The 275,157-nt window shown below is 39.2% G+C and overlaps 7 protein-coding genes and 2 long non-coding RNA genes across 13 annotated transcripts in view; 4 read left to right on the top strand and 5 right to left on the bottom strand.

Moving 5' to 3' along the window:
- Positions 1–4,970: 4,970 nt before the first annotated feature.
- LOC134533711 (uncharacterized) lies at positions 4,971–28,410 on the bottom strand. Its single transcript, XM_063375386.1, has 4 exons — positions 28,289–28,410; positions 17,933–18,047; positions 5,682–5,939; positions 4,971–5,021 (listed from the first exon to the last, which is right to left on the bottom strand). The coding sequence occupies exons 1-4, from the start codon at positions 28,408–28,410 to the stop codon at positions 4,971–4,973; spliced, it is 546 nt and encodes a 181-aa protein (XP_063231456.1).
- Positions 28,411–31,285: 2,875 nt separating this feature from the next.
- On the bottom strand, positions 31,286–88,110 carry LOC134533085 (glutamate receptor-like). The gene is made up of 8 exons (XM_063370326.1): positions 87,858–88,110; positions 62,356–62,528; positions 59,849–60,154; positions 53,602–53,693; positions 47,779–47,955; positions 46,375–46,592; positions 43,587–43,804; positions 31,286–31,516 (listed from the first exon to the last, which is right to left on the bottom strand). The coding sequence occupies exons 1-8, from the start codon at positions 87,898–87,900 to the stop codon at positions 31,355–31,357; spliced, it is 1,389 nt and encodes a 462-aa protein (XP_063226396.1). The 5' UTR covers positions 87,901–88,110; the 3' UTR covers positions 31,286–31,354.
- On the top strand, positions 83,863–96,130 carry LOC134533092 (probable small nuclear ribonucleoprotein Sm D2). The gene is made up of 4 exons (XM_063370335.1): positions 83,863–83,967; positions 89,522–89,642; positions 90,721–90,855; positions 95,764–96,130. Coding segments are annotated over exons 1-4 (381 nt in total). The 5' UTR covers positions 83,863–83,965; the 3' UTR covers positions 95,887–96,130.
- Positions 96,131–120,730: 24,600 nt separating this feature from the next.
- On the top strand, positions 120,731–127,446 carry LOC134533080 (uncharacterized). Its single transcript, XR_010075247.1, has 3 exons — positions 120,731–120,800; positions 124,428–124,605; positions 127,292–127,446. It is a non-coding gene; the product is annotated as an uncharacterized LOC134533080 (long non-coding RNA).
- A 1,988-nt stretch (positions 127,447–129,434) lies between these two features.
- On the bottom strand, positions 129,435–138,081 carry LOC134533081 (uncharacterized). The gene is made up of 2 exons (XR_010075248.1): positions 137,915–138,081; positions 129,435–132,028 (listed from the first exon to the last, which is right to left on the bottom strand). It is a non-coding gene; the product is annotated as an uncharacterized LOC134533081 (long non-coding RNA).
- Positions 138,082–138,179: 98 nt separating this feature from the next.
- LOC134533065 (protein-S-isoprenylcysteine O-methyltransferase) lies at positions 138,180–160,721 on the top strand. 2 transcript variants are annotated; one of them, XR_010075246.1, is made up of 4 exons: positions 138,236–138,918; positions 140,880–141,223; positions 143,675–143,737; positions 160,643–160,721. XR_010075246.1 is itself a non-coding variant. In XM_063370271.1 (3 exons), exons 1-3 carry the CDS (start codon positions 138,415–138,417, stop codon positions 143,679–143,681), a joined length of 855 nt encoding a protein of 284 aa, XP_063226341.1. In that variant the 5' UTR covers positions 138,180–138,414; the 3' UTR covers positions 143,682–148,741. The 2 variants fall into 2 exon arrangements, 1 of the variants encoding a protein (XP_063226341.1); XM_063370271.1 differs by lacking the exon at positions 160,643–160,721 and having other exon boundaries at positions 138,180–138,918; positions 143,675–148,741.
- LOC134533051 (probable ATP-dependent RNA helicase spindle-E) lies at positions 152,940–232,295 on the bottom strand. Of its 3 annotated transcripts, none has more exons than XM_063370256.1 (26): positions 231,467–232,295; positions 212,364–212,595; positions 209,120–209,329; positions 202,930–203,151; positions 202,363–202,566; positions 199,577–199,756; positions 194,661–194,854; positions 189,607–189,758; positions 186,405–186,571; positions 184,064–184,231; positions 181,795–181,957; positions 180,618–180,745; positions 178,802–179,020; positions 177,115–177,341; positions 174,461–174,610; positions 169,830–169,998; positions 164,899–165,117; positions 164,242–164,487; positions 163,640–163,780; positions 162,125–162,268; positions 160,679–160,821; positions 159,332–159,466; positions 158,586–158,724; positions 158,377–158,498; positions 157,523–157,744; positions 152,940–154,133 (listed from the first exon to the last, which is right to left on the bottom strand). In XM_063370256.1, exons 2-26 carry the CDS (start codon positions 212,583–212,585, stop codon positions 153,986–153,988), a joined length of 4,434 nt encoding a protein of 1,477 aa, XP_063226326.1. In that variant the 5' UTR covers positions 212,586–212,595; positions 231,467–232,295; the 3' UTR covers positions 152,940–153,985. The 3 variants fall into 3 exon arrangements, with proteins under 3 accessions (XP_063226326.1, XP_063226318.1, XP_063226308.1); XM_063370248.1 differs by lacking the exon at positions 231,467–232,295 and adding an exon at positions 213,901–213,970; XM_063370238.1 differs by lacking the exon at positions 231,467–232,295 and adding an exon at positions 213,741–213,875.
- A 78-nt stretch (positions 232,296–232,373) lies between these two features.
- Positions 232,374–238,526, bottom strand: LOC134533072 (lysophospholipase-like protein 1). Of its 2 annotated transcripts, none has more exons than XM_063370284.1 (5): positions 238,113–238,526; positions 236,492–236,616; positions 234,707–234,851; positions 234,253–234,368; positions 232,374–232,909 (listed from the first exon to the last, which is right to left on the bottom strand). In XM_063370284.1, exons 1-5 carry the CDS (start codon positions 238,195–238,197, stop codon positions 232,682–232,684), a joined length of 699 nt encoding a protein of 232 aa, XP_063226354.1. In that variant the 5' UTR covers positions 238,198–238,526; the 3' UTR covers positions 232,374–232,681. The 2 variants fall into 2 exon arrangements, with proteins under 2 accessions (XP_063226354.1, XP_063226363.1); XM_063370293.1 differs by having other exon boundaries at positions 238,235–238,491.
- Positions 238,527–267,759: 29,233 nt separating this feature from the next.
- The window catches only part of LOC134533047 (uncharacterized), a 17,455-nt gene continuing 10,057 nt past the window's right edge, over positions 267,760–275,157 (top strand). Inside the window, exon 1 of the mRNA XM_063370224.1 lies at positions 267,760–268,042. The gene's annotated coding sequence lies outside the window, so the exon portion shown is untranslated. The remainder of the gene's footprint in view (positions 268,043–275,157) is intronic.

Here is a 275,157-nt window from a genome sequence, read left to right as displayed (position 1 = left end):
TTATTTTTTTTTTTTCCAAAACTCCGCGACCCCGGAGAAACCTTCGGATGGCCTCCGCATGAGGATACCTAGAAAAGAAGCCACCCTGGAAGGTTTTTTGTTTCCATCCACCGTCTCTTTGGTAGACTGACTTGTTGCAAGGGATTGTATTCCTATCAGACAAATGCCACCATCTGCCTGAGGCAATCCGCCTTGGAGCAGAGCCGCGAACCCGGGTCCTACAAGTCACAAGGCAGGCGCTCTACCCCAGAGCCAGAGGGTTAGAGAGGATATCTGCAGTCTTCCTAATACTGACCAGTATACCAATATAGTATACTGTAGTTTGGTTAGTCATTTACTTTTGGCATCTGACGGTGTGTGTTAAAAACTATCTTCCTGATCAATAACTATGTGGTTTTCAGAAATAATTATTTAGAAATATAATTCATGTGCCTATAAATATTTTTTCCTCGAAATCTAAAATTTAAATGTCAATAATACTTCAAGAAAATATATACCGATACATGGCTGAACACACAACATCGGTATACAACCACTCACTGACTGTTAGGTACACACTTAATTAAAATATTTTAGGTACAAAAGCAAAACTTTTTTAATGTTTTAAATTTTTGTTTGAGTTTTATTTATAACATGGTGGAATGATAATGCTACAGTTACTACAAACTAAAACGCTAAAAAAAATATTTTTTGCAAAACTCCGTTCCCCCGGAGAAACCCCCGGAATGGCCACCGCATGGGGAGCCCAAGAAAATAAACGGGCTCCCCATTTGGTAGCCACCTGGAAGGTTTTTTTCTGTTCCACCCACCGTTTCTTTGGTAGCCTGACTTGTTACAAGGGATTGTATTCCTACCAGAGAAAATGCCACCATTTTGTCTGGGCAATCCGCCTTGGAGGAGCCGGGGCGCGAACCCGGGTCCTACAAGTCACAAGGCAGGCGCTCTACCCCAGAACCAGAGTGGTAGAGCGGGTACTTGCAGTCTTATTAACACTGATACGATGTTATTACATGTGTTTAACGTATTTTCTTGTGTCATTAACACGTGCAGTACGTGTAGTAACATCTAACCTCGGTAACGAAAAAATTTATGTGTTCTTATGTTGTTCGTTTAAAATGAATTATGTAATTTCATAACAGTGAAATATAATTTGTATAAATAGTCAGGCAATTTTTTAGTTGATTTCCTTCAAACAAACTTACAGTCCAGCTGTACAATAATTATATAGAAATATAGACTAGTAAAAAAAATGTAAGAGCTTGCAATGTCGATGGTAAAGTTATTTTGAAATAAATGTTAGTTATTACAATAATGTTTTTAGTTAAATTACGCGTGTGCTTCCAAGCATGAAGTTATTGTATAAACATTTTATTTATTTGGTTTTAAAGACACTTTTTTTTAATATGATTTTTGGCTTTCTTTTGTTTTACTGTGTTTAATATGCACAGCTAATACTGGAAAGCTATTCAAACAACTGATTGAAAAAAGGCGTTTTCAAAATCTTAAATTAAGTAATAAATTATGATGTCAAATTAAAAGATACATTTTCATCCTGACATCATCGGAATTTCAGGTAATGATAGTGAAGACTAAAAATTTAGATGACACTAGTTTTGTGAGATTCGCTTACTTATTTAGAAATATTCACATTATTTGTATACAACTATATTTTATTGGAACTTGCAGTACTCCTGAGTACAGATTCTTGGTAATAACTTACCTCCGGGTTAAGCAGGAGCATAAATATTTTATTTCATACAATGAAACTCTCAGATACTTAATTAAATAATCGGGATTATTAAACATAAACTTCTTTGAGTACACAACCAAAGAAAGTTTTTTTAATATTTGTGCACATCGCAGTGATATCGCAATTTAATTATTTGTAATTTTAATTGTAACAAAAGTTGGAATACGGTGTTTTATATATTTTGGTTGTGTAATAGTATAAAACATGTAGGCCTATTATGTTTTAACTATTACAGTATCGAAAGTTCATTTAATGGTTGTGAATGTTTATTTCCGTCCAAAAAGATATGTTGTACAAAGTAAAATATCCTTCAACAAGAGATCTTATAATTTGTTGTTTTAAATTATTATGTTCGATCCTTTCCTTCAGTTTAACAACTTAAGTAGATATAATAATCTTGCTATGAAAGTAAATACTCCATACATACTACACTTGATATTTTGAGATTATTACGAAAAAATATGTAATTTTATTTTAAATACTACTTTTTTTTTTCAAACGTTCGAGTTTCAAATACCAAATAAAACATTATTTTTTTAAATGGTTCTTGCTATAGGGAACAAAGTGGGGTAACAACGAGGAGACAATAGCGACTAGAACAGTAAATAAAGACGAAAAATACTTTGGATAACTCACAGAATTGATTTTTCAGTACTTTTACAAAACATTCTATTGAAAACCAGTTGATAGGTAATTGTATGCAATACTAAAAGAGAGATATTATATCTTTTTACAACACATGGCTTTGGTTGTTTTTGCATATATGAAATACGGTTTATCGCGGTATAGGCCCTAACTGAATATTTCTTACAAAAATTAACTAATAATTTTATACTGCAATGGATGTGCAAATTCGGCATAGTTTTTTTTTTTTTAACCCATGGAAATGATAATAGAACGAATATTCACCAATTTTGATTTCTTTTGTTTTGCCGTGCTTAATATGCGCAACTAATACTGGTGCGTCTCTGTGTTTTCGTACCATGTGCGTCTCTGCCTGAGGACGGGAGCAGATAGCAGTTCCAGAAACGTCGCTTGTTTCTGTTTGTGTTAGTTTCGTCTTTTCGTTTTGTCGTGTTTTTGCCTCGTTTCAACTGTTGTGCTGAATTTTTTTTTGGGTTCAATATTTTTGTGATGTCATCATTTGTGTTTTTTTTTCCGTTCTCTTATGTTTTGGAAAACTATTGTGTTTGTTTCGGCTTTTCGTTTTGTCGTGTTTTTGTCTCGTTTCAACTGCTGTGCAGAATTTTTTTTGACGTGACAACGTCTAATAAATCGATGAACGCCGGCTGCACTTACGAAAAAGTGTCCCGTAACGCACATTGTCCCACTACGACGTGTCCCGTTACGCTTATTGTACGCTTGCACCGCATCTCTCTTCCACTCGATAGGAACAACCATCGATTTGACTTTTCAATCATGTTTTCGTGGTTTGAATTATTAATATAATGTAATTTAACGATCGTCCACCGATTTTCAGCACAATCGGTACGGTTATTTAAAAGTAACGTTCAATTTTCAAATACGTTTTTGTACGAACAATGGTGTTTTACAGTTACATATAATAATTCAAATTATACCCGTGATCTTTTGCACAATGATTTAAAAAATATTGTAACACATTATAAATACGTTTAGTGTATTTGGGATGCGTATTTGTAATAAAATAGTATTATAAAAACGAAATCATATTATTCCCCTACGGTGCTTGTATCTACGGTGACGGACTCGAACCGAACGAATAGCGCTATCTATCCCCTTCCGCGGCAACCAGGCACTCGTTATTACATATTTTCATTTGTTTATCGCGAGGGGCGTTGTTATTAATGAATTATAAATAAAATTTCGTGCCCGGGGCCAAAATTGCATATCATTTTGAGTACTGGAAGACATAAAAACGTAAAATATTCTCGACGAATTTTAATATCGGCCCCAGCGCACCACGAGCGTCTGTGTTGGATATTAAAGCCGAAATTCTTTCTTAAACTTACTAATACTTAGCTTATTAACTGCAAGGGCATTTTTATTGAATTCTACGTTCAATTTCACGACGAACAAACTTCGTCGTTAAATGTGTAATTGCGATAAAGCGTAAAACATTCTCGACGATCTTGAAGTTAAATAGCAAACATGTATAAAAGTTATAGTTAAAATAATCTGTTTGTTAAAGTAATAAACATATTTGAATTAATGAGTGCAAATAAAAGTAAATTTATCAATTAAATTGTAGATTTAATTTCACTCCTTCTTTGTATCCATACAAAATAGTGATAATTCAATAAAAATGATTCAATTTTATTCATAATAGTATGCAATCATTTCATCAATGTTTTGTTATGACGTTGTCACGTTAAACTATCGTCCGTAAACTGACTTTGCAGACAACCAATTTTTTTGGGTTCAATATTTTTGTGCTGTCATCATTTGTGTTTTTTTTTTTTTTCGTTCTCTTAGTCCATTTTCTTTTTGTCTTTTGGGTATTTTTTAGTTTTATTCTACAGAAAAAGTGCTTAGCAATGGCATATGTCCAAAAGCTTACATCAAGTCAGTTGTACTCATTTCATGGAGTGTATAAATAAATAATGGCAGAATTCCGTTTCGTTATGGCAGTTTTCCACCATTTTCGAAGAGGCCAGACGGAATACTTCCATTATGGTAGTTTCCCATTATGGCAGTCTTCCGTCGTCCCAATTAAACCATCTGTTTTAAGTCTTAAGTTATCTTGTGGTTCGCACACGACAATCGTAAATCATTTCACTAGTACATACAGATAGAGCCATATGTTAAGTACACGGCTAATTCTTGATTGATAATTCTTAACTTTCAATCGTAAACCCAGCTTAACTTTGAATTCGCAATCCAGCGTTTGGTTTTTATGTAGGACAGACAATTTATACGGCTGATTTAAGTTTGAAATATTAAATTTTATGTGTAGTTTCAATGTTTCAATAACTGCCAGTTGTATGCAACACATTCTTTTTTATTTGAAAAATAAAAGTCAGGTAAGTATTTAATACTAAAACCTTTTTGTTTGATTGTTGAGTAACGTGAATATGTGTGCTGTTATGAGTCCATGTTCAAAATATTTCTGCTTAAAACATTAGGAATTTATAACCACCTCCCCCTTTTTTTTGGAAGACAAACATGGTGAGTGAAACAGAGACTGCACGCGTGCCACCTGTCGGCAGCCAGCGACGCGAGAGGAGCGGTCGCGTGCGTGCTAGTTCGATCTGCCGCCAACAGGTCGCGTGCCGGAGGCCAGGGCCGCGCCCTGCCATAGAGCATCGCCGCGCGAGGCCCGTCTCAGCCATAGAGCGCCGCTCACATAGACGCAATCTTGTCTGCCGCCCACGGCGCCATAATGGGATCACGATTTAGTAATGCAACTATTGAAATAAGATGACTTGAACAATGACGCATGCGTTATTAGCTAAAGGTACTCCGAACACGAGTGACGTGGCTCGAGTGCTGGTGTTGGTGACGTATAGACTTTGAATATATATACTGTATAGAAGTCGCCAGCCCAGGTTAAAATTTCTAATACGGTTTGAGGTAGTTGGTTAATTCACCGCCGCAATCGCCACCATCTCTAGGGCATCGACTTGTGGTGGTCCCTAGCGGACAAGTGTCGAACTCTTCAAACACCCCTTCCCCCTCCCGTTGAACGACCTTGAGCTGCAGTGAATGATTGATGGGGGGTGCGGGGAATGACAGCGGGCGACAGTGCTGCGCTCTAACGTGTAAATAACAACCTAAGACGATACAGGGCGTTACGGCAGCGCACTGCAGCGGTGAAGTTCCCAAGCTGCTCATCATACGCTCCTGAAAAACGTAGAGTAAATCCTATCCCTCGCGACTTCTATACAGTTTATATATTCAAAGGTGTGGAGCATTAGTGACGGTAAGGGAAGGGCGGGAGCGACGCACTCACGATGGCGGGCAGCCGGAAGCAGGCGCCCGAGGGGTCGCCTCGCACGCGGCCGGCGCCCACCCCCACCCCCAGGGGCCGGTCGCTGGGGCTCGCGCGCTGCTGCGGCGAGCAGGGCGAGTAGGGCTGGCCGCAGAAGGGGCAGGCGGCCCGCGGGCTGGGCCCCGCGCCCTGCTGGTGGTGGATGGTCACCTGGCAGGCGGGGCACGTGGTCACCCCTTCTTCCAGCTGCTTGGCGCCCGGCTGCGCGCGGCTCGGTCTCTGCGCATCGCGCCATCTCCCGCCATCTCTCTACACGCCAGCATCAAGCAACCGACATTTTCTTAAAACATAATGACTTGGATGTATATAAAAGTTATTTTACAAACATTCGTAGCTCAGAATTAACGGAACTGAAAAATATTATATTTTGGGAAAATATTTTTACAATGTTGAAATATCTCGCTAGCATGGCTGCCGTGTGCACGTGTGTATTTTTTTTTTTTTTTTTGCATTTGGAACTGAAGTTATGATTTTCAACACTCCAAACTTTGCGGTTATGTAGAATTTTTTTTTTTTTTTTTAGTTTGGAAACTAAATCTAAAGCACTTTAACATAGTGTTTTGGTTGTTCCGCATTGTAAAATAGATGCTCTGAAATATTTATGGTGAATATTCCCAGCAAAAAACTCAAGGTAGGCCTACCCAACTTTTTCTTTCGAAAAGTTAACGACGTTTAGGTTGCTAGGTTGCCGATGGATACCGCACAGTTCGCCGATTTACAAAGAAAATAAGAGCGTTATTTATAGCATTGAGTTGCGACTCAATGCATCTTCCTTGCTTGGTGATCGTAGTGCTAGAACAAAAATGTTTGTAGGACAGATGGAATAAATTATTTGTATTGAAAGATACATACACATATTGTTAAAATTTAAAAAAAATTGGTAGTATATTCCGCGTACTATCCACCTTGCGAAGTATTCAAAAATTAAATGAAAGCAAATAAATACTTTGTTTTTACCATATAAGTTGTATAAAATTACTTGCAAAAGTGGAATTGATATATGTTGGTGATATGAGGTGCTGTCCGGAAAGTTTTATGGTTGGGTTGGTTTGAAAAAAAAAGAGTTTGGGGGGGAGAGAAGATGAGTTCTTGCCCCGGGTGGAAACTAGTATAGTTAGGTCCCTGCTACCCGCGCACACATGCGTCATGCAGACCTTTACAAGAAACAACATACACGATCTTAAAACTGCTCCCGCTGTCAGAGTGGTGTCTGTGTAAAAAAAAAAATAAAAACCCTTGAGGGCGGATGTGCAGTTCTGTTTCCGTATTTCATTTTGTACTGTATTTTTTTTTTAGAAAAGTGAAAATGTCTAACACTCGTGTTATCAGAATAATTTTCAGGCATGAAACGCCCGGTACAGATTTTTGAAACCCCCCAAAGGACTTGCATTACACTTTTATTTTAATTTCTCCGCCATCTAATGTTATGGGTACCGTTCAAAACCCATAGTTGTCCTACAAACGACGAGAAGACTGGGCGACGGTCCACAACCATGCTCTTAGAGGCGATACCACGCTAGAAGCACCATCTAGCGTCGCTCCTATCAACCCACCTTACTAATAAAAATACATCCTTGACTAGGCGGGCCCTTTAACGGGGTAATATTCTAAATTATGTAGCTTCCATTATTTAGTGTTTTTGCTCATTTCCAATATTAAATGTTAAAAAATTATAACTTCGTTATCTTTTGTTGATTGTTTTAAAAGGTTTTACAAAATTAATTAAGTATTTATTAATTTTTTTTAGACATTTACGGGCAATTTTTTTATGTAAACTGTAGAATGTACTAAGAAAATGCATTCGTGATGTATTCAGTTTTAAATTAATCGTTTGTGTGAAGCATTCGTCAAGAATTACTTAATATTTTGTAGGTATATCATCCATAGATCAATTTAAAAAAATGGGTTTCCAAAAATCCTAAAAACATGAGTTTTTCATGGTTTTGGGAAATACAATTTTTTCATTGAGTTATAATTTTATGAAAAAATTAAGTTATAAGTATATGTCAAAGGCTACAAACAAACAATCAATATAAACCGTATTTAACACTATTACATGTTGTTAGTCAATTCAAGGGTTAGAATATAATGTGGCCTTTAAATTTATGTAAACTATTAAATGAACATATATTAAATTTATAAATAATTAACAATGGTCATTTTATGATTATACTTAAAATAATGAGCAAAAACACGAGATAATAGAAAAAAAATTAGGATATTACATCCTTAACGGGGTGCTTCCTTAAATAATTTTGGCTATATAATTTAGCGTGTTTGCACAGGAGCATACACAAAATTTAATTTAATTTTTCTGGAGGAGGTACCGGGGGGGGGGGGGGGGGGCAGATAGAACAACTTTTTCCGCTGTTTGCTTTCAAATTATTTCCATTTGCTGAAGAATTTTTTTTTTTTTAAATACGTGGGGATATTCCTCCTCCCACCATCTCCCCACATATATACGCCCTTGTTTTTGTAGGTGATTTAAATAGAACCAACAGAACAAATATAGTTGCTTGGCTTCTGGCTTGTATCCGCGTCTAACCTAGAAGCCAAGTCACTTTAGACAGTGACCGGAAAACCTGCGATATTTATAAAACAATTTATAAATAACAAGTTATAAATAAATTGTCTCTTGCCATGACATAAACACTAAACATACGATATCCCTCAATAAATATTTTAATGGACATAATTAATTCGAATGTAAATTATTAATTGGAAAAAAATCACAATAATATTACTATTACCGACGCACCAGTCGAAACCTTTTTCGTAAACATAATTCTGACAGTATTTCCAGTAACGTGGCGCCCGCGCCACGACGAATATAGGAAATCTTTCTAATCCGAAAGAATCCGTCGCGTCCGCGAATTTGGTCGCGCTGACTTATCAGATGTGTTGAACGTGATTGGTTAGAAATTTAACTTATTCTTGTCGCGTCCGTCACGCTATGTGATTCCAGAATTTGTATTACTTCCGTGATCGTGCCAGAGGTAATTCGCCTCGCGCACCCTGGAGAACTCCACAGCAAATAGTAAAACCGCCGGAGCAGAAGAATCGAGTACAGATTATTCCGACCTTACGGCCGGCGTACTCGCGTTCCCCTCCCACATATTCGCCCTAATAGGGTAGGGTGGGAGTAACTTCCAGTTCTCTTAAATTTGACATTCCAGAGCTTTTACTAAGACAGAACTGTGGGTGATCGCTCCCTGTTGTTTGATCGGGAGGGTGTTGGAGCTTCGGCACCGACCAGCGGCTGGGGCCACCAACCCAGCATAGTCGCCTCCTCAGCCCCTCTACCGCACTCAGCTGACCAGACAGCTGGCTGTGTCCTGAGACCTGAGACTTTATCAGCACTGCTGGCGCCTTCCCCGATCTCCCACATCACGCTGGGACCCCTCAAAACACCCAGTGAACCCGTGGTCCGGTGGAGGCCTATCCAACCTCTGTTAGCTATCCAGGCTAGTACCGGAGCTGTGTCGTCGCTCACTACATAAGTCGACTCCGCATCGGGCTAGGGAACCCTTGGAGCCTGCTCCAAGCGATCGGAGTACAGCGTATATTAGTTAGTATTAAAAATAGTTTTCAAAAATAATTGGGGAGAAAAAAAGTAGGGTTCAATTAACTCGCCTCCCACCAAGGCGATCCAGGTTAGATTACGGGGAGTTTCCGCGAGTGGGAAACATAGCGGACGTTGTCGTGGCCTGTGGGTTTCCCCCGGGTGATTCCGTTTCCCCCTCCACATACATGCCTTCTGTCAGTGTTCAGTCAACACCGTCTTTTTCTAGAGACCTCGAGCCTTAGGCCAAACCCAGTATCACACAAAACTGTCGGCGCTCAGACTGTAGAAGAGACTCGAAGTGTCTCGTGAACAAGTTATTGAGCGCGCGAACTTTGACAGGTATCTAACCGTAGTTCCACAAACGTTTTCGTTCCATATTCCTCCAACACTCCTCTGAATCCTTGTGGCGTAGTGGTAAAACACTGCACTCGCGTTCGGAGCCACACAGGGAAAAAAAATCTTTGGAAACGAGTTGCCAAAAAATACTTAGTTTGTAATACTAAAAAAAAAAAAAAAAGATATTGTAACTTTGTAAAACACATGGATATGGTAATTTTTGCATACTGAAAAACTAATTTTTTACGAAAATTGATTTTTCGTTCAAGCATAATTGTTTAAACCATGGAAAAGTTTATTAAATATTCAATAATTTGACTTTATTTTATTACGCTTATTAAAAGCGCAGTTAGTGCTGGAAAGCTATTCAGGAACAACACCAAGTACGGGTACGAATCTGAACCCAGTATTACTGCTATCACTGTTTTGTAGTGACAAAGTTGTACAAATATCTGTCAGTTAACATGAGTATTCCGATTACATTTACAAAAAAAAAATGGTTGTGTGTAAAGTCGGTTTACGGACGATAGTTTAACGTGACGTCATAACAAAACATTGATGAAATGATTGCATAGTTTTATGAATAAAATTGAATCATTCTTATTTTAATAATAAAAGAACAAATACTTGGAATTATACAAGTAATCAGATTTTTAAAATGCAAGAATAATTAACCTTTATTGCCGAAATTGTTGTTGTAATAAGCAATGAAAACCACATTAACTTTTCACTTCACTTTATAAACAGTCGACGAAACAGTTCACGTGTAGATGACTTGTAATTAATTTTAAAAACTGGCGTTTAGCTATAAAGTTTAAATATAATTATGAACAAGTTTTCATATAAATTAACTGTAATCAAATATCTATCATCAATGATAAGAATCACCATAATTTTTAAGTCAATTGTAACACATAACCTATTATTACTGTACTCGCCGACAGCGTAACGGAAAAATGAGCGTAACGGAACACAGCGTAACGGAACAATGAGCGTAACGGGGCACTTTTTCGTGCGTGCAGCCGGCGTTCATCGATTTATTAGACGTTGTGACGTCAAAAATAAAACTAGAGTGGAGACTGGAGAATCCTGATACATTTGGGCCTACAGTCTCGCCAGCAGCGAGGTATCACTAGACACGGATACACGAGACGCCAGTGAAGTATGCCTGGAGACTGGGGAACCTCAGCGCGCCACACGAGGACCCCCGACAGCACTCCGTCCAAGGGCTTGGAATGGAAGTTTGTGAGCAAGTTTCCTTCATAGTTTGCTCACTGAAATCCCAGGGTGTAGTAGATTTAACAACTACAACTTTCACACATAAAAAATTTAAATAACGATTTTGCCTCAGAAAAAAAAATTAACATTTTATATTCATTAATTATTAATACTTTGTTATTTAGTCAAAAGTCTCACGAATTCGTATTCATGTATTAATGTTATTTCCGTCTGCAAATGATTTGATCCGATAGTCGAGGTAGCTGCTCCGGCAGCGAATTATAGCATAGGATGCGGAAACTACGTGTATTTCGTATCCATAATTAGAATTGAAAACACTATCAGCGTGTATTTATCACGCTCGGCATCATTTTAAAGAATTCTACTATAAATTTCTTGCCCGAGTTTTGTACTATGAGATTAATTGCTAAATGATAATACGTGAATTTGCTTGCGCGATAGAGAGGTCCCTCTGGCTACGTTTTATTACTCGGGTCCTCTGGAGCGCTAGTCCACACACCGTCCAGATGCGGTCCCAGGAAATGCTGGGACGATCGGTTCCTTGCAGATATTTTTAATTGCCAGAAGGGTGTATGTATAACAACCGAATATTCTCTACCAGCGATATTATTTTTTTTTGACTTGACAACGTCTAATAAATCGATGAACGCCGGCTGCACGCACGAAAAAGGATGTCTCATTGTCCCGTTACGCTTTGTCCCGTTACGCCCATTGTACGCTTGCGCCGCATCTATCTCTCTTCCATTCGATTGGAACAACCATCTATTTGACTTTTTCGAGGCACATTAAACTTGAAACACTCCCATTCGTTTCCTACTTTTCCTATCATCGTCCTATCCTTAAACAGAATAACACAGATTGGAAGAAGTTAAATAGCAAACATGTATAAAAGTTATAGTTAAAATAATCTCTTCGTTAAAGTAATAAACATATTTGAATTAATGAGTGCAAATAAAAGTAAATTTTATCAATTAAATTGTAGATTTCATTTCACTCCTTCTTTGCATCCATACAAAATAGTAATGATTCAATAAAAAATGATTCAATTTTATTCATAAAAGAATGCAATCATTTCATCGATGTTTTGTTATGACATTGTCACGTCAAACTATCGTCCGTAAACCGACTTTACAGATAACAAATTTTTTTTGTTTGTTTGTCCATGTTCAAAGACCTTGCCGTAGACGTGAACCGATAACGACGTCGTCGAAGTGAGGCAGACGAAAAGCCTCATGAGAAGTTGCCGAAGAGTCTCGCTCATGCGGTGAGGGTGCGATCTCGCGACGACCCCCGGCACGGCTAGAGCCAGTGAGGTCGACGGGCCTGGGTTGTTCAGGGGTAGCAGTTAACTGCTGCTAGTGGGGGACGGCCACCTGGAAGCCTGGGCCCTGGAGGTACCTGGTCGGCGCGCGGGCAGTCCTGGTCGGGGGCCCCGCGGAACGTGCTCCTGAAGCGCTCCCACACCCACGACATGGGCGTGGAGGCGTGCATCACGCCGCCATCACGCGCGCGCCAGCACTGGCGGGCCGCCCGACCCGAGACACCGGCGCCCCTGGCGGTCGATCGCCCGTCTCCTCCCCTTCCCCTCCTCGGCCTTACCAGTCCTCGGTACTCACTGACCCCCGGAGCTGGCTCCTGCTGCTGTACAACATTTCTGGTTAGGTATGAAAATAGTTGATGTTTTAGTTTGACTATTATAGCTGATCGTAAGTATAATTAACGGTTGGTTAGGCATGAAAAAAAACCTGATGTTCTCGTTTAGATTATTCTAGCTGATCGTAAGTATAATTAACGGTTGGTTAGGCATGAAAAAAACCTGATGTTTTCGTTAGACTATTCTAGCTGATCGTAACTATAATTAACGGTTGGTTATGTATGAAAAAAACCTGATGTTTTCGTTAGACTATTCTTGCTGATCGTAAGTATAATTAACTGTTGGTTAGGCATGTTAAATATAAAACAATTTACGGTAGGTTATCTTTCGTCTACGTAGGTAAGTAAAATGGAAATCAACACTCGCAAACATTTACGGTTGATCATGTTCCGTCAGAGACATTTAAAAACTCTTAAAAGCGTTCACCTATATATGCAATTCATAAAAAAAAAAAAAAAAATTCCCGCCGCTTCAAATTCGTACGTGATCGGGGTTCAGTGAATCTCAGGCTTCCTCCTACAATGGTGCGTGTTTTCTTAAAGGTCACCTTCAATTATTCACGCATTTCGGCCGATGGATTCCAATTGTTCGAATCTCATAAGGGTCAGGGTTAAAAGGCTTTCCTCGGCAACTAAATTGTTTGAATGACATTGGTACCTATGTTGTATGGCGAACTGTCACGTGCAGAAAACAAATAACAAAGACGTTATCTAGTTTCAATTATTTTAAAATAAACTAAACATACATATTATGAAATGCAGTATTGACATAATGTCGACCACTTGCATTAAGTTGTAGCAAAAGGTGTTTTTGGTAATGTAATTGTGTACTATTAAAAAAAACGCAGCAGTATACGGCCTGATAACACTATTCTTCAAGTGGGCGTCACGTATTTTTTTCTGTAATGCATCATCCTGATACATCAAACATGAATGACTTTTCAATCGTAGTTGATGCAGCTACGCGAGCTAAACGTGGAGGAATAGCTGTGTGTGACAGTTGAATTGACCGGATTATATTTATGAACCAACAGTCAAATTTACATTATAATTTGGCACTAATAACATGCATGATTTCTATGAACCATTTTACATTGAGAACTATCAAATCACATGGAACAAATAATATCGGGATTATGTACCTTATCATAGATGAACTCAGGACACCTAAACCACAACACACTCCAATGACAGACGAGGGTACTTTTGGCGTAATTGGAAACTGGCTTTTCGTAAAGGTCACGCAACGAAATTTTTGTAAGAAGTTAATAATGGGTAGCAAAAAATTTATTTGCAACATTTCTTTCTAGATATTAATCAAACTTTTGGTAATGTATACATTCACATACATAATATACACAATCCTACGTGTGACTCATTAATCTAGTAAAAAAAAATTTTCTTTACAAAACTCCTCGACCCCGGAGAAACCCCTGGATGGCCAAATGGGGAGCCCGTTTCTTTTCTAGGGCTCCCCATTTGGAAGCCACCCTGAAATTTTTTTGTCTCCACCCACCGTCTCTTTGGTAGCCTGACTTGTTGCAAGGGATTGTATTCCTTCAGACAAATGCCGCCATCTGCCTGAGGCAATCCGCCTTGGAGGAGCCGGGGCGCGAACCCGGGTCCTACAAGTCACAAGGCAGGCGCTCTACCCCAGAGCCAGAGAGTAGAGCGACAATCTGCAGTTTTCTTAACACCGACAGGATGCTATTCCAAGCGTATACTGTAGTTTGGTTAGTCATTTACTTTTGGCAGCTGATGGTAAAATGAAGATATTTGTAAATATGTATATGTAAATACTAAACTGTAAATATGTATATGTAAACTAAACTGTATATATGTATATGTAAATACTAAGTCAATTTGTTAAAAAAATACTGATTTCAGAAGAAAGAAAAATAGGTATAAAAATCAAACAAGTTAACATAAAAGTGTTTGAAGGTAATTTTTAAAAGCACATGTAATACTTTATGTAATGTTTTTACATGGTCAGTGTAAAATTATGTTCTTATCTTTTTTTCTCGGTTGAAACATGACAAATATTAAGTCATTGTTCTCTATATTATTGAAGAAAAACATACAGTAAACGTTTAAAAAAAGGCTATTAAAAAATAAATTTTACAGAAAGTCTTTTCGCTTGATTTGCACTTATTTTTGGAATATATATATATATATATATATATATATATATATATATATATATATTGCATTACATGTGCCGAACTGATACATCTTTCATATAGTTAAAAAAAATGAATGGAAGATTTTAGCAAGTTTTCGCGACGAATAAAAACACACTGCATGTGAACCGACTTAAGTAAATACGTTCATTAGCACAGTTATGTGCTTGAAATTGTTCGCTGACCTAGGTTTACATAAAAAATAAAGAGAATATTATACATTTTGTATATTGCCTGAGAAAATGCACGAGGCTAGTACTCTAAGGGTGAACTACCTCATTTCACATGAACAGTCCGTGACTATTTCTACACAGCATCACCTCTCAGTGAATGTAAAGGGGCGATACATTTGATTGGCCACCACGCGTGTCTCACCTTAAAAGGGCGTGTATGTGTGTTAGTGAGGCGGGATGATAAGCGCGCCGCTCGCTGGTGCTTCTAGCGCGGTGTCGCCTCTATGCTCAAGGCTGTGAAATGGCGCGCAGTTTTCTCGTCGTGTACAAGACAACTGTGAAACTTGAGTGGTGACCATAACATTTATATTGAATAGAAATGAAGGTGTAACGCAAGTCCCTAAGTGCATTCAAGAATCCGTACCGGTACCCTGAAGACACTCCTTTTTAGCCATTTTAACTCTTCTAAAGAATTTAAAAACCTAATCCGCCGAAATCAGAAGTAATTTCATGCCCTCAACGAATACAATGACCCTACTCGGATATTTTGAGTAGTTTTCAAATAGCGTTGTTTTTCCTGAACTTCCTACAGACTTGTTACACATCTTCCTGAAATGTGATGTATGTCAAGTATAATATTAACTTTAGTATAAACATAGGTGGTTTTTAAGAACCATTTTTATGACGTCATAAAACGAACACAATTTTTATCATTAAAAATTAATTATGTTCCTGTACTTAACAAACTGATGATAAACGATTGACAAATATTTTAAAGATCTTTGAAATAGCTATACTATTTTAATACTCTTATTTTTTCTATTTTCCTTTTAATTTTTTCATTATACGAAAATATGTAATTTTATTTTATGAATTTTTACCTAAATTAAATGTTTTAATAAAATACTCCCATTCTTGTATAAATTTATATAATTTTGATAAAAAAATTTCATAGTAATGGTATACTCTGTGTCTTTTTAACACTTTTCAGCACTATATTACTGGCCATGTACATTAAGACCTACAACTCCTGTTATTAGTTTGCTGCTAACTCAACGGAAACTACACCATGCAATGGGTATATTATACATTATCTCACACGCAGTGAATTTCAGCAGTTTTGTTTTCCAGATGCTGACTTCCAGAGCGCCCAGTTTAAGTGCTGGGCTTCTTGCATGGACCTTGATGCACGGACACTGCCCGAAGTGGCTCTATGACCAGCTGATGGTATGTGACGTGTCTGCGGGACACCCGGTACATTGGCTGGACTATCATTAAGTTTCATTTGACTCACCAATACGGTTGGTATGTCCCCTAACTAAGGTTTACGAAAGTTATTTATGCTTGTTTATGTTGCTACACGTGGGTCCGCCATCTTGACGACTTCGGCTCCGTGGTTACACATTTCCGTTCGTTCGATTTCCGGTCCATTCACGAAACCACTCCTGCCAAATGCCGTATTCCGAGAGCTAATATGTTTAGGTTCACAACAAAGGATATTCTGACAACACAACGACAATGTTCCTGGGATATATTCGGTAAACATTAATTACAAGTTTTTAAATACGTATGAAATCTGGCATTATACTGATTATAATACACATTTCCTTGCAATGTCTTAATAGGCTTGGTAGCACAGCGGTAGAGTACCGACTGTAAAGCTCCAAGGCGAATTTTTGACGTGGTTCAAACCTCGCCACATGATTTTCTTCTTCTTTTATAATACTAATATTATATTATGCAATGATAATGTTAAATCAACTCAATAAGGTTGAGGTTTGTTTGTAGGAAGTATTTACAAACATATATTTAGTTTTATAATTGTTGGTTCAAAATGTTTCAGGTTAAATCTTTGTAACGCCATAGAAATATAACCTCCAACGCGTGCGGAAACTTTAAAGTATAAACGGTTTAGTAAATTTTAACAAGATGGGCAGTATTTTAAAATATTTCCTTGTCGAAAATCAGGTCCCAAAGCCGGGTTTTAGGAATTTTTCAAGTCTTATTCGCTTTTATCGGAGCCGTTTATAATAGTTTACAATTTCTGTCTTTTTAGAGCTGATATCCGCGCGTGATGTTGGCAAGCAACGTTTACGATTCAGGCAGCAAATTCTACCGGCCGGCGGCCGCAGGAAGTATGTGTGTGTGTGTGTGTGATTCGCATCCAGAAATTTTGGTATTTGGAAAGCGAATATTTCATTTGTCAGCATATTTATCACGCTCGGCATTATTTAAAATTCCATGTAAAAAATTTTGTCCGATTTTCGTATTCTAAGGTTATTTGCAACATTAAAAACATGAGAGCACACGGAATTTGCTCTTTACCGGGGTTAGATGTTTACACATCACTAGCGACTACTAAATGACTCGCTCACATTTTTAATTTTTTTTTTTAATTTTTAAAACCGAGTTCTCATGTGCGCCGCTGCAATTTCGGAGTGTTGTCCAAGATTATCTGTTTAGTATCGCCTGTGTTGTATAAATTTAGTAGACGGTCTATATTTACAGTTTTGTTTCGTCAGCCTACTGTGATAGTCTGTGCCGTGATGTCATTCCAATTTCTCCCGCGGGATTACATGTGCTGTCCGTACATTTATCATTGTAACATCCGGCTGATTTTGGCTATTTTTTCTGTGTGTTTTGTGTATTCATCTTTGCTTGGCCGTCGCAAGAATCATCCTAAAGAACGTAGGTACATACAAATCCATACTTGTCAACCACGGTAAAATCGTATTTAAGCACAATTGGCGCAATGTTGTGGGTGTTGCCACCTGTTCGGACGGGCGTGTGCGAGAGGGGAAGCCTACAACTCACGTAGTTTCGGTTCCCTACCACGTTCGTGCAACTTCGGATTTATCTCAAAAATTGAAATTAAAAAAATCGAAGGGTTAGGTTAGGTTAGGTCAGGTCAGTCACAACATGCTTGTTTTCATTGGAAACTTCTGATTTAGCGGCTGAAGTGGCGTTAATACCAAAACGCAAAACTTCGGAAATCTTCGGAAATTCTTGCAGGGAACCGAAACTACGTGAGTTGTAGGCTTCCCGTGCGAGAGCGCCGCCACTCACCAGAACCAGGAACCTGGGCCGGGAGCAGCGGTACGACTGCCACTGCCAGGTCCAGTCGGCCGCCATCTTGCGCTGGTGTCCTGTCACGCAGCTGCCATCCCCCCGCGCACCCCTCCTGCGTACCGCCGGTCTCCGGCGTCGCACCGTACGGGCTCACGTGATGCTCCCGTGGCGTGCATCTCCACACTACATCATCGTTCAACCATTGGGGTGAACTGGGAGAATTATGGACGAGGGTTAAGTTTTCAAACAAACAGGTTCACGGCTGATATGGTACTTACAAAAACTATGCTACAAAAAAAAAAGTAACACTGTTCTTACGTGCTTTATTTTAAAAATGAATTATTTAACATTGAATTTTTTGTAGCCAATCTTGCGCATTATATACAAAAAAAGTCATTTTAAAGCACTTTTCGCTATTTGTGAGAGCATTCAGTGTATATTAATTCATAAATTCATACTTATCTTTAATTAACACTTTTAACACCAATAATTTGTTTTAATTTTTGAGGGAATAGGCATATCGTCTTTTAAATGCGACGGTGTCATAAAACATAATCACGCGAAGAAGGTGCGACGCGCGGAAAACAGTATTTCAGGATCATTCTCGTCGGCGCGCGGTTCCTGTGTTCATGCTCCTGCAACCCCTCGACCGCGGACGACGAAGCGAACGCCCAAGTGCCCGTCGCGCGAGCGTCTCGGCACGACCTGGGGCGTAAGACGCAAGCACGCACACTCACGCGATTTCATACTCGACGCTCGCAAGCCTCCGCGCGCCACAAGACAGACAAAATACCCGGGTCTGCGCCGACATCAACGTAACGCGAACCAGCGACAACGCGGAACTGATGGCGCGGTATCGACCCGAAAGTACCGCCAACATTCCGCGAAGACGGCGACAAAGTTGGCAGCAAAGATGCCACAATCAAGCCGAAGCAGTCACTGCGAAACGAGATGAAACGTATTTCAAGCGTCGTAACGATGCCTCAAAATACACAGCGCGCCGGGAGTCCGTTACTGCACGGTTTTCTACCCGAAGATCTTCTTTCTTCGCTGTTATTCCTCGGAACGGATGCGGTGACCAATGGCAACGCTGCCTGGCGCGTCGTGGTACCGGGCGTGTATGCAAAAACTGCATAAGTACTGTCGGCAAGGACGTGTAACCAGGAATTAACATCCACTTGACACAGCATAGAAGCGCGAAATGAAAGTCACAGTGAAGTGGTTGTCATTATTAAAAAAAAATTGAATTTCCCACGTAGGCATAATATATTGAAAGCATGAAAAATTTGCAGTTTAATATTAAGTCATATTCCTATAAAATGGGAAATATCGAAGAAATTACTTTATGACTAAACGGGAATCGTAAATGTAAAAGCAAGGTTTTACGCAGCATTGTTTTGCATAAAAAAAAGGTCTGATGTAACTGGACCACTAAGTTAACAGAAGACTCTTAACTACATGGTTACAACTCGGAGATCATAAATTGATGGAGTCATAAGAAGAGTTTGGATCTAAGAAGCGAATCTCACTTCACTTGATTTTTTTCTATTTTATCACGCTAATCAATGTCCCGGATGCCAGTAGGCCGCGCAGTCCGTCAAGCGAATGTTTTACCCGAGGTTGGAACTCACGAACACTCACAGAAGAGCTGGTGCGTCTCTGCTGTGAGCTGCCAAACATGTATAATAATTAATATATTTTTTTAAATGCTAGTAACACGGGAAACAAGAGGCCTCTGATTCAGAGCAGCTATGGCTCCATGGTATGTAAACAGTCTGTTAGTACAGGCGGACAACAGAGTGATTTCAGTGCAAATAAGATGATTCGGTAGTTTACTTTGACGGGGCAACTTGAGCGACCCCAGCACGCAATAGAAAAACAAAACGGTCTGGAAGATTTTGTGTAACCACGGAAGGTTCTGTGTTTGACTCTGTAAACGAAATTTTCCAGAAGGAACAACTGGCCCGAGACGTAGCAGAAACAGATATATAGTGACTCACAAGCTGCAGAGGGGCTTCTTTGGTTCAGGGACGTCAGTTAGCACGTAGAGTCCACGAGAGACACAGGGGACCACCCTGTACCAGTGATCTGTACTACGAGTTGTAAGACTGTCTAAGACAAGAGTTGTAATCATGCTGTAGAGTAACTTGTATATCGAATGTAGCCAGTTGTACGCCCCATTCGTATTAAGTGAAATAAACAGCAATAATATTTCTGTGAGCAGTAGTTAGGTAATTGCCTTTCACTCTCCTACCTACCCACTCAGAAGAAGAGGTATCCATTCCGCTCGGGGATACATCTCTACTCAGGGCTGCAACTAGAGTCTCTGGCACCCGGGGCATGAATGGATTCATGCGCCCCCCCCCCCCCTCTTTTTTTGCACATACCACACCAATAAAGCGGGGGTCCTCCCACGGAAAAATGGTGCTATTTAAGCTTTTTCCATACCTGCATGTAACAGTTTCTGTGCTACTGTAACTTCGATGCAAAAAATTTTTACCAGTTACCAGAGGTAGTAGGAATTACAATGAAAGCGATTTAGGCGCCCCTACAGCTTTGCGCCCGGGGCGTATGCCCCTCTTGCCCCCCCCCCCCCTAGTTGCGGCCCTGCCCCTACTTCTCATTGGAGTGTGACGCCTTAGCGATCACGGTTAGCGAGGGCTCCTAGGGCGGTATTCAAAGACGCTCGGGTGAGGTAGTGAATAAGCACTGCCTTGCTGGGACACAACCGTAACTCGAGGGCCGTATTCCAGAACGTGTACAAAACCGAATCCCAGTAAGGGAACAGATAAGCAAGAGTTTTAATAAACGGTGTCCTGCGCGAGACAAGAAAGAGGTTTCAAGGCATTATAGCGGACGTTTCGCAACCATCGATACAGTTGTTACTGAAAAAATACTAGAGATAGCAGCACCATTGCACAATAATAGAACCGCTTTTATAATTTTCTCAAGTACTTTTTAAGTTGCGATTATTTCTTGTTATGACCACTAAAGTGTACAAAATGTATTGAAGTATAGTTTCGCTATCGTAAAGTCTCATTTGGCAAACCAACACGCTTTGTACATTACTGATGATCACAAAAATGACTATTCGAGTTAATGGCGCCAGACGCGGGTTCGCCATCTGGACTAAATCAACGAAAAAGTGAGCTCTGCGCATGCGCGGAATTTGGGCAACATATCGGCAACGGATAGGACCCCAACATCCGTTCACTAAAAATAAGGGACTGTCTGTGTCCTATCGTGCACCAGGAATACGGTTAGGGTACAGGTGTGGCATATGCAACACCTAAACCCTTTTCTTCTGTGTCTTGGAATACTGGCCCTAGATTTTCAGCTTACTAACTTAATAAAACATCTTTAATGAGATGCGTCTAGAATTTTCCCGAGGGTTAAAATAATTCATGTTTATTTGCGTGGTTAAAAGTAACTTGTTCAAATTTGGCGGTTCTCAAAAGTAGTAGCAACGGTATACGAATACTTTATCCACGCCCGTCAACAGTTGTAAACTTCTTCACGTGATTGTCAGTGTTCCTAAACAAAGTAAAATATATTTACGCTACTAATTTTGATAACTGTCAAAATTTTACAAGTTACATAAGGGTGAAACGTTGGCCTTATGTGCAGCCCCTTGGATCCAAATCCCGAGGGAAAAAAGAGTATTAATTAAATATTCAAAGTTTAGTTTTTTTTTAACTTTTTAAAACCCAGCTGCTAATAATACAACATTAAAAAAATATACATGGTGGAAGAAGTCTGAAGTGAACTTATTTTAAAATTCACGTGAAAATTTATATATATCTAATAAAAATTCTAATTAATTTTTTTTGAACCTGTACCAGTGGAGGTTGGTTTATGGCAAATTGCACCAGCCAAACAATAAGTACAATTTTATTCAGGAACAAAAACTTTTTTTTACATGAAATGCAGTTACACGGTAGCTGTCTTGGTGTCCCCAAAACTGAAAAACCAAAAAAAAAAAAAGATGTGGCTGTGTTATGGACACGGTCGTGTGTTGTACGTGAATACGTGAACGTAACAGTTAATATTTTCTATACAAAATATAAAATACGCTACTTTATGTATGTTATAATCATGTTTGAACACTAAGAAGTCCTTCGGGTTTCCATGTTTTGTTTATAATAGCAACTATTTCCATTCGTTGGGTTCAGGAAAGAAATCAAGTAAGCAAATAGTTAGCGTGTTACAACTTTATCAAGCATAGGTCTGTGATACGAAAAGTACGACACAAATGGCGTACAGGATACATAGATATTTCTGGTAAACGTTAACACCATATATATTCACTGCAAATATTTTACACTAATGTTTTATATATGAAATCGGTATATTTTGACGAGAGATGACGATTGAAACTCAAAAGAATGTTGCAACTTCTCCGAGTCAAAATTTATACTAAATGGAAATCTCGAAACGCAGCAAAATGACCTCAAAATGGCGGCACTCTCCCCGTCCACCGCGCGCGCGATGCGTCACAGTCCTCACTTGGCGTAACGAATTCTTTGATCCTTTAGCTATCCAGCGGTGTAATTAAATTTTGGATGGAGAAGATAGCTGCAACACAAAACTGTATCCCCCGGTTTTGTTATCATTCGTTTTTGTGGATTGCCTCCCACTATGGAAGCAATTGTAAAGACGTCTTCACGTTAAAATATATATATATAGTTGCGACAAGTACATGGTTGTTTAAAGAACGAAATGGCTGCCGCGGAGACATCGGGACGTAAAGGGAATCGCGGGACATGGAAGTGAAGCAGGGACGGCCAGACGGCCTCGGGCAGAGCAGCCTGTCGCTTCCTTGCGGAGGGGAGCTGGAGGTCTCCGCTTAGCGCCGGACACTTCCTGCGAGAACTTACAAACCTAAACATGACAGTGAAGATGTCCGTTTCATCCGTCCCCACGCTAAGAATGTACCATGCTTTATGAAACTTCACTTTTAATATTCTATTCAAACTGCATAGAGAAAAAAGGAACACCTACAACATTACACACAGACTTGTAACACCTACCTCTTTTTTGAACTCTATATCTTCGCATTTTCTTTTACTGTCCTGTTTTTTTTACAATCTTTTATCTGTGTATTTTAACAACTATGTGTTCATTGTTGTCATCAAATTTGCAGTAATTTGTATGTTAGAGATGATATTGTGCTAGCTGTGATATGGAAAAACCTTTTTAAGCCTCCAGTTAAGTTAAGTTGGTTGTCAGATTGTTTGGCGCACTATTCGATTGGTATGTTAACTCATGTTATTGGCTGGAATTGTTTTAAAATTATGTGTTAGTGAACCAGGAGGCAGAGATAAAAAAAAGGGCTTTTCTATCATTATGGAGGAAGGATGTATATAACTTATTATGGCCCATATTATGGCTTAACAGATATACTTGGCATATATCTGAGTTCAATACTGTTTAATTTTAAAGCCAAAAGAGCCTGAAAGTATTTCTGATATTTAGTTTGTGCAGCATAAGTATTAATCTGAAGATATTCAAATATATAAAAATAAGTGGTTGATTTTGTAAATGGCCATAGCCATTTGGGTATCTTCTGGGTGAGTTAAACTTATATTATATTTAAATTATAAAACTATTTTTGTCTGATTGAATCGAAGAGGAAAATTCAGCAAGTTTTGATCAGAAATTTAGTCTGCAATAGTCAATTGCTAAATCCAGAGATAATGTACTGTGATTAAAAGACCTCTGCCTCTAACTGACTGAGCATTAAATTTTCATTTTTTATTTTGCTTGACCCCAGAGATTTAGGAATTGATATCAAGTGCCAAACATTATTTAAATGTATTCATGAACAATTTTAACAAACATTTGAATTTTTTAAATACTGAATACCTGCGTAATTTCTTAGCTAGGGAATCAATATTTTCTTGATTTTATTAATATGCAAATTATTGTTTTCTAAATAACAAAATTATATAATATTATTTTAATACTAGTAATTCTATTCAAGATAACAGTGTATTAAACCATTGTGCGTGTTTGTTGCTGTTAAGTTTGTGCTTTATGTTGTTAAATAAAATAGAATAAAGTAAATCCATAGAGTTGTGTTCGATCTTTGGATGTTTAATACTGAGTCTTGTAAAGTTCATAATACGATATATCACCAAAGTTAATGAATGTTACACTCCACCATAATATTTATGTACTAATTAATATATATTTCTCACACTAACAACATACCTACACTACATAATAGTCCAAAGTCTATAGATACTGATAGATACTACTCCAGAGTGATACCATTTCAGAGAGTGGATAGTAGGTACAAACATTCCATCATAAATGTAACAAGTAGGGGGGGGGGGAGGATTTGGATAGTGGGGAGGGGGAGAAATCGAAGAAACGATCCACGAAACTGTAAAAATTGCACATATTATATTCGTTACAACATCTTCAGTATTTTTTGAATTATATGTTTTCTTCTATACTAAGCTGCAATGTCTGACAACCAAATACATTAGCCTAATAATCTTAGCGTAAATATATTTTCTACTCTAAATATTTTTTTTTGTTTTGTGAAAAAAATTCTTGTGATGAAGTTTAAAGAACACTCGCCTGTTTTAATATAAATATATATTTTTTTTCTCCTTCAAATTATTGTGTTCGTGAGTTACAATATTTTATTTGTAGTGAGAAAACACAACTTAGGAAAACTTACCAGTTAGAACCCCGTATTTTAGCAAATTTTAGTTGATGCGCTTCTAAGTCACATGTTTCTTATTTACGTATTTCTAAGAGCTAACAGCATCCTGCACCTTGAGGCAGCCACCGACTGTCGGCGGCGTGCAAGAGCTCTGTCACGCTGTCACTCGAGGACTTGAGCCATTCAAAAGGCGCTGTCATGTGTCGGTAGCCTTAGTCACATTTCTTCGTCGCCATCCTTGTCTGCGGTCTCTTGCGCAGTCTGCACTTACAGAAAAGACCGACCATTCGAAGATAACACTTCTAGAGCGACGGTGATATCCGTGAAGACTACGATCCTCTTCATCTTCACATTCCAAGGATATGCGACGTTTCCTTCTGGAAAATCTACCTTATTGTAAACACACGAGTATAATTTTTTACACAAGTTTTTATTTGACTCAATCCAGAATACATCCAAAAGCACGCAAATGTTTATACATAACATTATGTTGCATATAATTGATAATTGTACACTTGTTAATACTCATAGGATTCAAAAATTAAATATTAAAAATGGCTCACTAACTACATATATAGGCACATTAACATTCCATGTGTTAAAATGACATTCATAAAATATGATACTCGTGCTAGAAAAGTTAACTTACGTTTTTTGAAGATACGTTAATTAACGCACATATAAAAGCGTAAACATAAATACAACTATGAATTTATAACAAAGCCTATAAAATTAACAACCCAGAATACTAATTATATGTGCGAGGCAAGCAAAATGAAATCCCAACCATACTGAAGGCATATGGACATAAGTCAGAAGGTTATAAAGAAGAAAATGAATGTTTTGCTGACATTATAAATGACGAAAATATAGGATTTCCATAAAAGAATATCCCAGTTTCAATGGTATATTATAACAGTTGAATTTATACTATTTGCAGCCAATCTATACTAATATTATAAAGCTGAAGAGTTTGTTTGTTTGGTTGTTTGTTTGAACGCGCTAATCTCAGGAACCACTGGTCCGATTTGAAAAATTCTTTCAGTGTTGGATAGTACATTTATCGAGGAAGGCTATAGGCTATATTATATTATCAATAACATTAGGGATTCTTACTAAAAGTCCAATTTAGAATCAAATGCGTTGGAGGGGGTTAGATACAACATGCAGTACACGTACGAAGTGTGTGTTGACAATGCCGCAGGTGCTAGAAGTTTATTTCCTATTGCCTATTAACATTGTTGCCACACACTAGATGACTTATCATTCTTTATTTTCGCATACAAGAAAAAACACCCGTGTGATATTAACAACGAAGCAATCAGTACCCTCATAAGAGTTCAATTAGTATTTAAATACTTTTTTTCACTTTAAATCGCAAACCTAAACTATTTTTTCCCTCTCTCTCTGTGTTTAATTTTTTTTCTTTTACTAGAATTATTTTTATTATTTTTAATTAATTTTCATTTTTCGGACCATCAATAATTTTCCTCTCCCGTTACAATTCTGACAAGGACTTTATATATATATATATATATATATATATATATATATATATATATATATATGTATGTGTGTGTGTGTGTGTGTGTGTGTGTGTGTGTGTGTGTGTGTGTGTAGGAAACATGGCGTCGCCTCTGTCGCTAGTTTTCCCCACACGCATGTCACCACGTGCAGGCGGCGCGTGTTGCCTACCTGTCCGCATTGTCATAATGATCTGACTTTGAATGCCTGTATCTCAGAAACGGTTTGTCTGAGCGTGTTCAAGTACGAGGACCTTTTATGTTCCTTATGTCATTCCTGTTATTGATTCACTACGATAGCTTAGAACAGGCGTACACGGAACAATAATACGTGCATAGTAACAGAGGCGACGCCATGTTTCCTACGTATGCGATGGAATTGTGGTCACCTTTTATTCCCTGCATACGTGTTGTCATGCATTTTAATTGAATCCGGAAGGTTAACGTTTCATTAGTTGTGGTTGTTGATTTATCTTCGCTTTACCGTTTCCTCAACACTACATTCACAGTGGTTTTGCGCCCATACTTTTGGCAACAGAGGGGTGGTTCCTATACCCATTCTTCTTGGTGTTGGTCTGGCTACCTGCATCCGCGAGATTTTCCGCCATTTTCTTTACATCCTGTATATATTTTACAGACTTGAAACTTCACAGTAATTATCCTTATGTTACGCAGGATGACATTTTCCGAAAGATAGATACCATGGGTAATTATAACCAGGCAACAGTGGGTACTTTATCTGCATAAGAACAGGATTTTGCATTGTTCATGCCTTCTGCGTCTCCATGGCAACGGGCATCGCGCTGCAGTGGCGTACCCACAAGGAGGGGCATGTATAATGAGCGGCGCAAGAGTGATCTGCCTGTAGACTGCCGTAGCGAAGTACGGGTACATCAGTTGTACGTTGCGTGCACGAGTCGGGAAACCATCGGTGCTATTCATTTTCTCTCCGGTACATTATACAGCATTGTAATAAATTTTCACTGAATTTTTTTTATTTACCATTACTGTAAATGGGAGATGTGGCTTAATTTTTTTCCATTAGTATAGCTGTGCGAAGCCGGGTCGGGCAGATAGTCATACATAAAATTGAAGGTAAACTAACCTAGTCTTTCTTACTACTGTTAATCACGTACACCTCTAGTTATACGGGACACATCCAACATATGGTACAATTCTTCCCACACTTAGGTTAACAAGTCCAGAGTAATGGCAGCAACAGCCTCTTAAATTCCGTGTATCAACTCTGGCATATCATTAGGTAGCAGCGGAACATAAATATGATCTTTTATAAAGCCCCAAAAGAAAAAGAAAATTCGCATGGCGTTATGTCAGGTGAACGTGGAGGCCAGCGAAAAAGAGCTCTGTCGTCTCGACCATTACGACCAATACAACGGTCAGGGACGTTCAACCACTCTCGTACAAACAGATTCCAAATAAAGTTTACAGATTAACCCTCTACTAATTGGGGAAATTACGCTCAGGAGTCGCCATTTAGCGTAGGTGGCGCTGCAAGCGGAGAAAACAACAACGCAATACTCGCGCGTGCGCTTATCTAGAACCGTTTTGAGTTACTTTTTAATTGTGAACCTGAACCAACTCTCTGCAACGCCAGTTGATAAGTATTAAAATTTGTACCTGGGACAATGTCTGTTATGGACACACTGTATGTAGTTCTAGTTGTATCTGATCAGCCAATATCACATAATATATCTTTCTACTCAAGGAGATTTAAAATGATGTAAACTTTAATTATGTTCGCAGGCTTTCACGGCCAATGCCTGAAGTAGCTACTTGGCTTCTGGGTTGTAGCCGATGGTTCGGTCGACATTGCAGTCGCCACCATCAGGGAGCAGTTAACCCACTCCCAGTAGCGGATTCAGAGGGGGGGAGGGGGGGAGGGGCTAAGGGGCTCAAGCCCCCTCCAAAATCATCTGGGTCCACTATTTTTTTAGTGTTTGCCTTGATAAAGCCTAGCCTCAGATGGGTCAAGCCCCTCCCAAACCAAAATCCTGGATCCGAAACTGCCCACTCCTCCCTGATGATGTCGACCGAAACATCAGTGAACTATTCGCCAAGGAGGACACGGCTACAACCCAGAAGCCAAGCTGCTGCTGATGCAGACGTGGTCGGCAGCTCCGCTGGAACGCTCACGCGAGGAACTCGAGCTGCCGGGGGGGTTGCTGCCCGCGGCGAGCAGTCCTCCACGCGGCCAGCAGCTCCAGCAGCAGCGCTCCCAGGGCCGCCAGGTGGGCCCCCGCCAGGAACAGCAGCATGTTCCACACGTCCCCCAGCTCGATGGGGCGGAACTGCACCTGCCTCGTCTCGGCGAGCGCGTAGTTGCCTTTGAGGCGCTGCAGCGCCCCGCTCTCCTGCATCCTCGTGATCCTGCAGGACGCAGGACGACGCCTCTCAGGTCCGTCGAGTCCGGGGCCAATTCTGATATGCGTCTTTTCCTTCTGGAAAATCTACCTTATTGTAAACACACGAGTATAATTTTTTTTACACAAGTTTTTATTTGACTCAATCCAGAATGCATCCGAAAGCACGCAAATGTTTATACATAGCATTGTGTTGCATATAATTGATAATCGTACACATGTTAATACGCATAGGATTCAAAAATTAAATATTAAAAAATGGCCTGATTTAGGGGAGGGCAACCGGGGCGAAAGCCCCGGGGCCTCCACAAACGGAGGGGCGCCCCCACAAATCCTTTGATATTCTTTTTTCTCCATTTTACCTTTACCTACAGTACTTTGCACATACAAGATTATATTATTGTTAAATATTAACAGAAATATTCATTAACACTAAAATTTAATTTCATATAATTCTTGTCTCCGATTATATCTATGTATGTTTTTTTTAAATACTAAGAGATTATACCTGATTTCGCAATAAATTATTTATTGGAAAACTCGACTGAAAAAAAAAAATTGTTCATTTTATTTGGAAAATAATTTGGGGCCAGGGGGCCTCCGCTCCTCTGTTGCCCCGAGGCCTCCAGACCTCTAAATCCGGCCCTGCCGGGGCCCAACACCGTCGATGGTCCTCGGAAACCCAATCTGCCAAACTATGTCACTTGTGAAATATGCAAGGCAGAGCTTTGTACCATTTGCGATTCTACAAAAAAACTGTTCCCTTTCAGTTTCACAAGTTGGCAATCGAGTTTGTAAAAAAGTAAAAAGTAAAAATAAAAAATTAAGTGAATTATTTGCTTGTGGGGGTAACCGACACAAGTTCATATCACCACCAGGCTGTCTGTGTCTACATGCATGCAACGAGCAGACCAATTAAAAATACTCAAAGAATTCTCCTTAAAGTATAGTTTTAACGTTATTATTATTTCAGTTAACATTTAGGTTTACTCTGTGAGATGATTTTAAATTCCAGAAAAGGGGGGGGGGGGGGGTAGATTTTCCCTCACCCCTTCATGGATACACGCTTATGCTTCGTACTACTTAAAAAAAAAAAAAAAATTATTCCAATTGGTGAAGGAAATGTGCTCGCACTCACACGTCGTTGATGTGGTACTTGAAGGGGTAGTTTCTCTCCAAGACGATCGCCAGTTCGCCGGTGAACATGAAGTCCGGCAGCGTCATGGTCGGGCAGTCGAGGAACTTCCTGGAGTCGTCCTTGGCCGACACGAAGCCGAAGAAGGCGTACTTGGGCCGCACGCACACCCTGCGTATGCCGTCGCTCACGCTGCGGGGCATGTCCGCCAGGTGCGGAGCCACGAGCTTGGCGTAGGCCGCTCGCATCAGCGGCACGCTGCTCTCCTTCAACAGCGTATAGTCGCGTGTTCATGTGCGTACCTACTCATGAGCGGGGGGGGGGGGGGGCGAAAAGACGTATCACACTTACCTCAGTCATAGAGCCGGGGGGGGGGGGGGGGTCGGGCGGCCCTCCCCCGGAAAAATTGGAATTTTAGATGCAAAATTGTGCTATTTAATGAGTTTCCGAACCAAAATATTAAATATACCATTCCAAGAATTTGATGACGTAGTATGTATTAAATATGCATTAAAATATCGTGGGTGACAAATAACCTAACTCATGTGATCTACCCTTTAGCTTCCGTCTTGGAATTTAATGTCAATAGATATGATTTTCTAATCAATGTGATCACCAATGCAACGTTTGTAACTACTGGTTGAGAAAAATACTACTAGGACCAAACATTTATTCTGAGAAAAGGAGGGGGGGCTAATTGCTGCTCTCGCCCCCCCCCACCCTCCCCATGCATAACAGCACGGGGGCGACTCGCCCCTGCTGCCCCCCCTGTTCCGACGTCCCTGTCTGTACACGTTTTTTGTTCGCGAATGGAACAGAAACTTGCACATTTATACATGCATGAAAACAATTGTATCACTACAAAACAGTGTTCGCAGTGATACTGGGTTCGGATTCTAACCCGGGCGTTTTTATGCTTGTGTTCTTCCCAGTTCCTCCAATAGTTAAACCGTTCCCAGAATAGCTTTCCAGTATTAACTGCGCATATTAATAAGCAAAAAAGTCAAATTATTCAATATTGTATTTTCCATGGTTTAAAAACATTATGCTTGATTGAAACAACAATTTAAATACTTAATTATTTGCCAATTTTAATTATAAATAATCAGAATTAATTAAAAAAAGTATTGCATATATGCCAAGTTACAATATATTTCTTGTAGACTATTTCATGGAAACTGGTCTCCAAGCAAATCTTTTGCAAAATAACAGAAAAGTTTTTCTCTCTGTGTGTGTGTTGTGTGTGTCTGTGTGTGTGTCTGTGTTTTCACACACTCTACTACTGGTGTAACATAAATGTCCCCTTAAAAAAACTTTGGGAAAGTGGTGGATCTTTTAGTTTCAAATACAAAAAAAAAAAAATGCGATTTCGTCTATATATCTGTGCCTCTATATTTATTTGATCTTTAATTAAGTGAACACAAACCAACAAAACATGATCTCAGTAAACAGGTTAAAAAGTAACTTAACTTACATATATGTTTTACCAAATATATTAAAATTATAACACTTGCTGTATGGGCTAGTCATAATTAGAATATTATTATTAGGTTTCCTCTGGCATAGTTAAACAGAATAAGAAACAATAAAAGGTCAAAATTAACAATCCCAGAGTTTTAATTATTAGTGCTTAGAGTTATAAAAGTCCCGTAAGTAATATGTAGTTCCGGTTGTTCCAGTCTCTTCAAAGTAGTAATCTAACTGTCACACTTTAGACATCACTGAGAATTTGGAGGTATGGATATTTGAAATAAGTTGGCCGAAGGTGATGTGTTGCGGGCTACCAGGGCGCCTTAGCCAGCCTGGGTCCCCGAGGAAGGGAGCGAGGATGCGGTCGCCATGCCGCTCCAGGCTCTTGAACCCTGTCTGTGAACAAGCCCAAATTCAACACGGCCAGAACTGGTTCATAGACAGTCAGTAGATGGGCAAAAATGCCCACCAAACACGGTGATGGTAGGGGAATAAAAAGGTTGGCAAAAACTCAGCAAACAGGGAGTATCCCGTAGCGCTCAGAAAGGTAGTGCGCCAAGATGCGAGACGAAGACAAGCACCGAACACGCGCGGTTGCCGCAGACGCTTCCGTAAATTAGGATAATTAGGAAATTTAGCAAAGTATACCAATTTCTACTAGGCACACAGACTGACTAATTACTGGTTAAGAACAATTAGGGAAAACATCCCTTGACTAGCCGACTACATTTTCGTTCGACGACCGACTGAAGTCTTTCTGTGTGCTGCCCGAGGATCCGAAGTGGCCAGTCTGCTAGTGTGGCGCGGAGTCCCTTCGTCGCGGGATGGGCACTTAGTTAAAACAGTGCTTGCTTTCGAAAGGAAAAGGGAGGGGGGAGGTTAGGCTTCTGGGCCGAAAGGTTCCGAAGAGTTTCGAGGGGGTGGTCGAGAAATACTGACTTCGATATCTCGACGTTGGTGTTAGTGGCCGATCGCAGCGCGACTTACTGAGTGGCCGAACTAAGAAGAAATCGACTAACGCATCTCACACACGAGGCGACTTCGAAAGCATGGGGCTTTTGGAGGAGACTAGTGCAGCGCTCTGGTGGCTTGCCGAATAATTACAGGACACTGCTTGTGGCGTGAGTCACCAGGGGGCAGGAGTTTAGCGGGCGTTCAAATACCCAAGAGAAATAACTCGCAAATCCACCTCTAGAGGGCAGAGGTGATACTTTTGAAGACTGTTGGCTGTAATTGACTTAGGCTGGGGAGTAGTGGCTGGTCAGTGCTCTGGGCAGTGTTCCTAGGAAAGGCTGGAGAGGGGAGGAGGTGGCAATGTGCCACGACGGAGGGAAACGAAACTCTACAGAGGCTAGAGATGTGTCGGTACGTTGAGTAAAACGACTCGTTATCATGTCTTAGGGTGCTCGCATCAGGATGACTCTTAGAACCGAGCTGCTCTGATAGCTTGCAGGGCATAGCAGTTCTTGTCATGGCTCCAGGAAGAATTACAGACGACGGGCATGCATCAAAGCAGGGATAAGACGAGACACATGCTGGCTCGCAAATACTCGGCAAAAATCAGATCTGGCGCTGGGAATGGATTGGGGAGACTAGCCTGACAAAGATTAAGTGGGAGTGTGCAGAGAGTGGAAAAAGTTTAAGTTTTAGCTGCGTAATTACTTGTAAAATTATGGTTCAAAAATCAAATTTAAAATTGTGCCCAAAAATGCTAATTGACAGCACAATGTGAGTGTGTGTGTGTGCGCGCACGTAGGTTAATTGATTATTAATATGCACTTTAATATTGGAAAACTGTTCCAGGAACGATTTACAAATACTATTAACAATTGGAGGTACTGGAACAACACGAAGAATAAATGCCCGAGTATGTATCCTAACCAGTAAATATTACTGCAAACACTTTTTTATAGTGATGCAGTTGTTTTCATGAAAAAGGACAAATTTAGAAGTATCTGCAAGTTTACATGAATATTTATGTTCCATTTACAAAAAATTGGGTGTGTGTACTTAGTACACACATGAGAAGTTATACTTACTTGGCGTGATAAAAAACTAAATTTAATTTTGCTCGCAATGAACTAAAATAATAAAAGGACTGGAGTGATATAAATATGGTTGGTAAAGTATATATTCAAACAAATTTTAAAAAAATTCAATAAATATTCATTATTCAATATTAATAAAAACACGCATTTAAATTAATTATTTAATTTGATGCCGACCGCCAATGCTCCTCTATGTCGCATAGACCTCTTTGCCTCATCAACGTCTCGCAAAGGCATGTGCACCGAACGCGCTCGTGCGCGCAGCAAAATGTAGTTCGTGTGACGAGGCGAACGCCAGGCAACGAGTGCTATGCCGGCGGAAGGATCCGGCCGGGTGTGGCATATCCCTCCGCCGCACTACAACAAATTAATTTATGTATATTTTTCCACAAGTTTTTATTAAACATTATTTTTCATCAATTAATATTTCAGTCCTTTCAAAATCATGTTTCACTGTGCGCTTTGTCCCGAACATGGCCGGTTCAGTTTCCCGCGAAATTCACACGTTTCGGCGTGAGGGCTGGCGGGAGAGGGGGGTCGCGCGTGGCGACACCGGCAGTGTCCTTCAGGAGCTCCGACAGGCCGGCAGCCTGCGCGCAACACGGAACCATCAACCTTGGCTTTCACCGACATGTAGTTTCAATAGTATAATATTTTCATAATCGTTTATGTACAGTTCCGCGGCCGGCCTCAATCTACCATGAGGTATTTCACTTAATTAAATCAGTGCTCCAAGATGAGTGTTCTACATAATACGTGAGTACTGTGGGAAGTCTACGAGACTTTACGTCGGCGCTTCTCGCCCCAACTTAGCTTACCGGCTACTTAGTTTTGGCCCGCACGGGGCAGCCAGAAGGCGACATGTGCCACCGAACGTACTAACGAATCAGTCCCTGGGACACATCTAGGTATCACGTAGAGTCGCCGGAGACACGGGCCTACGTGCCACTAGCCCAGTATATTAAGTGTTAGATAATAGTGAAGTGTTTTGTTCGTCAAGATATAATTCGTCTTGTTAGAGTGTATTTTGTTACCGCTGCATCGTGTGTACAAGTCCGCCCCTCACGCGCATTAATATCGTGAGCTGCCACTGAGGAAGTGAGCTGCGCGTGTGACTAGTCGCATCGGGAAAACCATTACGGCCAGAACGGGCAGCAATATGTATAGGACTGTGCCGTGATAAATTCATCAACTATTCTCTAGAAACTTTGTGTTCTTCTTCAGGCGTCCCGAGTGGCCATAACAGCTCGGGGGGCCCTACTGTGTTAACCCCTACCTCTAGCCACAAGGCCGAACCCTCCCTGAGATCTCGAACCCAAACCCAAATCACGTAAAAATCATAGGAGGTAGCGGGGACAGTTTCAAATGGCGCCCGACTAGTGTGGCTTTCTTTTTTAAATAACTTTCAAATCTTCTAAATTCACAGTGCTTCAAAATTAGTGTTCCAGTAAGGGCTCGTGTAGGAACAAAGGAATCGCGCGTAAACGGACGCGACGCGCAGACGGCCAAAGGAGCGAGCACCTGGCGATAGGCGCGCGTCGAGTTACGCGCCAGGCGCGATAAAGGCGCGCATCAAGTTACGCGCCAGGCGCGATAACGGCTGTGGGAGCGGAAGTCCGCACGCCTCACACAGGGATCGGGTGGCGAAGTTGCGTCGCTGCTACGTGCATGAACATGAGCCGTGACTGAGCCGTGAGCATAGACATGGATGGGGTATGCCATGCATGCCATCTGCCAGGCTTGCCGGTAAATCATGCCGCGGCGGGGACTTTCGCCACCTGTACCTGCGACACAGAGAAGAAGCCCAAAACAGACTTTGACGACGGAAAACCAAGGCCGACGTTTACGTTTAAGTGCGGCGCGAGGGGGTGTCATCGGCGGCCCGATGAGGTGGCGTTCTGCCATCAGTGCGGCACCGTTAGGCATCGCTCGTGCACTGAGGCTCGGGTGTTCCTCAACTTCAGGAATGGGCTGTTCATGTGCCGCGCTTGCGAGCTCGCGCTGGACAGACCGTCAGCGATGCCGGCGCCCCCTATCGCACCACGCCCCGGTGGCACTCTCAAACTACCGGAGTTCGGAGAGCAGGAGCACGAGGACCCCGCAAAGTTCCTACGGACATGCCGGGACAGGCTGGCACGATACTCGGTTCCTACAGACGAGTGGACGGAGAAGGTGTGCGATCAGCTGAGGTGGTGTGCCCTTGACTGGTGGGCCACAGCCGGAGAATACGGCATGGAGTGGGGCGACTTCACTAACGGACTGTAGGAACGTTTCAACGACGCCCATGCCCAGGCTCGGTGTCAACAATCACTGTTATGCCGGCCTCAGGAGGCGGGGGAGAGCGCGGTAGCCTTCATCAGGTCCAAGGTGCGGCTCCACCGACGGCTGGCGGAAAGAGAGGACAACAGCAGCATGCTAGGGGTAGTCGTCCAGCTGTTGCTGCTCGAACTGTGGCCATTCCTTAGGGATGCCACCGACAGGGGACTGGAGAAGTTCGTGCGGTTGGCGAACGAGGCGGAGCGCGATGTGCAAATCGTTCGCCGCGGCCGCGAGCCATCTACCCGATGGCCAGGAGCGTCACCACCAACGTTAGCGGCACCCGAGGACTCCAGGGCTCTGGTACCGTATGTGGCGCCAGTGCCGAGGCAACAGGGGGAGCAGCCGTCCCGACGCGCTGCAACCAGGGAAACCACCGGGGCACCAAACCAGGGGGCTCCGCGCTGTAAGTACTGCCTCGAGGAGCGGTACCACTGGCACGACGTCTGTCCCACGCGGGCAGCTGTCTGGCAAGCCCGCGGGGGTGGCGGTCCCACGTCGGGAAACGCCCACTAGGGGGTGGTGCTATGGCTGGCCACTGTCCCTGGAACCCTAGCCTGGCCTCCACTGACACCCCGGCGCGCCCCATCAGGACAGATGAGCGCCGCTCACCCGACTCGTCAGCGGCCCACACTGGGTCGTCGGCGAGCCGCACCGGACACCAGGTGGCCCTGGCGACACCAGCAGCACCTGCGGGATCCGCTGACACACCTGCACGCCCCATCAGGAACGGACGGGCGCGGCTCACCCGACTCGTCAGTGGCCCGCACCCGGTCGTCGGCGAGCCGCACCGGACACCAGGTGGCCCCGGCGACACCGGCAGCACCTGCGGGGTCCACTGTCACCCCGGCATGCCCCGTCAGGACAGATGGGCGCCACTCACCCGACTCGTCAGCGGCCCACACCGGGTCGTCGGCGAGCCGCACCAGACACCAGGTGGCCCCGGCGACACCAGCAGCACCTGCGGGGTCCACTGACACAACGGCACGTCCCGTCAGGACGGACGGGCGCGGCTCACCCGACTCGTCAGCGGCCCGCACCGGGTCGTCGGCGAGCCGCACCGGACACCAGGTGGCCCCGGCGACACCGGCAGCACCTGCGGACCGCCTGACAGCAGCGGCAGCGCCCCTGGAGCAGTGCGGTGAGTCGTTCCAATTAGGGCAGTTGGGACCTGGGGTGGGTCATTTACTCAGGATTCCCGTCAGGATGGATGGACAGCCAGTGCATGTTCTTGTCGACACGGCCGCCAGCCACACGTATGTCGGTTCAGTGCTCGAGCGTACAGGACATTGACTCAGGTGCGGAGGAGGTACATTTAGCGACGTAGGGGGGCAACAGCTCGTATTTTCGGTCGCAGGAACATCATCCTCTCCATCAGGGATCATGTCAGCCACACAACAGCACTAGTAGTAGATAGGCTACGGGAGACGCTAATCCTAGGACTGCCTTGGCTAGCACAGGAGGACACACTGTGGAGGTCAGGGAGGGGAGGCTACATGTTGGCCATCACGAGCGGCGCACGGTTTACAGCCTGGGCTATCGGCCACCTGCCGAACAGGGGACACCCATCACGCTCGCGGACCTGAGAAATGGTGTGCCCGCTGCCCATGTAGAGCTCATAAATCGTGTCCTGTCCCAACATCCACAGGTGTTTGCGGCCACGGACATGCTCCGCCGTACCACAACCACGGAACACACCATCCCCACCCGACCTCACCAACCCCAGTTCGTAAAGCCGTACGGGTTCGGACCCACTGAGAGGCACGTCATCCAGACCCATATCACAGAAATGCTACGCGATGGAGTCATCGAGCCCAGTGAGTTGCCATACAACTGCCAGATTGTCATGGCGAACAAAAAAGATGGCTCCATGCATTTCTGTGTTAATTTCAAACCAGTCAATTCAGTAACCATACACGCCCCACCACCGCTTATCAAAATAACGAACGCTTTGGCAGGGCTGGGCGACGCCCACATCTTCACGTCCCTGGACCTCAAGTCCGGGTACTGGCAGGTGCCCATACGTCCAGATAACCGCCCGAAGACCGCGTTCACTGCCCCTGACAACCGATGTTTCCAGTTCTGTGCAATGCAGTTCGGGCTGATGGATGCCCCCGCGACCTTCCAGGCCATGATGGTGCGTGTGTTAGAAGGTTACGCGGGCGAGTTCGCCGCCGCGTACTTGGATGACGTCATCATTTGGTCACGGTCGTGGGAGGACCACGCCCGGCACCTCGGCCTGGTCCTTGAGAGGCTGGCCAGATATGGCCTCACGTGCGCCCCCCAGAAATGCCATGTGGGCGTGGCTGAGCTGGAATACTTGGGGCACATAGTGGATGCGGAGGGTTTGCTGCCCTCTGCCAAAGCACCTGAACCTTATTGAGTCAAACCCGCCCCACGAACCCGCAAGCAGCTGCAGAAGTTGATGGGCCTTCTCAACTGGCTGTGCTCATTCATTCCGCATTTCGCCAGCATCACAGCCCCGATGACGGAATTGCTGTCACCCAAGCTCTGGTTTCAGTGGACCAGCGAGGCGGACGCCGCCCTGGACGCGGTAAAACGACAGTTCCGCGAGTGCCACCAGCTCGCCCATCTGCAGCCTGACCTTCCCCTGTTCCTTCAAACAGACGCCAGTCAGGATGGGATGGGGGCCATCCTGTACCAGGTGGGGGACAAAGGCGTGCGCCGGGTGGTGGAGTACACCATCGCCAAGTTCGGCCAGCCCGAACGGCGGTACCATGTGAACGAGCAGGAGTGCATGGTCGTCATTTGGGCTATGCGCCGCTACCACCACCACCTGGAGGGCCGCCAATTCACGCTGCGGACGGACAGCCAGTGTCTCCACTGGCTCAACTCCGCCCAGGGCTGCAAGTCGAAGTTCACGAGGTGGGCGCTGATGCTCCAGAACTTCGACCTCGCGGTCGAGCACATCCCTGGACGGGACAACCAGTTCGCCGACGAGCTGTCGCGTCATCCCGACCCACACAACACCTTTCAGGATGACCAGGACTGGGAGGGGCTGTTGCCGCCAGAGGGAGTCGCGCCGCCAGTCACTCCGGGGAAGGCGCCCACAACCTTGTTTCACATCCCAAGGGCCCCCGACCATCCCGCCGTCTTGCCTGTGGAGACCCTGAGCGATTTAGTGGAATTCGTGAAACAGTCCCAGCGGACAGACGACCCCACACAGGCCGAGGTGCGGTCATGTGGGGAGCAGGCTCACCCCTACCACAGGTGCATAGACGGGGTGTTGGAGACACGGTTACCAGGGGACATGGACGCCTGGTGCCTTCATGTGCCGCTCGGTGCCCGTGAGCAGGTCATGGGCTTCCACCACACGCAAGAGCTGGCGGGACACCCAGGTGCGCATCAGACACAGTTAGACGTCCGTAAGACCTTCCATTGGCCGGGGGTGACGCAGGACGTACGGGACCTGGTGCGGCGCTGCCAGCAGTGCCAGCAGAGGAAGACGAGGCGGTCTGACGGAGTGGAACAGCAGCGTCCCCGCCGGCCCCACGACCCGTTTTACACCCTGGCCCTGGACATAGTGGGGCCCTACCCGCGGACCACCCGGGGAAAGAGGTTCTTGGTCGTCATCACTGACATTTTCACCCGGTGGGTCGAGGCCTTCCCGGTGTCCAACGTGCGCACCGGAACCATAGCCACCCTGCTGGACCACGAAATATTCCCGCGGTATGGTTTCGCGCGCGTGCTGTTGACGGACAACGGCTGTTAGTTCAGCGGGAGGCGCTGGAGAGCTGACTGTCGCCGATGGGGTCTCGACCACCACACCACCCCCATCTACCATCCCCAGGCCAACCCCACTGAGAGGAGGAACCAGGAGGTCAAGGCGCAGCTGTGGCTAAGGTTTGGGGACGACCACTCCAAGTGGGACGTCCACCTGCCGAAACTGTTGTATTGTCTCCGGCGCTGCACCAACGCCGTCACCGGTCATTCCCATGCCGAGCTCCTGTACAGGAAAAACTTGGTGTTGCCCGGGGAAAGCAGGGTGGCCGACATCGCCATGGGCACAGTGGTGCGCCCCAATCGAGAGGAGGGGAGGGAGCACGCCAGACAACAACAGGCCCAATTCCTGGCGGCCCACACGCCCCACCCCCGATCCAGCCAGGTCTGCTGGTGTATGTCAGGCAGCACCACTTGTCGTCCGGGGCGCGTTACTTTTGTGCGGGGCTAGCGCCCCGATGGTCGGAGCCGCGGGAGGTACTGTGGAGGACGGGCCCCTATACTATGCGGTCCGGATGCCAAGGGGGCGGCTCGCTAAAGTGCACCGGGACGACCTGCGCTTAGTCGCGCATGGGGTCAGAGTTGGCCCAACGACCCCCTCTTCATCATCCCCCACACTCCAGGAGGCCACAGATACGCCGCGGGAAGGAGCAGAACCTGAACTCACCACCCGGGAGGACACGCACACGGGCGACCCAGACAGGGGTAGCCACGATCAGGCACCTGAATGCACCGAACCCGACCTCCGGGACACCCCGATCAGGTCCCCGTTTCGCTGACCACAGTTCCGCACGTACCCGAGGAGGTGGGGAGTCCGTTGGTCTGGTTTCCTGACGAGAAGGGGGAAGAGGTCTCTGAGGAGGAGGACAACGAGACACTGTGGCTGCTGGACCTCAGCCTGGTGGACGCCATGTTCTGGGTGTCCGTGGACGAGCCCGAGGACGGGGAGGAGGCACCGGACAGTAGGGATAGGCGCCCCAACCGCAGACGCCGGGCCCCGGTCAGGACGTGCTGCACGGATGACAGCGAGCTTGTAGAGTTCACTCCTGTCCCCGCAGTGGAGGCGAGTTGCCCGACCACCCAACCGGACACGAGGGAGCCTACCACACTCTGCCCAGTAGAGACCCACACCAGCACAATCCCCCCCACACGACCACAGAGGGCCTGCCGACCCCCGGCCTACCTGGCGGAGTACGCGTGGTCCAGGTCCCCGTCGAGCTACTCCACCCGGTCGCAGCCCGTAGGGGACGTTCCAGTGGAGCCAACACTCGTGGCCGGACCCATATCATCCCCCATATCCACGTCGTCCATTCCACAACCACGCCACACCCTGACCACACTGACCCCCCCCCCCTCAATTGTCACCATATTGCGCTAGGAGAGGCGCACGTCGCCGCCCAGTGCCAGGGGGGTAACGGACAAAGGTCAGGGCGTACCCCCTTGTTATTCATTGAGTGGGAGAGGCATTCAGGGCGTAATCATTGCATGACAACACACCACTACTCCACCGCGTAGTGTAGGGCTTGCAGTGCGGCAAACGTCAGTGAGGTGCTCAGCGTGTGAAGCGAGGCGTTGATGCACATAGCGGTCTCAGAGAAGGGGGGGCATTTGACGCCGACCGCCAATGCACCTCTATGTCGCATAGACCGCTATGCCTCATCGTCTCGCATAAGCGGGTGCACCGAACGCCAGGCAACGAGTGCTATGCCGGCGGAAGGATCCGGCCGGGTGTGGCATATCCCTCCGCCGCACTACAACAAATTAATTTATGTATATTTTTCCACAGGTTTTTATTAAATATTATTTTTCATCAATTAATATTTCAGTCCTTTCAAAATCATGTTTCACTGTGCGCTTTGTCCCGAACCTGGCCGGTTCAGTATCCCGCGAAATTCACACGTTTCGGCGTGAAGCCTGGCGGGGGAGGGGGGTCGCGCGCGGCGACACCGGCAGTGTCCTTCAGGAGCTCCGACAGGCCGACAGCCTGAGCGCAACGCGGTACCATCAACCTTGGCTTTCACCGACATGTAGTTTCAATAGTATAATATTTACATAATCGTTTACGTACAGTTCCGCGGCCGGCCTCAATCTACCATGAGGTATTTCACTTAATTAAATCAGTGCTCCAAGATGAGTGTTCTACATAATACATGAGTACTGTGGGAAGTCTACGAGACTTTATGTCGGCGCTTCACGCCCCAACTTAGCTTACCGGCTACTTAGTTTTGGCCCGCACGGGGCAGCCAGAAGGCGACACGTGCCACCGAACGTACTAACGAATCAGTCCCTGGGACACATTTAGATATCACGTAGAGTCGCCGGAGACGCGGGCCTACGTTCCACTAGCCTGGTATAAGAAGTGTTATGTAATAGTGAAATGTCTGATTGTCAAAGTATAATTTGGCATGTTAGAGTTTAGGTATCACCGCTGCACGGTATCGTGCCATCAAATGTACTGACATCCCTCGGCTTTAGGTCCCTGTTTCCCCGTTTGCGTAATTGCCCTGTCTTGCACGTGCAGCTCTCGTCGGTGAGGTGTGGGTCCAGGCCAACATGGCCAGGACCGGGAAATACGGGACCTGGAGGGAATTTTAGGTGAGGAGGAAGAATGGTAGGCAGTTCCAAGGATAACTCGGTGTTGAATGTTCCACGAGCCCCTTTTATTGTCGCTTAGAGAGCCTGCCGCAGCCTGGCGGATCTGTCGCGGAACGAGCGCCCTCCCTGCTATGACCCGGACTCCCGGAAGAAAGTCTCGTCTGTTAACACATCCCGACACAAACTGGGAAGTTACTCCCGTAACAATGGCCCCGATTAAGATTGCTCCGCAATGATGCGCAACGCGTGCGCGTTTCGTCACGTAAAAGTCTCGTACCGACGGCGAGGTTCGGCGGTCCGTAACCGCACGTACATGGCCTATGACGGTCGTCTGGTGACGTCCCGGAAAACTCGTAAAACTCAACAGGGTGAGCGATTCAACAGATGCAGCTCTGCTGCCGCGACAACCCGTGAAGTTACACTGTCGTCGGACCACGAGCTCAGAAGGCGCGCCTCACGAGCAGCGCGGAGCGGCATGCATGTCTGTCTTCGATCGCGCCCTGAACACCACAGACCTTCCCCGCCCGCCAGCGGACCGAGGCCCGCGGGCTGCGGAGGAGGGGAGGAGATTCGGCCGGCGTGGGAGAGGCCCACACCGCGACGCTCCAGGCTGCGATTACATTACTAGCACGGCAAAACACTTGAGAAAAATCATAGAATTATTTACACATGAATTAATAAGTTACGATTACAAAATATACACAATTATTGAGGTTCGTGACCATTTAAAATACATAAAAACATACTTATTTACACACAAAAAGAAGCCCACTGGCATACTAGGGCGCACGTGGGTGCGTCCCTGACCGTCGCACTTCACAGTCGGTGCACTAGTATCGCAAGAGAGTACATTGACGAGGCATAACGGCCTGATGGAGCCGAGGAGACACTTGGGTCGACGTCAGTACTAACGAATCAGTCCCTGGGACACATCTAGGTATCACGTAGAGTCACCGGAGACACGGGCCTACGTGCCACTAGGCGGTATATTAAGTGTTAGATAATAGTGAAGTGTTTTGTTCGTCAAGATATAATTCGTCTTGTTAGAGTGTATTTTGTAACCGCCGCATCGTGTGTACAAGTCCGCCCCTCACGCGCATTAAAATCGTGAACCGCCACTGAGGAAGTGAGCTGCGCGTGTGACTAGTCGCATCGGGAAAACCGTTATGGCCAGAACGGGCAGCAATATGTATAGGGCTGTGCCGTAATAAATTCATCAACTATTCTCTAGAAACTTTGTGTTCTTCTTCAGGCGTCCCGAGTGGCCATTACAGCTCGGGGGGCCCTACTGCGTTAACCCCTACCTCTAGCCACAAGGCCGAACCCTCCCTGAGATCTCGAACCCAAACCCAAATCACGTAAAAATCATAGGAGGTAGCGGGGACGGCGTAAAATTTAGTAATATAATCGAGATAAATTTGAATGAATAATAAATATCAATAAATATGCAGATTTTGTATTATAATTTATCAATTATAATTATTTATTAAATAACTGTGTTATAATTTATAATGCATGGGAACATAACCTCACTTGCATAAATAAACTTGATAAAGTTTATAAAAAAACATTGTATTACTAAAATTCGCAATAAATAAATTTTTTTAAAAAATTAAATTGACCAATATTCAATATTAATCACCGAAGTATAAGCTATAAAAGCACATATATTATTGTTTTTTTTTTCAGCCCGTCAAACACCACTCTCATAGTTAGTTGAAAATGTGCTTAAGAAAGTATGAGTCGAGGAAGGCGGTAGGCCGCACCTTGATGCGCTCGAGGTTGACGGAGCCGGCGGGGATGCCCAGCGTGAAGGAGCCGTCCTCCACCATGGCGCGCAGCGAGCGGAACGGCACCTGCAGCTGCGCGACGGAGCCGCGCGAGATGGCCCTGGCCGAGTAGCCGGCGGCCAGCACCACGGGTACGGCGAGCACGCACCAGAGGGCGAGCCTGCAGGCGGCGGAGCGCGGGGCGCTCGGGGGCGCTGCAATGTCGGCGACACGGCGGCTAGACACAGCTCCCGGCTCACCTGGCCTCGCAGTCGCCGCGTCCAGGGGCTACAAGACCCCCTCCTTCCCTCTGGAGCTACGCTTGTTACCCACTGTTAGGTCACTGCTACCCTGAAGACGGCGACTGCAAGGTCTACCAAAACGTTGGTGCCAAAGAACTCCAGACAAAGCCCGCAAAGCTTACCATACTTATTGATAACACTGGAATATAACTTTTATATATAAAATATACATACTAAATGTCATAGAGACACATTTTTCATTTAAATGTAATGGAAAAAATATTTTGTTTCTCCTCGTATCTACTGAAACCGTTTGAAAGGTGCGCCAGCCGAGTGACGTCAGTAGCCGGTGACCGTGGCACATGCGCACTGGCAGCGGCCGAGTACGTGCAGAACTGATGTTACACATCAGTAATGACAGTCACACAATGTCACACTTCACTCTCTCTTGGTGACTTGTGTAACTGGTGGATATTTTAGTTTCAAAAGGGTAAAATAATGATTTTGTCTAGGTATAAGTACCTCTATGTTTATTTTTTCTTTTCATTACTTTCACATAGAATTATAATACTTAATAAATTGATTGACAAATATATTAAAATTATTAAATTATATTAACATGGACATCAAATTACATTATCTAAAGAATGGGCCGCCGTAATTAGAAAATTACCATTAATCGTTGGACATAATTAAAATAGAATCAGAAACAATTAACAGGTTAAGTTATTTATAATCCCATTAAAGTCCCGAAAGAAAAATTTCCTGTGTCCCGATCTTTTCAATGTCGTGATAAAGGAGACATAAAAATAAACTTGGAGGACTGGAGGTTTGACGTTCGCTGGCTGAAGTTGAGCTGCTAACGAGGCGTCATGGCACCTTAGTCGTCCTAATAGCTAGAGGAAGAACTCGAGGGTGGTGGTGTTAGGTCCGCATTCGACCCTTGGACCCTGTCTGTGAACAGGTCCGAAACAAACATGTTCAGAACTGGTTCATAGACAGAAAAATAGGCAGAAAATGCCTTCTAACCACGATGATGGTCGGGGAATGGAGTTTGTCAAAAACTCACCGTACAGGGAGATGGCTTATAGCGTCAGCCAGGGTGCGGAGCTCGCGAACACGCGGTTGTCGCGGATGTTTCCATGATTCAAAAATATAGAAAATATTATGAAGTATTATTAACGAAGCTTGACTACTTCTGCGAGGTACGCAGACAGCTGACCGTCTCGCCACGACATATTCACTCCCAGGGAGAGTCCAATGGGGGACTGAAGACGGGTGACGTCAATGACAGCAGAAACGGCCGCAACGTAAACTTCGTTAACGGGAGCACGAAACACAAATAGTTTAAGGTGGGAGCCACCCAAGAAACAAATGTAGACAAATCAGAGGACAAATGTATAGTCATGAAGTTGTATAGTGTTAAAATCATAACTATCCAGTTGTTTTGTAAGAGCGACAATAAATATTCAGTTTTGTTTCCAAATACGTATTTCATTAATGCAAAAATAACCATGGCAATGTGAAGTACACATTTACAATATTTTTCTTGTAGTATAACTAGGGACGGGAACAATTTGCGGGTTCAGTGACCTCCAGGACAGACTCCACGATTCTCTGCACACTTGGAACAACCGACACATGTTCATTGGCTACTGACATGTGAAGCGTCTCAACTCTTGGTGACTTGTGATTCAATTCTTTGTGGGTCGGTTATTGGCCAAGATTCTTCCAGATTAACATTAACATTTAGATATTTTAATTTTTAGCATATCACGAAATGAATTCGCGAGTCTCTGTAAGTACAGGTATTATAACAAAATATTTTTTCGGAAACTGGTTTACAAAGTATGTGAACGAGACTTTCAGTTCTCGCCCAGTGATGTGTGTAACATCTAACCGAGGTAATAACCACGTGGTATCTTGTGGCACGAAAATTAATGTAAAATTCTTTAAAATAATGCCGAGGGTGATAAATACACACAAATTGTTTTTCCAACTACAGTTCCCACGTAGTTTCCGCACCAAATAATTGAACGGCTCCGTTAAAAGGAAGGGAAAAAAACCTCTTGAAAAAACATTGATGAAATGATTGCATACTTTTATGAATAAAATCGAATCATTTTAATTTTAATAATAAAATAATAAATACTTGAAATTATACTAGTAATGAGATTTTTAAAATGCAAGAATAATTAACCTTTATTGCCGAAATTGTTGTTGCAATAAGCAATGACAACCACATTAACTTTTCACTTCACTTTATAAACAGTCGAGTGGAAGAGAGAGAGAGATAGATGCGGCGCAACAATGTGCGTAACGGGACACTTTTTCGTGCGTGCCGCCGGAGTTCGTCAATTTATTAGACGTTGGCACGTCAAAAAAACTTACTAAACCCCGGCTAGGACCTGATTTTGGACGAGGAATCTCAGTACAATACTGCTTAGTTTCTTATAATCCGCTGAACAGTTTTCCTTTGGCTTTGTGAACTTTGGCTCGCGCCATCCGCCACAGACGGCGCGCACCGAGAGCCAAGGCGTTACCCTGGCCGCAGTAGATGGCGACGACGCGGAACAGGGACCCCAGCAGCCCCGCACGGCGCCCCCCGGACAGCCGGCGGTCCACCAGGCGCAGCGCCGCCAGCAGCAGGGCGCAGGCCGGGATGGAGGCCAGCACCACGCGCCACAGCGCCGGGCTGAACGGCGTCGTCACGTGACTGCGGGTGCGCTCCCCGGCCTGGGTCCTCAGCACGATCCCGTACCTGGCGGGTCCGAGCGGGACAGTCGCCGTACCCTAGTTCGTGTTTTTTTTTGCGCGTGATTTCATTCGTTACAATAGGCTTTTCTACCGAACAGGTCGTTACTTAGTACTGGCAACCTCAGGTTTATCTTACTTTGGGAAAACCTAATTTTCATTGGATTTTGATGTATATGCTAAAAATATAGAGTTTTAAGAAGAAGACATGATTTCATGGTTTAGTAGAAGCTAAGATTGAAATAAATATTTGGCATTAAGTTCATTAAAAAATACAACAAATAAAGACTAGATAAACCCTTTTTATAAACAATTAAAAATAGTTTTATTATATATTTATTTTAAATAATGTGTAAAAAACCCGTCAACCAAAAGGATTATCTAATACAAAATGCTGCATTGTGAGAAACTAGTCTTGAAAAGATGGCCCAGATTTCTAAATACCAGTATCTGAATTTTTTGATGATTGAAAAAATAATTGAACTAGCATACAGGCGTGCCATAAAGAAAGTTTTTTTTTTTTCGCGAATAAATCAGACCGCCAATTAGACTACAATAAGGCAAGTCCGCGCTAGCGATTATTCCCTTGTGATTGGCGGTCGTCTGCAAGAGAAGCCATAGACATAATTACCGATACAATTTACATTACTGATGATTAATGTTCATTATAAATCTGTCTTTGATCTAAACAGCCATTCAGTGATACGTGGTTCGTATGTTGGTACCATATGTCCAACCAAGTATTTGGTTGCAAGCGCGGCTACAGAGAGTGAGGGGGAAGGAGGTGGTCGAGGTGATTGCCCTCCCGAGTCAGAATTATGGTAATTTTTTTTTTTTTTACATTTTCTTGTGAAGGTTATGTTTATGTTTGCGTAAATACTTCAGTGTAGGCGTTAAACTTTTCCTTCATCAAAAGTTGTACAAGAAGTTCAACCAAAGGCAAACCTCTGACCTATTCAAAGGGACTGGTATAGACTCTGCGATTCTCTGCATACTCGGGCAAACGTTGTCTGCTCGTAGGTTTGCCGACAGGTGAGGCGTCTAAACTGGGTAACAAGTGGTTCGATACTTAATTTGAGTGAGTGTTGGTAATTGGCCAACGTTCCTCCAGAAGATGCAGAAAAGGCATTCCCCCGGTGTGACGTGTTCCCCGGGACGGAGAGCCGCCCACTGCTGGCGGCGAGTGCACTCACTTGGTGGTGACGAGCGGGCGCGAGAAGTCCACCACGGCCGCCCTCTCCGCGGTGACCTCGACGAGCGCCAGGGCCACGCTGGCATCGCCCCGGGCCACCATGCCCACCATGCCCCGCCACCGGCCCCGCGAGTCCACGTAGCCGAAGGCGAGGTCGTCCGCGCGCACGTACTCCACGCTGCGAGTCCACCCGGCAGCTCCTCAGGTCACGACTACACCCTCTCTGCCATTGTATCCTCGTCGGACTGCTTCTACACGACCTCCCTTTCCTTGCGTAGTCCCCCAACCACGCAGTCGGTGAGTCAACCTAGGGTTTGTAAATACGCATTCTTATTTGATATTCTGTGGTGAATGTTCCCGCGAGCTCTCTTGCCAGACGCTATACCTTTACGCACTACTTTACAGTGTAATTATTTTTTTTTTTCAATTTAATTTTTAAAAGGAAAAATTTTTAATCAATTCTAATTTTTGTATTTTATCAGACGCCATCTTGGTTTTAACCATATTGTCATCTTTTTTATCTCTTTTTTTACTTAATGAAATGCCTTGTTATTAACAGTGACCGGCTGCTACAAATAGTTTATTCTGTGAAATAATAATAGGTGGTAAAAGTTGATATACTCTAATAATACTATCAAAATACACAACTTTATGGTCTAAAAATAAACTAATAATAAAATAAAAATATATACTAAAAGCTTGTATAATTATCAATAGAAGATTAAATAAGAATTTAAATGCTAAGAAGTCGGATGCATATTTACAAACCCTAGATTGACTCACCGACGCGTGGTAGGGGAACCACGCAAGGTAAGGTGGGTCGGGTAGAAGTAATCCGGCACGACGACGAGAATATAAATATACCTGCATGTACTTTATTTTATGTTATGTTCTGTAAATAATGTTAGTTATCTCTGCAACATTACAGTAATATAAATGAGTATCTGGTTCGGTGCACATTTAAAACTCGATAATCTTATGGAAAAGTATTTATATATTTGCAATTATAAATTATATGATAGAATTAATAATCAGCATATTTACTGATTAAAATAAACTCATTTATTATACTAAAACAATTAATTTATATAATTTTTTTGGTACAATAAAGCCAGTTCAGTGTCTTTTTTTTATATATATATAAAACTCCTCGACCCTGGAGAAACCTCCGGATGGCCACCGCATGGGGAGCCCTAGAAAAGAAACGGGCTCCGCATTTGGAAGCCACACTGAAAAGTTTTTTTCCACCCACCGTCTCTTTGGTAGCCTGACTTGTTGCAAGGGATTGTATTTCTTCAGACAAATGCCACCATCTGCCTGAGGCAATCCGCCTTGGAGCAGAGCCGCGAACCCGGGTCCTACAAGTCACAAGGCAGGCGCTCTACCCCAGAGCCAGAGGGTATCTGCAGTCTTCCTAATACTGACAAGATGTTATTCCAAGAGTGTATTGTAATGATTAACACGTGTTTATTTCTGGCAGTTGATTTGGGAAGCAAATATGTACCTATGTAGGATATTAAAAAAAAAAAACAAAAAAAAAAACATGTAAGCTAGTGTTTTATTACCAGTGATATCTCATGTAGCAAATACGATAATATTACGAAACTTGGAGTAAATACGTCGACTATAAAATTCATCAATTTGCAGAGCTAAATTTTAAACTATATAAGGAAATCGCTCCAATCAAAGCGATAAAGACAAAAATAATAATGATACCTGGCTATGGACCTAAAATTATCCCTTGCCATCCGCCACAGATGTCATATTTCCGCTCAATTAACGAAATTACACCTATTCAATTCCGTATACCGAAAGCTAAGATGTTACACATCAAAAATTAACAGCATGAAATAAGACTACTTAAAAAGATTTATTTTTTAAGTATACGTGTTTTCAAATCTTATACCATAGCGATTGATGGGCGTGTACCGTCGCACCTGCAAACGGATCTCGGCAAAGAATTCTACAATGCAAACTTCAAGGCTTTGATGAAGAAGTTTGGGTTCAAACACTACTCTACATTTAGTAATGTCAAGGCCACCATAGTCGAATCGTTTAACAGAACTTTGCGCACCAAGATGTGGCAACGGTTCACAGCTAACGGAAATTACAAGTGGCTGGATATCTTACCGAAACTATTAAGCGAATACAATTCCACGAAGCATTCTGCCATGAAAATGAAGTCAAAATACGCTTCGAACAGTGTTTTCCAACACGAAGAAGAAAGATCCACGAAAGCTTAAAGCTAACGTCGGTGACATTGTGCGAATCTCAAAAGCAGAAAGGCATCTTCGAGAAAGGTTTCACTGCGAATTGGAGTCCCGAACTTTTCCGTGTGACCCACGTTTGTGAATCAGAGCCTAGGTAGGACCTTCTACCTCGAAGATTTGTACTACAAGCCTTTTCGTGGTGGTTTCTAATCCAAGAGATTAAGCCTACGATGTATCCTGATACGTACTTGGCGTAGAAGATTATCTAACGAAGAAATGGACGATCCTACGTCAAGTGGTGGGGCTTCCCACCTAGCTTTAATTCGTGGGTAGCAGATGCAGAAATCGAGAATCGCTAGTAATTCGTTTGAGTTTTGTACTTGCAGATTTTATGTAGTATAATATTTTTAATTTTGTGGTGTTTTTATTTCTCGAATCTGTCACTTTTAAAGTATTTTTAATTATTTTTTTTTAATCAAACCGGGATGACTGAATCAATCATTATTTAAACAAGTAATTTTGTTTTGTGAATTTTGAAATTTTTTCTGAATTTCTAGTTTAATGATTACAACTTTACAAGATGGCGGCCAAGATGGTGGGAGTCACAGAAATAAATAAATACTTCACTCTAAATTGCAGAAATCAAACTGATATTCCAGCAGTGTCCTCTAGCAGATGAAGACAAGATGGTTGACATGATGTCATACCGGCTGATATAATAACTTCTTGGGAGGTCAGTCTGCCAGTGGCTTCCGTGGAGGAAGGATCCATCACCATTTTTATTTTACCCTCACTGGGTCTGACCTCAGTACCTTTTTATAAATTGTATTATTAACATTTTGTTAGGTAATTTTTTAATATTTTTTTAAAAATTTCCTATTAAAATCTGATAAAAATTAAGAATTTTCAAGATGACGGTCAGTTAATGGCGAAAAATTTTATATTAAAATGTTATTAATTAAATTTTTTTATAAATTCTAAAAATTTTCTTATATTTATATCATAAAAATTATGGTTTTTCAATATGGGGGGCATTACGAAAATTGCAATGCTAAGGAGTGGGGTGTTAGATGGCGAAAAATTCTAGAATTCAAAATGGTGGAACCATAATGTTGGATCCAAGATGGCGGAATCCAATATAGCGACTGAGGTCAAAGGTAAAGGTCAAGGTAAAAGTAATCCAAGATGGCCACCGTGACGTCACAGTCCAAGATGGCAGTTGGCATTCCACGCACCTCAGCCTGAAGCTTGTTTACATACTAGTTACCGTGTTTCCAATATTGATGGCGGTAACTAATTTATTGTTTCACCCAATTCGCCCATCGGCTGTTTCAAGTATTGCAAGCTGTGGTAGGGTACTTAACTGAAGTGGAGTCAGTTGCCCGAACAATTCTGAACACACCCAAAGTTCACCGAGCTCGCTCGTGCAACTTCGCTTTCGGAATAAAAAAAATCATCACTTTACGAGGATAATTCGGTTTACTGTTTAAGAATATTTTAAATACCAATTGCCTAACATAATTATCCTTTCATTTTAGTTACGGTAACCTAGACGGGAGAAAAATATCCTCCAGGAGAAAAGAATTAATTTAAACGAATTTTCACCGGAATTTTAATAGTCAACTATTTTACGGATTAATTATGTAACAGACCTAAACCAACCTTTTATTTTGGTTGCGATCAACTATTTGCGAATACATATCTATACAAAAAGAAAGAACTATTTAAGCGAGAATATTATTTATGTAACAAACCTACCCTACATTTAAATTTATCCTAAGATGCACGAATACTTTATCCGGGCATCTGACTCGGGTTCAATGAACAGTAGGTTTCTCTCGTAGTAGTGACGGCAGCTCGCCATTAAGCAAAGCAGCTTGGCCACTGGTCCCGGAAAATCCTCGCGCCGTCCATTGGAGATCCGCGCATAACTTACGAACACACATCTTAGAACTGTCATAACTTAGAATTCTCGAGAAAAATTCATTTAACTTAGAACAGTCGTAAGTTAGGACGATCACAACTTAGAAACATGACGTCAAAACAAGCAACTTAGATAAGTAATAAATTAGAAATATCACAACTTAGAACTGTCATAACTTATAACTGTCATAACTTAGAAACACGTAACTTAGAAGCACACAACACCGAACCACACAACTTAGAAACATCGTAACTTTGAAACCATAACATAGAATCATCATAACTTAGAACTATCATAACTTAAAAACACACGACGCCGAACCTCATAAATTAGAATAGTCATAACTTAGATAAACGCAACTTAGACCATGCATAACTTTGAAAATTCAATATTGTGAGTTTCTAAGTTATGAGTTTTTAGTCGTGTTTTTCTAAGCTGTATGTTTCTATTTTAAGACAACACCCACGTTGAATACAGTAAAATATATTTTTTACCCGGCATGATAGGGACAGCGGCTATGCCGGACTATTGAAAGTCAGTATTTTGTCACCGGTAATACAAAAAAAAAAACAATGTAAATTACAAAAGTTTTATGTTATATTGGAGGTGTATGACATGTCTCAAAAATTGTAACTTTTCAGAAGAGCAGGTTTTCGAGTCGTTTCATCTTAATTTATATTCCAGGTATTTTCGTTAGTGGTAGGAATTTCTTCATATACCTTAAACAAAAGTTTCTAAAAACATCTTTATTAGACAGAACTCATGTTTTCAAGATAGTCGTTTAATGTTTTCATAATTTTTTAAGTGATTTTTTTTTTTTTTTTGCTGAGGGGGTTACAATTTTTGAGCGTTACCAAAATTCCGATCGCATGAGGGGAACAGTTGGGTACGTGGTGGGGGAACCGGTAGAGGAGGAGAGTGCGTCAGCGGCGACGCCACTCAAACGCATGCGCTAGCGGTCGAATGGGAAAACAGGTACGTATCATAGCATGCTGTATGCTAGTTGTAAAGGCCGGAAGTGGAGACGGCAGGGGAGAAATGGAAATGACGCAGCAGTGATGCTACGGAATTCTCGTAACGCTGCTTGTGTTTGTCTACTTCTCTGTTTTCGTAGAAGTTTTACTTCTGTCACGCGTGGAGTACACGTACACACTTTTTTTTTGGAAATAATATTGTAAGCCTTTATATAAAAAATTGCACTTCGGACATGATCGTATGAGTGCCCTATACAAATACATAGAGTGAAAACTGTACATTTCATAAAAATGGACATGGTGTTCTTTAACTCCGAGGTACGAATTATATTTAGAACAAGTTGTAATAAGATTCTCTAAGGCCGTACTCATTAATTTATAATATTATGAAATATTGATATGTAAACTGCAAAAAAAAAACTGGAATCTACTGGAAAAAAACTAATGTGAGCAGTACAGTAGGTGACGAATAATAAAATGTTACGAATCGCTGCACTGCAATCCGTTCCAATCTCCGTCATTCAGCATTAAAATTTTGGGTTTGCAGTTTTAATTACTATATTATATTATAATATAATATGTAATACATATAATATATATGATATGCTATATTAATAAATATATATAGGTATGCCTATTCTACCGTCAGTTCGAGTTTACGGACAGTCGACATCTGTAACAAAACGATCAAACCTGCATTTATTTTTAATGCTTACCTGAAGTTCAGCTTGTCTTCTAACGTTTTCCATAGGGAATAAAAGAAATCGTCGTTTCTTGGTTCCACTGTTACAGACAAAATTTCAGAGGGCTGGAAAAAAAAAACATTTTGGTTGTAATTTGTCCTTGTATATTATCTAATACAGCAGCTACTATTAAACATCATAAACGAGTACAAAATTACAAAGTCTAGTTTCAGGTAGGTTTGCCATCATGTTGCTCTGGATGTCCTAAGGTTTGTGGACCAGCTCATGTGGTTAGCAGTCGTGGGTTCGATCCAAACTCCCGGACACCACTTAAATGTGTCTCTCTCACAAACAGAGGTGGCATTTAATATTTCAGGGATATGACTGAAAACTTATTCCTATACCTCCCTTACATTTGTTGTTGAATCATCCATTTTCTCCAGATATTTACTGACGTTATTTTCGACACGCACGTGTTCGTGTATATGAAAACTTTCGTGAATTTTTACCACTATGAGATTATATTTAAAAAAAAAAACAGGAGCTAGTCTTTCAGTGCTCGTTAGAGATGTGTAACATCTAACCTCCGTAACGAGCAAATTCATGTGCTCTCGTGTTGCAAATAAAAATATAATACGAAACACGGACACGAAATTTTAACGTAGAATTATTAAAAATAATTCCGAGCGTGATAAATATACACAAAATTGTGTTTCCAACTACATTTCTGGACGCGAATCACACGTAGTTTTTCGCACCCGCCGCTAGAATTCACTGCCGGAGCAGCTACGTCGACTATTGAATCATTTGATTTTCAGGCCGAAATTTTAAACTGTATAATGAAACTGCTCCGATAAAAGCGAAAAAGACGAAAAAAAATATTAAACCCTGGTTTAAACCTGATTTTCGACGATGATTTTTATTAAAATACTGCCCATATTGTTAAAATTCATTTGACAGGTAATACTATAAAGTTTTCCTTCGCCACAGATAGCAGCACCGTGGTTTCAAATTTCCGTTCCTTGCGACTTCCATTCCATCTACGAAATTACTCCTACCAAAAGCCGTAAACCGAGAGCTAAGTTTTCACACATAAAAAAAATTGTGAGTGGAGTCCACGCGAGACAGAAGTAAAAATTCTTGCTTATTATGTATGGATAAAGATAAATTATTAGTATGTTTTAATTAAACAATAGATACTAATTGAGAATAACTAGGATGTGGGTATGAACTCAAATAAAAAAAACCTTTTCCAGCGTCATGTACTTTCGCATCCGTACACTTGCACATTTTTTTTAGCCTCCTTTGGAGGTTTATTCCCACGTTGCCTTTGATAATATGTACCTATTATCTTCTTCTACCTTTTTATTATTTTTAGGCGCGATGTTATAACACGATCTCCAGCTGAATAAAAAGAAGGAACATAAAAACACTCCAATCAAACATATAACACTAATAAAGTCTATCTAACAAACCTATAAGACGTTTTTACTTTTCATATCACCGTGTTCATATACAAAAAAAAACAATGTTAGAACAATAATTCTACGTCATCCTTGCGATATCAAACATAATAAAAAGAACCCAATTGAGATGAAAAAGGGGGTTGTCTGTAAAGTCGGTTTACGGACGATAATTTTACGTAATAACGTGAGTAGAAGAGAGATAGATTCCTCACAAGCCGAACGCTTAGACCGATCGTGCTTCTCTATCGCTTGTTCCGCGCTCTCGCTTGCACGCTCCGCTCAGGCGGAATGTGACAATTAGTCATGCTTTTTCGTGCATGCTGCCAGCGTTAATAGATTTATAAGACGTTATCACGTCAAAAATAGATTTATAAAGCTAACTTGTTAAGTCTATACGTATTTTTTCACATTCTAAATCACACTATACATGCAAAAATACTTATAAACTTAATTGTACAAACCGATAACTCTTCTCCACATGGACACGGAGGAGATGCAAAAACCAGCAGTGTTACGAAAGTTCCATAGCATCACTGCTGCGCCATTTGTACCTCTCCCCTGCCGGTTCCTCATCCGACGGCTCAACTAGCATATACTATGCTACGCTACGTAAACACACACACCCTCCCCTCATTTTTGTCATCATTCGACCGCTAACTCATTCATGGAAGTGGCGACGCCGCTGACATACTTTCCTGCTCTAACGGTTCCCCCACCACGTACCTAACTATTCCCCTCATGCGATCAAAATTTTCGTAACACACTAAAATTGTAGCCCCCTCAGAAAAGAAGTTTCAATTAGAAAATTAAACACCGCACGTGTGCCCAGGTGGGCGGGACGAGTGGCCACTCACCAACACGGTGGCTCTGATGCGCACACCGCACGTGTGCCTGGGTGGGCGGGACTAGCGGCCACTCACCAGCACGGTGGTCCTGATGCGCACACCGCACGTGTGCCCAGGTGGGCGGGACTAGCGGCCACTCACCAGCACGGTGGCTCTGAAGCGCACACCGCACGTGTGCCCGAATGAGCGGGACGAGCGGCCACTCACCAGCACGGTGGCTCTGATGCGCACACCGCACGTGTGCCCGGGTGGGCAGGACAAGCGGCCACTAACCAGCACGGTGGTCCTGATGCGCACACCGCACGTGTGCCCAGGTGGGCGGGACGAGCGGCCACTCACCAGCACGGTGGCTCTGAAGCGCACACCGCACGTGTGCCCTGGTGGGCGGGACGAGCGGCCACTCACCAGCACGGTGGCTCTGATGCGCACACCGCACGTGTGCCCGGGTGGGCGGGACGAGCGGCCACTCACCAGCAGGGTGGCTCTGATGCGCACACCGCACGTGTGCCCGGGTGGGCGGGACGAGCGGCCACTCACCAGCACGGTGGCTCTGATGCGCACACCGCACGTGTGCCCGGGTGGGCGGGACGAGCGGCCACTCACCAGCACGGTGGCTCTGATGCGCACACCGCACGTGTGCCCGGGTGGGCGGGACTAGCGGCCACTCACCAGCACGGTGGTCCTGATTAGCACACCGCACGTGTGCCCAGGTGGGCGGGACTAGCGGCCACTCACCAGCACGGTGGCTCTGAAGCGCACACCGCACGTGTGCCCGAATGAGCGGGACGAGCGGCCTCTCACCAGCACGGTGGCTCTGATGCGCACACCGCACGTGTGCCCGGGTGGGCGGGACAAGCGGCCACTAACCAGCACGGTGGTCCTGATGCGCACACCGCACGTGTGCCCAGGTGGGCGGGACGAGCGGCCACTCACCAGCACGGTGGCTCTGAAGCGCACACCGCACGTGTGCCCTGGTGGGCGGGACGAGCGGCCACTCACCAGCACGGTGGCTCTGATGCGCACACCGCACGTGTGCCCGGGTGGGCGGGACGAGCGGCCACTCACCAGCAGGGTGGCTCTGATGCGCACACCGCAAATGTGCCCGGGTGGGCGGGACGAGCGGCCACTAACCAGCACGGTGGCTCTGATGCGCACACCGCACGTGTGCCCGGGTTGGCGGGACGAGCGGCCACTCACCAGGACGGTGGTCCTGATGCGCACACCGCACGTGTGCCCGGGTGGGCGGGACGAGCGGCCACTCACCAACACGGTGGCTCTGATGCGCACACCGCATGTGTGCCCAGGTGGGCGGGACGAGCGGCCACTCACCAGCACGGTGGCTCTGATGCGCACACCGCACGTGTGCCCTGGTGGGCGGGACGAGCGGCCACTCACCAGCACGGTGGCTCTGATGCGCACACCGCACGTGTGCCCGGGTGGGCGGGACGAGCGGCCACTCACCAGCACGGTGGCTCTGATGTGCACACCGCACGTGTGCCCGGGTGGGCTGGACTAGCGGCCACTCACCAGCATGGTGGCTCTGATGCGCACACCGCACGTGTGCCCGGGTGGGCGGGACGAGCGGCCACTCACCAGCACGGTGGTCCTGATGCGCACACCGCACGTGTGCCCGGGTGGGCGGGACGAGCGGCCACTCACCAGGACGGTGGCTCTGATGCGCACACCGCACGTGTGACCGGGTGGGCGGGACTAGCGGCCACTCACCAGCACGGTGGTCCGGATGCGCACACCGCACGTGTGCCCGCGTGGGCGGGACGAGCGGCCACTCACCAGCACGGTGGCTCTGATGCGCACACCGCACGTGTGCCCGGGTGGGCGGGACGAGCGGCCAATCACCAGCACGGTGGTCCTGATGCGCACACCGCACGTGTGCCCGGGTGGGCGGGACGAGCGGCCACTCACCAGCACGGTGGTCCTGAATCGCACACCGCACGTGTGCCCGGGTGGGCGGGACGAGCGGCCACTCACCAGCACGGTGGCTCTGATGCGCACACCGCACGTGTGCCCAGGTGGGCGGGACGAGCGGCCACTCACCAGCACGGTGGTCCTGATGCGCACACCGCACGTGTCCCCTGGTGGGCGGGACGAGCGGCCACTCACCAGCACGGTGGTCCTGATTCGCACACCGCACGTGTCCCCTGGTGGGCGGGACGAACGGCCACTCACCAGCACGGTGGTCCTGATGCGCACACCGCACGTGTCCCCAGGTGGGCGGGACGAGCGGCCACTCACCAGCACGGTGGTCCTGATGCGCACACCGCACGTGTCCCCTGGTGGGCGGGACGAGCGGCCACTCACCAGCACGGTGGTCCTGATGCGCACACCGCACGTGTGCCCGGGTGGGCGGGACGAGCGGCCACTCACCAGCACGGTGGTCCGGATGCGCACACCGCACGTGTGCCCGGGTGGGCGGGACGAGCGGCCACTCACCAGCACGGTGGTCCTGATGCGCACACCGCACGTGTGCCCGGGTGGGCGGGACGAGCGGCCACTCACCAGCACGGTGGTCCTGATGCGCACACCACACGTGTGCCCGGGTGGGCGGGACGAGCGGCCACTCACCAGCACGGTGGCTCTGATGCGCACACCGCACGTGTGCCCTGGTGGGCGGGACGAGCGGCCACTCACCAGCACGGTGGTCCTGATGCGCACACCGCACGTGTGCCCGGGTGGGCGGGACGAGCGGCCACTCACCAGCACGGTGGTCCTGATGCGCACACCGCACGTGTGCCCGGGTGGGCGGGACGAGCGGCCACTCACCAGCACGGTGGTCCGGATGCGCACACCGCACGTGTGCCCGGATGGGCGGGACGAGCGGCCACTCACCAGCACGGTGGTCCTGATGCGCACACCGCACGTGTCCCCTGGTGGGCGGGACGAGCGGCCACTCACCAGCATGGTGGTCCTGATGCGCACACCGCACGTGTGCCCGGGTGGGCGGGACGAGTGGCCACTCACCAGCACGGTGGTCCTGATGCGCACACCGCACGTGTCCCCAGGTGGGCGGGACGAGCGGCCACTCACCAGCACGGTGGCTCTGATGCGCACACCGCACGTGTGCCCGGGTGGGCGGGACGAGCGGCCAATCACCAGCACGGTGGTCCTGATGCGCACACCGCACGTGTCCCCTGGTGGGCGGGACGAGCGGCCACTCACCAGCACGGTGGTCCTGATGCGCACACCGCACGTGTCCCCTGGTGGGCGGGACGAGCGGCCACTCACCAGCACGGTGGTCCTGATGCGCACACCGCACGTGTCCCCGGGTGGGCGGGACGAGCGGCCACTCACCAGCACGGTGGCTCTGATGCGCACACCGCACGTGTGCCCGGGTGGGCGGGACGAGCGGCCACTCACCAGCACGGTGGCTCTGATGCGCACACCGCACGTGTGCCCGGGTGGGCGGGACGAGAGGCCAATCACCAGCACGGTGGTCCTGATGCGCACACCGCACGTGTCCCCTGGTGGGCGGGACGAGCGGCCACTCACCAGCACGGTGGTCCTGATGCGCACACCGCACGTGTGCCCGGGTGGGCGGGACGAGCGGCCACTCACCAGCACGGTGGTCCGGATGCGCACACCGCACGTGTGCCCGGGTGGGCGGGACGAGCGGCCACTCACCAGCACGGTGGTCCTGATGCGCACACCGCACGTGTGCCCGGGTGGGCGGGACGAGCGGCCACTCACCAGCACGGTGGTCCTGATGCGCACACCGCACGTGTCCCCTGGTGGGCGGGACGAGCGGCCACTCACCAGCACGGTGGCTCTGATGCGCACACCGCACGTGTGCCCGGGTGGGCGGGACGAGCGGCCAATCACCAGCACGGTGGTCCTGATGCGCACACCGCACGTGTCCCCTGGTGGGCGGGACGAGCGGCCACTCACCAGCACGGTGGTCCTGATGCGCACACCGCACGTGTCCCCAGGTGGGCGGGACGAGCGGCCACTCACCAGCACGGTGGTCCGGATGCGCACGCCCTGCAGGTCTCTCCTCCTGGCGTGGATCTCTCGGCCGCTCGGCCACCGGCTGTGGTGCTGGGACCTGCTCCACGCGCCGAGCGGGGTCACGACCATAGCCGCGCGCCGGGACAGCCTGTACACGTCGGCGAGGTGAGCCGTCCCGCCGCGCGCCGACACGACCAGGCACAGCATGTCCACCGTCACGTGGGCTCTTCGGAACACCTCCCCGACCCTCTGGTGCGGCGCGAGGAACACCACCCACACGATCACGGAGCGCCGTCTGTTCCGCTTCTTGTCCTGCGGAACATTCACGCATCTCTTGTGGGCCAATTCAGGTTTCGTTTATGAGTTAAATTAAAAAAAAAAAATAATTTGTTGTCTGTAAAGTCGGTTTACGGACGATAGTTTAACGTGACAACGTCATAACAAAACATTGATGAAATGATTGCATACTTTTATGAATAAAACTGAATCATTTTTATTGAATTATCACTATTTTGTATGGATACAAAGAAGGAGTGAAATGAAATCTACAATTTAATTGATAAATTTAATATTTATTTGCACTCATGAATTCAAATATGTTTATTACTTGAACGAAGAGATTATTTTAACTATAACTTTTATACATGTTTGCTATTTAACTTCTTCCAATCTGTGTAATTCTCTTAAGGATAGGACGATGATAGGAAAAGTAGGAAACTAATGGGAGTGTTTCAAGTTTAATGTGCCTCGAAAAAGTCAAATCGATGGTTGTTCCAATCGAGTGGAAGATAGATAGATACGGCGCAAGCGTACATTGAGCGTAACGGGACAATGAGTCATCCTTTTACGTGCGTGCAGCCGGCGTTCATCGATTTATTAGACGTTGTCACGTCAAAATTGGTTTTAATCTTTCTTTAGCTAGAAATCTCATGCGATATAAATAAGCTTAAGATAATAGAAACATTGACGTTAAATATTTACAGTAGACAATTTTTTACATTGGAAATGTCACACGTTCTGATTCAGCAGATGAGAAAATAAAAAATTAAGGTTCTTCGAAACATGCTGGTGAAACGGGTGATTTTTTGATATGGTCATGAGGAATAACTACTAAATGTTTATATATGATATATATATGTTATAGATATACGTTACATATAGGTTAATAAGTTCCTAAAATAGATTATCTCATCCCCTCCATTTATAATAAATTTCTAATGATTTTTTTTTCTTTTGCAGGACTTCTTAAAAGATCATTATCATAAAATAAAATAAAGTAATATAGTACGGGCCAAAAGTCTTGCGACATGGGTACCATAGTCTGATGGAAACGCGTTGCTCGGTACCAGTGGCAAACCCCTGTGAGGGGAGGGGGTTGGGTGACATAGCCCCATCCTCTCCCGAAGTTATGAAATTTTTTTGCATAATGTCAGTGAAGACAGTGTGAGAAGCAAAGTCACCTACGCTTACTTCTCTAGACCGATATTCAGTGTGTAAGTGTCAATGTAAGTAAACGTTTTTTTTTAATTATATTAATTTTTTTCTTCAACCCCCTCCCCCTCTTCATGAAAATATTAATGTATCCACCACTGTTCGGAACGGACTGGCAAAGACAAAGAGTAGGCGGTTTACTGAATTAAAAAGGAAAGGTTCGGCGTGCCCCGGTTACATGTCAACTGTTCCTAAAAAATAAATCGTCTTAATGATGTTGTTGCGTGTATATAAGTTCATCCCGTTAAGCACTACATAGTCAACATACTTACAACAGGTATAGAAAAATAACACCCCCAAGGAGATATTTTAACTTCCTTGGCCGCGCTCCGCTGATTCGTAATCTCTTCCCCTACTTCCCCTCCTTTCCCCCCCAACATGCTTCCCCCTCTTTCACCCCCTCGCCGCGTTGTCTACTCACCAGACGTTTGACCCGCGCTATACCACGTACGTTCTTTGCAAATGATCGTTATCTAATATTGTTTCTTTAATTTATTTTTCATATATCTAAGAATAAGCTACATGCTAACAGTAGTAACCATATGTTAAAGACTGGAAAAATTCGCTCTTTCGATTACCTCTAGGATAGACTCCACAAACCTCTACATACTCAGGCAAATGCCACCTGCCCATTGGCTACTGACTCGTGAGACCTGTCAACTGGGACGCTTGCGATTCGATACTTTTTTGGTTGAAGGTTTCCCATTGGCTCAAAGTCCTTCAGATAAACTGTAAGCCAATCACAGAAGCAATATAAAGGTACAGTTGTTTGGATTCTAGCGTATCGTGAAATGAATCCGCGAATTTTTCCGGTCTCTACATATGTATATTAACAACCGTGATATGAAACAGTTATTTGCATATATAAGTTAACTGTTTAACAAGAAAACTGTTCCCAATGATGCAAATGCTCATAATGTTTGATTTCTGACCACTATAGTGCAACTTAAAATTCTAAAATGAAGTAGTGCGATATGTTCATTTAACGAAAGTGAAATCACATATGAGAAATGCTTTCTTACGTTATTTATCCAGGCTTCCAGGTGACGGGAGTCAGTGTGAAGAAGAACAATAATACTTGAAGCACCACTCTTTAAGTTTCCTGCTATCTGACCATCGAGATAAATGCTCTGAGTGGAGACAAATTTCTCCGATAGAATCTTCCTCAGCATGAACACTTGCGTCTTCTCAGATTCTGCAGAATATTGATACAAGTTCATATAAGGTACTGGAGTCTCCGTGGAAAAGTAATTATGAATGAGAAACCCTGTTCAAACTGTGACTAACATTTTATGTAATCGTTTGTAATATATTTTCCTATCGTTGTGCATAGGTGCCAATACACAACTTTATAAATTCAAATTATTTAAATCGGTTTTATTAGTTTGCTAGATATAAAATTCTACTTTTTTGTTACATTTTCTTGTGTGGAAAAAAAAGTAGAAACAATAATTTTCCTGGTAGCTCATTGACTCATAAAAATAATTGCTCTTTATTTGTAAATTTAAAACCCAAAAGAAGAAAATAATAAATATGCATTTTTTAATGATTGTAATCAACATTTTTTAAAGATAATTAGACTTAAATTTGAACATTTTATTAAATAGTCATAACAACCGAGCCAGCGATGTGGATGTCAGATGTTAGTGTGTATGGTCGAAGCATAAAACCCTGGATTGTGACGTCACGTCGGCCATATTGTATGACCTTGACCTTGACCACATCCGCAATCTTCGATGACGCCATATTGTTTTCATCTACTGGAGGTCACAATATTGAATTATGACATCACTGCCACCATATTGTTTTCGTCGGCTGGAGGCCGTTATCTTGAATGACATCACAGCCACTTTTTTTATAATTCTAATGCCGTTGACACCATCTTGTTTTCGTATGCTGGAGGCCGCCATCTTGGATAACGTTATCTTGGTTTCTGCTGTTTGTTCCTAGAGTGCGCCAGCATCACTCTGTCTCATGCATGTTATGTCGATGTTCCATTACCCACCAGTGTTGTTATGGTTCTCATCGGCATATTAAATTTCATTATTTATACAAAATGGCATCCTTTATGTCACAATCAAAGATGGCAGTCGATCTTTGACCCCATCCTCAATCCTCACTACGACTCTAGACGCAGGATGAACATTTATATACTACTCCAAGTTTATCATACTCACTCCTTAACTACATTACTTGCATAATTATGGGGGCCAGTGTTCACGGCCTTGGGGATAAGCTACCCCCATTAGGGGTAGGTGCACTTACAGAGCAATGCAGGCATTTTTGTTGTCAAAAGAAGATGAACCAAATCTATCATCCCTAATCCAGTTGGACACGACTGGTGTGTGTAAGAGGGAGTGCTTACACTGGACTGTGTTGGCTGTTTTTCCAGCCCTTTTATTGTAATTAATTATTTGCATGCAATTAAAAACTATTTTTAAATGATGCCGAAGAAGTATAACTTCTCACGCGTGTACATAAGTACACGCACCCTTTTTTTTTTTTTTTTTTTTTTTTTAAATATGTTGATGCTGATGCTTGGATATCAGCTTCTGACATTCACATTTGTTTTGCTTCCCCCTTTTCCTGCTATATTTATGTTGTTTGTCTAAGCATTTGTATACTGTTAGACTGTTTTGAATCATTCATGTTGGTTGGAGCTTAATAAATAACTAAATAACTGATTCGTAGTTATCTAAAATAAAATTCCTGAGATAACAGAAACCACAAGAAGAAAAACGAGTCTTATTGTGCCCGAAGGGACACAGCCTATTAATAATTCAAATTTAGTACATGCAGAGGTAACATACTCGTACATAATTATCAGGCTATAACCATGACTGATGCATTGAGTAGGCCTAAGGCTATACTGAGGAGATCGCGCACACACAAGAAGCTGCAATTTACTAATTGACACAGAAAATCAATACCAGTACCGTTACTATTGAATTTTTATTGCTGTGGTCCATTTATTCTCAAGGCAGTATGTGTACCTACATGAAATACCAATTATTGCTGCTATCTATTTTGCAAATCAAGAGTGCTGTCTTTCAAGCTGTAAATTTACATAGGAAAAACTAAAGTGCTCTTTCCAACATAGCATCCTAATCTAAGATAAGAAAAAACATTTTTCAAGAACTGAACATAGAAGCTCTTTCCTATAAAATCTTTTTGTGTTCACATTAGTACCTAGTGTTTGTTAATTTATATGCAAGGTGAGTTCACTGATGAAATTTTTCACCTAAAACTCTGGTTACAAATTATTTAGGGATCTTCGTAACTTTACGGACAACGAATTAACTTATTTTGTACATAGATCCAAATAAATTTTCTTGTTATATAAGCAAAACATTGAAAAATGGGTAAAGTTTACTGGAAGAAACCCTCCTCCACCCTTTTCCTTGTCCACTTGTGTGTTTACCTTTATTTAGGACGAAATATACATCGGGGAAGTGAAAATACGTTGCAGTTTCTACAATAATTCAGGTATTTGAAATTAAAAAGAATTCTTCGTTTATTTGAGTTTAATTCTTCGTTGAAATTATTTAAATTTAGTGTTATTTCTCTCAGTGTAGTGACGAAGTGAAATAAACGAAATGTATCATTACTATCATTGTTTGTAGTAAAACCTGTATAGAAATGTTTGATAATGCGCAAAGACGTGTCAATGTGAAGTGGGTGTTGGCAGCACTGACCGGCACAACATTACAGATCTGCATTTGGGATTGGAGAAAACCTCTTGTGCACGAGGGCGAATTAGAAACAGGAGACGCTCCACTCCTTCGCATTGGCGGCGCTGCGGCCCACATCAAAGAGAGCAGTTACCCCAACAATACCTCAACGAGCATCTTGCTCATTTCACTAGAACTCATTGCCAGAATGTGGCGTGTTTGAATGACATTCACCAGCTTCATTGTCACCATTCACCTTTCCTAAACATATAACTAGATACCTGCAAAATTCGCGGATTCATTGACCTCTAGGATAAACTCCACAGTCATTTTAAATACTCGCGGAAATGACACCTGTTCATTGTCTGCTGACGCGTGAGACGTCTCAACTAGACTGACCGTAATTCGGCACTTTCTTGGTTTAGTGTTTCCCATTGGCTCACAGTTCCCCGGATAAAATGTGGGCCAATCGCAGAAGCGGTACGAAGGTATAGTTGTTTTGATGCTAGCCTATCACGAAATGAATCCGCGAATTTTGCATGTCTCTACAATATAATATAAATTACGAAAAAAAAAAAAAACAAGCCAGCAGGTACTGCTTACCAGTTACGTTCACACTGCTCGACTGCAAAAAAGAAACAACACCACCGCCTCGATTGAAATGATCTCGCACGGCGTGTATAACGCCACAGTACAGCTCCGGATCAAAGTTGTTGGCAAACCCATCGTGAGTCAGAGCTCCAGAGTTATACAATCCGACAAACAAGGCCAGTCTCAAGACTTTCATGTTAATTCGTTGGGGGCCGGCTCAGATGTGAAACTTGAACTGGCATTCCAAGTTGTACGGGGGGGTTTATAGCTGGTTGTGCACTTTATAAGAGCGAGGTAGCCACTGGGTCAGATTATATCTAAGCTACGATCGATATACTAACACCTTCAAATCTTTCGACAGATCGCATCAATTGTTGTGAAGTCGTTATGCCGAGACTCTAGCAAAGTTAACGTGTAATTGCAGCTGACAACATGTCTACACCAAGTAGTAATTTGAACTGAGACATTATCTTGTACCTACTAATATCAATTTTTATTAGGTAGCTTTTGCAAAATAAATAATGGTTAAAAGGAAAACTGGCAGTGATATTTTTTCGATATATTTAATTACTATGTTGAATAGAAACAATATTGTGTCAAAAGTTTCATTTTTACTCAGTAATAATTAATAACTTATGAATAATGGAAACAAATTTGTTCTGGAAATACATTTTTTGAAAATTAGTAATATTTAAAAATTATATTTAATGCCACATAATTTTACATAGAAATGCGTGAGATAATAGGGTCTCTAAGATTATAATGGTGTTAAAATCCATGTGCTTCCTGAATAGGTGCTGATAAATTATAGACATCATGACAGAGAGTGAGTGTTTAAAAAAAGAGGGGGGGGGGGGGATGAAAGACAATAATAACTCAGCTTTGTAAGATACCAATTAGAAAGAAAACGTTAGTTTATTATTTTAACATTATCTTCCGAAACTATTGGAGATTAGAGGAACCAAGAAATCCTGAAACAGTTAAAAGCCCAAGCCCGAAACAGATCACGAACCAATGATTACTGGTGTTATTCTGTAATCTAGCCATATAGCATATCAATGCTTGTATTTGTAATTCCGAATAAGTTGTCTTCTTTATTCTAAAATATGCTTGATGGTCCTGTAACAGTTATCAGTACCTAGTCCAATAGAAATATTTTTTTGTATGTGCATTATGAAAAAAATAAATAAAAAAAAGAGTCAATTTTTACGATGCGCGCGCACCACGAAACGAAATTTTCACAGGATAAAAAAAGGGATACATACAGATAAAATTTATTTATGTGCTTTTAAATCTTATATATTATATTGAACGCTAGTCATATCCTTAGAAACACTTATTTATAGAGAATATGAGTAATATATATTGTGTTTGTAAAATTTTTCAACTGTATTTTCAAGTGAGGATAGGTTTATACTTCTTTGGGCGCGTCATAAAAAATTATTAGAATAAATTATTACGATGATGTGCAGCATGCAACAATAATTGACAGGAATGAAGAAAGTAACATTTTAATAAAATCATCCAGTGATTGATATTGAATACTGGTCCATATAATTAATATTATTTATTTATTGTGAATATTCGTGAGAGAAAATGTGTTTATAATACAATTAAGTGTATTTATTTAAATGATACCATGTTCCCTTACGTTTAAATTATCTGCTTTATAAATGACTACATTATTATATAATAAATAATTAAAATTAATAGAATAAACATTAAAAATTATTATGGTTTTTCATTTTAAATTGAAAATTACCGCGATTATTTTACTAAATTAAGTAATTTTATACTTGTGTTTATGTGAATACTGAATATTTATTTAAATTTTTAATTTGACTATATTTATACTTCACCAACCATATTTACAATATATCTCCATCAATTTTATTTTTTATTTTTTAAATTATTTGCAAGCAAGATTAAAGTTGTTTTTTTATTATGTCAAGTCAGGGGCGGATCCAGCGTTTGATGTCAGAGGGGGCGAATGTAGGTTTCAAAAGTATTTAAAATGGGAGAGTCCGGGGGTCCACCCCACGGAAAAATTATAGATTTTCGCATGCAAAATGGTGTTTTTTTCATAGCAATTTTGTGCTTAAAATGTCAAATACACTTTTGGTATAATCAGTAAAAATTTTCACAGAAAATTAGTTTTGGTAAACGATAAAGTTATCAGAAAATAATAAATAAAATACAATAATTAAAGAATGGGCATACCATTTGTAGTAATAACTAAAATTAAAATGTCTTGTACATATAATCATTGTGCATAACTAGAAGTTGCAAAAAACCGGTTTTTCTCCATCATAAAATGAATTCCACCCTGTAGGTTCTCTTGCTTGCAAAGCGATGAATGACTTTTTCTTTATCAATCTCGCAGCCATTATGGATATGCAATAATGCAAGTCCGGTTAGTCTGTCTTCCTTTGTGGTAGATCTCAACCACGTCTTAAGTCTTCTCAATGTCGAAAATGTTCTCTCTGCCGAAGCGACACTTACGGGTAAGGTGACAGATTTTCAGGAGAATGTAGATGCCTGGATACAGCTCCTCGTCACACGAAGCGAGAACATCAAGAGCTGTGGAGGGTATTGTATTGTTAATTTCTTTCTTACGGGTCCACTTCACCTCCCATGATCGAACCTCGGCATTAAGTTGTCTTTCCACATATTCTAGCCCATTCACTCCAATGAGAGAGCCATACTTTGTAGAAATGTTTTTGACATTTACTTGACTAGAAGAGGAAGTTGGTAACAAAGCTGACAGGCTGTGAAGCTGTTGCGTTTCTTCCGAAAACCGATGTTTTAAATCTTCGACAATGTCCTCCAGAATGGGAATGAATACAGCTCTTCGGAAATATTCAACAGGGTTCGTTGATGGGTAATTTTGTCTGTGTGTTTCCATTTTCACAAGTTAAATCTACACCAAGCTCCTGAGCAAGACCATCAGCTTCGTTGAAAAGTCGAGAAAATAGCTCTTCGCACTGTGTACGTTTTGTATTTATAACAGAAAGAGTATCTTCCAGAATATCTTGGGCAACCTTAAGGTCTATGGAAGTCTTCTGATATAGTCTACTCAAAGGAAGAGTGTCTCCCAGCATATCAGATAAGCAGATGACTGTGACAATAAATTCACTCTCACAAAGTGCAGTCAAAAAAGTCTTTGCTTTTGCAGCACTTTCAGCATCTTTCCAAGATTCGACACACTCTAAAGCCTGAGCTACTTTCAGAAAAGATGTTCGGAACTGCAAAATGCCATCGTGTCTTTCGATCCAACAAGTTTCACACAGTCCAGAGAGTTGGTGACATAAAACTTTCTTGAGTAAAGCTGAGCGTTTTGATGATGCAGTGAAGAACGAGATTATCGTTTTCATTGTTGCAATAGTATTTCGAACTGCTTGGACGCTGGAAGATTTTAATATCGCCAAATTAAGTGCATGGTTGTGACATGGACAGTGAACAGCATTCACAGCTTCACGTCTGACTTCAGCCACAGCACCACGAATTTCTGACACCATGACACTGCACCCATCTGCGGATATGCCAACCAATGGCTTAGGTCAAGACAGTGATGCTTTAGAGCAGAAAGTACTACTTGTCCAATATCTTTGCCACTTACAGTTGGTTCATATAATTCATCTTGATCCTTGTCCTCACTGTTCACAAATTGTCTAACATTTAAAAATTGTAAAAAATCTTCGTGCACTGAATCTTTGTGTAAACACCTCAAAACAAGTGTTAACTGGGACTCATGTGAAGCATCAGTAGTTTCGTCGAACATGATGCAATAAAATTTGTAATCCTGCACACGTTTGATAATTTGTGAAATAATCTCTTCCCCACAACTACCAATCAACTCATTCTGCATGGTTTTGCTGATAAAAGTTGCTCTAGATGATGCTGTTTGTAGATGGTCTTTTAGTTCATTGTCACCACACTGGATACGGTATCGAAGAAGGGCGCGGAAGTTACCTTCATTTGCAGTAATACTCTCTGTTAGTAAACCGTCATCACTATGTCCTCTGAATGCAATATTTTGCCTTCCGAGAAAGATAATAGTGCCAATTATAGGTAATAATCTACAACAGTTTTCTTAAATTTTTTTCAGACGGTGACTGTTGATCTGATTTGCCACATTTTTTCAGGATTTTCCATACACTGGAGGAATTTCTTTCCAGACTCAACAGCCAAAATGTGGTATTCATTTCTTTTGTAGGACTCCAGAACACCATCGTTTCCTAAGATTTTGGTAAAGTTCTTGAGAGGCTGAGTCACCATGGTTTTTAGTTGAACAGTTTTGTCGAAGCCACCTATATTGTTCGTGATAAACAAAGGACAAAATTTGCAGAACTTTTCTGGACATCAGAAAATACAAGCCAGGGATTGTTGTCGAGGTTGGTCACACTGCAACTCTCCTCACTCCACCCTCCACTCCAGTAACGGGAAAGCCCAGCTTGTCGCCCGCCACCCCCTTCCAACATTCCAAGCCACACTTTTCCCTTGAGCTCAGGACAGCTGAAAAGTTGAAGGATGAAGGAAACATGCCCAGAGTGAAGTTATTCTGTGTCAATGTGGCACACAGCTATCAATATTTCGGTTTCATGTAAGACATTGCACGGGTCCTTATGTATTTGGCTACATCATCGATTTTTCTTCCCTGGGTGAAGGGGGGGGGGCGATCGCCCCTATCGCCCCCCCTTGGATCCGCACCTGTGTCAAGTTAGCATAACTTCTAACGTGCGTATATAAATAAACACACCAATTTCTTTTTCAATTACAGCTATTCCACCAGCAAAGGGCTCTAATTCAGTGTGAAATATACTGTGGGCCAGTTATACAGCTCAGATGATTTATCAGCAATGACTATATGTTCTGTTAAATGTGGGGGCGAAAATGTAATAAACATTATAAGTAGGGGAGGGTAGGGTAATGCCCCGCAGTGAGGTAATGGCCCGCACCACGTTTTCCTAATCACAAACAATTTGCGGCAAATGGACATAGTGCTGTGCTCTAGGGAGAGCGGAGAGGACTTCTTGGAAGTTTGTTTCATGTCGCTACGTTGACTGGTGTTCGAGTGGGGTGCGTTTAAAGGAAAACCAATGTATGTAATTTAATGTTTCTCAACACTTCCATGCTACGTAGTTAGAAAAAAAAATAGATGTTTTGGTTGATAAATATTTTTTTTCAAATATCTTTGAACAGTAGCGTATCTTTTGAGACCAGAATCGCTTACACAAGTATGTACTATTAATCTGTACGGCAAAATGGTTGACGACGGGGTAACAGCCCGCACTGCGCGGGGCATTACCCCATTCTTATTTTAATTAAGTCTAATAACTCTGTATTTGGTTTCATGGCACATAATTTTTGTAAAGTAGTTGTGAACTATTGATTTGAAGCAAAAGTAAAAAGAAAAAGAATGTTGTTAGCTAATGTACTTTTAGAACTTTTTTTTTGCCATTTTTATTTTTATGTATGATGCTTGTAAAAATTTTGCCAAAAATATTTTTATTTTATTTTACGCGATGATATATTAACATGGTTATGTTAAAATATGATTTTGTTCAATTATTTACATTTTTTCTAAAATTTTTAATTTTTTGTTTGTTTAACTCGCTGGATTCACCCCTCTAAAATATAATGAATCGGGTTGGCAGAACTTATTATTTTGGCACATTGGTTTCCATTTTAACTACCCTTCAAACTTGAATAAATTCCAGAAAATTTTAGTATTGAAATATTAATTAATTTGCAATTGTGTGTATTTTATATGGGGAAACCACATAAGCGCCATTACCCCGCAGGGGTGGGCAACGGCCCGCAGTGTCGACTTCTATCTTTTGATGTATTGTTTTATCTGATGTGTCATGTGGCTAATGATTATGAAACGAACATGTAACGAAAGGCGTATAGTAAACATAATCGACTTCACCGACCGAAGATATCTACTTTTTATATTTGTATTTGACGAATTAAATTAAGTGCGGGCCATTTCCCCGCTCTCCCCTACTGTTAACAGCTTTGCGACATATATGACGAAAACTAAGCTTAAAATTTAAAACACTGCTCTCATCCACGACTTACACTGTTTTAGAACCAAAAACTCGCACTGAAGCTGATTGGCGCTCCAACCAAGAAAAACAAAATTACATTATATTTACATATATGCACAGACTGGTTTCCAACACTCTTACAGGCTGAACTGTTATCTCTATCTTTTAAACCTGCATTGACTACAATTTCTATCAGTCTTGCATTCAGCTAATATCTACCCAACATTTCTAAAACATGCAGAATACCTTCCAAGCAGCAAAAACAATTAATGAATCCCTTAGCTGATTGCAATTAATCATTACATCTGTAAGTGCCTTGTGAAGGACATGAAAGGTAAGCGCGAACATTTTGATAGAAGGAAAGGAAGGTCGAGAAGGAAGTGCAATGAAAGTTTTGTTGACGAGGGGGTTGGGGGCAGCAATATGCCCGTGGTCACAGCTTTAGGAGGCACCCGGCTGAGTTTAAAATTCTGTTACTTCTTGCATTTACTCTGATAAGACGAAAATTGCAAATATATTATCAAAACAATTCATGGGAAACCATAGAAGTAATGCAACATACATATATCATGTTTGGCGTTATGGCTACATTAATGTTTACAGTCTTTAGATTTTTATTTTATTTTGGTGTTTGAAAATTATTTGCCCACAGCCCCATGATTTCTCTCAGTGGTCCTGAAGAAGGTACTGCACACATAATAAACTTTGGATTAATATGAAATATAATACCATTGGTAAAAAGTTTAATTTTACAAAAAAAAAAATTATTTTGCACCAGAAGCATTGGCTACAGACTCAGCCAGTTTGAAGTTTGGAGGTTACCCATTGTTCTCTATTCTGTTCCTTTCTCTTTGGCTTGTCACTTTCCCTCAGTTCCCATAGAAGCTATGTGCATCACAGGGCCCAGTTCCCATAACAGAGACAGAGAGAGAGAGAGAGAGAGAGAGAGAGAGAGAGAGTGTGTGTGTGTGTGTGTGGTGTCGTGCTGTCAATCATGCCTACTTTGTAAGAACATATTTTTCTTTTGTGTATTCAAGTATCAGGTGACAAAAACCATATAATTTCTGTTATTCTCCTTCATATTGTTTAACTTTGTTAAACTTATACCTCGGATGCCAACTTCCAAATTTATTTTTCGTCATAATATTATTTCTAAATGTTCTGCTTATTAATTTGGAGTATTTTTCCCTTTAATACTTATAATTAGGGATGTTGATATTTCGCCATACTTGCAGACCCGATTGTATTCTAACTTGGTCGAACGATTTATAGGTTGTCCTGCAATTCCCTGCTATATGGTGTTGAAGAGGAGTGTCGGATGTTCGCTAAGGGCGCCAATTAGCCTAAATTATGAGCCCTGCGGGCCAGATCACAGGTTGATCTGGGACTCGACTCAGAGCGCGATGTTACCATGTGGCTGACAGGGAGCAGGGGTAATCGACAGAGGTCCCTCTTGCTGTTGCAGCCACCGGAGTCACTGGTTTAATTTTTGGCATGTCACTTACGAAAACAATATAAAACCATTTATTATATGATGGCTTTAATTGACATGGAGTCACTGTACATGGCACTACGTGTGGCAGGACTTGTTCTATGCCTGATGCCAGGGCTCGTCATGGCATAGGCACGCTTATGTTACACTACGAATACGACTAACGCGATGACGTTCTCTTCGGCAACACACCTATACAAAACAAAGAACCCAATTAACGTGGAGCTGAAATACTAACACTAAAGCCACTCCAATGTAGATGATGATTACATAATAAGCATTACTATCATAATGGTGCATGGCACAAAATTAGTATTAATACCACATGGGTCAGAAAAGAAGGGGGAAAGGGTCCCGAAAGTCTTCAGACTGTTTTGATTGCAAATGAATGTTTATGCACTTATCCCCTAATACTGTAGTTTGGTGGGGATCTAATGGAAGGTGTCTGTATTAAGTAAGTACAGACGCAAGTCCTGAAACAATCCGCGCACAAGTTAACTTAACGAATTACGTAGAACATTGTAATGATTAATGTGCGCTGTCGGTGAGTTCGGGCCAGTTGTAGGGCTGCTGCGGAGCCTGAAGTTGAAAGGTCATCGGCTGTGACTGGAAGAAGGAAGATGAAGATAGCGCATCGCCAGGCTGCCTGGCACCCCGTGCGCCCGCAGTTCGAGCCGGTTTACTGGCTCGTCTGTCCACCATCGAGAGCACTTGTGCACTCGGCCATCGCGCCAGGCCTAACTGCCGGCGAATCAGTGGGTTTACCCGCTTGTGGAGCTTGCTCTGCCGCCTTCGCTGCTGTAAATATTGCTAGAACCGAGGCTGTCCGGCTAGCCTAGCCGCGGCTCCGGCACTAGGGGTAGGGAATATTTGCAGCAGCCCCATTCTTTTTTACAGGTGGCTGCCTGGGCAGCTGGGCTGGACTTATGAGTGATGAAGTCGCTCGCCCCTGGGGCACATGTGCCCCTTGTGCCGAATCAGTGCTACTTTAGGCACGATTTTTTTTATTTTCTTAGTTTTACAAAATATTAAATTTTTTTATAACTTCAATTTTCCTCCTTCGCCCGCTGCTTTCGCCCCCATCCAAACTTGTTCGGTCGAGTGTACCGGCAGGTTAGCTTGTTGAGCAGTATTGTGCTCTCACCGCCGTTTCCCACCAAATTTGCTGGGTCTAGCCGACTACAGGGCTATCATCAGTAACGGTATCCACTGGCCGTCGCGTCTCGTCACGAGTTTAGCGCTACGCGTGACGAAAGTAGCCACCCTAAGCTTCCCATGGTCACCCCCACCCCTTCTCGGAGGTGTGCTGAAGTTTGCGGTCTCTAACACGTTTTGGTGTCCTTTTTTCAAGCTCCGCCGCACGTCCCGAAGCCTGGCCGGCGAAGTCTCCCAGGGCAGGTCATTCACCGGACATACCCCCCACCCCTCCCTGGTCCACAGCGGTCATCGGCCAGCCGGGGCAGTGACCAACCTCAAGGCCAAAATCCCCCCCACTTGCAAAATGGCGGCCACCAAGTGCCGCGATGGTCTCTGCGAGACTCCGATCTGCATGCCCACGCCATCTAGCGGCGAAAGGACGAACCAGCTATCCCCTATCCCCACCAGGAGAAACAGTCGACCTCACACTCAGTCGATAGGTCGCCGGAGCCTTTTTTTTCTTTCGGAGCCCTTCGGAGCACTTCGGGTTTCCCGATCCCCTCCTCCAGAGGAACAGACGACCGGAATTAATTTTAAGTTAGCGTCCCGGCGCCATTGCAGAGATTTTGAGGGCAGCTCTCGTCCAGCACGCATCTTCGCAACAGGTCGCAGTAACGACCAGCAGCTATCGTGATCCGCTTTCGGCAATAATGTAGTTGCTTTCTGAGCCAGGCCATGTCGCCTAGCTTTTTTTAGTTTCCTTCGTAGCTGCCCAAATAGTTAAGTTTAACTTTAGTTTTTTTTTTTGGTTTTCGGCATAATTATTTCTTCTATGTCTACCGCGAACTCCCGCGACGCGCTTCCCCGGATCACCCCCAGGGACAGCCACTATCTACTTCACCCTGCCAGCTAAGGTAAGCTGCACTTCGTCCCACACAAACCTGTTAGGTTGCCTTTTTTGGGGCTTAACTTCGCCCGGCATAAACCGCCTGCTAACCAAGCTAATCCAGGTGGATTATTGGTTATAGGCAGGGTTCCAGAATCCCAGAGGGTTCCAGAATCCCAGAGTACTCAAGAATTCCAGAGTGCTTCAAGGACCCCAGACCAGTTCAAGATGGCGGCCCAGTTCCGGCGCCACATTTTGCACCTCAAAATGTAACTCGTGAGCCTCTATAACGGAGTCTCCCCCCATCTTTCGGCACCCCTCAAAAATAAGTGAAGAACAGCTTTATAACTCCGCCAGTTTTAGGACGTTTTCCTTATTATTATAAAATATTGTATTTTAAACACATATATTTGTTTTATGAGCCTGCGAGCTCAATGTTCCTAAACAGCTGAACTTAGTATAGCATGAAATTGTGTTCCTCCCCCCCCCCCAACCCCCCTCCCTTTTTTAATATTTTATTCGTTAGTGTACTCAATGTAATGTATCAAAAATAAGAATCTGACATTGTTACCAGTTTTGTTTGTAAGGGCTGTAATGGCGTAAGATATTTTCAAATGTAAGAAACCAGCAATGAAAAGATACTAAACTACTAATCAACAGTAAAAGCCTCTAATGAAACCAAACCATACGATTGTTTTCATTTGCTGCTACTTGAAACCACAATCCACGTAACCTTTCCTTCTGTCAGGGAGGTTAATTTTAAATTGTGTTTGTAAGTGGGCTGTGCCCCTCTGGCAAGTCCTTTTAGATAATTAGCCTGACGCTTCCACCGGACATTTATTATTAATAATTATGGTTTTATCCTGAGCACAGCACCATGATTACACCCTGGCTAATAATAACCCAGAAGTGCCCAACTACAACAATGTGGGCTGCAAGGCCCAAGCACCCAACCCCTGCATGGTTGGTTTTTAGCCCCGCCCAACTCTTCTTACTTGGACCTGCTTCCCTCTTGTCCAGTAGTTACCTGCTTGCTTAATGCATATTTGATCCCTGCATGACCCGGCCCAGGGTTTTCCCTGTGTCTATGCAGGTTTTACCTGGGTCACATTAGTTAGCTTTTAAGCTAGACTTTCAATGGGGTGTCAGCCATGGCGCCAATCGCAGCCATGGCTGGCCAGTAAACCCCAATTAGCACATGATGCACGCGCCCTTGTCCTGCATGTTTAAAAACCCGCATGGTAGAGTGAATAGGCTTCGGCCTGAGACACACTTAGGTCCTCCCCTAACCTGGACACTCCCCTTACACACTTAGAATAACTTAGGCTAGGGAAAAAAATTGAACAGACATACATGCATAATGGCCTGTGTGATCGAATGGAGCACTTGGGATGACATAATAATTTTTAAATTGCCTTATTCCTTTGCTTTTGCATATTCAAAATAATGTATTCTCGGTTTTTTCTCTATGCTTCATTGTTGTAGTATTTCGGCATGATTTTGCCCTATTCATACTCAAATCGAATCCTCATCACCTCATTAAAGTATTGATTGATGTTTAAACTTTATGGTGTTCAGTAGCCTTACAGGGATTTATTTAGACTCATTACAACACAGTCTCATACACATTATGTTTCACGGAGGCCTGTTTCTACCTGAGCACGACACTGAAAAAAATATAATATGTTATTTTGAATTGATCACACTGAAAACAATATTAATTCAATCAAAGAAATAATATGGTATAATATGTATTACAATACATTTTACATTTTAATTATGGCAGAATGTTACATATGAATGAGCATACTGATGTCATTCGATATATCAGCCATGGGGTCGTTCTAATCATTGCACTTCGTGTGTTTTATAACACTTGAAGTGCACACGAGAAGGAATAATAGAATAACAACAATGGACTGCCATCACCCGGCCTCTGTAGAGGGCCCGGGAAGTACCTGATGGGCGCTACGGGCATCGCGGTGCTGCTGTTGTCCGGGGGGCGCCAGGCTAGTGAGACACTAGGCCGTTGATAGTGGGTCGTGGGTACTCTGCCCCCGCGTGCCCCGCCAGGTACGCGGCTTGAAGTCTACCCAGAAATCCTCTGAGGCCACTCGGCTGTGTGGAGGACGGGGTGGTGCGAAATAATTGTAAGCGACCCTGGTTCTGTTGAATTACGTTTAATTAACAGACTCCTCTGGTGGTACACATGGGTACGCGGTACTCCCGATGCGTACTCTACACGGTGGCTAACTGCTACAAACACTATGCGAAACAGTTACATGAACATACGTTACTTACAGAACAAAACACGACACTAATATCACACTATGAATTCGCCATGGCAGTCTCGCGGGACGCGGTTGCGAGTGTTCTGGAGACGGCCAGTGCCGAAAGTCTTAGCGTGGCTCAGTTAGTGTGGCCTTAAATTACACTTAATTGTGGTTGCAGCCGGCAGGCGTATGCGCGGCGGTTTATCGAAAGCGTGTTGGCTGGAGTCGGCCAGTGCTGTACGTTGCGTGGTCCACGACGTGGTGCAGAACCACTAATGAAGGCGATCGGTATAAGCCCGGGTCCGCAAAATACACGCCGAGTCGATGTGAGCAGCTGTGAAATAAAAGAAAAGGTTTAAGTTGCCGTCACCCGACCTCTGTGAAAGGTCCGGGGGGTACCTGACGGGCGCTACGGGCGTCGCGATGCTGCTGTTGTCCGGAAGGGCGCCAGGCTAGCGGTATGCTAGGCCGTTGATGTTGGGTCTGCCCCCGCGTGCCCCGCCAGGTACACGGCTGGAATCTAACCTGAACGGCTCTCCCTTGACTGTGAAGGCCGCTCGGCCATGTGGAGGATGGGAGACCACGGAAAATTAGTGTACACGAGTTGGTGAGAATTACCTTTAATTTAGTCCCGCTACAAAACACTCTCACCAACACTTGGCGACGTCTAGCAGTTACACAATTAACACAAAAAGAACACAACACTACGCGACACTAATGGTTACCGCGGAAGTCTCGTGGGGCGTGGGTCGATGCTCGCTGGAGACGGCCAGTGCCGAAAGTTAACGGGTGGGTGGGGGGGGGGGGGCTCGATGAGCGGGCTCCTAAGTTCGGAGAAACACTTATGTGAGTACAGCCGGCAGACGTATGCACGGCGTCCTTAATTAAAAATACGTTCGCTGGAGTCGGCCAGTACCGTACGTTCCGTGATACGATATGTAGCGCGGTATCACACTGAAGACGGTCGGGATAGGCCCGGTTCCGCAAAATACGCGCCGAGTCGACGTGGGCAGCGGTGAATTAATAAAAGGATTTGAAATTTGAAGATGTCGTACAAAATAAAAATAATCGATGAAACAAACTTGAATGCTGCCCACGGACACACGTCTGTTCCCGGCGCGGAGTGGTTTGAGACTGCCGAACATGGCCGCCTCGCAAGGAAGAAAAAACTTTCTCTTCTTTGTGAGTCGGCGTCAAAAAACTTATATTAATTGAATTTACTCTATTACCAGTTAAAACACGTTCCAGGTGCCCAATTAAAATGTAGCACCTGGTAATTGGGTGCATAAGGCTTAACAATGGTTTTAATGTATTGAATTATTCAAATTGTGACATCAAGTTGACAACTGTAAATTTACTAACATATTGTCCCACTGCGAATTGTTTTAGAGGGATTTCTCCTAGTCTGACTTGATCATAGTCACAGGCATTTTAATTAAGGCCAGTGGCCGCGGTGACTGTTAATGAGGTTTGTTGTCTGCTCCGTGCTTGGTGTACCCGCCCGGAGTGGCTACGACGCACTTATTACATGTCGGGTAATTAGTAATTTCGTACTAATGGCTTTTCCCTTAATTGAATTATGGGTTCGAGCCTCCGGGGTTCTGTACCTTTAAGATTCATTACGTCTATTGGGGTCACGCCCGAGGCGCTCGCCTGACTCATTTCGGCTGGGCAAGGGGCGCGCTCCGAAAACGGGATACGCTACTGGCGGTGCGGAGCACGGGCTTAACGGCCATGGTCGGTACGACATCAAAGTATTGAAATAACTGCAGAATGACCGATCGGTGAAACACCGACACACATCTTGACCCGGCGCGGAGTGGTTGGAGACTGCCGAACATGGTCGCTTCGCAAGGGAGGGAAAGTTTTACCTCCTTTGTGACTCGGCGCCAAAAACTTACATTAACTTAATTTGCTCTATTATAAGCTAAAAATACATTACAGGTGCCCAATTAAAAGGTAGCACCTGGTAATTGGATGCTTAAGGCTTAACAATTGTTTCAGAGTATTTATTTATTCGAATTGTGGCATCAAGTTGGCGACTGTAAATTTACTTACATTGACGCTGTCCTCGCTGCCTGTTTTGGAAATTACACTAATTGAAAAGATTTAAAGAATTTTGATCTCAAGGGCGGGGTTGCTGGCCTCGTGGCTGCAGGCAGGGACGCATTGGCAAAGGGCCCCCCGGGCTGTTATGGCCTCCCAGGATGCCGTATTAGAGAAAACACACACGTACGTTTAACAGATTTATTACGTCGCACACGTTACACTTCTCTACGTCACATATGGCACTCTCACGCGACTGGCCGCATCATCGTCGACCTCCACTCAGCCTACACCACCCTCAATTGGCGGTACTCTTTACGGTCGCTCGATAGCCCGGCGGCTAGTACTTTAAGAGAGGTAGGTAACCCGGCGAGTTACGGAGACGAATGCTCGGGTGAGCGGCAAGCCCGTTTTTGCACACGTGGTTGATTTGTGCGGGACGTAACACGGGGTACACTAACGACTGGTTATACAAGTACACTTAACAAAGAAATATTACACTAGGGTCACTAAGGGCTAGTCCCGAGTTCGGGGTGAAGTTCAAGTGTCCCACTCAGGTGGTCACGTAAAGGCGGATAATCCGCGTGGTGGCGAGGGCCACGTTAAGCTGGGCACGAGCACGGAGGAATCCGGCGGGATATCTCGTCCGTGACCGTTGCACGTCCCAGGTGATGAATCGTCCTTAAACTTAGTCTCGCGTTCGGCACAGTGCCGCCCCGCGTGGGCGATGAACTAATTCCCCGAGCGGAGTTTTAATAGCATGAGGCGCAGGCGCCACGGCGGGCCGCCTAAATAATTGCACTACGTAGCACAGGAAAGACTCGGTGGTGAGTCACACATTTTAATGAAAGACCGCACGAGATATCGTACGGCCGGTTAGGGCCGACCGGGGAGCTGTTGAAAACATTTGACTATAATTACCAATTGATGTTAACATTGAGATTAGCGCGAAAGATGAATGCTCCCCGTGCGCTGGGCTGCCGGCCCTGGCGAGTGCTGGATGGCTACTGCCTCCTCTCCCTGGCGACCGGGCCAGGGAGGGGGAAAATTCTGCGGGAAACTGCGGAGCATGAGAAGGTGATTCCGGCCAGTTTTGTGAACGATATTGATTTACAAAATGATTTGTTAGTTAACAATAATTATTGGTTGTTTTAAAAGTTTTAATTTTGATTATTTTAGCAAATGCATGTACATAAACTACCTAGTCGCGCAATGCCACACCCGGCCGGGCGCCTTGCACACGTAGGAAGCTGTGACTAACGTCACGCCATTCGGGGCACTACACTACGTTGCACGCGCGGGCGTGTTCGTGGCACAGCACTGATCAGGTGTTGAGGACACATAATGGCCTGTGCTCTCAGAGGGAGCACCGACGACGGCGTCAACATATTGCCTCACTGTGAATTGTTTTAGTGGGATTTCTCCTAATCCGACTTGATCATTGTCACAGGCACTTTAATTAAGGCCGGTGGCCGTGGTGAACGTTAATGAGGTTTGTTGTCTGCTCCGTGCGTGCGGTGCTCGCACGGAGTGGCTACGATGCACTTGTCTAATGTCTGGTAATTAGTAATTTTGTCCAAATGGCTTTTCCCTTAATTTTTTTATGGGTTCGAGCTCCCTGGGTTCCGTGCCCTTAAGTTTCTTTACGTCTATTGGGGTCACGCCCGAGGCGCTCGCCTGACTCATTCCCGCTGGCCTAGGGGTGCGCTCCTAACATGGGATCGGGTACTTGCGGTGCGGAGCACAGGCTTAGAGGCCATGGTCGGTACGACGTCAGGACATCGACAGCTTAAGTGACTAGAAAAGGCCACGATGGATGTCGTCAATAAAATTGTTTCTTTTGTCCCATGGAAGTCTGGCCCTTTCTGTTTTACCATTTGGGGTGAGGGGGGCTTACGTAAATTATGTATATGTCCTATGGGGGTTGCGTTATGTATGTACTGCCGTCCGCCGCGGTCTCGTGTTCGAGGTCGGGCGCAGGTCCTAGCGGGGTGGCTGGCTTTCTTAGAGATTTCTGTTCCGGGAGGGCGCCAGGTTAGCTCGGTGTCTAACCGTATGATCATCGTGGGTTCGTTGCCCCAGCGTGGTCCGCTAGAACCGTCGGCGGTGATGGAATTTGTTTCCTGATTAGGTTGGGTTGTTTAGGTTAATTTACATACACTGTTCTGGTTGTTCTACGGGTCGCACGTCACGCACGGGAGGTGCGGGGTGGACGTTTTATTGTTCACGATTTACACTGGTTCATTACATTGGGCGCGAGGTCTACTCGGCGGTACATGACTGCCAATGAGGCGTCGGAACACGTAGAAGTTTTGATTACACTATTATTACAATTACACTTGACAAAATGGCACTCTGTGGTGCTTTTACGTACACGATTACACTGCACACGTTATCTGAGAGGGACACCTGCGTGCCTCTACGTGTGTTTACTTATTAAGTCCTCACGCCAGTAGCAGTTGAGGGAGAGTGTTCGATTAGCATCGGCTAAGCTCGTAATCGGTAACTTGCGACGCGCGGGCCCACCTGTGTGGACCGCGGCTCGCTACTAAATTAAAACACGTTCAAGTTTAGATGTAGGCTGTGCCTGTGCACTGGGCGATTAACTAAAGTTCTGGGGTGGTGGGAGACAACCCGTACCGTATACTGCACGGCCCCACGTAATGCTTTGTGTGGGGCGTGTTAAATTGACGCGGCTGGGTTAGGCCCTACACCGGAAAAGGACCGGGCGCACACGGGGAGTATTTAAAAAAAGGTTTTGGTTGTGACTATAATTACCAGATGGACGTTCGGTGAAACAAAGAGATGCTGGCTCCCCGTGGGACGTGCGTCCGTCCCGGTCCGCGAGTCGCGCTGTACTGGCGTCTGGCCCTGGCGCGAGGGCAGGGGTGAGCTCCCTGTCGTGCCAGAGTTTCTAAAGTTCCGTTATTCGTAAAAAAGTACATTAATAATAAAAAGCAAGTGGCTCTAAATTCATACAATAAAACTTAATGATTAACTTAATATCTATATATGTTTTAGAATTGACATTTAATAAGTTTTCTAAAATAAGTTTGAATATTAGAGTCCAGCTGGAGACTGTCTGTTTCTTGATAACTACTCCAGTGGTGAATGATAATGCTAATTTGGGGCGGTTTGCGTTACGTCACACGTTTCACTACTGAATTTAGGCTGAAGGCCGCAAGGGTTGCACTCACAGCTGTTTTAGTAGAAAACTACACGTGAGTGACCAGGGCACTCCTACGTCGCACTCTATTAATTAGGGGCTTTTGTTTGCTTTTGATTACTTTATTATTGTGTGGGGAATTTCGTAGGCACGGGGAGTGCGTTGCATGCGTAATTAAAATGGTTCGCTATTCTCTACCTTGGGCTGCGGTCCGCTCACTTGACTCAGGTGGGCCATGGCTAGGGGTGCTTTCCGTTAGCGTAGCCGAGTACTGGCGGGTGCAGGTCGGGCTTTGGGGTGGCCTTCGGCCGTACGATGTCAGTACATCAAGTATGTATAAGTTTTAACAATAAGTAAATCAGTCACCACTAACAGTGAGTATTATTTTAAACCTTGGCTCTTGTGTAATTAAGGTGCAGTTGGAGTCCAAATATAACCCAGCGGGTAGTTTTTTAGGCAGGCTAGATGCAGTGGGGTCAGTAACGGGCCAAGCATTGGAGATGGCCTGGTCAAACGATCAATGAACCCTAAGATCTCTTCAAACTGTGCTACCAGCACCGGAGTTGGCACAGACGTGTTAATATCGGTTAAGGAATACAATTGTTCTGGCGCTGCACGAGACAGCATCTGCTATTGCCGGTGGGTCAAACTGGACTGCGTGTCTACTGGCAAAAACTATAAATACACTTCTTCTGTTCTGCAAGCCTGGAAGTAGTGCAAGCAATACTATCAATTCAAATATAATAAGTGGCCTGTCTTTTTTTGCATACCTGAAAGGACAAACATATTCAACCCTATAAAATCTATAACACAGTACAAACTGGAAATAGAATAGTCTGCAGTCGGTCTTGTCTTCGCACTTCTACAACAGCGGACGATACTTGGATCCGTCTTTGTATATAGCCTAGTCAGTTCTACATTTGTAAATAAATTGTACGGCTATTTTATATTTTGCACCGCAGGGACTTATTATAATGTCATTTTGCAGCATTATAAATTTTGCTTTAACTTTGGTGTTGAAGTTTAGATTTATTCTGACTTTTATTAATACACGTCTATATTGACGTTTTTATTCATGCTATTGACGACTTTGTTAATTTGCGTGTGTAAGTTTTAATAAGTCATGTATTAAAAATTATATTTTAATAAAAAGATTGTAAAATTTATCTAGGGTGTAAATGCTTTTAAGCACATAGTGTACGTTATCTACGGTGTTTATTTTTGCTGAATAAAAAAGTAGTAATAATAATATTGTGAGAGGCTGCGCTGGGTTTGCCGGTTTTTATTTTTGTGAATTGTATTGAATTAATTACAAAAATGTAAGTGATCTATAACATTTTATCATTATAATGGTTATTTTTAATAAGCTTACTTAATATCAATTGATAAGTTCTTTCAAGCACTTTTAGATATATGTAGTAGCATCAACATGCGGTTCAATCGACTGCCAAATGTTTTCTGAGATTTATATATTTCTTATAGATTGAATGCAGTTTGAGTTTTGTCTATAAAACAAACCAAATTAAATGTAATTAACTGTAATTGTTTTATAATGTATTGACTAAATGAACATTAATAGTTGTTTTACATTTTAAAATGTTTAACAAATGGCAAAGAAAAAAAACTTTTTCTGAGAAATTCGATATTTTAAAAGCTGTGCCGTGAACAAATGTATTTAAATTCGTTCTGGATTGAAGACATTTAATACTGTGGAGGACTGTGAAGACTAGGGAAAGGAGAATATTATTGTAAAACTGCTTGAAATCGCTTTCATTTAACCCTTCACACAATAAGATAACTTTCAATATGGGAAAAATATTCAGTGCATTATTTTAGAAGTTTTTTAACTTTTGTGATAGTTTCTTACCACCTTCATAGAATTGTTGAACAATTATTAATAAAACATAGGCTACACTATATTGTAGAAAAAACATGTATAATATAATTATATTTAAATATAGTAATACATTCTGTTTGTTTTATGTACTTAAAACATTTTCTGTCTTCCTCAATTTTATTCTCATAATGTACACATTATTCTAGTTTTGTTTTTTTTTTACCCCCAGATGTCAGTTGCTGTAATTAAATCTAATTCTGTTAAAATGATTTCGGTTAATAGAGTATTGTATGACAAATGGTGTTTACCTGTAACCATTTAAATTTTTGAGTGCTTACTACATGATGATTGTCATATTTCAAGTTATATAGTATATCACATTGAAAAATTAATTATAGGTGGTGTGGCCAGTGGTACCAACTAATTAAAAATGTCAAAATTTAATTTAGAATAGCTAGATAACTTTATAGTCACAAGTAGTTTGTCTGCTTTTTGGTTAAATAAATTATTTCTAATGGGATAAATGACTGCTCCTCACACTTCCGTTACGACTTGAATTAGAGTGGCCTAGATCTGTGTTAAGAGGCCGTGTCACAAATTTGCGCTCCTATCTATATTAATGTTATTTTAAAAGGCAGTTTTTCTCAAAGTCTATAAGAGGTAGGGGCCGGAAATTTTGCCTACTGAAAGTATACAATACATTTAACATAACCGCTTTTTTCAAATTTATTTATTATATCATATATTATTTCTGTGATGAAAATAATATTATCAATATTTTGATTTGTCCAGATACATTGAAATTTTGCTTATATTTATAATTATTTAGCAAAAACTGAAAACGCCATTGAAATGTATTGCACATTACCTTCCGATCAGTGTCTTCATGATCATGATGGGTTTATAAACCTGGGTGTAATCAAGTCTTTAACTATTACATGACAACATTTATACTTAATAATTTGGAGATATGCCTTTTCTATCCTCAGCCCCTGAGCTTTTACTATCTGGTCTGGCGACCGACCTGACACTCTTCAACCACCCCAGGGGTCTCCGATTACACATCTTATCAAAAAAAAAAAAAACCTGTTCGTTCATTTGTTTTTGTGTTTGAGCGAAGGTTTACTTCTCCATTAGTGCCACAGAATTCACACATTTATGCCAAGGGAATATTCCGCTGATGTGACGCCATACGAATGTATTATTCGCGACCATACAACTTTTTTGTTTGTCATCGGGAAAATGACGCCGCAGTTTGATTTTTTGTGGTGATATAAAATAAATTTTCTTGGAATGTTCATTTTAAATTGAGCATTTTTAAATGTCAGCGTAGAATATGCTTATCTGCCCATTTTGTTTCTTTCCATAATAATGAGTAAAGTTAACATTGTCATAGACATTTTATTATATTCGTTTGCCGTCCAAGTACAAATGTCACACTATATCGCACGTAATTATATTTTTTTACTAATTTGTTAGTTGTCATTTTATTTAAGTTATAAATAACATTAATAAAAATTATTACTTAATAGTCCAGAATAGAGATTGAGTTATTATTCATTTAATAGGGGTTTAAAATATGGTACTACATACATATTTATATTATCTTGTTGTCTTCTTTGTAACTTTAATGGAAGAATGGCATTTGGTATGTATGTTAACTCACAATGAAAATACTTCAGAAGTACTCAATTAACAGTGAACAACCTAGGGCCTATACTAATTTCATTATGTTCATGAAATATAATTGATATTACTAATAATGAACTGTATGTGTTTTGCGTAGAGATATCGTACGAACTGTATGTGGTACAGACCAACATTAGCTAAGACTCTGTAAATAAGTAATTTCAGTTAATGTGTAGAGAATATTTAAAGTTAGAAATAATGATATATATAAAACAATGCAGAGTTATCAGCATAAAAATAGAAGTTGTTTTTACGTAGCGCCTACTGGAATGTATATTTTGTGTTGAATTATGTGGTATGATTAGTATTCTCTTATTGTAAGTGTGTTTTGTTAAAATCTTATAAAACATCACTTACTGTTGAAGTATTTTCATTTTTTTTTTGTGATGATCTTACTTAAACAAGTTTTAATTATATTACACATGTATATTTTAAAAGCATTTTAATGTATACTTATAGAATTGTAATAGGCTTTATACGGACTCTCACGATGCATGTGAGCATCTATAATTAATAGAGACCGGAAAAATTCGCGGATTCATTCGGCGATAGGCTAGAAGTCAAATACATATACCTTTTAGATGATTTTGCTATTGGCTTACTGTTCATCTGGACGAATCTCAACCAATTATAAAACACCAACCAAAGAAGGATCGAATCACAGACAAACAAGCTGAGACGACTAACAAGTCAGCAGCAAATGAACTGCCATTATTTGCCCGAGTGTACAGGGGAATGTGCAGTCTATCCTGAAGGCCGTCGAAACCGCGAATTTTTCCGGTCCCTAATCTACATCAATATTATGGCCGTTTCACAAGATCAAATATTTATTGAATTAAATCTGTTGCATTCATTGTACATGATTTTCGATATGTACATTGAATTCAATACAAATTGAAGATGTTACTCAACTAAGCTTATTCTTATTAACTTATAAGTATTTTGTTTGTTCAGTACATAAAAGTAAAAGATTCGTTATTATTTAAATAATGAGCATCTTTAAGCAATAACGTTTTCAAAATATTTACATAAACATAATGGAATATATTTTTTAAATACTTTATATCTACGATAACATCAACGGCAGTATTATGTAATGAATGAGGTAATGAAATATCTTGAAAGGATATTTTCTTCTCTGTAAAGTAAATTTGTAATGCAGCCCTCTTAATGTTAGTCTTGTGAGTTATTTCGTCTTCTAATATGCTACAGCAATGTATAAAATTAAGTTTTGTTAGTGTTTTAGTCTTGTGTAATGTTAAAGTGTAATGTGATAAATTCAATAATTTTTTTGTATGTTCGTATTCATAAAGGTAGGCTACATATCGTATTAAGATAAATAGTATAATATTTGTAAATTTAAATTCTTTGAAACAACGTCGATAAGAGGTTCACCTACCTCTGTTAAACTGTATGATGGTGCATTGTAAAAAAATTAGGTAGTCTGACTTAAGTGAGATTGTATTTAGATTGTGTGTGATGCATATGCAATATCTAAGCATATGCATTTATGTTATTATCCTTTTAAAACGTTACATGATGAATTTCGTATACTTTTTAATGTCAACTAACATTATTTATCACGGACTATTACATCCAGATAAAGAATAATTACCACATGTTTGAAGATTAATTGTATTCCGATACGTTTAAAGTATTAAAATTTTTAGATTCGACTCATACCATAGTTGTATAAGTGAGGTTTCTTGATTCTGAATCCCTGCATCCGCAATTTCCTAGTGAGCCGCCGGTCAGATTGTCATCCTCTCAGATTGTCGAGGAACCAGATACATTTTTCGTCGAGTAAACTCGAGCTGTCAACCTTCCCACTAATCCTGTGATAAGGGTATATATAGTAGCTTTATCACGCGCTGCGGCTACAGTTCCTTCGGTTGAAAAAGCCACTAAATCTCACTGTTAAAAGAGAGAACTTCTAGAGCAGAATATTGGAAGTAAACATTTACTGACACGGCCTCTTAACCATGTGATTAGTAGCTCATGGCTGCTACAAAAACCTCTACTCGCTTTTAGTGTTTACATGCTGGTCACATATTTAACTTTTATTAGAAAAGGCTAGTTCCTAAATTAGAGTGCATCATAATCAGCTTGTAAATGGTTTCTAACAATATTAATGATGGGGAACAAAAATATAATTAATGACTAGTATGATTTAAATTAGCTATAATTTCAGTAGGAAATGCTATTAACAGCTTAAGAGCTTTTATCAGTTTACAGATTTAAAACATCGTCTTGTCATTTGTAAGAAGGGGCTAACCTACAAAACATAAACTTTTCAGGAGAGCAGAAAAACAAAATGAGCACACTGTAATGCATCACTGTATTTTAATTATTTATGGTTAGCCCCTGTCATATCTTAAAAACTATTAGAGATACAGTTATCCCCTTCTTACAGACCATGAAGGATGAAAGAAAACATGTATTTCTGCAGTTAACTCATTTTAAACAAAAATGTAAGATGGCCCCTTCTTACAAATGACAGACGACATGTAAACATGTTTATTTTTACTTTTTTCATGATGGTACCAAAAATGGGGTCGTCCATTAATCACGTGATGTTTTTTTAGCAAATTTTTAACCCCCCCTCCCCCCTAGTGATTTGTGGTGAGGTTTTAGACTACCCCCCCCCCCCTCCCCCCCCCCCCCCCAATAAATCACGTGTATTTTTTTGGTACAAAATATTTTTAAAAATTTCAGAATATTATCTTTAAATATAGGTATAATCTAATTTAATTCTGGAAAATTAAGCACAGCATGTATATTCGGCACCAAAATCACAGTCTTACTGGCGACTGGCAAGCAGAGCCGGGCGGGGATATTGTTGCCTGGCTACGGCGAGTCAAGGTCACGCGTCGCTTTTCGATTTAGTAAAAATCGCACGAAAAAATAAATACACGTGATATCTCTGTACCCCCCCCCCCCCCCCCCTTTTGTGATATTTCGTGATTTTTCCCGAACACCCCCCCCCCCCCCCCCCCCTTCGAGCCTCACATGATTAATGGACAATCCCAATGGTCAAAGAAACACGTTCATTATAACTACATTTATGAAACATGCACATCAGCTGTATTTATTTTAATTAATGTTAATAATTATTCACTAATGAATGTTCAGTCGTGTCCCTAGGAAGCAGGGACAACACATAACTGGCCATAAAGGTTAAGGTCACCTTCTAGGGGGTTGCGACAATGCGCGATTAAGGAAACTTCCCTTTGCTAACCTTGGGCATAGCCTAGCTGTCAAAAATATATATTGCCTGCATCTCAAGAGTTATTGTAGTGCCATTGTGCATGGGTGGGTTAGTAAGGTGGGTTTGCTTGGTACTCTAGGTCTCTGCTCACGAAACCCAAGTCGGAAATGACACCAGAGGAGCTGGCGAAGAGAGAGGAGGAAGAGTTCAGCACTGGTCCGCTGTCTGTTTTAACACAGTCCGTGAAGAACAACACGCAGGTAGGTCTGTGCAGGCCAGCTGGTGTGCCCCCTCCCCCCACCCTTCCCAGCCCCGGAGCTCTCGAGCTTGAAGGCAATGCAAAACTGTAGTAGCATTTACTGGAATGATGTTGCTGGAGTAAAGGGATAAACAGGCTGAACTCGATAGTTTCAATTTTTGTTTTTGCTAGTTTGTCTGTGTTATTAATACATACAGAACATCTTGAATTTTTTGCATTCATTGTTTTAATATTTTTCTATATAGTGTGTGCTGCAAATTTTTCATAGGTGACATTCATATTTAATTTAATTCAAATCAAGATGCTTAGGCAGAAATTATTATTGTAATTTTGTAAATTGTGCTGCGAGATCAAGTTTTGGGTTCACACATAAGTGACATACACCTGTTTGAAATCAGGATTTCATATTTTAGAAACACATAGTGAGTACTGCTTGGAAAACATTTCTGAGAAAATTTAAATCAGTATGAGCTGTGGTATGAAGAGTACCTATGCCTGACCTACCAATTATGTTAAACCATAATATACTTAGTATATAATTTTTTCCATTTCATATTCATTAGACAGTTATTGGCAAATAACATCATGATACTTAGTGTTTGAGTTGAACCTGAAATATTGATTTTTTTTGTACTCTTTTCAACATAACATTGAAAGTTAATCAGGACAAATTGCTTGCAGTTATGCAATAGGAAACCAACAGCAATTTCTTAAATTTTTTGTTCTTGGTTTAAAAGAAAAAAATTTTTGACCGGGATCTTTCGACATACTAAATTAAAACAGCAAACATCAAGTAGGTATCACAGAATCAATGTATACATGACCGTGCTTCAGGATAAAGTTGGCTACGTGATACAGAGCAGTTACCATAAAATGTTATAAGCAAGGCTGTAGAAAAAAAAACAAGTTGGTTCCTGTTTGAAAAAAAAAAACTGGCTTTAATTTCCTTAAGATGGTTATGAATTTTTTTCCTTGTGTGTACTCGCCTATGCTCCGACTTTTCTGTCCTGAAATCCAGTATGTATTTTGTATCTCCAAGAACACAGTGCAGCGAGGAAGTGTTTGAACTGTGTGCGCAGGTGCTGATCAACTGTCGCAACAACAAGAAGCTGCTGGGGCGAGTGAAGGCCTTCGACCGCCACTGCAACATGGTCCTGGAGAACGTGAAGGAGATGTGGGTCGAGATGCCTCGCACCGGCAAGGGGAAGAAGAAGGTACACTTTCAAGCGCGCAGTTTACATGGTAGCTCGTGCTGGTGCACTAGCTGGTACAGTTATTTCAGGATGTGTTTTTTTTTTTTTCATTACTTTCATCGATCAGACTCTTATGCCACAATTTTTATGAAAAATTTTTAAATTGGCTCAAACATAAAAGACTAGGCAGAATGTTCAGCTTTAAAAATTGTGCCATGCAGGTCCTTTTAATTTTTGTTATAAAATATCAATTTTTATTCTGGCTTTACATCAACTAGACGTTACTGTTTTCTGATATTTAATTAGATTTTTACACTAGCTAAACCCGGCTATGCTTTGCTGTGGCTCAGTCTGATATGAAATGATTGGTGAATGTAGATTCACTGAGAAAACACATTCAATTTTATACCCTGCTTTGCATTGCTGTGGCTATGCTGTGGAATGAAAGGAAAGGAAGAAAAAAAAATATTTTTTTTTTTCACATAAAATCATTTTTTATTTTAAAGCTAGTGGATGGACTACATTTTTTGTTTGTCTGTTTAAAGATCAGATGGTTTACAGACTCTTGAGCATGCGACGTATAACTGTCCATGAGAGAAGCATTCGTTTTCTAATTTAAAACAGCACACTTGTAAAGATTGCCCTTGCGCTTTATTGATAGTCATAGCCGTTTGAATTCCAATGATATGTTGGTCTGAATGAGTGGTATTCGTAGAAGTAGTACTTCTTTACCTTTATTAGGTCCAATCGGAATTGTTGCTTCAATTAGATTCATAATTTTTTTTAACTACAGTACTAATCGTGTGCCATGGCACATAACTTTGGCTGATTGATGTTTCTTAGTAATATAATTGCATTCCAATTTTCAAAGTAAGAATACGTGAGGGTAATCTAGTAACATCAGGTGAATTAAGAAATTCCGTTAGAAAATTCACGACTTCACTTTGGTTTATCACAGAGTCAATGGATTTGTATTTCACTGTTTCACCTGCTATTCTGTTTAGAATTATCTTGTTTATATAGTGTGTGTTGATATTTTTAGCTGCTAGAATGGCTCTCCAGCTTAACCACATATGTGATTTCGATAATTTGTTTCGATGCTTTGGAAGGCCTTGTCTACTAATCTTCTTTTGAATTCATGATATTGAAAAAATTAGATGGGAAGGTGATGTTTCCTGTTTTTGCTTGTAGGTACAGTGCTGTTACTGACTTCTAGTAATTGTTTGGAAAATATGTTAGCTGTTGGATCAGTTTGAAGCTGAACTCTCATATTTGTTGTTAAATGCAGTTTTTTGATTGTACTCCAAAAAGTTGAATATTTCTAACAGGCATCAATTCATCAACTAGTGTTGAGCGAGATTTAACTGGAAGCATTTGTCTGAAGTCACAGGATAGTAACACCAGTGCTCCACCAAATTGAATCTGATTATTTCTCAAGTGTTTCTATTATCATCAAATGTTTCCAATGACTTCATATGAGCCAACAGTGAAACACTTACAAAAGACGGCTTTAAAAGTCATTATTCTTTTTTTACGCATGCACATTCCAAGGAGAATATATTCATTCCATGAAGAGTCTGATCTCCTTTCTTGCCAGACTTTCCAGAGAAAATTAGGTTCTAAACTACCTATTAGCAGAATGTGAATAAAATTTATACAAATTTTATTAAAACTTTTTACCTTTTCTAAAAATGCTCAGACTATGTGTTTATTTCTAACCGAACACCATATCAACAAAATTCATGCTTCTTTGAAGATGACGGACAATCCGGAATTTTTAAAAAAATATATTATGAAAACACTTGTGTATTGAAATGCAACTTTGTGTCAAAATTTAAAGTCAATTGATCAACTACTTTTTGAGTTTAGTGAGCACAAACATACAGAGGCTGAATTTATATATAAACACTCACACACACTCACACTCACACACATACTTACACTCAACCACTCTCTCTCTCACACACACACACACTCACGCATACTCTCACACACTCACACATACATATATTTATATATATATTAGCCTCTGCAAAATTTGAAGTTGTGTATGGTGATGGTGCTTACTTGTCAGGTAAGACATGTATAGTGTTTGACAGTTATTTGTTATATATGTGTTTTGCTTGTGTATAATTAATAATGTATGTTAACCTGAGAGTGTTCCTTTTAGAATTTTTTTTCAGTATTCTAAGTGTAATTTTTCCCTGATAAACAAATTAAATGTTAAATTGAGGGCTATATGATATGTAAACATTAAAAACAAATCTGGAATGTGTAACATTTTATACTTACCGGTACTTTGTTTTTGCATTAAAATTTATTTGTTGTACACATCTTTATATTCCATATATTATAATTAAATTAATTACAGTAGAACCCTGTTATAATGTTCCTGCATATAATGTTTTCCTGCTTATAATGTCATATTTTTAAAGTCCCAATATTTCCCCCATAAGGACAATGTATTTATTTCCTGCATATAACGTTCATAAATAGTGTAATTTCCTGCTTATAATGTTTGCTTTCTAACATTCAATAAATGGGGGGAAAAATGTTTTAAAACCAAATTATTCCAACACTTACGATAAAAAGTTTCCTTTATGTATGTTTATGTTTACAATCGCTGCCATACAATACATGAAGTTTGTTAAAATACAATTTTATGCAATATACTGAAGGTACACAATGTTCATAGTTACGTGTCAGTTGGCACCATTAGTCAACTCTTCTCTTCCTTGCCATTCCAGTGGGTATTCAGTAGGGCTGTGCAAATGTGACTTTTTCAATGCAAATCAAATGTGAATCAAATAATTGCAAATATTTGCAAATAGCGAATAATTTGCGAATATTTTTTAATTAAGTTCTAAGTATAAATCTGAATAATTACAGTAAAAATTTGGCATATTATAAATTGTTGTTTAAAAGAATAATGTTCTTTAGCTTTATATACATTTTTATTACTCAAGTAACATGTAAATTTGTATGTCTCTTCTAATGTTTTAGTAATAAAACACAATCAGTGGTATAGAAATGTCTTCATCAAAAGCCAAGCCTACACCTTGCCATCAACATTACGTAAATTATAGTGCAAAAAGACCAATTCCTTTACATGTTCTGGATCCAGGCATTGCCTCTTGGAAGTGACAATGTTCCCAGAAGCAGAAAAACAACGTTCTGAACTTCACTTCGTCTTCTGAAAATTAAAAACGGCAAAAAAAGTTTATGAAAGTAAACAGATATTCGAATATCATTTTTATTTTCCGCAATAAATAGTCAAGCGATCACCAATCGATATATCAAAGAGTTGTTTATTAAAACTGCTCCTAAGCATGGTCAATACTCCGTTCTCAGAGTCTTTTGGAATCAAATGTGTCAAGGCAAAATAATTTTTAATGAATTTTGTTTATCGTGTCTTTTTAATTTTATCTAATTATTTACGTAACATTTTCGGTAGTTTAAAAAGCGATTGCGCTGGAGCAATTCTAGCAACACAATTCTCTGGCCATGGGCCGCTCTGCTGGCCATAACCACAAACGGACACGTTTTCTTTTTTGCTGTAGCCATGATGGCAGCTGTGTTTACTTTTCTATGGTTAAAAAAAAATTCTCTAGATTTGTATTAGTAAAATTAATAGAATGGTGATCAAAGAGTATGTGTGCATTAGTTTTTAAAGGTTATTATTGAAAGCTGATGCGCTGGCATTGTTTAAAATAGTTTTACACTTTTATATGGCACATGGCTCACCCAAAAATTGTGTTGACAACTGGATATAATAAATTAATTATGCTAAACATCACGTAAAGTTTGTATTTAAATCGTAAGCATTTATGATAATTTTCACGCTACATTGTCTTTAACTGTTCTCAGCATGCCCATTTACCTAACCTAAAATTTGATGCAAGTAAAGGTCTGCTTACAGTTTTTTTTCTTCCATTAAGTCTCTCGGGAAAATGATTTCTCGAGGTTCGACATAATATTGTATCACACGTTTTGTCAAACAAAAGTAATATTTTAATACATTCGAAAACTTTTGAATATTTGAAATTTTCAAATACCTAATTTGGTTTTGAATGTGAATCGAATCAAATATTTGATTTGCATGAATATTTGCAATTTCGAATATTTGCACACCCCTAGTATTCAGATGCACCTACATAGTCCTACGATATTTAAGTTGCCAACCATTGAGCGAGGGCATAACTAAAAGTGTTTTCTATTGCTTACAAATATTTTTTTTTTTTCATTCATACATAGGAATCCCAAAATTAAACATTTTCAGGTGGCGAAGGAGTATACGTTCTCACTCTTAATGTTGTCATCATGAATTGTCAGACAATTTTACAAAAAATGTGGCAGTGTATCTTTAAAGACAAACAAAATTTAACCAGGGAACAAGACGAAGTTGAAAAATTGTTGGCTTGTTTCAGAAAATTCATGTATCAAGAATACCTACTAACTTTGTTTTTAACATTAAAGTTGTTTACATAGCTTGGTGAGTCCATTGGTACAAAGCTCGAACATTGTTAAGTGCTAAATTTAGATTTCCTGCTTATAACGTTTTCCTGCTTATAATGTTTTTTTCTTGTGCTCCCTTGAAAAACATTATAACAGGGTTCTACTGTATTTGTAAGTTACAATATTGTGATATTTTTAACCTAATGAAACCTAGTATTCTAATTCTCATAATTCACCCAATGCATACCTTTTACACACCTCCAAGGTGTAACAACCGGGTATAGAATTGCAGTTACGCCTACCAGTAAATTATTTGGTCATAGTGACTTGATAGAACTACTTCTGGTAGGAAGAGTTGCTATTTGGTTGTAGTTTGGATGCAGGAATCGCAAAAGATACGGCTCTTGCGAACAAAACCAAATTGTTTGACTTCGTACCTCTGGTTCTGTGTTGTTTATGAACAATTCTTTGCAGTCGAAGCCAGTGAACAAAGACCGCTTCATCTCGAAGATGTTCCTGCGAGGAGACTCTGTGATTCTGGTGCTCCGAAACCCGCTGGCCACAACCGCTCCAGCGACCGCCGCTGCCGCCACGTAACTGCAGGACCGTTCACTCTGCAGTGCAGCGTCACACGTGCTACTGCAGTTTTAATCTCCCAGACATTTACACACTACCTGTGTGTTCCAAAAGTTGACATTCTTTACATTTTGTGTTCTTTTTTTTAGGACGTGACTATTCAGTTGTCATTGATAGGTGAATGTATGAAATTTGTAATAGTCTGGTACATATTGCAGTATACATTTTAAGTATTAATAATAAAAGCTGTTTGTGTCTACCCAAAGCTTGTTAGTTATCACAATTTTTTAATGTATTAGTTCTTTATTGTCCATTATTACCTGGCATTTGAACTGGAGCAGATAGCGAGGAGGTGTATCTAATCTAATGTGAATATTTATTATATAAATTTCATTAATTTTTATTTTATCAAGAATCAATGTTTGTTGAAACATTTATAGAAAAAAACAGTTTATTAAAATTCCACTTAATAAAATTTCCTGCATAGTAAGTTTAAAAAAATTTAGAACATAAATCTATTATATACAATTACCCTTCTAATAAGGGATTTACAGTAATATCCTGCATGATTAAGTGATGCATCACCTGTTTCAGTTGAGCTATAAACTTTAAATTTGGTTTATAACCTACAACAAAATTCGAGAAAAGTAATTTTTAACCACCAACTTTCAAAGTCAGTGCAGGAGTTTCTTCATGGGTCCACTGTGGCAAAACTGTATGACCTACAGAAATACTGATTGCGAATTAAATTGTATTTGGCTAGGCCTACTATTTCGGTCTCCAATTTTAGTCCTGTGATATGTAGTCATACTGGTTTTATCTTAGATTTAGTTCAAATTTTCAACATTCATTCATACTTTTTTTTTTTTCATACTTGTGTGTCAACAATAACCATCAAATTAAACATGATTGTGGCCATTGAATATGCTAATATTCCTGCAAAATTGGATCATTGTAGCTGTTCTACAGGTATTTCATTCATATTTAATATAGTACATGTACTAAAGGACAAAAAAAAACATATTTTTCACACTTAATGGAAATCCACAGCTTACAAACTAGGCAGGTCTATATAATTTACAAGTAGGGATAGGGCAACAGAATCTTAGATTTGACGAATCGTCAAATACTTGGGATTTGAAGATTCAAAAGATTTGTTCATAAATAAAATAATTTTTATTTCATGGCATTGAGGTTATGTTTGTACAAAATAGCTTATGATTTGTTGCATAATCATGATGCACTAATTGTAAATTGTTTGAAAGTGTTTTGAACACTTAGGAAGTGGAACATACATTTTTCTACCTTGAAAACTAAAAGTAAAAATATTTACCTTTCTGTAAATAAACCCATGTCAACATTGAATCACTATCATAACACAAAGATAAAAGTTAGGGATTCAAAGAAAAAGTGAAGCGAAAGATTCTACAAAATTCTAAAGGTTTTTTGAAGTTTCTATCGACATCTCAATGTTGTGTAAACAAAATTATAGGCAAAATATGACTATTTCCAAGTTTTGATTGATGGAATTTTTTTTAATTAATTGCACGGTACATCATAAATTTGAAACATAAGACAAATGTCAATATCTGGAATGTAGTATTTTCTCTATTACAGCATAAACCGGTAGTATTGAATGTCACAAATGTAATAAATTACTCTTTGTGTTATGCAGTGCAACACAAAGGTTAGTGTGTTTAAATTTTCACGTCTTAGGTTATTTAGTGAAACAGTGGGATGGCAATGTTTACAAGAGAGGTTACCACGTGTTTTATATTTATACCAGGTTTTACACTCCTTTTACATGACATTTAAATTCTTTAATTTTTGAAGTGGAGAAGAAGAAAAATTAGTTTTATGGAAATTGTCTGAAAAAATTTGTGAAAAATATTATTTTATTTGTTTACACTTTGCATTTTAGATTTAAGCAAATTTTTTTTGTTTAGGCCAAGAAATTATATATCAAGGTACAAAAAGACATCTTACATTGTGTTTAATGAACATTTTTATCTGCCACTTTGTTTACTTTTGATTTAGTTGATTTTTTAACATCTAGAAACATACAAGTTGTGTTATTTTTTTGCCCTGTTTGTGCCAGATAATAGGAGTTAGTGTGCTGTGTTGCTTCTGTTTCAAATGACCATGCTATTTAGAAACCACAATACATTTAAAAAAAAAATGCTAATGAGCTATAGCTATACTATAGATGATATCTTAGCTGAAAAGAATTCCACCAGCTTTTGCTCCTGCAGTGCATTGCAGTTAAGGCTATCTCAACTCATTTTAATTCTAAATGTTTTTTTATTTAGTACTTACCATGAGTCTGCATGATTCAGCAGTTAGTAATTTTAATTATTTTTAATTTTATGGAGGTTATAGAAATGATCAGGTGTAGAAGTAGACCTAATTATTTCAATATTTTTGGCTTCATAAATGTAATTTAATAGTTTGTAGCTTTTGTTTTATTAGTTCTGTAAAAGAAGTGTGTTTATTTTATATTTTGTGAACCACAACACCAAAAAAATGTAAGCTTGCATTCGGATTCAAGATTTGGTAATCTCGGATAAGGATTCGAGGATGGAATCGGATTAGGGAAAGAATTTTATTCGCCCCATCCCTAGTTGCAGATATATGTACAAATTGGATCCTTTTTATGTTTTGTTATAACTCGATTATACATTAGATTGAGCTGTAAAACTATATCTTCACGTTCGTTAATGTATTCCATACTTATTGGGCAGCTAGAATCGGTACAATTGGCTAGCTTATGGCTGTTGTTTGTGCCAAAGTGCTTGCCAAATTTAATGACTGTGTTAATGACTGAGTTAAAAAAATAAAATTTCATCCATATGCATATCTACACATAAAACTTCATGTGAGAGTTTGAGGACAGTGTGTTTTGGAGGCAATACTGCCCTGGGGATGTTTTGAGGGCATTGCTCTCAATTAATTGTAGTTTAGATGTGAATCCATCTGAGGAGGTATTTTGGTGGTGAAGCCACCAATTAGGAAGGAGGGTAGGACCTCACTTGGTCAGTTTGGAGAGAGTATTTGGGGGTAGAAGATCCTGACGGGGATCTTGCTGGATGCTGTAATCTCACTATGGTAAGTTTAAAGGTGAAGCCTCAATGGGTGTCTTGGGGGCGAATTCTTCAAGGAGTGGGGGTTTGGGTACGTATAATCAGTAACATGGCATTGGTTTTAGTCATTTGTAGCATAAATGTTAATGGTGCTCCACTGCAGTAAACAAAACAGTTGCAGTTAGTAGCTATTTTACATTCCTGAAGTCTTTTTCCTCTCATCACAGTAGACGTGTAATCATCTAATCATTCATACTTTATCCATAAATTAAATTTTAATGCTTAACATCCTAGGTCTATGTTTGTATAAAGTACGACATGGAACATATTGGTTTATTTAGTAGTAATCTTGTGGCAATAATAAAAGGTGATGAAAGAAATAGCGGGCAAACGTCAATATTGGTACAAACTATGCTATTTGTTTTACAGAAAACCTTGACAGTTTATAATTATCGATAATTACATCCAAAATAAATAATTAATAGAATCTATAAAATATGGTTATAAGTTCTTTTTTCTAAAGTTTGGAGCATGGCTTATTTTGATCAATTCATGTTTTAATAATTAAGACTCAGTTTGTAATTTAAACTTTATTTAGAGGTGTATACGGGCAAAAATATTTGAAGCAAATATTTTATTTTGAAATAAGCAGTTGGCCACAATGTATTTCCATCTATTCCTTAAAACTGGAAAAATGTTTGTAGGATGGGTTTAAATAGAATGTACACTGAGAAGTTTTTAGCTGCAAATGAAAATGATTAAAACTATATAATTTAATAGTTCTTTCTGTGTATATTAATTCCCTTTAATTTATGAATTGAATTTTTTTAAAAAATTAAAAATGTAGAACTTAACCTGCTACTTTCTTTATATGCCCTGTGTATGCCTGCTTGGCTAAAACTAAAAAGGACTAATGTTTTCTTGCTTGCTGTGAGGTGACTTTTTTTTCCCAACCCGTGGGAAATTGCCTGAGTTGTGAAGATGCAGTAGCCCAGTAGATATTGCTCAAAACATGGGGCTGGGTTACAAAAGGTGGAGTAATTTTGATTTTGTGCTATGTTACATATATGAATTGCTGCCCTCGTGAAAAATCGAAGTTTTCAAACTCCTAAAACTTGTGAGTTTTCTGTCTTGAAAAAACTGTAAACAAAAGTCACTTTTCAGTTTTTCCTCAATAACTCACTTTCAGTGCATTTTAGGCAAAAAGGCATTTCGGACAATTTTAAAGAGCATTAAATTTCTTGCTAGTTTCATACGTAACATGTTAAAAAATTCTAAACAGGTACTGAGATATGGGACTGAAAAACTTCAACAATAAAATAAAGTAAAAAAATCTCATTTGTTTCACCTGGATATCATTTTATCAGTTTAAGACTCAATATTAAACAAATATTCCTACACGTTTATGTAACTACTCCTAATAGATCAAGCAAAATTTTAAAATAACTATATTTTAGTAAAATTGGGTTGGAAACTACAAATGTCCAACTGTAAGCATTTGAAGCAAATGGTTTCCATAATTTTATTACCCTTTTGAAGACATTATTTGATATTAATGGGTATAATAAAATGTGGTAGAGTTCATTGTGCTCGTGGTGCAAATACGCATCACGATGCTGTACTGTCTAAGCAAACTGCACGTGTAGTCTGGCAAAACCAACCGCTATGGTTCCTCTCTCCATAACGGTGCATGCAGTAGCCCTGCGGTAGGCTGTGTTTATTATTTGTTGCGAGAGCTCCATTATGCTGTTTCTATTGCTTTTATGTATGGGGTACATATGTGTGAGGAGTGATTTTTACATTATACACAGTGACATGCAATTGGTTATTGGTATCTGCAATACAACAGTGATGATTGATTTTTTATCAACCCATTGTTGGGGGGATAAGAAGGTAAGAATTGAAAACACTTTTAATAGTTTAAAATATAAGCATTTACGGTAGTCAGTTTTAGAGTACTTGTAGCAGATAATGTGTTCTAGGAATCCATTGGTATGTTGCTGTATTTATTTCTGAATACATACATAATCTTGGCATATCTGCTTCAATGTACAGCTCTAAAACAGAAAAGTTGTATGGTTACGTTTGACCAACTTTCGTATTTAAGAGCACGTGATGACAGATTGTAGTGGTCAAGAACCAATATTGGATATCGACATTGTTCATCTCGGAGGTTTTCACATATTAGTATCCTTCATGGAAGCAGAAAATTTCATTATGGCTGGTAGCGGTCTGAAGGAACTTCTGTTATGCATTTATGCGGAAAACGGCTTTGAAAAGATTATGTCTGGTTATACATACCTATGCACAAGCTTTGAGAGCTCATGTTTTAGTTCACCGATCTTTATCCAAAATAGTATTTGATATTCAAACAACCCCTGATGAAGGTGCTGCATTGAACAATATGATTTGTGATAATATCAGATGTGTTATCCTATCCGCTTGACATTCAAAATTTCCTCAGCATCAGTGCAAAGTTTAATGAATTAGAAAGATAGAGAAATCTGGTAGTACAGCCAAACTATGGGTTCAATTTTTCTAGATTATTACATTGATGAAACAGTTTGTTGATGTCTAAAGAATGGGTTGTTGGCAGCTACATACGTATTCCTACTGTTCATAAAAAATACCTTATTTTCCTGTGAGTGGTCACTTCCACAATGCCAAATGTGCTCACTTAGATTTGCAAGATATGCTAGCTCTTAAAGATAAAATGGATCCTTTTGAATTTTAAAAATTCACAGTTTATGGCTACTTCACAATAAGATGCTCTGAGAAGTTTTGGTCCGGGATATGGTCAGATATGACTATTGAGCAAACACTCATGAAAACAATGAAGAGTTCTGGTGGGTTGACTCGTGGAAGAGGTATTACGGACAGTGTTCTCACTTGCTGGACTCTTGGGGTTAGCTGCATTACAGAATGTGTAATGAAATTGAGAACTACTGCAGCTGTGTATTGGCTACTATTGAACATGTTGATGCGAGACGTTCCCATATTGGCAGGGAAGATAGTGATGTTAATAAACTAACTGAATGGCTTTCCAGTCGCAATCCTTTTCCAACTCTTAGCTACTTAATGTCAATAAGTAATGGAGTGTTTGGAGGTATAGACGTCAACTGTAATCTAAATGAGATATGTATTGTGAACAGCAATTTTTAAAACTTACATTTTAGATGTAAACATGCAGTGGTTTTCTAGCAACAGTTACTAACCATATCAACACAACCAAAAAAAAGTATCTCTGAATCCCAGCATGATTTTTCACAGGATGATCATCCCTAATCAGTCTGATGATGATCTGGAAAAATACTTTTGAGTATGAACTGGCTCTCTTTTGATTTTCACTTTTCTTAGAAGAAGGCATTCACAAAGGTACAAAGTCCACATTTTGCTCTGCTTTAACGCCCTTGCCAAATAACACAGAAATGGGAACGAGCATGGTTGATATCACCTCCTACACAAAGTTCACTGGAATTATATCAAATTATTTTCTGCTATTTTTAAAATATATGTCACCTTTTACAGCAACATCATGGTTCAAATGCTGTGCTAGTTCGATGGTTACCCCACTGAAGAAAATAATATAAGTACTACGTAAAGCACTGAACAACTCTCCTTTTCAGACTACAATCTTGTGCCATCGTTCTCTTTGATGGTACAATGTTTCTGCAGATGCCACAGGAGAAACTGTTATTGAATGAAAAGCAAGAACAAATCACGCTTCAGAATGAATTTCAGAAAGCACAAAAGGTAATCAAGCAGGCTACAGAAGATGCAAATGTGTTAAATGATGTGTAAACTACCATTTCTTTGTCTCCTGAACATGATTCTGTTGGTTTTTGGATGAAGATACATATTGAACTTTTAGTTTTGGTGACTGCTTTAGCACCAGACAATGTGTGTTCTTGTGCAAATCTGAGAGTGACATGGCAGATGCTTTTGTACCCCCCAAAAAAATCTTTTAAATATAAGGATATTGGACCACTCTGCCCCCTGGTTGCTTTCAGCTTTCAGTTTTCGATTGGTTGGTGTTGGAATGATAGATTTTTTGTATTTAGCCCCCCCCCCCCCTTCATCATTTCCCCTTGCGTACGCCGCAGGCCTGCGGACAGCCGGGGAAGGCCAAGGGTGACGCACGCCACCAGTACAGCCCAGCGCCGGAATGCATGCCAAGCACCGCGGCTTCGGTAAGGGCGTCCTCGGGCGACACAATGAAGGAGCGGCAATCAGGAGGTCTAGGCGCTGATGTGGCTGTCGTTAGCGTCCGCCGGACCATACGCAGCTGGCGAGACAATGGAGCCGCTGCCGCCCGTCCTTGCTCGCCGCGGGACGCGCTGGTCAGCTGTCGAACCAGCGAGGCCGACACCACCAGCCACCAGGTGCCTGAAGACTAGGCTACATTCCCGACAGCACAGCACGATCGCACACGCTCAGCGCAGAATTCGTAGCTACATTAGTACACAACACAGCGGTTTGAAAAAAAAAAATTGGTTGTCTTTAAAGTCGGTTTAGGGACGATAGTTTAACGTGACGTCATAACAAAACATTGATGAAATGATTGCATACTTTTATGAATAAAATTGAATCATTTTTATTGAATTATCACTATTTTGTATGGATACAAAGAAGGAGTGAAATTAAATCTACAATTTAATTGACAAATTTACTTTTATTTGCACTCATTAATTCAAATATGTTTATTACTTTAACGAACAAATTATTTTAACTATAACTTTTATACATGTTTGCTATTTAACTTCTTACAATCTGTGTTATTCTGTTGGAAAAGTAGGAAACGAATGGGAGTGTTTCAAGTTTAATGTGCCTCGAAAAAGTTAAATCGATGGTTGTTCCAATCGAGTGGAAGAGAGATAGATGCGGCGCAAGCTTACAATGCGCGTAACGGGACAATGAGTCCTTTTTCGTGCGTGCAGTCGGCGTTCATAGTTTTATTAGACGTTGTCACGTCAAAAAATCCAACTTATTTTTTCCTCTATTTATGTTTGAGTTTTTCATTTTTCAATGTTTGAATTTTGTCATGTGTTGTTATCTAAAGCAGATAATTATTAAATTCAAGAATTTGATTTCGGCATTTATTTTTGAATGATTAAGTAGGTACAAATAACACGTATAAATTAGTTACACTGTTATCTTTGAAATGCACATATTAAAACAACCGCTAGCTACTATAGGCCCATGTCGCTGACGTGTTTATCTATGACCTATTTCATGCTGATTGGTCGCGCACAGAAATTCGGTGCACATCACGAAGAAAAGTTAGCAGTTCGAAAACTTTCTGTGCCCCGTTTTCGTGCTGGTATTATGTGCGTGTGCTATTTTAAATTGTTACAGATGCTGTCTGTTTGTGTACATTCAACTTTCACGCTTGTGTGCTGTGTGCGTGCTGTTGCGAACCAAGCCTAGGCTTAAGGTGGGGTTTCACACGCCATGTTTATTTATCTATTTTTTTCGTCAATATTATTATGTACGAGGTTTTTTTTTAAATTTAACTCTATACCTGGTTTGCATTTGTTGTTCTGTTACAAATATTTTCCACGGATATTTCCTAAGTGTTATACGATGGGTGTAAACAGGTGCGCAAGTATTTGTAATTGCTAGGTATCATAGGCGTGCGCAGGACTTCAGTAGTGGTGGTGCCAGATTACACAACAGCCCTATCATTCACGGACCCGAGCCTAAAGCCGTGGGGGGGGGGGGGGGGGGGGGGGTTCCGGGGGTCCTCCCCCGGAAAAATTTGGATTTGAAAGCGCAAAATGGTGCTATTTAAGGTGTTTCCGAACAAAAACATTAAATAAACAGATGTAAAAATTTTAACATTTTTTTATGACAAATTATGGCTTTGAACGTTTTAATCGCCAGGAAAACTACTAAACTATTTACAGTTTTAAGCTTTGTTGAGCCATAAAGTAAATTGTACAAATTGTTTGCACGGAATTCATGCTGGTGGCTTTGAAAAACCGTACTTACATGTTTTCTGAAGACGCCAAATAAATGTTAGAAAAAACATTCTCAAATGTTAAGTTTTAAAATCAACAAATCAAGGGAGTTTTTGTAACATACCTCAAATATGTAAAATATTAAAATAATAAAAATACACAAATAAGAGTGGGCGAAAGTTTTAACTTTTGGAATACAACAAAAATGTTTAGTCGGCGACTGCATATAAGTCATCGAGTAATCCTTTTCGGGATCCGGCTTTTTAATTTTAATCACCCATTTATACATCATACAGACAGATATATACAGCAATTAACGAACCATAATAACTGTCAACTAGTGAAAATAAAATGATAATTAATTAATTAGTGATCCACGTAACAAACACAGGCTGTACTCTTGTACTCATTAGAACAGTAAACTGATGAGTAAACAGTAAGAGTAAACACTACACAGAAGTGCTACCTGGCGGACGGCGGCTATTATTCCGTGCGCCTGCCGAGTGGAGGGAACAGTGGACACCGAGCGCGCATTCTATGTAATTCGAGGAGAACTAGTAGAAGTATTTACATTTCAGAAGTTTCGTAGCCGCGGCCCGCGTGTACAACAACAACACAAGTAATTACACCTGGCTTGTTCCGTGTGTATAGTTGGTTCGATTGATAATTGATATACTGATAGTGTTATGAGCACATATCTGTAACTCGACACGATTGGAAAACTTTTTTTTGTTGAAATAATACGGTTTTTTGTAAGTATGTATTATTACTGCTTGTAAAAAAACAAAATAACGTTAACCCTAATGGTGGTGCCAAGGCACCTGTGGCACCTACCGTGCGCACGCCTATGCTAGGTATTGCTTGCGTGCCTTTTTACACCCATTATACTTATAATACTTAGGAAATATCTGTGAAAAATATTTGTGACAGAAAAACAAATGCAAACTAGGTATAGTATTGAATTTGTAGAAATAGCCCTTAACTAATAGTTATGACGAGAAAATAAAAAAAAAAATTTAAAAAAATCAACATGGTATGTGCGACTCTATCTTAAAGCCCGTTCTACATTTGACACGTAAAAGAATCCGAAATTGCAAGATATTAACATTCGACTATCCGTATGTAGCTTCAACAATGCATGGAAACGTAACAAACAGCAACCAATGAGATTTAACTTCTAGTTTAAAAAATATTAATATAATTGAAAATATTTCTTGAGATCCGATGAATAAACACGGCAAGGATGACTTATGCAAAAAAAAAAAAAAAACCAAACCACAAAGTAATGATAGGACACTAGATATTTTTATAATTGAAACAAATTTTCACGTGTTTGAAACGTTCGCACGGAGTAACGTAAACCTAAGAGCTAATCCGTTCGGGTACGATACGCATGCCTCCGTTTCCGTGTCATTGAAGAACAAGGCTGGATTTATAAGCGACGCAACACGCAACCACAGAATAAACGGTAACAGAAGCGACAAAGTGGGTTTACACCCGTACTCGCTCATTGTTTGTTTACTATTCGGTCGCCATCTTTTCGGGGCGCGTTTAGCCAATGCTGGGATAGCAGTTTAGTCGGATTTGAATTAAGTACTGTGTTAGTTAGTGATTGCGAGTGAATTCTGGCATTGTAAATGATGTAATTATGTAGGCTTCACATTTGCGTACACTGAATGACATTATGCAAGGTTTTTTTTGTTTTGTTTTGTATTGACGTCTAATATCTTTGTACAAACGTGTACACACAGAAGATCTGACAAGATGGACAAAATAAGATAAACAAAATGACATAATGATATGTTGTCCTCCCATTAAGAGCCAAAATTTACAGACATGAAAGTTTCTTCAGTTAGTGTCAATAATAAAATGGTTAAGTAAACTTAAATGTTAAATTAATTTGTGTTATGAGATTCTACTTAGTTAACAAGCCAAAAAAAGTACGTAGCTATTTAGGCCTACATTAGAAATACCTAGATATGATGTGCATTTATAAAGTTTATAAGTATGTAAATACATGTTTTATACGTGTTAACTACATAACGTAGGGGCCAATTAAAAGCAACGACTTAAAGAAATTCACTCTCAACAATTTTACATTAGGCCTACAGGAAAATAAATCACACGTATGTTAAGTGTGGCATTTGTAATATAAACGGCATATTAAATTATAGACAAAAATCACTCTGCATTTTGATTGCTGTAGTCTTAGGTGCATTGTGGCCAAAAAAAAAAAAAAAAAAAGCATCGAGACACGTTGCATGGCAGTAAGCACAGAGTAAATATCACGCATTCTTTCCAGTAAACGAGATGACGTACAAGAAGACGCCTACTGGCTTTCAATCATTATTTAATAACATGTCGACGAGTTACACCAAAAATTATGCATTCTGTCTGAAATAAATTTGTTCGGTATTTACTGCACAATTCCCTGAATCACGGAACACAAGGCTAGAATGCGCACGAACCAACTTATTTATTCCAATACAGAAGAATAATGTTGAATGGAATCACGCATGGATACTCTAAATACTATGAGTTCAAACATATTTGTGAAATTACGACGAATTATTGTATTTACTACCACACAAACTGTTCATTAAATCATAAGCCCCTTACTTTCAATGGGAAAACATCGTTTATTTACATTCATGTACGCCCCGAGAGCAACAGGCCAATCAGATTGCTGGTACGCACTAACCAAGGATAAAGCCACATTTTGTCGCTTCTGTTACCAATTGTTTATTCTGTGACGCAACCAACGCAAGTAAAGCAAGAAAGGCGCAAACTTGAAATGTAAAACAGTAGAAATCTAATTTTTTCCTCCTGGGCTTTTTATGGTATTTCATATTTATCATGAAAAAATATGAAATTTTCAATGATTTTATCTTAAAACGTTATTTTCTATCACTGTGCAAAAATTAACAAGTAAAAACGTTAAATATGTAATAAAAATTAAATCGTTTCATAATAAGTATGTGGAAGTTGTAAACGAAAGTCGAAACACAAGAAGTTGAAAGTTGCGTTTTTTGCGCCGTGCGTATTTTGTAAACAGGTACCTACTTGAAAGCCGAATTTGCATTCCTAGCGTAGTTTATAGGCCCGGCCTTTAGACAATTTTATTGTACTAAGTGGAAAGGACAAATGGGCGGGTGTTGAGATCACTCGCCCTTCCACAATGGCGTCAGGAATTTTTCACAAGTGGCAAACTTGAGGAACGTTGCAGTGAATACGTTTGTTTTCTAGAGGCGTCCCTGTTTCTCACCAGTGCGATACGTCGCGTTTATCAGGTTATCCGCTAACATGGAAATTGAAAATAGCTTAGTTACAAAAATGAATCAGTAATTTTTCATACTGCATGTATTGTCTTAAAATTTGTCATTACTAATCTGTTCTGAGTTTTACAAACATTTATTAAAACGTAAGGGATGTAAACGGCTGTGTATTGGTTTGAAGCACATTTAAACATGTATAGTAATTCACCTGATCACAATAGTATAGGTAACGTTTTAAAGTTCGATCAAACAATTATACAAATTTTTACAACTGGTAATGCTGGTTACTTAGTGTTGATGGAAATGGTAACAGTGCAAATTGTGGGTTGTATGTTAATTAAAAGTGTTTTGATATATAATTATGTTACCTGCCAATTAGACTAATGAGTCGGAGGGGACTCGAGGAAAACCGTGAAAACTCAGGGGAATGGGCTAAAGTAAAAGTGTAAACATGGTTCAGTCTCACCGTTTTACCCCCTCAGCCGTTTCTAATGAATGACCTGGATGATTATGAGACGTGAAATCTTAGTTCATTCAGCAATTGAACTCAGCACTGCGGCACCAGCCCGACTGAAACAAGTGTGGCCGTTGAGAGATTCAGATGTGCGGTCGGGGGTCGTCTGAAAAGACCGTTGCAAGTGTGTCTGGACGTATTTTGGTCGTTGGTCCGGCAACATCCGCGTCCAGCATAGGATCAGCATTTAGCGATTGTCACAGCCATGGACTGATGACGAGATTGTAACATTTACTTATTATTTTAATGACGATTTTTCCAGTTTAACTGTAGAAATAAATGAAACATACTTTCGTTAAAATTTGGTATCCGGAGAAACACACGTGTCATTAAATTAAGAAATATATTTTTACACAGTATAAATTTTAATAAAACCGTCACGAACCATCAGTTATGTTCCGCACTAAAAGTCCTACATATTGTTACGAACACAGGCAGGACCGCGACACGCGCCAAGTTCGGAGCTGGCTGGCGGCCCTGCACGGCCACTTGCGTCACGCGCCATGTCATGTGCCGTCCACTGACGTAAGGCATGCCACGCGTGCCAACCCCCTCCGATCCAAGCGCACCGTCCTTCCTCGGCGCTTTTATCTATCGCTGAGCGGCCTTGGGAATTCCGCGGGCCGCCGCGCGGGTTGGCGCGAATTGGCGCCACCTTTCTGGACATTTCGGGCGTCGGGTCGGCCCGGGATGACGCAACTCGTCACAGCTGCTCTCGTTGTCGTTGGTTCTGGAAAGATGATTCACTTAGTATAAAAGGGCGACGCGGTTGTTTCGAGCGAGTTCGGGGAGTTCCGCGAGTGAAGGGAAGTGCGACATCATCGAAGAGGGTGAGAGAGCCCCCCCCCCCTTCTCCGAGAGTGGCCTGACGTGGAGCGACGAGATCGAGAGAGTGCGACCGAGTGGCGCGAGTCTGTGTGTGTGTGGACAGGCGCGAGGTAAGGGGCGAACCACTGTCGAGCCCAGCTCCAGTGAGGAGTGCAAACTGTGGAACTTGACAGACATTGAGTGACTTGCGAATAATCTTTTTTAAGTGCTAGTAATTTGTGTTAGGACATTTTTAAGTTAAATTATTTATTACTAATATAAATATGAGTAATTAATAAAACTGTAATAAAACTTAATTGGAAAACTTAATTGGGCTATCCCTTACGAACCCAGTTATCCCCACATAGGTCGTAACAATAATTTAATCTAAAAAAATTACCGATTGCATACGTCATGACACTTGTTTCTTTTTATGGTCATATTGTTTCATCGCCATTTCACTACATAAATAATAACCCATTTAAATTTTGGGACCACAAATTTGTTGCTGCGCAGTTTCTGTGCGCACTCCACCCATTGTCCACACCATGGTCACGCCCAGCGGGATGATCAAGGCTGCCGCCCGGATTGCAGGTCACACAAACCACGCATTGTTCACCGGATTTCCTCCTCAGCGGCGGGGTGACGGAACAGTTATTAAGGAAGCAAGTGTACTCCGGGTCAATCACGGCGTGAAAGAAAAATAATCAAGAAGCCCAGACCAACATCACAATGTGTTTCCAAAACAGGTTATGTTAGTTACGGCATCCCCTCTCCCCTTCCCCGATGGGAGCGCAGTACATCGTTTTATTTTCCTCGCAGTTCTTCCAGGCCGCGAAGAGGCACCGGCTTAACCACCTGCTGATGGAACCCGAACAAGAATGAGAATAATAACGAGTTTTCTGCCGTGTACGGACTCGTACGCTGACAGCTTCCGGGATACGGTCGAACACTCGCGCCAAAGCCGGACTCACGTGGCCTCGCACCTAGACTCAGAGCAACTAGTCCCCTCTCCCAGTTCACACCCGGAACTAAAGAATAATCTAATCCAGTTCACACCTGACCTAGATTAAGTCACTTCAACATTTTTTTTTGTTAAAAATATGTTTTTGCACTTTTTTAAAATTTAAGTTTATATTATTAAAAATAATTAATTTTTGTTGTGGTGACTTCTCAAGATGTTAGAAATGCGTTAAAATAGGCTTTTAAGACGCTATTATTATAATATAATTTTTTTTAAATATTTGGACTTATTAATTAATTAACCAACCAAAAACCCCCCTCCTCCGCTATGCCCTAAATTCGTAGATAGGTCTGTAATGGACGAGAATGGGTAGCATTCACAACAGTACACTATTACGACGGTACTAAACGGAACAGGGTTGTAGAAATAAATTTTGGAAGAATACTCCCACAGCGTCGGTTCAACTAAGTACGTGGTTCAACGGTCGCTTGTTAACATTCCGTGATTATTTCGTCAGTTAAACACGTATACACAAATTATGTATGCAACATGAAATTAAATTTCACGTTTCTGGACTGTTGTGAATCCGGCATTATGTGTAACTTATCCAGCATAAGAGTTCACAATATTGGTACTAAAATACTAGTGCGAAGAAAACAAAAGCCTAAGCATTTATAAAATAAATGTTATTAAGGCCTATGTACCTACCTACGTTCTTATAACAATAACTAGCACGAGCATTGAAAATTAAAAGATTAGCTTAACTTGCATTGTACTATTCGTGTACGAAGTGTCAACGCGATAGATAGGCTACGCGTGTGATTATAATACCGGGCTTCGCACTGGTAGATAAAGATTTTTTAGCAGAGCAAGTTATATTTTAAGAATCACTATAAAAATATATTTGAATTAATGTCAAGTTACAGATAATTCTTTTCATCAACAACCTTCAAATTCAAATTTATTTACTGTGACGGTATGATGACAAATATAATTACAGAAATACTCGCTGAAAATCAAAAAAAAAAAAAAAATATGTTCACTTGTAATCTATATAAACATATAAATTAATGTTTATATTTTCGTCTTCTATGCGTTCGCGCATCTTTCATCCGACTGAATTTAAACTTTGCACACTTGACCTTCGATGCACGAAAAACGTCAATGTCTTCATGAGATTTCGAAAACCCACCCCCATCACTCGTTCCCATCTTAAGAGGGACAGAACTTTGATACTACTTTATAAGATTTTGTTCACTTTGCATTCAAGATAAGGGACAATTACTGTCTTCTACTGCTGCTTGCTGCTACTCTTGTTGGTGTATGTTTACTGCTGGCGCAAGTACCAGTAATAGTACTTGTTGATTTATACATAGACCCTTTTGTTGTGTGTGTGTGTGTGTGTGTTGTCATGAAGATATACACTGGCTGTTACTATATTTCAAAATATATATAGATATATGTCAATGGTACTGTTATGCTTTTGTAGAGTGACCCTTAGAAACATGTATAAATGTTATTTACCATAAAAACACACACTCTTGGACACAGGTAGTTAGGTAACATTTATCAACACATAGGGATAGAATCCAGGTTTTTATTAAGAATAAAATGGTTATTCATCAGGGACAACTAACATATGTGTAGAGAAAAAAATCAATATTAATATAATTAGATAAAAATCACAGAAAAACAATCCTAACGATACTGAACATGACTCGTGGATATGCGCTTATGTAAATTAAACATCAGGATTATACGTAGCACACATGAATCGTTCACAATAGTTCGTTAGTGTAAGTTTAGATAATCAATCAAATAATGTTCTTATGGACGCATTCTTACATAAAATAAAGATGTTTGAAATTTTAGCACAATTAATTAGTATGATTATTTTTAATGTTTATGTTTGGGTCGTATTTGCCTTGGCTTAACTCAGTTTATATGGTAGAGACACGAAACTAGTACTCCCGTTTCACCTCTGGGTATGACAAAAAAAATAATTTAAATCTTGGAAATAACAATTCATGACGTAGTTCAGGATAATTGACAACTTTTACGTGAAAACTAATCAGTTTGTAGTCAAATCGGAGTGATTTACGACGAAATTACATACGACTGGGTATGTCTATGGGCGATACAAAATGCAAGATCTTTACTTACAGATTTTTCACTCCTAATAACATATCCGTCAGAATATGCCCTTATAATCTTACACATTATTTATTTACACGTCGTTTAAGCTCATCCTGAGTTTCGGATGGCATAATCTGGCTAGCTATCTTTCAAATTTAAAATAAGCCTCGCGCCTTTTCGTCGGCATCAGACGCCTTCATACAACCAACCTTTTTAATTAATTAAGACGTTCTAGACGCCTCACCTTTAAAACACGGCCTCTCATTGGCCGAACCCAAAATCGGTTAACGTAATTTACAATAGGAATACCGTAAATAACACTTATCAATACAATATTGAAAACACAGAAATGCGGTAAATTTAAAACGAAAATTTCCAACAATGAAAATTTCTTAAAGTAATACCCCGAATAAAATCATAGTTTATTCGTTAAGTTCATTAGTCCTTAGAGGGATATTACTCAATTGACTGTCCATATAAGTCCATTTCAGGTCATAGAGCATAGCTCTCGTATATATATGTACATAATTAATAAAATATATTTAAATAACTTTTGCGGGCGAACAATATACAAATTAAATAATAAAATTTCATAATAATTATAACAATCAAAATAATAAGTTTTTATAAATAATAATATCATTAAAATAAATCATTACTTTCTGTGCATTCTGAAACTAGTAACAGCACAGTCTATAATTGATTTCTTAAAATAAAAATAAAAAGAGGCGAGTCATTGTCTACATGAAATTAAAAACACCACCATCCCCCTTTCTCATCGCCTAAAACAGAATTTTTCTACTTTTAGATTAAATCTAGCACTTTTTGCGTTTAAATTAAGGGGGAAATTACCGTCTTCAACTGTATAAAAGAAAAAAAAAGGGGGAATGTCGCAAAACCACCTGACCCAATTTCCCACCATTCAAGGCAGTAATTTGGTACTTACTGATGAAAATTTGCAAACATGACATTCAAAATAAAAATTACTGTTTAACATATAATTTTGAAGGGGAAAAAAATGTTACGGTCACTGCCTACATTAGATTTTTAAAAACCACCTCATCCTCCATTTTTCATCCTTTAAGGCATAATGTTTATACATACAAATTAGATTAAGCACAATGAATGTTAAAAACAAGAGGTAATTTACTGTTTTATCTGATTTATAAATTACCACCCCCATCTTCCCGTCACAACGAAAAACCACTCCGTCCCACTTTCCCATCCCTTAAAACATAATATTGGTTTTTGTTTATGAAATATTGCGCACTTGGCGTAAAAATTAAGAGGACGATAACTGTCTATGTCCGATTTATAAAAAAAATTATCCCATCCCCCTGTCTACATGAGATTTCGAAAAACTACTCCTAAAGAAATATCGTGGTACTTCTTGTTGAAATTGTGCAAACTTGACGTTCAAGTCATGAGAAAATTAACTGTCTACATTTAATAAAGATTTTACCCCCATCAAATTATCTATATGAGATTTTGAAAGAAAAAAAAAACACCGGTCTATTTTTCCCACCACTTAAAGTACCTATAATTGCGCACAACTTTATAACGTATTGCACACTTGACGTTCATTACTGTCTACATCTGATTTTCAGAACAAAAAGTTTATTGAATACATTATATTTTTAAAAAAATACCCCATCCCCTTTTCCCACCCCTTTAAAGATAATTTTTCACTCCTTGATTAAATTGGCACACTTGATGTTAAAAATTAAAATAAAATTACTGTCAAACCTAGCCTTTTTCCTGGCTTTACTACCCCTGAAAGCAGATTTTGGCTTTTCTTCGTGATATTTTAAACAGTTAACGTACAAAAAATAAGGGGGGGGGGGGGTTATTGTAAAAATCCAATTTAAGGAAAAGGCGTTTACTGAAAACATGAGATTACGCAAAAACAACCCCCATTTCCTTTTCGTACACATTAAAGATTTATTTTAGCGCTTCTAGATAAAATTTTGCACACTTGACGTTAAAAATAAGAACACTACTATGGACTATTGACTTGAACTAACAGTTAATATTGAATACGCGAGAGTATTTCCTCCCACTCCTCCCCAAACCTCCACATCGCCCTCTTGTAAACCTTACATCAGAATTTTGGAACTCTAGATGAAATTTGCACACTCGCCGTTCAAATTAAGAAGACAATTACTCTCTACATACGATTGAAAACAAACCCCCTCCCCTCTGTGTTGAGCGGATGTAGTGCCGGGTGCGGACGTAGTCCCGGGTGCTGCAGCCAGGGATTCGCAGACAAAACGACCGCGCGTGCCACCACGTGCCGGTGCGACATGGCTATTCTTTGACTTGATGTAAGCTTTTGGACATACGCCATTGCTAATCTCACGTATGTATGTGGAAGAAAACTACAAAAAAACCCAAAAGACAAAAACAAAAACACAAATTAAGCAAAAAATTGCTGTTGTCAATAGGATATAAACACCAAATAATATTCCATAACTGGAATATGGTCAACAAAGAAAAATGGACTAACAGAATGAAAAAAAAAAAAACAAAAAAAAAAACCACAAATGATGACAGCACAAAAATATTGACCCCAAAAAAATTCAGCACAACATTTGAAACGAGACAAAAACACGACACAACGAAAAAATCGAAACAAACACAATAGTTTTCCAAAACAGAAGAGAACGAAAAAACCCCCACAAATGATGACAGCACAAAAATATTGAACCCAAAAAAATTCAGCACAATAGTTGAAACGAGACAAAAACACGACAAAACGAAAAGACGAAACAAACACAATAGTTTTCCAAAACAGAAACAAGCGACATTTCGGGAACTGCTATCTGCTCCCTTCCTCAGGCAGAGACGCACATGGTACGAAAACACAGGTGCGACTTAGCAATGGCGTATGTCCAAAAGCTTACATCAAGTCATGCACTCCCATTGCACAAATCTTTCAAAGATAATATGGTTATTCTTTATTTGTAATATATGTAACATTTTCTTCAGCGTAATCCAACGTTGCCGTTCATATAGTCGTTTTTTCTCCGTTTTGTTATAAACGTTGCTATAGCACAATTATTTATTTGATAATAAAACATAGTTGGGTTAAAATTAAATAATGTAAGTTTATTAAGGTGAAATTTTTTTTTGTAATCGATTCAAAATTACTTCTTATAAATAAACAAAAACCACGCTCTCTCTTTTATAATATTCGAGCGTATATCGCATTGCTAGAAACATTTTAAAATCTGGAATAAGTGCTCCGAGTAGTCAAGAGGGTTGGCCAAGGAGGGGAGGGGGGAGGGTGGCATTCCCGGGGCCCACTTGGGTTTAGGGATTCTAATTTTTTTAATGCTTGGTTCTACCCTGATAGGACTAGAATTAATAGAAACCATAGGATAACTTTCAAGTAACGCGCAGAGACGGAACTAGGCTAGTTTCCACCCGGGGCAAGAACTCATCTTGTCATTCAGTCCCCTTATTTTCCAAACCAATCAAAACACTACTCAACAACACCTCATATCGTCCCCACATATGAATTCCACCATTCCAAAAAAATTCGATTCAACTTAGATGGTATATAAATAGATTTATTTGCGGTCATTTCATTTTTAATGCTTCGCAAGATGGATAGTACACAAAAAATACCAGTCTTTAAATATTTTACGACAATATATGTATGTTTCTTGCAATACAAATAATTCAGTTCATATGCCCTCCAACATTTTTTGTGTGTGTTGATATTTAAGTAAAATAACTAGATAAAAATGACTCTGCCAGTTTAGCCCCCCCCCCCCTTCCCCCTAAATGCGGTGGCCGGGGTAAAAGCCCCGTCTGCCCCCTCTAGTTACGTCCCTGGTAATGCGATACGCAAATGTCATGTTTATATTTATGGCCACAGTAACGCTAACAGCGTTTAGATTTATTTTAAACGTGGTATTTGAAAAGTTTTACCTTAAATAATAGGAAAAGGGCCGACAAAACGGCTCTTGGTTCCTCTCGATGTCCTTGTAATCACTATTGCAAAGCGAAGACTTATACACGTATAGGTAATTTTATTTATTTAATATTTATGACTAGGGGCATGCAGATTTCGCGAAAAGATTTCGAGACTAGCTGAAAGTTAAAACACTGTAGCATAGTCTGTGTTTCGTGATTGGGTGAGTTTCTTTCAGGTACACGTATTTCGTAACTAACACCAATCACGATAATCCAGTGCGGAAGCAAACGCGTCCTGAGTGGCTCGGTCAAATAAGGCAACGACTTCTCTCGCAGACGGCCGCCAATCACAAGGAAGAAACCACAGGGGCGGGTATACCTTGTTGCAGTCTAATAGGCGTTCAGATCTTTTCGCGAAAAATGCATGCCCCTACTTATGACGGATGGATGGAATTATAACCTCAAAATGGTTGCAAGGGTTTTTTTGCGTGTCCAATTTTATTAGATTAGAAGTTTTTGGATATTTTTTTTTAATTCTTCTGATGATTACATAATTATTTTTAAATTATGTTGGAACACATTTTTTAGGGATACGCGAAGTTAATTAAAACCAGACTTGAAGTTACTCTGCGAGAAATGTTTTTTTTTTCCTCCCGTTGCGCGTTGGAATGCGTGGGCCGGAGCAAGCACGTGACAGAGCGAGGAGTGGTCGCCAGGATAGCGAGACGACTGCACCAGCTGATCGCGGAGAGCTCCGGCGGTCGAGGGGTCGATGGCCCGTGCAGTCGGCGGTACCGGTGCGAGGGGCGGGCCGCTGGTTTCTGCCAGGCCCGCGTCAGGCGAGGGGAACCGCTAGCTGGCGGAGGTTACCCAGCTCGCGGCAATGCTGTTCCCTAACCTCGCCGAGTCTACGTGCGTCCCACCACCAGGTCAACAACTGTACACGGGCGCATCATCACCACTGGAGCCGGATCCGTCCGACACGTGCCGAGCGATCTACAACACTCCGTTCGTTCCCTTATACACGCTGACTATTGTTGGGAAAAATAAATTGTGGAGAAAATTCATTTTGTTTTATTATATGTGTTTTACAATCGTGTAATCTATGCAATTATAATTCATGTTTTCAATAATCATCATTATCGATAATGAACTTAAACATATATTACTCTTCCTGACATCTATTAATACAATAATACATCTAATAATACAATTTTTTTTTTATTGGGAGAAACTAACTGCTTTAACGACACAACAACACTAAAGCTACTCCAGTAGATGGCATTGTTAAGCAACACTAAGCCAATGAACAGGGGCGCAACAACTAAATTTCCAAAGGGGGGCAATATACCCCCGGGAATATAGATATTTCAAGGTGGAAAATGGTGCTATTTAAGCAGTTTTATTATCTAAAAATTGATTACACAGCACTTTCTTTGCCCCCGTTTGCCCCCACTTCAAGTTTCAGAAGGGGGGGGGGGCAAAATACCCTTGCCCCTCCCCCCCTGTTGTTGCACCCCTGGCTAATACTGTAAGTCATAAATTAGAAATAAGAATTTAAAAACGATACGAAGAGTTTTGTATGATAGCAAACAAAAAGGAAATAGGCTAGTTATTTGAAGGGGGGGAAAAATCATCCATACATATATATTTTTTTTGTGTGTGTGCCATTTCATTATATAATATAACATTTGGATCTGCTAAGCAAACGATTCGATAGTCGAGGTAGCTGCTCCAGCAGCGAATTGTAGCGGTGGGTTATTCGCGTCAAGAAATGTATTTGAAAACACAACTTGCGTGTATTTATTCACGCGTGGTATTATTTTAAAGAATTCTACGTTAAATTTGGTGTTCAAGTTTCGTATAATAGGTGTATCTTCAACATTTGTTTTTGTAATCAAATTCATTTTGTGAAATATATATATATATATATATATATATATATATATATATATATATATATACCCCCTTGCCCCCCCCCCTTGTTGTTGCGCCCCTGCCAATGAGTGTTTGGTTTGAGGTTAGACCAAGAAAATCAATTGTTTACTTATATTATTTGTGTCTTTTTAACTCATGTGTTCACTTAAAAATGCCAAAACGATCTTTGATAAAAACGAAATTTTTAAGTTTTAAAGCCCTACGACGTCTTCCGTCTCGACGTCTTTGTTCTTCTAATCGTTATTCTCGTTGTTCGCCATTTTCATTAGCAACACGTTGTGCCACACGCTGCCGCAAATCTCGCAGACGTCGCTCTCGTTGTTCGTCATTTTCATTTCCAGAAAATGAAATGATTGTTCACCAGCGCAATAAAAACATTGTCTCTTTAAATAATGTTGATAAGCGAGTCGAGCCATTTACTTACCCATTATTTTACCCAGCCGGCACGGATGGTTTTAGCCCAAAAAAAAAAAAATAAATAAATACCGAGCAAAGCTCGGTCATCCAGGTACTGATGAAATTATTTGTGAAAAAATAACAAATGCAAAGAAGGTATCGAGTTAAAATAAAAGTAATAACGAAAGAATGAAATAAAAATTGGTGGTCTGTAAAGTCGGTTTACGGACGATAGTTTAAATTTACAACGTCATAAAAAAACATTGATGAAATGATTGCATACTTTTATGAATAAAATTGAATCATTTTTATTGAATTATCACTATTTTGTATGGATACAAAGGAGTGAAATGAAATCTACAATTTAATTGATAAATTTACTTTTATTTGCACTCATTAATTCAAAAATGTTTATTACTTTAACGAAGAGATTATTTTAACTATAACTTTTATACATGTTTGCTATTTAACTTCTTCCAATCTGTGTTATTCTGTTAAGGATAGGACGATGATAGGAAAAGTAGGAAACGAATGGGAGTGTTTCAAGTTTAATGTGCCTCGAAAAAGTCAAATCGATGGTTGTTCCAATCGAGTGGAAGAGAAATAGATGCGGTGCAAGCGTACAATGAGCGTAACGGGACAATGTATGTAACGGTACACTTTTTCGTGTGTGCAGCCGGCGTTCATCGATTTATTAGACGTTGTCACGTCAAAAATCAAAATGGAGGTGAGAACGAGCCTCATGGGCTCTACTAAATATCAGATTGTAAAAATATATGAAATAATGATGGATCGAATCCACTTTTTCTCAAATTCGTAATTCGAATTCAAATGCGATTCTTAAGGGAGTACCTCCAATCCGAATTTAGGTCTCAAGATTCAGGTTTAAAATAATATATGAGCAAAAACCTAGAAATTTAATTTTTGAAAAAAAACGTTCAACCCATTAATTTTTTATTTTAAAAATAAAACTTTTTTTATATTAAAGATGAAAATAAGTTCTTTTCGTTTCAAAAATGTTCCTGAACCGCTAAATTAACAATTACAGAGAATTGTAGCTGGAGGCAAATATAAAAATTCCTTTTGATAGCTTCTGTAAATATAAATATTGTAATCCTTGTCAACTACACAGAATGCAAGTGCTTAAATTTCTGAATGTCATATTTCTCAAATATTTTTCTCGGATTTCAAAACTTGCGAATATTAAAGAATTTATGGTATATAAGAACTTTATTGGCCCATTTCTAGTAAAAAGCACGATTCATGCCTTTGTTATGCCAAAAATTTGGGTTAATAGGTAAGAAATAAAACTGGGACAAAAAAAATTACAAACAGCCACGATTGAAGTTCTGGTTGCACGGTTATAAATTGCATTAAATTAACGGACTTTACTACAAAGAATTAACTTGAAAGAAACGAAGATTACTTCGTTATCTCAGATTAATGGATCTTCGTGAAAATTGCGCTGGATTCTGACCTCTGAGTTCTGTGTTTATTTGTAGAAGAAAAAAGGTTTTCGCTGTAGACTCAACACGTTTTTTTTAAATGTATTATTCATATAATATGATTATTATTGTTGATTCACGTTCAAAGTACATTAACTCAGCACCCGAAGATAACGATACATTTTCGAAGATCCCTGGATAATTTGCAACTAGCGTTCTTCGTAAGTTTTGGGTGAAATTTTTTTTTTAACCGCGTGGAAACCAAATGTAAACAATGGTTCACCTAGTTAATGTGTTTTTCAGCACTTGGTCATGACCGCCGTGTCCCCCACTCGTGAGCCCTCGTCAGGGGCATGCGCGGACGTGCGCTGCTCGCCAGTCACGCGCGGGGCGGTGTCTAGGAGGAGGGCCTGGGGGAGGGGGGAGGATGGCCGGTATAAAGACGTCCTGCGGGGACCCACGCCGCACGCCGACCAAGCCCGTCACCATGAGGAGTCTGGTGAGTCGCTGGTCCTCTCTTCCTCTGTTTCGTATTGTTGGGCCCGTCTAGTCAGGGGCGCAGATCTGTAGGATTTGCGAGGCGGGCCCGGGCGGCCGAGAGTTTTGCACGTGTTTTTTTTCAAACCGACACAAGTCATCGCTGGATAGGGTGCTTTTGTGCATGTAATCATTAGAACACTTAAAAAAATATACAGAAAAAGTTCTCCGTAAAACATAGTTTTGACGTTTACGTTTATCAACCCCGTTTCACAAGTCACAATTTTGAATCACAAGCGGATCCTCTTGGTGAGGGGCTTCTTAATGCCACGGAGGAGGGGGGAAGGGGCTTAGCCCCCCCTGATCATCATGTGTCCGTGGATGTATGTGTGTTAGTGAGGCGGGATGTTAAGTGAGACGCTCGTTAGTGCTTCTAGCGCGGTGTCGCCTCTGAACTGGCGCGCAGTCTTCTCGGCGCGCATAGGAGGTGTGATAATGCAAGTCCATTGAGTGCTTTCAAATATCTGTACCGGGTGTTTCATGCCTAAAACTTATTCTGAAAACACGGGTTTCAACCACTTTACAGTTAAAAAACAGAAACACGGAAACAGAACTACTCACCCGCCCTTAGCGGATATTCTTTCTCGAATTACTTTTCGGATACCTCGAACGGTTATCAAATCGCGAGTTTTTTTTTCCCCCATCTGAAGATCTGCTCGCAGCATGTGTGCCCAGGTAGGCGGGGGTCCTCAGAGTCTTATCGACAAGGCCCACTAGTCAGCGAGATTGGGAGATGCATCGGCCATGTCGTATAGTGAGGTTGCCCGGGGTGACATCATGGTGTACCATCAGCATGGCCCTACCAAACGCGGCTGCGGAAGGGGCGGGGGGGGGGGGGGGCGATAGCCCCTCCCGAGACCAATTTTATTGATTAGTGTATATTTATGTTTACTTAAATATTTAATTTCATGTGTTAAACTTTTATCTCATCAAAAGTTGCATGGAGCTACTAAGATTCTGTATTTGAAACCTGTGATTTGTAAATAATATACATACCAAGGCCAATATCTGACCACTTTCATTTTTTTGCAACTACGACCTTTCTTTGTGCGATAGCCCCTCCCGAAGTCATCCTGAAGCCGCCATTGGGCCCTACTAGCATTCGAACCCAGATCCTTCCAGAATCGAGTCCAGCGTTTTACCGCTGCGCCGCCTCGCTCGGTCGCTGAAAACTTCCCCGGCTGAAGGTCCCCCATCAAGCTACGCCGTCTTCCCTTCTCAGAACGGTTCAATCTCTCACTGGTGTTGTTATTCACTGGTTGGATCCTCGGTCGTTAGGATATTCGAAAATGTTGGATCTCCCACTGATGGCAATATTCCACCTCCGTAATGTTTCTCTAATTGGATATCCCTCAGGATAAATTCAGATCGACTGAGCTGAGCATGCAGCTGTTGGATATTCCACCGGTCGAACCTTCCATACATTGAATGTTCTACCTGCTGTATGTAGACAAGATTTTATAATTTTAATTTTAGCACAATTTCATTTTAATACAAGATATCTCGGTGTTTTTTTTTTGTATGGAGAAAAATTTAAACAGTTGATTAAAACAAGTAGTTTGCTGTAGGAAATATTTTGTAGACCTAGCAAAATGGTTTCGTCAACTCATCTGTGCATTTTGTTAGATGAACGGAATACATTTTGTTGCGCGTGGAATTTCGCAAGGTCACAAAATATTTTGTTAGCATGTAAATATTTATGTCGCCATAAAACAAACAATTATTTGTTTGTATCAAAGAAACATTTTTCTCCCGAGTACACACATCTACATGATATTCACTGTACGGCAAGATCGTGCGTAGTATTTCATTTCAGGGTTGGTAAGGGGGGAGGGATAGAACAATTTTCGCCGCTAGTTGCTTTCGAATTCTTTCCATTGGTTGGTAAGCATGTTAGATGTTCAAGGCCTTCAGGTGGGTGGATATATATTCCCCCCCCCTCACCCTCCTGCACGGCGACGCCTCGCCTGAAAGGGGCAATCAGTGGGGCGGTCGGACCTCGAGGAACACAAAGAGCGGCACGTGGCACGTGGCACGCGTGGTCGCGGCGAGGTGCACGCTGGGCGCCGCTCTTTCGCACGCGAAGCACGTCCAGTCGTGTTACGACGACATTACGGGCTTCTCTGTCATGGTAGACGAGGCCGTGCCTAGCACCGCTGACCCAGGGGCTGTTACCAAAGACATGGGCCGCGGCGTACAGCGAGGTACCGTCCCGGTGTTCGCCCGGATAGGCCTAATAAGGACTGCCGACTTGGGTTCCGAACCCAGATCTTCCGGAGTATCACCACTGCGACACCTCAACACGGCAGGGTTACTGTGCTAGGGGTTTGACATCGAGGTCATTAGGACTTCGGGGTGAGGATGTCATGGAGCAGCACTGGTTGCGGAGACAGGGGTATGTCTAGGGACTGTAAATATTCGCAGTTTTAATGAACTCTAGGGTAGTCACACATGTTCATTGGCTACTAACTCATGACACATGTTTACTGGGAAGGTTGTGACTCGATACAGGGTTTTTAATTGGGTCAGAGAAACCGTGGTCCAATCACAGAAGCAGCTTGAAGGTGAATGGACCCTCTATATGTATCTACCATGAACAAAAAACAAATGGCGAAGGAAAACCCGTGAAGAGCTTTACATTTCTCTGAATCTCCCCTTTACTGTATCACAGTCTACTTTTCAAACTCCGCTCCATCGATCAATAAGTTACATTTTTTACCTACTCACTTCCATCACCCAGTGATGATGTCATCGCCCAACTTAAGCTACATGGTTATTTTTAAAACTAATACACTGGTCGTTGTAAACGTCCGCCACATTGCCCTACCAGCGAAAAGCAAGAACCTGTTTTACCCGGTCCGGGCTGAAACCCGGATCGCCTCGGGGAGAGAACCACAGCGACCCTCTGAGGACCGAGCGAGCACACGTGAGCAGCAGTCTGCCTGTGCCTGGTGACGGGAACAGACGGACTGTCTTGTCTTAGGACGTCCACTGTGATCGTCTACGAGTGGAGGAAAGAACAGGTCTGGAAATAATAGCCCAATCAATTGATTTAATTTTTATTTATTACCTAAAATTTACCCTATTGGTTAAAATTACAAAATTTAAATGTCTGTACACAAATTAATCACACGTTCGCAAGTTTATTATTTCTGCTCTCTCCACTGGAGCTCGGCTAGACAGTGGCTCTCCTTACTGTTCGTCTCTTATCGCGGAACTCGGCGCCAACAGCTCACTGGTCCGCCGCGCACACAGCACCGTATCAGATGCTCGCACGCGAAACCCGTCGCTCGTCGCCTGCTATCGCTCGCCAAGGGGCCACTCGCTCTCTTCGCTTGACTGCTATCACGGGTTGCTCTGAGGATTGCGCCTATTTCCTTTTTGTTTGATATCATACAAAACTCTACGTATCATTTTTAAATTCTTATTTCTAATTTATGACTTACAGTATGACCAACAATATTTTCAGAGGAATGAGGATCCAAGGAGCAGAAGCTAACCTGCAAAACATAACCGCATCATTGTGAATGTTCACGGGCCATGTATTACCGCGAGGTGGAGGAGGATGAAGGAGCGTGTGTGTCCGCAGGCCGCGCTGCTGCTGGTGCTGGCGTGCGCGAGCGCCGCCCCCAGGCCGCGGGCCCAGGCCCCGGTCATCTACACCTACGGCACGCCCCTGGCCTACGTCCCGGGCGCCGCCGCCTACAGCCCAGCCCTGGCCTCGCCGGGCCTGTACGCCGACTACGTGCCCTACAGCTACAATTACGGTACGTGCACCCGCCCTGCCCTCCGCCATGCTGGTATCTCAACGGCGAGGCACCCCCAGCAGACAACTATGTCGCGTTGTAAGCAATACATAAAAAATTGGTTGTCTGTAAAGTCGGTTTGCGGACGATAGTTCAACGTGACGTCATAACAAAACATTGATGAAATTATTGCATACTTTTATGAATAAAATTGAATCTTTTTTATTGAATTATCACTATTTTGTATGGCTATAAAGGAGTGAAATGAAATCTACAATTTAATTGATAACTTTACTTTTAATCAAATATGTTTATTACTTTAACGAAGAGATTATTTTAACTATAACTTTTATACATGTTTGCTATTTAACTTCTTCCAATCTGTGTTATTCTGTTAAGGATAGGACGATGATAGGAAAAGTAGGAAACGAATGGGAGAGTTTCAAGTTTAATGTGCCTCGAAAAAGTCAAATCGATGGTTGTTCCAATCGAGTGGAAGAGAGATAGATGCGGCGCAAGCGTACAATGAGCGTAACAGGACACAGCGTAACGGGACAACGTGCGTTACGGAACACTTTTTCGTGCGTGCAGCCGGCGTTCATAGATTCATTTGACGTTGTCACGTCAAAAAGTTTCTTGCAGTGCTCACCGCACTACGGATACAACCGTCATCAATGTTTACATGTTGCTTTTAATTACCTACCCTGTTCTTTTTGAAAAATGATTTCACAAATTAATTTACTAGACGAAACTTCCCAATTATACATCTGTTGCGTCCCCAAATTCGGGTACTCTGACATCACATTTGTGTTAAATGTGATTGGTTAGAAATACACTTTTTTTTCGCGTCACATATGACCCGCTATCGTGATTCCAGCGTAAGACTAGACTTTTTATTTGGAACAGCTGTCTCAACGAGCATTCACGTTTTTGACAGTTGAATATTGTGATGTTACAAAAAAAAATTACGATTCATGTAGCATCAGACTATATAATCGTGTATCAATAATTTGATTTTGTTAATATTCCATGAATATTCGGCTGTCAAAATCTAAATTTTCTTAGAATCACGTGTCAACAAAGTCTGATCTTATCTAGAGTCGAATTTACAGTGATTACTTAATCATTATCGATTTGCGATTCATAAATGATATCGGTTACCTCCTTGGTAGCCTAAAGCGATACGAAATGTCAATATATTCTTATATTGGAAATTGAATAGCGACAGTATTAGTTTTTTTCTCGCCCAGTCAGAAGTTATTATATATTGAATCCACGCCGATATTTGACGTTACACTTTTCAGGTATTTTCCCAATGTTTTCGAAAAATTCTAATTTTTACATTCTTGTATCTTTAAACTTATCCCTGCAGCAGTACTTTGGGTCACGACTTTGAGTTTGAGAATCACTTAAGATAAGCCATAATGGTAGATTGTGGAGCCGTAGAATGCATTTGTAGGACTTGGATAAAATCCATCTGTTGTGACTACGATTGATACTTCTAGTTCTTCAGCTCTGAGTACCTATAGACAATGTGAATAATAACTGTGTGCTTAGCGTTGGTTTTGGTTTTTGTACTAACCACGCATGTTTTTAACAAGTGTAGTTTTCTGTCCAAGGCAATTTATTTTTCGTTCCATGCACTGTAAAAAAAATGTTCGTTTTACAAGTAAATTTTTAGGAAGCTTGGTTGCAATTATTTTTGTAGTGCTTAGAGTCAAATACTGTGCATTGGAACACGTTCATGATTATCATATTTTGGGAGACTAACATTTGCTTCTATTGTTAATTTAAATTGTTATAATTGTAGATTTACAAGAAAATATTTTGGCAACTAGTTCAAAAAGAATTTCAACTATTAAAATTCACTGATTCATCGGTGTCATTCACTGATGTCCAGTGTATTACAATCTTTTAGCACAGTTGATAGTGAATTTCCTTGATTTGTCAATAAGAATAATCCTTTAGCTCAATTTTCATCTAATATGACTTCATTGAACCAGATTGAGTGATAATACTATTTCATGTCATTTGGCAATGATAACGTATTCATAAATAATTCATAAATTCTAGACAGCAAAAACCTGAATACGAAATTTTATAAATTTCAATACACATTATTGCTTAGTCTCAAAAATAAATTAGTAAACACATGATTGTAATAAGCAAGTTAATGTTCTACTGAGTCTACTTTATCCTGATATAATTTTTGAATATTAAAAGTATATTTGAAGTACGGATTTAAATTTCAAGAAACCAATAAAAATACATTGGCTTAGTAGATATTTTTCGTAAAGTGTGCTGAATACTTTAACATTCAAAGAATAATCAAAATGCACTTTCTTGTATTTTATAAATATATATATAAATATAACTTGCAATTACTTTTATGATATTTAAAATTAAAAATTTTAGTTATGGCAACTAACGAAACATCTTTAAAAGTGTATAGCAAATATATTTAGAAAATTTTAGGAGCGAAATACCATACAATATTATAACAATAAAGGAGACACAAAATTTCAGCAGTACTAGCATTAAAATATGCATTTGTAACAATTATACATTATTAAATAAATATTAATTTGTGGTTATTTTAGAAACAATTATTGTTCTTGTGCATGTAACATTTAAAAAAAGTATTAAAATTTTGCAAGGTCATCTTTTGTGTGGTAGCATTAATAAATGAATGATTTTTTTGTTTCAGCTTACACGTATCCATACGTCTACGTGTAACTGCTGCTATGTCGTACAAACGTATTCATCTCATCTGCTGTAGCTGATCACCATTACTACTCTTCATAACAACTGTACATTTCATTACAAAAATAAAAATGTATTTTATTAACAATTTTCAAACTATATTATTGTAGGTATTTTATCGTTAGTTTCTTTGATAATTATTTTATTTCTAAGTAACTTAATTTAAAAAAAATATAATTGAAAAGTGTAATTTATTTGAATAGTTGATTACACTCGATAACCGCTTGTGAAGCCGCACTGATGCTGCTGAAATATTGGCAATAAGCAGCTATAATATGCAAAATAAATCATCAAGAGTCATTGCGAATGAAGACGTGCTCGGCTGTCTGATATCCACACTCAATAAAATAGGTAGTTGCTTGTTTTTTTTTTTCTCCTTACTTAAAAGAGTTTGATGTTCTTTTAATTTTTTTCACCATATTGAACTAAAGCAATAGCTTGAAATGTTTCTGCAAGCAATTTCTTGTATATAATTGAAATAACATTTATTTAAGTGACTTACAGCTTGCTGTAAATTCTGAGGGTGATGTTCACAGATGAAAATAACATTTATAAGAGTATTCATAAAAATTATCTAAAACCATTTTTAATTAAACTTTTCAGAAATAGTGTTTAAACCTACAAAGTTTATCTCTGTTTATATAATTTGAATGATGGGCCCTACAATCTTTGTCATCCGATGCTATGGATGTCATTTCTCTAGTTGCAACTGCATATATGGCACAAAGTTTTGTAATGGAACGCATGCAAAAGATTACAGAGGCAAAATGGGCGTACGCAGGAAAGAAAAAGTGGGAGGGAGGAAACATGGGGTGCTGTGTCCCCCTTCTCCAAAATTTTGAAAAATCTATCATTCTCACAAACAAAAGTAAAGAACTTTGAAAGGAAACAGTGTGTAAAGTAGTTGTGTACCCCCCGCTCCCGCCTCTGGGAAATGAAATTCTGCGTACTTTCTTGAGCAGCAGTGCTACAGTGCCTCAGACGTAAGCAATATTTTGTGCATGCGGATATAAGCACATGGTCAGTAACTAATATTCAATGGAATACTCCGGAAAGCGACTGAAACACACCAAGACAGTCGGGTTTGTTGGTCTTACCTATTACCTGTGTGCTCAAGCAGGGAAGAGCAAGCACCGACGTTTGCTTGGGATGTGTCAGCTGACGAGCAGCGTCTACAGGGATTAGCTGGAACATTTCAGCATTTTAGCTATTGCACGTAACAAGTCGGCACTTTATGCCTCAATTCTGCTAACAAAAATCCCTGTCAAGGATTGTTTGGGTTTGGATGCACAGTAGTGACTTACTTTTTTTTTTTTTAAATTTCTATTTACCTTCCACTGCGTCACAAAATCCAAATCCACAATATGCAAATACTTATATATCGAGAGCCACAGAATACAGTTGCTGCGCTAAAACACAATGGCACGTAAAAACGGAAATAAAAAAAATGGTGGTGGCTGCGTTAATGCCCAGGTATTGTAATGTAAACTATAAATGGTTATTTCTCAGAAACCAGCACGAACATAAAAGATGCTGGTTTTAGGGTAAATTCAGTACTGTCTCTAGTGTCTGAAAAAAGTATTTTCAGAATATTATTACTATTACTTCACAGAAAAGCCGCGCTGTAAAAATATTACCGATATTTAATATTAAAACCCTAAAGGGTTAGTAAAAAATTCCAATGGGGAACATTTGTGGGGGATACTATTAACATGTAATAGACTTGAAGTTCATTGAAGAAGCAGTTGTTGGACATTTAAGGGTGTAGGTACATATAAAAATTGTGCACACATTTTAACAATTTCTTAAAAAGGCCATAGTGTTGATTTTATAAAACTTACTGTTTGACCCCAGTGTCATAATGAAAATGTTTGAGTTATCATAAAAATGCAATATACACTGCAGAGTCAGCTAGTGTAAATATTGAAATTATTTAATGTATTTAATAATTTCGGTTTCTCTAGCCTACCTCTCTCAGTTTTAAGAATTGTATCTAGGATCTTGTGTCTGAAAGTCAAAGTAAAGTGTGTCAAAAGTATGTTAAATACTAATATCGTGACTAGACCTTGTAATAACGTGTAAACAAATTCAAATGTAATATTTATATTTGTGTGTAATGTTTGTGAAGACGGTGACAATACACTTTGACATGCACAAAATCACACTTTATATAAATAAACTTAACTAAAATAATTTATTTTAAACTACAGATGGAATATGTTATTACTCTCAACTTCAAAGCATCTAACAATTCTTTCACTTGAGTGAATTATCTTTACGATCAAATGTTAATTATTTGGATGTTATTTATTTTAACTAACTTCAGTCCGGTAGAGCGTGGACTACTGGGTATGTAACTTGCAGTACCAGTCAACCAAAATAGCAATACGTTCTTCCAATATCAAATTCCATCTATACTAGCTAATATTATCTAGTTCGGGATCGCGATTCCGGAATTTGATTTGTAAATCTAAAGATGAACAAGTTAATCGGTTTTTCTGTACAAAGAATATGCTCTATAATATAAAAGAGTCTTAGTTCTGCGAAAAATGTTCGTCTTGTTTAAATTGTAATTCGTTAGGGTACTTCTACATTCAGCGAGTCTTCGGGTGATGGGGTAAGGGACCAAACCTTGCTGCAGGATACCCACGAGACGTGTAGGTTCTCAGAGAATCCTTGGTTCGACTCATCCAGGACTGCGAACTTGGTGTTGCTCCTCCGTTCTCTAGCGTGCGGCAGGAATACGCGCCGTCACGACTACATCCTTCAGACTATGGGCTGCAACTGGGCTGGACTGCGCGACGGTCATCCTTCCCGGGCTTGAACTGCGACTTTTCAATCTTCGACAGGATTCTTCTTTCTTCGGAATTGTAAACGACATTTATTCTTCGTAGTTCAAAGCAAATTAAAGTCATTTGACGATCTCTTGAACATGGATATTTGTCGACTTCTCTTCTTAAGTAATTATTTAAAATCTTGACGTCTGAGTCTTATCTTCGTCGATTAAAATTATTATTTCCTTCAAAATCTCAGTCGATATTGGCATTAATAACCATTTTCAATCTTCTATAAATATTCAACTATAAATTAATGTTAAAATCGTTGCGTTCTATCTGTTGTCTTAATCAAGTCTCAATTCGTTCTAAAAGAATATTTTTTCCCGTCACTAGTAAACGATTTTCTTTAGTTTGTTGATAAAACAAAACTAGTAGAATTACTAACCATTACTGACGTGTTCATCTTTAAATTAATAGTGGTATCAAAAAAATACTGCTATGCTAGCCTTGACAATATTTTAAAATAAAAATTAACATAGAGTAATACATAGACAAAACGTTAACCAAAGAAATTTACAGTCTGAATTAATCATAGATTACAAATATAAACATACAAAATAAAATGTAATTAAACAAAATAAATATTAAAGGAAATTAAATATTTACTTTCTATAAAGTGTAAATATTGCCTTTATAACACTCAGGGTTGTTTAACTAAGCGTATTCCCAGGCGGTGGAAGCAGACACATTGACAGTAAATACACAGACTTTCCACAAAAAGGTACTTTACGACAGTACTAAATGGCACTAAATGTCAAGTGTGAAAATTTTATTTGCATCTAAGTATATGTTATGTCCCAAGCAGTGTCAGATCCAAGGGGAAGCCACAGACCCACTTCAGACCGTCCATTTTGGTGAGGATAAGTTAGAAAAATTGCTACACCAATAAGATAGTTTTTATATCTAATTTATGTTACAAAGGGTTTTAAAATTCTTTGTGAAAACATGGTATCTTTTAGTAAGCGCCATTCTCCAAAGCACCCCAATGGATGGCACTTTTTTTGCATGTCTCAACCAAACTTGACACCCCATAAGCTAGCTTGAGTACAGGATGAAAGTGTAAGCAAATCATTGTGACATTCCTAAAAAAACTGACAATGCAGTTGATAGGTTTGCACTGAGTGGAAATTGCAGATTTCAATTTGATTCATCAATCTGATTAAAAATAAATTTGAAATTAAAAATCTTTTCAGAGCTAGGAACAAATATTCTACTTTACATTTTAAAAGTAACCATGATTTAATAAAGTTGGAAATTTCAGTATACTAATTAATGCTTGCAGGAACATCCAGTTCTGCTGCACAAACCAACAGAAATAAATTTTTTCTTTGCAATATTATCAAGTAGTCTAGGTATGAAGCTTAAAAATAGTGATCAAAAACTTAATTTATTTTATTTACACTATAGCATAAAACACTTAGAAAAAGACAATACTGTTAACAGCGTTCACAGTGGTAACAAGTTGCATTCACAAATAATCTTCAAAACTTATTTTATTTACAATTTTTACATTCTCCTACCAAAATGTGTTAAACTATTTATTTGTCTTCTACAACCAAGGATGGCGATACATTCTTCTGCAACACGCTGAATGGGGCAAACCTCTTTGTTTTCAAACTCTCAAATTCCATTGTATTTTTCTTCAAACTCTCTTCCACAAACCTATCTTCCCTCTTCTCTTCAATACTCTTTTCATACGGCGTGTATCTGTCAGAGAGAACTCCTTCAATTTTGTAGCCAATAAATCCTATCACAGCTGCCACGGGTAAAGTAATATACGGTGCATATGTTCGCAGAACTGTGAATATTACAGGCAGCATCTTCCAAATCAGTTTCTGGTGACACTGAAAAAAAATCTTAATATAAAAAAACAGAAATGGTTGACATACAATTTCTCTACAAAAAATTAAACTCTTGAAAATGATATAAAAAAAAATACAACTTAAATAGACAAAATTTCATTTTGTCTGACTTAATAGTTTGCTTACTCCTAACCATGTTTAAATTTTCTACATGTTCAGTCTGTAAAGCTCACAGGCTTGATTGACAATTAATTACCTTGAAAATGGACACATTCTAAAACAAACAAAACTAGCAAAAATACCTATGAAAATTCTTCTTCTTCTTCTTTTTTTTTTTTACTTTCTGACATTTTTTCTAATTATTCTGTCAAAGGGCACAGCTATAATTGTTTTATTTCATTACCCAAGACATAATTATTTGCCAGTAGCATGTTCATAGAAGGGTAACTCTGAAAGAGAGCCACTTTCTTAACAAAAATAATTATTAATTCCAAAATCCCTTTATTTTACTGTATTTAACCTAACCAACCATTACAATAATAAATTATCAGTAACTATTTTAAATAGTTCAATGTTTTTCTTTAAATGATTAGAAAAAGTCAGAAAGTAAAAAAAAAAATAAATAAAGTATGTTTTCAGATTTTTATTTACTGTTTTTTTGGATGTGTCTCTCTCCTAGATACATAGTTACCATGAGTTCCTGGAGTATTAAACCTACCATCGCTAAGGAATAAGCAATCTCCTTGTCAAACTACTGGTAAGAGAGTCTATGATAAGGCCTCAGCAGATGGATTAGGAGAGAACGCTGCCACTCAACCCTACCTTGTATGGGATGTTGCTGTCACTGCATTTGCAGTCAGGAATAGTTTAACAATACTATATATATACTCAAAATATAAGGATCCTATTTTAAGTTCATGCAAAAAATTGTAAAATTCAGCAGGTTATTGTACTTAAAAATATATACTAGAACTGTGGATATTCTAGAATATTTTATGAAACTGTAAATTTAATTTCCTTAGGAAACAGTCAATAGCAATAAAATATTAAATGTTCACCACCCAACGACCCCATTTTATCGTGCTTGTCCTTTACATTATGTGGTTCACTCGGTAAATGTACGGGGTGGTTATGTAACTGCCACCATGTTGATATCAATATATTGTATTAAATTGTAAGGCTTGCGACTTACAATAAAAAAAAATTTTAAATTCTAAATGATGTGTTTTTGAACACTACGCATTAAACTTCCCTGTCTTTTCAAACAGCCTCGGTTACGCTGTATTCCTAGGGATCTCTGGAAAACCACAGCATCAATTTGCAGCTAGTATCAAGTAAATAGTAGGGCCGCAAAAACAATCAGGCCAATCACTCGTAGCAAACGGTCTCTGCTTTGTTAATAAAGCACACCAGAACTTTACGTAACTATAGCAAGCACAGGTGTCCAGGCCAATGACTTGTTGAATTTTTTTTATTATTTTTCTACAGTGAGACTTATCTAGAATGTGATACCATGCCATTTTTCACTTAAACACAAAGATGACATCTTTTACATTTTAAAACCTCTACTTTCATTTGGGACAAGTGTGGGAATATAGGGGTGTTGGGAACACTGTACGATACCAATAACACATTTTCACGAAATTAAGAATTTCTTTACCACCTAAATACTGGTATCATGAAGTAGAGTTGTCCGGTTAACTGTACTCTCCTTCACGATACCATGAAAAATGTTTTCTACATTTTACACATTTAAAGATTTAAATACCAGTATCATCAATTATAGCACACCAGGTGGGCCTAAAATATTTTCTCTCATTCACTTCCCCTACCTTCATGCCCCCTGATATTACGTAATAGAATTGACTCTCTACAGCTTTTGCCAACAATTAGGGGGTTATCTCAACATTTGTTCTATATTATGGTCATTATTTCATTTCGGCTAAATTATAATATTCAATATCGGATTGGTATTGGTTGAGAATCACGGAGGAGAAATGAATGACATCATGAAAGTTGGCAAATGATAATAAATTGAATGGTGGAACGAAAGAAAATATAGTACGTGGTATTGGCAACAGCGAAAAACAAAACAGCAATGTGGAAAAATAAAGTCGAATGATAGTATGAGTTTTGGAGCGATAGTAGAGGTCAATTATACGATAAGGTGTGAATTAAAAAGGAGAATTGAATATAATTATAAATTGAATGAATAAGTAGACAATAAGCATTAAGTCGTTAATAAGAAATTTATTGGATATGTGTGGTAATGAGTCTAGTAGTCACAACAGAAGAGGAAAGTCAGCTTTATTTATATTGTTAAGATTTACCGCGGGTTCGTAAAGGATAGCCCAATTAAAGATTTTTATCACACACAGTTTTATTTATTGCCACTACTTATGTCACTTACAACTTATCATCTAAAATGGCAAATAATTAATTACGCTTAAAGAAATGTCTATTCCCCAGTCACTCGTTCCACACACCTCGCTGGGCCGCACCTCTGGCGCAACTCTCGCCGCAGCACCCCTCGTGGGTCTCCACCGCGGGACTCCGTCGCCGCAGACGCACTTGCCTTCGCTGAGGATCCGCTCAACGCCTCGCTCGCAACTTCGCTCGGGACTCCTTGGCACTATCGCCCAGAAACTTCACCGTGGGAAAACTCCCAACTCCACTCACTCACTCACTCAATCCCTGCCCTGGAACCTTAGTCCAAGGACTTCGCACTCTGCTCACCCGCGACACTATCGCCCCGGAAGCTCCGCCGCGGGAAGGCTGCCGCCTGAACTCTCTCTCTGAACTCCACTGACTCCCTCGAGACCGCCGTCCTCGTTTTATATATCAGCAGCAATTTCCAGAACTCGCGAGCGCGGCCGGGGCCAGTCGCGTAATTCCGCGCCGACCCGACGCCAGAAATCTCTCAAAACATGTGTCGGCTGTCAGGTTTCAGTTACGTGTCAAAGGCAGGGCGCCGCGCGGGGAGTGTTGAGAAGGAGGGGGGAAAGCGACAATCCTTGTTATCTTCCAGGCGCGCGCGGCGTATATCATGTTGCGGCAGCTGCCAGCCAGCTCTGCACCTGCACGTGTCTCGGCCTTGTTCACGTTCGTAACAATATGTAAATAATATAACAGTACTATGTAGAGAGAGAATGTGTTACTGTGATTGCAGTAGTAACCAGGATTTTGACAGTTTGTGTTTTGCGATAATAAAATCTGTGTAAGTTTATAGTCTAAATGAGAAATAGTGACAGAAAATGAGTATTACCATAAAGCTGACATAGGAAAGTGATTTTTTGAATGGTTTTTAAAAGTTTGTGATTTGTAGTTATACGTGAACTTCATTTGATCCTTTAGGTGAGAGGTGTGTTGCGTGTGTTTCATTCACTTTGGTTAGGCTAATCATAAATTTATTATGTAATGTAAAAATGGCTCGTTTCCTGTATGTTATTGTTGAAGTGATAATCACAAAGCGAAAAGTTTGGTGAGCGTAGATCACTAATAAAAAACTCTCACGTATTTCATTTTAGTACATTATAGAAGGAGGATATTGTAAAGGAGACTAAAATTCTACAAGGTCTAATTTGTTTTGTGATTGCGATATTTAATTTGTATAAAATAAAAAATTGTGATATTAGGAAATAGAAAATAGTCCCACCCGGTATATTCTATTTAGCAATAAAGTATTTAATTTTCTGAATGTGAGACGTTTCGAAATAATATTTTCTTGGTATTGTGAAGTGGAATACAGTCCCACCCAGTCTATTTTATTTTGTGATACAGATTTTTAATTTTTTTAAAATATGTTGTTTTGAAATAATAATTTATCAGTATCGTGAAATAGAACATAGTCCCACTCTGTCCAATCGCAAAATAGACTAGAGCGGGGGGAGGGGTATTATAGTCTAGTTTCCGATACAGAAAAATCATAATAGTGTGTTTATTGTTTGCTGCCCAAAACCCCCATATTCCCGCGCTTGTCCCGAAAGAAAGTAGGGGTGGTAATGACATACTCGACACCATCTTGGTGACATTAATAATGTTATGGTATCACCAACTAGAATAGTCCCGTACGGTGTACATGCGACTATGCTACAGATATCTTGTGGAATACAGTCTGCCTACGCTAGCATAATAAGAGTAATTATCAGAAGTCATGGTTTTTTAGAACAGAAAGAAAAAAGTTGGAAAACAGGGTTTTCACACTCTACACTCGTTCCTAAATTTACCCTGAAGGAATGGATTCTTAATTCATACTAGTTTGTGAAAAATAATAGTTTATAGTTTACATTACTATACCAACATCAAACGTCGCTGCTTCGGGGAACGAAAAGTAAATAAAAACAGAAAATATATATTTCAAGTAATAGAGGTACCTAAATTTACCTTGAAATCATGATTTCTTAATGCCTATTGGTTCGTGAAAAATAACAGTTTAAAGCTTACATTACAATACTTATGTTTTCACACTGACACAGCCAGTCATTATTTACCCGCAATCGTGTATCTCTTTCATTAGCATATCTGTAGCAAACTATGGAGAGTTAAAAATATACTAATTCTTCCGTTCCATAAATGAAATTTATCCCTGGATCCTGAAGGCTTGATCCTGTGGTACATGATGCTTGCTGTTTTTATTCAGTACATCGAATGATCCTACTGGCTTGATCCTGTAGTACATGTGCTTGCTGTTTTAATTCAGAATGTCGGAAAATCCTGCACACAAAAAAAAATTGTCGTATAATAATGAATTATGATCGTAAGTCGAATAAATTTTTTTATTCACCCTACAATGATAATTCTTTCTTATTTCGCAATTTCTGTCTACGTACTGAACTAAAACAGCAAGCAGCATGTACCACAGGATTAAGCCAACAGGATCATGCCATCAGGATCTTTTGATGTACTGAATTAAAACAGCAAGCATCAAGCCAACACAATCATTCTATCAGGATCAAGCCTTCAGGATCCAGGGATAAACTTGGATATACATGAAATACCAGCCATATCAAACACTTAATATACAATGGCTGTAATCAAAAAATTCCCTGGAAAGACTGCAGAATTCAATGTGTCAATACAATTACTTATCCTAGTAACAACAAACATGAAATACAAGCATTAAAAATTCCTTACTACTGCAATAGTCATTATTTAAATGAATTTCTTTATTATTACAACACATACATTAACTAAAGTTCTGCAAAAAAATAAAAACACATGCGCAAACACAAACAATTAATGTTGGTTATTGCGTAAATACATAGGTATTGTAGTTTAAGCTGTAAACTGTTATTTTCCATAACCAGTATGAATTAAGAAACCTTCATTGCAGGGTAAATTCAGGAATGACTCTAGTATATGGAAAACATATATTCTTTTTTATTGCGGGTAAACAATGAATGGCGTACATGCAAAGGTATTGTAATGTATGATATACAATTTTAATATTTTCACAAACTAGTAAAAATTACGAAAACATCAATTGGGAGTAATTTTGAGATGTGTGTAGTGTGTGAAAACCATGTTTCACGATTTTTTTCTTTCTGTTGTAAAAAGCCGCGACGTCCGATAATTACCCAAAAAATAATGCACAAAATTGCGATGGCCGCGTCCCTGCATAGGCTATCTAATGTAACCTAAAAATAGTAATTTATCAGAAACCAGTTGTATTTTGAAACGCTGTTTTCAGGGTAAATAGAGTTACATCTGTAGTGTTAAATGTTTTTTGGAATTCTTTTTTTACTGAAAATCCGTGACCCTTACAATTTACCGAAAACTACTATTGGAAGAACACTGTAAATGTTCATATTCCCATATATTTACATAAAACACACTAAAGGCAAACAAGCATACACGCTGCTGTGAAAATACGAAAACACATAACCCTAAAAACGTCAATACGAATAATAATGTTCGCAATACGAATACCTTAGAAATGTAACAATCTTTTATTTTCTAGTGACAATAGAGGCTTGGCAGCTATCTATTTTACCCACTTAGTACATTATAGTTTGATATCGTTTGTAACATTTTAGCATTTTATACTCAATCCAGTAATTTTAAAATAAACATCACAACGTCTTCGTCTAAATCTTATATAGTCTTTGGTCTAAATATATAAATATGTTAAGTTGATTTTGCTCTCCAATCAACGAGCGGAAAGGGACGTTCAATCGAACATACTGGGCTAGGCAAAATAGCTAGTACCTAGTAGCCTCTTAAAATTGTCCAAATATCTATGGTGTCAACAGGAAAATGGGGGAGGTATCCGTGGTAGAACACCCCGGTTAGATTTTTAAGAAATGTATTTGTAGTTGTATTTTCAATAATTATTTATTTATCTGTACACTTTAGACACCTCGTAATATTTAGAAGAAACTTTGGTTTTTAATTTTAATGATAAGAGCGTGTTTCCTAACCTCAATACAATGGCTGTGAATAGTGCGAAGATAAGTTTATATTTTTTCCTGGCTGGTTCTATAGTTTTCGTAACGTTATTTTTACCGAGCTGTGGTGTAAGCTTGGGACCGTACGCGTATCTGACATTATTGTTCTACTATGTAGGACTGAATGTTGCAATTGCTGTTTGTATGCATGGCTTTGCCCATCAAGTTGCAATAAGGTCAGCCTTCCTAGGTTTCGTCAACTCGTTGGGTATCATTCTCTTGTGTACCGCGACCTCGCCGTGGAACATGTTTGGGTGCTACGTGTTCTTTCTCACGTTCTTCCACTTTTCCGAGTTCCTGGTCATAGCCCTCACCAATCCGAAGAGTGCGTGCGTGGATTCCTTCATGCTGAACCACAGCTGGGAGTACGGAGCCGCGGCCCTAGCAAGCTGGACAGAGTTCCTGCTCGAAGTTTGGCTAGTCCCCAACTTGAAGAGGCACCCGTACATAACGTTATTTGGTGCTGTGCTCTGCTTCAGTGGTGAGGTAAGCTATAATAGTTTCTTCTTTGCTAATGCTGAAAGAGAACTGCTTTTCTGTGAAAGAAAAGGGGGGGGGGGGGCGTGGTTAAAAGACGAGAAAAATGTATATATTATTTACATAATTATAGCTTCTAATGTGAAAATACGTTTCTGGTGCTTTGATCATTGAAAGGGATCTTGTAAATCAAATTGGCAACCCCGCACTTTCCTCAACAAAAGCAGTTTGGCATCTGTCGGTTCAGGATGGAAATGATATGACCAAAATTATTATCAGAAAATCAGTTTTAATTAATGCAAAATCTGATAAAATATAATACTAAAAAAGTATAATATTATAAAATAATTGAGTAAATCATTGAGAAAATGGCATAAAAAATATCGGGGGGGGGGGGGGGGTGAGTCATAGTGTTTGGGGGGGGTGGGCACCTCTGGTTTACTAGTTCTATAAGTTGTACTGCAGGGTTCTATAGGTATCTGGTAAGCAGTGCTAACCTTCATTATGTAAATGTAAAATTCTTTAATATGTTTTATTTATTTATTTTACACTAAACTTTGTAATTTTGAAAACAAAGTTATGATTTTGAGTGGGATACTTAGATTACATTTATAACTGTTCTGTTGTCTGTTCTTCTATTAGGCTTATATATTTTTATAATGTAAGTACAGTGATGTAAATTTGTATTGTTCTTTAGTAGTGTTAGCGTATCCAAGACTGTTTTCCACAAGAGATATCACTAACTGGTTGTCGCCAGTTACTTGATATAAACTGCAATTTGATCCTGTGGTTCTCCAGAGATTTTGTCATCACCACCAACATCAGGGATATCTCTCGTGGAAAACGGTCTCTGCTATGCTATTAAAGCACATCATAAAATTACGTCTCTATTTTTACGTTACAGTCATTTCATATAACCGTTAACCAATATACGCAATTGAATTGTACCAAACCCAACCGTTAAAGGAGTCATTTCTGCTAAACTATTTTTAGTATTGCATTGCCGTTTTCCACTGTGATTAGTATAAATGTAAGGATATAAAAAAAATGCAAATATAAAATTTTGGTTTGCCTTTGTTTCAATGCAGTCTTTTACTCAGTATTTACCTCCAGGGAAATTGTGGAGTAAAATAGCATAAAAAAAGGAGAAAGTATTGAAATGAAAATAATTAACATCTGGACAACAAATTACTTAAACCTACTTTAATTAATTATTTAATTTAATTAATAATACTTTTTCAACAGTATTAAATAATATTTAGTTAGGCAAACCATTCAATTTCCTTAGACTTTTTAAAGCCCTTCATAATTACTGAATTTTCCAGAATACCTACATTTTAATGATTAGGTACAGTATTTTAAACGTCACTGACTTAACCGAACTAAACTTATACTTTCATTACGGCCACGTAGACCTGCAAACACCTACGCGCTTCGAAAAAACCTACACTATAACATGTTTAAAAGATGTTGCTGGTTTTAACTGTGTGTCATATCTTTGTATATATATACTGTATAGAAGTCGCGAGTGGATAGGATTTACTCTACGTTTTTCAGGAGCGTATGATGAGCAGCTTGGGAACTTCACCGCTGCAGTGCGCTGCCGTAACGCCCTGTATCGTCTTAGTTGTTATTTACACGTTAGAGCGCAGCACTGTCGCCCGCTCATCATTCCCCGCACCCCCCACCCATCATTCACTGCAGCTCAAGGTCATTCAGCGGGAGGGGGAAGGGGTGTTTGAAGAGTTCGACACTTCTCCGCTAGGGACCACCACAAGTCGATGCCCTAGAGATGGTGGCGATTGCGGCGGTGAATTAACCAACTACCTCAAAACCGTATAAGAACTTTTAACCTGGGCTGGCGACTTCTATACAGTATATATATATTCAAAGGTCATATAGAATGAACAAGAAGACGAGGCTGCCACTGACGGAGTGCTGAACGGTGGGTGTGCACGTGACACGGGCAGGTGCTGCGGAAGCTGGCGATATTCACGGCCAAGTCCAACTTCAGCCACGTGGTGCAGAGCGTGCGGGAGGACGGCCACCGGCTGGTGACGCACGGCGTGTACTCGTGGTGCCGGCACCCCAGCTACGTGGGCTGGTTCTACTGGTCCGTGGGCACCCAGCTGGTCCTCGTGAACCCCGTGTGCGTGGCTGCGTACGCGCTGCTCAGCTGGAAGTTCTTCTACCACCGCGTGCAGGTCGAGGAGCTGACGCTGCTCAGGTTCTTCGGCCGCGACTACCACGAGTACCAGCAGCGCGTGGGCACGGGACTGCCCTTCATCGGCGGCTACGTGCTCCCGCCCGACACGTGGGTACTCGACCCCACGCTCCTCCCCCCACCTCCAGAACTCATCAGAAATAAATTTACCAGGCATGATCTACACATAATGTGTAAAATTCTAAGTTCCAGTTTTTATCAAAATCCCGTTTACTTACCAGTTTACAAGTGACATGATTTTTGATAAGTAAAATCTGAATTGTTAGTAGATGAAAAATTATTTTTTTTTCTATTCGCCTTACATTTCACACTCTTTGTAGTTTACAAAAAAAAATTCAGCAAAAACTGTAATATAAGTCGTAACTTCTCTTGAAAAAAGAATACAGAGCCAGCTAGAGCATGATTTCGGAAAGATTTATTTTTCACTTACATTTACAAATTTGTTGTGAATATAAAGTTAGCCCAAAAATTAGAAAATAAATAATTTTAATATTTTAATGCTTGTTTTCACATGCATTCTTTAGTGCAGTTTAACCCTTTCACTTATACTAGTTGCCAATTCATAAGATATACCTAATTTTATTTATTTATTGTAACTGTAAACTATATTTGGGATTTTATTGTGTGGTAATAATCTTACACTATGGTTACAATATCAGTGTATAAATATTTTATAGTAATTATTAAAAGTAAAATAAAAATTATTTGTTTCATACCTAGCAATAAACTCAGATGTCCACTAGAATGTAGGTACACCTTAACCTACACATGCAAGGTTTTGATAAACTCTTATGTATCATTGGGATATAAATTTGTCCACTTCAGTTGGTGAATGGATTGAAAGGCTTAAGTTGTTGCCCCGTTAATAGTAAAATTAGAACAAAGTTAAAACACGTATTAATTTTAAAGTTAACTTAGTTTATGCTTCATCTGTGATTCTGTCAAACTATGTTGGGTTGAAACAAAGGCGTAAAAATTATATTTGAAATATATGATTTAAACTAAGTTTAGTACACAACTTAATAAAGTTAGGTACTTTGTGGACAGCATAGGAACTTTTACCATGGGTATTTTCAAATATTATTCTTGCATACTAACTAGAATTATAATATTAGTCTACTTTCTTGTTCATATTATGTGTTATAAACATTCTTGCTCAAGAAAGAGGCTCATGTGTTCCAGGTTGAAGAATAATTTTTTTCCGAGTATCATTTGGAGTGTGTATGGAATACTGCACAGTATATATAACTCTCAAATTTATTTTTTATTGAATTGAATTAATAAAATAGTCTTCATTGTAGTGTGGAGACTGGGCAAATGCTGGATTATGTCAATTTAATTTTAAATTTCAAAGCAGTTGTTTGTAAAAGCATTGCCGCATATCTAGTAGTTTTTCAGTTACTAGAAATATTATTAATAGCCTTTTTATTTACGTTAAAAGTGCTTCAAGTTATTGTTTAACAACTGGATGCTATGAAAGTTGCAGCAAATTTTTTTAAAGTACATTAGACTACACAGTTTGCATTCACATGTAATTAGCTTTACTTTACTGGAATATAGACAAGTGTGACCATTCAATGTCATCTTTCTCGTTTTGCATTCAATAAAAAGCAAATTGTGGTACATTTATTTACTCTGCCTCAAAGTAGTTAAACTACACCTAAAGAGCTAATCTGATTTGGGCTATGCAAACTACAGAAACTCAGATGAATATGAATAGTGTGAGAGAATGTGAAGCTGTATAGCTTTGAATAAATTTGAAGTTTGAGTTCTTTGGCAGTCGAGAGAAATGTGTCTAGTTTGTAGTGTAACTCTCTCTCTCTCTAGCAAGTTACGTTGAAATGTATACTAAACCTCATATAATTTAAATTGTCACATGAAACTTGTCATTTAGTAGATTTAGAAATGAAAGGTGGGAAAGGAAAAGGAGAAATCAGTTTTAACTAACATGCCTTTAAATTATACAGAAAATAAAACCATAACGTAAAGCGAAGGGCGATAGTTACAGAACCGAGAACAGAACAAAATTGTAGTGTTAAGTATGGATACAACCTGTAAAAAAAGCAGACTCAAGGGGTTGTCATTCTTAAAACAGTTCTTCCCCATCCTCTTCTCTTTTCTGCCTTGCTCTCTGTATTCAGAATCCATGCAATAGCAATGTAAGTACCACCGTGTGTGTGCTGACTTCACGTAACAACGTCATATGTACCGAAAAAAAGACAAGTTAATCAGAACTCTCTGAACTGACTTAAAATTTCTATCTTTAATGCAGGAAAATGCAGTAAATCATCAGGAGTTTTGACTTTTATAAGCCCCCTCTGGGATTTTTATTTTACGCAGAGCCTTTTAACGTGTTAGGGTATAAAAATACTATAAACCGCTGTGACTGAGTGGGCAGTTTACTCACCTCCCACAAAGCCATCCGGGTTTGATTTTCAGTGGGGTGCTCTAGTTTCTCTTACCAGTGCATTCTGTCACTTCTTCATCCACATTGCTTCACCCCTCCTATGTTAAACACTAATTGTATGGTTTCTGTTCCAGGGAATAATCACTGCAGGGAGCATTCACATGTTGTAAAGTGCGCAAACCATGCTCACAATGTTGGTGAGTATCTTCCAGTACAAGCATAACTTATAAAGTTACATCTACCAATGTTGCTAATGGATTTTTAGCTTCTAACTACCGTAACATTGAAAGTGATTAATAAAGCTTAGAATTAACTTTTTTTTTTTTAAAAAAAAAGGGGGCTTTTAGAAAATGTTGCAAAAAAAAATAAAATGTATAAAAGTAGATTTTTTAGCTTTGTGATGTTTGGTAGGACCCAGTACATAAGCAAAAACTCTGTCTAGCCTGTTTGTCTAACAAGTACATTAAAAATGTGTGCACAATGAGAATTTACAGCAAGGTACATGTGAAAGTTGATGTGTGTAGTAAGTAGGTACCATATAAATAGTAAACACAGCAAGTTCTACAGCCAATGGATAATGTTCTTGAATACATACCAGAAACATTTTTAAAAATACGGTACAACCCTCTTACAAAAATCCCACTTATGAAAATTTTGTGCATAATAAGTTCAAAAACATTTAGCAATTGGAACTATAAATACATAAAATTCTACCCTTTTATTAAGTCCAAATTTCTAAGTATACCTTGATAAACTTCTTAACAGGGTTTTATTGTATTTTGATAATACAAAAATTATTTGTTTATTTGATTATTATTTATTACATATAGCCAGAAATTTAATATATTTTAGGACCTTAACAGTCAGAAAGCTTTGTGGGGAATGGCTCATAATCATACTTGTTTTAAAAAACACCCTTGCCTGAGGTGAGACTTGAGCCCATAACCTTGGTTAGCAGTAAGGAACGTTGAATGGAGCCGGAGCATAAACAAGAAATTCTCTTGTAATATTTTTGTACCTAGCAATGGTATTTTGTTGAATGAAAAAATGTAATGCATTGCAAAATGTATGAATTGGTTTTGTGTTTGGAGTGTGTCAGATGGCAATTGAGATCACTGTCAATGATTGTTTTGCTATACATATTATGTTCAGAGGCAAGATTATAAGGTGAACAGTGATAAAAACCTGTGTAACATCATAATTGAAGTCAATACACCAAATAATGCCATAATTCAAAGCAAAAGACAAATTGCAGTGATTACCTTGATTACAGTCTTTTATCAAAATCTAGAGTTAATACCACAGTTCTTTAGTTTAGGCTTTTATTTAAAAACCTATAACTTGACTTGTCACACGTGCAAGTACGAACAAATGTCCTGGCCGCCCATCTCTGTTGGCGAGCGGGTGGGAACAGCTACACGGTCATGATCCCAGTGCAAGCCTGGCTCAGTGATGCTGCGTGACCTTGAACTGCTGAGACTCGTCTGGGGAGGGACAATTTTTTTTAGCCAACCCCCCCCCCCTTTCCTCCCTCCCCCGCCCTCTTCACGGAGAAGGCAGTCCCACACAGCCAAAGTGATTGTGAGCCATATAAAAATGGTATTGATATGACTGGAGGAATTTATGAGTGCCAGGTGAATGTTGATGACCTTATAATGCCATTGCCGCTTCCCTCTCCCGGGAGGGGGGGGGGGGAAGTAGCGCGGTGACTTGCGTCTACACGCGAGACTTTAGACTGCAGGAGTACTGACAAATTGTGCCCCGCCAGGCATGGGGGAATAGCAAGTGGGAAGCAGCAGTAAACCAGCGAACACACTGGAGCAAACCTCCTGCACGATTATGAGTTCAGCCGCACTTGATATCCCAGAGGGGGTAAGGAGCGAAGGATTTTGGATGATAAAGTTTCTCTATGTCATACCATCCAATATATGTAGATGGGAGCACCGTAGTTATACATTTTCATTCCTTGAATTCCATCTCATTCACAAAATTACTCCCACCAAATGCAGTGTACTGAGAGCTATGATGTTACATCATAAATCAGTATGCAATATTGTAAGCCTAATTTGCTTAAGATGTTTTTGTTTTAGGCATTTAGCCACGTCTGTAGACATCTGATATTGACTGCTCTTATTTACTTAACTGTTTAAGTATTTTTACCAAAATGTTTTCATTGTTTTGCTTTATTTTCCAACATTACAAAAAAAATTCACTGGAAACCAAAGAAAGTCCTGTATGTGTAGTATATAATTTCTTTAAATTTCAAGAAACGAAACAAAGATTTATGTATAGAATTTTTATTTCAATTGACAAAATAGGTAATTATGTTGGTTTTAGTTACATTTTAGTGCTCTGGAGTAATGACACATTTCGGTGCTATTTGGTTTTATCACTTTTAACTTTATAGTCTTGTCACTACATAATTATAAAGCATAATTAAAGTACACAGAATGTAACTTGCACAAATTATGTGTGCTTTCAGAGGTTTTACTGAATCTATTGTGCCATGTTGTAGGATTTGTCCAATCAAAAGATACAGTGTGTAAAATTTGTCACAACCTATTAATAGACTTATATTTTGTACATTAGTGATTAGTGTTCACAGATTAACAGTTCACTACTTATTAATATTTATACCTGATAGTGTGGTGTTCGTAATATGTTTTAACTTCAAAATTAATATTTATTGTAAATGAATGATAATTAATCATGAACAGCAATACTGTACAGTTTAATGTTGAATATTATTAACTTTTGCATTATGTTCATTAAGATTTACACCAGATAATAGTATTGCATTTCATTTGGGCATAAAGAAATTTAGTTGGTCAGAATTCTACATTTCTAGACATTTCCTCGAAACTGGCACTGTTGGCTGTGTTCAATAATGTCACACTCATGTGGCAAGGATCGTAGTTTCAATGCCAGTATCTCGCCACTACTTACGTTTGCGAGCACCAAATCTATACCCAAGTGGTTTGGAATCATTTTATCTTGGAGGTCCCATTGCTTTAAGCATCTGTGAAAAACCATGCAACATACTGTATTCACCCAAATAGGCAGCAGCCTCGAATAAGTACCCTTAAAATTTAGACTATATTTGTTGTTTAGAATAAGTCTCACAGCAAACTTTAAAAACAGAATGTGTGACCATATTTAAAGTTTAAATTAAATGTTTGTTCAGGGCTTTGGTAACTATCCAAAATAATAAATTGCCTTTAAGGTTTTCTGGAAAACAAATAGCATTCTTGATACCAGTGTTGATGTCTGCCAGTTATTTTTTAACCACTCATTATACTTACCAAGAGTACTATTACATGTACAAATATTTTCAGTAAAACTCTATGTAAATTTTGGTCACTAAATATATAAGACAGTAAATATTTTATTTATGGATCTACAGTGAATAACATGTTAACTGTGATACAAGGAAAATGTCATAAATGTAAAATGGCTACTGATCGCAGCTGTTTAGTAAAATGCAGTTAAGTGCCATTAATCAATGCTATATTACGAAAATTTTAAACAAAATAAATTTGGAAATAGCAGAAGAAGCACATGCAATAAATTCTCACCTTTCAAACAAAAATTTTTATTGCACTCTTCAAAAATATTTTTTCTCCCTCCAGTCGTGCGTAGAACTCTGTGATAAGATACTTTCTTATTGTAACATGATTTCCCGTTTCCCATTTAGGTTTTTCCAGAAACTGCAAACCTTCAGTAATATCGCAACAATAAAGTGTACAACTAAGGAAGTGCCAGAGCCTGTGACGGAGATAAATACAAATAGGTATCAATATATCAGAGCCCCCTTTGAGGTAGGAGACAAAGTAAAGTGTCACTAGTACCCTAAATTCTTTAAAGTTTCGGAGAGAAAAAATCTTATAAACAAATCCTTTATTCAAAAGTATTAAAATAACATGGGAAATATACTCCTCATGTGATACAATAAATTTCACAAAGTATGGGTTTACGTAGATGTGTATAAGTATCCTGCAATAACATTATGTTTAACGTATTTTACATGTACACAAGGGCGTGAAAAATAACTAGCCTCAAAATGAATAGCATGTTAACGCATAAACAGTTACACACACAAAAATTAAGACAGTTAATTACCCAACAGTGTACAAGCAATAAATATGATAGTAGAAGTATGTTAAAGTAGAAGTATGTTAATTTAATCTTAGATAACGAGCAAGAATTAGATAATACTGAAATGGTTATGTAGAGCAGCTAAATGACGTAAGAAAAATAAACGACAATATGTACCAACTGGATGCTGATCATGGGTGCAAGAACCAATTAATCCTAAACTGATAGAACCCATGAAAATAAACAAATCATTTGGAACGTGGCAGCAAAACAGAATTTAAGAAACATGCAATAGCTAACACATGTCTAGAATGCCACTCATACAACCAAGTTGTGAATTCAGAACATGAAACTCACCCATGATCGACCTCTAGCACTGACTAACAAGTTACTCATCCGAGATCTCAAGTGGAAGAATTGGAAGCGGTATGGTAACATGACCTTATATAAGCTAGGCAGAGTAATTCCTATAAAAAAAAGGGAGCGGCAGTCATGGGAATACTGGAAAGGGTAGGAAGGGCAGGGGGGGGGGGGGGTAGGAACACGACTCTTGACACTGAAAACTGACAAAAGGGCCAACAGTGATAAACATGCATTCATCACATCTTTCTTACAAACACAAACAAACTACGTGCAAGATGTCTGTCATCTGTTTAGCAACAGCATGTTAGCCAACCTTGGAGCTTGACGGTACCTGTCATTTGTAGCATTGCCATGCAGTGTTGTCAATTTTCGAATAAGCTTGGCACAATATTTTTTGACAAACATTTTATGAAAATTGTACGTAGGTTATTTGGGTGAATACAGTAACACCCTACTATAAAACAAGTTTCCTCATAAGTCCATCTTTAATATTAAAGATAGAATTAACCACCGTAAACACACCACATTATCAGTCAGCGGTGTTGAGCAGCGACACCACGGCCGTCCACCGTGAAACGTCTTCCATTGTTAGCTGATGGAACATCCTTTCAACCATGGTGTGTCACTGTATCAAGTTTTTAATGTCCCTGTAATATTAAGTGTGTTTTTAATCTATTATAATTTTATTGACAGTTATGAAAATGCATTAATAATGTTATTCAAATAAAAATATTTACAATGGCCACAGTTTGTCCTTATTGAATTCTCTGTGAATAATTTTGTGTGTGTCCTAGTCTTATAGCGGTAATAAAGCAACTAGTGATTCATACAAAAATGTATTACAGAAAAAGTTTTTTTTTTAAATTTGGAATTCTATAGTTTGGCACATTCTGTGATCCGACACCTGTCAAGTTGCTTATGTTCAGATTTAGTATTTGTGGGGGATTTCTGGTTGATTGAATTACAGCACTGCTGGTGTGTTTGGGTAACTCAAGTGTTTATTGTTCCTGTAAATTTTCATCTAGTATTTTCCAGCAGATAACATTTTATGAGTTTATTTCCATAAGGATTTTAGAAGAAGAAATCTTTTTAATGGACACAACGTAATATCAGACTTTTTCAAAGTAACACTTTTTATAAAGAAACTTGTTTTGTACTGTATATAATTTTTTTCTTTTGTATTACAGTTAAAACTGAATTGGCCTTTAGTAATCTGGCAAATCTCTAGTATACGGCATGACCATGGTCCTCAGCGTGCTGAATTACGCTCGCTGCTGTAGAAAGGCCATGTCACTCACTTCAGTGATTTGATCTTTGACTGTTGTAGACAAGTATTTATGTACCTGTCTAATACATCAAAAACTTTTGAGAGTACACTTGATGCTTCACTTTGCTTAACCAAACCAACCATTTTTCAACTTCATCGTACTTCCAGCTTGTATTTTATTTGTCTTTAAAGACACACTGCCATATTTTTGTAAAATTGTCTCACGGTTTGCGACAATGACGTTTAGATTGTAAATTCCAGTTTCCAATTCCTTTGCCACTTCAAAATGTGTAATTTTGGGATTCCTACTTACAAATTAAATAAATAAAACTAATCAGCAATACAAAACAGTTTTTTTTTTGCCATTACAGAATACGTAGTTGGCAAACTAAAATCTTGCAGGACTAGGTATGTACATCTGAAAACACAATAGAGTGGCAAGGAATGAAAGGACTTTTTTTTCCAAGACAGTGGTGCCAATAGACAGGTAACTGCAAACTTTCTGTACCTTCGATATATCCAATACACGGCGTAAGCCTGCACTAAAATATATCACTAGTGTTCTGGCACACTTATTAAAGATTTTAACACATTAAACTTAACAGATAGAAGTGAACATTAATTTTTTAAACCTTCTTTTTCTTTCATTCATTGAATTTTGGAAAGAAAAAAAAATTTATAAGCAAGAAATGCACAATTCATGAAACATTACATGCATGAAATAGATAAATTGTTCTTATGGGGAAAATGTTTGGACGTAAGAAACATACCGTGTTTTATAGCATAATTTTTGCACATTTTATACTAACATCAAGTTTGAAAAGTCGGGGTAAGACGTTTATGCGGAAATTTTTTTTTTGTTAGGTAAAGTTATTCATAAAAACAAAACCCATTCATGGAAAAAAACGTTTATTTAAAAGTGGCGAATACAAGAGCACGGAACAATTTAAATTAATAAATCATGCAACAAAAACCATTCTTCAACTTTAAATAGAAAAACCAAAACTGACGCGAATGTGAGTCGGAACGCATAACTATTGTCGTAGTACACACTTACCACAAAAGAGTGTGGGCCATCAAATGTAGTTAACTCGGCACTCGACAGAGAGCGCGCGTTGCATGCAATAGGCGAGGTATCTATATTTGATTACCTATGCGCGCTCTATACGGGAAGCAACATAACCAAACATGAATGATGACAACTAGCGCTGGCTACATTTTTATAAGCGGTACACCGCGGTGACGCAGACATACAGATTAAGGTTATAGTATTTAAAAATGTCTTTAAAAGAAAATTTACACTTCAGACATTGTATTTCCGTTATTTAAATAAGTTAGCGGTAATTTCTGAATAAATATTAGATTTATACTTTAAAATACATTGTTTTATACGGACAAGATACTTACACAAAGCACTCGGCATCTAATAGCGGGAACAAAAACATGATGCGACGTTTACCTGAGAAGTTTTTTTATCCAAATTTTGACGACCTAAAATATAGGTGCAACCAGGGGTGTAGCCAGGGGGGGGTTTTTAGGGGTGCAAACCCCCCCCTTAGCACCAAATCTTTAATTAATTTCTTATTCATCACTCAAACTAATTTCATATTAAAATTAATAAAATTTTTACCACTAAAATATTTAAATTTAAGTACTGAAAACTGCTAAAAGCACTATTTTACACCTTAAAATCCAAATTTTCCCGTGGGAGGACCCTCGGACAGCCCGCTTTAATACGGGGTGCGGGGGGGGGGGGGCATGCTTATTAACACCCCCCATACACAAATCCTGGCTACACCACTGAGTGCAACGATTATGTGATTGCGATGATTATGCGATAAAAGAGGGTATTACACGCAGAAACATTATAACAAGGTTCTACTGTAGTGCATTTATCTTTTATATTATCTTTGAAAGATTTGTGCAATGGGAGTGCATCACTTGTAAGTTTTTGGACATAGGACATAAGCCATTGCTAAGCACTCTTTCTGTAGAAGAAAACTAAAAAATAAAACATAAATAAATAAATAAAAATACCCAAAAGACAAAAAACACAAATTAAGCAAAAATTGCTGTTGTCAACAGGATATAAACACCACAAAATATTCCGTAACAGGAATGTACTAAGAGAATGAAAAGAAACCCACAAATGATGACAGCACAAAAATATTGAGCCCAAAAAATTCAGCACAGCAGTTGAAACGAGACAAAAACACGACAAAACGAAAAGATTAAACAAACACAATAGTTTTTCCAAAACGGAAACAAGCGAAGTTTTGGGAACTGCTATCTGCTCCCGTCCTCAGGCAGAGACGCACATGGTACGAAAACAGTCAATAGTTAATGGTAAGTTTAAACTGCTAAAAATGTTGATTTCTCAATTGTGCGAATGTACCGTATTTACTCACATAATGTCCGCTGTAATTTGGCTACATTTTTGACAAAAAAATGGGGTGCAAACACTATGAAATGAAGTCCGAAAAAAAAAATTTTTTTCCTCAAAATTTTACGTTTTGTGTAGAGTAAAAAAATTGTTCTCTCATAATTAGTTTACTAGTACCCTGATTGCTCCGCGGATTGCATTAATAAAATCGCTGCTTCGTAAAATTGGCACCCTTCCCTCGGCCCAGTTGAAAAATATTAACGGCGGCACACTACTTCGCAGAGCGCTGGTGACTGGCGACCCTCCGCAGCAGGCGTGAGAAATGTGACAGGTGTCGAGATAATTGGGTGCTGGCGATTAGTGGAAGACACCACTCTTTTTTTTTCTTCTCTCACTCGCGTGTGCGCTCTTATGTTCAGAAGCCGCAGCCAGCCTACACAAAATAAACGCTTTGCGTGAAAAGGTATTTTTTTAATCTTTCATTGAGATGGCCACTAACGGCACGGGGCAGATATCTAATGTCTGCATTAGCCTCCCTGTCCCTTGCCCACTGTGTATAAAAAAAGTTACCGGCAGACGTCTGTGCATGTGAGTCCCCTCCTGCCCTGCTTGACTGAAGCGGGGGGAAGGAGTGCAGAGTGTGGAAAAGGCTGAGCAGGACTTTTTAACAAAAACAAAGCAGAGCTTTGTCTTCCTGAGCTGCGCAGTAGAATGCGAGTTTCTGAGTCCGGACGGTTTCACCACGCTACAAACCCTCCCAGCGACCACTCCGGAGAAATGAACAACTCAAGGTCAAAGCATTGTTGACAGCGTCAGTAAATTTCCATCCCGTTACTGTGCCTTTCAGGGGTGGCCAAGGTTGCTTTGTCTGGTGCGGACTTTATGCGGATTTTAAAAAATTCCATTTAAAGTATTTAAAAAGAAATGTGCGGACATTATGCGATTAAATACGGTATTGTATCATGTTATAGTGCAGTGCTTTCTTTGGAAATAGTTTAACATGGATATGTATACTACTGGAATAAAAGTGAGGAAAAATAGGTGGGGGGGGATAATTTCCACCTGATATTTTGGGAAAGTCACTTCCAGTTTTTCGGAAAAAACCAGGATCTGGCCCAGCTCTATGTAAGAGGCTATATAAAGCCTATAATAAAACAATCTTTTTCTTTAGCTGTATACGCAAGTACGTAATCTTACGTGATAGGGCTACCTCACAATCTACCCTACCATAAACTCCTAAATTGGTAAATAACACACATACTTTGCAATAAAAATTTTCATAAACGAGATATTTTTTTCAGTAAAAAAATTTATTGCTATTGTTTAGAAATGGGTAACTATGTATGGTTAGTGGTTACAGTATTGTGTGTTTATTATACATTCTTAAACAAAACAAAAAAAACACAATCTGTGTTTTTCTCAATACAAAAATATCACAAAACATGAACACTAAACAAATTAGCAATACTGATACTTGCAGATACCATAATACACTGCTGGACTCCAATCTCACAAAACGAATATGCAAAACTTTACTGGTGCACAGTTTAAAACACAAACTTTCCTGCAAATGGCAATGCATGGTATTTCTTTGTTTCTGAACAGAATAATTGTAATTGTGTATGTAATTTCGTTAATGTAACATCACTTATGCTGTCAAGTAACAACTATTTTGTCTCAAAAAAATCTCATACACAAATTATACATACTTTAAAAATCAAACGTAATGTAAGTTCACAATACTTTCTGTGTTAAACACAAAACAATGCAGCACTATTCGATCAAATCCGCAGTCTCAGGCTTTAAAATAATTAAATTTCACTAAAATATAATAATGAGACAGAGCAAGAACTTTTCTCAGTTTCAAGACAGAAACCAAACAGTCAATGTCCCGTCGCCCCAAAAAAAGTAACATTTTTAAACTGATAACATGAAAGTACATACTAAGATCATCACATATTTAGCAGAAACAAGTACACAAAAAAAAAAATCTAAGCATAGATTTTGTTGCCTCTTGCAGGAACAAATTTTAGGACTATTATGCTTTTCAAGTTTTTTTTTGTTTTTTTTGATTAAAACTAATCTTGCCAAAAGTGATAATAATCTAATGTCCTGAAATAAAGTATGATACAAGAAGTGGTAAAAATAAAACTGTATCCTCGTGTTCTGGTATTCTGGTATTTAATGTTTGCAGACTGTCTAGTATATTAATTACATCTAGTTGGGAACGACACAGCTAAAAAAAAAAAAAAAAAATTGTTTTGTACATTTGTACACTGTTTCAAAAAAAAAAACACACCGCACCGTGCCCAGCAGTCTGGAATAGCCGCGCCGTGCTCATCCTGGCTGGCCGTGCGCCAGCGCCTTGGACAGCATCGCCTCGTGGTCGCGGTGCTGCGCGGACTCCAGGTGCAGCCGCAGCAGCTGCGCGGAGCTCACCGTCACCTGGCACAGCTTGCACGTGGCGTCCTTCACGGGCCCCGTGCTGGAACACAGCCCCACTCTTCCTGGGCGCGGCTCCGACGCAATCCCCACCCTGGTCGTGTCCCGGCGAACAAACTATTCACACAATACACCAATCCCTCGCATAGCACGTCTTCACTTAATGCGAATTCAGTTAGCACGATGTAAATTTTACTGCCCTAGTCTCGAATAGCACGTCTGTAAATTTCAGTTAGCACGAAATCGCCACAGGCTAAAAAAAATCTCGGAAACGACGCGACGTCAGGTATGGAATTCGAGGGGGGAAGAGTGGTTTGGAATGCGAGGGGAAAGAGATGCGCACGCAGATAAACAAACACCGGGCCGTACTGTTGATGCCCGGCCGCAGACCAGGCCCTACCGTTGATGCTCGGCTGCAGACCAGGCCGTACCGTACAGAAACCAAAGCAGATGAAATTGGACACGTTTTTTAAAAAAAAGCAAGATGATAGTGTTAATTTCACCCCAGAAAATATTTAACTAACTTTTATGTTTTGTATATGTACATATTGTACATACAGTAAACTCCCGGTATATCGCGCCCCGATTGATCGCAGAATCGGGTATATCGCGGGTCAAACCATGTCCCCCAGTCAGAAATGAATATGTAATAATAATGGAATAAATGGTTGACAGCCGATTAGGATAATTTTGCGTTGTAACTAACAAACTAAGCATCGGGCAGAAAAAAGCCTAGGCGTAGAAAATGTCCGCAGTAAAATTCTAAACAAGATATCTCCGTACATTATTCCTCTATCTTGTAGGGTTTTCAAATTATGGTCCAATCCAGCCCAGTGATATTTTCTGAAACACTAGTTCTTAACGTCGCTTTATCTCACAAATGAAGCATCGGACAGGGGACCTGATAAAGCCCACCGTCCAGCGACATTATCCAGCGTGACTCGGCTGGGGATTGATGTTAGATAGGCTTGGTTGTCGGCAAGCGCTGGGTAGGGAGAGGCTAGCCGAGAACATGGAGAGAGGTAGAGATTAGAGCGGGCAGAAACTTGAAGAGGGGGAGTGGGGGAGGGAATGTGTTCACGCAGCACACAGGCAGAGCATGAGTCACTTGACTGAACAGCGTCGCTGGGTACAAGGCAAAATCAGGTAGTCCGGTGTTTAAAATTCCACTCCAGAATCTTAATTGGTACTTTACTGGACATCTGTATATAAATGTTTTGTTACAACTTAAACCTACAGACGTAATATTATTGGGTAATTCATTGTATTATACAAGTTCATCTTTTTACTTTGGTATAATGTTTTAACATTAAATAGTAAAGTAAATCGGCTAGCGTATTTTTAATCTTTGCCCAGGAATTCCCAGTGGTCCAATATTTACGTGAACCATACTGTACCACTTTTGCCTGTGGTAGTAAACAAGTCCCGGAAATGTTTATGTGTTGCGGTCTCCCGACCTTTAAACAGAGGCTAGGGAATATAACACTTACCGATCCGAGCCACACACACTCAGCAACTCGACACAGCGTTTGGTGAAATAAGTAAAGACAAAGTTTAACACGGTTTTTAATACGGCGTCACTGATTGCGCTAAAATTAAATTGGCGCAATTTTTGTTTCCCACATGTGACCATTTATAATTTACTGTAAGCATGGATAATAAAGTTTAACCACTTGACACGATAGACGATTCTTTATTTTTTATTGTACGAATGCTAGAATCGTTTTTTTCCTGTATCTGCAGCCTGCTTCTACAAAAGACAAGCTATCTGTAAGTAAATCTAGAATTTTTATTTTGTCAATCAAACTCGGTACTTTGCGATTCATATTCGGTTTGAAGTATCACTACGGCCTTTCTTTTTAGAAGACTTTGACCACAGAATCGTGTGTAACCGCACACACTGCACTTACTTTTTTACGGACACTGACGAAGCAGATACTGTGGCTAACACCACGAGACTGGCAGCAGCAGCTTGTGTGCCGCACATGTGTATGGCGGCGTGTGGCGCGCTCGTAGGCCGTGCGACAAACTGTGCGCGGCACGCGGAAAAATAAAAACAATTCAACATTTAATATTTATCTTTAAAATTTATTATTTTTATTTTTTCACCCGTGTTTAGTGGAAACTGCGGATGTAAAGTCCGCACAAAGGCGGGCCGTCTATACTGTGCGTGCTTGCCGACCTATTAGAACACAGGCGGTGTTTTATGCCTTTTGACCTTGGTCACATCGAAACATCGCGGTTATGCAACAACGCGGGTAAAAGTTATGTCCCCCGACAACCGCGTTAAATAGGGAGTGTACCCGTATTTTAATGTTATGTTTGTGCTCTAGAGAAAATCTAAATCTGTTTATCTGTTAACTGATTTGTTTACATAGCCGCTTTTATAAGAGGTGTGCATAACAAATTAAATGTTTACATATGGCTGTGTGTTTTAAAGTTATATAAAACCGGTTCTTAATTTCATAAAAGTGTTTTAATTTTGTTAAGTTTTAAAAGTAATAACAAAGGATCCAGCTGCTTGCAACAGCAGGCAGACAGACGCGCGCGCGTGTTGAAGGTCACGCCTGGGCGGGCAAGCCAACCTGCTGACTGACGGTAAATATGTTACCACTTATCTCCCGTTACACTGTGCCATGTTTTCTTTATCTAACGTATTCGGTGGTAGGCTTAAAAAGATAAATGATATGACATATGCATTTTCAAGTATTATTCTACGCATTTATATTATGTAAAGATTACTTCCCTACACATCTTGGAACACATTAAATAATTTAGCCTTATATTTATGGGGACTAATGCTTCAGAATACGCGATTTCGATTAACACGAACATTTTTAGGAACGAATTAGTCGTGCTAAGTGAGGGATTGGTGTATAGTCTATTTTAAAATGGACCTAATTATTGAGTTTTAAAACATTTGAAAATAAAATATAGCTATTCTAAAAACTACAAGCTTCATCAACAAAAGGAAAGAATTTGAAAGACAGCGGACGAGGTGGTTACATCCCCCCTTCCCCCTTTTTTTTTACCCCCCAAATGAAATTCTGCATACATTCCTAGATGCAGCTTACAATTTTGATAGCTGCAAACATTTAAAGAACCACAGAAAGGAAAGCCAATCGTCATGTTTTAGATGGAATCCTGATAATCACAGCAGCACCATGCGAGGCTCGTGTTTAGTTCGGAAAGACACAGCGTATTCCAAATGCCCTTGCTTGAGGTTGAATCAGTTAAGTGAAAGCAAGTTCGACCAGCACAACCTGTGTACAAAAAAAACCTGCTGGGCAGTACTGTTGAACTGTAAGCAATTAAAAGTTCTAATTCATTTTAGTTAACAAGTAGTAACTTCAATTTAAGATAACCTGAAAAAGCTAAATATACTATTATTTTACGATAAACAATTTTATTATTTCCGGAACAACAACATACCCATTGGCCAGGAGGCGCAGTGCACTGACGTGAGCTCTCATCTCGCTGAAGTGGGTTTCGTCCTCTTCCAGCAAGTTGACGCCCCAGTGCAGCTTGAATATGGAGGATTCGTCCTCCTCCCCGGAGCACGGGTCCATCAGCCAGTCTTCACTCAACTCTCCCCACATGAAGGACTTCCTGGCCATGCACAGTTCCTGCGACTTGCGACGCTTCATCATCAGCCTGCAAGGGGACAAGTCCGCACCCTACACAATGCTGATCTACAAAAATGCCATCGCCATTGTGCACTCACTGAAATAGAAATTCACGTAAATGAAAACAGCACTACTTAGAATCTCCGAACGTGCTACTTCAAATAATGCCGTAAGTTATTAGCATCGTTACTTAAAACTGTGCTAATCAAACAGCGTTACTTTGAGGGGTGGGTGTATGTAGTTTTAAAAACTTGTCAATTTCTTGCTAGAGACAAATGAACACGGACTTGGAGTAAAAAAATGGTATATTTTTAAGTACAGTGATGAAGGGGGGGGGGGGGGGGGAAGGCATTTGCCCAAAACATTTATTATGACCCCTCCCCATCCTAATTAATATTATGACTCAGGAATCCTAAGGTATCGCAACAACCCGCTTTTACTGCAGTAGATTTTCTGTTCTTTCATGTTTGTATGTGATGATTATGCTTGTAAGCTTTAAAAATTATTGAAACTTGTTTTGTCCAACATTATATATAAGTAGTGTCCTATAATTATTTCCCCAAATTGCTAGTCCTTATTTTTGTTATCCTGGATCAGTTTTTCCCCTAACTGATCGAGTATACTTAGGTTCTATTGTGCTTCAGCTGATGATGTTCTTACTTCATGAGCCACTCCTTTAGCTTGTGATGGACACTGTTCATGTAGGCACTTTCCTCAACCAGAATGTCTGTCCCTTGCTGGGGCGTGAGTCCCATGTTCATCCAGTATCTGAGTCTGTTTACCTGCGAAACCACAAAAGCTTTGTTCTATACAGTATACAAACAAACCATATATGCAACATTCCTAATTCATTCACATTTGTAACTTACATTCTGCAGATCTTCAATGTCTATCTCAACATCGAATGTCACATCCATGTCATGCTCTAAGAACAGCGGATGTTTTGTAATGTTATCACATCCCAGGCCACAAAGTGCTCCTGTAAACTTTGTACGAGCCTCATTTACCCTGTAAACAATAAAAATACATGTAAAACATTTAATAGTACAGTACAAAAATCCCTCACTTAGTACATCTTCAGATCTTTAAACTTCAGTTAGCAAGAAATCACCACAGAAAAAAAAAAAAAAGTCGGGCATGATGCCACGAAGTCTGCTTCAACTCGGTAAACAACAGCTGCACCGTGGCATGCAGTTAGCTATACGAGGGGGTTAAGAGATGTGTACGCAGGTCTGACTACACTATTGGCTGTTGTACAATCATCAGCTATGGCAAGTTCAGTTGCGGCTATTGAGTGCAAAGGACCAAATGTTTTTAACGTCTGCCGTGCTGTGACTATGAGAAGGAAAACTGTCATTGGAGTGCAATCAAAAATTTGTCATTAAATTGATAGGTGGCAAAACAATTCTTTTTCTATCTAATTACTTATTTATTTATTAAAAATAGGAGCAGAAATTAAATTTGTATAAACAAATAGAGGCATTAAAGAAAGAAAAAGGGACTTTTTTTTATCTTTGTCGGTTCACATTTGTGGGAGTTGAAAATTAAAATTACAGTATGTAGTGTACACACCTGACAGTGAGCACATAAATAAATAAATATATAAAAAACTTACCTCAATTCAATGGTTGGTGCGAACAGTATTGCCATCAAGGCACCGAAGCCGTGGATGTTGGGCATCATCGTGGTGTGACGAAGAATGAGGGAGCTGCCTGAAGACTTCTCCTCCACAACAGCAGCCACCAGAAGTCTTCATCGTGAAGCAAGCACCACAAAACAATAAACGTTCCAGGGACGTATACGTCTCTGGAAATCCTAAGAAATCTTTAACATTATCACAAACAAAAGGTAGGATATTGAAAGCAAACAGCAGGCAAATAAGACCCCCCCCCCTCCCCCAAATGAAATTCTGCTCACGCTCTTGCCATGATCCCTTTGCACAAGCAATCTCAGGTTTCTTACACGTAGCTGTCACTGATTCATTGATTTAATGAAAATTTTAGGATCGACTTTCGCCATCCTTTCACCACATGCCTGGATATCACTGTGAAGAACCTGGGACGTTGTAGGCATGCATCAAGCAAGGAAAAACTTTTACATATTAATCGGGTGTGTTTGGTCATGAAGTAGAATTTCTGGAGGTCGTGTGTTCGGATCATGGTTTTGCACTGTAGAGGTTGGTTTTCCCCCAAAGTGGTTTCCCACCCACACTAAGGGCAAATTTTGGTGAAGTTCAACATATACCTTTCCCAGTTCCTACCATTTGCAGTGCTGGTCGGTGTTGCATCAAGCTGCTGGACAGCACCTTAAGTGGAGATGTTCACATGTAATTGTTTTAGTATAGGTATCGGCTGATATTTCCAGTTTTTTTAAATTTTATTTCCTACATAATTGTTTCCAATAGATACTTAAAAAACCAATACACATGAGAAAAGTACAATTTTATCCATTCAGGTGTCACCCATATTTTACTCCAATTTTTCTGTAATATAAGACTATATTCAACTGTTGTGTTTGTTGATTAATCAAATGGCAAAACGTGTATTGTGCTATGCACTAATTTTATGTGGTATAATCATCTTTGTCATCTACCAAAAATCCTTTTAAATAAAGAATTTTATCAAGGTACTGCAATATTACTTACAAATATCGAATTTCTAGTAACTTGCACAGTGATCATTCACAAAAACGCATGAATCGGTTTAGTATTACAAAACGTACAGAATCAGTTTTGTATCGGTTATCTGACCTCTTGAAGAAATGTATTGGTAATTTGATCGGTTATCCAGTTTATATCTGTACCATCCATCACTCCTAAATGCTCAATTTATATATAAAAAAAAAAAAAAAAAAAATATTACGCTGAATTTTATTCTAAATTACATAAACTAAAACAAATCAATTCGAGCAGTTATCAATGTTTCAGAGGCAGCACTTGATACGAGAGGGACTGGGTGCGGACCTGTCGTGGGGGTCCTGGGGATCCGTGTCCAGCAGGACGGAGTTCACGGACAGCCCCTCGATGGTCTGGTCTCTCTCCCGCGCCACGTACGTCTGCCCGTGGATGTGCATCTCCAGCGGGCTGTTGGGTCCGCCCAGCCGCACCTGCAGGGCATCCAGCGTCACTACGAGCCTTCGGAACACAGGGGCCGAACATGCCCGGTCCACACAGCGGTCATCGGAAACAGACGAGGGGCCAAAAAACAGTCCCCATCGAAAGCTTCACATCACATGCATATTTACATAAAAGTTTTCAGGTTTTAAATTTTTTTTTAGTAATTTTTTCATTGAAATTTTTGTAACCGGTACAGACCACCACGCATCGATCCAGCCGTAGTATTTTTTCGATACGACGTTTCGCCTAGACCCGACCCTTCGTAAAAGGGAAATAAAAAACTACAGTAAATTCCTGTTAAGAAGTTTCTCATGATACTTCAAAATTTGAACTTATTAATTTCACTTTAAGGGTAAAATTGTATTTATAGGTCCAGTGCTAAATTTTTTAAACTTACAATGCAGGACATTTTCTTAAGTGGGATTTTCTTAAGAGGGTTTACCTGTATTGACTGATGGCTGTTTGGTGTTCACTGACTCAATTGGTAATAATGTTATTGATATTTAAATATATAACAGTATTTTTTATTTTATTTTCCAAGTAATTATTTGGCTGTTTTTTTTATTTTTCCGCAAGATTTTGGGAGTAAAGGTACTGAAAAAACTAAATGGTTAGTATCCCTAAAATTATCTAGAATATGAATGCCAAATTTTCACTAAACATATCGTAAAGTTCATATTCATAGCTAAAAAAGAATTATAGTGCATGGTATTTCAAAACCAGAAAATCATTATGCGAAATATACTCAAAGTCTTAAACTTTTGTTAGAAACTGCACAATATGGAGCAACACAGGTATAATAGGTAAGCAAATGAGAGTTACCCAAAAAACTTAATAGCTAGTGGTAATGTTTGCTAAAAAAAATTCTAATGTTAACTATACAGATAAATGATCCTGGACTACCTAGCTGAGAAACAAGTTGTTGGCAATCTGTAATCGCTGCAAGTATGGGCAGCTTGCGTATGTTGGCCAATTGCGGAAGTGTCTGTCTCCTGTAGTGCTTCCCTTCAGGTGGTGCCTACCGAATGCAGTTCTCACATACTTTCAGTACTACATTGTCTTACGTATTTAGAATCATTGAGACAATCATTAACGTCTGGATATGGATAACAAGTTTTTGTTGCATTGAAGTTTCTTATACTGTTTTTGTCATATGTAACAGACAAAAGGTTGAAGCTAAATGATGTTCTAATTTACACCTTCCCAACAATCAAAAATTTATGTTTTGATGAAAATTAATTGTCTGGTTTCACGAAAGTTTGAGCCGACCAATAGCTGAGTACCAGTACCTACCAACTGCTTGCACTCTCTGCTGGAGGGAGACTCCAGGTCAGTTTGACTCGGGGCGGTCCAGTTAGGGTTCTGCTCCTGAGGGTAGCTGGAGGCTCCAGCATCCATGTTGGACGCCATCAACTGCATCCGCGCATCGTGGTTTATCTGGCAGAGACAACATCTCATTGGTAACACTATTATTACACTTTCCCCCAAAAATTTTTTTCTTCACATCATGTAACAAATACAAGGGGAAAGGGAAAGGAAACTTAAATGTGTAGAGTAATGGCTTTTGGGAAATTAGACACACAATAGTACAGTAAAAGTTTGGTTACGTTAAGTCAGCTACAACAAAACTAAATAAATAAAATAAATAATTATATGTAAAATGTTTGTTAAAATATATAAATTATGAAGGAAAAAAATTCTGTTTTTAAATAACAGCTAACCTAACTTAACCTAACTTAACCAACCAACCTTTTATTTCAATTTCTATTTGCCTTATTTTCCAGAACATGCTAACCTACATATTGATCCAGAAAATTTTTCGTGAAATGCAAAATTTAGTGAAATCCAATGCAATCCATTTCACAAAAAAATTTAAAAAATTTTTTAATGCTGTATTCCAGAATTAGTGATTAAATGAGCCATTTACATATTTTAACCCTGGTTATTCACTCATTTTCGTAGTTAACGGCAACTAGGTAAACTTTATTTTAGTTCAACAATATTATAAACAATATCTGCTAATTTCATCTGGAATCCAAAACCATTATTTACTTTTATTTTATTTTGTTTTTGAGTCATAACATCCGTTTTCTCACACACATACAGCAAGTAAGCTGCTACTGTTTTGCATGGTGTTAATTTCATTGTAACTATCAAATTATATGCTGTTGAAATTATGGTGTTTACTTGATTTAATGGCCATTGAAATAGTGTGTCCATGTTTTGTGGTGTTGATATTGTTGAAGTTTACTTATTTTTTCTTACAATTGGTATGTGTGACGAAACAAATACAAATAATATTTTGTTTTCAAGTATGAAATGTCTCAAATGTGCTGTGTTTCGAATTGTACGAGATATTTTACGTTACTGAATAGTGGGAAAAAAACTATATATTACTTGCATGTTTAAGATGTCATTTATTGTTTTTTATTATTAAGTCCCTTTAAAACATCAAAAAAGGGTATTTATTATGTATATCGCACAAATACCTTAACCTCAACAGTGAACTTTGGTATAAGACAAAATCACAAGGTAAGCCAAAACAAATATTTGTAAGCACACAAATATTCGTTATTTCAAAGTGTTAGTATTCTGGGTAGAATCAAAAACGAATGGTTTATTTGTATTCTAATTCGAAATGAACATTCTTACAGGCCTACAGATTATTCAAGTTAATCATGTACAAATCTTCCAAAGTTGACTACTGGTACACATGAGCAATTAAATTACACAAAAATATTTGTTTCAAAACAAAAGATACCAATATCAACAGAATAAAAAAGAATATTAACCAAAACAATTGCTGACCTTTGAAAGGAAACTTTCCTCTGCTCTGTCCGCGTAGTTCTTCTTGATGAGCCACTCATTAACGTTGAGCATGCAATTGGGCTTGCTGGGATCGGACAGTGACAACTCCAACGACACAACACCGTCCACGACCGAGAAGATCTGCACACAAGGCATTCATGTTAACAATCTCCGTATTCTCAAACTATCTTTCTATGCTTACAATTACTTATGGCATTACTTATGACACTAAATGAATGTGCATGACCATGACTAAAGTTGAAGAGGAACCTTTAACAATCTGTTTAACCGCAGATATAGGTATATATGTAATTTTAATTTTTTAAATTAAACTAAATGAAACTAAATATTCCTGGGAAAAATTTAACTGCTACTAAATATACCTATTTAAATTTGAATCTAGCTCAAAACCTCTTCTTAAATACATACTTTCTTGCATTTGATGTGAAAAACCTGAATTTGCAGATCTAAGCCATACAAACACAAATTCTTAGAACATTTTAAAAAAAGATGCCATTTATTTGCTGTGACTATAGTTCTACAGTATTAGAAGCAGCCATTCATGTATTCAAACAAACAATCATGTCAGACAATATATTTACCTTTCCATATACTTCGCAATCAGTACGAGCCAATACTTGAGTCTTGAAGGCGTCGATTGCCTCTGCTGTCCAATGGCCCTTGTCGCTGCATTTAAGAGATGGTTGGATCTCACACAGGACACACTCGAAGGCCTGAGCTCTGTGGTCCAGGATGTTGTAATCATCTTCCGGCAACAGGCTCGGGCCAAAGTCAAGCAGCTCGGACTCCATCACAATCTCCGTGTTTCCGTAGTCCACAAAAAACACCTGAATTGAGGTACAGAAAAGATTACAGATTAAAAACAACAACATAGAATAATGAAATTTCTAATGTCCATGTAACACAAGTACAAAGTTCAATTAGGCATTTACAAGAATATATTATTGTGGAACTCACATAGAACAAAAAATATTCAAAGGTTATAAAGTGTTAGAGCTCACAGGTACTTGCAACATTATGTTGCAAGTACTATAGAGCAAAAAACCAGTCATTCATCAATTTGGAATTATAAGTTGTGGGTTGGTTCCCAAAACATGCAAATTTTGGTTGGATATTTAATTTAAAACATTAAAAAATTCTATTTTTCAAAATATATATATTCAATTTTTTTTTACTCTTTAACAAAGAAAAAATGAACTAAGATCATGCAAATACATAAGCACACACTCAGTACCGACCTCGACTCTCATCTGATCCCTGGAACGCAGCAGGGCGTTGACCCTGGCCCTGTAATAGAAGGTAATTCCGCTGTCTGTGAAAGGCGCCGCCAGCAACTGGCCTGGTTTTGGCTTCTCCTTCAGCGGCACCAATTCCTTCTGGTTCATGTTGATGATCCTCAGGATTGCCTCCACTTCATTTGATTGGTTGTGTGCCCAGAAATGACCAGGATCAATAAACTGGAAGTTAATCATCAAATTATGACATTGAACATACCTACAGAAGAAATGGTACAAAAAAAAAAAGAAGTTTGTGAACATGCAATTACAACAGTCAAAAATATTCAAACAGGTCAATATGTTCTGTATTTCAAAAAGAGATAAAGAACCTTTGCTCCTTTTTAACAATAAATTGGGTTCCCCAAATTTTTTGTAGTTGTGGTTCCTTGAAAATAAATACCCTATGCCCTATGGCATTGCAGGTCTAAACTCCTGCTTTTGTTTGCGCCATCTCATTCCTGATCCTGTCTCGCCTCGTAACTTCCGACATACTCCCCATAAACTTCATTCCTATTGCTCTGACCTAAGCATTTCTCTTATCTAATGTCCAAGTATCTGCTACATAAGTGACTATGGGCACATAGTAGTGATTGTAATACAAACCTTGTTTGCATTTTAATCGCATCTTCCTCTTTCATACCGATCTCTCACATAACTGTAGAATGCATCCCCCTGTTGTCCTCTTCTCATTACCTTTTTCCTCCTTGTTTCTGCCCCCCCCCCCCCCCCCCCCCTCCCGTCCTCCAAAACACTTCCTAGATACTGGAAGGTATCTACCTGTTTTAACTCAACACCATCTAATTCAATGCATCTCCTAACTCCAGTTTCGTTCCTCGTCATGAACATTACTTCACTCTTTTTAGTGCTGAATCTCATACTACATTTTCTCGCTTCCTCACTCCATGCCGTTAGTTGCTCTTGCACCTCACCTTTCTTTCCTCTCCAAACCATCAAATCATTAGCAAATAGCATGGCCTTTATCTTTCCTTCTACAATCTTTTCTTACACTATCTTCGAAATTCTCTCTAACACTATTATAAATAGCACGGGACAATGCAATACTCTGATTTACTCCGTTGGTTTGTTTAAACCACTTTTGATAACCCTCTTTCAGTTCTCACACTGCTCTGTTTTCCCTTATACACACTCTCACTATACTTATTATTATTATTATTAACTCTTCTTAAATCACAGCTTCTTTCATTGCTTGTCAAACACACTGTCTTTTCACACTGTTGCATGCCTTCAGATCCAGGAATATCATACTTCACTTTTATTGTAGCTCACCTAAATATCTAAAAACGCGTTAAAATGGTAAATTACTTAAAGCATTAAATAAGAAAGAATAATTGTCAGGAATGGGCAAATAATTTTAGATTTTTTTTCTTTCTTTCTGGAAATGAAGATATTTCTTCAGAATTACCAAAAATTGTTTAGTTTCATTCATAGAGTACAGAAAACAAATTTTTAGAGTAAAAAGCAACGTACTCAACAACAGCCAATTATTTACACTGATTTTTTGCACTGATTTGGTCAATTTTATTTACTGTTTCCTGGGTTCCCTATACATAACTATTGATTCACATATTTGCTATTTTTTTATACTCTTTAGTTTTTATTGATGAAATTTGATTTACGGGCAATTCACTGTAAATACATTTTTGGCCCATACATAGTTGTAGGGTTATATTAATAATAATATACATATTCTTCCTATTAAAAAGCCCATTGAATTTATAGCTACTTTTCCAGACATTAGCATTTTACTGGAAAATGGTATAACAGGGGACTGTTGCAAATATGTACATCAAAACCACATAATACATAATTATAATAATTTATTGTTAGATGCTATTTAGAATCGACATTTCTATAAGTATACTGCTTCGGTTTTGAGCAATAATCAACTAAAAATTAGTGGTGCACCGATGCGGATACCGATGAATCGTAATCGGAGATTATGGGTACTTCCCGATTAATCGTAATCGGCGATTATCTTAACGATTACTTTGCCGATTATTTACGTCCCGGCGTAATTCAGTAGGTTTTTACCATGTAATATTTTGTTACACATTTTACGATGAAATACGGTAATATTTGTATATATTACAAAATTCATCTAACTCCGTCATAATATTTCGTTAAGTTTAATAAATCTCATTGCCTCGAACAATAAAACAGACATTTTTCCTATACGTTTATTTACGTTTCGTCTTTTGTTTAGTGGCCTTGTACATTACCTGTAGCCAGAGAGGTAAAATAGATGACACGCAATCAAAATACCACAAACAGTTGCAGTGGATTCTATGACAATTGATCTTTTCGAGTCGTAGTAGCGGTTCAAAATCGTGGTCCCGATACCTTCTAGTTTTTATCACTGCGTTTTACAAACTCGTTATGGGTGTCTTTGGTAACATTATCCGTTTGTTATTTGTATGACGTGGAAAGTGAAAAAATATTTATAATTTTATATATTCAGTCAATATAAATAAAATCACATGTGCTAGAATTGGTTTTTATTAATTTTTATATAATTATAGTGAGATGGCGAGTAGGGAGAAAAAAAGTGAAGTGTGGAAACATTTTTCTATAAACTCAAGTGAACAAAATAAAGCAGCATGTTTACATTGTTAAACGGTAATTTCTTGATGCAACCTTATGTGATAGTCAATAATAATGCTAGTTTTCCGCAACAAAAACTTACCCATTGTAAATTACAATTATTAGACTGTAGTTCAAGTTGTTTACAATAACAAATATAAATAGAAGTTAATTTAATTTACACTTTGCAATCACTTAATAGTGTATTTTATATATTTTTATACTGTTATTATAACTGTATTCTCGATTTTACCTAATCTTGTTATTAAATTCACATGGGAATAAAAAATTTTGTGTGCATTATTACACTTCAAAAAATTTCTTCATTATAATCGGTAACTGAATCGGTATCTGCCGATTATTGCTCTCATAATCGGTAATCGAATCGGTAATAGGTAAAGTCATATCGGTGCACCACTACTAAAAATTAAAACCTCAAGTCTGAAATATCTTTAAAAAGAGTAGATTTTTAATTGAAAACAAGGTACTTACAGTTAAAATTTTAAACTTAACCTGAGATCAACTTCTCAATAGTGTACTTAAAACTAATAAGGCATTAAAATAACTATCTTTAACTTTTAAGTCTTAAACTAGTCCTTTTGGTAAGTAATTATTCTTAACAGCTCACTCGGTAGGCTAGGTATTCTAATTTTAAATATAGTGATCTTTAACATAAATAGTACACTTTTTATCTTAAATGTAAAGAAGGCACGTAAAATCACAGTAGGGAAGTACCATAATAATAAAATATTATTTACTAAAATAATTTATCTTACAATGATCTGTTATTTTTAAGAAACATTTCATCCTGTGTAAAAGGGAAATAAAAATATTCCTTCACTGTTACCAATGTTTTGTGATGTAATAACACACAAAAATTTGTGTCACAAACTATAATTTATCTGTTAAAATGAATTGGGGAATGATAGAAACTTAGGAACCCAAGGATGCCATCTTAAGTTCTAATATTTGTACGCCATAATTTATTATAGTTAATATTGGTCTTTGTTAAAGCAAACAAGCATAGTATACGCAGAAAAATTAATAGAATCGCTTAAGTTCACAGTGACTGGCAGCTACAATTATTATTCCTTGTGTGACCTCTACTTTAACAGACAGCATTTCTAAGTATAATGATAAAAATTATTATGGCATTATAACAGTTGAAAAATTACAATTTCTGGTCATTTGTGCGTTAAGGATCTACCAAAATATAAACAAATCATGTAAGATTTATTTTATTATGTATGAAACATAGCAAGTTGAAACTGTACACTACGGAGAAAAAATTATATTACAACTGCAAGAAAATATGTAAATGAGTGCTAATAGTGCTGAACTAGAAAACAAGAATATATATTTGCTGTCAGGATTTGGATGCCAGCAGCGATTGGCCTATTTCATGATTTTAAGTTAGCTTGAAAATACTTCAAAGATTTAGGTTTGTGCAAAGAGAGTACTCCATTTTTCTGTATTACTGAATTGTTTTAAATAACCAAATAATAACACAGCATATCTCATTAAAATGTTTAGTTTAACACTATAAGAACACTAACTGAAACAAAAACTGCGGTTCTTGATGTAAAACTGAACCAGAACAGAACCTACCAATAAAAACCCTCTAGTATCTAATCTCATATGTTATTTGCCAGAGTGCATCAGGCATATGTATGTTTTTATTAGCACCTGGTATACTCTCAAAATAAATAAAAGATTCATAAAAATTCACAGGGTTACTGTTTTCGCCAATTACTTATCCATTTTAACTTTAACGGATATTTAACAATTTCAACAGATTTTTTAACACATTACACAACAATTTTAGGTTAGTACTTTTAATTTTATATCTTCCACCTTAAACAGGTTAGCCATGAAGTCACTAAACATAATACCTAATTTATAATATTTGTGTTAATATTTTATATGCCATGACCAGTACTGTGATTTTGAATCCAAATATAAGTTAAGGTTTTACAATAAACATATATGTTCTTGGATGTTAATAAGTAAAAACACAACAGATAGCAAGGAAATGGAATTTTAAGTTGGAATAAAATAGTTACAATACAAGGTAAAATCAAAAAATTAAATTAAATAATTTAAAAAGTTTAAAATTTTTTTTTTAAAATTGGGGAGCAAAAATTTTTTTTCTTCACAAAATGACAAGTACAATTATAAAAACTTTTAAACGAGCTGTCACGTAATAGAGTCAACAACATAATTAAGCAGAAAGCCAAAATAGTCTAGAGTTTCCGCAACATGAAGGTCAGCCTAGCCATCCATGTACTTACGTGAGAGATCTTAATTCCAATGAAGGAGTCTGCGATGCCAGGAAGCGCAGACTTCAGGGGCTGGAACCTGCGGTCTTGATTCTCGCTGCTCGACGCGCTCGGTGTAGAGAATAGCGACTGGTTCCTGCGTAGGCCTAAAGCCTCCGCTCTCCGCCGTGCTTCATCGGGCCTGCAGGAACAGACAACACACTCCATCGAACTGCAAACTCTTCATCAGGAGCACTAAAAGGGTCTCCCTGAAAAGCAACTAGACCTAACTTTTAGTGACTTTTCTGTAGTAAAGCTTCTACACATGACGGATGTAACTTTTACTTTAGCCCAAACCCCATTATTCCAATCCGACACTAACTCCCATAACTGCTACAATAAGAAAAAAAAAATCTTTGGGCACAGCCTACAGGCGTAGGTAGATTTAGAAGCACCTTTTTTTTCTGGAAATGTTTTGGAAACTTCCATAAATTTCTGGAACAATTTGAGAACTTAATGTACCCCTGACATCCTGTATGTTTTCCAATTGTATTCCAAAATGATCAACAAAACATTTTCTCATATTCCATGCAGCGATTAATGTTTCACATAGTTTTAACGTTTTAACTCAATCCATCCAGCAGTGAATAGCTTAGAACTAAAGTAAAGTATAAACTAAAGTAATAATTACCATATTTTATGCATCCGTTTGAAAGTGATTTGTGAAAAATTACAGCAGTTATCGCGTCATAAAAACGTTATATATATATATACATCTACATACATACACACACATACATAAATATATATGAATAGTATACACTTTTCAATTGACAATGGTTTTAGGGTCTATTGACCAAACCATGAAACAAAATATTATGTAAAAAGGTTTCCATAAGTCGCAATATAATAACTGCTAAAATAGGTATATAGTCTTTCTTCGAAATCTAACTAATAGTCTGCTAATTAAAAGCACACACACTTGGAGAGTTGTGCTTTGAACACAATGCACACGGAAAGAAAACACAACTTTGACGGATGCACAGTCGCAACACTATTCTGGTTAGGCCAGCTTCTGCTGGCAGCTAGAGACAGTAGTCAAAAGCAGGTAGTGGCTTATGTGTCCTAACTTGTAACCCTAGTTGCCAGAAGGCAAACTATGGAGGAAAATATGGAGCATGAAAACTGAGAAGTTTGATACAGCAGTGTAGAATAAAGCTGATGTGAAGGTGTAAATGAAAGAAATTTATTTTGGTCTAAGCAAGACTTTGTCTCTGCCATCCAACATTTAATACCCAATTTTTGCTATATAGTGAGTCTAACTAATATTAAAATCTGGCTAATCCAAATGAATTTTGGTTGAAAAAAGAAATTGATTGTTATGAACTTTTAAATTGATGTCTTGACACAATTAACATGTTTAATGATTTTGAGCTTTTAAAAGTGTTATAAACTGTTTCACATAACTTAATGCTTATAGAGATGTATTTTAGACATGCTGTGGCTTTTTCAGCAATTATTCGGCCAATCCGAAACTATGGTAATCCGAAAAGGATTTGGTCCCAATAAGTTCGGAATAGCAGGACTCTGCTGAGTTTAATTTTTTTTTTAGCTATTTTCCAATTTCTGACATGACAAGGCATAATGGCATAAATAATATCTTTCCAAGCTATTACACAAAGTTACAATCTGATATTTTCAGGAAGTGGCATCATACAGGTGTCTTCAACTGTCATGATATCAACTAACACCACCAGTCTGATTGTTAACTGCAACAAAACTAAACAGCTAGGTCTCATGATACTTTAAATTTAAAAAGAATAATATGGAAGCACTACTGTCAGCTGTGGCAAGATAGTACTTGAAACACCAAGATGGCTTACAGCCGCAAGCATGCCTAGCTGTATAATTACATTTTGTGACAAATGGGCAGCTAGTTCCTAGCATCATATGTATTTCTGAGCTTGTCAGGAGGTGAAAGAACACTTGCTTCTTGCAGACTGATTTTGACACAGAAGGTGCATATGACATTATGTAGGATAATATTATTACAAACTCCTGATAAGGGTTGCCATGTTGTTTCAGTTGTATTTTGTCATTTTATTTTTTGTATCCAGAAATAAGGATAGCTCGGGGATTTCAAGATATTCTTGGTAAAGAATATAATCGTAGTAGGAGGTCACACGTTCCTGTCCTGTTGTGGAAATTTTGATCTGTTTACATTTGTTAATGAACACAAGACTTGGGATAACCTATTGTTAAGAAAAGATTTTGTAATTTGAGTGCATTGTGTGGCAAGACAGAGCATGGCAGGGATGTCTTGACATGGAATGGGATTTGATGGTTGCTTCAAAACTGTATGCAGATACTAAAGATTACTTACATTAGGCTTACATAGCATTATGATGTGAGATGTATGAGAATAACATATATTAAGATTGACTAGTTATGGGAAGATGAAGAGATACCCTCTTTTATCGCATAATCGTCGCACGCGCAGAATCGTCGCAACCATATTTTAGAGCATCAAAATTTGGATAAAAAAACCTCTTGCGTAATCATCGCACAATGTTTTTGGTACCGCTATTAGATTCCGAGCTCTTTGTGTAGATATTCTTTCCGTATAAAACGATGCATTTTAAAGTAGAAATCTAATATTTATTCGGACATTCCTACTTACTTATCTAATTAATGGAAATACGAAGTTATCTGATGTGTAAATTTTCTTTTAAAGACGTTTTTTAAAAATTATAACCTTTATCTGATCATCAGCGTCACTGCGGTGTACCGCTAATTGGCATCATTCATGTTTGGTTATGTTGCTTACCGTATAGAGCGCGCACATGTAGTCAAATATTTATATCTCGCCGATTTCATGCAACGCACACTCTCTGTCGAGTGCCGAGTTAACTACATCTAATAGCCCACACTCTTTCGTGGTAAGTGTGTACTACAACGATAGTTATACGTTCGTTCAGGCTCGCATTCGGGTCACAGATTTAGTTTTTCAATTTAAAGTTGAAGAAAGGTTTTTGTTGAATGACTTATTATTTTAATATTTTTGGCGTGTTCTTTTAAACTTCACTTTTTAAATAAACGTACTTTCCATAAATGGATTTTGTTTTTATGACTAACTTTACCTAACAAAATTTTTTTCTCTCGCATAAACGTCGCACCTCTAATTTTCAGACTTGATTTTAGTATAAAATGTGCGACGATTATGCGATAAAACACAGTATACATGTGTTACAAGGGCATAGAGTTCCATCGACCCAGTATGAAGACATAAGACCTGAGCAAATATTCAAATTTTCGAATACCAATACGAATACATAGTTTATTATTCATAATCAATTTGTCCTTATACACTAACACATTTCGAAATAACAAATGTTTGTTTGCTAACAGATATTTAACATAGGATACCTCGTGAATTTGTCATATACCAATGTTCATTGTTGAGGTAAAGTGATTTTTGTGATATAAATACCCTTATTAAATGTTATAATAGGACATCATAATCAAAAATATGGACAATAAGTGACATTTTAAACATGTAAAAAGTAGTCAAAGTTTTTTTCACGACTGTCTCGCTAAATAATACTAAAAAAATTGTGTGAAAAATTCGAACACGACATATTAGTGTATACTATTTGTAACATTTGGAACTTAAAAACAAATATTACATATTTCTATTTGTTATATTATTTGTACCAATAGTGGGGAAAAAAAAAGTCAACAACCATGGACTAAACCACACCACAAACACACACTCCAGTGAGATGGACATTAAAAGAAGTGAAAACCATAGTCAGTGTGTAAATCCATAGTCACAATCAGTCTAACACCATGCGACACAGAAGCAGCTTAGTTGCTGTATTATACATCTATGACAAAACAGGCGTTAATTTTTTTTTTTAATTAGCTGAAATTGTGTTTGTTTATAGTACTGGACTGGTGAATTAAAATAGTAATTCAGTTTATCTGGCTGCCGTTAACAATGAAAACGTGTGAATAAATAGGGTTTTAAATATGATTGTAATATATAAGTTAATTTAACCACTGATTTGGGGGAGGGGGGGGGGGGAAAGGAGTTTAGCTGTATAATTGAAAACAAAATATTTTTCTTTCAAAATTCAATTATTCTAACAAAATTTTACATAAAATTATTGTAACTGACTTAAACCTAACCAACCTTTCACTTTAGTAACTGTCTAATTTAGCAGAAGTAACTACACTACAACTTTAGTTTTTATTTCCTTATGTATTTGTTACATGATGTGAAATTTTTTTTAGAGGAATTCTAATTTTCATTCTTACTATTTGAAATTACTACGTATTTGCATTGAAGAATAATCAGTATTTTTATTTGATTCAAACTACAAAATTGATATTCACAAAGGCCTAATTGACATAAATGTTTTAAATAATTAATCTTATGGGTTAGTTAGTACATACATTGTACATAAATTTAAAAAAAAAATTATATTTACCTTTAAAATTAAGTTTCTATGCAATTCTTGTAAATAACGGCACATTCTGAGAATTGTATATAAAAATAACTGAAAACCCCCCATACGTAATAATTATTGAGCAATAAGATACAGCCGATGCTAGCAACATAAAATGTTAAGACCGGGTTGAGGACAGCCCAGACCACTCACGGCAGCATGGGTATCTGGATGGGCAAGTTGAGCATCCTCATCTTGACGGCACGGTACACGGCCAGAGAGACTCTTCCCGGGATGTTCGCCTCTAGCTTGCGATCGTCACGCTCAATCAGGTGCGACTTGGGGAACTGGATGTACACTTTGCTGAAACATTAACAAACTAAAATTAATTCATAATGTTTCCACAATTCTATAACAAACAAAAAAAAAAAATTACATTCGAAATAGAAACGTTTCCTTATGTTTTACTGGAAACTTAAACAAATACTAGCCTTAAATTCTTTTAATCACCATTACAATTTTTAAAAAAAACTTCAGTTTATGATCTAGACTCTTGCCTATTTGAGTTTTTATCAGCCCAGAGTATAAAAATTCAAAATTTTTACTACAAATCCGTATGTTCGGTATACCGAAACCGAAATCGAAATTTTGCTACTTTCATTTTCGATTTCGGTAAGAATTTCATCTGTCGAAGTTCGTTTTTAGCGAAATATTTCGAGCCAAACGAAAGTTCAATAGCTTACCGAAGTTCGTTTGTTCTAGTTGAAAAAGAACTCGTAATTTAATAAAAATGTACAGTAGAATACCGGTACAATAACGTACCTCATTTTAAGTCCGCGCCAAAAATCGTATCTTCGCCATGCAAAACGGTTTCAGTTTAAAGTATCATATTTTCACTATAACGTTAAAATTCTACTAGTAGCGAGGCATTACTACATCAAAATTTACTTAAACTGGTAAATAAATTTCCAGCTAAATGATTAATGTTGTAGAACAAAGATACAAAAATACCACCGCAACGTATTTTATAACCTCTAAATTCTCAAAACAAAGTTAACAAACAGTTGCGCGCACTACCATAGATTATACCGTACGTAGTATGCTACGTAAGCAACACAACACCATTCGATACATCGAAAGACGGCAGTTTGAGAGAAGTATTCATTATTTAGACAAAAGTGTTACGCTACGCTAAAAATACTGTTTGATTTCTGTGCCGGGATTGTTTATTGTTATTGTTGAGTTTATTTTGAGGTTACGTTATTTAGACACCGCATTGTATTCGTGCTACAATATGAATGATCCTGGAGATAAAAAGAAACGAAAGCAATTCACGCTTAAGGAAAAAGTGGATATACTCAGAGAATTAGACAAGGGGAAAAAGCAAGTCGCTGTTGCGAATACATATGGCATTGCGGCTCTCCTGTAGCTATATTTTTTATATATTTTTTTTCTCTTTGTAAAGATGATATGTATGTATGTTTCAGTACTAAGTACAAAAACTTGAGGTCCCTGTAAGTACATAGCACTGAGATTCTACTGTAATGTCTTTATATGATTTGCAGTTATTACTAATAACTTAATAACATATGCAAATCATATAAAGACATTAATTAGAAAAAAGATTTCCATTAAGATTAATTAACGTGGTGATGAAAAAACTCACGTTAATGAAAATACGGTAAAATCATAATTTGAACAAACATGGCCGATAAAGTAAACAAAATTCAAACGTGATTACAGTAGGCCTAGGTATCAAAACAAAACAAAATCATGCAATATTTGAAAAAATTACCTGATTCTTTTGCTTTCAAACAGTAGTGTAGGTACTATATTTGTAAAACATACATTCCAGAACTGTTAGTACACTATTTAGTATTTACCGTATACACAAACAAAGAACGTACCTACTTTTATTCGCGCACGGCCAAACAAAAACATTGTCGTCTGCTTTATTTAAATTTTACATATTCTGTCTGGCATATAAAATCCTCATAATATACAGCCAATTAGACAAAAAGGTCAACAAGTCACTGCGTGTAATGAGCACTTGGCAGCAACCATTTGTTATGTTTTGACCATGTCCCTTGCCTGGTCTACAGCTTCCTGAGCTAGTCATGTGTGACAGTGGTGCAAGATGGTGGCCGTTCCGCAGTAGACACGTGTTTTTTCATCAGTACCATGCACGTGATAAATATATTATCATAGACTGCGACATTACGACAATAAAGGAAATAGTCTGTGCGCTGAAAGATCTGGATTGATTCTTGAAATTTACGAGTGACATGGGGCTGTTGTGTGGTCTAAGGCGGATGTTTATTATATTAAATAGTAATATTTATATATACATCAAAAGGCACCAAAATGATTTAGGTAATAGAATTTATTACTGAAGAGCCAATTTTGGGGCACTTTTTTTCTTTGTTAATTAAAAAATTTCAATTTACTTTCGTTAAGAATATATTTATCTCATAGAAAAATTCATTTTCGTTTCACTTTCGCGAAACTTGATAAATTTTCTTTCACTTTCATTTCGTGTGGATTAAGTCACTTTCGCACATCCCTACAAATCCGAGATAAAAACATAAAGAGATACCTGCAGTCAATATGCCAATTCCTGGACCTATTATGCAGAAGAAGGCAGATTACTTAACATTGAGGTTAGGGATTTCGGAATTTAAGTTTATCACTGGTTGGCTACAACAATGTATAATGATTATCCAATAGTTTGGTTAATACAAACTTCGTCATTACAAAGTGCTAAAATTATGGTCCGTTTAGGTTTGAAATAATGAGGTTTGAACTGTATTGCGCTCCCTACTCTGATGTATGCATCCTACAAGGACGAACAGTAAACAATAACACACCTTGAACCGTCGAAGTAAACCCTCATATCTGAAGCGCAGTCTCTCAGCTTGTTCTTGATCGCCTGGGCATAGAGCTCGCCCGGCTGGTTCGTGGGGAAGCGATTGCAGTACACGGTCGTGAACGGGTCGTAGCCACCGATCTGCTTTACAGCATCCTGCTCGTTGATCTGTCCTCCGGACGCTCCTCGCACAAAGTAGTTGGGGTAGAACGCTCCGGAAATTACTACCTGAACAAGCACAACTCACGCTGCTGACGGCACTTGTTTACCGACAGCTGCTTTAAGGCTAGTCTCACATGCCATGTGGACATTTCATTGTGTTATTAATATAATTTTTTTAGTAAATTATAACATAATATCTCTTTCGCATTGACATTGTTCAGAGCTCCACCCACTTAAGCCTGATGCAACTCCATCTATCTTACTTCCTTCCCCTAAACTCTGCACAGATCTTATTTAAAAAACATTTAAATTTAAATAATAATAAAAAAACACCTGTGTGCAAAATGCTGTGTGTGCGAACTAATTAAAATGGAAGAGGGCAGGTAAGACAAAGATTCCGTGCCTCATACCCCAAATAAGTAAATTGATAATGTAATTGGTTTATTTTTATTCCCAAGGCTTTTGTTCTTTCAAATTGTGTTCATTGACCATTGAACAAATTACTTTCAATTATTCTAATTCATTTCAGGCGGACTTGGACATTTTTATTTCATTTAAAAAAATACTTTGAGTATTACAATGCTGTGTTTACAGAATGATATTAATTTATAATTTTTTTCCCCACTAAGTTGTGACTCTTGACTATTGCAAATGTGAATTTGCAGAGTTTGCATTCAGCCTAAACACTAATTCCTTCCGTAACAATCAAACACTAAATAATTAAATTGGTATTGTTTTTAACACTGCTTTAATCACTTATGGTTGCAAATTAACATGAAAAATCCAGCATTGTTAAACATCTTAGCATGCAAGATTTAACAACAATTATATCCCAACCTTGTAGTAGAATTAACCTTAACCTGAATCCACACAAACTTTCTGTAGCAACGTAACCATCATAGATTTATGCACATTAGATGGTACAATGCCAAACAAAACATACACTGTGAATCGATAACGATGCTATGTTTTTTAACTTCACGCTTCTGCAGCAACTTTTGAAAAAAAAAAAAAAAAAATTGTCTCAACTAGATATTTGTAAGAAATATAAACCAAAGATGTGATTTTTAAGGGTCTCCAAGTTCACATTTATTTAAACAATATTGTGGAAATAAGATGACAAAGATAATTACAGAATGAGTGGATTATTGTCCAAAAAAGAATAAAGCATAAAGAACACAATAGCCGTTTCTGGGAGATAAAGAAAGCATCATAAATGCAAGGGCCAGTTCCAGGCAAATTATCCGAAAAATGTGTTCATAAATTGCTAAGTATTCAAACTAAAAGAAAAAATATATCAAATTTTGACAAATCCTGGAGGGATCCACCACGTACCAAATTTCAAGCTACAGGCTGTACAGTCTACACACTACGTGTATTACACTCAGACAAACTATATTTCTTTTAATTAAAACAAGACGAAGTACGAACTGACAGACAAACACGCTGCCTTCACATTGCATTACGAGAACCATCCAGCAGGAAGTGCTAAAAGACATGCTCGACACCAGAAGTGCACCACGCACCTTCATGACGAACGGCTTCTCCGCCGGCGTCCACTTGACGCGGTGCTCCCCCACGGACGTGCGGATTCCCACGGCGCCCAGCCGCTGGGTCAGCTCGTTCACCAGGTGGTGCACGTCCTTCATCGTGTTGAGCTGGATGAAGTACCTCCTGGCCCAGGACGCCTCCCCGCCTCCCACCGAGCGCTCGAAGTACCCCTGCCTTATGTTGTTCTGCCACACCTGGCGTTGCAAGAGCGGGTACAGCATTTCAGTTAATAACCAACTCTCACACCTCAGGCACCTTTTATTATGCTCCTTGGGCAAAACAAATGATATATTATACAGAATTACATCAAATTTTAATAAACATACTTGCTATTTCTCTCTATCAAAAAATAATTTAAATATAATATGTTTAAGGTTAATTATGCTACCATATGTAATTTTCTTTTATATAAACAGGTTTTTGATTATCTTTATTGTTGTTATATATATTTATGTAACTTATTTTTGTTTATCTGTTAGTTGCCTGCTGTGTTGTCTTGTGTATGTGTTATTATAGTATTGTCCTATTTGTTTTGTTTCATGTGGTTGTTTTGTCTATGTAATTTTTTATGTTTATCGTGCCTACCACCCACGGCCTTATGCCGTCGGTAGGCATGTAACAAATTGGTAAATAAATAAATAACAAAGCAGTAAAAATATTTCAAAAAAACCTTTAATTTTTAAAATGTTTTGACAGCAAGGTTATTAGAGATGTTAACAACAGAACAAGGATATTGGAAAACGAATCCAGTGTTCCCCCATTCTTAGGCCGGGCATACAAAGAATGAGGCATGAAACAATGCAAAATTTTGTCTGATAGTAGTTTACTTCCATGCATTTACATAAAAACCATGCATACCCGGCACGACGCCATGAAACTGTCACGATCAGACTCGAGGTGACAACATCAAATTACTTCCCCAACTTCGCCGCGAGCAGACTACATATGATGGCTGTAGTGTCTGCATATGCACAAGTATTATTTAAATCAATAAAGGCATGCCTTATTTACTCTTTAGTAGTGTGTTTATAAATGACTAGTTAAGTATTATTTTTCATCATTAATTTAATATCAGTAAATATTCACTTGCAAAGTATTTTAATTGATTTTTTTCTCAATGCAGTCTAAAAAAAAGTAAGGAATTAATTAATTAAACTTTGAAATGATACATTATTGATCAATAGATATTTGATTTCACTTCAAATTAATACAGAGTTGTTTGTATCCCTTACATTTAAGTAACGTTAGTAAAAATCAGATACGAATTGCAAACAGTACATGAATTTATGAAGAAATACATACATTCAGTAAAACATTAAGATACCGCAAAGTATGAAAAAATTACTGACCCTGTTTTGTACATACTACTGATACTTTCCTTGTGTTTTACAGGTTTTGATGACAGCTTTTCAAATGTCTAATTTTTCCATTTTCCAAATTTTCCTTGCCTGTCGTAACTCTTTATTGACCATTTGTAAGGGACAATCCCAGCATTTTCCTGGCGTGATTTAGGAAAATCATGGAAAACCAAAATCCGAATGGCAAGAACAAGACCGGTATTTGATTCCCAGTCCATACGAATGCAGGTCCATTGTCTTACAACTTCGCAAACTCGCTCCATAATAGCAAAATAATAACATGGCTTACAAGTAACAAACCTTAATTTAACACTTTTAATCTGTTAAATCTAGAGAATTAGGTTATTTTTAATAATCACCTGCTTAGTTTCACTAAAGATATACAAGACAAAATTTTTTCCTTAACACTACAAAATGAGATCGTAACACGTACTTGATAGGCATTTAGGAAACTTATGAGGTCACTGCACGATCCATCAGCCCAGGTTAGCTTTGAGTTATAAGCCTTCAGTCGTTCCTGGAACGGTGAACTGAACATGCTCTTCAGTGACATAGCAGCCCCTGTTGAGAAGTACGCACATATCACTTCATACATTTCATGGCAGTATTCTAATCAACCAGTTCACACTCAACAGCATTATAATAGCACTGTGCAGATGTTTGGCATTTACACTGAATAAATACTGACAGTCATACAGAGAAAAAGAAAAGTTTGCAGTGGTAAGGAGGCAAAATTCACATATCTTATACATACATTAATGGAATACTTAAGAGCATGACATAGTTCTCCCCAAGTCTTGGCAAAATAGATACTTTGCTCTTTCCTCCTCCCTCACGCAAACACAAAAATGATCTGAGGATACTGCTCCCCCCCCCCCCCCCCCCTTTTCCACCAAGGCTCGACAGATCTGTATAAGAAACTAATAATCCGAGCTATAGCAGGAGAAACTGTTATAAATATAACACACATAAATAAATGGATATTTTGGAGAATGAATTGTAACCTTTGCAAAGATGTGTTCTAATGTTTTGATATATTAGTGTCTCAACACATTTTTTTCCCCAATAAGATAGGCTGTAAAAATTTTTACAAATGTGTAACAAGTTTTAAAATTAACCTAAATTAAATCTAGTAAAAAAAATATATTACATGAAATTGATGCCAAAAAAATTGTCAGAAGGACTTTTAAGTGTTTCAAAAGAAATTTGTTTGTGAATACCAATTCTAACACCATAACTTCAAACGGATCCAATATTTGTCATATAATAAGAGTTATAGTGAATTTTCTGTTTTTTAAAACATCCTTTTACACCCTTTCTACACCTTTGGTCAAATTTTGCCCACTAACAAACTCGACTGAAATTTTCCATTACTACATTTTTTTTTACAAATTTGGAAGTAATTTTTTGCAAAATATGGAAGTTATGTTCATATATGTATCTATGTATAATGAAAACATTTTCTGGAAGTCACTACATGATGACAGCTACAATAGGTAGTCTTTCTTCTAAATCTACCCAAAATGTATATGTGCACAAACCTACAAAACACACGTCAGCAAACATCCAGAACAGTAAAAGCGAGAGTCTGATGTAATTCTGTTACGTACCCATTATGATGCATTCATCCAGCACACTGTACAGGAATCCAAGAATAATCATGCGAGACACCTTGATGTCGAGTGGTAGTCGCGCCATCACACGACCAATGAATGTGATCTGACCATCTTCGGGATCCAACTCTCCATCGTGCTCCAATAGCAAAGCTCCAGTCTACAAATAATTGCATACATGTGACTACAGAGGACAGGTCACTTGCATGAGGTTTGTTTTACTGTTGGCAAAGGAGTTGTAGTAGTTGGGAGTAAATGGACGGGGGTCAGAAAGATTTGGTAACTCTCATACATGTGAAGAGAGAGATTTGACTTTTTCTTAATAAAAATAGGCAGATAAGTAGACAATATGAAAAAATGCAATTTTTAATCAAGATTCATCTGAAGATGAAACTGCTCTGGCAATTACCTAATATCATTGCACAAGAGCTTCACAAAGCTAGGTTATAATGTGTTTTTACATAATATCATTGAAACGGTTATGCTTTAGTAATTTATAAACACAATATTAAGTACAACAGCAACTCTAATATTGCATATTTTTAAAATAATAATAATAACAAACCTCACTCATTCTGTAAAGAATGATTTTGATCAAAATGTCAGTCTAAACTATTTCACATTTAACAGTGTGAAGCAGAAACCCTAATTAATAAAAAAAGATGATTAAAAAAATTAAAATAAAACAAAAAGTGAGAATCTCAGATTAATATCAATAATATCCTAATTGATGGTGTTGATGAAGTGACTTTGATACTCCTAGTAACATAATAAGCACCTAATTTCAAAGTGTAGGAAGTCAAGACCAGCCTTGATTCCAAAACCATACAATTCTGATAATTTTAATTTTACTGGGATCAAAGTAATTGGTCAATTCCATAAGTAAAGAAGACAGATGTAATAATACTAACCAATTACTCCTTTTAAGCATTAATGTTCATTATGTAACAATGATGATGATTCACGCAATGGCGTATGTCCAAAAGCCTACATCAAGTCATGATTCACTTGCTTTGTGGTGCATAAGCCACTTAAAGTTGTTTTCACTTGTTTGTTTATTTGTGTAGTTACGTTTTTATGTGCTTTCACGTATTTTTTAAGTGTTCCTTGTTTATTTTTAATTCCTAAATGCATCTTCATGTAATTTTCTTTTGTATTTTTTTTTGGCCACAATAATCTGTTCAATGAGCTTATGCAATACTTTTTCAGTTGGGTAATAAAAATAATTAGAGAGAAACAGAGAGAGTTCTGGAACAGCGAGAAAAAGACTCTGGACTTTAGTCAAAATGCTACTGCCATGCGCTACGATTGGCTGACATTTTCCCATGTATTTTTACTATTTTTGTGATTAATTGAAAGTTGAGTTGCACAAGCGATGTTTGTTCCTCTAGAACAGAGAGTAGTCGTATCATTTAGTCAGCCTCTGTACACGGTGCCGGGTAGGACGCATATCGGACGGTGGCACACAAATAACATTTTAATGGTGTAGAAGAGAGAATTTTACGGTTGTAGTCCAGATGCTACCTTTTATATTTAACTTTTTTTTTTGTCTTTCGGAACTTTTAAGAATTCAGAGACCACAGTTGTAGGTACTAGCACGAAGCAATGAGTGAGTGACTTCGCTATTGTTCCCAGGACAGTCCAGCCTCGTACAGTGTGTTGCCAGCAACCACAGGATTTACGTAATTACAAACAGTCTTTAATATTCATTTTCGGTACCTAAGAACAGTTGAGTCAGTGAAGAGGTTTTGGGTGACCAATTTGTACATTCTACATGTTTTGTTCTCGTGGTCACAAGATGGCAGCAATGATGACTTGTGTTTCGTAATGGAGGAATAAAAAAAAAACAGTTTAAAATCAGTTCATGTCTTAGAGATGTTATTTCAGTAATTAAGCATCGAAAGTAACTGTTATTTTGGGACTTAAATATTTTTCGGTGCCCAACTCATTTCTGCTAGTGTTCATGAATTTGCACTCTAGGTCGATTGTGAGCTAGCAGGGGGTCTGGAATGTGACAATTACAATGAAGCAAGCACACCATAGATACTGTAGATGTTACTTTGTATGGAGCTATTACAATTGTTTAAAAAAAATAACCATTCAGGCAAGAAATATGAACTTGCATTGTAGTGAATAGTATTTAAGTACAAACTTAAAAATATTATATACTCCATGCAAGTCTTAAAAGAGTAGAATGCATAGAAAAATTGTATCATTAAAGTAATCCTGCTAAAAATTTCTACTACAAAGAACATGTGTTTCTTACCTCTTTCAGTAGGAGAACAGTCTGTTCAATATTTGTGAGGTCTGGTGGATCCAATGCCAATGCCAATATTTCCTTGGGTGAGCCCATGTCCAAAACTTTGGACTGCAAAACAACCTGGGCCAGTGGAGCCCTTTGAATTTCAGGTACACATTCTGGCAAGAGTTCTCTCTGAAAGGAATTGCAATGTTTTAAAAATGTGATAGTAATAACATTATTTTGTAAAATTAAAGTCATGAAATTATATTTAAAATAAAATAAAAATGTTCATGCCAACTTTATAAAAAAAAGTGTTAACTATCTGATTACATCTTGACTGCCCACTGTGCAACCTGCAAAGTTAATTAAGACTAAATCCAAAATCAATAAACAGTCCCAACTAAAAGTTTATTTATTCTTTGGGTACTTGGTTTCATTTTGCCAATTTTTACCAACAAACATTTAATGTTATCTTTTTTTCAGTATGTGTTTATAAATACGCTGCCTAGTAACTTTTGAATTTTGTTTTCTGACTTAGGGAAGTGGAAACTTCAAGCAATTTAATTTTTCAATTATTTTCAAAATTTTAGAAACTAATTTTATAGACTACTTAACAATGCCTCAAAAACAAAAGATAGTTCAAAAATAATGTTTACAAACATGTGAACAAACAAGACCGTTCCTAGCTGGTAACTTAATGATGGTAAAAGATGTGTAAATAAGCTGTGTTCAGCCCTCTGTACTACTGTTTCAGTACAAGTACGTCCATTTATATGCTGTCTTTGAGAGAGGGAGATCAAGAACTACAAATTAAAGTGTTCTACAAACAATTTTTGTAACGATTGACATTATCAAGCTGTCCAGTTTTTAAACTACACATGCCAGATAATAATGTAAAACTATGTGCTAGAAACATAAGTCACTCCTTTGGGCTAATCCCTAACACAGGTCAATGAAAATGAAGACCATAGGTGCACTCAAGGGATTGTGATTAGAATAAATTAATAGATGGATTTCACTTTCTAAACAGCCTACAGAATGGCTTAAATTGTCAATATCCAAAATATTAAGAGATTTGACCAAAAGGGTGAAGATTATTGATAATAGCATTTCCATTAATTAGATAATATTAAGAAAGTTACGGTAATAATATTTTTAGTAGCCACTGTGTACTTACAGAGAATATTTTAAATATAGTAATGTTTTGAGACAAAATTATTTTTTTAAAAATTAATATGTTCTGCACTAAACCACTTAGCTTCATAGCATGATTTCTTTTATAGATTATTAGTATTACACATAATAAGGCCAAATATATATGTGTGTGCCATTAGAAAATACATGAGTCTGGCATAAAAAATAAGTTTAGTTAAAGCTCATTTAAAGACGACAAAAAATTTCTGGGGAAGGTAACCTCTTTACAGGTGGCCAAGAGGCAATCAGTTAAGATTTTCTTCTTAGCAATTTGATGAAAATTTCCCCTATACTTTCTAATATAGATGGCTACTCCTTAATCGTGGTTTTGTATTCATGCCTACTTTAAAAGGAAAAAACATTTTAACATTACTTTCATGGTACAATATTAAATATGTATTGTAATTACTTTTCCTCAACTTGAACAGGGGAAAATCAGGTAATACAATTAACGCAGAATATTTTTAATGTACAGTAAAACCTCGTCTATCCAGACTAACTGGGATCAAAGGCAATCCGGACTATCAGAAACCCGGAATATCAGGGTAATATGAGCAATAAGCAAAATAAAATCCTTAAATAAGCAGCCTTACTGTTTATCATCAAAAAGAATTAAACTAACAAAAATACTTAATATACATGCCCTATATTATTTATAAAAAATAATAAAAAATAACTTTTCACATCATTTCTTAGTAAAGAATTGGTCCACTGTCTTCTGTTTTAAAGTTTCAAACACAAACGCTTTATCATTAATAGTTCAGCTGGAACGGTGACGGGCTGACACTCCAAGTACATACGCCATGACGTTTGTAGATGGTGCGCTTTCTTGAACTCAACAAAATAAATGTGTATATAATTTTTAATGAGATATTTTACCAATTACACATTCTTACTTGCATTTTATTACCGTAATTCTACCATCTGTGCAGGAACTGTACATGGAATCAAACTAAAAAGTGAATATTTGGCGTAGTCACATTATAGCCAATTAATTTTAAAAATTTTATGTGAACATTAAATAAAATGTCTACAAATTTGATCCGGATTATCCAGGGATCCGGATCAACGAGGGCAGGATAAAAAAGGTTTTACTGTATTTTAATGTTGTAACTTCACTACAGACAATTGCTGTTTTTCTTTGAAAAATAAAAAAATTAAAAAAACGCACCTCGTAGAACTTCTGTGGCACGAGCCTGTACACACGACCCTCGCACACTCGGCCAGATCGCCCCGCGCGCTGAGTGCAGTTGGCCTTGGACGCCCACGCCAGCTGCAGGCTCGAGAAGTTCGTCTTCATGTCGCAAACCATGTGCTTGGTCAGGCAGAAGTCTATTACTGCAAGAAACACACACCACGTAGAGCCAAGATTTTATTTTATGGTTTCATATATATATATATATATATATATATATATATATATATATATATATATATATATATATAAATTTAGCCATTTTTTCAATTTTTTTTTTTTGAAAAAATAAAATATATAATTATTTATTTCAAATGTAAAAATGATTTCAAAATTTTACCCTTATTAAGATATTTAATTTAATTACTATTTATATTCAAAACAACAACCTAACTTGTACTTGACATCATATAACTCCAATAAAATTCCAATTACCAGGAGATATGGTGCGCACATTTAAGTATTTACAAAAGTCCTTATTCGGGTTCGTTGACACTACACAGTTTTTAATTAATGTTTTAGGGAACTTAAAATCAATTTACCTCGGCTAGTTAGGTTCAAAATGTCATCGGCAGAGCTCAGAGCCCCTTATCTATAGGACCTCTGAGTCTGTTAATTAGTGTGTAAAATCGTAAAATTTATATCAAAGTATTACTCAAATCATATATAATGTCCATTTACTTCATAAAATCAATGTTTATATTAATTTCCGGCGACGATGTGACGTAAAAACGGGAGTTGCGTGATTGAGTGCATAAATGGAGGACACAAATTCTGGGCACTTTTATTACTCACGATTTTCACTCTTATATTATTTATCTTTTTAGATAAATCCTATTCCAATATTCTGGACTCCCTAATGATACATAATTATCATCCTCTATCCGGGATGCCTGTTGCTATCTAGCTAATTTTCAGGATTTATAATCGCCGACGTCACGAAGTTGCAGCTCTTTCAGCTGGCCATTATAGAACTCTCTTTCTTACTAGCTTCTCAAATTAAGCCAGTAAAACTTAACTTTTAAATGGCGGCCTGTGATTGGCCGAAAACCAAAATCAGTTACTTAATTTCTTAACAAAAACGTGAAATCCGAACGCAACAATTGTGCGGATAACAAAATTTCACGTACAATTTAAATAAATAAATATTAAAATAATAATTTACATTATAAAATCACGGTGTTAATTTTACCGTTTACAGTTTCCAAGTTCATTAGTCCTTAGAGGGGTATCAACAATACCTAGTTCAAATAGTCCGGTAAAAATCCAAAGAGTCACTTTTCCATAGACATACATAACAATAAATTGCCGTTTCTGAAAATAAATAATATTAGACATAGAGCAAACAAAATAAATAAATCGTAAATAATAATAAATAATTAAACTGTCAAAACAAACATGTTGCAGTACAATATATGTATACACACACACACACACATATATATACATATATACTCACACACACGCACGCACGCGCACACACACACACACAGAGCCAAAAAGTTCTTCATTAAGTGGATTTTGTCTTTATTGGCAATACAATTTAACACATGTGTAATATTAAGAACACATCAACACCAAATTACATTGGTCAACCGCTGTAGCAATTCATGGTAAGACATTTAAAATGTGTATATAAAAATACAACAGATATTGATCAGAATAAGTTGAACAAAAAACTTCAGTAATATTCCTGATTTCACAAGAATATAAAAAGGACAGTTAATTTTTTTTTTAATAGAAATGCTAGAGACAAGATTTCTTTTTGTGTTGACAAGCTGTTACCATTTTTATTTTTAAAGTATTCTGCATTAATATATAAAATTACATATCAAAATAAGAAATAGTGTTATTGGTACCACTCACTACTTTTTAAGCAGTGGGAAAACATATTTGAGTGATTACGTGGTTTAAGTTTTTTTCTGCTACCAACAAATTTAAAAAAAAAAATTGTCACTACTATTAATATGAATAAAAAAATTAATCTACAATCATTATTATTACGCAGTACCTCATGATGTTTCTCTGTAGGCCTGTGTGATATCACTATCAGGTAGAGACTGCTTTTGTTAATTTTTCCTTTAAAAAAACCATACATAATAACTAAATAAATTTGTTTACTTAAAACTAGTAATGTGTTGAATCCCAAGTTTCTCGAATCCAAATCTCAAAGAGTGCCTCGACTCCACACCTCGAATCAGATTCCTGGTTTCAAGGGTCAAAATGAAATATGTAATTTGCAATAAATAAAAATTTTTACAAAGATAAAATACTTTTTCATAGCACTTCTTTGTTGCTGAGATTGTTAGCAACATTTTTAAATTAGTAATTTCTAATTATTTTACAGTATTTTAAATGTCACTAACCTGTACCAACCAACTGATTTTACATCATCATGTTATTTTATTTATTTTATACCTAACTCAACCATTTGATAAAATGATAAAACTACTTGAAGTATCACACTTCATCCTGCCAAATGATTAGAAAACATGCCAAGAAATTAAGGAAAAATATTTTTTTTTTTAAATTCCTTTAATTAACAAGAATTAGTGATTGTTTTTACAAAATAAAAACAGTTTTGGGTTTCAGAAACTATCCCAAAAAAATAACGTAAGATCATCTCCATAACTTTCTTAAATTCAACCAAAAAATTAAAATAACTTATTATTGAATCATTAAAACACAAGGTAGATACCAATTGAAGCAGTACAGCAACTCTTATTGTTGGCATGCATAAACAGGGCCGAACCTACATAATGTGTACATTTCTAGATGTTATAATAACTATTGTGAATGAAAACATGGGGACAGGGAAACATATGTTAAACACAATGTAACATGTCTTCACATACCTTTAACAATTATTTTGTGGCCTAACCTAAGAGATTTATAAAATATTAAGTGTAAACAAACGAGACAGTAGATTAACACTGTATTATTTTTCAATTTTGTTCGAACATTTACTGGGAAACCACGTATTTTTCCATTTGAAAAATAAAACTTTTGTGTCACGAAAACAAATGTATGTAAAACCAGGTATAAATATAAAATGTGTAAACAAAGCCATCCTCTGGAAAATAATTTTAAAGAGCAAAATACAAGTATAACTCAATTCAAATAAATCAAACCTCACTACTGGTATACAAAAGGTAATAATAAAATAATGAATACTCACCATAAACAATATCAGGCACGGTGATTGAACTCTCCGCAATATTGGTAGAGAGAATAATTTTGCGAAAGCCCTTTTCAACGGGTCGGAAAACACGTTCTTGCTCTTCGACTGTGATAGTAGAATGGAGCGGCTGCAGCACCCACTTCCTCTCCCTACATGCACATCACATTTATTACATCTTATCTTTAAGGAGTTTAATGGTGCCTCTTTTTGCGCAAGCATTTCTGCATGCAGTAGCAAACATGCCACAAGGTGCAACAGACGCACGCCACATGCAGCATGCCGCCTCCTGTTTGGAAACAGAAGGGGCAAAGCACCCTTCAGTCACTGAAATGTCATCCCAAGCGATAAATATTGCAAGTATTATTGCCGATAGCAGCAAAAAAATTCCCCATACAACTAAAAATAAATGCAACAAAACAAGTGATATCTGTAAACATTTCCTGATCCTTCAGATGCCTTCCCAGATGAGAATCTCTACTCGTCACCTATTCCCGAGGGAGAGGATTTTCTGCGACTATCTTGCCACAAGGTAGCCATGCTGCGTGATGTGCAGATGTTGAGACTTTGTCCACTTTGTGCCTTGTTCAGGGGTCTTCCTAAGGCAGGGGTTCCCCATCACGGCATGCACAAAATCTACAGTCGGAAACACTCAAGTAAAAACAATCTCCACAGCAATGCCATTTGTTGTGCCTTAAGAGCACAAAAGCCAAATCTGGTCCGCTTGACACACTGACTACTGTCCCTATAGTGCCAACTGAGCTAAGAGAAAATTAATCAGGATGCGGAACTACCTGTGACATCTTGCAGTCTTCTTCTGGTCGCACCAGCCGCAGGAGGGGACCTGTCCAGAAATGTATTATCTAGAGCAATTAACCTTTCAAACCAGTACACTCGCAAATGGGCGGGAAGCAGTAAACAAAGGCGTCCATAAACAAACGCTTGCCTTCCACAACAGGCAGGAAGTGGAGGCGTCAAGCAGCCTCTTGCAGCTGAAGGTTGCAGGGGTCTCGAAGTGCAGGCAGTTCCAGCAAGCAGAAGAAGCAAGTCACAGCAACGAGTCCCAAGAGGAGATGAAGTTGGTCAACCACTGACGAGCACCCATGTCCCAGTACACCGGCTTCAGCTCCACAGTTCAGATAACCCTCTGGCATACATGTTAGTAGCTACGCTTGGCTGAGGATTGAGTGCGTCTCAGGGCAAGCCTTATACGTCTTAGGTTGCAGCTTAGAATGTGAGGTTGCATGCATCGCAGCTGTAAGCAAGGTTGTTTGGTGCCATGGCTGGAATTGTAGTTGTGAAGAAACCCCAAAATAAAATCTATTTGGAGGGCACATCACACACTCATTTTCCCTAAATTCCACAGGACAGTTGATTCACACGGTGCTCAGGGACTATCTCCTCCGACAGCAGTGGTCCTGGCGGAAGATCTCTGCACTCTTCTCTTCCCAACTGACGCTGAACAGTTTCATTGTGCCGTAAGCTTTAGCCGCAGTTCGCCACACTTAGCAATAGTGTGCATCTTGGGTCACCAGCAAGCCTTCTCCGGCAGACTGCTTCCTGATGAAAGTTGATCATCATCTTCAGTATCGATCTTTAGGCTGCCTTTTCTGCTGACTACTAAGATGTCTGTGCCACCACACCAGACGATCCACAGATGGTTGCTCATGTGCTGACCTCCAGATGCTCTCATCGCCCCGCAAAACCACCGACCTTAGATATTCTCAACGTTCCGGGATCTCCCGGCCGACAGGAGCAGTGTTCACACCAGGAGGCCTGAATCCAAATGGCAATCACACCGGTTGCACCCCCTATCTAGCCAGTCTAGTCGGGAGTAAGGGTAGCCAGCGCAGCATGTTGAGTAGGCGAGGAAAGAAGGAAAGAACAGGCAAGAGGCACTGCCTCCCTGCCCTTGCGCAACACGCAAGGCTTGACCGTTGAACATCACCGCAGCAGCATTCAGCCGGGTGTGTTTAGGAGATGGTGACAGCAGCAGCACTCACCCGGGCGCTAATGGGGCCGGTAACGAGAAAGCAACATCTGCCGGCGTTCTCTCAGGAGATGTACAACCTTAAGCATTTTTTTAAAATTTTATACAGATTTCGAATCTATTAGGTACTTAAGTCTCCTACTCCTGAAGAGCATTTAATCTCATTTATCTATGTTTCGCATTTTTTTAACTGAAGGCAGAGACAACACAAGGTAGTTCTGGCAGTCTTCCAATAAGTTTTAAGTTTTCTCCCAACCCCACTCCATGCTGTTCTAAAAAATTCACTGCCTGGACTTGAGTGATAACATCATGTTTCGAGAGTAACCCAACTGTGATGGTGGAAACTCGCACGTATCTGCACCAGCTTGCGACTCGACATGCTCCACTAAGACGTGTGTGTCATTGCTTGTGTAACTATGCACCTAGTCGCATGCTGTACGTGCCATGTTGCACAAAAAGAGGCACCGTGTTAACATGTCACAATGCAAAGATGCTAAGAATAACCAGTGTATTCAATAGTGTACCGTTAAGGCCCAAATTTGACAAAAAATATTAAAGTGACTAACAGATGTTTTTTTATCTGCATGAACATAACACGACTTAACAAACAATAGGTATGTGGTGTTATTGGTGAAACCAAAAAAAAATTGTTATACACTTGATTCTGATCGGCCATACAAAATAATTTAAGATTAAAATGAAAACATGCAGTCTTCAAACAAATTTTCAGTTCAATTTTTAGTTGGAAGAACTTTTTTTCAGCTTGCAACTGAAGCAGAAAAAAATAAGTAAGTAGGTTTAAAATCATATACTACATATATTAGAAAACATTTATAGTAGTGATGGGTCCAAACAAATTTCTCGAATCTGAATCTTGAATTCAAATCACAGAGAGGACCTTAAATATACCCCTCGAATCCGAATCTAGGTGTCAAGTGTGAAACATAAATTAATGAAGAATAAATTAAAAATATTAACTATGGTTTTGAAACATTCTACCCTTTAAATGGTTGTTTCAGAAACTAAATTTCCAGAATCAATACATATTGTAATTTTATTTACATAATTACATGTCTAGGCGAATGGTAACAAGATAGGTATGAAGAAAAAAATTGACCTAGTAAACTTCAGAGGTTATCAGTGTTGAACTCTTTAATTTACTTTATTTCCTCCAAAATTTTCTTATAATATTTTTCCTAGAATACTAAATCCTTTAAATACTAAGGATTTGATAGTATTTGAGGATTTGATTGGCCCATACCTAGATAATAAATACAAAAACTATACCCATGAAAAATTTCTTTCTTCCATAGAAAAATAAATCTAGAATAACAACAATTACATACTCTTTTAAGTTCGTGTGCGTGTGCGTGTGTGTGTGTGTGTGCGCATGTGTGTGTATGTGTGTGTGTGTCAGTGCATTCAGTTTATATTTTAAAGATTCTAAATTCAAACCTGGGTTCACCATTTTTCTGATTGTCACTGTCCAAGTATAATTATAACTTGCTTTCACTCGTCGGAGGCTGCTGACAATATATTACTCAGAGAAGAGAGCAAAGTTTTCTGTGTGTTCACATGTTATTGTAATCTATGGTTATGGCTTACAAATAAACAAACATTGGTCCAATCGTGTTGTCATGTCTACAACAAAACAATAAATTCTGGCTTGGTAGTTTTTTTGATCGTTTTTAATTTTTTTTTTAGGTTTCAAAATGAAAAATTTCAACTTTCAAGAATTTTCCCATCAGTTATAGGATGAGAATACCTCCTGAGAAAATGTAGTTTCTAGCTCGCCTGGAAAAAGTTAGAATTTGTATAGATGTGTGGGTTACACATCGGGATGCATATATATTTGGAAATAACATATCACTTAACATTCTTCTAAACAGTGAGTAAAACCAGTTGTGTGAAGAGACAAAATACTTGGACAGCACACCGTATGTATGTGTACGCATGCACAAGCACTCCAGTTACCTCCTGTCGTAATCCCTTGTTTTTTTACTGCGATCTTGTGCTAAACAAGAATTTTCCTAGAGGCATAACGTTAATACTCTTACAGTTCCACCATGTCAGCAGCAATAATTCTTGGATCACGTGTGACATGGATTCTCTAATGAAACTTAAAGAATTCAGCTTAATGATTTTTTTTGTGTGTTCTTATTTTGTCTGCTACATTTCATAGTTGTATTACTGTGAAACCTTTGCTCGCAAAACAGAATAATTTTCAGTCATTAAAAAAAAGAAGAAGAAAGAATTTTAGGACTTTACCTGTAAAACAAAGTTAAATATTTTGAACACTATTAAGTTAAATGAGAAAGACAGGAAAATAACAGAAGACCATGAATATTAGGAATGGACTAAAAGTGTGATGAAATGGTTAAAGCAAGTGTGGGACAAAAAATTCCCAGAGATGAAATGCGAACGAAGAATGAAAGAGACGCCAAGACACTGAAAGCAAGACGAGAATACGTGGCAATCAGAACAAAGAGCTATTCTGGCTGTACAAACTAGGTGAGATGACTGCTGCATATGTTGACAGATTTATTAAATAATTTTTTTTATCACTATTATGCATACTTCCTAACTGAATGTGAACATATTAGCTGGACAGAAAGCAGACAGGAGTCTGAAAGAAATATGCTATACATTTTCATGCCTGTTTCCAGGTCCATTGCATTTTCGAGCTTCTACCGTTGCCGAGCTGTGAATATGCAGTGGTGTAGCAGTTGACAAAACAATACTGTACTCCCGTTTACTCCAGGCAAAACTCTGACAAGTAGTGGTAAGCTTACTACAGAATGAGTACACTTTTTGTAGGGAAAAATAAGGTTCATTTTGAAAGATCGGTTAGTTATGACAAGACACCTTTTTTTAATTCAAATAAATGTGGTCAATTATAAATGACTTTTCAGTCCCTCCACATTGGAAATAAACAAGTTCTACGGTAAAATATATTTCATGAAGTAAGCCACTGTGGACACTTTCAAATATTAACTTAAAAACACACACAGGCTATAAGTAAACAACTAACCTACCCTTGGACAGACCTGTACTGAACACTTACTTGGCATTTTCTTCCAAAATGTTGTACATATTTTCTATTTCATGAATACCGGGCAAAAACACCAGCACTGCCCCTCGCGTTTTGGCCTTTGGCTGCGACAAACTTTCCAACCGATCAAACTCTTTGATTAGATTGTTGGCAATAATACACGTTTCCTTATGTACGCAAGGCTCTTCCACTTTCACTGTTGGAAGCTGTAATGTCAAAAAATGAAGCACATTTTGGTCATTCAATTGAAAAATCAACAACTACAATCTATTTGCTGAAATATAATAAAATATATGCGCAAAAGTTTTTTTTCTACTTATTCCTATTATTTGGAACTAACTGCTTTTGAATTTAACCCTAAGAAAAAATCACAAGATGCAAACTCCAAAGTTATGGTCAATCTCACAAACTAATGCACTTTTCTGACAGCCATTCATTTACAAAACCCTATACGTACAACAAAACTGCACGAATTCAGGAAAAACAACATTGTCATTCCTGTAAACCACATTAACCAATTAACTATGCTCACGTGAAACAATTGGCTTGACTTAGTTATAAATACAAGATATGTATGTTAATGGTTACTTTTTACTGTGAGCAGTAAAAATGTTACACATGTAGAGCTCGTGTTTGGAATGTAATTCAATGCATCTGGGTCATGTTATTATTAGCACCACTGGAGTTTCTACCTTCTCACCAAAGCATACCATGCTTTGTGGTCTCTACACTATGTTACGCTTAAGTTTATTCAAAGGCGAAGACTATGACACAAGTTTTCTAATGCTCCATAATTTAAACTGTACAAATAAAGTACCATGGTACTTACGAGATCTTTACTGGTGCTTTTCCAAAATAATGAGTAATTTAAAACAACCCCTTTAAAACAAGCTGCAGTTTGTTTAAAGAAGAGTGGGTATCACTGCAGGCCTGGGTTGTTTCATATGTTCACAAAGCAAATAGAAAAATACAGAGAGGAGAGAGAAGAGAGAAGCAAGAGAAGAGATAGAAGATTGAGGAGAGAGAATAAATAGAAGAGACAGAACGAAGAAATAGACGAGAGAGAATGAAGTAAGAGCAGAGAGAGGGAGGGAGGGAGAGGAGAGAGAAAGAGAGAGAGAGTGGGTTACTAGGAAGGGAAGGGCAAAAGCTATCTTCACAGACTGCCACAGGAAAGAGGAGGAAGAAAGTGGAAGCAACCTGTAACAAACTCCCTGCAAGCTCTATCTACCTTGGTCTGAAAGGACAGTTGGAGTAAAAATGACATTGCTGGAGAGAAACAAAGTTGTATGCACACCCATCAGTCACATGTGGTGCCGATGTTCAGGCAGTAAAGAAGATGGGGAAAATGGGCATAAATGATGCAGTTTAGTTGCGAAGTATTAGCAGTAGAATCTCATTACAAATTACCTGAAAATACTAAAAGTTTGGGTACTCACTATGTAATGAAAATTCTGTATACTGAACTGTTTCTAAATGTTAAACTTTTTAAAGCGTCTGAAAATATAAAGTAGGTATTTTTAAATGATAAAACCCATGAAGTGAGGTAGTATTTTATAATGAGGTTCCAGTGTAGTTATATAACATCCCAGAGCTGAGAATACATATGTTCCAACTAACTAAAACTTTAGAAATACAAAAAATTGATAGACATCATTTGTTATTTAATTTGCAAAAATTTGTACCCGTACATATTTTTCCTCTATAATGCACCATAACAAACAAGATGTGAAATTCAGAAATTTTTGGAAGGTTTATGAATTTAACTCTGGAATTAAATATTTCATCACTGTTCAACTACTGTTGAGTAGGGATGTGCGAAAGTGACTTTATCCACACGAAATGAAAGTGAAAGAAAATTTATCAAGTTTCGCGAAAGTGAAACGAAAATGAATTTTTCTATGAGATAAATATATTCTTAACGAAAGTTAAGCGAAATTTTTTAATTAACAAAGAAAAAAAGTGCCCCAAAATTTGCTCTTCAGTAATAAATTCTATTACATAAATCATTTTGGTACCTTTTGATGTATATATAAATATTACTATTTAATAAAATCAACATCCGCCCTAGACCACACAACACAGCCCCATGTCACTCGTAAATTTCAAGAATCAATCCAGATCTTTCAGCGCACAGACTATTTCCTTTACAGTCGTAATGTCGCAGTCTATGATAATATATTTATCACGTGCATGGTACTGATGAAAAAATACGTGAATACTGCGGAACGGCCGCCATCTTGCACCACTGTCACACATGGCTAGCTCAGGAAGCTGTAAACTAGGCAATGGACATGGTCAAAACAAAACATAACAAATGGTTGCTGCCAAGTGGTCATTACATGCAGTGACTTGTTGACCTTTTTGTCTAATTGGCTGTATATTATGAGGATTTTATATGCCAGTCAGAGTATGTAAAATTTAAATAAAGCAGACGACAATGTTTTTGTTTGGCTGTGCACGAATAAAAGTAGGTACGTTCTTTGTTTATGTGTATACGGTAAATACTAAATAGTGTACTAACAGTTCTGGAATGTATGTTTTACGAATATAGTACCTACACTACTGTTTGAAAGCAAATGAATCAGGTAATTTTTCAAATATTGCATGATTTTGTTTTGATACCTAGGCCTACTGTAATCACGGTTGAATTTTGTTTACTTTATCTGCCATGTTTGTTCAAATTATGATTTTACCGTATTTTCATTAACGTGAGTTTTTTTCATCACCACGTAAATTAATCTTAATGGAAATCTTTTTTCTAATTAATGTCTTTATATGATTTGCATATGTTATTACATTATTAGTAATAACAAGCAAATCATATAAAGACATTACAGTAGAATCTCAGTGCTAAGTACTTACAGGTACCTCAAGTTTTTGTACTTAGCACTGAAACATGCATACATATCTTTACAAAGAGAAAAAAATATATAAAAAAATAGCTACAGGAGAGCCGCAATGCCATATGTATTCGCAACTGCGACTTGCTTTTTTCCCCGTGTCTAGTTCTCTGAGTATATCCACTTTTTCCTTAAGCGTGAATTGCTTTCGTTTCTTTTTATCTCCAGAATCATTCATATTGTAGCACAAATACAATGCGGTGTTTAAATAACGTAACCTGAAAATAAACTCAACAATAACAATAAACAATCCTGGCACAGGCATCAAACAGTATTTTTAGCGTAGCGTAACACTTTTGTCTAAATAATTAATACTTCTCTCAAACCTCCGTCTTTCGATGTATCGAATGGTGTTGTGTTGCTCACGTCGCATACTACGTACGGTATAATCTATGGTTGTGCGCGCAACTGTTTGTTAACTTTGTTTTGAGAATTTAGAGGTTAGAAAATACGTTGCGTTGGTATTTGTGTATCTTTGTTCTACTACATTAATCATTTAGCTGGAAATTTATTTACCAGTTTAAGTAAATTTTGGTGTAGTAATGCCACGCTACTAGTAGAATTTATACGTTATAGTGAAAATGATACTTTAAACTGAAACCGTTTTGCATGGCGAAGATAAGATTTTTGGCGGGGACTTAAAAAAAATTTGTTAAGTGAAATATATTTTATAATAAGGAACGTTATTGTACCGGTATTATACTGTACATTTTTATTAAATTACGATTTCTTTTTCAACTAGAACAAACGAACTTCGGTAAGCTATTGAACTTTCGTTTGGCTCGAAATATTTCGCTAAAAACGAACTTCGACAGATGAAATTCTTACCGAAATCGAAAATGAAAGTAGCAAAATTTCGATTTCGGTATCGGTATACCGAACATTCGCACAACCCTACTGTTGAGTACTTGTTATGATAAAATCATCACCATCGTCAGTTCACATAGGAGCGGGGTTACTACGAATGTCACATTTTATTAAAATACATGCAACTTGCACACAGCTATTGCTGTCTCAGAGCATTAACTAAAAATGCTTGTCAAATAAATTGGTTTCTTGCTTCCTCCACTCAAAGCTTTCATAATGGCACAAGTGCTTTATTTCACAACCTCTTTTTATAAAAAATTGTAAAACTGAAAAATAGTGACAGTTTTCAGCATTCTATGGTTTGGCACATTCGGTAACCGGACAGCTCACATTCAGATTTTTTCAAGTGAACCTTTGCATTACTACACTGCTGGCATTTTAAGTTAGGTCAGAGTTTACCATTATTGTTAGTTTCCATTTCAGATCAGTGTTTCTTGTTTTGTAGCATGCTATATTTCACATTTATTATATTTGTTAAAAATATAGCGACTCTATATAATCCGGCAGAATCACACTTGACATGGCCATGGTCCAAAACAAACATGCCCGGTTAAAAAACCTTCCACCGTAACCGACACAGAAATCACTATCACTGAGGAAACACGAAGGTGCAAAGAACGAGTAACTAGGTCTGTGCGAAGCTTTGACTAAGTGAATCAACCAAAGCTCTTTTCGATATTTTTTGCTTCGCCAGGAAATTTACTATTCGTTTTATTTGAAGCTTCGTTGTGATGCAAAGCTTTGCATCTGATGTGGAGCTTTGAGTATGTTGCAAAGCCTTAAAACACTGAAAGCCTAAGATTCACTCAGTTAAAACATTTTTATGGTGTTGTACGTGTTTTACTTGAATAAAATTGGTTATTAAAAAAAAGAATATACTCAGTTTACTTTTATGAATGCTCAATATTAATATCATGCATGGTTATGTTATAATTTTTGTTGAATTACGTTTTATGTAGGGCCCTAACATTACAAACGGTTAACAATTTTCTTTTACTCCCAATCTTGCATTTTCTAAAATAAGTTTAACACAGCTTTGCCGAGAACGACATTCACAAATCAATTTGACTTTACGAATATTTCCAACGTTTGATCTGATATCGCCTCACACCAGTAAACTACGGTAGTATTCGCCACGTACACGCAAGACGCTCTCACCTCCCCCAAGATGCCCAGCTGGCACAGGTAGAAGTCCTTGATGCGGAACCTCTCGGCCTTGCTGCTCATGTCCACGTCGATGGTGGGCACCGGCACCAGCATGCACTCGCTGTCCGCCGTCGATCCCTCGAAGTACTGCTTGAACTTGGCCACGTTGAAGGTCGCCGACATGAGCACCACCTGCCCAAGCAAACGCACGCACTTGTGCAACCCGACCACTGATAGAGCGCCGGTCTGCGAGGAAAAGCAGGAAGGGAACACTTAGGTATTTTTATTTTACTTAAGTTCGCTACACGCCCGCCAACAGTCGGAGAACTTTAACTTTTGGGGTGGGCGCAACATACACGAGGATAAGGACAGTGTAAGTCCTACTGCAAGTGGCAAGTACCGCTAGGTGCAGGCAGGCAACACCCGCAGAGCGGAACCACAGACAAGCAGGCACTACGTACTTGCAGGGACTAAAGCGGACTAGAGACAAATACTGAAGTACATAAGGTATTAAAACGAGGACAGACAATACAAATACCAGTAATGAATGACGAAACACAAAATCATCATAAAAGCAACAAAATTGATGGACGACAAGTGTTTACCATATTTCAATTAGAAAATAAGGTGATATTTATTTGTTTACTTTTAGACAAGCCATGATAATAATTTCTATTTTTTTTTTCATACTTATTAGACTGTCAAGGAGATGCCCATATTTGTCTAGGTTTTTGAAATTTGTCAGTTAGTCCGTATATGATATTATTATTACTGTGAAGCTTAAAAATCATAGCCTGTAAGCAACTAAAGAAGTTGAAAAATATCTTTGGACCCTGCATTTTTCTTTGAGTGCTATGCTCCTTCGAAATATGTGAACCAGATAGTGCTTAGCGAGGGATGTTGCATAGCAGTAAGCAAATAAACAGAAACAATGATATTTTTAGAATAGCCAATGTGTAATCGTGCCAAGTAGGCACTATGTGCTTTAGTAGGGCTATAAATAAACATTTCTTAAATGCTGTCCACAAATTAAGAGATGAAATACTAAGTTACAGAAACTACTATTCATAAAGTAAATTGTAATGAAACTGCGACAAATGAATAAAAAAGAATTCTTTAAACCTACAATGAAACATAACAAGGTACATGGAAATAAATAAATAAATATATATATATAAAATATAAACAGAATCCTGACTTTAACCTGACTTTTCCAGGTCTCTCATAATTTTTCCCTGATCTTAACATGTAGTATTTTATCAAAAACAAACCAACAAACATTTTTTCACTACTTTCTAACACTGACACAACTTTACGTTGCAGAATCTCTGCTGTCCTAACATTATTTACACAGAAACAAAATGCCTGGAAAGTATTAAGTGATGTTTCTTACGTTGCTCTCCAAGGCACAATCACAGATGAATAATGCTTCTCAATCCATTGAATGTAATCTACCCAAAACAACTTGCAACAACAGCATAGCAATATAACAAGTTGGAACCCAGATACAACTTACCAGGGTTACCACAATCTTAAATCAGGTCATTACCTCACATTTTCCAGGTTTTCCCATCCACTCTAAAAATTTTTCACTGGCAAGTTATAACATTTACACTAAAATACAAATTATTATCAAAAACCATTTCAACAATCATACATAGTATGGCAACTTGACAATAAAATGCTTTACTCCTCAATATACTGTTTGCAGTATTATCATTTCCACCAACACTACGTAAAAACACTGCCAGTCAGAAAAAAGATATTTGATCAAACTTTGAAATAAAATGAAGCATTATTGAGAATTACATTTATTTATAAGTAGAGGATTTTTGTATTATTTTCATTTTAATAAAAGCTGTTTTGTAATACAAACTCCACCAAAATAACAGTAAAATTTATATGCTGCGTTTATACTGTAAAATAATAAATTGCTCCAAAACAGATACAACCACAATAATAATAATAAATTAGCAAAGCATTTTTGGTTTAGAAGTGATTTAATAAGAGATGCACTATAAAACAAATTAAATTAATATTTCTGATTCATGCACTTTGGTACAATTTTTTGTCCGAAAATAACGGCATTCCTTGAATTTCAAACATTAAAAAGATCACCCTTTTTAAAGATTTAAGTTCAGGTTAAATGCTACTTTAATTTCATGATATACCTTGCGTTTAGGTGCTACTGTATATGTTGTATTAACTGGAATTTCATTGTTATGCTGTTTTTTGACGTGGTTTTTCAGTTTTCAGTGTTATCACAATTCATCATATCATTTTTTCTCTATTTATTAGACTATTTATATATTTGATTGTGCTTCAAATTAATATTGTTGTTTTTACCTTATACATTAAATTTAAGTTAGTAAAAAATTATAGATATTATTAACGGCACACAAATTTATGATTCAAATACATTAAGTTTTAAGATAGTAAGACACTGCATAGCATGAAAAATTACTGATACAGGTTTGTACTTGTATATTGTCCATTTTCCTCTGTTTTCCACATTATGAAGACAACTTTTTGATTTCCGGAGTTCTGGTCTCCAGATTTTCCTGTCAGCAGGAACCATAAATCAACAACATAGGACAAGCCTTTGTAGAAACTGTTTAATCCAAAGATCCTGCTCAAACTAATACTACTTCCCAGACTTTCCCAGAAATTGAGACGACTGTTCCGGGTTTTCCCCATTTTGCCTCATGCTAAACACTCTGTGAGGGTATAATTGTACTTTCTTATTACCAGCAATAAGTATTTGCACAATAATGGAACATGAGCACTGCTTTACTAACCTTCACATGGCGAGAGGTGCTGTATATCAGTTTGCGCACCAGAAGTATGGCAAAATCCATGTCCATATCACGCTCGTGCACCTCATCAAGTATAACGTGAGTGTAGTTCAACAAGTTCTTGTTGTTTATTATCTTCTGCACCAATACTCCTGTAGTGCAAAATGTCATGCGAGTGTCTTGTGTTGTCTGGTTGTTTAAACCCACCTGGAAAATAATTCATAACTTATTTGGAAATGACACAAGAAAAAACAAATATCTAAATGTAAATTTTAATGTTCAACTAACATAGGATAGTTTTTGATTAATCTGTATCATTTTCCCAATCAATTAATTTCTCTTAATAGTTTCGTTTAATTATCTTAAGTGTATGCCAGAATCCACAACTATCCCACTTTAACTACTACATACCCAACACATACAGGATCATTAAATTCTGATTTATAGGTACATATAAGCATCCCCTCCACTCGCAGGTACAGAGCTAATACTCATTTTTTTGACCAACACTATCCATAACAGACACTTAAAATAAGAGTACCCGACAGATAATGGTAAAAAGGTTCTCACGTGGAATCCGACAACTGACGGAAGCTGCCATTTGCGCTCGTGGGCGACTCTGCGCGCCACCGTGATGGCAGCTATTCGACGTGGCTGTGTGATGATGATGTTGCAAGGCTTCTGCTTCTGGAAGCAGTCGTCCAGAATGTACTGCGGCACTTGCGTCGACTTGCCGCAGCCTGTGGGGCCTTGCAGGATCGTCACTTGGTTCCCCTCCACTGAACGCACAATCTGGAACATTCGACCATGGCTCTTCGCGACTGATAGCTGCACTCACCGCTACCACGATTGGAATGAAAGCAATGGCATTTGCAGATGAGTTCATGATTGGGAGAAGCTCTAGAGATGCATGGCTAAAGGGAGAGGACAAGTGTGTAGCGTATGTAGGTAAAGATAAGAAAAGCCTGGAAAAGAGAGAAAGCAGCGAAGTGGCAAGACGATGGAAGGCTACGGACAGTCTCAAGTTCTTAACAGTTCTAGCCAGAGGCTGTAAACTTCAAGATGATAATTTTAATCTGAAAAAAATTAGTGGTGATATGAGAAGGCATTATGAAATTACATATTAATGCAATAATATTAAGGGTGCCATCTGGACGCTGAAAGAAAGACACTACGTATATACAGGATGAGCACAAAAGAAGTATACAAAATCAAAAATTCATAAAATCTAAACGGTACAACATACAGGCTTCGAACCTTATATAGTTTATAGAGAATCTCTGGAAGTTTTTTTTTCACATATTACAGGGACTCGATGTGTGCTCCTCTTGTCACAGGGAAAACGTCGAGACGATATTCGAACTCATCCCACACCCTGCACAACATATCGGTAATGATGGACTCTACCGCAACTGCAATTCGCTGTCTTAGCTGTGGCAAGGATTGTGGTAGGGGCGGGACAAACACCATGTCTTTGATGTAACCCCACAAGAAGAAATCTCAAGGGGTTCAGTCTGGTGATCGTGGTGGCCACCTGCACCACACGTCATCACCAGCACCTGCTCGACCGAGCCATCGCCCAGGCAGATGTGTGTTGAGGTGTTCCCGTACAACCAGGTGGAAGGGTGGAGGTGCACCATCTTGTTGTCGGAGTCGTCTTGCAATTGAGGCAGCAACCACAAAGAAAGCATCTCGAGGTATGTAGTGCCTGTGACAGTCTTCTCCTAGAAAAAGAAGGGGCCGTAAATCTTCTCCCTCGACACTGACCTTTATCGAATCTCGTTCATGTGCGATGGTTTCATGGGGGTGTTGTGTTCCTCAAACACGAACATTGTAACGATTAACTCTACAGTTTGTGTGAAATGTTGCTTCATCGCTAAAAATTAACCTCTTTGATAGGTTTTCGTTATTCTCCATTCTTGCCAACATTTTGATGCAGAATTCCGATCGTGCTGCATAATCGGCGGGAGTGAGTGCCTGGACCATCTGCAATCTGTAAGGTTTCATGCGCAAGCGTTTACGTAAGATTTTGGAAATTGTTGTTTGTGGGATCTGCATCTCACGACTTGCGCGACGTGTTGATTGTTGTGGGCTTCGCAGGAATACAGCTCGAACACGATCCACGGCTTGCTCTCTCTGGCGCAGGAGGGCGACCAGTGGCCTATTTCATAAAACTACAAGTCTACAAGTTACAAGTAACTTTGCTAGTAACTTGTAAAAACTTTGATATTGTTGTTTCATAAAGCTACAAGTAAATACTTGTAGTTACACGTGAAATGCTACAAGTTACAAGTTAATTTTACAAGTAAATAAATGTTTTTGTTTCATAAACAAACTTGTAGCTTGCAAGCATTTGTAACTTGTGAGAAATTGCTACTAGTGTCAATACATAGGTAGAATATTGTGTAAGTCCAATTATATTAGTTGTAAATCATTAATAAGTCTATGCTTGTGTATAGAATGATATTATAACATCTTAGAATACAATGGATATTATTATATTTACCGATTCTGATGAAGATGATATAGATGTTGAGGTTATGAGGCGACCACGCAATTTTAGAGAGAGAGTGACAATGGAATTTGGCACAGTATTTGAGTATAACGAAAGGTTCCGCATGAGTGCTGTTAAACTAGAGGAGCTAGTACAAGATATAGGTCATCTATTGGATCACCCTACACGAAGAAATAAATCGTTTTCTGCAAGGGAAGAAATATTTGTCTCTCTACATTTGTTGGGAAATGGCGGACAGTACCATGCAGTTGGAGATATGCGTGGTATTTCCAAAGCAACAGTACACAGATGTATCAAAACATTTGTAAATGATGTCAATGAAATCATTTTTATCAGCATACACTTCACAACTATAACCTACAAATTTGTTACATGATAAAAACACGAATAATAGTCAGCTGACTCGTAAACTTGTAGGTATGTGTTACAAGTGCACCAACTTCTACAAGTCAAGCAACTTTCTTTGTGAAACACTTCAGATTCACACTTGTGAGAAATTCCCTTGTAACTTGTAACTAGTAACTTGTAGACTTGTAGTTTTATGAAATAGGCCACAGGACTCTTGCTTTTGCAAATGCAGCCGTTCTCTTCAAAGTTTTTGTACCAGGTTGATGTGGATACTCTGGTGGGTGGTTCTTGAAGAAAGTGTGTGCGAAACGCCCGTTGCACAGCGGTTACACATCCCGTTTTTGCTAACTGCAGGACACACCAGCTCTTCTGTTGCGGTGTAGGAGCCATTTTCTACGCTAGTACTGTCTGGCAGCGGCAGTCTACAACAAAAGAAGTGTCTATACGTCAAAAAAAACTTCCAGAGATTCTCTATGAATTATATAATGTTTGAAGCCCATATGTTGTACCGTTTAGATTTTATGAATTTTTGAATTTGTATACTTCTTTTGTGCTCATCCTGTACATTTTCCTCTATGATACTCATTTTAAACGTCCTTGAGATTTTTATTTTTTGTTTGCGCAGGAAAGGAATAAAAAGTACATTTGATGTCAGTCTGGTGCATTTAAGTGGCCCTGTACCAGCATTTATACTTTTCTGACCCCTAAAATATCACGAAAATGGCCTTTTTCAACCTACTTTTCAGAGAAGTAAAAATCGTCAGAATTTAAGGAACTCACCAGCTAGACATGCCCTGGACCTTCTTGCATTGATTCCTGCATTTTAACAGGCATGTCACGACAGAAAATTCTTAACGGCAATACTAGAGGTAAACGTCTTCATCGGCGAAACTGCTCACCGTCTTGTGACACCCTCTGTAACGGCCTCCCGCCACGCTGAAAGAGTGGAGGGAGGTAGGATGGGTTCGAGGCCTTGCCAGCGTACTGGCACATCAATTACGTCTCTTCTCACGAATGCTCACATGAAGCTAAAACTGTGAGAGAGCACGAATACACGCTGCGTAACATTCAGTGCCTACCTGTGTCCGCAAAGCGAGTTAATGTTAATACGTCATAACTAATTTATGCAGTAGCATGTAATGTTATAAATTTACATTTATTAATTTGTGTGCACGTAGAAGTGATGAATTTGGAGATGAATAACAAGAAGAAAGAGTACAGGAGATGGAATAAAGGTATCTCCATAAATAAGAAAGTGAATGTGTGGACATTGTTAAAAATTATATTCTTGATTTATATTAAATGTAATTTACTTTATCTTTAACAAAATTCTTTATTTAAAATCAATTATGTTTCGTGAGTTAATCTCTATGCATTACTTTTTTCTTTAACTTGAGGATTCTTAGATATTTTTCAACGAAAGACTACCTATTGTAGCCATTGCCATAGTACGACTTCAGGAAAATTTTAATATAATTTTTTTGTTTTATGTTCCATAGACCCCGAAACCATCATAAAAAGTTTTATGGACACGATACTGCCATAATTTTGCACAAATCATTTCCAAACTGATACATAAAATTAAGTAATAAAAATCTCGGCCAAGTTCGTTAATGGGCATAATCCCACCAACGGGGTAAAAATGGGGATGGTCTTTTGATAAACACATAAATTGCATAGTATGACAAATATTGCATTGTTAACATATTATAACTCATACGAGTAATACCAAAAACCTTTGACTGAATACATTTTTGATATGACCAACCATAACTGCAAGGGATGGAAAAAAACATGAGTTCGAGGACCAAAATATTCATAACTTCCTTAGTGGCATACCTATAATTTTATACAAAAAGTTTTGTCTGGAACCATTTTTTATAAGACAAACAATAACAATGGTAGAAATATAAAAAACTCAATTTCCATACCATGTACACTATTAAATCTATTCTTATTTATCGTAAACCTAAAAAAATAAAAATAAAATATATAACAATTAATTTTAAATCTTCTAAAAATTATCTAAAACTTTGGTCCAAAACAATTTTTGATTAAACTGCAAGGGATTGAAAAAACCTCATGTGAGAATTAAAACCTTGTACACTATCGAACCCATTTCTTATTTTTGTTTAACTTTCTAAATAGTAAATATTGCCAAAAAGTTTGTGTACAGTAAATTTTTATATAACCAGCCATTACTGCAAGGGGAGGAAATAACAATGATTGAAAGACAAAAAAGAAATTATAATTTTTTAGTAGATAAACTATCAAATCCGCAATAATTTATTGCGAAAATTCTAAAAATTATCCAATACCTTTGGCTGAAACTATTTTTGATAAGACAAACTATTTAGGCTACCGCAAAAACAGGGATATAAAAAAATTCAAAACTTCCTATATAATCTGTTAAAATTTATTCTTAATCATTTTCATATTACCTTAAAACTTTGGTCCAAAGCTAATTTTTGTGTGACCACTTATTAGTGCAAGGTATGAAAAATAGTTTTTGAAGGTCAAAAATACATAAATACCTTAGAAGGCATTACATGAAATTCATTCTATGTTATATTCAGTGCTGGCTAAATTGAATGAAAATCTTTTAAAACAGTTTTGTGGCATGGAATATTGAACAACGTATAGGATATTATTACATTAAATTCTTTATGTGTTCCAGAAGTTTCCAGAACATTTCCTTTCCAGAAACAATAGTTACTTCGAAATCTACCAAAGCATGTAGGCTTTGCCGAAAGGGATGGATTAATTTTTTTTTTTTTTACTCAATTTGTCATACTGACCAAACTGTGTGGTTCAGTGCTTAGGTACAAAGAAAATTGAATAACATAAATTACTTTTGCTGTAAGGTACAATTTTATTTTGTTACCTGAAGATTTAATGATCATTGAATTCATATTTTGCTTTAAAGATGTAGCATTCAGAAAACATTCTGTTAGATTTGTTTCAGATGATGAAACTGTTAGTAATAAATGGTATTCAGAATATCTCAACTACTAACTTCAGTCTGGAAATTTGCCTGTTTGCCAATGTTGTATTTCTCACATCCTTGTGACTGAATAAAACTGCCTGCATCACATGTTCAGAAATGCTGTAATTTAGTAACTGATTAAAATTTAAAAAAAAAAAATAGAGGTAAAAATTAAGGAAAATTTCAATAGTTAAACATTTATGGTATTAAAAGATTGTAAATTAAAATACTCACTCATAGCACGGCTTTACTGGTGGCACCACAGAGGTTTTCAAGTAGTTTTGCGAATAACCGAGAAACAATCACATTGAAATCAACGGTCTATGTATAGTAGTGTCCAAGACATGTATTTCTAAGACAATGATTCTGACAATTATTTACACGCACGCTGTCACAATTGTCTGTGTGACAAATACAGAATACCTTACAGTGTTAACATGTTACTATTAACCAATAAAATTACGTAAGTATTTTGCAATATTGCACCACAAAACATGTGTGTAATTGGCACGCCAACAATGGCAAACTGAACTAAAGAAGCGAAGAGCGATTCAGGCGCATGACGAGGCGACGGCCCCAGTCGTCTCAAGGCCAGCAGTACCGGAGGGGGAGGAGGGAGGGTACTAAGAGCAGTGGCAGGGAGAGGGAGAAGAGAAGAGGAGAAAAGGACATGGCAGAAGAGGGTGGCGAGCAACAGTATACTTCCTAAAACTGCCACCCAGCTCCGAGCAAGTATGATATGTTATATACGCTGTAGCATGTTACGCTCCAGCCGAACGGCACCCTTAACACACTAATCAATAATTTAAAGTAAATGGTTCAATAAAAAATTACTGCAAATTTAATGGTAATGAAAATAGAGGACAATAGAAAAAAAGAGGTTGGGCTATAGATGCAATTAATAGCATTACCATTTCTCTGTTCTTGTATATCGGTAGAGAACTGTCCACAGTGTGCGTAAAGTCGTACAAATTGTACACATCCGTATCCCCGGGATCCAAGTCGCTCAAGTCTGGAAGGTTGGTCGCTAGAGACACAGTCGTATCAATTCCTTCCATGTCGATTCCTGAAGGTCCTGGCACGCTCCTCTCGGAAGGCTCCGGATCTCGGATCTGCATCGTCTGCAAAACAATTCAAAGTTTAAATTTGTACACTCACTTGCTCAAGGAACTCACAAGTATCAGTAAATCTGTAAAAATATATACAGTACAAAGGTATTTAATCTGAAACATGCAGGACCACAACATCATTGGGTTAGAGATTTTGCCAGATTATAGAGCATCAAAGTTTTAATGGGAATACCAATTGTGAAAATGTACATGTGTAATGTAACCCCCTGAAAACAGGAAAGACTGCATTTAAATGCAAACTCAGGTGAACTAAAAATGCCGGCAGCGCAGTAATGCCACCTGGCAACCAAGGTCAACAGCTGGAATACACTTGAAGGTATCTGAACTGAGCTGCTCGACTGGTGCTGAATGTGTGAAACCATTCAATCTCAGATTAATGACCTCTCACTGTATACTTTATTTTATAAATATGAACTACTGATTATGTCCCAATGTCATGTACACTATATATTAACCAAGCACTAACAGCATGAACAGAACAGAAGCATCGAGATGAGATATTAAACGAGAGGGATGGTTACCAAACAGAAAGCAAGGGGGTTCAATATCCCTGTTATGACAGTATCAGCACCATCTACTGTGCCGCCAACTAGTATTTTTGGCACAATTTTAAATTTCAATTTTTTTTAAAAATTAAATAATGTCACCAGTCATTCTTTGCTGCAAGAACTTAAACTTGTTCCTCCTCCTATACACTCTCATTGAACCTTTGTCAGACCTGTCTCCCCAAGTTTCCCTAGCCCTAGATCCGATTTTTGCCGAGTCTTTGCCAATCAGACTCAGTATCGTTTTATCACCGCCTTGGCACACGAACATCGCCTGTAATTCACCTCCGATCCATGACGAGAAATGCTATGACTTACAAGCTCTCAGGGCAAAACCTCGCCTGACGCGAGCACTTCTTGACATGATCGTGAATCATCTTCGCCAACTTTCAGTCACGCCTCCGGGTCCTGTAGAGCCTCTTTCCCACTGTCATCAGCAGTTCCCACACCCCCCACCTCTCCAAGTTTTCCTGGGAACACTGGCACAGAGCAATGGCCAGGGTCTGCCTCTTCCCAAGGCCACGACACTAGTCCCAAATGTACATGCTTATGCCACCTGGCGGTAGTTTTGCGAATCACTTCCCCTGGGTGTTTGAACACCCGCTAAACACCTGCCCTCTGGCGTCTCCTGCAGTAACCAGTACCCCGTAGTTCCTTCCCAGGCCACCAGAGCACTGGCCCAGTCTGCCCCATAAGCTACATGCTGCTAGTGGCCGCCTCGCGTGAGTCGACCTCTACTCGGTTCAGCTACACCTGAGTAGGTCGTGTTGATATCGGGCAGTACCACCAACTTCAAGATATCGAAGTCTGCTTCCTCGACAAGCACCTCGGTAATCTTCGGAACCTTTTAGTTCGAAAGCCAAAGCCTCCCTCCTTTCTTTCTTTAACGTAACCTTTTTAATTACGAGTGTCTGCTGCTTCATACTTACTGCGCGCCGTGATTCGGGACTGACTGCTCCGAATATACATCATCGGGACGCCTCTCTGTTTTTTTTTAAGATGTGATCAAACTAGACAAGGGATGATTCCCACAACAGTAGTGTTTAGGCGTTAGTCAGTCCGTATAGATCTAGCTCGTACAAGTAGTCATAGTAAACAACTAATTTTTTTTAAATCATGAATCATCTGCGGCGGGTCTGTGTGCTCAACGCCCGAGCAGATCCTGGAAGACATCACCCTGTTTGACAGGGACCAACTACCAGGGTACAAGTACCGAGCACTTTCCAAGGACCAGATCAGTCTCCACGGGCCGGATGACTAAGGCCCTCTAACGTCCCGTCAGCTGTTCCACTTCATCCAGCAATTTTCAAACCGCCAGCCCTTCAGTTTTTAAAACCTTTTCGGACTAGCATCCAACCACGACGTTTCTCAGATCAGACAGCCAGAAGTTTCCTACAACTCTTTAACATGTTTATTGTCACTAACTTTATTTAAATTATGTTAATTATCTATACAATTGTCTAATAAGGGCCAGCCCATTCTTTTAATAATGTGATCTTAAATCCATGTTGTAAACGTTTTTTGTTAATCAACTTATATTATATACTTATATTATATAATGGAAAATAATCAAAAGTAAAATTAAAAACAGAGGAACTAATAAATGTCTAGACGAAATCATATGATGCCTTCAGAAACCAAAATATCCACTGGTTGCCCACCCAGTCATCAGGAGAGTGAATTGTAACAAAGTTAACTTGAGTTTACTCTGTTGAGACTGACGAGGTGTAACTCTACATTGTTATTCATTTTTGTGTGTTTATTTGAAATTTCAGCAATGGTTTAACATTATTTTTAATGTGGCTGACCAAACCTAACCTAACCTTTGACTTCAGTTAAAATACCTAGATAAAGACCTGGGCTCAAAAAAAAATGCCAATTTTTTCCCCTTTTTGTCTGAAGGTTTTCCAGGGTTGCCTACATTTTCAAAGTTGTAGGTTATACTAACAAAAGTGGAGAAAAATGTGCTTACTTTAGGTCAGCTACACTCAATACAATAAAAGCATTGTGAAAATACTCAACTTCTCGCTAAAGTAATTTTTCAGAATGTGCACCATAATAGTAAATAAGACCTTAATGTAACATAATTTGAACACAACCAAGTAACTGTATGGTAACTGTACCTTCACACAAAGAAAATGAAATGAAATGAATTACCTATCAGGATAAATAAAGTGTTAGGAGTATCACACCAACCCGATGGAAAATAAATGAGTTTAAATTATAGATATTATAACAATTTATTATATTTTATTTACTGAACTTATTTCTAATCAGTGGTTATTTTCAACATTTAACTAGAAAAAAATATAATACATTCTCAGCTAATACTTTGACTTTTGGAACAGGAGAAAAGTTTGCTTAGCAAACCAAACTTAAAAAAAAATTCCTTCAAATCTTTTGCCAATGAATTTTCATATCATTCATGTTATTTTTCTTCACAGGACTCACAGGAAGAATTATTGCTAGGTAATACATACAGCAGCCATCTTCAAGATTTCACTCTTTCGGATATTATCCACATACTCCTGGCCCCGATCGAGTTGCTTCAGCTTTTCCAGACGGACCAAGTAAGGATCACGCTTGTCCTCCGGCACTGCCTGGACATGGCCTCGTGTGATGCCACCGTCGTAGTATATCGTTTCCACCGGACGTAAGTTGAAGAAGTCCGCTATCGCATCTCCCGGGCGCTTGGCCGCCATTTCCTGACACCTAACGTTTAAAGAAACAAAATTAATGGGTAAATATTTACCAATTAATGTAGTGTCTACTCTGCTTTACTGTATATTAACACAAATAATCTAAGCCGTTAATTGCTACATTAGAATTTTAAAAATAATTTTGCTTTTGATAACCTTCAAACTTGAATTAAGACATCATCTTACCTACCTAGAATCATGATTGCTGAACTACATGGTTTTTCCGATAAGCTACTAATGCTGATACTTATTATACAAGTAATCAGCATTGATATGTAAAATACATTTGGCCTATATTAATGAAAAAATTAAAATATACATATATTTTGGCAGTTATTTCATATCTTCAGTTGTTTCATAATCGAGTGATGAATTTTGCTAGTGGCCAGATACACAGAATTGACGATCAAGAATGTTTTGTCTTTTCAATCATAACTATGAGAATATACGAAAGTAAATCATGATACACTTACATGACCAAATTATACAAATTTTAACTAGTATCTGCAACCAGGTTAAATGCATGGGTGCATTACTGTGAAAGTTTCAATCACAACAATCTGAGTGCTTGTTAGTAAAAAGTATATTTCTATAAATTCCCATCTATAATAGCTATGTCCCAAATTGTGTCAAACACTGATCACTGATTGGTCCACATGACCCTCTGACAGGTGTGGACAGTGGTCCGAATCTCCCAGGTCCAAACACATTGGTTAACTTGGACTTGTTGTCCCAATCTATGTCCTTTGGTAGCACAGAACAATAACAACACTCATGATATTTGCAGTTTTCAGTTCCAGTTTCAAAAATGACCTCTTAAACAGAAAAGGATGACTAAATATATCTGAACTACCACAGAATCATTATCCTCAATTATTCATCTCCGTCATTGTTGATGAATATGTAATGTGTATAAATGCACAAGTCAAAAATATAAATTAGTTGTAAAGTTACGACTCAGACATGGAAAATTCCTTTAACGTTTATGAAATAAATTATGTTTTATCGCAGGGAAAAATGTGAAAAGTAATACGAAAAAATAAATATTTACTAAAATGTTACATGTGTTTACAAGCCTCATAACCAAAAAATAATTCCAAACTTATAAGCTACAAGAACTATGATGACATAGAATAAGAAAGTATCAACAATACATACTTCTCAAAGCACACTAACTTTCTAACAACAAGCGATTTTGAAAAACATAATAATACATCATTCTCCCTAAATCAACGAGCATACATGCATTTCGCATTCCCTAAATCCATTCAACAGGTATCTTCCATAATCCATATATTAACTATATTCTGTTTCTTACACTTGAACGGTTGGGTTAGCTACACTAATAAGATATTAAAAAAATTTGAACACACTCTGAAAACATACTCAAAGACAAAACAAGAACAAATAGTTGAAGATAAAACGAAAATTAGAGCTTAAACCATTCAAGAAATTGTCGTGTACTGCAAATGGCCTCGGCCCCATGTGCGAGTACGACATGCTCCCCTCTGAAACCAAAATGGCCGCGTCCCAAAGAAAGCAGTATCCTACAGGCTTCTCTACACCAGCTTTGGGGTATAGGCAACAAGTGGTGCCGCAATCAAAACATAGATAGCATCAAGCATTATTGACAATTATTACAGTGCATACGTATTTTATATTTAATGTACAATGTAAGATGCTTGTCAGTGCTATGTGACGTAATAACTACATAGGGCGGTATTCCAAGACTTTTTAGTAAGGTAGCGAATATACACGGCCTTGTTGAGCAACTGCCGTACCCTAACTCGCGGGTCATATTCCAAAACGTGTCGTAACTGAACCCCTGTAAGGTATCATAACCTGCATGCCTAGAGCATAATATATAGGCTTTGACCTGAGACGCACTTAGAGTCTTCCCTACCCAGACTAGGGATGCAACATCGCTCTTAAAAACATCGATATCACGAACATCGATGTTCAAACGAAAAAGCATCGATGTAAAAAAACATCGTTCTGACAACCGATACATCGATGTTTTAACCGATGTTTTTAAATATCAGGAAAAACATGCCAAAATGATTTAAATTATAGTATGTAGCGAAAAACCATACCTACTACAGGTTCCTGACCACAATATCCACAAGATAGCTGTGAAAGTTGAGCGGTGACCGTAACATTATATAGCGGAGAAATAAAGATAAAGGTGTACTGCACTGCCCTTAAGTGGTTTCAAGATTCTGTATCGGTTGTTTTATGCCTAAAAATTACTCCAAAAACACGCCTTTTAGCCATTTTCACTCTACTAAAAACACAGTTTAAAAACTTAATCCGCATTCAAAAGTACCTTTCGGCATTCAGCGAACACTTAAATGCTTTTCGTAAACATACCCCACTCGGATATCTTGAGTAGTTTTCAAATCACGTTTTTCCTGGCGAAGCCGGGGGGGGGGGGGGGGGGTTAGGGGTTCAATCCCCCCCTTAGCACCAAATCTTTAATTAAATTTCTTATCACTAAACAAATTTCATATTAAAAATTAATAAAATTTTTACCATTACAATATTTAAATTTAAGTACCGAAAACTGCTGAAATAGCACTATTTTACACATTAAAATCCAAATTTTCCCGGGGGAGGACACCGGACCACCCACTTTAATACAGGGGGGCGGGGGCCATGCTTCTTAACACCCCCCTATACACAAATCCTGGCTACGCCACTGACCGTATGTGTGCCCGGGCAGCCTGCAGCCTTAAGACACAGGCTTACTTAAAATAAAATTACCCTTGTTTTTTATGTTTTTAGTTATCATTTCGTGAATATATTGTAAATAGTACAGATCATGAGAGATCTATCTATCCAAAAACCATTGCGATACGACATTTAGTTATCAAGAAACTTTTTTTTAATTTTATATACTTATAAAACTTACATTTTTAAGTATAAATAAATGTTGTAAATGCTAAACCATTTTGGTTGGTATCCTTATTTTTTTTACAGTATTTGAAGAAGTCTATATTCATTTAAAAAATAACTATTTTTTTACACAATTTATTTTTAATTGGAAAAAAAATTAGGAAAAAGCATGAAGTGTATGTGCAGGTTTAAAATGTAACATTAATTTTCTCGATAGAGCTAGCGAGACCGTATCGGTACCAATTAATAGCTTGTATGTACAACAAGCTATGAAATTGTCCATAAAGTCTCGCTGCTTTTTTCCTTATATTTTTCAAAATTTAAAAGAAAATTCTTGTGTAAACAAATTTTTTTTAACGGTACCTATTTATTTTTTCCAAATAATTTTACACATCTTAAAGTACTGGGAAAAAATTGATACTGAAATCAACCAAATAGTTCAGTAGGTATTTACAACATTTTTGATACCTACTTAAAAATGTAGGTTTTTATAGTAAGTATAGATAGTTAAAAAATTGTATTTTAAAAACTAAATGTATCGGAATGTTTTTTTTATATATTCAATAAATATTCATGAAATGATAGCCAAAATATTATAAACAACTAGGGTAATTTTAATGATGAACGATGTCGATGTTTTGGACTTTTTCGTCGATGCATCGGCGATGTATCGCTCTTCAAAACATCGATGCTAACATCGATGTTTCATGAACGATACATCGATGTTTTGAAAACATCGATGTATCGTTTGCATCCCTAACCCAGACCCCTCTCAAACACACTTAGTAATTAGTTACGTTAGGAAAAAAAAAGTATCAGATCGACTGCCGGTTTAATAAACGAGGACTTGTGCGAGGCTATAAAGAGTTGTACTTCGTGGAATCCATCGTAATTTTAGCTTATTTTTTTAAAACAATGGAATTATAATTTGAAATAAAATATTTAATTTTGGTTGTACAAGAATAAACGATGAAATTTTGGCCGTATTTATGTTTGCTGTTTTTTAAGATATTAGGGGGGGGGGGGGGGAAATTGTAATCGTAAAAGTTCCGTTAAAGTTCATTAAAAAGGAAAAAATATATATATATACAGTTATGGCTCAAATCGGCAACAGATAGGACACCAAAATACAGTGCCCTAAAAATAAGGGACTGGCCGTGTTCTATCGAGCACTTGGAATATGGTTAGGGTACAGGTATTGTATATTCAACACCTAAACCCTTATTTTTTTGTCTTGGAATACGGCCCATAGTGTTCTTGATTGCAGGTTACTGGTGGGACAAATGATGACATGTTTTATAATGTGTATCACTTGTATCAGTAACCATTGTATGGAGGAGTGGTATTTAAGCTAGGTATAAATTTACGAGAGCCTGGCGTTACACACACTTCTAAAGCTGCACAACGTCGGCAGGAGGGGAAGAGAGAATGTGACTCTCGGAACCTCGTGCCATGCATGAAAGGTCTCGGTGCGTCGGCTGATGGAGAGAGAAACCTGAACGAGTGAATCGGTGAGTGACTGGAGCAACAGTCAACTTCGAAGGCTGCGCAATCGCGCAGGGCACTGGCTGTCTGCGGGAGCGGACTGACAGAATCCCGCGTGGTTGCCTGCTAACTAACCTCTTTCCTACAGCGGAACTCTACACTCTTCACGATTATATGCCTCCTCGGCGACTGGCCGGGCATATACCTGTTGGGGGGTCACTGTGCTGTCGCGCGTGGCCTTGGAGCTTAACACTACACTCACACAACGAGATTAACTAGGCCACTTTTGACACAATACCTTACAAGCCTCTAAATACAGACATCACGACACTTCCATACATCAGTTAGCCACCTAACTGAGGGGGAAAGGGTGACCTTCCTCCCGCCTGACATCTACACTAAATAAATTAAAGCCAAGCACCACAGCGACAGCTACTTAACTACTTGCAGGACCGTGAGCCACTATTAATCTTAAAATCGAACACTTTGCGCCCTGCCGTCATTTATAATGATTCGAATAAAGTGACAGGGTCGCAATCTTGAATTGACTCCCCACATAGCGACTTATGGGAACATAATAGTTCATGGTATCGCTGTCACACGCTCCCACCCGAGCATATGAATAAATGGCGGACCTAACCAGAGATCACTACCCCAAAGAAATCTGGAGAAAATAAAGCAGGATTTTGGAAATTGGCTTATTGCTTTCTGCTCTCCTCTCCTCTCCACTCCCTTCCCCTACCCCTATCATATCCTCACCCCTGCTCCCCCTCTCTGCTCACACTCTTCCCTCCTCTGGAGCGGCCCTCGGGAGTTCGCTCTAGACTCCCTTCCCCTGGAGTGGCCCTTGGGAGCCCGCTCTAGGGCTCCGACTGATACCCCTTTCTCGTTCCTTACCTGACCCCTCCCCTTCATAGCCCCTCTCAGCATTGGGCACTACCCGCCTGCAGGAGCTGTTCGACGACAATGTGTGAGTGCACTACGCCCAGGGGGTCTTTCACCCCACCTCACACCACTCCAGCACTGGACGCTGTTGCCAGGACACGTCAAAATATAATTAATTGTTCTAAATAGTTAAAGATTTCAATTTAATACTTCTGTTGCTGACCATCCAAGGGATGGTCAGAAAATTTAAACAAAATTTATTGAGTAATACGTAAATAATTAAAGTGCCCACCTTTTTTTTAAATTCGTACCACTTCACTAATCGGTGCGTCTTCTACTAGCACAGAATTTATGGTCTATCGCCACCTCATAAAGGCGTGGGCGACAAGCCGTGTGCGGAAAATAACCTTTGCTGCGTGGTACATTTAGTTACCCAATGGTTTATATGCTTTTCAGGAAATAGTATACAATAATTAATGCAACTGAAATGTATGATCTACATTAACATAGATAATTTCCTTTCCGCAACTTGGGCTCAATCAGTCATAGGATCGATCTTTGTACACTCATCCAGTTGACGTCGACCCAGGTGTATCCCCTGCTCTTAGAGTCCGTTATGCTGCGCCAACCCCTAATCCTCCCCTGCCCCGTGCAGTGAATGTGTATTGTGTGAAACAATTTTATATTCAAGAACATGTCATTTTTTTTTGTTTGTATAATATATTATAATTATTTTTTCGTGAACTTTTGTTATTATAATTATATGTCTTTCTAAAGTATAATGTTAACTGCTGTAACTGGGCGACGAAGCCGAGGCCAACACCCGGAATCTCTCCGAGCGCTGCTCGTGTCGCGGAGGGGGGGGGGGGGGGGGGGAGGTCGGTGTGAGAGGCAGATGCGCGGCAGGAGGGGGCAGTAGTCTTCTGGCGGCCGAGGAATGCGGTCGCATGGCGAGACGAGTGCGGAAGCGATACGTGAGCCAGAACTGGTGAGACTATATCAGGGCTGTCGGGACTTTCACGTTCACGGGCGTTACGCTATCGGTCATCATTGTAACTAATTTAATTGTAAATAAGTATTTTCTTGGTTTTGTTGAGGCGGGACATTTCGCGCATCGGCGGACACGTGCGTGTCAAAACGGGACGGACTTCACGTCGCCGGCGACGCTGTTCCAACTTAATTGGTTTTTCACTATCATAAAGAAGGGGCAGAGACAGTTCATCAGTCGCATAAAGAACCAGGGGGTGCAGTCTGCACTTGGCACCTGCCCAACCCCAAACACGGGCAGCCAAGCCTCACTCCGCGGAGGGACGGGTGTTGTGCCGCAGATTGCCCATGTACCTAGATTACGCGAAGGGCTCAATAAATGCTTGTGGTCAAACTGTCGAAACATCATTGTAGCTCGGATAGTGTTTATTTCCCCGGCCACGAGGCCTGAACCCTCCCTGAGAATACTACGCAACCCGCATCACGGGGGTGATATCCGGGGCTACGACACAGTTTTCTCTGTAACTGCAGCATTCCTAGATGTGAGTTCACCCTACGGGACCCATCATCCTTTGTCACCATTCAATATTATTTTTCTGCGGTACCATAACTATCCGAAACTCATTCATGAGGCCCCACTGCTAGTCGATTTGGCAGGTTTCATATACAGGCCACTAAATTATAAATTGCTCTTTTTGGGGGTTTTCTCTCCCCATTTATGAAAACTCTGTATGAGCATGTGTTGATACCTAAGTTTCACTTTAAGTATATTATAGCCTTATAGGCTTTTACAGCTTCGCCCCACTTAAGGGTCGTTGTCTAGGAGCAATCAGTACTTGAACATTGTTTTTTATGTGTAAGTCATAACTAAAACCCATTATACATAATTCAGTATCACCATTTGTAAACCTGCCCTAATCTCATTCCGTGTTTAGATGTAAGTGAACCCGAAAATGTGTTGACTCCACTCCCACTGCCTGATTAAGTTTTAAGTGAATTCTAAGTTGAAAATGATCTCAGCAGGCAAAAACGGAATTCGAACTCGTGGGTGCAGGCAGGAGTGTGTCGCGATTTTAATACTGCCCGGGCTGTTCAGGCCACCCAGGACGCCTTGAAAATAATCGGAAAACCGACTGGAAAGATACTGCACTTTATTAAGACTGTTACACTGCCGTCACCCGACCTATGTGAAAGGCCCGGGGGGTACCTGACGGGCGCTACGGGCGTCGCGGTGCTCTTGTTGTCCGGAGGGGCGCCAGGCTAGCGGGCTGCTAGGCCGTTGGTGTTGGGTCGTGGGTACTCTGCCCCCGCGTGCCCCGCCAGGTACATGGCTTCAATCTACCCTGAATGGCTCTCCCTTGATTGTGAAGGCCGCTCGGCCATGTGGAGGACGGGAGACTCCGGAAAATTAGTATACACGAGTTGGTGAGAATTACCTTTAATCTAGTCCCGCTACAAAACACTCTCACCAACACTTGGCGACGTCTAGCCGTTACACAATTAACACAGAAAAAACATAACACTACGCGACACTAATGGTTACCGCGGCAGTCTCGCGGGACGCGGGTCGATGCTCGCTGGAGACGGCCAGTGCCGAACATTAACGGGTGCAGGGGGGGCTCTATGAGCGGGCTCCTAAATTCGGCGAAACACTTACGTAAGTGATACGATCTGCAGCACGGTATCACGGTGAAGACGGTCGGGATAGGCCCGGTTCCGTAAAATACGCGCGGAGTCGACGTGGGCAGCTATATATTAATGAGGTTTAAATTTAAAGATTTAGTATAGAATAAAAATTAATCAATGAAAGAAACTTGGATGCTGCCCATGGACACACGTCTGTTCCCAGCGCGGAGTGGTTCGAGACTGCTGGACATGGCCGCCTCGCAAGGAAGTGAAACTTTCTCTTCTTTGTGAGTCGGCGTCAAAAAACTTATATTAACTTAATTTGCTCTATTATAAGCTAAAAACACGTTCCAGGTGCTCAATTAAAAGGTAGCACCTGGTAATTGTGTGCTTAAGGCTTAACAACTGTTTTATAGTAGTATTTAATTATTTGAATTGTGGCATCAAGTTGGCGACTGTAAATTTATCAACATATTGTCTCACTGTGAGCTGTTTTAGTTGGATTTCTTCTAATCTGACACGATCATAGTCACGGGCATTTTAATTAAGGCCAGTGGCCGCGGTGACTTTTAATGAGGTTTGTTGTCTATTGGGGTCACGCCCGGGACGCTCGCCTGACTCAATCCGGCTGGGCAAGGGGCGCGCTCCGAAAACGGGATACGGTACTGGCGGTGCGGAGCACGGGCTTAAAGGCCATGGTCGGTACGACGTCAACACTTGCTCGTCCAATGCCTGGCCGTGTCTGTTGTCAGACCATCGCTTCACGATAGGCTCGATACCTTGACGTAGCGCGCGAACAGGATTGGTTGCAAACTCGTGTCTAATGATTTATCCTGTTACCGTGGTTAACACGAATGCTGCGGCAAACTAACGCGGAACTGATATACTGCAACTGTTTATGTGGTGAATGACGGTAAACATAGTGACGCCGACCCAACTGTCTCCCCGGCTCCTTCAGGCCGTTATGCCTCGCCAGCGCCATCTCGTGTTTAGTGCGATGCAAGTGTAGGTGATGTGCGACGCGCAACTTTCTTTACAGGATTTGACATTTATCTATACTAATATTAGAAATCTGAAGAGTTTGTTTGTTTGTTTGAACGCGCTAATCTCAGGAACCACTGGTCCGATATGAAAAATTATTTCAGTGTTGGCTAGTACTAAATAGGTCATCTAGTTGAAAGGATGTTTTAAATTGTCGTGAAAACATAAATACATGTGATTTATATAGGGCACATCCTACATGATGTTGACATCGTACAGCCGAAGGCCACCCCAAAGCCCGACCTGCACCCGCCAGTACTCGGCTCCGCTAATGGAAAGCACCCCTAGCCATGACCCACCTGAGTCAAGTGAGCAGACCGCAGCCCAAGGTAGAGAATAGCGAACCATTTTAATTACGCATGCAACGCACTCCCCGTGCCTACAAAATTCCCCACACAATAATAACGTAATCAAAAACAAACAAAAGCCCCTAATTAATAGAGTGCGACGTAGGAGTGCCCGGGTCACTCACGCGTAGTTTTATACTAAAACAGCTGTGAGTGCAACCCTTGCGGCCTTCAGCCTATATTCAGTAGTGAAACGTGTGACGTAACCAAACCACCCCAAATTAGCATTATCATTCGCCACTGGAGTAGTTATCAAGAAACAGACAGTCTCCAGTTTGACTCTAATATTCAAACTTATTTTAGACAAACTTATTAAATGTCAATTCTAAAACATATATAGATATTAAGTTAATGATTAAGTTTTATTATGTGAATTTAGAGCCACTTAAAATTAGTTAATTATATAGATTTTTACGAATAACGGAACTTTAAAAACTCTGGCATGACAGGGAGCTCACCCCTCCCCTCGCGCCAGGGCCAGACGCCACTACAGCGCGACTCGCGGACCGGGATGGACGCACATCCCACGGGGAGCCAGCATCTCTTTGTTTCACCGAACGTCCATCTGGTAATTATAGTCACAACCAAAACCATTTTTAAAGACTCCCCGTGTGCGCCCGGTCCTTTTCTGGTGTAGGGCCTAACCCAGCCGCGTCAATTTAACACACCCCACACAAAGCATTACGTGGGGCCGTGCAGTATATGGTACGGGCCGTCTTCCGCCACCCCAGAACTTTAGTTAATCGCCCAGTGCACAGGCACAGGCTACATCTAAACTTAAACGTGTTTTAATTTAGTAGCGAGCCGCGGTCCACACAGGTGGGCCCGCGCGTCGCAAGTTACCGATTACGAGATTAGCCGATGCTAATCGAACGCTCTCCCTCAACTGCGACTGGCGTGAGGACTTATTAAGTAAACACACGTAGAGGCACGCAGGTGTCCCTCTCAGATATAGTGTGCAGTGTAATCGTGTACGTAAAAGCACCACAGAGTGCCGTTTTGTCAAGTGTAATTGTAATAATAGTGTAATTAAAACTTCTACGTGTTCCGTAGCCTCACTGGCAGTCATGTACCGCCGAGTAGACCTCGCGCCCAATGTAATGAACCAGTGTAAATCGTGAACAATAAAACTTCCACCCCGCACCTCCCGTGCGCGACGTGCGACCCGTAGAACAACCAGAACAGTGTATGTAAATTAATCTAAACAACCCAACATAATCAGGAAACAAATTCCATCACCGCCGACGGTTCTAGCGGACCACGCTGGGGCAACGAACCCACGACCATCACACGGTTAGACACCGAGCTAGCCTGGCGCCCTCCCGGAACAGAAATCTCTAAGAAAGCCAGCCACCCCGCTAGGACCTGCGCCCGACCTCGAACACGATACCGCGGCGGACGGCAATGTGTACTTAGGTGTGATATTAACGTGAGTAAATCCGACTCATTATGCTACATTGAAAAGACAGTTTTCCTGCTCAAAACGTAATTTCATCCTGTCAAACACGTACATAAACATTGATTTTTGTGTCGAACTAAGTAAAGCCCTGCAGAGACAAACATTTTTAAGCCAATTACTATTATGTTTTACACATTCCTAGTTATAACCCAGAGGTGAAATGAGACGGAATTCTCATGATGGTCTACCTTCCCTACACACTGAATTCAGCCGAGGTACACTATTTTAAATTAACTGTCAAAGATAATAAACTATATTTTGATACACTATCTTCGATCTAAGAGTGAGAGCAATGGACATAATAAATTAAATTAATGAACTTTTACTGTATTTGTAATGTGTGCAACATATCTCCTGTTTGTTTGAGAAACATAAGAGTATACCACTGGCCAAGCCAATAATTTCCTATATATTTACTTTATTAAAGATTATTTGATTAAACCTATTTTATTTTATTATTATTTCACAGTGTATATGTTTTCAACAACCCTAAATCTACATGTTTTCACTCTTGTATCAATATTAGATCGGAAGTGTTATATTTTTTTTTCTCTTATGTATTCCACTCGTTGATTCCACTACACTTGTTCTATTTTGTTAACGAAGTTAAGGTCTACACAAGAGTGGCGCCCAGAAACAATTGTAAAAATCAAAGAGTCTCCACTGAACAGAGTGACCCTAATAAGGAGTCGATTTATGCAAACACCTACTCATAACACAGCAGTTATTATAAATATTCATATATATTCAGAGTATTATCCACAGTATTGTGTAGTAATAACTATGTTTTCAACAACGTGGTTTCTTAGGGCGCGGTTACACGGGACCCTGAACTACTTCAGGTGAACATGTTTAAGTAAACACGTTTACAAACGCGAAAGTGTACGGTTACACGGTCGTTGCTGAAAAGTGTGTTCTGTGGCTCTAAAGCCGATTGTCTACTGTCAACGAATGACTGTTTTATTGATCTTCTCTATTTTGTATCCAGAAAACGCGGGATTTTCTCACTTGTTTATACAGAATTATCAGCAGAAATGGAATGTGTTTTCATATTGCTCAATATTTTTTTACAAATCGGGAATTCAGACAACATGCAAAGTAAAATTTTTTATTATTTTTTGAGCGAGAGTACCTATCTCAGTTTTAAGATAATTAAGGTCAGGATAAAATTTAAAAAGTATATATAATAACCTATTGATTTTTTTTGTTGCATTCGGTAAAATATTACTCTAACTTGTGCCAGGAACACTTTCCATCTTGAATTTCTGCAAAGGACTGTTTATATTCTAAACAGCCAATCAGAGGCTAATGTAGAAGATATGTCGATCTGAACTACTTTGCCAACCTGTTTAAGTTAAATGGGAAATGGCCTCGAACGAAACATGTTCAGACTGTGTGTAACCGCACCGTACAGCTGAACATGTTCACCTGAAGTAGTTCAGACTCCCGTGTAACCGCGCCCTTATTGTCTACAGCAAACCATGAAGTTATTCAATGTCTTGCAAAGAACATAAAACCGTATCAAACATTCTCGTAATAACAGTGAGGCGTGATACGGATGTAAAAGGTTTACACAATTACTGTGGCCGGCAGTTATCTTGGCGTGTCTCAGCGCGGGGGTGCGGGGACAGCGGGACAGGAGAAAGAAGAGGGGGTAAGCAGGCGACACGTAGCCGAGAGCCCTGTAGTGGCTGTTAGGAAAATATCGCCCTTCAGTGTATACCCGAAAATGGAAGGCGAATGTGGCAGCTCGCAGAGGCGCGGTAAAGTGATACATAGCGGCGAGCGGGAAATAATAAAAACCGTGATGCAGTTTATTGATGAAGAAGCGAAAAATAAATGTCTGCTCGAGCCTTTACAGAGACAGACGGCAAGAGCAGCGAAGTACACGGGTGTGAGTGAACGGTCCATAGTCAGGATTCGTAAAGTCAGCAAAGAACGACCACATGACCCACAGACTACACCAGGAAAAAAACAGATATTTAAGTATTTAATAAACAATGGAAATATACCTTTACTGCGTTACTGTTACGTAGTGTAGAGTGGAGTAAAATATTTGGGCAGTTAGGGTGTGTGTGAGTTGGGCGGCTATTAACAAGTAAGGGTCTTGATAGCCTATTGTGGAGAAATGATGAGTATGAAGCGTTGACGAAATGACAGAACGGGGAAAACGGGAGTACCTAGTGAAAGTAATAAGAATAGTAATATTAGTAATTAATTTTAACTTAATTTTGTTTTTCGTCACCTTATACAATCAATTATCATGGAAAGAGAACTTCACACTTACATTAAACAAATCATATAATATATATGATGTTTTGAAGGTTATAATATGCATTCTAAAGTGGAAGTACAATACAAATTGTATTTACATTTATAATAAATAATCGATTATAGGTGCATTAAAATATAAAGCCACACATACACAAGCATTTTTTAAATGCCATTAACGTTGGTAGTCAGGTGTTTCCTAAACGACTGACATGAAGTTAAAGCAGCAAATATAACATAACAAGCTCCATGTTTACTTAAATGTACATCCAGCGCTAAATAGAACGTTTTAGGTACGGAAACCGGAGAACGATAACGGCTAGACTGGCTCCTGCGTCATCAACTGTGAGATAGCTTTCGCGCGGAGAGCTACAATTGCGTAATGTTTTGGTCGTTTCCTTTTTCTTGTAAGACTTTTGTTTTAATTAACTTTGAGAACACAATGAATTGAGAAGCATAGTTTTAAATTTATTTTAAATACTAAGTGACCTAGTTTTCCAAAATAAATCGTGTCTGGTTTTCGCTAGTTACTGAGATAACATTTCAATTAATTTTGGTTAGCATAATGATTAGCAGACACCGTAAGTATATTTAATGGGACAAAGTAAAACGTTACAGGTTTAGATAATAGTTTGTTACTTTTTCTGACAATGAGTACAAATATTCGGGCAGAACCACTGCAATTTACACAATGTTACACTTATGTAATACAAGTACAATTCATAGGATTTCTCACTTTTGGTTTGGTAACCCAGCGCTCTTAGCCAAAAGGCCTTACCGCCCTGGGGCCCCCACGGACGTGGATACAGACTTACGTAGTGTAGGAAGTCACGCGCCGAATGTTTTCTGTTCTGCTAGTACAACCTGGCCGCTGACCTTGACAATAGGGTTTCGCTTTCTTTTCGCCCTCCCCTCCCCGCCAGACAGGACTAGGGAGCTCAGACACCAAGATAACTGCCGGGCATAGTATAGAGGACAGGTTGAGGTTGCTTTCGCAGTTTTTATAAACAAAAACACGAGCAAAGTAAAATAAATAGAATTGATCTGCCGTTTTTGCACCAGGTTGTGAACAAGGATGCCAACTAACATGCGCTAAACCTTCCTCAGGTTGTATTTGGCTGTAATATTTCATTGTCAAGTTGCAAAGAAATGGTTTGATCGCAAGGTTTTGTTTACAAATTTAAGCGAACGATCATTACTATCGGAGTGGTGCCTCTCCCTTTACTTACTCTATGGTTACACATTCGCTTGCATTTGGATCACGGATTTTGTTTTTCTATTTAAATTTGAAGAAAGGTTTTTGTTACATTACTTATTACATTTTTTGCGTACTCTTTTATTCTTAACTTTGTAAATAAACATACTTTTCATGAATGGGTATTGTTTTTATAAATACTTTATCTAACAAAAAAAAAAAATCCACATTACCATAAAATGAGGTGAATAGGATCAAATTTGAGGAAAATGTAAATGATTTCATAATTAATTGAGCAATTATTAAAAATAAAAAATTGGTTATGGCATTTGAAAGGAAAAATACTGTAGAACATGAAAATGGTGTAAATTCAATTCAAAAGTTTCAAAACTGAATAGTTGGAGGGTTGGCAACAGTTGCTTTAAGTATCAGCTGATTAGATAGCCTCCATAACTTTAGTTGTGCAGGTATGGTGATTGGTATCAGTGTGGCTGTATCAGAAACTAATAGTTGTTTGGTGCCAGAAACATCGATATAATCAGATTTTGTGAGTATAATCTCTGTTATTTTTAATTGTTACTTTACAGTTTTTTGACCTGATTATTGTAAAAAAGGGGTGAATAGGATGATGACTGTAATCGTGCTGAATAGCAGATTTGAGTTTTAATATTGTCTGAAATTGTGTGTCAACTGTTTCGTTAACCCGATCTGTCAATAATCTCTCCACAAACTGCAAATCTTTACTTACACCATTTAATATTTGCATTAAATATTTAAATTTAATGTTTTCAAAATGTCTTCTTACCTGTAAAGAAAATACTCGAAACTGAAGGCGCATTGTTTTAATATCTATTTATTTTGTTATTGTCAACTGCTGTCTAATTACAAAATTTTAAATTACATTTTTAAGTTGATTATGGACACTAAATTTTCTGACACCTGGCAAATTGATCTGTGCGCCTAATTGGTAATGGCATGCGACGGCTGACAGACCGACTTGTGTGAATAGGTTAATTAGGTGCCAGTTAATAATTCTGTTTTATATGAGAGAAGGTTAGGTTTCGTTAGGTAGGTTAGGACAATGTAATAATACACATTTATGTTAATTTAACTTATAGTTGTAGTAATATTATTGTTTGTTTCAGTGTGCGGCTGCTAGCCATGCCAAGAAATTATCGACCAGATCCCCCTACAAAGAGTTACGTAAAAAGGTCAAGTCATGAAATTCAATTGGCTCTTAGGGCTATAAATCGTGGAAGGTCAATCAGACAAGCAGCGAGAGATTTTGACATTCCATATACTGTATTACATCGTCACTACAAGACTCCATCTCTAAAGGGCGCCACACACGATCAGTCCAAACTGACAGTTTGGACTTTACAGTCTGAACTGAACAGCCAGAACTGCCGTGTGTGTGCAAGGACGTTGGACTGAACAGTTTGAACTGATGGACTGACGGACTGATAACTTTCCATCAAATCGGACTGTGGGCTCGAAAGCCCACAGTCAGAACTGCAGTGTGGGGGTATAGACATTCCGTCAGTCCAAGCAATCAGTCCATTTAATCAACAGCTGAACTTCGTAGCAGACGTCTTTGTTTATTAATCTTTGTTTGCTTTAGTTCTAGGTTTGTGTTTATTGTGAAATAAATTTATTCCTCTGAAATGGCTTCCTGGTCGAAAGATTTTCTTGCTAATTTTATAGAGTTTTGGCATGAACATAAATGTTTGTGGAACATCTAAAGTAAAGATTACCACAACAACATTAAAAATAATACCTAACCACAAGACTGATCGTGTGTGGGGAAAGCTTCAGTTCAGTCCAAACTGTCAGTTCGGACTGTTCAGTCCGAACTGAGCGCATGGACTGATCGTGTGTGCAGAGAGCCTCAGTTCATTCCAAACTATAAGTTCCGACTGAACAGTCCAAACTGATGGTTTGGACTGACGTGTGTGGGGGCCTTAAGGCCACAAGGAGAACAAACATCGTTTTCAGCTGAAGATGATGTTATTGTTTCACGCATCGTGTTATTGCTGACTGGGGATACCCCATTGATCGTACCACATTGCGCCTTTTTGTGAAGGGATATTTGGACCGTAAAGGGAAAATTGTAAAGAAATTCAAAAATAACATCCCTGGTCATGAGTTCGCAACAAGTTTTTTAAGAAGACATAAGGCAAGGTTGAGCCTTAGATTGTGCCAGAACAACAAACGTGCACGTGCTGCAGTTTCCCGACCTCTACTGAAGGAATATTTCAACAACCTGGAAATGGAAATCTGCGACATTCCTCTTAGCAATCTAGTCAACTTTGATGAAACTAATCTCGCGGACGATCCAGGGAGGCCCAAAGTCATTGTTAAAAGGGGATGCAAGTATCCAGAGCGAGTGATCAACACATCAAAGTCTGCCATAATGTTTGCAGGTTCTGCTGATGGGACATTGTTGCCTCCCTATGTAGTTTATCGGGCTAAGCATTTGTATTCAACATGGGTTGAGAATGCACCAAAGGGGACTCGTTTCAACCGAAGTACATCGGGCTGGTTTGATAGTGAGTGCTTTGATGACTGGTTGAAAACAATAGTTGTGCCTTATTTTTCACAACTACAAGGTAAAAAAATTTTGCTTGGAGACAATCTGTCCTCGCATCTTTCGGTTTAATCTGTTAGAGTTTGTCATGATAATGACATTAGGATGATATTCTTGCCTTCTAATTCGACGCACCTCACCCAGCCACTTGACGTAGCATTTTTCAGGCCACTGAAAATTTGTTGGAGAAAATGTTTGAACAACTGGAAAATGGGACCAGGAAGGAGAGAGAGCTCAGTTCCTAAGGATGTTTTCCCGCGATTGTTATCTCGGCTAATGCGTGACATCGGGCACAATGCTAGCTATAACTTGAAGGCAGGTTTCAAAGCATGTGGCATTGTGCCCTTTGATCCAGCAAAAGTGCTTGACCGAGTGCCATCTGCTAAAGAAAGGACACAAGCACTTGGAAATGACGTCGATCAATCTTGAACTGCTTCAAGAAATGAGAGGAAAACCAGAAGCTAAACCTGCACGAAAACGGAAGTTCAGAATAACAGTAGAAGCTGGGAAAAGTGTTTCATACCACTATGACGAAGACAACTGTGAAGTTAGTGATGAAAGTGTTGATGATCCAGATCCTGAACCCGACGAACACATAACTTTGAATCACAATTGTAACAGTTTAACTACTTCTGGTCCTGTCACCATCACAGAGGCTGGAAATAGTAGCCAAGATGTTGAGGATATAAGCAACACCCCACTTTTTCCAGGTGGTTTTGCAATTGTCAAATTTCAAACAAGCAAACGAGTGAGGAGGTTTGTAGCACAAGTTGAAACTGTAAACGAGATGTTGTTGACTGTAAAGTGCCTCCGTAAACGAACGGGGAAAAAGGACACATTCTTCATTTTTCCAGATGTAGATGATATTTGTGAGATCAGCCATCAACAAATTGAAACTCTCCTCGTCTTGAAAAGAACACAAAGAGGGCAATATCACTTCCGCTGTGACACAACTTATTTGGAGTGATTGACTGCACAATGTTGATTTTGTAATTTAAGTTTTTGGTACCATATTTAGTAAGCAACTGAGTTCATGGAATTATTTCTGTGCAATGTTATTTGTTAACGGTTTTTAAAGCTAGCTATCTTTGCTAGCTTTGTTTGCTACATTACGTCAGTTTTGTATTTTTCAGGATGTGTGTTTGTAAAGTTGATATGATAAAAATTTTAATTAATCATGTTTAAACAATTATTTATGTTTCCAATAAAATAATTTATCTTTACTGTGATCCTATTGGTCCCAAAACCAGTAGAATTGGTTAACTCACATAACACTAGTTGGTGATCCTATTCACCCCAACTTTCGGACTAATAGGATCAGAGCACTAAAAAATATATATAAATATATATGCCATTCATTAATGAAATTCGGAACATACATTCGAAACTAGAAGCCAAAACTCAAAGAATACAATAGACATATTTGAAAACTACTTTTTTTTTATAAAAACCTACAGCCATTCGAAGTTATAAAATGATCCTATTCACCCCGTTTTACGGTTACCTACTGTCGCACCCCTACTTTTCAAACTTGATTTTAGAATAAAATGTGCGATGATTATGCGAGAAAACTCTGTAAAAGATTTTGACATCATTTAAGACTCTAAATCATACTTTCATCAGAAGGCAGAATATTTAATTTCTAGTTCCCGAAGAGCATTAGCCCCTAATTACGTACGTTTCACACTACTATTTATGACTCAATTCTCTCACTTTATTTGGCCTTAATCAGATCTAAATTAAAATACTGTTCAGTAATGACTACCATTAACACATCCAATAGCAATAAAATAGAAAACATCCAAAACAAAATTATAAAATTAATAACTTGCCATCAACTGTTGTCTCGGGTTTGCGACCTCGGATGAGCCCAGTGATTGCTGGTGGGGATTATTTAGTTACTTTCTTTATGAGAAGGCGCCAGGCTAGCCGTTGTGATTGTGTGGGTCATTGGCCCCCGCATGGATCACTGGACTCGCGACGATTATTAATTTATAAACCTTGGGCATGGAAACAACTTTACTGCTTTACAAGAGCTTCCAAATAAAGCTTGTTGAGGCACATTGTTCTCACATGGTAAGTATGATTAATCTCCCAGAAAATTACCTGTTGCTTGTTGTGTTAGCTGGAACCCTAGGGTGGATGCCACCACACACAATTATAGTCTGTCGCCGTTAACATGCGCTGTGGAGCACAATCGCAAATCTTGTCATCATCCTTATCAAGACACACCATCCTGTTGTTTTTCTGCGGGACGGAGCGTCCGCCCTAGACAGTGTTCTGTTGTCTACTGCCTGGCGGCGGCATCACGAACTTCCTCCGTGTGGGCCGCGCGAGGAGTGCGTTCCGCCAGCGGGATTTGGTGATGATGGGGTCGGAACCGGGCTTTACCGCCGCAGGAGGTACGTCAAACTCTACAGAATTTCCCTCAAACCACATTAACATCCCTTTCAGATCATAGAACTTATTTAGATTAACACTGTTATAATTAAAAAATCAATTGCATATACATCTTAGATAAGAGTGGCCTTAGTGGGTCCCAATTCAATAGTCACTGTTTATCAGCCTTGTGTACAGTTAAAATTAATAATGATATTATTTATAGATTAAATTCAAATTCTAATAAATTCAATATCAATTTTAATACTCAAAATATTAATATTTTGGATATTTTTACCTTCAATTTAACATTATTGTACTCTTTAAATTTGTGTCTTGCTGCTTGCCGTTAATACTGTATACTATATATTATAGCCATTATAGGTATTACTTTAATATCTGTTCTTGTGCTGTATGTTTGTCTTATCCTTTGTTTCTTGTTCGTTACTGTTATTTTATGTATTTGTGTGTATTTTTTGTATTTATCGTGGCCACCGCTAATGTACCTGGACTGTTGGTAGGCATAGAAAAATGTTGAAATAAATAAATAACATGTAATGCAGTTAAAAATGAATAGATAATTAAATTTTAAAGGTCAAGAAAGTTTATACTAAAGAAAGTTACTCTCTCAAAATAATTTTTAAGGCAAGAATATAATCATATTTGGACATTAACACACAATGAAAATATACCACAAAATAATTATATAAAATGGTAAAATTTTAACAACTTTTAACGCATTAAAAATTAAAACAAATACTGTGAAAAAATACTTATCTACTATTCCTCACAGGCTTTCACATAAACAAAAACATTAGGTGCCGATCATCTTCGTTGCATGTAATCGGTAAGCTTTCGTGTCCACGTGTGATACTTGATTCATCTACCCCACTGGGTGACATGTGTCTGCTTCCGTGCCGTCGAGAACGAGCCTGAGCAGCGTCAAGGTGGCGGAACACGGGTGGATATCCAGTCAAAGAGCTGTCTCAGTTCGCCACCAGTCAGTTCGTGGAACGCATTCCGCACCACGTGGAACTGAGCTCCAACTCCCAACTCGCACAGCCGGTCATGCGTGTCTTTGCCCCAGCTGGGCGGCACCAGTGTGTCACGGCTACCGTGGCACATGTAAAGAGGAGGGAACTGCATTCCTTTGTCGCTATTCTTCAAGTGCTGGGAAAAATTATCACCACATTTACAATTTTGAAAGAAAAAAAAAATATTGAAATTTTAAGAAAGCAAATGCAAATGCACTTCGTAAAATATTCCGGTTTCATTATTTAATAATAACTAACTTTTTACACAGTAAAAAATGGGACCTATAATACACATCATGTAGTTAACTATTCTGAGATGACAATCTTTATTTGATATCTGCATGTCATGAGATTATTTTAAAATATTAATATTTCATTTTAACCATTGGTTAAAAATTATTAAAAACAGATCATTTTCATTTGTCAAATTATGATCACGTTTTAAATTATTTTTGCCTTAATCACTTCTTGAATCTGCATTTCTGACTTCTATAACTATAGCAACACTTGTGAAAAAACTGCATTGTTGAATGTCTGTAAGGCTATATCACCAAGTATAGCTATTTTGTTTAAATCTGTAATGTTATTATTTTATTTTAATTTTTCACGCGTGTGCGTGTGCATGCGTGCACACGTGTGTGTGTGTAAGAAAATTCAATTATATTTTAGTTCATCAATATTATAAACACAATTTCTGTTAATTTCATCTGGAATCTTAAACCATTATTTACATTTTTTAATATATTTTTGAGTTGCAACGTCTGTTTAATCATAGATTCATATAGCAAGTAAGCTGCTACTGTATCACATGGTGTTAGATTGATTATAACTACTAATTTATCCGCCGTTGAAACTATAACATTTACTTCTTTAAATGGCCATCGAAATGGAGTGTCCGTGAACGTGGCGTTGTCCATAGTTGTTGACGTATATATATTTTTCCCCACTTCTGATGTGACAAAATGAATACAAATAATATTTTGTTTTTAAGTTTGAAATGAAAAATATGCCTTGTTTTGAATTGTGCAAATAATTTTTCTGTTACTTAGCAAGACATTAGCGGGGGGAAAAAAAATCAAAAAACTTTGAATACTTATTGCACGTTTAAAACATCACTTATGGGTCATATTTTTGATTATGAAGTCCCATTAAATATCAAAAAGGATATTTATATCACACAAATGACAATCTCAACAATGAATGTTGGTATACGACAAACTCACAACGTATGCTATGTCAAATATTTGTAAGCAAACAAATATTTGTTATTTCAAAGTGTTAGTATTCTAGGTCGAACTGAATATGAATAGTTTATTATCATTATTTGAAAATTTTGAATATTCACACAGGCCTAGTACTTACATGAACCTGATGCTGACATAATCCCTTCACATGAGGATGATGGCAAATCACCCAACTGGCAATCATTAAAAATCACACACAACTTTCTGCAGTGATAATCTCACCCTTGATACACACCTCATACACTGAAGACTTGTCATTAAGAAAAGAAGAGAGCGCAAAAACTCCTGCTAAACCTGGCAGGTATCTGTAACCAATGTGCATGGCCATAGCACCCCCCATTGAAAAACCACCTGAAACAAATATATATATGAAAGGAAAAGAACATTAAAACTACACAAAGATGTGAAAATAATGATTAATTAATTAATGATTATTTGGGAACTAAGAAGAGAAAGATAAAAGGAAAGCATTAACATCAATATGAGACAATGCTCTCCATGAATCAGCACCATCATGCAAAGCCAAAATACTTTTGGAGTGGGTACTGTACAATATATTTTCAAAATAACTAAATCAAAAACAAACTTAACACAGATGCTCTAGAAAAACTAGGTATGAAACTTAAAGAGTCTTTAAAAGTATGGCTTTGTTATTTTCGTAAGACTCAAAATAATCTTTTTATAATTACCAACTACTATTCTATTCAGTGGAACGCCTGTTGCAACTTCATTTTCAATGCTCATTATGAGCTCATCTGCCATTTTGTTAATGGTCTCATGGTGCTCTTCTACTGACGGAGAAAGTGCGATTCGATCAAACCACACATTTGAGAGCTAATAAAAAAGAAAGAAAACATTGTAAATCTTTAGTAAAGGACTTAATTTTGTACAATTTTATCTTACCAACCATCCAAAAATATTTTAATGAAAATACTTAATTTCTTCTTAATGCTAAAAACACAATTAGTAACTTTCTCCTTATCATTACATTAAGGTAGCTAACATTTATATTAGAAAATACTGACATTCCTGCCCTATGCCAGATGACTCAAATACTACAGCCTCAGTGTTAAGTTTAAAAACACACACACACATATATAATCTGTTAATTAATTTGTGAGTTGGTGAGTTAACTAACAATCAGATGCCACTGCTATGTGAACATCGCAGAATATCTTTAGCAGTTCGAAACTATTCCACCATGAAACAAGTGGATCCTTACAACAATACCATGACAGCAGCAAATGCGTAAAAAAAAAAAAAAAAAGAAAAACAAACAGGTTTTACACCATAAACGCTGTAGATGAGTCTTGTGAAATAGCCACTTATGGAAAGACGCCACCAAACATTGTCATTCCAATAGATGACAATAACTGCGGAGGTTTATTACCAACGCTGAAGTTAGCTGAAGAATTCCAGGTCAGCTAAGAATCATAAATATATCACTCGTATATATAACTCCTATTGTTGCAACATTTCTGGCAACTAAAGTATATGGACATGTTGAGTGCCAAATGTTCTTTGATTCTAAGTTGGGCAGTCATGGTGCACAAGTTACAGGGCACTAAACTTGATAAAGCTGTTATAGACCTAGGAAACGAACAGTTCGCTACAGGCCAGATGTATGCAGCTCTCAGATGTGTGAAAACCTTAGAAGAAATAATGTCTGATTTAGAATCAGATAAATTATTGAGTAGGCCACACGACGAAAGAGCATAGTCAGAAATGATACAAAATTGTAAGTCTAACTTCGTCCCGTAACTGACATTATACTAACAAAATAACATTTTTACTTATAACTTATAAAATATACTAAAAATTACATAATCCACACTGTGACTGTGTATTTGTAATATATCTTTAGGGTGTTGACCCCTTAAAATGATAACTGGCCAGGCAATTTCGAGAAAAAAGCCTTTGAAAATTTTTAAACACAGTTCATGTACTAGTTATGTTTCACTCTGACAAAAGGCACAGTGGCCTAGGTTGTAACGTACTTTCTTGCTGCTCAGACGCTCTGGTTTTGATTCTCACTGTCGATGACTTTTTTTGTTAATAATTTAATTTTTTTTAATAGATTGAAATAAGTGACATCTTAGCTCTCAGTATCAACATTTGGAGGAATTAATTTTTTTGAATGTGACAGAAATCAAGGAACAAAAATGTGTTAAAACCACAATGCTGCCATCTTCGTGGTTGTTGCGAACCGAAGTTCACAAAGACAAAGGGAAACTTTATAGTATTAACTGTTTAATGAACTTCAGCCAGAAGGACAAAAGCATTAGAAAAAATACACAACTACATCATCAATTTTTATTTGCAAAGATGTTTAGCATGGGCAGAATTTAATACTAAACTATGAGCTGCAGAATAAGTGCAATTATCAGATACAAACATGGTCTTCATACAAACAATTGAAAATTGAGGAAGTAAATAAATAACAGGTGCAGTCTTTGAGAAATAAAAATCTTTACCTCACCACCAAGATAAGTGTACGGCCTCAGTGGAGCAGTGGGGAATACCACACGCATGTGAGGGATGACTTCATCAGTCTTCAACAGGCCTTTGATCCATGTCTTGACCCCTTCGCCACTATCTCCTAAAACGGTCATCGTACATAATTACAATTTTTTTTTTTACTTAGCACAAACAGTTGGAAGCAATTAGTTAAAAAAAATGTGACACTAACTACACTTCTGCACATTCAACTTGTGCATTACAAAGCATCTACTTGATTTATAAATTATTACAGTTGAGATATTGGGCTTCCGCCCGTGGCAAGGAGTCCCCCCCTACTCACCCAATTACTGAAGCCTCTTTTTCAAGTCCTTTCCTCTTCTCACATCCAGTATGAGTATCTTTCCCTCAATCCTTTTCCACTCCCTCCCCATCTTCACCAGGACTATCAGGTATCAGGAAGGCCTTCATCTTTAAATGCACTGGTACTATGGGCAGTTACACTCTGGAGCATACCTATGCAGAATTATATTTTGTGGGTAGGGTGGGGGGGAGGGTTAATGAGGGAAACCCTCTTTGCCTGCCGTTAGCATTCAAATTCTTTCCTTTTGTTGACGGGAAATAGTTTTTTTAGGATTTCACCTACATACGCCCCTGGTTGCACTGTTTTTATGCTAGTCAGCATAGTTGTGACTTACGGTCAATAAATAAGTACAGTACTTAGTATTAGTGTACTATAAAGCCAAACCTCAATTTCCTGAGAACAGTTTAGCTTATAAAATATTAGGCTAACTGCAATTTGCAGATTACATGCATGTGAACAGGCTTTGTGCTTCTCCATGAATCAATGAATGAATGGGTTAACATCTTGTCGACATTACAACTGCGAAAACACGGTTGACAGTATCATTTCCCAGTAATTTTCTAGAGTAGTAGCTTTAATTGAAAAATCAAAATTGGAAAAAGCTTTTTTTAGGAGAGTCAATTACTTTCCAAGTTTTGTCAACATTCTTTGATTTCATTTATAGGTAGTTAAAAGTTTTAATTTTTTTTTCTGCTTGTAAATATGAATGTTTTGAGAGTGGAAAGTTGGTTAAGTCAAGTCAGCAACATTGTATTATTTCAAAATCTGGTAGGAATTTTAAAATGCAGTTTTGCATGAGAGTAAAATAAAATTAGTAGGTTTCTAAAATGTTTCCAGATGTTTTATATAATTTCTCAAAAAAAAATATCATGACTTTTAAGAAACTACCCATTCCCCTTCATTAATAAAATGGGGTGCTCCTAATCAAACATGTAAATTTTTATGTACCAATAAAATACATGAGTTGGCATGTTTGCTAGAGGTTTCCCATTGCCTCCTTCAAACAGTTCATTGTTACATGATTGCCAACTTGTACACTCTTCAGGCTGGCTCTTACGAATACAAACAGTTCTGTTGTTTATTAATGAACAGCTGTCCCTTTGGAGTTGCCTAAAAATTCCTGGTTATCACAGTTCAGTGGTCCAATGCACGAGCAGAATTATTAAAATGACTACTAATATGTTAAATTTATGCTAGAATTTTTTATTCTGAAGCAAAGAACAAACATAACCCATAAAATTAATTTAAAACTTTAAACATGAAAATAATCATACCTGAACCATGCAGAAAAAATACCGTTCCAGAATTGGATTTAGAAGTGAAGCAAGTAAATGGTCCCCTTAACAGTGAACCTGCCATACTTTTTTTCTACGTGAGAGAAAATTGTAATATTCACCTAAACAAAATGCACAATATAACGCATTATGACTTGCATGTTAGCTTGGGTAAAAATAAACATTCATTGCAAACACACGTAATCTCTCAGTATTCGTCAAGTACAAAATTACAAATTTCGTATAATCCGTTCTGTTTAACATTCTATCGAAATAAGATTAATTAGGTAGAGAAGCGTTTGCATTCATGCTATGAAGTTCTTAACTTAATAATCCAAATACACACTGATAAATTTAATAAACACGAGGGACATTTTTTCCATAGATACAATAAACAATATTAATTAAACTACTGGCTAATATTGTTACAGAAAATACGCGAGACAAGTGATGCCAGCGAACACAATTGTGTGAAGTGTACCTACATTTTAAAGTTCGTGAAACATCTAGCAGCGTGGAGTGTAAAATAGCTTGAAAGCAATGCGGTCAATTGTCTCACTCTTCACCTTGGCCTGAGTTACCCATATTTTCCTATTACCATATTTTATACTAGTACAGACTGGCCGAGGGGTGTAAAAAAAGTGCGGAGGGGAAAAGAACAAGTAATTCAGCGTGATGGGTGTGGGGACTGGTATCACACCAAATGTGAAGGAATTAGTTGAGCTGAGTACAAACAGCTAGGGAAGGATGTAGTGACGCCACTCCCGCTGCATGTCTAAGTATTTGAGTGATTATTAATGTTGAAATAGATCTCAGGGATTTTAACGGGAGTTCGGCCTTGTGGCTACAGGCAGGAGCGCGTCGCGATTCGAAACCTACCCGGGCTGTTCAGGCCACCCAGGACGCCTTATAAATAACTGGTAAACGAATTGACACGACACTGCACTTTATTCAGAGCGGATACACTTATTGGTCCAGGTATTGGCCGCGTCTGTTTTCTGACGTAAATGGTACGCGCGACCAGGATAGGTTGCAAAGTGGTGTACACGGACTTATACAGTGGCCGATTATAAATGTGTAAGGTGCGGCGGATAGTCACAGATCTCCTGTGTTGCAAGAGCTTCTACAGGCAGTTACGTTAACATGGAAAACAGCACATACAAAAGGATGTTCCAAAGTTATTTGCAATCTAACCTGTCGCGAAATATTGAGGTCCCGAAAAGTACGTAACCCAGTACGCTGGAATCATACACGTTACAGTCACTTGACGTCGTCCGACCGAAGGCCACCCTAAAGCCCAACCTGCAACCGCCAGTATTCAACCCCGCTAACGGAACGCGCCCCTAGCCATGGCCCACCCGAGTCAGGCGAGCCACCAGCAACAAAGGTAGAACCCGGCCCCCTAATAAACAGACCGACATTACAGCCGACCACGTTGCAAAAACAAACACAGAATATTAAACAATATTATGCATAAATTAAAAGTTGATTAACGAAAGTGCGACGTAGGAGTGCCCGGGCACTCACGTGTGTAAATACGTCGATACGTGTGTGAATGTCCCCCTGGCGGCCTTCTGCCTAGATTAGTTAATTAACCATGTGGCATAATTATTAACCCCTTGTGTTCGTTATTAACCCCCACCAGAGAAGTCCGGCAAGAGACGAACAGTCGCTGGTGTGACGTATAATTTAGAGGACATAATTCGTAAACATACTAACTCCAACTTGTAGAAGGGACGAGTGATGTTAATTTAGCCTTAATAATTAATGTAGGAAATTAGCGCCCTTGCCGTCACCCGGCCTATGTGAAAAGCCCGAGGGGTACCTGACGGGCGCTACAGGCGTCGCGATGCTCTTGTTGTCCGGAGGGGCGCCAGGCTAGCGGACTGCTAGGCCGTTGATGTTGGGTCGTGGGTACTCTGCCCCCGCGTGCCCCGCCAGGTACACGGCTTGAATCTACCCTGAATGGTTCTCTCTTGACTGTGAAGGCCGCTCGGCCGTGTGGAGGACGGGAGACTCCGGAAAATTAGTATACACGAGTTGGTGACAATTACCTTTAATTTAGTCCCGCTACAAAACACTCTCACCAACACTTGGCGACGTCTAGCCGTTACACGATTAATACAGAAAAAACATAACGCTACGCGACATTAATGGTTACCGCGGCAGTCTCGCGGGACGCGGGTCGATGCTCGATGGAGACGGCCAGCGCCGAACATTAATGGGTGCAGGGGGTGCTCTATGAGCGGGCTCCTAAATTCGGCGAAACACTTACGTGTGTGCAGCCGGCAGGCATATGCACTGCGTCCTTAAGTAAAAACACTTTCGCTGGAGTCGGCCAGTACCGTACGTTTTGTGCTACGATACGTATCGCGGTATCACACTGAAGACGGTCGGGATAGGCCCGGCTCCGCAAAATACGCGCCAAGTCGACGTGGGCAGCGGTGAATTAACAAAAGGTTTTAAATTTAAAGAATTAGTACAGAATAAAAAGTAATAAAATGAAAGAAACTTGGATGCTACCCACGGACACACGTCTGTTCCCGGCGCGGAGTGGTTCGAGACTGCCGGACATGGCCGCCTCGCAAGGAAGAGAAACTTTCTCTTCTTTGTGAGTCGGCGTCAAAAAACTTATATTAATTTAATTTACTATATTACCAGTTAAAACATGTTCCAGGTGCCCAATTAAAATGTAGCACCTGGTAATTGGTGCTTAAGGCTTAACAATAGTTTTAATGTATTTAATTATTTAAAAAGTGACATCAAGTTGGCGACTGTAAATTTACTACCATGTTGTCCCACTGTGAATTGTTTTAGAGGGACTTCTCCTATTCCGACAGTCACGGGCATTTTAATTAAGGCCAGTGGCCGCGGTGACTGTTAATTTGGTTTGTTGTCTATTGGGGTCACGCCCGAGGCGCTCGCCTGACTCAATCCGGCTGGGCAAGGGGCGCGCTCCGAAAACGGGATACGGTACTGGCGGTGCGGAGCACGGGCTTAAAGGCCATGGTCGGTACGACGTCACACTTAAAATCTCTTCTTAACGTGTCACATTAGAAACTAACATAATGAGGTCAACCCTGGCGCGAGGGCCACCGAGCCTCGGCCGGGCGCCATGACATCACGCTAGTACAGTGCGACTCGTGGACCGGGGCGGACGCACGTCCCACGGAGAAACATCATCCATTGTCTGCATTGAACTCACTTCTGGTAATTATAGTCACTTCCTCGAAACCTCTTTTTACTTATCTCTCCGTGCGTACTCGGTCCAATTTTCGGTCCAGGACTTAATCCGGCCGCATAACTTTTAAAACCCCCTGCACCACACTTGGTCTGCGGGGTAGTTACAGCATACGGCACGGGCCGCCTCCCGAAGAACAGAACTTTAACTAAATCCAGTCGCTCCGGCGCTGACACCACCCCGTAAGGGAACTTGAGCGAATTTAGCTGCGGTCCGCGTTCCACTACAGTGGACGCGAACACCGCCTCGAGACATTGATATACGGGATTGGCCGCCTCCAATCGCCCTCAACCCTCTTTTGAGTAACCAGGCTCAGAACCGCCTAGTGCCACACTAATAAGTAATATTTAGTAACTTTGTGCGATGCCTTGAATCTGGAACGTTTTCTTTTGTAAATTTGTGCGACGCGCCACCGCGTAACATTTAATAAACTTGTGCAACGCACCTTCGCGTAACATTTTTTGTGAACTTGTGCCACGTCTTATTACGTAACTTTCAGACTAACTTTGTGTAATTGTGTAACTTGTGTATTGTGTGACGTCACTTTCTGTACGACGTGGCGTGTAATCAACAGTATTACACCAAAACCACAGTCGCATGAATAAACGACACATGTCATATGTTACATCCCTTCAGCGTCTGATTAATTAACCATACAATTCCCAACCACCGCCAAGTAGGGAATTCCTCATAACCCACACAACACCGCCGATGGTCCTAGTGGGTCACGCAGGGCAACCGACCCCACGACCCACCTATCGACTAGAAACAGAGCTAGTCTGGCGCCCACCCAGAAACACTATCTCGACAACCGCCATTCCCGCTAGGCGCCGCACCGGGACTCGAGCCCGAGACCCCGGACGACGGCACACTTATTAATCAGAAATTACTCGGTTATATTACACATTACAAGTTACACATTTACAGACGATGAAAGTTAACAGGCGAAAGTTAGCGAGTAAGAATTCGACACATGTTGCTACGAGTCTTCGATAATAACAATTAATTGGCTGTGAAGCCGAAACTGCGTAACTCAATTACGCTGTCCTTAATCTCTGGACACGAAATTACGTAGAAAATGCAAAGTTCCCTGTTGGGATATGTCGTCGTCCGTCCGAAGGCCATAAAGCCCGGCCTCCACCCGCCAGTATTAAACCCCGCTAACGGAACGCAACCCTAGCCCAGGTCACGTGAGTCAAGCGAGCCGTCGACGCCGGTGAATGTTTAAACAGATTACGCCCATATGCCTAATCCACCAAACAGCTCTTATGCTTCATTAATTACTGCGAGTAATTAAGTGTTTTTTAATTAACAAAACAACCCTTAAGTGTGAAAGTGCGTCGTAGGGGTGCAGCGGTTTTCCCCGTGGGAAACCGCAATTAATAAACGTTCGGAACATCCCTTGCGGCCTTCCGCCAATAATTAACCACAGCATAAATCAACCTAATTAACCTCCCTGTTTTCACCTGCAAATAGCCACTGGAGTAGTCAACAAGTGGCAGACAGTCTCCAGCTTGACTTTCTATTTTCAAATATTATTAATCTCAATTTTATTATGTATTATTATTATAGGCCTTCCGCCAACTAATTCAGACATATGTCATTAAGTTACGAGGGTTCTAGAAATAATAATGCCTAATTATAATTATAAATTTGGAATCACGGCACATTAGAAAGTCGGCGCGTCATGACGCTTCCTCCCCTCCCAAGCCGGCACAAAGCGGCAGTAAAGTTTTACTCACGGGCCGGGGCGGACGTGTGATCACGCGGGGAGACTTCAACTTTTGTGCTCCTGATTCTTCATACTGGTAAATATCATAATTCATTAAAACCTATTTTCCCTCTCCCCGCGTGCCCCCGTGCCCTTTTCCGGTGCAGGGCTTAACCCGGCCTCGTTAATTTTTGCTCGTCGCGCAACAACAGTTCGCGACGCAGTCACTTTACGGTCCGGGCCGACTCCTGCGAACAGAACTTAATATAATTCGTCGAGCAGACGCCTGCCGACTACAAACTTAAAGACTTGTCTCTTAATATTACCTTCGTGGGCCCGCGACTCACACAGGTTGCCGTTACCCGACCTCTGTGAAAGGTCCGGGGGGTACCTGACGGGCGCTACGGGCGACGCGATGCTGCTGTTGTCCGGAGGGGCGCCAGGCTAGCGGGCTGTTAGGCCGTTGATGTTGGGTCGTGGGTACTCTGCCCCCGCATGCCCCGCCAGGTACACAGCTTGAATCTAACCTGAATGGTTCTCCCTTGACTGTGAAGGCCGCTCGGCCGTGTGGAGGACGGGAGACTACGGAAAATTATTGTACACGAGTTCGTGAGAATTACCTTTGATTTAGTCCCGCTACAAAAACTCTTACCAAAACTTGGCGACGTCTAGCGGTTACACAATTAACACACAAAAAAAACCACAACACAACGCGACACTAATGGTTACCGCGGCAGTCTCGCGGGACGTGGGTCGATGCTCGCTGGAGACGGCCTGCGCCAAAAGTTAACGGGTGCTGGGGGGCTCTATGTGCGGGCTCCTAAGTTCGGAGAAACACTTACGTGTGTGCAGCCGGCAGGCATATGCACGGCATCCTTAAATAAAAACACTTACGTTGGAGTCGGTCAGTACCGTACGTTCTATGATACGATACGTAGCGCGGTATCACACTGAAGACGGTCGGGATAGCCACGGTTCCGCAAAATACGCGCCGAGTCGACGTGGGCAGCAGTGAATTAACAAAAGGTTTTAAATTTGAAGATGTAGTACAGAATAAAAATAATCAATGAAAGAAACTTGAATGCTGCCCACGGACACACGTCTGTTCCCGGCGCGGAGTGGTTGGAGACTGCCGAACATGGCCGCCTCGCAAGGAAGAGAAACATTCACTTCTTTGTGAGTCGGTGTCAAAAAACTTATATTAATTGAATTTACTCTATTACCAGTTAAAACATGTTCCAGGTGCCCAATTAAAATGTAGCACCTGGTAATTGGGTGCTTAAGGCTTAACAATGGTTTTAATGTATTTAATTATTCAAATTGTGACATCAAGTTGGCGACTGTAAAATATACTAAAATATTGTCCCACTGCGAATTGTTTTAGAGGGATTTCTCCTAGTCTGACTTGATCATAGTCACGGGCATTTTAATTAAGGCCAGTGGCCGCAGTGACTGTTAATGAGGTTTGTTGTCTGCTCCGTGCGTGGTGTACTCGCCCAGAGTGGCTACGACACACTTATTACATGTCGGGTAATTAGTAATTTCGTACTAATGGCTTTTCACTTAATTGAATTGTGGGTTCGAGCCTCCGGGGTTCCGTACCTTTAAATTTCATTACGTCTATTGGGGTCACGCACGAGGCGCTCGCAAGACTCTATCCGACTAGGCAAGGGGCGCGCTCCGAAAACGGGATACGGTACTGGCGGTGCGGAGCATGGGCTTAACGGTCATGGTCGGTACGACGTCAAATGCCCCCCCCCCCCCCCCCAGTGGAAGCCCGTCTCTGCCCCGTGTTCCCGCTCCCGCGGTACGACGACCCCCTAGCACAGCCGGCACCCCTCGACACGCGATCCCATGGCAAGTGGCACCTTAGCACCGGCGGCGTATGAGGTGCTGGCGCAGGCGGACGCCGCCTCGGTCGCTGCGTGGGCAGCTGGGCCGGGAGGCGGCGCCGTGGTGCATGGAGTGTCGGCGTAGGCGGATGCCGCCTCGGTCGCTGCGTGGGCAGCTGGGCCGGAGGGCGTAACCGCGGCGCATGTGGTGCTAGCGCAGGCGGAGCCCGGGCACGAAGCTAGTTCCAGTTCATCATGGGAGTGGCCGTTAACCCACTCAAACTCTTCGACGACCCACAAACCCATGTAGGGATCTTATTTGCAAGTGCCGCAACGTAACACGTAATTAATTATTCAGTGCGAGTGTGTGTAGTGTCAGCGTATTTGTCAAGTGTAATTGTGTAACTTGTGCCCATCCACACTTTGTGAGATGCGGGATTAAAAACCAGCACCTAAATAACGTTTTCTTTATTTCTTAGTCGCCCCCTGAACAGTTAGGAAACAGTCCTCTACACTGTTTAGGGCCAGTGCGTATTAAAAGCAGGGACTCCCTTCCACCATCAACAGCCGACGATCCTAGTGAAAGACGCAGGGGCAAAAACCCACGACCACCTCGGTTAATCCTGGAATTAACCTGGCGCCCGCTAGAGATTTCTTTAAGAGCCACTGAAAACCACTAGGACCGCCCCGGGTCTAGATCACGAGACCGCGGGTGACGGCACATAAAATTAATTAGTGAAGAGTCGCACGAAATATCGTGTGACTGGGTGGGGTCGGCGCAGAGCTGGTAAAAGGATTTTAAGAACTTACACTATTGCTGAGACGTGGATGTAGCGCGAAAGTTGATGGCTCTGCATTCGCGGAGCGTCCGACCCCTGCGAGCTCCCGATGGTAACTGAACTCGAGACCGCCTTGTGGCCTCGCGCCTCAACACGTGCAGCGCAGGAAAACAGCTCCGACCAGTTTTGGACTTAAATGAAATATTTCACAATATATGATTATAGAACAATTGGACATAATTTCCCTTGAATTAATTCTCTTTTAATTGTTATTAATATGATTGTTTTTGTTTTAACAGAATAATTACATATTTAATTAGGCACATTGCCACACCCAGCCGGGCACTGTCGTCGCTTGGGTGTTCGTCGCGGCGCACTTTTACACACTCGGCGGACATCACGCTCGGGCGTGTTCGAGGCACTTAAGAGTAAGTGTTGTTGTGACATAACGGCCTGTGCGAACCAGAGGGAGCACCGGCGGTCGGCGTCAGTAGGTTAGTGGAACTGTATGGCAAGGAGTTGGCGAGGCAGGAAACAGACAATGGTCATGTATAAGGAAAGGACAACTATATAGCCGTCGTCCGGGTTCTCGTGTTCGAGACCGGGCGTGTATCCTAGCGGTAAATTGGCTCTTATTGAAATTACTTTCCGTGAGGGCGCCAGGCTAGCTCATTGGCTAACCAATGGTGGGTCTTGTGGGTGCGTTGCCCCTGCGTGGCCCGCTAGGACTGTTGGCGGAGTTCGTGGATGGAGGGGCCCCTAGCTGGTGTAGGGGTGCTCAGTTCAATAACAGACACGAACTCGAGATTTAGATGACTGTTAGCAAGTCGCGAATGGGGGGTGCGGGGTGGCAGTTTAATTAGGTGAATTATTACAGTCACAAACTACACTTGCACTACACTTGCATGCCGCACAAAGAATTACCTTACAAAGTTACAGTTAGTCTAATATGAATGCTCTGATGCACTGTCACTATGTTACGCCCTCATGCCAGTCGAGGTTGATTGGAAGTGGCCAATCCCAAAAATGGTTAACTGGGCGGCGTCCAGATTCACTCGTGGGAATAGCGGCCCACAGTTAAACTAGACACAAAGTTTACTCGTAGTTGTCGTCGGTGCCTGTGCACTCGACCTTAGCAAAAGATCATTGTTAACAGGAGTCGACCCATGCCGTAAAGTGGACTGCCCCGCCTAATGTCTCCTGCTGGGAGTTTAAAACTTAAGCGGCTGGGTTAGGCCCTACACTGTAAAAGGACTGGGGACGCACGGGGAGTTAACGTAACGAAAAATATTTGGTTTGAATGACTATATTTACCAGAAGTACTGTTCGGTGTTGATTTTAATGAGTTGGGGTCTAGGTGTTTGATTAATTATGCATGGCCCTAGGTTCTACCTGGTCCTCAGGGGCTCGTCTGACTCGGGTGGGCCATGGCTAGGGGTGCGTTCCATTAGCAGGGTCGGATACTGGTGGTTGCAGGTCGGGCTTTGGGGTGGCCTTCGGCCGGACGACATCAATATAAACACAAGCATCAATGAGGGGCTCGAAGGGAGAGAGAGTACCATGAGGGGCAGGAGATAATGAGATTAGGAGTAGTAGTGATAACCATACATAGGAAGATGCAGGACTGGCTAAAGGAAATTTTAAATGGAAAAATTGTGGAGGGAGGAAAGGAAATGAGACAGGAGTGGGGCAGATGGAAGTGAAATGTGAAAGGGAACTACCTGGGTGAGAGAGAAACCTGGAGGGACTAATAAGTGGCAACATAAGGGAAGTGGGGAAGTGGACTCGTTGAGGGTGGGGAGTAAAATGTGGGAGGAGAAAATGGAGCATAAGTAAAGAAGCTAGGATAAATAGTGAATTTGCTGGAGGGAAATATGTTCGACATCCAGAATCATGTTTGGGGGTTTCAACAGTGAGGAGCAAAAAGAGAAAAAAAAGGTGGGGGGGGGGAAGAAAGGTAATGGAGCAGGAGCTGCACGAGGAAGTAAAGAAGGAAACACTTAAGAGAATAAATTCAGAAAAAGATAGGGACATGGAAATACAGAGATGCATCAGCGAAAACAAAGGTTATTGGAAGAGGAAAAACTAGAGAAGGGTTAAATCTCAAGGGATAAGGAAAGTCATGATGTGCAGAGGGGGAAGATAGCAGGTAACCAGAAGTGGAGGTGAGGGATAGCGAGTCAGAAGTGATGGATAGGACTACTATAGGGATAGAAGGAGGTTTCTCCTGTGAAAATTATATGGTTGGGCTGCTGGAGGACTTGGTGGAGGTGAGATGAGGGCAAACAGGTACATGCCATCTTTATAGATTTAGAAAAGACATTTTATAAAGTGACAGACAAAAAAATGATGAAGATCCTGGTATTCAGCACTCATCTCACCATGTTCAAAGTGTCCAAACCACTCGAAAACTTGTGTGCTGCTAGTAGTATATAATAGTGCCTCCGGAAACAGGGCCCAGGGGAAGGTGCAAGGTGCCGAGCCACATCTCTGAAAGTGACGTCACGGCGACCATCTTGGATGAGCGTAACGGGACAAGTAGTACCGTGACTTTGACCTATGACCTTGACCCCGGCGGCTATCTTGGATCCGCCATCTATAAATCGAGCGCCTCACTCATTATATTGAAATTTTCGTCTCTGTCGCCATATTGATTTTTTTCTGTTCTGCTGGAGGCTGCCATCTAGGATACCGTCGACTTATTTCTGCTGTTTGTTCATAAATAGCGCCAGCGTCGCTCTTGATTTTTTTCTGTTCTACTGGAGGCCGCCATCTTGGATACCGTCGAGTTTGTTTCTGCTGTTCGTTCATAGAGAGCGCCAGCGTCGCTCTGTCTCATCACATAAGGTCGATGTTCCATTACCTACCATAGCTATTATGGCCCTTATCGACATATTAAATTTAATTTTTTATACAAAATACATTGGAAGCGCTGTGATTCGAACCATCGCAGCTCTGATCTCTAGGTTGGAAAACATACGCCTTTAACCGCACGGCCATCGAGACATTTACCAGACTGAGAATTAAATAAGGTATATATAAAAATAACATAAATATTCGGACTTATAATTTTTTTAAAATTGAAATAATAATAACACCACCTGTTCAAGACAGAACCACCACCATGTATTAAGACGTAACTGTTGCAATTATCGTTACGGTCGCCATCTTGAAAATCCGTAATTTTTATGTTAGAAAATCGGGAATTTTTTTTAAATTATCATTAAAAAATTAATCAATAGAATTAAATAATAAAAATCTCAAAAAACACCCTGGCACTTTTCATGACGGTCACCATCTTGGATTATATAAATGTTGCATGCTTCGTTAGACCCGCCATCTTGGTTGAGTACTATGTCATCGTTACACTTTATGTTACGACCATCATATTAAATCCTATTAATGTTGCATCTTTCGTTACGGTCACCATCTTGAAAATCTTTATTTATTATCCGATTTTAATGGAAAAAAAATACAAAATTCATCAAAAAATTAACTTATTAGAATTCTGATTGATTATATAGATTCTCGTCCTTGGTTCGAAACCGGTGAGGGCAAAAAAACAGATCCTTCCTCCACAGAAGCCACCTACAGACTGACCTACCACCAATACCAAGGTATACAGGTATATACCGTCAGCTGGTAGGACGACATGTCCACCATCTTGTCTTCATCCGCTGGAGACCACCATCTTGTTTTCGTCTGCTAGAGTGTGCTGATACCATGTTAGTATAATTTTCTGGTCACCATACCTTTGTCCTCAACTGTAGGAATGGAACTTTGACCTTGACCATGAAATTTGACCTTGACCTTGAATTTTGACCTTGAACTTTGACCCTGACCTTGAAATTTGACCTTGACCTTGTCGACCATCATGGATCCGACATTTTATGTTCAGTACATGATACCAGGAGCTACCGCCTGCTAGTGGACATTGACACGATCTTGTTATCAACTGCTAGAGTGTGCTGACGCCATGTTAGTTTAATTCTTACCCGCTAGAGTGCAGTAGTAATTTATTATTATTGCTGTGACACCGGTCATCTTTTCATTTGGCCACCATCTTGGAATTGTGTAATTATTTAGCTAGAAATTCGGGAAAAATGCCAAAATTCATCAAAAAAATTTGCAATCAGTCTACAGGTTGATTCGATCCGCTCCTGTCTTTGGTTCGATACTCGATCGATATAATAACATTTAATATTATGTAAAAAATAATAATTTCAACAAACTATGTTCAAAATTCATAAAGAGACTTTAATCCTCTACTACCATCATTCTGTAAGCAATCAAGACCAACATCTTGGAAAATTCGTAATAATTAATCTAGAAATTCAGGAAAAAGTTCAAAATTCATTAAATAAATTTTCAAAAAATATACTGATTAATTAGGTCAACTAAGGTCCTTGGCACGATCCTGGAAGAAGCTAAAATAAATTTAATTTAAATACCAGAAAAGTATAAGGTTCGAAAATAAAACACTGTAAGTTATTTCTCAAACATAATATTTATTACATAATTTCTATCCTATACAGGATCACTTGCGAAAGCCAGCAATCTTATAAACATTTATCCCTGCATAGACATTCAACGACTACTTCTTAGCTCCAACTGCTCCAAATGCTCCAACAGCTCCAACAGCTCCAACAGCTCCAACAGCTCCATTAGCTCCAAATGCTCCAACAGCTCCAAATGCTCCAAAGGCTCCAAATGCTCTAACTGCTCCAAATGCCAAATGTGCCAACAGCTCCAAATGCTCCAAAGGCTCTAAATTCTCCAACAGCTCCAAATGCCAAATGCTCCAACTGCTCCAAATGCTCCAAATGCTTCCAACAGCTCCAAATGCTCCAAATGCTCCAAAGGCTCCAAAGGCTCCAAATGCTCCAACAGCTCCATCAGTTCAAAATGCTCCAACAGCTCCAAATACTCCAAAGGCTCCTAATGCTCAAACAGCTCCAAATGCCAAATGCTCCAAATGCTCCAACTGATTTCAATTACTTTTTTTTTTATTGAACTTGACATGTTTACATGCATGGCTTTATTAGTATACATTTTGGATGTCAGTGGTGACTTTTTTACACCTTTAAGTGATATATATATATATTTTTTTTAGAAATGATCTTTCGAGAAATGATAATATCCATTTTGAAAAATATATTAATTTTTCTTCAAGTTTATACACATGCATTTAATTGAAACAATTATTTTATGTAGCCAGCTTCCCTCAGTTTTTTAAGTATGAAGGATATTTCTTTGATGTTCGAATAGTTTCCTGCACAAAGCGAACCATGTAGAAGTCTTAGCCTGTCAACCAATATGTTAGGATCTTCCCATGAGGTACAATCAATCTCTTCTGCTACGTTCATCTTCCTTGTATGTTTATAATAAATATTATTATCCCTGGTGTCTTCTGTTTCAACACCAACTACAAGGTCACTTTCGTCATCGAGCCAGTGATTATCACAAGCTTGATTAGGATAATTAATTTTGTTACATCGTTTCCATCGTTTTGGTCTCAGGCCGCCATCACAGTCTTCGATCTTGACCGCTTTAGGTGCTTCAGCACAGTACTCAATCATGTCAGCCCTTTGATGTGTCAGCACATGGATAATCGGGAGCACACGGAGAAAACCACCACACATTTTCTATAATAAATTACAAAACAAATTAAAAAAATTAAACACAAATTACAAAACATACAAAAAATTCTGGCTTGGACTAGATCTCTATCTTTGCTCAACAATGAGAAGTTCACAAGCTAGCAGAATCAGATCAAGACAATAATTTAAAATTAAAAACAAACGAAGAAAGTAGCAACCTCATTAGAAATGAAAAGATATTTACATCAATATCTAGTCGACTCCATGAAAATGTGAAAGATGGAGAACCACCTGAAGCTAACAAGACTGAAGACTGTGATGAAACATCTGAAGCTGACACGATTGAAGATTGTGGTGACACATCTGAGGCTGACATGATCGATGACTGTACTGACACATCAAAAACTGACATGATTGAGTACTGTGCTGAAGCACCTAAAGCGGTCAAGATCGATGACTGTGATGGCGGCCTGAGACCAAAACGATGGAAACGACGTAACAAAATAAATTATCCTAATCAAGCTTGTGATAATCACTGGCTCGATGACGAAAGTGACCTTGTAGTTGGTGTTGAAACAGAAGACACCAGGGATAATAATATTTATTATAAACACACAAGGAAGATAAACGTAGGTAGCAGAAGAGATTGATTGTACCTCATGGGAAGATCCTAACATATTGGTTTACAAGCTAAGACTTCTACATGGTTCGCTTTGTGCAGGAAACTATTCGAACATCAAATAAATATCCTTCATACTTAAAGAACTGAGGGAAGCTGGCTACATAAAATAATGGTTTCAATTAAATGCATGTCTATAAACTTGAAGAAAAATTAATATATTTTTCAAAATGGATATTATCATTTCTCGAAAGCTCAATTCTAAAAAAAAAATTATCACTTAAAGGTGTAAAAAAGTCACCACTGACATCCAAAATGTATACTAATAAAGTCATGCATGTAAACATGTCAAGTTCGATTAAAAAAAAGTAATTGAAATCAGTTGGAGCATTTGGAGCATTTGGAGTATTTGGAGCTATTGGTGCATTTGTAGCTGTTGGAGCTGTTGGAGCATTTGGAGCTGTTGGAGCATTTGGAGCATTTGGAGCATTTGGTGCATTTGGAGCTGTTGGAGCTGTTGAAGCATTTGGAGCATTTGGAGCGGTTGGAGCATTTGGCATTTGGAGCTGTTGGAGCATTTGGAGCCTTTGGAGCATTTGGAGCTGTTGGCACATTTGGCATTTGGAGCTGTTGGAGCATTTGGAGCCTTTGGAGCATTTGGAGCATTTTGAGCATTTTGAGCTGTTGGAGCTGTTGGAGCATTTGGAGCTGTTGGAGGTAAGAAGTAGTCGTTGCAAATCTATGCAGGGATAAATGTTTATAAAATTGCTGGATTCGCAAGTGATCCTGTAGTAGGATAGAAATTATGTAATAAATATTATGTTTGAGAAATAACTTAGTGTTTTATTTTTGAACCTTACACTTTTCTGGTATTTAAATTAAATTTCTTTTAGCTTCGTCCAGGATCGTGCCAAGGACCTTAGTCGACCTAATTAATCGGTATATTGTTTGCAAATTTATTTAATGAATTTTGAACTTTTTCCTGAATTTCTAGGTTAATTGTTGCGAATCTTCCAAGATGTTGGTCTTGATGGCTTATAGAATGATGGTAGTAGAGGATTTAAAGTCTCTTTAAGAATTTTGATCTTGGTTTATTGAAATTATTTTTTACATAAAATTAAATTTTATTACATCGATTGAGTATCGAACCAAGGACAGGAGCGGATCGAAAAAATCTGTAGACTGATTGCCAATTTTTTTGGTGAATTTTGGCATTTTTCCCGAATTTCTAGCTAAATAATTACACAATTCCAAGATGGTGGCCAAATGAAAAGATGACCGGTGTCACAGCAATAATAATAAATTGTTACTGCACTCTAGCGGGTAAGAATTAAACTAACATGGCGTCAGCACACTCTAGCAGTTGATAACAAGATCGTGTCAATGTCCACTAGCAGGCGGTAGCTCCTGGTATCATGTACTGAACATAAAATGTCGGATCCATGATGGTCGACAAGGTCAAGGTCAAATTTCAAGGTCAGGGTCAAAGTTCAAGGTCAAAATTCAAGGTCAAGGTCAAATTTCATGGTCAAGGTCAAAGTTCCATTCCTACAGTTGAGGACAAAGGTATGGTGACCAGAAAATTATACTAACATGGTATCAGCACACTCTAGCAGACGAAAACAAGATGGTGGTCTCCAGCGGATGAAGACAAGATGGTGGACATGTCGTCCTACCAGCTGACGGTATATACCTGTATACCTTGGTATTGGTGGTAGGTCAGTCTGTAGGTGGCTTCTGTGGAGGCAGGATCTGTTTTTTTGCCCTCACCGGTTTCGAACCAAGGACGAGAATCTATATAATCAATCAGAATTCTAATAAGTTAATTTTTTGATGAATTTTGTATTTTTTTTCCATTAAAATCGGATAATAAATAAAGATTTTCAAGATGGCGACCGTAACGAAAGATGCAACATTAATAGGATTTAATATGATGGTCGTAACATAAAGTGTAACGATGACATAGTACTCAACCAAGATGGCGGGTGTAACGAAGCATGCAACATTTATATAATCCAAGATGGTGACCGTCACGAAAAGTGCCAGGGTGTTTTTTGAGATTTTTATTATTTAATTCTATTAATTAATTTTGTAATGATTTTTTTAAAAAATTCCCGATTTTCTAACATAAAAATTACGGATTTTCAAGATGGCGACCATAACGATAATTGCAACAGTTACGTCTTAATACATGGTGGTGGTTCTGTCTCGAACAGGTGGTGTTATTATTACTTCAATTAAAAAAAATATTACAAGTCTGAATATTTATGTTATTTTTATATATACCTTATTTAATTCTCAGTCTGGTAAATGTCTCGATGGCCGTGCGGTTAAAGGCGTATGTTTTCCAACCTAGAGATCAGAGCTGCGATGGTTCGAATCACAGCGCTTCCAATGTATTTTGTATACAAAATTAAATTTAATATGTCGTTAAGGGACATAATAGCTATGGTAGGTAATGGAACATCGACCTTATGTGATGAGACAGAGCGACGCTGGCGCTCTCTATGAACGAACAGCAGAAACAAACTCGACGGTATCCAAGATGGCGGCCTCCAGTAGAACAGAAAAAAATCATAAGCGACGCTGGCGCTATCTATGAACAAACAGCAGAAACAAAGTCGACGGTATCCTAGATGGCAGCCTCCAGCAGAACAGAAAAAAATCAATATGGCGACAGAGACGAAAATTTCAATATAATAAGTGGGGCGCTCGATTTATAGATGGCGGATCCAAGATGGCCGCCGGGACAAGGTCAAAGGTCAAGGTCACGGTACTACTTGTCCCGTTACGCTCATCCAAGATGGTCGCCGTGACGTCACTTTCATAGATGTGGCTCGGCACCTCGCACCTCCCCCCTGGACCCTGTTTCCGGAGGCACTGTTATATACTACTGCTGCTCATAGCATGCTCCTTGAAAGCCAGTCAAGACGGCGGGCTTCACAGTTGTCGCGGGTATCACTAGAGGAATATGAAACCCTAACAAGGCAGGAAAGAACGGATGCGAGTGTGTCAGAATTAGGTGCCCAGAGGATTTCGTAAAATCAACATTTTATTAACAGCAAGGTTCTAACAAACAAATAGCTCATCTAGTTCTCGAACTGACATTGATCTTTGAAGCAGCACCCCTGAGTGGTGGGCTTGAATACTCGTCGTGGACGGCTATAACACAAAACATACAAAAATTAACAATCTGATAATTTATCAAAGCAACACCCTTAATCAAGTCGCCTGCCATGGCTCAAACTGCTCCGCATACATCGTCAATCACAACAGTGTTTGCCTTAGATTTACTTGGTGAGCTTTACATCAAGATTATAAACAATTGAACAAATAGAACAAAGGCAATGTACATAACTTATTTCATATCCGTAGAAGTTGGTTTAAAGTTTTAATTATGTTCACTAAAAGTCTCGCCGTCCCCAAATCACACGTATTCTTATCCCCGTCGTGACCAGTGTTCACACAGCAACTTGTCTCGTGACCACGGCAGGTACATTAGCCGGTGTTCGTTACGTAGGTAGTTCTCTGTCGACGTCAGTGTTTGCATTTACGTGTTATGTTCTGTAAATGTTTCTGTAGCCCCCACTCGCTCGCCCTCCTGGAAGTTGCCTTTGCACTCGCCTATTACGACTTCTAACTTGAGACTTGAATTCAGAGTTTTATGCTTCCAAAACGACACTATCTTCCTTTTCTTGTCTCTATCAATGTTTATGCCATGTAGAGGTCTTACCAATATGAAGTCCGTCGGGGTCTCTAGGCGGCAGCAATTCCACGATGTTGTCCGAGCAGTGCGGCGGCCTGCCTCGGTGAAGTCCCAGTTGTTCTGCTTCTGTTGACTCGAAGCATGCCCTCTTATACTAGCTGGTCTCCTTCCCATGCTAAAACAGAATAGTCTCGTACATTTGGGGGAACGATGGCCGACTTCCGTTTCCGATTTTTTTTTTTTTTTCCTAACCTAACTAAAACTAAGTGTATTTTGGAGGAGTCCGGGTTAGGGAGGGACCTAGGTGCGTCTCAGGCCGAAGCCTATACGCCTAGTCATGCTGGGATTAGCCATGTAAGGAGAGGGTCGCATGCATCATGTGCTAGGAGGGGATTGGCCAGCCATGGCAGCGATTGGCGCCATGACTAACTCCCCTCACTCTTAAATCTAGACTATAACTAGAGATAGGTTGGGCCCAGGTAAAACCTGCATAGACACAGGGAAAACCCTGGGCACATTCATGCGGGATGCAAATTGGCATGCATTACGTGTAGGAGTTTACAGGAGACAGAGGATGGTCTGGATGAAGTGTTGGACAGAGTAGAAAAGAGTCTACCATGCGGGGGTTGGGAACTTGGACTCGTAGTCCGCTTTGCTTTTTATCCAGGACTGGATTTAGTTACCAGGGACGCAAGCGCCCCTGGTGGTGAGTGGTTGCACTGACCACTCACTCCGCCGCCAGTCAGCACCTAAAAAACTAAGAAACTAAAACAGAAAAAAGATAAATGACTTACAAACTAGGCATTTCGTTACGAAATATGCAAACACCCAACTCAGGGATGGACGTGCAGTGCTTAAGATAAAACTAAAATAAGAACTAAAAATATATATAATTTTTTTTTTTTTTTTAGATTTTTTATTATTATTTTAGAAATATATATTTTTGATGACTATTACTTAGTATCTAGGACTTATTACTAATTTACAAATCTCTAATATCTACTACTATACTACTAGTTAAATATAGAGGAACTGTCGGTGTATAAAATTACAGGTGAATTAAGTCAAGACCTATTCGCATTCTGGCATTGTTGCAAGCTTGTAATTCAAAATCCCATGTCTTTCAGAAACACAACCGGCACTGGAGGTGAAGCCTGCCAGGCGGGCCATGCCCATCGTACATAGGGAGTCAGCCCTAACACAACAGGCAGTGAACTCCCGGGAGCCGAACCTACACCTGCGTGCTTCGGACCATTTTGAATAAGCAAATTATTCGTTAATGTCTATAATTTAAGTTTCAACTCGCGGGAGACTGATTGGCCGATCGCTCAGCCAGCCACAGCACACTACGGAGGTCTGTGAGCCAAGATTGAATTTGGCATTTTATATTTTCCATGCAACTCTGGATCTTGTTCGCCCAGTGATGAAATATATGGGTTTCTGCTTATGGCACATTTATCATAGAATTTTTGCGCAGTTCGGAAATAATAATGTTTTAAAAGTTCGAGTTTGAGCTCTCTGTGCATAGCCCTTACGGGGCAATACACAGGCGCATCTGTCGCAATACGAATACTCTTATTCTGAATTCTCTGTAGCTTGATTAAGTGAGATTCCGCTGCTGTTGCCCACACCGGCGCTGCATACGTGATTATTGGTTTTATTAGTGCGTTATAAATTATTATTCCGTTTTTAACAGAGCTACCTAAACGTCTGCTCATGACGGGGTAGAGAGTCATGAGCCTAGTGAAAGCTGTTTTTCTTTTCGCCTCTATGTGATCGCGCCATTGTAGTTTCCTATCCATGTGTACGCCTAAATATTTAACCACATTTTTGTGAGGAATTTGCTCATTGAAAAGTGTTAGTCGTGGTCTATCTTCAAGTGGCGGGAGATGTTTACGCGTAAAAACTATAGCTTCTGATTTAGTAGGGTTTACCTTAATTCGCCATTTTGTGCACCACTGTTCTATTGAATTTAACGCGGTTTGTAATCTGTCTGCTGCGAGTTCTAGAATACTAGATCTGCTAAACAATACCGTATCGTCCGCGTAGCAGCCAAACTGAACTGATCGGTGTGCGGGCTTAGGCATATCGTGGATATAAATATTGAATAAAACCGGCCCCAAGATGCTGCCTTGTGGGACTCCTGCTTTAATTATTTTTAAATCGGACTGTGCTCCTTCTGTCGTGACTCTAAACGATCTATTTTCTAAATACGAGGCCAGTAATTTAATATAACAATCGGGGAAGCCAGTTTTATATAATTTATAAATTAAGCCTTCATGAAGTACTCTATCAAAGGCTTTTTCTATGTCCAAAAACGCTGCGAGATTATAGCTATTCTGATTGAACGCAGTTATTATTTGTTCTGTCATACGGACCAGTTGATGCGTTGTTGAATGCGCGCTGCGAAAACCAAATTGTTCGTCCGGCAGTACGTCATTTTCTTTAATGTGAGTATTTAGTCGCTTTAGAATTATGCATTCAGCTACTTTTGACAATGTACTCAGCAGACTAATGGGCCTATAATTTTGGGGCAGTGTCTTATCTTTTCCGGATTTATGAAAAACTATCACATTCGCTTCTTTCCACTGCGATGGAAAATACTGTAGTTTAAGTATTCCATTTATTAATTGAGCTAGGTATTCCAAAATTTCATCGGGCAGTTTCTTAAGGACTACTGCCTGAATGCCATCGTTTCCCGGTGCCTTACGTGGTTTCATACGCCTGATAGCCTGTTTAACTTCCTGAGATTGAGTTAAGTAAGGTTTTGAGGTTAAAGGCTGATTAAGTTTAATTGTAAGGTCTCTGTATATTCTGGCATTAAATTGCGGGTCACAGGGTTCGATATTAGGTTGAAAGGCTAATTCAAGGGTATTCGCGAAGGCTTGTGCTTTGTCTGTCGGTGTAAAAGCGAACCCAGTGCGTGTTTTTAGCGGAGGTATTTTATCTATCTTATGAAGGAATCGCTTTGTCATACTCCAGGTGCTACCATCTTGCACCTGTAGCTGAGAGACTTTCGTCTCCCATTGGCTGCTCCTCCATAGAGTTATTTCATCGGAAATTATTTTCTGTAATTCATTAATTCTCGCTTTAATGTCGCGCTGCCTACGTCGAGTATATTCGCGCCTTAATCTATTTTTCTGAGAAATTAAATCCCTAATATACACCGGCAGTTCATCTTGCTTAAATCTAACCACCTTTTCTGGGATGCACGAGTTAATTGCAGTTTGAATTTTAACTGTAAGTTCAGTGACTGCTGATTCGATGTTATCTTTTGTTTTGAAGTTGGCAGCATCGGATGCAGGCAAATTATCGACTAAATACGTCTGAAAGCCTCTCCAGTCGGCTTTCTTGTAGTCTTTAATTTTTCTCGGAGGACTGATGTCAGTGTCCACGTCATCGAATAGTAGATGTACTGGAAAGTGGTCAGACGACATTTCGTGAAAGACTCTGAGTTCGAATCCCGTTTGAACTCTCTTATTTAATGCAATATCTAAAATATCGGGGTTGTGCCTTAGTACTCCGCTATCGTGAGTGGGCTCTGAGGGAGCATGTACTTGATAATTTTTGTTAGACTCGTGTCTTTGCAGCAGTAGGCCATTGGCTGTATTGCTCCGACAGTTCCAGTCTTTATGTTTGCCATTAATATCGCCGACTGCTAGGAATGTGGGAGCTGAGCCATATAAGATGTCCAGCTCGTTTTCAGTTAGTGACCTGCCCGGTGGTGCATACATCGAAATAAGCACAATTTGTTGTTTGTTGACTTTAAAAGTAATTGCCACAGCTTCTAATTTATTAAATTCAGGTAAATGAAATTCACTATGTTGTATACTTCTGTGGATTAGTAGGGCAACCCCTCCACTTCTGGTATCGCGGTCGCGCCTATAAATAGTGTAATTTAAGATAGACGATCTGTTGGAATTAAGTGTGTTTCGTTTATCGCCGCGATTCTAATATTATGTTTAATTAAATGATCGGTAAATTCGATTATTTTATTTCTGATTCCTCGTGCATTCCAGTAAAGGATGGTACTTAATCTACTGTCTACGGGGGTAGTATTAATGGCAGAACCTAAATTAAGGGTGTGCGGCATTAAAGCTGGCCGCTAATGCTGTCACGAAGCCCGTGGTGGCTTTTATTTTGTCCTCTATTGACTTGGACGGATTACACCAAATAGCCATTAAAATGCACATTGGTTCCAGGACGTGTGCAAGGTTAGGGTCCTGTGTAATGGCATCCGATTGGCCTACGAGCTTCAGAAAGTCGCTCGCGTCCATCGCTGGCTTCTCCGCGGGATTTAGCTGCGGTGAAGCAGTTGGCATTACTGTTGGTGAGTCAGTCTGCAATGGGCTGGCTTGTTGTTGCCCAGGCGCGACTTTCTTGGAATCACTGGGGGGAGTGGTGGAGTTGGGTGGCGCCTTAGTACCTGGCTGATCCATCACTTGACCTTGCGCCCGGCCTTTACCGTTTTTGTGCCCCGAATGGTGTTTCTTCGGGGGCCTCTGGGGCAGGGGCTGGCCTCTAGACCTGGGTGGGTTTGCCAAGACAGGGTACTCCAGTTCATGTCTATCGCTCAACACTGAATATTGATTAGGGCTCTGCCATTGCGGGGGGGCGGGGTAGCTCGGGGCTCGCCACGGCTGCCTTGGGGGCTGGGGGCAGTAGCCTGAGTGGCCGGCTTGTTGTGGGGGCGGGCGGACTTGAGCCGCGGCTGTTGCTCGCTTGTTTTCGCGCAATGCGCGTTTGGATTGCAGCTCTCTGTCTTTCCGCTCCTGTTGCGGGAGGTGACGCCAGTTCTCCCTCTTGTAGGCCATGCAGCCTCTGTAATTGGCGCAATGCGGGCCTTCACATCGCGCGCACTTTGCCTTCGTCCTGTCACCTCCCTGGGGGCAAACCTCGGTTTTGTGCCCTTGGCTGCACCATCGGCACACAGGGGAGGCTCTGCAGCCTTTTGCGGGGTGGCCAAACCTCTGACAGTTGCCACATTGGAGGGGGCCTTTGGGGTGTCGATAGTCCTCAACACGAATGCTGAGGCCTCCGAATGACTTCAGGCCGTAAATCCTTTCTGGATTTACGGCCTTCGGGAGCTCTACGACTAACTTATTTATAGGCTGCCTTGTCTGCCTGTTGTACAGAAACCAGAAGTTCTGCACTGGAAGACCCATTGCGGCGAACTCGGCCTGAATGAATTGTTTGTCGGTGCTGCTATGCACTCGACAAAACACAAACTTGTTCGGGATCTCGTCCCGTTGCAGCAGCACAGAGTGTTGCACTCCGGCCTGCTCCAGTGCACGCACTGCCCTGTGGTACTCCTCCACGGTGGCAGTGTGAATCATGAGCTGGTCATGGCCGCGACTGACGCACGACCAGCGCTCCTGCAGTGCTGCATCCAGCACTGTTTTAATGGCCGGGTAGCTGTGGCCAGAATCAACAAATACATACAGGGGTTTCACCTGCATTTTCTTTGCCTGAGGGGCAGGGTTTGGCGGGGCAGGGCTCGAACCTGCGGGCGTGTTGGCGGCCGTTTGATTGGCCGAGTTGTTTGCCCTTCTGACGGGCTGCTTGCGAAGTCGCTCGGCCTGCTGCCTGGCGATCGCGGGGTTCGTCAGTGGGGGGCGCAGTCTTTCGTCCTTTCCTCCCGTTTTTTGTTTTTTTGAGACGACTGTTGTAAAGCCGTCGTCGCTATACATTTCTTGTTCGTCGTCGCTCGGCAGGGGCACATCGATGCACTCCTGCATCACCTGCTCGTCACTTAACTGGTCAGTCATGTCGCTAGTTACACCCTACAACGCACTAACACCCACTGACCACGCACCCGGTATTAAGCCGGGTTGTGGCTAGGCTGTAGGGTTAGCTACAACCCGGGTTGTTTTGCACGCTTACACTTCTTAGAAAAAACCTGGGAATACCACCTGGCCTGTGTGCGAGCAAACAGGCTGTTCCTGGAATCTCGCAGCTCCGCTTGATGCGTCCGTCCTCGGCCAAGGCTCAAAGCGAACTCCTTCCGTTTCCGGCGGATCAGCGTGCAACCGATGACGTCCGACCGCTTCCGAAGAAGTCCGACCACCAGCCGCAGCGATCAAAGGCCCCCCCCCCTCCCCTACCACCGCACTTGTGCTGCGCGGGCGGCATCCACAGACTGTTAGGGGCACTGTCGTTTCTGAGTGTGTACGCAGGTACACACGTTACACAGTAATAAATGATTACTGTACTCTAGCAAATAAAAATTAAACTAAAATGGCAGTAGCACACTCTAGCAGACGAAAAGAATATGGTACCCTCATAATACTAGTTGGCAGTATATACCTTGGCATTAATGGTGGGAGGTCAGTTTTCTGGTGGCTTCCGTGGAGGAAAGACCTGTCGTCATTTTTAACGAAATACCTCGCCGTGTTTGAACCGAGGACTACACGAAGTAAGAGTTTTTTAAATAATATTTTATTAATTTTTTTTATAAATTTAATTCCCCCCCCCCCCAATATTTTGGATAATAATTATGGATTTTCAATATGGCGTTTGTGACATCATAATCCAAGATGGCAAAATGTTTTTGACGTGACAACGTCTAATAAATCGATGAACGCACGAAAAAGTGTCCCACTACGGATGTCCCACTACGGACGTGGCCTGTTTGCTCATTGTACGCATGCGTGGCATCTCTCTTCATGCTCATTGTATGCATGCGTGGTATCTCTCTTCCACTCGAATGGAACATCTATCGATTTGACTTTTCAATTATATTTTCGTCGTTTGAATTATTAATATTATGTAATTTAACGATCGTCCACCGATTTTCAGCACAATCGTGTTATAAAAACGAAATAATATTATTCCTCTACCGTGAACAAAATTTTTATTACTAGTATATAAGATCTGAAGCTATTAACGTTTAAGATTGGCCTCGTGGTCTTGTGGTTAGCGTGGTTAAATTCTGACCCGAAGATTATCGGTTCAGATCACGGCAGCTGCAAATTGTTTTTTTTTTTTGTTTTTGTAAAAATAAATACGACGTACGCAACATTTCAAAAGTAATAAATATATTTGAATTAATGAATGCAAATAAATGTAAATTTATTAATTAAATTGTTCATTTCATTTCACTCCTTTGTATCCATACAAAATAGTGATAATTCAATAAAACTGATTCAATTTTATTCATAAAAGTATGCAGAAGTAGATTTCATCATACAAAAGATAGAAAAATTAAAAAAATTCTTCCTCAAAGAATATAATATTTTTAATGCCTAACTGGTTTGGTTGCAAAAACCTATTACGGCTCAGTCTCAGGCCGAATCTGATATTTCATTTTCTTCTGGATCAATCATTTCATCAATGTTTTGTTATGACGATGTCACGTTAAACTATCGTCCGTATACCGACTTTACAGACAACCAATTTTTATTTTATTTAAATTATTCATATTTTTTATTAATTTAAAATTTTCCTCAATTTCCTAGAATAAAAATTAAGTATTTTCAAGATGGCCACCATAGGGAAAATTACAACGATATAGAATCCAGGATTACAACTCTAACTAAATATGTAACTGTGACATCATACACATCCAAGATGGCGGGCGTAACGAAATCTGCAATGTTTACTTGAATCCAAGTTGGCTACTGTAACGAAATGTACAATTGTGACATCATACACATCTAAGATGGCAGGCATAACGAAACATGCAACATTTCTAGAATCCAAGTTGGCAGTCATAACGAAATGTGCAACGGTGCTGTCTTTATCCAAGATGGATGAGTTTGAATTAAAATTTTAATAATTCCATTTTTTTATAAATTTAAAAATTTTTCCTGTTTTTCTAGCATAAAAAATTCGGATTTTCAAAATGGCGGTTGCAACGATAACTGCAACAGTTATGTCATAATTCAATATGGCAACCACGGCATCCCAATTTATTGTCAAAGTCATGACCTCGGAGGTTTAGGGAGGTTTGTAGATGCGGACTCTTAAGACTCTTTGTGGAATTTTCAATCCGTTGGTATGTTTGAGGACTTAAACGGGAAATTTTCCCTTAAAACGGGAATTCCCCCCTAAAATTAGAGAAATATTTTGAGATTTTTGGTGGAAATTATTTCCTAAAAATTGGAAATTATGGCGGATTTTGGAGAATTTTTGGGTAAATTTGGTAAAATTTTGGTTCTTTTTTTGCCAAAATTTGAAGGTCAAGGTCAAATCTTAAGGTTACATTTCAAGCTCAAGGCCATTCAATATGGCCGTTATGTCACAATCCAAGATGGCGGTCGGCACTTCGGCACCTCAGTCTGAAGCCTGGCACCGGAGGAACTATTATAAACTACTATTTATCAGTCCCTGTGAATCAGCGTCATATCGCTATCGAGGACATATTGAATATTTAAATCGATTGTCATGTGGGCATTTTTTTACTGTTAATCCAGATAAATCTCAATCCATATTGATAGAATCAAAACATATGTTGGCTTATGTCTTACTACCAGAAATCATTTTAGCGGGTATTCCCATAAAATTACAAAAAGTAAAGTAAAGTATTCAGGCGTTTTCCTCAAAAATGATCTGATTGGTCAGGGCATGTGAGTAATGTGTGCAAAATACCATTCCCTGTACTACACTCGATTCGTCGAGAGAGAAAAATATTTCTCCTATTTCTTTCGAAGGTGACTTTAGTGGAGTCTCTTGTAGGTTACATTATTGACTGTTGTGAAGTGGTGTATGATAATTTAACAGAAAACTGGCATCAAAATTACAAAGGGTCCAAAATACGTGTTAAAGTTTGATTTTTAACTTAAAAGTCTCGTGATAATCTGTCTGAGTATTATGACCATCTTGGTTGTTTGTGACTTCATGAAAGACTGATTTTAAATCGCTAATACTTGTTTATAAAATTTGGAAAAAATTCTAGCCCAGATTATTTGTGCAACCGAATGGACTCGTCGAGAGATACCCACAGATTTAGAACACACTCGAAACCGGATCTTAAACTTTGTATTCCCGCCCACAAGATGCAGCACTACTACAATTACTTCACTGTTCGTGCAGCACGCGACTGGAGCAGACTCCCTGCGGAGTTGCAAAGCTCAGAAACACTCTCCAAGTTTAAAAGTGAGGTTGTGAAATACACCATTCAATGTCGCCGGTGATTCCACAACCACTCTCACTTATGTGTATGAGTAATGTTTGTAACCACTTGTATATCAACTGCATTACTGATTTAAGTTATTTTATTTTTTACTGTTATCAATTTTTGTTAGTTAATGTTCTTTGGTAGTGCAAATGTCTCGATTTTAGTTCCTAAGATATTAGTTTAGGTTAGTTTAGTATTAGAAGTTTATAAAGTACATATCATTTTTGTGTAGTTTTGTGGGTTGTATTGTTAGTTATGTATGGTTAAGTGTAAGAGAACGCTAAAAGCCTTAACTTCGCCATTAATTCAATAAATATATAAATAAATAAATGAACGCTGCAATAACTCTACATTTTAATGTTAAAGGTGAGTTTACGATTGAAAATTAAGAATTAAGACTTAAGACTTAGTCGTGTACTTACCATATGACTCTATGTAAACTAGTGGAATGGTTTATGATTGTCGTGTGTGAATTTTGACGGTTCGTGTGCGAACCATATGATGACTTAAGATTTAACAGAAATGGTTATATTTTATATTTTTCGTTAAGACTTAAGGGAAGCGACCAATCACAACAAACCGGAACCTTTCAACCGGAAGTTTATGTCTTATTATTGGACCGAGCGAGGCAGTTTTTTGGGTTAAAATTCGTATATTTGTCATTTGTAATCATCATCCATTTCGAAAAATAGATATCCCATTTGTCAATAACCTATTTCAAACCTGCTTCTCCGTTTCGAACAATGGCCGACCATGTGTTTTGTGCTATGATTGGTTAGAATTAATGACTTCTATGTCAATCATAAACTGGAAAATGTAGTTTTGACTTAATCGTGTGCTCGATGTTAAGTTATAATTCTTAAGGAAATCAATCGTAAACCCAGCTTTTAGGGTTGTATTGCCAGGAATCTAACGTATTTTTAAGTTGTCATTATTTCTTGTTATGACTATAAATTATAACATAAAGTATTAAATGATAGCTGCATTATTATAAAGTTTTATTTTTTTACACCTATGCGCGGTGAAAATTCTGGGATATTCACGAAAACAATATATACGGATGAATCACCCGAGTCCACCATCATTTCGAGATTTATGATTTTATGATGGCAGCACTATGGTTAACATTTCCATTTCAATCGATTTCTGTTCCATTCACAAAATTATAGCTATGACGCAATTTCTCCTACCAAATGCCGTACGAAGAGCTGTTTACACATCAATATAATAAATATTATCCAAAACATTTTGTTTGAAACAATTTTTTGATACAACAAACAATTGCTGCAAAGCATAAAAAAAATATTTAAAACAATTTTTAATAAGACGAACCATTTCTGCAAGGGGTTGAAAAAAAAACCTGAGTTTGGAAATAAAAAAGAAATAAAACTTGCGTACCATGTACCTACACTATCAAATCCATTCTTAATTTTATTTTTTACTTTCTAAATATCATCTAAAACCTTTGGCTAAAGTCAGTTTTTATGTATCCAATCAATACTGTAATGGGTGGAAATAACAAATGTTGAAAGACAAAAAGATAGTTTAAAAAAAATAGATGTACTATCAAATCTGTTATAATCTACAGTAATAATCATAAACATTACCTAAAACCTTTGTCTGGAACCATTTTTAATGAGACGAACTATTGCCGCAAAAACAAAGGTTGAAATTAAAAAAAAAAACCTTCTTGAGTGGGTATCTATATAGTTCGTTAGAGTTTATTTTAAACTATCTTAATATTACCTTAATCCTTGGTACAAAGCAAATTTTTATACGACCATATATTAGTGCAAGCGATGAAAAATAGTCTTTAAAAGTTTAAAATGCATACATAACTACCTTAGTAGGCATAATATGAAATTCGTCCTAAGTTATTCAATGTTGGATGCATAGAGTTAAAGACATTCAAAACATTTGCGCTGCATGTAGTAAGAAAAATTGTTTAATCGATCATTTTGGAATATTGAAGAACATGTATGATATTATAATATAATATATATTATACATTAAGTTTTTAAAATATTCCAGAAGTTTATAGAAGTTTCCAAAACATTTCCAGAATAAATAAGTACCTACTTAGAATTCTACCTACGGCTGTAGGTTGTGCTGAAAGGGATTTTTGAATTATTCGTGTTTTTCTGTTCCCAACCAGTCCAAAGAAAGAGATGCGATGACAAGAGATTTTCAATCGATGCGGAACTTTCCAAAAAGTGACGGTTGCTTAGACAGTAGAAATGTGGTTATTATCAAACCTCCTAATGAAGGATCGTATTAAATCATATAGCAGCATTTTTTTTATGGTACTTGTGAACGAATACTAGGAATTTATTATGACCAACGTAGGAGGTAACGGTTGAGTTTTTTTATGCAAGCAAAATAGAGAAATATTTATTTTATTCACAGGAGGTAAACTTCATATTTCGAAAAAAATGAAATCACTTTTGAGAATATACACTATGTTTTCGTTGTACCGGAGGCTTTTGCTCTCAAGTGCCTAAACATGTTGAAGTCCGTAACCCGTAAAAAAATCTGACTTTTGAAAAATATATTTTCTATTTTAGTTTTTATGTGCAAGATGATGCGTAAACTGCAGAATATTTTCGTATTTTTCATACAACAGTAAGTTTGCAGTCGTCAAATGTAGATTGTATCGTCGTTCTATCGTTCTACAAAATGTTGTTTTACGACGGAAAATAGAAAACAGGGTAGGTACGTACTCGCTGGTATCTATTACATAAAAAAAAAAAAATAGGAAGGGAGGAGGGAAGAAGCACATGTAGGCCACGGGATCGAGCAGTAAATCGGTGGTATTTGATAAACAATCACGACGAAAGCAATTGGTCGTCGAGTGTGTATTGCCAGGACGGTTCGGCGCCAGCGTGACGGCCTGAGCCCAGCTGGTCAGACCGACAACTGAGCGGCGGCAACAGAGCAGTCGATTCCCCTGTTCCTTTCGGCGAGGGTCTGGCCGGGGGGTGAGTTGGAGGGCGGAGTTCTGCGCATGCGCGCACGCGAGACTTTGCAGATGAACACGGCCTGCTGTGGCCACACGACACCGCACGACATGGCTGTGCCGTGCCGTAGGAAAAGTGGCAGCTAATATTTCTCAACGTGAAGTTGTTCTGACGTGAATTTAACTGTGTGCGGCTTATCGCGCAGTTTTCATTGCAGGAAAACAGCAGTTGCCTCTCTCTGGAACGAAGTGTGCGATTGCATGTTTCAACCGGATGTACGGCGCCTTTTTCGCACGTATCCCCGAGAAACGGTAAAATGAGGTTCCAGTGTCACAATAATGGAAATGTACTTCAAGATCAAGTGCAGGTAAGTTTTTGTTATTATTTTTTTGTTTTACGGTTACGTTCGTGACACATCGTCTTTTCGTTTTTTTTTTTATAATTTTCGGTATAGCATAGAAATCGTTAAATATAAATTAAATTTAATGTTCCTATGAATGTTTCTTCTTTCCTGTAATTATCATCCAAAGAAAAATAAATAAAATAAAAAAGCGCGACTGGACATAGGAATAAATTCTAATAAAATATTTCAAAAAATTAAATGAAGGCCACTTGTCATCTGTCAGCTTATAATTGATTGGAATTTATAAGCATAAAGAATTTTTGCTAATATTTAAACAGTTGCGACATTATTTATAAATAACACATCATGACAAAAGTCACAGTATTGTGAAGTAATTTCTACTGACCATCTGGTTTCGGGAAATACTCTATCAAACTTTATCGTAACATTCTTGAGTTTTGATTTGTTTTCACATTATTGCTCATTTTTGATTGTTTTGATGATGGAATTAAACTAATTAAAAATGACTTATTTATACTTGCACGTAAAACGGAGAGGCGAATCTATTATGGCAAATATAAAGAGGCTGGGCAGAAAATTATTTTACAGCGCGTGAATTATAAAGCTATTTTTCGAACTCCAAGCGCTTGATATTTTTAAGACGAAAGATAAAGGAAACAGTTAATTTGATAACATTACAAAAAAAGTTATTTGTGATTTTAATTCAGGTAACAAATCTAAACTTAAGCTCTATAGGGAAATAATTCACGCAGAGTACAGGGGTTGAAAACTAAAAATCTTGACTAAAATGTCTTAAAAATAAACATATAGAATTAAACAGCAACTTTAAAAACCCGAGATTTGGGTTGCGCAATGCCGTTTCTGTGTAAGATCACGTTCGGTTATTACCAAAAAGATCAATACCAGTTTTTGAATCTTGCAATGTGCCCTTGTTCAATCCTCACTTTATATCTTAATGACTAATGACCCTTTGTTTTCTGCGTGAATAAATATAGGCCTACGCTTTCCAGTTAAAATATCGCCATACTTTTAATGATTTATTTTTCTACAATATTCGTTTTATAATCCGATTAATATATTTCACGCAAAAAAAATATCCGTGTACTTTATTCACACCTACAATAAATAGTATTTTATAATAAGTTTATCCTACAAAATAAATAAAATATATTTTGTTTTCAGTAAGAGAACGCCAGTAATTATATCTGTGTATTTAACAAATAAGAGTTTTTTAATGAGTGAATCAAACTGCTCTGGAAAACGATATGTTCATTCTTTAATAAATTTTTTTATATAATGATTGCATTTATGATTTCATCTGTAAATTATTTTTGGTCACGTTAAGTTAAAAAAAAAAAAACCCCACACACACACACACACACACACACACACACACACACACACACACACACACACACACACACACACACACACACACACACACACACACACACACACACACACACACACACACACACACACACACACACACACACACACACACACACACACACACACACACACACACACACACACACACACACACACACACACACACACACACACACACACACACACACACACACACACACACACACACACACACACACACACACACACACACACACACACACACACACACAGAGTTAAGCATCAAAAATTAGGATCTGTGAAAATTGAATATATTTACCTTGAAATGCTTCATCGAACAGTTTATGCCTACATAAGAATCTTGAGCTTGAAAATAATATGAAAATACATAATATTAATCATGATAATCTGCGTAGTTGTTTGTCTAAAAATTTCACTTCTGTAATTGTAATAGGTAAAAATTTTTATAAATGATCTGCGTGTGTGTGTGTGTGTATCCTCATGAAACATGTTATAGAATATTTGTATTAAATTGATGTATAATAATTAAAATAATATCGTAATGCGCTACCATTAATAATAAACCTTTATCGCTACATATGCTATTAAAACAATAACAATGTTACTGGCACGCTCATTGAGTTTTGACTACTTAATTTTATTATTTTCTAATATTGCTAGTTCTTATTTCACGGATAAACAAAAGGAGTTGCACAAAAAAAAAGGGGGGGGGGGAGTAAATGGCCAAATATTAAAGTGTCTTAATATATTCAGCCGATACTTCACTTAAATTACAAAATACATCATCGACCACTATAAAGATTATTGTTAGGAATTTACTACAGGGAAAAAAACTTTAAGCCATTTAACGTTTAGTATTTTCAAACACACACACAAATGTAGCCTAAGTACATCTAAACCTGTCAAATTAATTTTATTAAAAAACGTTTGTGCCTGATTCGTTTGTTAAGTACCTTGTTTTAAGGGTACGTAATGGAATATAATCCGTACCAGATGTAACTCTTATTATGAAGGTGCGGGAACTGACTTCGGTTGATAGATCTTTGGTAGTGGATTATTATTGGATTTAAGTTAAATCATTTATTTTTATTTTTTACTTACAGAAGAGCACACTTATGGGCACATGGTCAAAATTTCTAACATGCCACATAAGAAATATTTTCGTTTAAAGTCAAGAAACGTAAAAGAGTCGATTATTATTGGTGTTTATATAAAAAAAGTAAAGAATCTTACTTCACATGGCCATTCACAGGAAGTTATTGAGCTACATCATTTTAAAGATTATAGGAACATTTGAAACCGACTTGGTGCTTGTTTGAGTCATGCTGAGGTCTGGAATCGAACCCAGTATCCTGTACACACGAGCGCGATAACGGCCAACGAGGAACATGGGAATCCAGCGCTTCCTCTAGCATCTCCCGTCGCGTCAGAATGTACAGTCCGCCCACCGGCTCCTCACCCTGCGCGCCGGGGTAGCGGGGCAGAGGAGCCGGTGCTCGCACAGTACGTCCTAGTCGGTGTCGCACGGGGACACAGAACGCGTGCTCGGACCACGCGCAGTCAGGCGGTGCGTGCGCGCGTCGCCACGTGGTCACGCGAAGGCTTGGAGGGCCGTTCGGCGGAGAGGCGGATCGATACAGTCCGCGTTGTTTTGCCGCGCTCCGCGTGGCCCGCGTTTTCAGCCCGGCCTCCTTCGCGTGCAGTGTTGCCAACTCGTGCGGACAGTGCGTTGCCTCGCCGCCTTGGCGCTGCCCGGGAACGTGATGTTCGCTCCCTTCCGTTCTGTGGAGTCCGCGCGGTGTCGAGTGCTCCGACGATATACACATATTTACTTATGCAAGGTGTCCCAGATCCCAGTGTCAAGCCAATTGATCACGTTTCTGAATTAAAAAAAAAAAACATTCTTGTAGTTTTTTAGTCATATACTTTTTTTCTTCAAAGGTTTTAAAATCCCCATCTTGAACCAAACTTTAAAGATACTATAACCTGATACTTTTAAGCAATCGTGAATAACTCTACTACTGATAACAATTAAAAATAAAATCAATCATGCTAGAGTTTTGGGACGAACAATTTTTTGCACTACTTTCAGCAAAAATTTTAATAGGTAATTTTGACTGTTCAATCTGTAGAAACTGTGTTAACATATGCAGTAATGTGAAAAGTTGGCTTATTTAAGAAAATAACTTTGACAAGTTAATAAAGCAATTTTTTTTTTTTTTTTTACAATATGAATAGTCAAAGTTATCCAATTAAATATTTTGGCTGCATAATTCGTTAAAATATCTCTATCCCAAAAAATAACAATCGCATATTTGGTTCCATTGTGAATTATCAATAGTAGCAAATAAATGTCTTTGCAAAAAAAAAATTATAGCCACAGTATCTAAGAATTTGGCGCAGGGTGGGAATTGTAAAACATTTGGAAAAATACCTATAATTTCAAAACTGCGACACTTATCTTAAATTTTGATTGATTCAGAACCGCTTATCAACTGTTCTTCGCTTGACGTTAAGATCTGGGACATTCTATATATTACGAAAACAGTTTACAATACAAAATACATGATTGTAGTGTGTACATACGTATGGTATAAATTAAGTCTTTGTCACATAAAGTAAATGTTAGTACACAACAAAATAAATCTAATTAATACCCTGGCTAGTAAAAAAAGTCAATGTAACGACAGTAAGTACAATTTTTCTGTCTTCTACGTATTGTAACTCAACTTGTTAAGATTCTTTAGGTCTGAGGCACGTGTAGATTCATCCTAAATAAATAAAATGCTTAGATTAAGTTAGATTATAAAAAATCAGTTAAAGATTTCGATACAATCGAAATAACAATAACAGTTTCAATAACAATAGAAGTTAAAAAATACCTTATTTTTGGGTGCTTGCTACAATCATGCATAACAATAACAATAACTGGCCAAAGGCATAGCAGCAAAAGCTGGAGTACTTTAAACTTCCTTATGTGCAATATGCTTAGCCAGTCACAATTCATAAATACACGTGCAATCCGCTCTGAATTATTCACTTCCGATTTAAGAACTTTTGACTAGTGGAAGTGTTTTTACTTATGTAATATCTCGATTTTGTATACGCTCAGAAACTAAAAGAGTAACAAAATATCCTTCACATACGAAAAATTATATAAAAAAACCTATTTGAAGAATAAAAAACAACTTAGTTAAATTTCTCTCAAAAATATTGTTGGTAAGTGAAATGTGATTCAATAAGAATTAAAACAATAGTGTTTGTTATGTGAATTTGAGCAGGGAGATTTAATTACTGTTTTGACTAATGTTATTGTTGATAATGTTCGGTCAGCAATTATTACCGCTTCTTAAAAGCAATATTCCAAAGTTACAAGAACGCTGATTTTTCGGGCGTATAACCAACAATGTGTGGATTTAAGAAGTTCCCATACTAAACGGTATTCATAAACCCTGCCATCGTGATTTTACTCTCGTAGGTAACGGCTGTATTTATTATTTATAATTATCGTGGAACTGTAAGATGTATATAACTTACCTTAGTTTACTGCACATGAATAAGAAGTATTTTAAATTATAGCATAAGTGTCGAATATGTAGTGTATTTTAAATTACTGCAGGTGCTTGGAAAACGTACTATAAATGCATATTGAAAGAAAGAAGTAAAAAAAAAAAGTAACGTATTCATAAGCGTTTAAAGTTTATCAGTTTTCAGTTAATATTAACTTGGTTCTCACTTGAAATTCATTGTTACCAACATAAGTGGGCTACGCGCCATAGGCGTAGATCCCGGAGGGCCGGGGGGGGGGGGGAAGGGGAGAGAGGGGCCGCTTGTGCTTTCGAAATCTTAACTGTGAATTGGAAATTATAAACGTTATACCCCCCCCCCCCCCCCAATCCGCCCAGAAATTCTACAGATTGTTGCCAGTGTTGCTCGCTGCCAACATCTTTAGCTCTCATCTAGCTCTCAACAATAGAGTAAAATGAACGTGACAGTTATCTAGTTATCTGCGAGTCCGTAGTCGTTTGTCCCGTCAAAGATTCTGGACTTTCTTGTCTGTCCCTATGAGGAGTGCTTGGCTACTGCGAGATCTTCGGTTAAGGAGTAAGGCAAAAGTTACTGTTGGAGTTGGTCATTGAATACCTAATATGGATGCAATGTTTTATTCTTTTATTTTTATTAATTCCCTCGCCTTGCACTTAATGATTCCCCCTCCCCTTAATAGGTCAGTTGCCTGTTATCCTTTCCTGTCTGTTCGTCCACTGAGGTGGACAATGAGGTCCATCAAACTGAATGTGTGGATCATGGTGTGCATTCTAGTCAGTATCTTTAAAATACATTTTATTTATATCATTTGATATATTATAACGTAATAAATATTTATTAATATTATTATAAGTAGAGTTTGAACTTTTTACTATACAAAAATAGTTTTGGTAAAATAAATTATCTGTAAGGATTTGACAGTGTGTGTCTGATAGGGTTAAATTTGTAGACCGGTAGAACAAAGCTATTTGGCGAAACGGTATAAAGTTTAACTCTATATCCGGAAGAACCCGGAGGTTAAACCCGGATCCATACTTCTCGATTCGGGATGACTCACTGACTCACTCATCACGAATCTCTCCGGATCTGCAAGACCTACAGACTTGAAATAATGCGCTTAAATTAATTTTACTACATAGGCATCAGCGAATAACTGATTTTACGAAAATAAGCTTCCGAGCGGGGTTGCGGGGGACGTTTAAGATCAAATTTCCCGTTTTTCGAGTACTTGTCTGTCCTACTGACTCGAAACGCGGCAGGGATGTTCCTTATATTACTTATATTGTGAGCGTTTGGATAAAATCAGCTTGTTAGCCAGTCCTAGCGCATTTAAAGCTAAGTATTCATTTAACGGAGGTTTTTTTTTATTATCAAAACTCAGGATTTAAAAGACCGTTACAATGAAATGCATCGACATAGACAGTAACTGACAGCGTGGTTTTTCGAAAAAAATCAGCTCCCAATGGGAGTTGTGGAGACGTTAAAAATTTGAAATATCACGTTTCTCAACAATAATTTCTCCAAAAATTCGTGGGGGGTCGTTAAAGATCAAAATTCCGTTAGTATATAAATATAGTTTTTTAAAATTGTAACTTAACAATTTTTCCAAAAATTTTCTTGAGTGGTAATCTTATGCTAAAATTATAATATTAATGTTTAATTATTTTGTACTTACTAAAGTAAAATAAATTTATTTCTTAGCCATAAAGCATGATGTCCACTAGAATGTGGTAAGTACACCTTAACGCACACATTCAAGGTTTGATAAATTCTATATCATTGAGATATAAATTGTTCACTTCAGTGGACGAATAGACTGAAAGGTTTAAAGTGTTGTTTAAAGACCAATTTTCTTTCTTTCAAATATTTAGGATGATAGTTCCCAAACCCCGTTTTTTTTTTAAATTGGAGGCGATTCCGTACACCTTAGATTCCCCAGTAGTATGGTCTCTTTCCATAATATCAGGACCCGAAAAAATAAAACTGCCCAGGGCCTCCCAAAGCTTAGGGTCGCTACTGTGTATGTATGTTAGTGTGTTTATGTGTATACACACAGAAAATCACCATTAATTACATATGTTCACAAAGAGTTACATAGGGTGTCTTCTTCATTTTTCGAATTATTACCGGTAATTTGGTGAAATAAGGGTATTATTGGTAAGGTAAGGTAATAACTAGCC

Source organism: Bacillus rossius, chromosome 1 (genome assembly GCF_032445375.1).
Source record: "Bacillus rossius redtenbacheri isolate Brsri chromosome 1, Brsri_v3, whole genome shotgun sequence".
In the NCBI taxonomy this organism is placed as follows: domain Eukaryota; kingdom Metazoa; phylum Arthropoda; class Insecta; order Phasmatodea; family Bacillidae; genus Bacillus; species Bacillus rossius.
The sequence above is the reverse complement of the archived record's forward strand: the minus strand, read 5'-3'. Positions and strand labels throughout refer to the sequence as shown.

Coding starts and splice junctions, on each gene's coding strand:
- LOC134533711 (XM_063375386.1), bottom strand. CDS start 28,410: ATGCTGCTGTTCCTGGCGGGGGCCCACCTGGCGGCCCTGGGAGCGCTG. Junction 5,940..17,932: donor GGCCCAGGTTCCTGGTTCTG/GTGAGTGGCGGC, acceptor CGCGATGCGCAG/AGACCGAGCCGCGCGCAGCC. Junction 5,022..5,681: donor GCTTCCGGCTGCCCGCCATC/GTGAGTGCGTCG, acceptor GCTCTATGGCAG/GGCGCGGCCCTGGCCTCCGG.
- LOC134533085 (XM_063370326.1), bottom strand. CDS start 87,900: ATGCAGGGATTCAGAATCAAGAAACCTCACTTATACAACTATG. Junction 60,155..62,355: donor TGGAAGCCTGGATAAATAAC/GTAAGAAAGCAT, acceptor AATGTTCCGCAG/GACAAGAAGCGGAACAGACG. Junction 53,694..59,848: donor GCATCCGGACCACCGTGCTG/GTGAGTGGCCGC, acceptor TTTTTTTTCCAG/CCCTCTGAAATTTTGTCTGT.
- LOC134533072 (XM_063370284.1), bottom strand. CDS start 238,197: ATGGCAGGTTCACTGTTAAGGGGACCATTTACTTGCTTCACTTCTAAA. Junction 234,852..236,491: donor ACACTTATCTTGGTGGTGAG/GTAAAGATTTTT, acceptor CTTTTTTATTAG/CTCTCAAATGTGTGGTTTGA. Junction 232,910..234,252: donor ACAAGTCTTCAGTGTATGAG/GTGTGTATCAAG, acceptor AATTTTTCCCAG/CACTTGAAGAATAGCGACAA.
- LOC134533065 (XM_063370271.1), top strand. CDS start 138,415: ATGGCTGTGAATAGTGCGAAGATAAGTTTATATTTTTTCCTGGCTGGT. Junction 138,919..140,879: donor TGCTCTGCTTCAGTGGTGAG/GTAAGCTATAAT, acceptor TGACACGGGCAG/GTGCTGCGGAAGCTGGCGAT.
- LOC134533092 (XM_063370335.1), top strand. Junction 89,643..90,720: donor CCGTGAAGAACAACACGCAG/GTAGGTCTGTGC, acceptor CTGTGTGCGCAG/GTGCTGATCAACTGTCGCAA. Junction 90,856..95,763: donor CCGGCAAGGGGAAGAAGAAG/GTACACTTTCAA, acceptor AATTCTTTGCAG/TCGAAGCCAGTGAACAAAGA.
- LOC134533051 (XM_063370256.1), bottom strand. CDS start 212,585: ATGGCGGCCAAGCGCCCGGGAGATGCGATAGCGGACTTCTTCAACTTA. Junction 165,118..169,829: donor TTGGAATTAAGATCTCTCAC/GTAAGTACATGG, acceptor ATTAACTTCCAG/TTTATTGATCCTGGTCATTT. Junction 163,781..164,241: donor ATTGCGAAGTATATGGAAAG/GTAAATATATTG, acceptor CCTTGTGTGCAG/ATCTTCTCGGTCGTGGACGG.